This window comes from Python bivittatus, unplaced genomic scaffold (genome assembly GCF_059951505.1).
Source record: "Python bivittatus isolate LINGU-HERP-01145 unplaced genomic scaffold, Pbiv_v1 ctg000270_np1212, whole genome shotgun sequence".
In the NCBI taxonomy this organism is placed as follows: domain Eukaryota; kingdom Metazoa; phylum Chordata; class Lepidosauria; order Squamata; family Pythonidae; genus Python; species Python bivittatus.
Window position 1 is genome coordinate 2613626 of NW_028277050.1, and position 288358 is coordinate 2901983.

The window sequence follows — 288358 nt, forward strand, 5'->3', positions numbered from 1 at the left end:
TGTGGTTGGCCTTAGCAAAGCTCTTCTAAAAGAAAGAGAGAACGCTCTTGTGCTAAACCGTGTGAGAACATGACCGATTAAGGGAGAGAAAGTTATAAAGGTCTGTGTACTTCTGGGGAAATAAAAGCTTTAACTATTATGCACAAGTGTGCAGAAGAGAAGCCACTATATACAGGGAAGAACACAGAGGAAAATGGGCTGCACCCCTTAAGTCAGGGTTCCTCAACCTTGGCACCTTTAAGGCGGGTGGACTTCAACTCCCAGAATTCCCCAGCCAGCAAGGCCGGCTGGGGAATTCTGGGAGTTGAAGTCCACCCGTCTTAAAGGTGCCAAGGTTGAGGAACCCTGACTTAAGCCTCTTTACCCTTATTACAATTATCTTCCAAAATAGCAGTACTGATTACTGGGTGGGGTTGAATACTTAGTTTACCTTACTAGATTCTTTGGGCTTCTCCTATAGCCGCCCAAAGATGGCTTGCATTTCTCCAGGAAAGGTCCCCGTCTATGTGCACCTCTCTAACTCACAGTTGGTCTTGTGACTCTCAAAGAAAACCAGTTGCCCTTGTTTCAGTTCTAGCACGCAAACTTTGTTCTCTCCAGAAGCACTTGCCAGGGGTGTCAAAAAAGTAACGATGATAAAAACCGAAGGAGACACATTGTAAGACAAAGTGTGGAACTCTACTGGAAAATGACTCATCCTGCTCACCTTGGTATCTCTTATTAATGTTATGGTGAGTGTTAATTGTATAACCTTAGTAATGATCTATTCACCTATGGATATTACCTTTTGGGAAAATAGACCTCTCTTTCAAATTTTAAAAAAAGGATTAAAAGGAAAGGAAAAAAATAAAAAACAGGCGGAACGTCAATTAAAAAAAGGTAAAGATGGTGGCAGTGATTGCGCATTCAAAGCCCAACCCCCTTTTTACATTGCACGTAAAAAGAGAAAAAAATGCACATAAAAAGGCCTTGATCGTGCAGCCACGGCCGCCTTCTTCACTTTTTTGATGCTCCCTGCGGACGCCCCTGATTCTATCCAAGGCCTTTCAAGTCTTGCAAGATAAAAAGTCCTTGCCAAGAAGTGCTGGTAATGAGGAACAGTGCCATTTTTTAAAGCAGTAAACTAGGGCTGTGTAAAACTCTAAAGGGGTGCCCTGTTCGGACAAAGGTTCAGTCAATCCCCCCCCGAAATGCTTCAGCCAAAAGAAACACCCACTTTGCTCAAGAGAAGCAGCTTCTGCGCATGGATGGGAACTAGTTTTCCTCAGATGAAGCAGCTAGGAGAGGCAGATCAACCCCGGCTCAAGGCTCCTCGTTGAAGGGCTACAAAAACACAGTATGTTGCTTCTGCAGTGCAAAAAACAAACCAGTGCCCTACTTTATACTGACAACAGGCCTGTGAGGTACCACCAATACCCAAAAGAAACAGGATATAGCTCCATTTACACCTGGAGCTTGATCTCATACCTCAGCTTCATCTAGGGTTACCAGATGTCCAGCAAAAGGAGGACATGCCCTCCTTTTTGCCCTCATGTCCTCCCCCCAGCAGGGATAGCCTTAAAATCAAGCATTGTCTGGCTTTTTGAGTGTCTCGTTTTTTTTAAAAAAATTGTACTGTTTTCACAACAGTAGTCATTCAAACTCTCATGTGCTGTCATCTTGTAAATTGTCTGCTTCTTTATTTCCCTCATCCGCCGACAGACTTGATTGCCTAAATTTATGTTACTTAATTCATTTCCTGATTCTAGCAATCGGCTTCAAATCTATGATCACTGGAGTCTGTAGTTCGCATGAGTCGTCATACATTTCTATGGTGAAACTTGGAAAGCACATATAATAGCCAATTCTATATTATCACTAGGATATGTTCTTGATAATAAAGATTTCTTGCGATTGAAAAACCAGTCTTTCTGATGCTGGAAAAAGTAATTTCATATACATGTAGGCCAAGTACATTTTTTGCAGTTTTTCACTGTAATTTTTGTCATGGATGCCAAGAAAGTTAAACAGTTAGTGTGTCCTCCCCCGACCCCATTTGTCCTCCTATCCAATTGTCCATGTCCTCCTTTGCCTATCTGGTAACCCTAGCTTCATCTCATGACTAAATCTATTTTATCTTGCTCCACATTTGTCCAAAAGGTTTTCTAAAAGATTTCTGTTTTAGAAGTCTGGCCCACGGACCGCTGGCACGCTAAGTCTAATATTACCTCCTTGCATCTGATTATTCAGAGGGGTACATGTTAGCAGAGGTCAACCATGTAGCTTTGCTACTGGCAGAGTCCCGAGGAAGTCACGGCTTGGAGGCATAATTGTAAAGCTCAAAGGGATAAGCTTCTCTCTGCAAGGGGACAGGTAACCTGTTTAACACTTGGAATATATGATTTTCTCCAGCTGTCAATTCTAAATGGTGGAGTACAGACTAAGAAGATCTCTGAGATTTACACCTCCATGCAGTTAAGTGAAATAAATTAAAAAACGTGTGGCAGAGGGCTGGTATCTTTCAGAAAATCCATCCATAGCACAAGGACGTGCTGCCATTTATAGCTGTAACATACAGCCTAGTAATTATTGCATGGATGAGAGAAGAAAAAAAAGGAAGAGGAATTTTAAAAACCCCCAGGGATGACAACTATTACTCATCAAATTAAGCTCTTACAGAGGCAGCCATCTATGCTAACAGTGAGAGAGATGGAAATAAAGATGAATTATGCAAAACAAATAAATTTTGAATTTGCAAATAAACCAGGGAAATGTTTGGCATATAAGTTGCAAAAAGAAAAAGAAAAGAAAGTGATATTAAAGTTACAAGAAGGAAATACCGTAATAACAGATAATGCAAAGATGTAAAAGAAGTGTGTCATCAGTATTATTTTACTTTATATAAAGGTCAAGAAATTTCCTCTGAAAAAGTGGGTGAATACTGTATTTACATAAACAGAATTTACCGAAAATTACAGAGAATCAGAGACAAATTTTGAATGGACCTATAACAATAAGGGAAGTATGTGAAGCTATTAAAAAGATGAAAACAGGAAAGACATCTGGTCCAGATGGACTGCCGGTTTCTTACTATAAATGTTTGAGGATGAGCTTTTACAACCTTTACAACAAACAATGAATATTATTTTACAGAATGGAAATTTTCAGCCAATTTTGGCTGAAATGTTGAAAATAATAATTTTACAAGGCTTTATTCATGAAGACAGTTATGAGATAATATTAGAAGTGTTTTGGATATTCTGGAGTATTTGGAGCATTATAATGAAAACAAGCTGCATTGATATTCTTAGATGCAGAGAAGGCCTTTGACAATTTTGGAATATAGGATTAAATTAAGAGAGCAACTAATAGCAAAAGGATATAGTTGTCAATGGTTTTCCCATTTACAGTTCTCAGAAAGATTCAAAACGGATAAAAAGACTTATAGTATGGAGCATAGTAAGATAGGATTTTGAAGTACAATTGAGCACCAATGATGAACATGTAATTGTTAAAATGTATAAAGTTTTTGTTGAAATTTGAAATAGAGGAAGAACAGGTTAAAGAATATATGATAAAGTGGGCTAAGAAACTTGGTTATAATATACAGATGGATCAATGGGAAGTATGTGGTTAAAAGGGTTGAAACTTACATTATGTTATTAACTTAAAGATGATTTTTTAATAAAATGATTGGTACATGACACCAGAGAATTTATCTACAATATATAAAGGCATTTCAAATGAATGTTGGAAATGTGAACAACATGAAGGGACATTTTATCATGCTTGGTGGACATGTAAAAAAGCTAAAAAAAAAAATTGGATTCAAATGCATACATTGATACAGAGGATTCTAAAGATTAATATTCAATTGAAGCCAGAACTTTTCCTTTTAGGATTGATGGATAAGCAGATAGAAAAAAGTCATGGAAGATTATTTCAATATATGATTACTGTGGCAGGATTACTATTTGCACAAAGATTTGGCACTAGCCACCATGGAGGTGAAATTTCATGGTTGATGAAATTGACAAAACTTGCTGAGATGGATAAACTGACTTCTTTGATTAGAGAAAGGGCAATATCTCCATTTATTGGTGACTGGAAACCCCTTATGGACTTTTTACATAAAAATGAAGAAACCCCCCCCGAACTTGTAATTTAGGGTTTTGATGATTAGACAGGATATAGAGAAAAGAGAGTCATGCTGTAAGTTTAGAGAGAGAGGTTAAAATATAATTGTACTTATAACTGCTGTGAAGAATATTGGAAGCTACTTCTTTATACCTTTATATCTTTCTTTATATCTTTTTCCTCTCTCTCTTTTCTCTTTTTTATTGCACTTTTAACTTTTTCTGTTATTTCTCTTGTTCTTTTTCATTTTCTCTGTTCTAATTTGGTTACTATTAGTTCATATTATTGTTTTTAAAACTTTCAATTATATATCTAACATTATATATATAACATATATATAACATTTGTGAATTCCTACTTAAGGAAAAGAAGTCATTACAATGCTGCTCCTTGCAGAACCTTGAGAGAAAAGAAGTGATATATTTTACAAAATATACAAAACAATTTAGGAAGACTGGCCTTACTTTATGAAGAAAAAAACCACACTTTTGCCGTGCTAAAGTTAAACAGATCTATTGTAACATCAGCTTTTGGAGCTACACTACTGCAGAAATACAGTTTCCCCTCTGTTTCTTGGCACCCATGAAGCTTGTTTAAGCAACCCAAGGAAGCCAGCTCCATCGAGACAGCAAAGGCCCCAACCAGCAGCCCAGCTCATTCACCTGAACGGCTTGAAAAAGTTTCTTCAGTTTCCATAAATCAAGTGGCCGTAGGTGACAAGAGTTTGAAGGAAAACAAATTCCTTGGTGAAAACAGAGGAAGCTTGCTAAAGACATCCCACTGTTTCCCCAAACCTAATTCTTTTAAATTTTCTGGGCTGCACACTGGGTTTAGATGGGTAAAGGTTTCTTAGAACATACTCAGCAATGCCAGCTCTGCTTCCCCTCAGTTGTGGGAGGAAGATCACTGAGATTTCCCAAGCGCAGCTATTTTTATTACGGCTAAGACTGAACAGAGATCTCCCGACCTGCTTCGGTGGCCAGATCAATGTACCAGAAATAACTTGCTGTGCCCCAATTCAGTCCAGGAGAAGTCTGTGATCATTTATAATACGAATAGTTATTAATATTGCTGTCATTCCAGAATTTTCCATGAAGTTATTTCACCCACCCAGAGTCCCAATTTGTTTTGTCCCTAAGTGGGTATATGTATACAGAGATAGCTTTTTCTGTGCTAGTTAGCCCCTTGCCAATAATAAATTAATGGTGGATGTATTTAAAGCCGACAATGTGGGTAACTGGAAGGGAACTCAGTTCTCAAGGGGAGCTGCGTTATGGACTGATTAGGGCTGGGCTGCCTATTTACATAGGATTTGGGGTGGAGAATCTTGGATCGGGAATCTAAGATATAGCTATTCCATATTTATACATTCCATATGAATCTGCATAGATATATTTTATGCAATAATCTAACTCTGTGTCCTGGCACAATTTTTTTTTGATATCCTAGCAGCATCCTAGTATAAAATTAAATTAAATCGATTCATATATACAACACACACTGAGAACTACAACAGTAAAGAGAATGATTGATTGCAGTGAAAGAAATGAATACATTAAAACAATAGCCCAACTAATATCAGTCAATCAATAAATTTTATGGTAATATATCAGCTGAGAGCCAGTTTGGTATAGTAGTTAAGGCATCAGGCTAGAAACTGGGAGCTGAGAGTTCTAGTTCCACCTTGGGCACAAAGCCAGCTGGGTGACCTTGGGCCAGTCACTTTCTTTCAGCCCTAGGAAGGAGGCAATGGCAAACCACTCCCAAAAATGTTGCCAAGAAAATTGCAGGGACTTGTCCAGACAGTTGCCAGGAATCAAGACTGACTCGAAGCCCCCCACCCCAAAAATTCGGATATCATTATCAAAATAGTATTATTTTACATTTGCATTTTAAACCTTCATGTACAATTGACAAGGCTAACATAAAGAATTTAGTTGTTGTATACATTATAGAAGTATTAGCTTCTGTCATACTAAATACAGTAAGAAGATTTCCCTTTCCCTAAACCAATAGAAGAATGAGGTACCTCACATTTAAAATGTGGAATGCTAGGACATTTAAGAACAAAATGCGTAATATTGTTAACAAAAAATTACAGAAGCAAACACTACTCTCTGTAGAGATATTCTTAGGGCTCCCTACCAAAGAGAGGATGTGGAAGCTTAAACAATCATTTAATTAATTTGATTTGGGTCAACATGATACACTAGATGAAAATACAGTTGATTGATTTGTGCTAAGCGTTTGTGGAAACTCAAGCAATGGGATTAATTCAATTAACCTTGGGTTAGCATATCGTGCGAACTACCCAGGATAGGTAATACCAGCATTTTCTGATGGCTTCTCAAATACGAACTGTACATTAATAACTAGTTAACAAAACAGTAAAAGGCATCGCCACCGAACCTCTAAGCAAATATTCAACTGTTCAGGAGGAACAGAACGAGGCGGAAAAGAGGAACTCAGCATCCCTCACCTAAAGGACAGTAGAAAGAGTTCCTGATGAAAGGGGTTGCAAAAGAAACCGAAATAAAACATTTTTAACAGAAAAAGAAGAAAAAGTCATGGCTTGCTTTTTGCCCTTTGCCTAAAAATGTTGCCATTTCAGTCTGAAGCAGTTCAATGTGATTTGTAATTCACTGAAAGCTGATGAGCACCTCTACCCGTCCTTGCCTTCAGCTACTCACTTTAGCCACGGTGCAGAACCCCCTCGCTCTAAATCAAGCATCCTCTCTTTTCTGCCTTCTCCGTAACCATGGTGCAGAATAATACTTTATTTCGTATTATAATCTTCATGCATTCTTTCACAGCATCTGCCTTAGCTCAGTGGTTTAGAACTGGCTGAGGATAAATTCCACTGAAATCATTAAAAGAAATGATTCATGATAAGGACCTATTATTTTCCTGGGAATTAAATGCACATAACTATAACTGGATCCAACCTATTACGTGCAGGTTAGCTGCATCAGCTGTTCTGGGATTATACCTTGGCTTCTATTTACTTAATATACAGTAGGTGGCAGTCTCCTAAGGCTTACTCTGTTATATGTGTAATATCTCTTTCTTTCATAGCTTTGTATTCTCAAAAATATATTTTTTCAAGTTTTCTACCATCGGAGAAGTACTTCAGCATGATTTTTATATCACACAACTTTTGCAAATTATCATAGGATTAAAAAAAAATCTGGCCAATGCAAAAAGATCTGGGGGAAAATTCAGAACATTATTGTCATCATCATCCTCATCGTTGTCATCATCATCTCCATCTTAAGCAAAGGCCAAAAATATTTAAATGTATATATAACTGAAATCTGGCTGTTCTCCCATGCCTTGGAGAAGGGTAGTTGCAGGGTTCCTGTAGGTTGCTTCTTATTGATACGTATGATTTTTCTTCTGGACATCCATGATTTGTTTCAGAATTTGTATTGCTTCTTGCTTTTCAAGTATAAGCTGCCCAGAGTTGTTTTGAGATGGGAAGCCTCTAAATTACATAAATATATCAATGACAGTAAGAAAAATCCATTATATAAATAAATAACAATTTAATTTTAAGTGCAACTGGACATATATCTGAATGAAGTGTCAACAACATAGTTGCAAATAATGTACATTAAATAACAAATAATGTTGAGCTTTGGCTACTCATTTGAGGCTTAGCCAGCACTATTACCATAATTTTCTGATAATAAGGCGCCCCCATGTATAAGACGACCCCCACTTTTCCAACCCCAAATTAAGAAATCAATATTTTAAAGCAGAACACATTTTTATTTAGTAATTAGGCAACATTTACATGATACACTCAGTGGGAGGAGGTCCAAACTGTCTCTCTGCAGCTCTATTTCCATGCTCTTTTGCATAACTGATTACATTCAGTTTGAATTTTGCAGAGTAAGACATTCGCTTATTTATTTTCTTATTTTCCGACATCTTTATGGGCTTAGAATGCTCTGACGTTACCAGTCCCTGTCACATCTGCACACTGCCTACATGCGCTCCACCTCCAATGAGATGTGTTCCAATTGGTTTGTTCAGCATAAGCTGACATCAGTTACATAAGGCTTGTGATTGGAGGAAGCCTGTTTGCAGAGACAAAGTATGGGCAGTTTTGCAACCACGCGATTCTCTCCTTGGCTTACTTCCTTGCATAAGACGCCCTTCAATTTTTAGTGTAACGATTTTAGAAAAAAGTATCGTCTTATAGATGGAAAAAAACAGTAGTGAGAAGGGATGACATTAGATCTGCCCACAAGGCTGAATAAAAAGGGCAGGGCAGGAGCAGGTGTGAAATGGTCTCTGTTTCCCCCACCAGGCAAGAGCCTAGACTGTCTTGTGCAGGAAAATCACTAAACAATATTTCCAGCAACATGGAAAGCAGAGCTTTGAGTCTGGCATGCACGAAAGCTTTTCTTTAAGACAGACTTAAAACATTGGCCAGATAATTAGCATATGAGAATGGTCTTCCAACATAATCCATTCCAGGGAGGGTCATGGGCTCTGGTGTCTCTGGAAATTATTGAAGACAGTAGCTATACTGTACAGCCACCTATAATGGGTGTTTATCAGCAGTTCTAATTAACGGTGTCATCAAAATTAATAATCACAACCCATGTGGTGCAGATATCACCAGGTCACAGCTTCTACTGGAAATGATCAAATCAGGCAAAGCTGCTTGCCAGCTCCAAAGATAATGATTAATTTAACCCTCTACTTCGTTGCATTGATTGCTGGTAACTCTAAGGCTTGACTGTATTGAACACCTATATTTTGAACTAAGCCCCACAGTATTTTGGCTTCTTTTGAAATAAATAAACCCCTAACAAACAATAAAAGTTTGCTGAGTTTTTAAAATCAGCATTTCAATGCAGGGGGGAAAAGGTTTTAAATCTACAGCCTGTTTTTCTGTCTTTCCTGAAACTTAATTAAAAATTATTAGTTAAAAAACACCTATTTTTGCAAACTGTAACACACACACACCCTCCAACCTTCCACAAGCAATGAAAAATGAACATAGGAGGCAAAGCCTATATTGAGCCTTTCTGAAGGAAAATAAAAGCTAATAAAAACAGCAACAACCTTGAAACTATGTGGTTTAACTACCTGTCTCCAATTAAGCAGAAGCATACCCTTAGGTTGGCTGCAGACATGTGCAAAGCACATCCTACAAGAGGAAGTTTGTTACATGTCCAGGCATGCTCAAAGTAACCATTCTAGCCATGTGTAGAGCATACTCAGAAAGGGTAAACATCTGTCACTTAGTAAATGGGCACTAGTTATGTCCAGGCACACCTGGGCAACAGCAGGGGCCTTTTTTCAAGCAACACAGAAGTTGATTTGTTTGATATAAAACCAACCTCTGAGCCTCCAAGGAAAGAGACAGAAGAAGAGAGACTCCAACACTCCTGAACCATGCAGCTTCTTTGAGCAGAATGCATTCGATGGAGTGATACCACCTTATTATGACAGGCAACAGAGCAAACAGTAAGTATACAAATTAAGAAAAATAATACTGCATGTTGGTTCTAAACCCAGCACCTTAATTTTATCTTTGTGTTATTTTGACAAATGGTGAGGTCTCAGGTTCTTAGCAGGACACCGATTCTGAAAACCTGTATCCCAAGAATATTTCATCTTAGCCTGATGGGTTTTATCCAGAGCCACCACACAAAAAAAGCAGAGAATTTCCTGGTGGTTCCTCAGGCCGTGTATACAGTGCACCGGGGTTTATGTCAGCAACTGCACCAAGGGAGGATTTGAACAATTCTGTCAAAGGACCCAAACTCAATGAAGATGCACACTCTGGTGGGGGAAAACATGGAAAGAGTACAGGCATGGAGGAGACCTGTTAGAAATTACTGTGCAATGTAATGCTATCAGTGCTATAGATTTGTAAACCTGTAGTACGGAAGTATGGGAAGATGACCTTGACAGAGATAGGCCAGATCCTTTACCAAAGTGATGAGGAGAAAAACATGGCTTAAGTCCAAAACAAGCAGAAAGTATGAGGAAGAGGCTCAGACAGAGATCTCCCTAATTCACATGGTTATAAGAAGGGGAGGAGGCACAAGCACAATCAGACGTGCAAGATTCTTTTATAGCCACTCTCAATAAAAATAGTCTTAGCAATCCTCTTGGTCTAGTCTACCTGATGGGGCTGACAAAGCCTTAATCAGATCTGCACACGCCATAGATACCATTCCTAATGAGATACGGAATCTTTTGAAAATGTTTCTAGGGACATTGTCTAAAAGATTTTGTGGAACTCCAGGTGGATGCAGATGGATTGAATCACACCCTCTTTTCTGTTTAGGAGGCATATGGGTGGTTTAAATGCTGATTAAGTTCCTAAATCATGTTGAAAGCATGTTACAGGGTAATGCAGATACATTGTAGAGCAGTAATTTACAACTAGTGTTAACAACAAAAAGGTATATTAGGAAGTTAAGTATTGTCCTGTGCTGCTAAACTCTGAAGAAGAAAATATGCTATCTATAGAAGAGAATATGTGTAGCTCAGGGTTGAACTGTGGGGTCCTTGGGGTTCTCTGAGCTTGGTTGTTTTCTTGCAAACATTTCATTATCCAGCTAGGTAACATTTTCAGTCAGGTAATGAAACATTTGCAAGAAAACAACCAAGCGCAGAGAACCCCAAGGGCTCTACAATATGCATTCTGGTTGATTTTGAAGTGGATGGTGAATTTCTTTGCAGATTGTTTGCTTGGTTAGGGTTACTGTATTCCACCAATGTGTATCTCTACTAGCCTTACTTCCTATCATTATCCAGGGCCCTCGCTAATTGAATAATAAAACTGGAACTCTTGTTTTTGGGGAAAACTGTTCCTGATGTGTTGTTGAATAGGGTGATGTAAAACCCCACCATCAGAAAAGGTGCCTTAACCCAACTCTTGAACATATCTGGCCAGCCAACCCATTTGACTAGAATTTATCTTTACTTCCCCCATCTACTTTTTCCCAGCACTGTTTCAGTTCTGTTAGATGTGCTGTTGGTTACTGAGGACCTTTTGGAGCTATTTGAGATAAACATAAATAAATAATCCTTTATAGACTTGTCTGCATATTTTTAAAATCTATATACCACTCTTTTGCTTCTTTTCCCCAGTCTTTGTTCATGAATATTTCATCTGTGTAGGTTTGGTGATAACCCTTTTCAAATCTCTTCTTCATGCCGGATACTTTGACATGATCCTTGCCCTTAAGATTTTTCTCCTTCCTTTTTGTCTTTTCAAAATTTCCCAATATAGTCCTACCCATTCATCAGATGTTTTTATGTGTCAGGGCAACCTGGATGCTATGGTGATAAGTGTTATTGTAGCACTGAAGAACAGTGGTCAAAATGTCCATGTACTGATAGAGATTTTAGCTGTAAACTACAGTATCTCCAGTTTACTTTTCAGGGTATGGATACATTTCTCTATGACAGCTGCCTTAGTTTCATTATGAGTGACAAAGTGATGGATGCCATATTGTTCTAAAAGTTTCTTCAAATGATTATTTAAGAATTCTTTACTTGCATCAGTTTGTAATTTTCAGGGTGCATGTCCTCTTTGGAAGATATTCTGTAAGTGGTGGCTCTCTCTCTCCCTGACTTGTCAGATAAAAGGATGGACCAGGCATATTTAGACAGTATGTCCATCACTGATAAGATGAACTTCTTCCTGTGGTTTTCTTTGGAAAATTTTGAAATCTCTAAGAGGTCAGTTTGTGGTTGCTGACCTAGGCCACTACCATTTTATTTCTAGGGAAATTGAAGGTTATAAGCCATGTATGTTTATGAAAGTTATAAGCCTCTTATCCCGAAGGCCAGGTCTCGATCTGTTTCTTGGACAGCTTTTTATCGTTTATACCCTCTTTAAATGGAGAATTTACACTCCCATAATTCCATACACGACCAGGCATCTCATATTCCAACATACTGAATGACTGTGGGGAAATGATCACATATCGACTTAACAACATAATTTTACTGATAATGTGAATATACGGAGTTCAAAGGAGCATTTCTTTAACACTGGATGCAAACCCCTTATCATCATCATCATCATCATCATCATCATCATCATCATCATCATCATCATCGTTGTCGTCTTTGAATCTGGGGAACAAGATGGTGATTGGTTAACTCCAATTTTTATGTGCTCTCTGCCTCTGGCCATTGATTGCTACTTATATGACATCATCATCTTCAGAAGAAGTGTTGTGACATACCATTTTACATTTTCAGCTGGCCTATAGCCCATGAATCAGAACCACACACAAACAGACCTGCCTTCGCTTGAATTGCAGCATTCTAGATCACAATGAAAATACTGTGGTCTCTCTGATTGGAATCATAGTTACATTCCAGATCATAAAAATCCTCAGAACGTTTGTGACAGCATCAGTCAGCAGGTGATATAAACACAGTCTCCTTCTAACTGCTTGCATTAATTCAGAGGCTACAAAATATAAATCAAATATTTTAGGGTGATGTCCAGCCACTGCTATTTACAGAACAAGAAATAAAAACCGTTTACTTACTTGCCAGAGGTCCTTTAAGGAGATTTAAAGGGTGGGCCATTCAGAATTTCACAGGCTGACTGGTAAGTACGACATGATATTGCCTGTTTTCTCCGGTTCCTCATCACCTTCACCAGAATTGCAACACCACTTATGGCAGACAGACAAGATTGACCTGAAGAAACCATTTTTGTTATTAAAACTCTGACAACAGATTTTATTGCAGTTTGTCAGCAGTGATAATTATTTCCATGGAGGATGTGTCTTGATAAGCTCTGAGAAACATGATCTTGATTTACATCTCTGATGATGTAAAAAGGCTTGTAGAATCTTTACACTGCTATTTGGTATCATGTTCAAAACTATGGGTCTTTATTTTTCAAAAGCACACAGGACTTAAAGTCAGAGTCAAATGTATGTATTTTGTTTTATTATGTACGCTGCCTAGAGTCACTATGTGAGATGAACGGCTATACAAATGTGATTGATAAATACATACATACATACATATGTACGTACGTACATACATACATACATACAGTACATCTTTGATCTGAGAGGCCCTTGTTCCATGATAGCTGCATGGGACATTCTTTGTCTTTCTCTGAGATGTTCCACCCATCTTCAAGGTGGTAGAAAACTAAACAGGCATGAAATCTGCTTCCCTCATCAGTGATTCTTTTCCTGCCTTTAATTGTGTGTGCTCCAACTCACAGCCAAATGGTATTGTTCTATATATGCCACACGTGATAATCAAAGCAAGTGGTTGATTAGTCTGGCTTTGCTAAGCTGCCTCTTTTGCACATCAGCATCCAAGGGAGAAAAACATCTGCCAGTCAAGGCGCTGTACCATAGCAGGAATGGGCAAGATTGGCTGCAGGATTCGGTATGTCATCTCAAAGCTCCTCTTCTCTTCCCTGTTCTTCCATAAGCTGTTCTGCTGTAAACTGAATGAAGTTAAAATTTTAAAAAGGGACCACAAAAGCAAGACTTTTACATAGGCTTTCTCCCTCCTTCCTTTCCTCTTCTTAAGTAAGGAAGACATGCCAGCTTCCTCTGCCCTGTGTCCAGGAAGCAAAGAGGGGTTATTATTCCATTTCCACTATTTCAGCATTGTGCCAAATTAGCAAGGGCCACAAAGTATGAGCAATTATAGTGCTGCTAGTGGAGCAGGCTGGTACTGCTGCACAAATCTGAAAGACCATCTGCTTTCCGAATCTTTGTAGAGGCAACAGCAAAATGGTAGTCAAGATGGCTAATCAGGGAGTGGGAGGACGGAGGGCATTGCATCAGTTGGAAATGGCCAATAAAGGCTCCTTTGAACCCACCCCTACTAGTCACTTTGACATGATGGGAGTGCAACAGATTTATACACCTTGTTGGATACTGTCAGCTCAAGGAGGAAAAATCTACTTCAACACCAGTATAGCTAACCATGATATAAGTCTGTCTTACTTAGGGGCCAGGATTGAGGTAAGGCAACATCCTTGGGATGTGGCAAAGAAAAAGATTCGCCAGGCCAGGGTAGGCATGTATGAACTGTGCTAAGATAATTATGGGGAAGGGGCCACTAAATATATCTTTTTGAGATCTATAATGGAGGAACCTGGTTTCTCCTTTGATACTTCATATGGTTTACATTCACTGGTGTTAGCTCCAATTTGTTCCCTCTCTCTTTCTGAAAAGGTTGGAGTTGGCAGAAGTCTGCATAAGCCATCACTATACTCCAGAAAATATAAGCTGGATCCAAAGTTACTCATACATAAAGTAGAGCTGTTGAAAATAAATCAGTGGGATGATGAAATTCCCACTGATTTCAGATGATATACACTGTCATTACTGAATCTGGTTCCTGTCCTGTTTCCATACTCTTCATGAAATCTTGATACTTTCTTAATAAAATAGATTCTTAATAAAAAGGAAGGTGTTTATTTCTCTGAGTCTATTACATACATAGGATGAGGACAGATCATATTGGGGCATAGAGGCTTAGTTGCAGAGATAGACGAGCCATGGCCTGGATCCTCAGGCAGGGGCCTGCACCCTTTCTTGTTATTCCAAAGTTCCCAAGTTTGGGCCAACATTTTGTGGCATGATTTTCTAAGTTTTAATAACTAGATAACAAATATTAATGTATCTACATCTATTCAGTGGTAAAGAAAATACAGCCTGCACCAACTTAAGACTGTTCATATTTCACACACTCTCTGACACTGAAACACAAACTGGAGACCCCTGGGGTAGATTCAATCTTGGCTGTGCTTACACAGTTTGAAAACTCAGCGTATTTATCACTTTTGTACCCCCAGGTCTCCTTAAAGCAGCTTAGGTGATACGCAAGATTGTCACAATTTAGCCTCTCAACAGCTTTCTGAAGTAGTTAATGAGTGCCCTAAGTTCACCCAGTGGCCTTCATGGCTGAAGAGAGTTTTTAATTCAAGTTTCAACCATCTAAACCTAAAATATGCTGTACTCATCCAACACTCCACTGGCAAAATGAAATGAGTTACTTCCAGGCAACCCAAAATATTTTCTCTGTCACTTATCCTCCTGAAGAATCTAATAGCTAGTTGGGACCACAAATGGTCTCAGATGTTGCTTTTTGGGAACCTTCGGTGGATGAAAAAGCAGGATTGTAAATTCCAAACATTGCCATAGTCCCCTCTAGAGCCAAAGCAGGACCTCTTTTTATGCTATGTATGGTGGTTTGCTGTCTACAAGTGAGTCAGGAACTTGATTTACTGTGTTTGTTTAAACATTTATATTCTGCTTTTGGAAACAGAAGTTTTCGCAAGATAGCTCATGGAGAAAGTGCTCCTCTTGTGCTTGCAGGGCACCTCTGCTCTGCCACCATCCTGCAGAGCTATCTGTCCTCCCTGAACAGCATTTGAGGACTAGTTTCATTCACAATAACTTCTGATAAACTTCAGTATGTGAGAAAGAGAGCTACTAGGCATCTGATAATCCTAGATTTCCCAGGCAGATTCTCTGAAGCATCTACTTGAGCAACGACAAGAAAGAATTTACCAATAAAATCTGTAATCCAGGGAACTGCATAAGCAGCATCATGTGCCCAGCATGGCTTCCAATTCACTTTTGTATTTTAAATAGCAGCTTAAACTTCACATTTTTAAATGGTATCCAAAATAAATAATATTGGAAAGAGGAGAATTATGTTAATTTGTAGCACCACCAAAGTGTTCTGTGGCATCTCACGCACTAAAGACACTTCTATATAAAAAAACTCATTGAATATATTGCTTCTCTTCAGACAGTGAAATAATTTATAGCTCTGTGAGGAGAGTAAACAAGTCGGAATCTTAAATGAATGTCATTTCCAAGTAATGTCCTAGGGCAGTGATGGCAAACGTTTTGGGCTCTGCGTGCCAAAAATTTGGAAAATGCCTAACTTGACTCTGCTGGCGTGTTAACCCCCCACCCCACCCCCCAAACAAAAGAGAAACAATTCTTTACATATTCGTTTATTTAAAAAAAATACAGTCCAATCATGTGTGGTGCTATGTATTATACAAAGAAACGTCAAATAATTACAAAAATGAAATACGAGTAAAACAAACTCAGTTTCTTTGATAACTCAAACAGGGAGAATAGTTGTTGTCGGGTGTTGGTCAATGCTGGCGTGTCACCCAAAATGTCATGGAGTGTCACCTTTGACACGCGTGTCATAGATTTGCCATCACTGTTCTAAGGAGTCCTCAAATTGCCTTTGCTTAGATCAATATAAAATAAGTGTTCATATCTGGTGTAGACTGTGGGTCCCTCACTGCCAACGCAAAGTTTTGAATGTCTCATCAGAATCGAGCTTGTGGTTTTCTTAGTCTCTCCTTCTACCAGATTGCATTTCTAATAGGCCAAGCTATAAAAGGACTGCTAACAAATACATATTCAATCTTTACCTTCAGGTTACAGACTCCTTCTATTATATCCCTTCCCACAATTCTTACAGCTTGAGCAAAACATTAAAAACTTAGCCAGGTGCAGACATTGAGACTCTCAGACACATCTCCTTGCCAAAGGGAGCTAATTCTTCTACAACCGAATTTCACCCCAATACTTACCTTGTATTTTGAAGTTATCTATTGCATGAGAGAGACGTCTGCCACGGGTGGACAGCTACTGCTGCCAAGTGCCAAGGGAGTATTGTTAGTCGACAGCTAAATAAAGACAGCCTACCATTTTATGGAACTGAAAGTGAAACCCAGAGGAACTTGGGAGATACACATCTTTCAAAGAAAATAAGAAGTACAGGCCACCTATGGTTCCTGTGTCTCCTCAGAGCAGCATACAGTATCTCCATCTCTTTTAAAGTAAAACATTTTCATCTTTTTAGCTTGATATCGATTCCCAACTTTGAAAAAAAGAGAAAGTAAAATTGGTCACTTCTGTCAGCTTCAGTAACATTTTTTTTCTGAAAAAATTTAAAGATGAAACTGCTGTGCCCTTCTTTCTTTTAATTAAGAACATGTTAGTTTTTATTAAACAAGCAAACAGGTAAAGAGCAAATACTGTATGGTAATATATTTTGTGGAAGTACCAGGAAACCATTTAGTCCAGTTGAGGGAATCTGTTCTGTTGCTGCATCACAATGGTGTTGATGAAGTCCTACCATGAACTACAACCATGCCTTACTTGGTTGTTTACTTCAAGTATTCAAGAACTGTCTATGGCAGTCGAGAGAGCCAGTCTGGTGTAGTGGTTAAGGCACCAGGCTAGAAATCAGAAGACCATGAGTTCTAATCCCACCTTAGGCACAATGCCAGCTGGGAGATCTTGGGCCAGTCACTCTCTCTCAGCCCTAGAGACATTGGCAAACCACTTCTGAAAATCTTGCCAAGAAAACTGCAGGAACTTGTCCAGGCAGCCACCAGGAATCAACACTGACTCAAAGGCACATACACACACACAAAGTGGCAGTCTAGAGGAGCTTAAAGGAGCTGCTAATACACTCCTGTTTTCGAGAAAGTGTTCTTAGCTAAATGCTTTATCCAATAGAAGAGAATATCTGTAGCTCAGGGCTGAACTGTGGCATCCTTGGTGCTCTCTGAGCTTGGTTGCTTGCTTGCAGACATTTCATTACCCAACTAGGTAACATCATCCATGCGAGTGAGAGTAGGGTTTTCTCCCTGTTTATATACAGTAGCTTGCCCTGCCAGTTTTGGTGGGGGTGTGGCTTTCTCCTTGGTAGTTCCTTTACGCTTTACCCAGTTATATGCTTTATCCAATTGTAAACCCACTTTGAAGCAAGGCGATGGTCATAAAATGCTATCTGGTTTTCAGAAGTGGTTTTGATCTAAAAATAGGTATAAAAATGCTGATATGAAAACTGCTTTTGGCATTGGAGTTACAGATTTCCTCAGAATTCTGCCTTTCAATCATGCTTTTTAAAGGTGAAGATGCTGGAAAAAGGTATTCAGACATTTGTAGTGAACTTCCATTTATATTTTCCCTAAATACAGACAAGGTGAAATAGCTCTGTGCTGCCTGAATCATAGTCACAGACTGGAGAAAAGTCAAGAACCTGCTAAATTAGTATTTTATTCTGCTTACTTTTATGCTGATTGAATGTACAAATGCCTTCTGAGACAACTGGTTCATTATTTGTGAGATTAAGCCTGCCAATGTGTTGCTGCTATAGCCATCTTCATTAAGGATCCAGATGAAGAGGGAACTTCACTGTACTTGGGTAGACTTCATCCCCTGATCTTAGGGTACAGCAGAGAGCAAGAGGGTCTTAAAAGTGACATCATCAACCGTACCCTTTCTTTGATTGGGCTTCTAATTAGCATTTAAATATAAGTTCCAGTTGTTTAATCATCTGCCCAAATTGCCTTCAGACAATGATGATGATGACGATTCTGTAATTAATGCATTACACTCTCCTTCTTTAGGGAGGCCCCTGGAGAGGCTTACAGACAGAGATGTTCCCTGCTGTCAGATTTACAGTCTCAAAAGACGTTGTTCAAGAAAAAGGAAAACAATAATACTCGTGCCAATTAAGGTGTTATGGATCCTGTAATATCAGCTGTGATGCAGATGTAATGCAACTGGAGGTTATCATGGCTAAACAGAATGGAAAATAAGAGCTTTGCTATTTCGCTCTGGAAACATTGAGTTCCATTGCTCCATATGGTATCTGGGCAGATGTGTGGGGTTATTTTTTCTCTTTCTCTCCGTGCACTCCAGGCAGCTGGAAAGCAAATGGCTTGCTGGGCTGTCAGGTGATTTCCCAACATCAGAGGGTGACCAGCAGCTGTCACTTTCCTTGCTTGGAGCTGCAAAAGCTGGCCCAGGGTGTGGAAAGGATGTCAGGGTGTCAGAGCTTTGGAGCAAAGAAAGCTCAGAGAATGAAGTCACTACAACAGGAAGTGTTGTCTGCCTGTCCATCTGTCTGTCAGCAATAAGTTCTGAGTCAATAAATACCAGTCAAAATGTGTGAGCTCTGCTGACCCACAAGTGGCTCGCTGTGTTGGGAGAAAATAAACTGTGATTCGGGAATATAAAAGGCTGTGGTGCCTTCTTGAGGGCTGGCCTTGTATTGGCGTCCCAATCAAATATTCACTAGTTTTAAGTCCTACCGCTTGGTATGAATAGGATGACCTCTTCATAGGGAAATGGAGAGGGGGCGCCATTTCCGTAATGCCTGCAATTTAGAATCATGTCACTCTCATTACACCAATCGAATTACAGTCATGCCACAAAATGTATGGCACTCAGGACGGGCAACTCTCGGGTGGCTGGGAGGGACATGTTTTCTGCTCCTATTTTCAGTGATTGCAGGCTGCAAGGAGAGGAAGGGGATGATGGCATAAAGATATCACACCAGCAAGCAGGGCTGATGTTTTCCATCTTTCCCCCATATTGTGGAGGAGGGAGGTTTGTTTGCTATTTTAGGTGCATTGATCCTATCCAAAAATAAATCTTATTTCTTTTATTTTCTACTGGAAGCTGCTGGAAAATCATGCTGCAATAACAGGCAATTTGCTATCATGTTTTTCTATTTCTTTTCTTCTATATTTTCAAAAGTGAACCTGTGCCTAAAAGAAGTCTGACTGACACCACCAGAATTTAGGATGAAAAAAAAAAAAACCCTGACATTACCAAGGAATAGCCTCTTCTATGTTTTGTACCCCTTCCTCAATTTTCTTCCTTAAGCATTTTAGACCATGTGGTTGCATTTTGTTACTTACAGTTGTAGCAAAATAATGTTCAAATAGAATACTAGCATTTTTGACCACGACCTAAAATCCTAGTTTTTTATTTAGAAATTTGATCTTTAAACAGGGGTACCTGGGTGATCTTGGGCCAGTCACTCTCTCTCAGCCCTAGGAAGAAGGCAATGGCAAACCAGTTCCAAAAAACCTTGCCAAGAAAACTGCAAGGACTTGTCCAGGCAGTCGCCAGGAGTCAACACTGACTCGAAGGTTTTTTAAAAAATCAGAGGAAGGAAAGGTACACTCGAGAAGGATTAGAAGGATGTAGACTCACATTGCAGAAGGAGATTCTGTGGAAAGAGGCTATATATGAAAGGCAGACACAACCTGACCATCAAACTTCATGAATAACAAATATAGAAGCAAGGAGGTCTAAAGCACTGGGAGCTCAAGTATTGCTGCTCTGGTTTGAATTCCCCTATTGCAAGTTTACTTTCTTTTCCTTCTGCTGGGTTTTGTTTTGAATGCAAAATTCCTCCTTCCTCCTCCTCCTCCTCTTGGAGCAAGATGTTTCTCCCACCCTTGCTTGTTTTCTTATGTCCATTTTCATTGCGGGGGGGGTGGGGGTGGGGGTGGAGGTTTCCAAATTAAAGAAGCAACATGAAGGGTAATTCAAATTGCTTTTCTAGTTGTTCTTTGAAACAAAATATTAAGGGTTAACCTCTCATAATGTACTTTTGTCTGTTCAAAATGCTGAATGTTCAATGTTCAATGGTGAGGGATTCTGGAGTTGTAATTCAGGAAGATCTGAAAGATTGCAGGTTCCTCACCACTGCTGGGTAGAGAGCTTTGTTCCATAATGGTTGCAGTTGGGAGATTTTTGGTGTGTTTCCAACTGAGTAGCTTATAGCTTTCTAGTTCTTGAGTTTATATTGTACTAGCCTTCCTGGTTTAGTGCCTACAAATTCTCCTACACCTACAAATTCTCAGAATTTTTCTTCCTATAGGAAAGAGGCTTCTCATGTCCTCTCTCATTCCTATGATGCTTGAGAATCTCTTTTAGATTTTTATTTGTGATGTTTCTGAATTTGCTTTACTGGGGAAAGTAGAATGGGCCATTACTGTTATGGCTTTGTTACATATCACTCTGAACCCTCCCTGGCTTCTCACCCTTCCCAGTCTGAAAAAAAACAAACCAGAACAATGAAGAACCTGCTTCATGAAGTCTTGAGACTTAACTGAAGCCTGTGAAGTTGCAGATCACCAGAGATCTTATTGCGCAATGTTAGACAGGATATTTACGTATACCATTTGACCTCCTCAGAACTAAAATAAAAAATGTTAGAACACCACATTCCAGCCATGAGAAATTCATTTTTTCCTCTCTTTTGAAAGTAATAACTAAAGCAAATTCTTTTTCATCAACCTGAATGAGAATGGGCAGAATATAACTTGGGACAATGTTGCTGCATAACACTATGCCCAGCATATTCCCAACACTATTCTTATTCTTGATGATGGTGAGTTGGAGAAGATGGTGCTATAAAGTAGCAATGGATGAATCTCTCCATTTTGGCTTAGTTAAATTTCTCATTATTTCTAGTGTTAAGTTCATTTTGACTTGTTTCTAACTTAGTTAATATGCATTTTTCCTGCATAGTCCTCTCTCTCTCTCTCTCTCTCTCTCTCCCCCTCCCCTGCCCTCTCCCTTTCTCAGTTTCTCTCTCTGTAGAGATTTTATTTAAATATACCCTCTAAGAAATGTTTTCTTTATGAAATGTTTAGATTTTTCCAGCAATTTTCCCTAATACTGTATAACACGTTTGTGCATTATTCTCAATGAATCAGACATTTTGTACAGTAATTTTCACATGACAACATTTTACACATATGAATTTTTAAGTACAACTATATTTTAGTTTATGTTTGGAAAGTATGATTTCAGCAACTTGGTTTTCAAGCGCAAGCTGAAAATTCTCAGCAGTGCCATCCTTAGGGCCAGGGCTATTGCACTTTTCCTTTGTTGGCATCGTGGCATATTTGGCCGCCAGTAGTGAGCAGAATGGAGCCGTGTGACAAAGAGACCATTTGTCCCATCTTCCTTTTTCTCCCTGATGCATTTGTAAGCATGAGGTAAAGCAGAGTAGCAACTTAAAGACTGAGTTCTGGGCTAAGCTGAAGAAAAGAAAGTATTTTGGCCCAAGAAAGATGGGGGGGGGGCTGAAGGATTTACAAAGCTATCCCAAAACAAGTGGAGGGGTAAATAACAGCAGAGAATACCAAGCTCTTAGTTCTGCAGGCAGGCAGGCAGGCAGGCAGGCAGGCAGGCAGGCAGGCAGGCAGGCAGGCAGGCAGGCAGGCAGGCAGGCAGGGTTTAGTCCAGCAGATTAAAGGTAAGGGGTATAATATTATATTCAAAAGGAGTGGCTGAGAAAGGGCCAAAGCCATCTTCTGTACCTCTTTGCATTTCGCTGTTTGAACTGCAGTGGTTTCCCTGCCTAGTTCAAGAATATTACATTTTAATGCAGGGTTTATTTGTTGTTTGGGGTAGAAATTCCTGCTGTATTCAGCTGGAGAAGTCCAAGTCCAGCAGGAAATGTTCAGCCCTTTCTTAGGCTTCCTAGGCATTGCTGTTGTATCCAAGTAGAAGTATGCTGAAGAGAGAAGATGCCATGGTCATTCAACACAAATAGCACACAGCTTGGTATTTCCAATACCTCCAGTCACTCTCCAGAAGACTTCCTCCCACCTACAGCCTCAATGCACTTTTTCTTGATCATACAGGCAGAGAAATTGTGCTCCTGTTCCACTCATTTCTCCAAAATCTGAGTGATATCAGTATTTCAGTAAGACAAAAGAACTGGTCAGGGTCACTTCCTAGTGCGATGGGTGGTGACCAAATTTGAAATATAAAATAAAATAAAATAAAACAAAATAAAAAGGCAGAAGTAAAAAGAAACTTTGGAAGAAATGACTTAGTAACAGCCTCATGTGGGTGGCTGATAAAAAATGAGTGAACAAATCATGGCTTTCCCAAAGTAAAGTCTAGGGTTGCAGGAACCAGAGTTTAAAGCAGTGTTTATCAAGCTTGGCAACTTTAAGATGTATGGACTTCAACTCCCAGAATTCCCCAGCCAGCATGCTAAACAGACTATGGAGGCTCTTTCATTGCTTGTTTGGCTCTTATGAGGCAGACAGGGATTCATGATTTATCCTTCCTAAAGAAACCAGGGTTGGAAGCTAAAAACAAAACATGGTTCCCAGTTCTGGTGAAACTAACCATGGAAAGCACTTAGGCAGTATTATTAACTGCCCCAGCAGGAATTGCACACAAATTATTTACCACCATGCTACTTCTGAATTCTGGCTTAGTGCAATGTGTGAATGTGGACATAATAACTGAAAACATCTGAGAAAATAAGGACTCACAATATGTAGTTACTACATGTGTTCCTTTGGCAAACTGTACAGAATGACAGTCCTACTGGGTGCTTTTATTGTGAAATTGTCCTGCCTCAAACATGGAATTTTATGAGGGATTGAGATGATGTAACTCCCCTGTGTTTTCGCATTACTTCTTTAGTCATTTTTTATTCCAAAAGATCAGCTAAAAGGAATAAACAAATTGTTGCAGAATATCTTTTGATTGGTAGCTTTAGGAACCACCCAGCTGGAAAGACGTTATTATCTGAGCCTATAATTTTTCTGCTATAGATTTACGATATGCCGGTAGCGGACCTTTGTTCCTTCATGGTCATATTGGTGAAAGAGAAGGTGCTAACAGTGGGTAGACACACCATAGGTGGGCTTGGCATGACTGTGCATATCATGTATACTATGTGTGTATAACAACTATATCAATATATTATGCTCACCCGACATTGGACCTCTTGGCCTCAAGGGTTAGCATCTGGCGACCACTGTATTCAATGAAGCAATTGTCTGGATTCTTTCCAGTTGGTTTGGTGAGTTCCTGGGGTGCATTTTCCACCACAGTTACTAAGTGGAACTGGCTGCACTGGCAGATATTTTTTGTCTGGACCTAATTTAAGGTCTGGATACTGATTTTAAAAGAAGTGAAATGGGTGGCTGTGGGCCTTCCCCATGGCTGTGTTGATGGGCTTTCCCCCTATTCTTGAGTCGGCAGAAAACTCTACTGGCGTGACGTGTGGTGTCCCCTTTCCAGATCCTTCTCCTGCCTCTCTTGCCATTGGCTTCCCCCCAACGTGATGGAGTCTAACAGATTTTATGCACTTGAGGCTGTCCTTGGAAACTGTTGAAATTGGGGAGGGCTCCAATTTGAGTGCATAGGGACAACTTAATCCTGTCTCACTCATAGGTTGGAAACAAGATTAAGTGAATATTATGGGGAGGGACATGGCAGAAAAGAGATGTTGCTAGAGCACGTTTGTGCCATGGTTCATTTTATTTATTAGATTTATATTCCACCTTTATTGTGTACAATTCAAGGTGATGTACATAATGCCTCCACCTCCCTGTCACCCAAGCAGCTTCCATTTTTATTTTTATTATTATTTTTTTTAATTTATATTTCAAATTTGTCACCACCCATCTCAGTACAGAGCAACTCCGGGCAGTTTACAGTAAAAATGGAATAAATATTAATTAAAATAAATAAATATTAATTAATTAATTCAAATACACTACAGCAACAAACTTCCTATATCCATGCCTGAGGGACCACTGGAACTCCCAGTCTCCCAGTCCAGCACTTTAATGGTTCACAGTCAGTGGGAATGGTCCTATAGCAATATTTAGGGAAGCACATTGGCATCAGCATTAATCTCTTTTTGACATCAGGCCAAAGGATCCTCCTCTCCCAGACATTTTTCTAGTTTTGTGGTCAGCTTGATTTTTAAGACTTGTCCTACATTAGGAAAGGGGATTTATTAATTGCATGTATTGTTTTCATTGGATTACCCTTCTGTCTGCTTTTTTAATAGTATAGTAAGTTTAAATTTATTGAGCAAATTTGTAACCCTCTTAGGAAACTTCTCTTGGTAAAGTAGTAGGAACCTAAAAGAATACTTCTCTGCAGCTCTCTTTTGAAAGCAGCTTGAAGTGGACATGCCAGTTGTCTTTCTTTCTGCTGACTCCAGAATGCTAAGAACACAATAAATCAATCAGTGCCATCCTTTCGACTGCCCAAGAAGAACCTCCAAAAAAAGGTCATTCAGTCAATCTAAATCCCATCATTGGGAACAAAAATGACTCATTCTGGGGTGATTGAGACTAAGCTATTAACATCTCAGGCTCAAACAATGAATGGCCTTCACAGAACTTGCTTGGGCTAGAACGGCAATCATGACTGTTAAACAGTGGTTGTAAGCAAGGAGCATGGCTTTGACTAACGTACACTCAGTATGATCAATATATAAAATTCTACTCCAATGTATGGGATATTGGGACTCCTGTAGCAGCAAATTAGGGCTACTGTATCTGGGCTGCAAAACTCTGGACAAGCACCCAACGGCAGTAAAGTAAGGTAGCATATAACTCCCCACTGCCATCCGGTGGTTGTCCAGATGTTTGAGACCCATACCTTATAGCCCTAATGTTATATGGATTTACATTGTTTGCTGAGCTCTTTCTGTAAGAACAGGCAGGAAATCTGGATACCTGCCCAGCACCTGAATTCCCTCATGGCCAAAGTTTATTTGCTTTGCATTTCACAAAGGCAGTCTAGATAGTCCCAGCTCTCAGCCAATTTCAAGATGTGTTGAAAGTAAGTCAAGATGCTGCAGCTAAAAGGGCCTGTAACTGTGCTAATTGTTGACAGTTTCAGTAGCTGAGGGGGGATATAATAATCAGACTGGGGAAAGGAAACTGTATTCTCTTCTTTTCAGAAAATAACAGGCTAGTCCAAAGCAGCAGGACTTTTGGTTGGCAAAAGAGAAGAGAAACTCGCAGTACAATTTGTTTGTGTCAGCATATTGTATTACATTTCAGGGGTTCGAAGTACTTCACACATAATCTGATTTCACACACCATGCTAAGCCATCGTGGGCTTAGTTTGATTGGACGTTATGCAATGCATAGACCCAGCTTATGATTTATGAATTAGCATTATGCAAAAACCCAGCTGATATGGCTTGTTCAACAAAGCACATTTAAAACAAAACATGGCTGCTTTGTAGGACAGACAATATATTGTAGGGCAGACTATACAATCTGAGAAATCTCTTCCAGAACCCTGGAAGGCAAGTGCGTGGTATCACAGATTATAAAAACAGGGTGAGAATGGCTTGGCTAAGGGCAGATCTGCACTTTCAGCTTGGCCCATCACCGATATGGGCCACCCACTGTTTCCTGGGTGCAGAAATGGATGATGCCATCTCCTTCCACTCCCAGCCCATTGAAAATGCACCCGGTGCCCATGTTTCCCAGCTTTGATTCAAAACTGCTGACCTGAGTCATCTTAAGCCATTCAGAGTAGATGGTCTCCAGTGCTCATTCCATTCTATTAGCAGCCCCAGTCTGATCGGCTGCGCTGCCTGCCATGCCCCCAGTCACTGACCTATGCCGATATGTCATCCTGGGCTATTGGGCTGCTATGTTTTCCACTTTAAAAAAAAAAAAAGAATCTAGCAAGTTGATCCAGTGATGGCCCCTGCAACCAATGAACCATCTTCAAGCCTTAGCAGCTCAGGTTTCATTCAACCCTTACATCTCCCAGTGGGCAACCTTTTGGTTCCTGCCCAGGCTGTGCGAAGCCAGCTCCTCTTGGTGTCCCACCCCCTGCGACCGTCCTGCAGAGCTTCTCTTCTTTTTCTTTTCCTTGGACCTACAGAGGAACAGGGGCACCAAAGAACAGCCTGTTCCCCTGTTGCTTTGATTCTTGTAGCATCAGAGTGACAACGCTACAATAAGAGGAAAAAAGCAAAAGAAAGGGGTCTGCTTTAGGAGATAAAGTGGAAGGGGCTGTGAAGGCATCCATGTGTTCAAACATCTGAGAAAGCCAAGGAAAGACACAGGGACTAGTGGGGAAGAACAATCCCTCAGGGAAAAACAGGCACTGGTAGACTGATCCGCTCAAGAACCAGCCAATGAAGCTTGCCTGCATGGAAAGGGATGGGAAGGGCAGGTAGCAGGGGAGCAACCAATCAGGTCCTGTGGTGGCCACAGTCTGGACTGAGCACCAGCCCAGCCCTGTTGCCAACCCGCTGCGATGCAAACTGGAATGTCCAACGTTGGCTTAAGAAACAGCTTAGGTTGCAATGGAGAATTGCTCTAAGACAGCCTGGCTACTAAGAGGGAAGATGAGATTTGAAAACAACAATTCCAAGTTTTTCACTCCTAGGCCCTATGTTGCAACATGTTCTTGTACAGAATATTAGGGCTCTGAGCTGGGTGTAAGTCTTCAGCCCCCAGGTTGGCAATTTGTATGCCTTTCCAAGTCCTAGTTTGGAAAGCAACGTTTAAATATCTAGAAAGAGTGTGCCCCTGTACATACCCGTATAAATAGATATAAGAGCATGGATGGTGCTCACTGAATAGTGAGTCTCCTTTGCAGCCAGGTGATAGTTGTACGAACTCCATAAGGATATAGTTAAATCAAGTATTAAGAGGGTTGCATTTTAAGAGGAGGAAAATATGTCAATCACGGTTTGCCTTTGACAAAAGGAAATTCCTTGAAACTGAGAATGGAGAGGGAGGGAGAGTGTCTCGTCATGTGGGTGGCCAGGAAACTAGAGGCCACCCTAGCACGAGAAGAAGAGAAAGTTGGAGACTTGGGGAGGAGGGGGAGACTCACCAGACTGAATTCTACTCCATTGCTGTGAGGCGTTCACACCAGGCCTTGTGAGAATATTAACAAGGTTACAGGAGCGGGCCCTTTAGCCTCAGGAATTATTGGTGAATATGGAATTGTATTTGCACAAACACAACCAGATGCAGGCTGCTAAATGTGCTGCAGATGTGAATCGAGTTGGGGAGCATAACGTTATGCATGCGCATTACACCTCTAGCCCTTTATTTTTGCTTGATGTTGGTCTCAGTAAAGACAACACAGAAGAAACGGGGAGAGAAGCAGACAGCGAAAGTTCTGCAAAATCTGAACTTACGGGTCTATTACAAGGTCATTCTTTTCTAGAACAAGCAATGTAACCCACGGGACCAGACACATTACTTCAGAATGCATCTGTTATTCATTGTTGTATTGTGAGGTTGGAGTTTCCTTTTACATTCCTTTTCATTCCTCTGGTGTCCTTAAAATCTATTTCTAAAAATACAGTGCTACTTAAAAAGAAGAAAAATCTCCCTCCAGTAAATACAAAATTTGGGCAGTGCAAAATTAGATTCTGTTTACATGACAGCATTCTGAATATGTTTTATGGACTTGTTTTCTTTTCATCTTAAGATACTTTCATAGTAGTTTTTATTCCAGTTGTGAAACAATTTCTTATTTATTCCTTAAAACTGAGTAACATTTCCCCAAACTCTTACCTCAGATATATTTTTATCATAATCTTTCTATGAATGTTCATTTTGAGGAACTTATCCGAACCGTTAAAGTGCAGCTGTATGCACAGTTTTAATATTGTTTAATATTATTTTAAATATTATTGGAGGAAGCATTGGGCTTCACTCTTACATAATGTAGCCCTCCTGTCTTAGTCCATTGTCCCCGATCCACCACTGCAAATGGAGAGTATAGTTTTATTCAGGATTCATTGAGCCAAAATTTCTCAGAAGATCATTTCCTGAGAAACTACCTGATTATTTTCTTCTCTCTTATATTGTCTTATCTCAGAACATCTTCAACAATATTGCTATACATTTTGCTGCTTGAAGATAAGGTTGGTTGGTGGGTTGGTTGGTTGGTTGGTTGGTTGGTTGGTTGGTTGGTTGGCTGGTTGGTTGGTTCGTTCATTCATTCATTCATTCATTCATTCATTCATTCATTCATTCATTCATTCATTCATTCGTGATGCTGCTTCCACCTGACTCTGGGAAGCTCACATGTTTAAAAATAACATAAAAACCACAAAATACAAAGAAATAATCAGAACAAGTACAAAAATAATTACAAGATGGCAATCCAAACAACAAAGCAAAACAGAACATCATAAACAGGGGAGTAATTCTTGGGTAAATAGTCAGGTTTTCAAGGTCTTCTGGAACGTCATCAGAGGCGGAATCGTATGGATCTCAGGGGGACCTCTGGAAGCTTCTGGAAGGCCATTCATTTCCTTGGTTCTTGTTCTTACTGATAGTGTAAAAATAGATGCTCCTACATCACCTTGCCCAGTTGCTGGTAGCCCACTCTGTCCTATGAACTAATCTCTGATCCACTCCCAAAGGCACAGGAGAAGCCCACGAAGATTTTCTTTCCATGGTGGGAAAACGGGACATTTGCTGGACCATCCATCCCTTTATGGTTGCCCACATCTCACTTCTCTACTTTTCTGCTTCTCATCCATGCATGGCCTTTGTTCACACACCCACTGCTTATGCTACAGTACCTACCAGCTTTCCATGCCAGCATATCCATGGGACTACACTAGGACAGGCAGCTTTTGCAGCAACCTCACTCCCAGTGCCTTTTTCTGAGATCTAGCCCAGAGAGAGACAATTGGGCTTGGTGCACATTCAGGACACCCCCTCCCCCCTTGCTATGTGAGACTGTCTTAAGTGCTCAGAGAGACAGCAATTTCTCAGAGTAAGGAATAGAGGCAGGAAGCTGCTCCAGAGATCATCCAACCTGATGTCATGTCATTCTGAGACAGTTTTAGAGTAAGGCACTGGGGGAATCTACTGCTCCAGCCAGTGGCCTGGAAGGGCAGTTGGTGGGGTCCAGCCAATATGCTATTCTTCCCCATTTTGCATTCCATCTAATGATAGAGCTGGCTCTGCAAAGTTGAAGAGGGTTCTCACATATGCTTGCCTGAGCTTCTACAGCTGACTGGAAAGAGGCTTCTGCACATGCTCATAGACTGCCAGAGGAGAGCTTGAAGCCCTGTAAAGTGAATTAACATGGCAGAAGCCCTGCTATACAACTGTTGAATTGTGGAAGTGAAAAGTGAAACATCTCTTCAAAGTTTTGCACAGCCCTAGAAAATAGTTCAACTGATTTCAGTTCTTCTCATTCCTTTGTCACTGATACATGAGCTAGGCTTGCTTTAACTTTATTGATTAGTCTTACAACCATATCAACAAGAATAAGAAACATCAGCAAAGGTGAAACAAATCACTAATACACAAAATCCATGATACAATAAAATATTATAATAATAAAATGGGATAGTACTAAATATAATACTACTATAAAATAATAATGTATCGCTAATATCATAAATCCAGATTCATATAAGACCATCACACCTACATGATACTCCAATCTGTTCTAAATATTGGGCTCTCAACTGAGCTGCCTTGTCTACAAACTTGGCAGTCCTACTCACAATAAAGATATTTGTGCCCAAAAGAAAATAGGATAATCTGTGTTTGGAGTCCCAATGGACTGTTCTTTCCAACAGAGAGGACAAATAATTAAGCCTGAGTGAGTCATAAAGTTTACAGTTGAACAAAACATGGGCAATATCTTCTATGGCTGGGTCCCCACATACACATAGCCTCTCATCATAAGGCACGTGATGGAAATGACCATATTGACCATGGAGTCCAGTAATTCAAACCTAGCTCTAGTGTAGGCCCTTCTTAGGTTTTGAGTTAGACTCATCGACAGGTATTTTTCAGAATTAAAGGTAATTTTATTCTTAGCTAACCATTTTAATGACCCATTTTTAGCCAGTTCCTCCATGTCCGTTTGGGCACTGATATCCAGGACTCGCTGTTTAAAAATATCCTTTGCCTGCAAGGTATTTATGAGTACCTGTTGAGTAGAAAGCCCATATTGTGAGATAACTTTAGTAAGATGTTTTAGCCAGGATATGGAGAGGTCATGAGCTAGGCAGTTCTTTAATCCTGACAAATCGGTGGCCAGTTCATACCAATGTGACATGAATAGAACTTAATTTGGATCTTATGCACTTGCAAAACAAAATTTGAGGAAGAAGATGACAGGATCTGTCCCATATAGCTGTGTTCTCAGTAACCAAAGTAGAGATGATATTAATGATGATGACAGTTCAGTTGGTTCATAAATGTAATTTCATACACACCACTGTAATTCATTCAACTCAATGAGGATTGATACAAAACAACCAGGATATGATACCTTGTGGAAGAAGAGACTTGTTATGGCCAACACAACCCCCTCCTTCCGTTCTTAATTTCCAGAACTTTGTTTTAAGCAACAACTGAAGCTTGAAGCCTCTGTCCTTCCCAAATAAAGGGATCTCCAGCTTTAAAGCAAGTCTGAGAACTAGCACCAGGAGTGCTATGACATTCTGAGGAATTGGTGAATCTGGGTGTGTCTCTACCATCCCCTAAAAGACATTGTGGATAACTAATATAGTAAATAAAAAAAGGAAGAAATGTAAGTGCCCTCAGGTCATTCTTTAGGCAATTGCCTAAACAAGTCCCTGCAGTTTTCTTGGCAAGTTTTTTGGGAGTGATTTGCCACTGCCTTCTTCCTAGGGCAGAGAGAGAGGGGCTGGCTCAAAGTGACCCAGTTGGCTTTGTGCCTAAGGCAGGACTAGAGCTCACCATCTCCCAGTTTCTAGCCCAATGTTTAAACAGCTATGCCAAACAAGCTCCCATCAAATGTAATACCTTATCTCAAAATAAGCAAGATTTTGCTGCAGTTATTTCTTCAGATCTAGAGAAAGCTTTGGCCATGGTAATAGTAGGCTTTTGTTGTTATTGTGTTTTGATTAAACAAGGTATCTTATTTCAGGTATCTTATCTTTCAACCAATCTTAAAAGATTATTAATAGTGTGTGGCCTGCCTTGATTAATTTCTACAGACATAGCTGTAAGCATTAGGGGTATAATATCTGGGCTGCAGAAATCTAGACAACCACTAGATGGCAGCACAACATATGCAGAAAATTATAGCTCTGCTCCCATCTAGTGGTCATTTGGATTTTTTTTTTTAATTTTTAATTTTTTGCAGTCACAGATGGTAACCCTAAAGCGCCTCCCCCATCTTTTGTTTTTAATTTCGATACACTTGCTGGTGGTATTGAAATGATAAATATTAAATTTATTATACATTTTATTGATAAATTAGAAGTTACTACTCTTAGTATTTTTAACCGAATACAAAACTTTAATTAGTTATACTACAAATGGCAATGAATGTTCTGTTTTAATATCAGTATCTAAAAGCAATGCAATGCGCAAGACTTGGAGCTTTTATTTGCTTTCCGGGGTCTTTTTAATCCAACGAAACAGCTCTCAGAAAGCTTTTTTTAAAAAATAGTTAATTCAGAACGATCACCGTTATGGATACAAATCAAATATGATGTAGATACATGACCCAACCTTCCTCTATTCTTTATTTATTTAGGAGTGCTAATAAACTTTATTATGGTCACCGACCAATTCAGAAAGAAAAAGCAAACAAATTCTGAGACGGCAAATAAAAACCATAGTAAAACTTCATAACGCTAAAACTGATGTGGTTGGCATAGGGGGCATTTTATGAAGAGCAAAAGAAAAACCCTATTCAGAGAAATAAAATTACATTGATCTGACAGTAGCAATATAAACAAAATGGGTGGCCTGGAAATTTGACTTGATGGGGAATTATTAGCTGTAACTGGGCAGCTTTATTATAAGGGCACAATAGGGGTCATCTATTTATTTAATGAGTTGATCTAGATAGCTGCCCTCTCAAAATGAGTCAGGATGGCACACTATTAAAAACAGAGAGAACAAAAATTAACTGCCATAAAATATAAAACGTGATCAAAACAAGTGCAAAAGTTTTGCCAAGGCCATCTAACAAACAACAGTCATGTTGGAAAAATCACAAATCCTCCTGACCCAATGCCAGGGGTAAAGCCAAAGGCTTCACGAAAAGCAGGCAACATCAGGGCCATCCAACTCTCAGGAGGAAGGCTATTTGATAGGACATTTGAAGTAAGATAAATGCAGTCAAAATTGATGTAGCTTTAAGTTTAATTTATATTTTAAGAGATTCTTTTCTCTTTGTTCCTTCATGTTTTCGAATCAAGTTGATAAAGTATTCAATAATGTTCTTCATTTTCTCCTTAATTTTTCACTGTGTACATGGCAAATTACCCGTAGAGGAAGGTTGATTTAATTCCCCTCATTTCCATGTGTATGATAGGTACACTTTACATTTTGATATAAAATGGAATAAATGTGGGAAAGAAAGGCTCTAGGATTCAGTTTATCTTTACAGTAAATTTAAAAGTTATTGCTTGACTCTGCTGACATGTTGGCATGTCACCGAAAGTATTTAACATTGATATATATGGAAAATATTAGGTGGTGAATATTGTTCCAATCTTTTTATTCATGAAAATATAATGTTGACTGGGAATCCTAATTCAAAAATAGCTTATAAATCTTTTGGGATGGGGGTGGGGAGACAATGAGAGCTCCCATAATATCATTTGGGTTATTTCTTCAAGATTTTTGAAGTACTAAGAGATCATTTTAATCTACCTTAGTGCTTTTGGCAATTCGTTCAATGTAAAAGTTTCAAATTAAACATTAATTTAAACATATTTGCTTTTTGGTCCTTAAGATTGTTGTGAGCCACCTAGAGTCATTGTATGAGATAGGTGGCTATATAAGTCCTGTAAATAAATAAATAAAATGATAATGTGGCTTCTGAAATTTCATATTACTATTTTCTTTAGGGAGGAAATTAAATTGATTGGTAAAACCAGAAGCAGAGACAGCACTTCATTGCAACCCAGCTCTTACGAATGGAGCAGAAGATTAAGGGTCAATCAGCAGACGTGGCAGAAGTTGTAGAGCATAGGTTGGCCACAGACCTAGCATATGTTGGAGACAATGCCCACGTTACAGGCATCCATTAATTTCCAGTGTAATGTATGACATTTACTTAGTGAAAAATAGTTTCTATGGGGAGAGGTGGAGGAGGACAAGACTGAGGCATTAGTCAGTAGGCATTTCATGAATTGCTGATGGTCTTGTTAAAAAAAACTGCACCCCTATGTGCAGCCATGGAGCAGTTTAGCCAGAACTAGCCACATAGTAGTTGGAAACGACATCTGCTTGTAGCCTGTCAGGCAATGGCCAAATCTTTTAGCCTCAGTTATGAACATAACACCAAAGGGATGCACGTAATATTGATAGCCAGGCAGTTGGGTGCAGAGGACACAGGATAGGAATCTTCCTAGTCCTTGCATTCTACCAGATGTGGTTGGACTTCAGGCTGTTCTAATGAATAAAAGCTGTAACAGCATTTTATTCAATGATCAATATGTGCTTCTTTAGTGTCCCAGCAATATTTCCTGTTATTAGTTCCCATGGATGGAACTATTTAGCAAGCCTTTGGTCTAATGACTGATTGGTTCCCAGCTTCTACGAAAATATAGGGAATCCTTATTCCTTCAACCATTTACCTAGAAGACCTTTTTTGTCCTGAAAGATCTAATTAAAATTTAAGAACAACCTATCCTCATTGTTCCTAGCAATATATCTACAAATGTGTTTTGATTACGTTAGTGCAGCCTATGTATAGGCAGAGCTAATCTTATCACACCATCTGAGGAAAAGCAAGGTCTTCAACATACCACATCCCAAGAAGGTCCAGTCACATAACTAGGTTCATATAACAACGTTGATGATGACAAACAAACATGCATTGTTATCAGTTTTGTCACCGCCACTTTTTCTTAAGTTCTCTATTGTCTCGGACTTGAGGTGTGCATGTGGGGTTGGAAAAATTCCCTTGATTTCCAGGACAGGGAAACACAATCCTTGTTCAGGAACAGATGTTTGCAATAGAGGACTTTCACCCAACAATGTTCTGTTTTCAATCTGCATATGACAGGAAACACAGACTTGAAATGAATAAAAAGAACAGAGAAAGCATAATGGATGATAAAACAACAGCATGTAGAAAAGATGTAGAAAAGATGTCCTTTTCATAAAGGGGAAAATCAAGAAAGATAAGAGCAAAAGCAACAGCCTCATGGGGCTTGATGTCCTTCTCAGCAAAAGCAAAAATCTGCTATGAACAATTTTTTATCTGTAATTTTTTTCCAAAGAATTTAGACACTTAATTTCTTTGAAATCCTGAAGTCTGTAAGATGTGTCTTTGAGGCTCTCTGAGTCATTGCCAGTAAAAAAATTTTTTAAAAAAATGGGACCACGCAAAAATAAGAAAGTGGTTTCTCCATATTTGAAGGCTGAAAAGAACAAAGTTCATTATGGTCAGTGACCTGTGCAAATAAAAAAAAAAATACAGCAAAATATCCATGTAGATATAGGTAAATGAATAAGTCAGTGATGTTAAGGTAGCAAAAAAAAATTATACACATAAAACCTGTTGAGCTATTCTAATTAACTAAACCTAGTGTCTATAAAACTTACCTACTTTCTGTTATTTTACAGTTCTTGGTTGGGTCCATGAAAGAATAAGTGAGATGAAATGAAACAAAGTAAATAACTAGATGGTATACAATATTAAAGTGGGATGAAATGTGGAATTTTGCCTTGCTAAATGTGTTGCTGTTTTTTAATCCATAAAGCACTTATACTTCAGAGCAAAATCTTGCAACTTGTGCCAAAATATTAGTGTCCGTAGGTGAAGATAAAATTCTGTGGACTGCCCTTTAATCCTTTTAATAAGTGGAATTATCCTTTGATGTCTGGCTTGCTCAGAGAAAAGGCAGTTTAGAAGAATGTGAGCTATAGACCCTATCTCCCTTTCCACACTTATTTCTAGGTATGAAATCTTCTTACATCTGCTCTGCAATACTGCGGAGGGAAAAGCATTAATGCGTGCCCTTGAAAAGGCCCATCTGTGTTTGTAAAAAAATAAGATTTTGTAAATAACTGGGTGGGGCACCATTAGTACTTTCCAATATTTGAGGGCTTGCTAGATACGCAGACGTGTGCCAGTTTGCAAAATTAAAAGGAATTTAAACAAGCAAGTAACCACAGAAACCTTGAAACCTTGGATTTTTCCAATCTTTTTCCATTATTCTTTTTAGGGGCAGTTATTATTTCTAGCCAATTTGAGCATTAAGTACAGAAAGAAAGAAAGGAATCAGAAGTTCAAAAACCATTGTTCAGTCTAGACACTGAGACACAGAATGTTCTGGGCATGAGTTTTCACAGGCATTTTTCTAGAGGAGAACAAAGCTGCAATAAAGGCTTTGATTTTAATTTGTGCACACAGCATATCACTGTATATATATATGTCTATATTTTTGGCATGTATGCTTTGTGGTTTACTGTAGTATTATACATACCAAAACCTGGTTAGGTGGAGATGGAGAGGGTCCCCACTTGGAAATGTGCCCCACTGGAGTTTGTATGGGCATCAGCTATGATTCCGAAGTGGTAGTGGTGATCTTGTGATCTGAGAGATTCTGATGGTCTCCAGGGAACTGTTCCACAGGTATCTAGATGTGAGACCCAGTTTGTGAAGCTGGGTTCTAGGGATCAGATGGGACTGCTACTATTGTATCATGCATCCTGCTGCATAGCAGCCTCCCTGTCTGGGCTGTTTGATATGGTATCTGAAATGGTGGTGGAGTTCCCTGGATCTATAGTACTGGGGGACTTCAACCTGCCTTCTCTGGGTATGGACTCAGGCAGCTCAGAAATTCATGGGCACCATGACAGTCATGGACCTGGCCCAGATTACTATGAGTCCAAAGCACAGTTGAGGTTATATGTTAGATTGGGTTTTTACCTCAAGGCAGTGATGATGTGATCTGGAACTGGGGATGTTACCATCAATCTCTTGTCATGGTCAGACACTCTCTGTTGACCCTGGAGTTCTCTGCTGCTGTGCTCTGTTGCAGGGAGGAAGGACCTATTTGATTAGTCTGCCCCAGCCTCCTAATAGTTACTGTTGGGTTTTACAGGGAAGTTGGTGTTGTTTCTGCTGCACAATTTGGCTGAGGTCTTAGTTGCTGCCAGGAAAGTGAGGGTAATGATGGGTTCACACCTGTGCAGATTCTCGGTGCGCATGGATCCCAGACAGCTCTCTGGTTTTCAGAACTCCAGATGATGAAGCAGCATAAGAGATGCTTAGAGTGTCACTATGAACCCAACCAAGCAGAGGTACAGGCCTTTCTTATGGATTATCTCATGGTAATACAAGTGGCAACATGCAATTATTTTTCTGTTCTTATTGTGTCCATGGAGAGCTGCCCAGCAGCCCTGTTTAAGGTGACCCAGTCTCTCTTGGGTAAGCCTCCTCAAGAAGCCATTGTTGGATCCAACAGAATTGGACAATTATCATCCTATCTCCAATCTTCTCTTCCTAGGGAAAGTAGGAAAAAGTAGTCAGCTTCCAGCTCCAGTGGGCCCTGGAGGAAATCTTCTTCATCTGGCTGTAGCATTAAGACAACATCAATTGCACTGGCTGGGAAAGAGATGAAGGCAATTGTGTGAAATTAATAAAAATAATATGTTGCCAAGGTATGTTTGTGCTGGAGTAGGGTGCAACTAGATAAGTTCCTAACAGCTTATAGAAATATACAGAAGAGTTGGGTTGGAGAAGAGCAGTGCCCCTGAGCTTATCTCCCTCCTTGTGCTACATGATGAAATTGTGGGAAAGGAAGGGGAAAAGATCTATTTCCCTTCGTCCAATCTCCAGAGCCATTATATGTCATTAAGAGAGCTTTCTAATGGTGACCAACACACTTCAGGTTTCCAGATCTACTTGATTTTATGGTAGAACCACAAGGTCCACTGTTTAGCGCCAGATGCAAAATAATGGCTACAAAGGATTATTCTTAGATAATTTAGTGGAAAGGTTGCCTCAGAAAACGCTCAACCCAGAAATGAGCTTGTAGTTCCAGTCTAGCCTACGAAGAACCTACATTCACCCTTTCCAGCTTCTTTAAAATTTCAGCAGCTTAATATCAAACAAGTAAGGAAATGTTTTGTCGTTCCTAATAACTAAGGGGACTTGCAAGCACCCAAAGATTTGGAAATCATTCTTGATCTGGTCTTTGCCCACTCCTGCCTCTGTAGCATGACACAGACTGAGAATAAAAAGAATAGCTTCCGTCTTTCAACCTGCTCCTTGCATCCTTGCAACCTGCTTCGGTTGCACCGAACATCACCACCACAAGTCTCCCTTTCAGAGCTAACGTTCTGAATAAGCACAATCTGAGGAAGAGAGATATTCCACAATATTTATGATGCAGGACAATCAATGTGCATTTTACATGTGTATGTGTCCTTATAAACAAATGCAAAAAGAAAAAAAAATTAAGTGGCAAATGGTTATTATGTCTGAGAATATATCCTTTCCCCCTCCCGGAGCTGGGAAACTACTGACAATTTCTCTGGTTCAAAGGCAACCAACAATTCAGGTGATCTCTATTCCAAAAGAATTGCATTTATTTTGGTACTCGGGTTCTTTCTATTCCTTCTCGTTCTGTTTTTCCTCCTCTTTCAAAGCCAAACTAGGAATGGGATAGAAGTTCCATAATGAGATCTGCCAGTGTCTTCTTGGATTTCTTAAAGCATCTGAGGGAGGAGAAAATTTTGGATTAAGGATGTAATAGGAGAGGAAGGAATACTTTTGTACCAGTTCCCCAGTGCAGATGGCCCACTGAGAAGGGAAAAAAAAATTGCACAGGACAATCAGTACAGCAAATTGGGTTAAAAAAGGCTCCAAATCCTTTACTTTACCTTACCTTTATCCTTCCCTCAGCTGCTTTTAGGGGGGGAAAATCACATTCCTTTATACCATAGTTTGAAACTATCATTCCTCCTTTTGGTCTTTTTCATTTCTCTTAAATAGGTTCTCCTGTTTTCTAGGATGCTATAGCTGTCTTTTTTAGTTCAGCCTATACCAGCCAGTGGTTTTTCCAAACAGAGTAATTCAGCTGGTAGAGATCAATGAAAGGGATCTATTGCCAATCAGAATAAATTATTCTATCTAATTTCACTATATATTAATAATACCTATATTTAAGGTTAACAAAAAGAAAGAGCTTCCAGAAATATGCAGTTATTTCACTGTAAAAATAAAACTTTAGTTAATTAACTAACATCTGCTAGACATAATTTACTCTTATGAAATACTTCCCATCATCATGAAGAACAGAGTACATTATTATATATCCATGGTATGAAGTGAAACTGCATATTCTTTATCAGTCTTATGTTCCATCTATAATTCTTTTATATAGCTAACTGCATTAATGTTTTATTACTATAAGAAGTATCTGATCAGGAGTTAAAACACTGTTGTGAGTTTATGCACCTACAAATATCAAGAGATCACATTCATCATCAGAGAAGTTTCAACAAGAATGATAATAGTCTTTAGATAATTAGTCTCATGAAGAGAAGTTGTATGGGGATTTTTCAAGATCCAAGAATTAACTGAAATCAGAAGTCTGTTTCCATGGCGGCAGATACAGTGGTACCTCGGTTCACGAACTTAATTCGTTCCGCGACTGTGGTCGCGACCCGAATTGGTCGCGACCCGAATCAAATTTTCCCATAAGGTTCAATGTAAATACGGTTAATCCATTCTGACCCCTACGAATTTGGTCGCCAACCGATTTTGGTTGCGACCTGAATCAAATTTTCCCATAAGGTTCAATGTAATTACGGTTAATCCGTTCTGAACCATATGTATTTTTTTTTTTAAACCACAAAAATATGACACAAAGTACAGTACAAAGAGAGAGAACGCTAACCTTGCTCGATGCAACTTCTGGCGTGTTGGCGTGAAGGCGGGTGGGGAGGCGGTTATTGCTTGGAGGGAGAGTCCCCCTCCCTACAGGAAGCCATGACCACGTGTCACAGCAGGGAAAATGGCCGCGGATTCTGTTCGTCACCCGATCCGGGGTTCGCGAATGGAAGCAAAATTTAGCGAACGGTGCTGTTCGTGACCCAAATTGGTCGTGAACAGAAGCACTCATGACTGTATATCAAGGATGGGCTAGAAGTGGGCAACATTTCCAGCTTCATTTTGGAGACAAAATTCTCAGTAACATTTATTGAGCATCCTGTAGATCACTTTTTGATTTGTTTTAATTCTGCATATTTTGAGATTATTTGTTGCAGCTACTTTTTAAAGTATCACAATATAACTGCAAACATATGCTATCAGTACATCAAACAGCCACATTTTTCAGGCTACCTACTGGTCACTTCCACACCGCAGATCTATAGAGTCTTCTAGGTTCATCCACCAAACATTGTGCCAATGTAACAGCAATACAGACAGGCTTTATATCATTCAGCAATGGCTGGGTGTTGCTATGAAGATGCTACAAATCACTATTGCAGAAATGGCCTCTGTAAAACTCAAGAGTCTGGTTCATTTACAACAATGCTCATTCATTGTGTTGAAGCAGTGAGTTGGCTTCCAAACTTCCAAGAAACTGCATGTGATCTGAAAACTTTATTCTCTTGTTCTCCTTGTCCAGCCATTTGTGATTAAATCCATATTGTTCTGTCAATGAAGTGGAACTATTCATCCTGACAATTTTGACTCTATTAAAAACATATTCTTGGCAAAGGAATACCCGGTATATGTACACGTTATATGATGATTTTATTATGTAATTATATTACTGTTTTTCCTTTTGTAAACAGAGTCTTTTTTGATTGGGGATGTTTACAAATATTGAAAATCAATCAGTCAATCAAAATTTCAGGCCCAGTGCAAATCATTTTTGTGTGCCTCAACTGAAAAATCCAAATGGCAATTCCCCCATTTCCAATTCAACTACTGCATTCCTTAATGTGAAATCAGCATCCTCTGATTTGTTATCCAGATTAAATAAATAATCTATTAGTTATCCTGAGGACCTCTCTTTGTTGCTTGTCCAAATGACAAACCAACAGCACTTATTGGCATGGGGATATATGTACCAGCTTTGCAGATCAAGTGCTTGGCTTCCCATTGTTCTCAACTCAATAGAAACATGAGAATCTGGGCTTTAATTATGCAGAGAATTTATACTTTCATTCTGGCACTGTTTTTGGGGTAGTAAAAGAAAATATCCCAATAATGACTGAGAGCTATCTGGCACCAAATATTATTTGAGCTTGAAAGGTAACAAAAATCTCTGCCACTTGCAAAGCAGTGTTTGTTAAACAGCCTAAGAAATAATAGTCAGCACCCTTAATAACCACCCTTTGTTATCTTCTGGCCAGCACCTCTATTTATAGGTATTTGTGGGTTGCTGGCTGGCTGTTCCCTCTTAGGACATACCCATCAGGAGGCAGTTAAAAGCAAGGGGACTTCCCCAGAGACTACAGTACAGCTGGGAGATGCTGCCCCTGTCCTCTTGATTGCCAAATACAGTGTGTAAAGTTGCTACCTGCACACACTGCTTGAACCCCAAGCATTTTTCAAGCATTCCATGCTGGAGGAGAAAAGTCCTTGTTACAGGCCAGCTAGTCAGAACCACTGTCTCCCCTTACATACTTACCACTAGTCTTTTATGACCTTGTGGCTCAATGGCTCACAAGATAAAGCTATTGGCAAGGAAAAAAAGAAAACCATTAGCAAATTTAACAACATTTCTCAAAGATGAAGGTGCCTTGTCACATTTGATATGTTAATGAACTTACGTGCTAGCTAACTAGCCTAAATGCTACTTTATATCTAGTCATTTCTACAGCAATCCCCACCTTCAACACCTTTGTGTATACAGTAGATAAGATTCCTTTCACAGGACTGACATCCATACAACTGATGAAGTGGATTTCAGCCACGAAACTTGATGCTATAATAATATATTTGTTATTTTTTTAAATGGCACAAGATTTTTGTTGACTTGTTGCAAGAATCTAACATTGTTATCCCCCTGGGAACTGAAAATATGGGGAGGCTTAAATGCATAAAATACACAGAATTCAATTTCTTGAATTAGCCTGTATATGTGCTACTAAAGCATTCCTAGGCAATCTTCAAAAAGTATCTCCTATTTTGGGGTGTGTAATGTAAGGTATAAACCCATAGAAAAATAATAATAATATGAGTTTTTAATTATTTGATTTGTCAGCATCCACTCCTGGAAGGCTTCTTTTCATGAATAGGAGAAATAAAATAAGGCACCTTTTCTCACCTACAAATAGTTTTTAATCATGGAAATAATTAAAGCAATAGTGGATTGTTAAGTCAAAATTATAATGGAAGTATCATATAAACATCACATTAGAAGTAAGAAATAATCCGTATGACATTGATAGACATCCACTATGGCCACTAATAGAAAGTTTTCCAGGTTTTCAAAAGCTTGCAAGTCTGGTGGTAGCAATGAAAAAAAAAAAAAAAAGCAAAAAGATGTTCATCATGGCCATCCTTGCTTATTTCATTCCACTTTCAGCTCTCTTAAAAACCATTATCTATCTCCAGCTTTGAGGTATTCAGCTGAGATACAGAATGTACAAGGAAAAGTTGAGAAAAAAGGTAAATAATAGTAAAGGAAGAAAGTGAGGGAAGAACAGATTTGGAGAGACTGCAAATAGATGTAAGGAGATGGTTAACATTTGGCCCTTTTGTCTCACGCTGCTTGAATTTCAGGCACCAAGTTTGGAGTGTGTAAACATCTGTTGAGCACAAGGCATATGTTGACCAGATTGTGCTGGTTCAGACTCAAATAGGAATTATATAAAATCACGAAGTGTCTGACACCAAGGTATATAAAGGAGGGACTGATCAGAGGAGACATGAGAGACAGAAAAGCACAGAGGATAAGTGAACAATAAAATTTTGACAGGATCTCCTTGATGCATTCTGGATTTTATAATCATGGGCAAAAGCAGGCCCTCCACACCCCCAATCTCTCTTCAGCAACCAAGCAGAATCTTTCACGTTCTGTACTGTAGTCAGCAATTCTGGAGCCACAACTCACAGGAATAGTACTTGTTCAGTTACTGCATACAGGAGACAGGGTCGTAGCCCTGTAAGAATTGTTCTTGACATTTCAGGGACAATGAATTATTATCTTTACCAGGAACAACCATGTTTATAATATATTGTCCAGGTTTTCCAAATATATGGAACTCTTCCTGAGGATGGATAGTTAGATAAGACAGAACAAGTTTCTGGTGAAAATAGCAATCTGATCTGCAACTTATTTCAGCCTTAAAATGAATGTTTCAAGAGTGGGGGAGAGACAAAGCTAATAATAGCTGGAAGTCTTTGACTGAAAGTCTTTCCCATCTTAGCAACCTTTAGATTTTGGGCAACACTGTCTATAATTCTAGTCAGCATGTCCAAAGGCCATACTGGAAGTGATAGTCCAATATGGCTGCCTTAAGATACATGTGCAGCAAAACGACTTTGGTTGTTCTAGAGCCTTTGAAGAAAAATTGAGTTGAAATCTAAAAATGGGGGAGGGCTCCATCATTTCAGGTTAGCTGTAATCTGAGCTTGGCATCTGGTGCTCCAGTATGGTTTGAAGAGTTTGTTGTATGAAAGCCTCCACATGTGTGCAATCAAAAGAAGCTTTGTTTCAAGATAAGGTTATTTCAAAATGGAAATTCTGACTTTGTAATTCAAACTTACACACACACACACACACACATTCATTCAAGGTTTTTACCATTAAACACTGTTATGATAGAGTCTATTGTTTTAAAATATTTATAAACCTTTCTTTTCAAGAACTTAAGAAAGCTAACATTAACAATAAAATGATAAATTAGCATGCTGAAAAAAAATCCTTGCAATTTAACACTAAACAATGGAAAAATAAGAGACTACAACTGAAAATTATTCCAAAACCAGAGACAGATAAAACCCAACTTTTCTAAGGCAAGCCTTTCTTTAAAAGGAAAAATTATACTACATCGTGTGAATGGCCACTGGAGGTGAAGACAGGGTTTTTGTAGAATGGAAGTTCATGGCCTAAGAACAGTCCCTGAGAAGGCTTTCTCTCTAGGCTCAGCTAAGGACCTATGTGGGAATGTTGTTAGGACACAAAGGAGATTCTCCTAAGATAATGTCAACAGGTGGGTGGGGAAATGTATTCCTTCAAAATATCCCAATCTCAAAACCATTCCGACCTTTAAAACTAACCCCCAAGACTATGAATTATGCCTGGAAACAAACTGAAAATTAGAGCAGCTATTTGAAATAACAGAGTTACTTGCTCTCCATTGAAACAGCCTGCCTGCCCGACTTTGAACCATTTCTGGTGTCTCAGCATTCTTGTTTAATCTTTTCACGCTTCTCATATCAAGAGAAGACAGCCTTTCAAATCCAGCCCTCTATAGAGGCACTGCAGTAGTCCAGATATGATGTAACTCCAGCATGTATCACTGTTGCTTAATCTGCCTTCTCCAAGGAACTGATGTAACCAGGATTCCAATCTCAGCTGGTCAAAGACATTCCTGTTCACAGCTATGATCTGGGTATCTAGGCTTAAAGTCTGCTCCAAAGATACCAAAAAATATAAATCTGTTTTCAAGGAGTTGTTACCCCCTTCCACCATTCTCATATACAGATTACACTTCATTTTGTTAGACCATATATACAGTAATCAAATACTCCTTCTAGATGGTGTTCAAAACCTTCCAAGTTTCCTGGAATGAGATACAAAAACAGAAAATAGCCCAGTTCAGGCAATATCTTCAGGGGCAAATCTCAACACGTGAAGAACAGCGAGCTGCTCTCCCTTCTCTCCCTTATTCTGTGACCAGTAAACAGCTAGTTTTCTGTTCACCGGCACAATGTGATTTCACAGAGAGTATTCACATACACTGAGAGTCTCGCATAAGCTGGAGAGACATTAGCAATTTGACTTGAAGAGGACAGGGCTGCCCGCTGCTCCTGGCATGTTGAGATCTACATGTGGAGGTGTTTTCTAAGCACGGCATTCAAATTTGAATGATATCAACCCCTACCCCGCCCACCAAGGTTCAATGACCTACAACATACAGCAGTTTCGTGTAAATGTTAAATAGCATAGAAGAAAAGACAGAGCCTTGATGGACATAAGAGGTCAATAACCAAAGCGCTGAATAATCATCCTCCAGCATCATTTATTGAAAACAGCCCCCATCGGGACACTCTGCGTTAATATCCTATCTCAGTAAGTTGGTCAGAAGAACGTAGGCCAACAGCATGAAAATCTGCTGAGAGGTCCAGTCAAATTAGATGGCTGCATCTGTGCCCAGTTCCCTGTGTGGGTCATCCACCAAGGGAGTTTCACTCTCCAAATGGGTTCTAAAGTCAGACTGAAATGAACCAGCAGTTGATACAGAGGCAGCCAAGCTAGTGCAACTTAACGCTTCAATTTCTTTTTTCCATAATGAAAGGGAAACGTTCCATGCAACTGCTAATTCTTACTTTTCATAACCAAATTATGCTGAAAAAGAGGAAGAATATTGCATTCATCCATCTTCATGTAAATGAATCAAAGGGCAGTAGTATTTTACTGTAATTTACTATAATTTACTATGGCCCAGAGCCCTCCCAAAATCTGTTCAAGAGAGTGAAAAGCTGAAAGTTAGTCAAGCAAGAAATTGCAAGTTGGCTTTTTCCCTCTTTCATTGCTGAAGTCCTATATCTATATCTATATCTATCTGTTTTTAAGTTTTATGATTGGAAGGTTGAATAAAAGCACCTGAAAACTGAGGCTTATACAGGATGATTCAGACTCGTGCATGCACTGAAAGAAAAGATAGGTGCATTCTTTTTCTATGTGATGGACTATATGAACAAATTATCTAAAATGACCATTATGTAGCAATTTAATTTTCTCATTATCCAACAGTTTTCAGAAATGAACTGTACAGAGCATTAGTCACACCCCAAAAGAGTGCCCCCTCCAAAATCTTGGGCTGATGTGCAGGGCCGCCACAAGCAGGTGTGCATGTTGTGCACTGCACAAAGGCGCATGACACAGCAGGTGCCAAACAATGGGAACAGTAGGGGAAGAAGTCCGTCCAGTTACTACTCTGCATGTCTGCACGTGTGTTGTAGAGGAAAAGGGAGAAGGCGGCACTGGGAGACTGCAGCTGCCACGTGATGAGACATGATGCCGTGGCAGCAAAAAACTTTTTGCACAAAGGCACCTTACAGGTCAGTGTCGGTCCTGCTGATGTGGAAGTTCATGGACACTTACAGGAACCACTGTTCTTTTTATTTGTCAAAATATCCCAGTAAATAAAAGGTGTTAGTCGACAGAAGTTCAAATTTTCAATACTGGTCAAGATCAGTAGGTACAAATATTGTCTTTCTCAGGACTCCACCACAAACAATTTAATACATACTTAGGTTTCACAATATCTGTTCACTAGTCCAGCACAGCATTTCTCAACCTCAGCAACCTTAAAATATGTGGACTTCAACTTCCAGAATTCCCCAGCCAACACGCTGGCAGGGAATTCTGGGAGTTGAAGTCCACACATCTTAAAATAGCTGAGGTTGAGAGACACTGGTCTAGCAAGCTTAATTCTCTGAGTGTTGTATAGACAAACACAATGTTGTACAGCTACAAACACAGCACAGCACAGATATCAACCGGTTCTTTAACTTCAGTATTTGCAGAAGTTAAAAAGAAAGCACCGTAAAGAGAGGGGTGAAGGACAAGGCTGAGAGGAGGCAAGCGGACGCGGACTCCGGTGCGGGGAGGAGACGACGGAGGAAGAGGGAGAACGCGCAAGGACGGCTTTCACTGAAACAGTCTTTCACCCGAAAACTTTGCTACTGGTCAAATTTGTTAATATTGATCATAATTAGGTATTGCGCATTAATCCCATTCAGCACTGTTGCAAGCTCCACTAGAGGAATCATGCCGAACGCATTTTTCACTCCGACTTTCGACCTTCAGGGAGCAGATCCCGAAACGCTTAAAGGGAAAGGCGCTCAACTAAAGCGAGAAGCCGGGAGCCCGGGCTGAATGAGTGGATCGTACCGCGCATGCGCAGCGTCACGTGACTGCCGCCCCTTCTTCCAACATGGCGGCGCCCAGTTCTGTTCTTCGGACTCTTCACCTCGTGCAGGTACAGCGGAAGTCTGGGCGGGAGGACGGGGAGATGCGACTCCTCGAAGAGGGAGAATGATGTTCTGGTTCAGAGTTTCGTCGCCTCGCCTTGTGACGCGGGACAGCGTAGCGCGGAGTCATTTAATTCAGCTCCGGAGCCTGGACGGCAACCACGTGATGGTTGCATCCCCCTTTCACCTGTACACGTTCCTACCCGCAATTCTTCTGCAATACGGCTGCTGGTCTTTTTTCAAGTGACCCGGAAACCAGTGTCGTGTACCTTTAACATGTTGGACTTACCTCGACAGAATTCAAATCCTTGCATTGCCATTATACTTATTGGGTAACTCGGGGCTGCTTTCCGTGTCTCAGACTACGCCAGCTTGTAGTATTGGTGCAGAGGTAAATAGTGGGCTGTGTAGAACCCTGAACTCCTTAGGATAAAAATAGATTGAAAATGTAGCTAATAAATAAAAATAAGTTTGGTGTTTGAAATTTACACTCTTACAGGTTTTAGGCTAGCTTTCTTCATCAGCAAAAGTTGTAAAACTGAATAGCTGGATATTAATAGTTGAGCATAAGTTGTATCAAGCCTGATTGGCTCTACTTGGCCATCAGTATTCAGTAGGTTTTGCACATTGCTGCACAGAACTTGGTTCAACTTTATATGTTATGACTGATAAGAGTCAGAGAATACTAGAGAAGTGTAAAATTAGTATATGTGTACTTTTAACCTGATGAGTAGTGGGAGTGTAAGGATACCGTGAATATCTCTGTAAAATGAACAGGACAGTAGGATGTGCTCAGTGGTCTCAACTTGCCAAGCATTGTAGGGCAAATAATAATAATACCCTGTAATAGTAAACATTGTAAAATAACGATGCACAACTTTTTTGTGGTGAAGAATCAGGGCTGGCCTTTTATGTTGGCAAGAATAGAATGTATCTGTGGCCAAGAGAAACATTAAATTTGATTTCAGATAATTTAAAGAAAATCAAATCCAGCTTACAATTTCCATCCATTGATAATTTTCATCTTCTTTCTTAAAATTTACAGATGGGAGCAAACTTTGGAGGGAGTCTAAAAGCCAATGTTTTGTAGCCCTTATGTAACTCTGAGGTTTTAGATTGTTGTAGAAATGTCTTCCTCCTCCAAGCATAGAGAGTAGGAAGTTAAAGTTTACTTGTGGTCAAAGACCCAAAAATCAAGCATAGTACAATAAAATGCAGTCCAATAGAGTTAGGTTAAAAACAAGGGTGAAATCATGAAATTAAAGTATTATTAGAATGGATTTGAATTAAATTTATGGTCAGAAGATGAAGTATGGAAGGCAAAACTAAGATACCATATTTATTAAAATAATCAGGAGAAAAAGTAAAGAGCATTAAAAAAGGAAATACAAGTAATCTTAGGAAAAGAAAATTATCAAGATTGCAAAACAATTTACTGTCTTGCAGCAATAGGAATTGCAAGAAATTTGTCAATTGTTCTAGAGATATTTGCTGAGCTGTCAAGTAAAAGAAACACGTGATCTCTCATCTGATCACATAACTACAGCTTGGAAGAGGAGTAATTAATTGCACCATGTCATGTAAAAAGGCATCACAAGAGGCTTTGTTTCTATTTCCTCTAGGGAGCGTCAGCAAAGATATTATTGGACTGGAACATTTTAAAATCTTCTAAGGGGGCATAAGACAAAACATTATATTAGGATAGGGTAAACGCTGTTCTGGGAGATGGACAAAAAGTGGTTGTTAACTATTTTGTATAAGAAAACAGTCTCCCAAAGAGACCCATGGCATACCAAGTAGGGTGTTTGACAAGATAGATCCTTCTCCACAAAGGCACAATCTTAGCTTTGTAAGAATGCACACACACGCACGCACGCACACCCTTGAAAGCAGCTTTCGGGAGGACATTGAAATGTGCTGAGGTTGGTGCTCTTTGGAGTTTAGGGGGCAATTTGGCTTAAGTACCTCACTAGCCTAAAAAAAGGGGGCTTGACCACTTAGGAATGCATTTTTGAGTAGGGTGGGTTGATCCAGTTGGACTTCCATATTGCTTGAGTGCAGTAAGTGCCCAGTATTGTAGTTTTTGCAGGGATGTCCTTTTCTCTGTTGATTCATAATTGTCTGTAATGAGCAAAGAACCTGGGTGTCCTGGGACGGTGTGGAAGGGGGGACCTTTAACTAGTGGGCAGTAATACAAATCCATGCCCCAATTTCTACTTTAGTCAGACTAAACACTTCCTTCTTAGTGCCACATTAGTATGCACAGGGCCACTTGGAAGATAGTTCTTAAGAATTTGGATTTAATCCTTTCCAGAAAAGCAAAGGAGCTATAAGGTCCCAACTGAGTCCCAGACAAAAGTTGCATGCATGCCTTAGTCAAATTAAACTTTAACACTGATGGGATGTGCTGTGCCTTTCTAGCAAAGCTGCCATTGATTTAAGGGCATTTTGGATTTTATAGTTTTGGCGTGTGCTATGATTGGAAGAACAGTGAAAAACCATGTCCAAATATTTTTTTTAAAAATGATTTTTTTTAGCCACTAGGCATGCACTCTAGGTCACTTTGCAGAAATTAAGATCTTAATTTTAATGTAATTAATCTTAAGTGCTTCCTCAGAACAATAAGTGTCGCAGTATTACCTTAAAGCACTTATATCATATTAGTTAAATTTGTAACATACCTTTTGGCTAAATTTGGGGGGGGGGTGATGATCCAAATTACTTACTTTGGTCACAAGCAGTTTAATATACAAATTGAAGAGCGGGGAAGCCAAAATACACCTATTCCTCTTCAAGTTGGATTTTTTTTTGTTTTTTGTTTTAGTACAATGGCCTTGCATGCTACAATGAAACTTTATTCCAGAGTTCTTGTGGACCTTAGTGCAAGCAGCATCTACAGTAGTGTTTATGAGTTTACCACACAGCTTTTGTTCAGGAGACCTGAAGTCAATAAATGCAGTGTGTAATGCAGTACCTGGCTTGGTTGAATATATTTTGGCCAGATGTTGCAGAAAAAAGGTGTGATCAAAGATAGAGTGTACAGCTCTAAAATCTGCCTGTTCATCTGCCAAAATATGCTCAGTGTTGACCCAGCTAGTCAGTTTTTAGTTGCCTCAGTTGTTGGCTGGGTATTGCCATGAAGTCATGGAATAAAAAACTAGGTGCTGGGGCAAGGGGATATGAGGATGAGCCCATAGGTAATGACTCCAGTAAGCTATGCGTGTGCTATCTGTGCTTTCTATTTTTACTCTTTGGCTAGAATAATTAGCACCACTCAGAGCATTCGTGGTGTAGCTTTTATTAAACCCCTCATAGTCAGTAATAGTTGTTGTAGTTCAAAGTGGAAACCTCTGTGCTTGGGGTTACTGTGGAAAATAATGTTTTATAGTAGGGTGTAGCTCCATGTAAGTATAGACCCCTTGGTGAGGGGACATGTTATTTAAACTTCAGTTTTTCACTTGCTAAATCACTATTCTGATTTACGCATCACATTTCCAGACCAATTCATCATACGGCAGAAATTAGATTGAGACAATGGGTAAAGGTATTGGATAAACCAGACCTAAATTTCTGGACTTTTGTTTGCTTTCAGTTTCTAGGTTTGTGATCATAGAAATATTTTTATGTGAAGTTGCTTAACTTTAAATTTAATATTGTACTAATTACTGTCCTTAACATGCATACACCTTTACTGCATTTAAGAAAAAATTAGCACGTTAAAAATTTTAATTCTGTTCAAGAAATATAATTTTTGCCTGCCAGAACTACTGATTGATTTGAAGTATGCATTTTCAATAGATGTGTTAGAGCATTTATCCACAGACAAATAATTGTGTGCTATTTGGGGCTAAATACTCCACCATGTAATTGTGAAAGATGTCTAACTACAGTATGTATGTTTGCTGTTCTATTCTATGGGCTCTGTTAGAAAACTCTTGTTTAATGTATTACTCATCTATCAGTGGATTAAAAACCATGAATTGCATCACTTTTCTATGCCTAATTAGTTTATTTATGTATTTGTACTAGTGTTGAATAAATTGTATTTTCATTATTTTCTAAATGTTGTCCGCCAAGAAAATATCTTTGTCTGGATAGATTACATGTATAATTAATAAATAAATAGCTCCATCTTTATTTTCATTCTTTGAATAGTTTCTTTAGGCAATTTTGAAAGAAAGGAAATGAAAGAAGAATGACCAGAGAACTTTTTTTTTTTTTTTTTGGCAGACAGAGATTGAAAGAGCTTTATCTTACTCTCAGCTAAATAAGTGGATATTTCATAGCACTTTAGTTGAAATTGTCATTAATAGCATCATTGCTCTCTTGAAACATGATTTGGAAAATATGTGCATGCATGCGTGTATGTGTCACTTTCAATTGTAATATACTGAACCATCTGAACAATCTATATATGCACAGATCTTTTTCCTTGTTTATGAATATGTGATGGTAAAACACTCTAGCTGAAACAAGTATAGAAAAGTAGGCTGGCTGGCTCAGTAGGTAGGTAGATAAAGTTTTGTGCGTTGAACTGCTTGATCTAATTCTGGGTTCCCTAAACTTTGGGACCACTGAGCCCATTCTGAATGTTAGACTATATAAGGACATTGTCCCATGAGACTACCTTAATGGATATGGTTTTTCACAAAGTACCTATTTACTAGAAGACAGAAGTGGTAAGGTCAATTTCCACCCTCTCCTCTGGCCTCCCAGTTTGCTCTCTTATCATTGCATCCAATGTTGTGGGGGCAGGTGGACACACTTTCAAAGAAAGTCTGCATACCCCTATCCATTTTATTTTTTAAAAGAATCCTCTAGAACTAGACCTTTCCTTTGCAGTATGTTAGTTTCACATTTCATTTTTTTATTAAATATCTACAAATTATACAATCAGGTGGGGCAGGGAGGCAGGATCTAATGTTCTTTTCAGGCACTGTCAATAAAATGTATGTAAAAGGTAGTGAATGTGAGGTTGTTCAGCTTGTGAGTCATCTTTACTAACAGATTTGAACTGTATGTTCTTTATTTTAAGGTAAAAGAACCAAATAAAAAGTTCCCATTATCTTGTTTGTCCTCATGGTTTGCCTTTGCCTTGCTGGCTTAAACTCATGTCCAGCAAATTACTAAAACCGCATGGAATTCTGTGATTCCAATTCCAGTTAACGACAAATAAGAGGATAGTTTCAGCATGATTTTTCTCTGTTTCCTGGGCTGCTGCTGCTGCTGCCTCATTAATCAGTGCTCAAATGGTCTAAGGGAAGCAGTTTGCTTTATCGCCAGCATAGCAGCTTCTTCATCCCTTTCCCCACCCCCTGTATGCCTTCACAGTGGGGAAAACTAGAGAGGGAAACCATCAATCTTCTTTGTCACAGATGTCAGCAGTGATTCGCTCCCTTCTTCCTGTGTTCTCCCTCACTCCCATGCATTCATGCATAAGCACATGCCACCTGTATTTAGAATTAGCTTTCTTCACCTGCTCTGTTCCACAGGCACACATGTTATGGGCGCATAACATTCCAGAACACAAGCCAGTTTCAGTGGCATATAGAATTTTGATTAGCACTCTTCAAAGGGAAGGCCTTAAAGACCTGGTTCTGTGCCCAGGCCTGGGGCCCCAGGTGTGTGAAGGGACCCGTCTCCTGTCTGGGTTAGCGAATGTGCTTGTGATACTTTTTTTGGCTGCTAGGTATTTTGAATTGTTGCTTTTGTTTTTATTTTAATATTCGCCACCCAGAGTTACCTGCTGAGGTAGGCTACACAAATTGATTAGACAGACAGACAGACAGACAGCAAAACTAAGTAATGCTTGCTTGTTCATCTTTTAACCCCTAAGAGACAGAGCATTTACATAATAATTGCAACATAATTTCAGTAAGTGTTGTTTAATTAATTATCTTGTGCCACTATTTAATTAATTAGCTAACTAATTAATTTTCTTTTTTTCTTTTTTTTGGTCGGTGATCACATTTTGTTTATCGGAAGGCAGATATATCTGTTTCTCAAAATGCTCAGGCTGTAGTTTTTTAGTATTTCCACCTACACTCTTCAAGAGAAAAAATAATGAAAGATGAATAGGGGATCAGGTAGGGGATTAAAGGGTTTGAGTGTTTGTTCATGGGTCATAACTTCATTCTGACCAAGAAATATAACAGAGCTTTCCTTATGAAGAAAAGGCACTACGGAAAGCTCTGAACAGGGACAGCTGAAGCCTTATCTGGTATCTAGGGGCTAGGAAGTTCTTACTATAACTACTTGAGATACTCTTGAACAGGGAGATGTAAGTAGAAATGTAAGCATCTACTTAGCCCTGAATTTTATTGAATGCTAGCTGGATAGGGACCACAAAAATACTGAGCGGTTTTAATGGAAATTTTAAAAATATATTTTGGAAGTGGGTAAAAAGAGCTAAACACGGAGCCTCCAAAAAGTGACTGGAATTTAAAATAAAATTGATGGAATAATTTGGAATGAAACTCATGTGGGGAATGTTGGAAGGGCTATTGTGACTTTGGATGGAATTGATATGTCAAAGAATTGAAATAAATGCTATGTTAGTGTCCCCAAAAGCCCACAAAAATTATAAGTGCTGTGAGAATGAAAAATCATAAGGCTGCAAGTATAGATCATGTAACTGGGGAAATGTTAAAATATGAGTGATTATGGAGCAGTAGGGTAACTTGTGTAAGTTATCTGTGAAGGTTGCATTTTTGCCTCATTATTGGAAGAATGCCGTTCCCCTGTGCAAAGGAAAAGCTAGCAAAAGTGAATGCAAATCTACAGGAGATGAGTTTGCTAAGTGTGCTGGGGAAGGTGTGTGACTGAAGTCTGAAAGGGTACAAGAAATGAAAACAAGTAAAAATTTGGGAAGTGCAAGTGCTGTGTTGGATGGGCAAGGGAAGTGCAGATCAGATTTTTGTTCTTCAGCAGGTCACTGAGAACTATATGTAAGAGAAAAAAAGTTTATTGTATGTTTGTTCATCTGGACAAAGAATATAAAGTGTATATAAAACTTGAATTATGGAGTATTTTTTACTGAATATGGAGTTGAAAGTTGGTTGCTGAATATGATAAAAGCAGAACTAAAGCGTACACAAGAATAAATGACATGCTTAGGAAATGGTCAACATTGAGCAGAAAGTAAGGCAAGAATGTGTAATGTCTCCTTGATGGTTTAATTTACTTATGGATTCATGTATATGGAATGCTTGTGGTGATGTTAGAGAAGTGCTGGCTGGGGATGTGAATGTGCATATATTTTGGCATGCAGGAGATGCTGTGTTGTTGGCTGAGTATCCAAATGATTTGCAGTTAATTTTACACCAAGGAACATGGATCTGAAAGGTAATGTATCAAATACTAAGGTAATTGGGTTTGATGGGGAAAATGGAGGGAATGACTGCAAGTTAGATGATTTTGTGTACTTTGGTAGAAAGTAAATTAAAGGTAGAAAAATGTATGGAGAAATTTATACAGATGCTGATAGAAAGTTTGGGGGCAATATGGTGATCTATTGTAAGATTGAATGTTTATCAAAATAATATAACTCTGCCCACAATGCTATATGGAAGTGAGAGTTGGGTATGTCAGGAGAAACATAAATGTAAATACTGTATAATGTTAAGAATGAATGGGTGCTGAATGAATGAGAATTGAATATAAAAATTAATGACCAATATGAAAAAAAGTATGTTGAGATGGTTCAGTCATATGGAGAGAATGCAGGAGGACTGAATTGCAAAACAAATGCATAAAGGAAAAGTGAATAGGTCAAGAGAGGACTGGGAAAGTGATGGTTGAGTGGAGTTGACAGGAACCTGAAAAAGAGGTGAGAAGATTAAAGAAAAAAGGCAATGTACGCAGCAGATACAGACATAGTGGAAGCCAGGCTGGTTGTAAGGACAGAAAGTTCTGAAGAGCTATAGTGAATGCTATTGATATAAAACTATTTTCAACTACAGTGGTACCTCTAGTTACGAACACTCCTCCTTACGAATTTTTCAAGATACGACCAGCTCCAGCCCCAAAAATTTACCTCGACATGCTAACTCCGCCTCTACTTACGAATCGGATTCACGGCCATTTTCCCTGCTGCCATGCGGTCGTGGCTTCCTGTGGGCGAGATCGCGGTAGCAAGGAGACGTTCAGTGAGGCTTGTGGTGTGTTTTGTGGCATTTGGAAGGTTTTTGTGGCGTTTGGATGGTTTTTGAGGTTTAAAAATAAAATGCATATGTTTCAGAACTGTTTAGCCATATTTACATTGAACCTTATGGGGGAAATTTACCTCGGGGTGCGACCAAATTCGGAGGGCAGAACGGATTAACCGTATTTACATTGAACCTTATGGGAAACTTTACCTTGACTTGAGACCAACTCGAGTTGCAACCAGAGTCACAGAACGGATTAAGTTCGTAACTAGAGGTACCACTGTATTTCCTTTTCTTATGCCTTTAATTTATTTTGCTCATTCCTTCTTTATTACACGCATTTCTGTACCACCCAATTCCCAAGGCTATAGGTGGCTTACAAACTTTGTAAAAGAAAATCCCAACATGAATCAACCCAACCCAGATTACAACAAAATAGCAACAACATATTACCCAACTATCATATGAGGATTGAATGAAAAGTAATGCTTCGACCTCCATAAGTTTAGTTTCAATAAGGATATTCTGATGAGTAAAGGAGGAAAATAATCCTTGAAATGAGCTTTTTTGTGACCTGAATTTACTTTTCCACATAATCGCCACCATTCACTACACACTTTTGCCAATGATAGACAAGCTTCTTAAAGCCTTCATCAAAGAACTCCACACTTCATCTCTTTAAACAGCCCTTTTCACTTCTTCACTTGAGTCAGGTAGATGCCCACAAAGGTATTCCTTCAGTTTTGGGAATAGGTGGAAGTTGTATGGTGCCAAGTCTGGACTGTATGGTAGATGAGTAAATGGTGAGATCCAGCTTTGTAATTGCCTCTCGGGATGGCTTGTTAGGTATGAGACCCAGCATTGTCATTTTGCAGCAAAAATTCTTTCCTGTACTTCCAAACACTGCTTAATCACTGTTTCAGTGTTTTTTTAATAATAATTTTTGTTGAAGTTTTTTTTTTAATTTAACTTTTTTATTCTTAAAAAAATCTTACCAAACATTGAACAGCAAGCCAAAGCGGGTTACAAATACAAATGTGCATAATCATGTTGTCATATTTCCAATATATTCAGGTGTATATGTATCATCAATAAAAATAAAACATCACATATACAGTGGTACCTCGGGATACGAACGCCTCTACTAACAAACATTTCGGGTTACGACCAGCTTCGGCAGGAAAATTTTACCTCGGGTTATGAACTTGCCTCTACTTACGAACCGGATCCGCGGCCATTTTCCCTGCTGTCACGCAGTCGCGGCTTCCTGTGGGCGAGGTCGCAGTAGCAAGGAGATGTTTGGTGAGGCTCGTGGTGTGTTTTGCGGTGTTTTGTGAAGGTTTTTGGTGTGCGTGTTAGCATGGCTCCAAAGAAAATGCAGAGCAGGCTTGGCGGGAGTCAGGCTCTGAAGAGGAAATTGCCTCGGGTTGCGACCAAATTCGGGTGGAGGGCGGAACGGATTAACCGGATTTACATTGAACCCTATGGGGAAATTCGCCTCGGGTTGCGACCAAATTCGGAGGGCGGAACGGATTAACCAGATTTACATTGAACCCTATGGGAAACTTTACCTCGACTTGAGACCAACTCGAGTTGCAACCAGAGTCACGGAACGGATTAAGTTCGTATCCCGAGGTACCACTGTAATCTAATTAAACTTCTTAACTTTTTCTATTACTCTTTTTCATATTTACTCTCTAGCCAGGCATAAAAAACCTGCCATATTTTATAGTATTCAGTATCTTCCTTATCTCTAATCTCCAGTGTCAACCTATTCATTTCTGCACAATCTAATATCTTCCTTATTATATCTTCATCATTCGGTATCTTTTCCCTTTTCCAATTCTGCGCTACAATTCAATACAATTCTAGCTGCAATCAAAACATGAATAATCAAATATATATCTTCTTTACTATAATTTTCTGGTATCATTCCTAATAGGAATATCTCTGGCTTCATTTCTATATACTGAAGTATCATTCTTTCTAACCATTCACGTATTTTCCTCCAATATTTTTTAGCTTCTGAACAGGTCCACCACATATGATAATAAGATCCTGATTCTTGATGACACTTCCAACATTTAGTAGATTTATTCTTAAACATCTTTGCTAGTCTTGAAGGAGGAAAATGCCATCTATAGAACATTTTATAAAGATTCTCCTTGTATGCTGTTGACATTGTCAGTGTATAGTTTTTCTCCCATAAATTCTCCCATTTTTCCAGATCTATTGAGTATCCAAAATTCTTTGCCCATGCAATCATAGTTCCTTTAACTTGTTCTTCTGCCATCTTAAATGTTAATAGTCATATAGTTTAATCATTTTCTCATCTTTCCCTGTCAATATCTCATCCAATTCTGTTAGTTTCCCATAAATTCCATATTGTTTAACATCCTTCTCATATTTTGATTGTATTTGCCATTGTACATACCAAGTCGTGTCAATTCCCTGCTCCACCAACTCATGTTTTTTTTTAGCTCCCCCTTATCATTTAGTATATCTTTATATCTAATCACATTCTCCATTTCTATAAGATTTGGATGTGTGAGTGCTTCTATTGCTGAAACCCATACCGGGATTTTCCCATATTGTTGTTTTTTTATTTTCTCCCAAATTATTAGTAAAGCATTCCTTATATAATGCATCTTGAAATAACTATGAGTTTTACCTCCTTCGTACCACAGAAATGTATGCCAACCAGTCTGTAAATCGTACCCTTTTGTTGAAATTTTTAATAGACAGTAAAAACAGATACAAAGTAAACTAAAAGATAAAAGAGAAGAAATAAATTTAAAAAGTGCAAGAGAAAGAAAGAAAAAAGAAAAGAGAATAAAGGAGGAAAAGGAAAAAGAAAGACAATAGTAAAGAAGTGGCTTCCAATCTTCATCACACCAAGCGTAAGCTGACATAATAACGCTTCACCCTCTTTTAAAATTACAAAGAATTCTTCTTCCTGTAACCTAACATATCTATACGCAATCCAGAAATCATCTTTTTAGCCCTGGTTCAGCAAAAAGTCCATTAGAAGCTACCAGAAATGTCAACTAATAATTTATCCCTGACTATTTCAATGTTTTGAGTGTTGCAATGTAGCACTCTGAGTTGACAGTGGTGCCAGGTTAAAGGAAATCCATGTGAATGCCATCTGCATCCCCAAAACTGTAACCATGAATTTTCCTGCTGAAGTCATGGTTTTGATTTTTTATTTTTTTTTTGCAGGTGAAGCTTTGTGGTATCCCATGGATTTATGCTTTATTTCTTGGTCATAATGACAACCTACATTTGGTGGTTGTCACAATGATGTGAAGAAATTTCTCACCTTCATTCTCGTGGCATGACAGCAATTGCTGGCAAATTTCAACTTTTGAAGCTTTTATCACTGCTATCAGCGCATGAGGAACCCATCTTACACAAACCTTCTGATATTGGAGAACAACAATAATGTGACCTACACATTTCTATGAAATGCCAACCTTGACAGTAATTTTCTTTTGAGAGATTTGCCAATTGTCCTTAATTAGTTCATCAAACTTTCTCTCGTAAAACTTGGTTGTTGTCACCAGTCATCTGTTCTTGATTACGTAAACCAGTTATTCCTCGTTCACCGTATTTACAATTTTTGGCCCAGGAATGCACAGTACTCACGTTGACATAGTCATCACCATAAACAGCCTGCATTAGTAGTGAATTTCAACTGGAAGAACTTTGGTGGGCAAAAATTCAGTCACAGTATATTTCTTAAAGCTTGCTGTTGAGTACTTACTGCAGGCTTCCATTTCACAAATGATAGCCACACAATCTTTTCTCATAGTAACTTCCCACCAACTGAAATGAAAGAGCAAATGCCCAAGAACATGTCAGAGCTTATAGTGTGTCAGTACTGCCATCTGTTGGTGACTTATAATATTGGAAGTATTCCTTTTCATTCACTGCAAATAGCATCAGAATACAAAAGTAGCCCAATTTCATCATATATATTCAAACCAAAGTCACTATAAAAGCCCCCAAAATCTAACAATCCAATTAAATCATCTCCCTGTCAAGATTGTTTTAACAGCTTTGTGAAAAGCCAATAGAGTGTCACCAGGTGAGCATCCTGAAGCGAGATATTTTACAACATTAAATATTTTGGGGCCATCACAGAGAATTGTCTGCTCTGACATCCCTTTTATTATTATATCCTTTTCTGCACTTCGTTAACATTGCTGGCTTCAGAAGGGAATAGTATAATACATATAAATACATGTACATATAATACATAATACATATAAAAATGTCTTTTTATGTACAGGAGCTTAAGGCTCTAGTACCCCTAAAAAGGTTGTAGCCTTACCCTGTCTCACAGTAGAATTGGTAAGGAGATGGAAATATTGTTTGTCCTCATACAACAGGATTAACTTGTGGAACATTAATCTCTTGTAAATCCATAGAACCTCTGTCTGTCTCTCCAGTCTGTAACAGAGAGGACAGAGCAAGTCTGTACAGAATCTAAAATGCATTAAGACATTTTCCCATGTAAAAATGGCTCTAGTCTGAGTTTGCATCTCTTGTAGTTTATGTTTCTCTCCAATGGGAGTTCCTCTCTCCCTTTCTCTCTCTAATCCTTTACTAACTCCAGATCTTTTGAGTATGCAGCTCTGATGTCCTGACCTCAACATTTTAGTGAAGCACATTCCAGCTCCATGATTTCATGACACCAGGCTGAACTCCCAGCTAGGCTGCCTTCTGACTCTTGCAGGGTGAATAAACAGTGAATAAGGCTTACAGAAGGCCAGTCAACTAGGTATGGCTTTAATGCCATGGTTTTAAGAATTCTCTTTTATTCCTCTCGGTATACTGCACTGCTTTATGCTGCCTGAATCCTTTATGAATGAAGTATCAAAAATAAAAATAGTGTACAATAATTACATGCTGCTCAAGGAAGAATGTTGCAAACAGTATAAGAACAAACTTCATCATCCTATCAGTTAGTTTACCAAAAGCGTCAGCCACATATATCCTTCCTGTTTTACTATCATATCAGTCCATTTATTTAATTGCAGTTGTTATTCCTTCTGGTTCTCTATTACTGAAAAAGGAATAAGAGACCTCATTCAAGTCCAGTCTCAGCTTTATAAGCTCCCCTGGTGACGATGGACCAACTACCTCAAGATGTTGGTTGTTTGGAAGAAACGAGAAAGGGAACATGTCGTATGCTGTCTTAAACTTCTGTTTTAAAGGCAGAATATAAATCAAACAAATATTACCCAGTTGTGCCCATATCCTTGACAGTATCATCACTGTTCTGTAATAGGCATTAATCCTCTTAGTATTTAAAATATGTCTCTTCTTTCTTAAAATTTGTTGAAATCTAATTCAGTTTATTGTGTTTTTAGATAAGTTTGTTCCTCAGGAGCTAGTACGATAGAGCCACTTTGAAATATATCTTCTAGGACTGTTATTGGAGTCCATTCTGGTTGGAAGACTTGCAGGTATCTGCAAATCTGTTTAATTCAAATAAAACTAACTCCTGACTAAACTTAAATAAAATTATGCAATTAATCATTTGGCGTGTCATTTAATCTGTTTCTAAAAAAAGTTTCGCTATTATTTTTTCTTAAGAGCCTTCCCTTTTAGACATTATCTAGTAACACAGTTTATTAACAAATTAAGTTTAAAACAAAAGTAACTTCCTCCTCCTCTCTTTTCCTGAAATAGTTTTAAATGCAGTCATGGAGACTTGCTTGCTTCTGTTACAGGTTTCCTTCACCCACAATACCCAGTTGGATAGAGACACCTTTGCTGCAGATGTCTTGGAAATAGGGTTTGTGATATAGCCTCTCTTATGGCCGTTTATGCCTGTCAGGGTTGTCTCTGGGTGATGGTGAATGGATAGGTGAATGATGTTCTCGGATTCAGAGCTCTGGGTAGGGCTGAGATGAGGTCGTGATTATAATTTGGAGGAAAACGGGATTCTCATTAGAAGTCCTAATAATACTTGCACCTCTTCCCAGCCTTAAACACTGGCACATGGAAAATATTTGAAATAAAAATATTTCCAGTTGATTTGGGGGTATATGGGAATGTTTGAAGTGTAATAGATCAAATTCTGACAGCCTGGATTGCTGAGAGACTGGTCAGCCTTAGAGGCTGGGAGTGGAATAAAGCAAGCTTTCTAAGATGTCGTAATTTAGCTAAGCCCTACATGTGTAATTGTTTTAATCTTTTCTCCCACAACTTAGTTGTTCCCAGGCGTTTAATCATTTCAGTTTCTCTCTGAACTCTCTCCAGATTATCAATATGTTTCATTGTTGAGGTATCCATAATGGGTCACAGTATATTAGATGTGCTTTTTATTCTGCATGTAATATGATCCATCCTTAATCTTTTTTTATTGTTATTTTTAAAAAAGGATTTATAACAAATGTGCTACAGTGTGGCTATTCTACATGTTTAATGAAACCATTTTCCCTGCCTGCCTCAGAGTTCAGGTTTCTGTTAAAACACAGAGGTGACTTTTTTCTTTCTTTTCTTCTTTCTCTTTCTTTCTTTCTTTCTTTCTTTCTTTCTTTCTTTCTTTCTTTCTTTCTTTCTTTCTTTCTTTCTTTCTTTCTTTCTTTCTCTCTCTCTCTCTCTCTCTCTTTCTTTCTTTCTTTCTTTCTTTCTTTCTTTCTTTCTTTCTTTCTCTCTCTCTCTCTCTCTCTCTCTCTCTCTCTCTCTCTCTTTCTTTCTTTCTTTCTTTCTTTCTTTCTTTCTTACAGAAGAGAGGATGTGAATTGAAGATGTCCTCTTCTGAGGTTATACTAATCCACCTAGACAATGCTGTCTCCTCTGGCTATCTAGTCTGCTGTGGAGAGGGGCCTTCCCTGCCCTGGTACCTGTGAATGAATTTTATTATGAGAAATGAGGCCTTGGACTGAATATTTTTAAAATGAAAAACATGGGCCTTGTATTTAGCAGTGGGGTCTCCAACAACAGTTCACTGTACCACATAACTTTTGAAACTGAGCTGAGTTTCAAAAGTACCTTACAAATATGGCATGGGTTCAAAAAGAAAAGAAAGTAAAAACAAATTCTTCTGGATGAATGGAATCCCTGGAGTTTTTTAAGAGCAAACCTATATCTTAGAAGAATGTGAGGTTTTAAAAAATTCTATTACTTCTGGAAGTGGTGTGCTTGGCACCAGGATGCAGATTTTGGAAGCAAGAGCCCTTTTTAGGGTATAGTGCACTGTATTTCTAGTAGTCACTGGGAGAAATGTATATTTTTCAATGTTAAATAATTTTCTCAACAGAAGTTATATTTAATGTGAATGTGAGATTTGCTTCATCATTTAATATGGAAAGTAAAGTTAAAGGGACCACCCAGGAAGTTGCTTGCCTCTTGAGAGATGAAACTGTCAGGCCTTACTGATGATTGATGATTTCAACCGATTCCTTAAATAGCCTAGTACCGAGTTATAGCTCAGGTTCTTTTTGAAAGCTTACTGAATAATCCAGCTCTGTTCAGACAATCATATTTTAGGTTTTCCATTTTGTATCCACAAGCATGTTCTTCTCTCAAAGGAATTAGGGGGTGGGTAGTGCTTAAAAGACATTCAGGCAACCGGAGAATGAAATGATTAGGAAAAAGAAATTGAATAACCAGAAGTTAAAATGATGATGCTACCACTGTTTATCATTTATTGGAGATGTTGCATCATTCTTTTTTCTCTCAGAATTGTAATTAAAGAACCTCTTATGCTTTTGTTGAGACTGAGGCCCTTTCCATACAGCAGCCTTAAGCTTCTTCTTCTGTTTGTAAACTGGATGGAAATGAAGCCGTCTTAAGAAATCCCTTTCTGGATTTCAGGCCTTCTTCCACTTCGGCCACAGCGATGTCTTGATGTTCAACATGGACCATATTTCCTACATCCCCTGATTGATGAATTCTCCTGCTTCTCCTCTTGGGCCAGTTAAAGAAGAAGATCAAAGTTTTACCATATACTGGCAGAACTCTTGTCAATTTCATCTGCTTTCTTTTTTTTTAGACTGATTGAAGTTTACTGATGGAACAGTGAAAGGATAGATTTAACTTGTAAAAAGAAAAGAAAAACGACAGGTCCATCATTTTACTGTTTCATCAGTGAACCTGTTAAAAAAAAAAATTAAGCCCAGCTTTTCACCATTCCATGGGTGAACTTGTTAAAAAAATGACCGTGGAGGGCAGCAACCGGTGACTGGAAGGGAAGGAGCATTCCTGCCACAATGCATAGTAACCAGCTGGAGTGGACGTCTTTGCCTACAATGCAATGATTGAAATGGAGCACATGAACCAGACAGCACTGCTTGAATCAGGACAAGTCAGAAAACACTACTTTTGATTTGAAGTAGAAAAAAACAAGTGAAGGCTGTCTTCTTGATGAGCTGGGTGCAAGTGGAGGATAATGTTGTGCCTTCCTGCCCTTGAGAAATTGTCAGTTCAGTAATCCATACTTGTCCTGGGACAAGCTGATCCTCTGGATCAGGCCTACTCTGCAGGGCTTATTCTTAGTACAGCAATGCATGTCTTATATTCCACTCTGCATTCAGAATTTTCCAATACAAAATGCATGTGGCTACATATTTTGCAATGATGACTTGGAATTTTGTTCCCATTCCCATCTGTTTTTCACTCCAATCCATGAGTAAAGAAAAATGCAGAGTACTGGTACATAGCAGGGGCTAGGAGTGCTTCTTTCACTTGTTCTTGAAAGGGATGTGTCCATTGTTACTTTATAGAGCAGTGTAATTGTCTTCTATAATATAAACAAAAGACAAGTTATTGCCTCTAGAATCAGGTAACCTCAATGTAAAGGAAAGAAGCTGAATAGGAAAAAAACTCTTTCCTCTTATATCACCTTTCTTTCAGATGGAAGCAGTGACTAGTGGAGGTATTTGGATTAATTACTGTATGAATTTTATTTATTTACTTTGCTGCAAAAGCTTAGCTTTAAGCTGTTTGTGAGAGGAGCACAAACAACACACTGTACTACCTTTTAGTGTGAAGTGGTGTTTAATGGGTAACCCATTTCTTAGTTGTGCTGCTTGTTGGATTCATCTCAGCTTTGTGGGAAGAAGAGCAAACCTGCATAAACTGTGCCTCAGTTATCAGCGATAATTTACTGCACAGATATTTAAACCTATGGTTGTGGTTTTGTTACAGAACAAAAATCTGAAAAGAATTTTCTCGGGAATTCAACCAACTGGGATTCCTCATCTGGGGAATTATTTTGGTGTCATCACAAGTTGGGTGAAGCTACAGGAAGAATGTAATTCTGTATTATACAGCATTGTGGACCTCCACTCCCTCACTATACCAAGAGAGCCAGCTGTTCTACGTGAAAATATCCTAGACATCACCGCTGTTCTCCTGGCCTGCGGCATAAACCCCCAAAAGTGCTTCCTTTTCCAACAGTCCCAGGTTTGTCTCTTTCTCTTGAGGTTTCTGCATGGTTTGTTCTTGATCAAACTGTATATATGTCCTTATGCTGTTGCCTACATATCTACATCAAAAGTCAAAGCTAGTTTTGAATAATCCTTGAGGGTATTTCCTATGAAAAATGGACAGGAAGATTATCAGCCTTCTAACAGAATTGCTTCTGGGCTCACTAACAAAGAATAAATCTTTTTGGTCAGAATCTTTAGAACTAAAAGGCACCTAACTATGCATCAGAGTGTTCTTCTTGCCCCCTTTATAGCCCTGGCCTGCATCAGAGATTTAAATGGGGGAGGGGAGAATACAAGAAAAAACGTATTGTATTGTGAGGCTGAGTTTTTATGGTTTGAGTATTTGCATCTGCAGTGTGGAGGAAGAGTTGCTATAAGGAGGAGAAAGGAGTTCTATTCTGGTGTTGAACTGCAGTGGTCAGAAGAAGGAATAGAAAGAGTATGCTGGTTGTAGCCTTAGCATAGCATCAGGATCCCTAGGATCCGGAGGGAAACAGCACTGGTGCTGGACAATAGCAGCAGGAATAGCAGGAAGGAGACTTCAAAATAATTTTGCATTATTTATGAACTCAGGCGTAATAGTGGTAAAGAGGAGGCTCTGCAGCATTCAGGCAGTGGCAGGAATGAGAACCGCAAACACGGGAGAACAGACAAATTGAGGGTAGGAGACTCAAAACTGATACCCATATTGTGCTAACTCATGATTGCTGTAACCAAGATTTATTGAATAGGCTGCAGGTGGACTCAGTTTACATAACCCATGGAACCATAAGCCATTAGTTACATAATAGGATAAGTCAGAACCAAATAAACTACATGATTTAGTGCAATGTATGAACACAAGCTAAGTGCAGGATGCTGTCTTCCCTCTGTGTCTGGCTTATAACAAATTTTGTTGAAGACTGAGAGCATGCTTCTTAGTTGCAATCTTGCATTGAAGGATTGAGTAACATAATAATAATGTTTTCATTTGCTTACTTTCCACTTCTTTCCTTCCCCCAAAGCATATAATCCTCCTCATGAACATTGATTTAATAGTAGGGTTGTACCCCAAGTATATATGCACAGAATGACGTCCATGAACAGGAATGTTTTGTGCCAGTGAAATAATTTGTAAAGTATCTGCATTGGGCTGAGTTTATTGTCCTGGCTTTAGTTTGCCCTTACCAGTAGGAGGCAGACCCAAGTGACCACAGAACCTCCTGACCATATATCTTGTGATCATTGACTGCCTCCAGAAGGACAAGGTTCCCAGCGCTTTCCTTCCAGTGCCACAATTAAAATGCCCCCAGTTATGCCATTTGGCAGGTCAAGGCAGAGGCTTGCAGGAAAAAGTTTTCCAGACCCTGTGTTTTTATGGGAGACTTTTTGATTTGGGACATATTTATTCAAAAGGAGATCCCATTTCAATGGGTTCAAATGTTTATTTAATAATAATAACAAAATATTCTATTTTTTTCTGAGTTCTGTGTAAAAATCTACTTTAGAAATTAACTTTTTGTTATAGGAGGATTGCAGTACCATTGTGTTTATGTATTTTAATTTAAAATTATTTTAGGCTGCCCTTAAGGATGGAACTTGCCAAAGGCAGCATCTGTAATAAAATAAAAATATAATAAAACAGTAAAAAAGAAATTTTACAATTAGCTAGGAATCAGGGGTTAGCTATTAAGCTTTGGGCATTTTTGTGGCCTGACAGACGAATGAAATGCACGATTAAAATACAAAATGCATAGATTGCCCAAAACTTAGTTTTACTAATTTACCACCAAGTTAAAGAAAAGAGAAGGGAAGGGGAGGGAGAGGAGGGGAGGGGAGGGAAAGGAAGGGAAGAATTCTTGAAATAAATATAGACTACAGGTTTGGAACAGGTTTGGGAGACAAACAACATCATCTTCTAATGGCTGGGAGAGCTCTGACTTGATTATTCTGAATTAAGATCTTCCAAGCAATTATTCCATAGGATCAACAGCTGGCATACTGTGAAATGTGTGCAGATGTTCTAACTGCTCAGAAGTGGTTAAGCCAGCATGCAGCCAAAAGACCAAGATAGGAGTAGAAAGCGAAGCGAAGCAAGTGGTGTTGTCTGAGTGTGGTCAAGCGCTAGTCTGTATATACCTATATACATGAGGATGAGGCTGTATGAAAGAAAGTGAAGGGTAAAGAAATAACCAAAACTCTTGAAATGCAAAAGGAAGGTTTTTTTATTCCCTCCCCCCGCCCCCTGCTTAATTTCTAGGAATTGTTTAGTCCCTAATGTGGCGTTACAACAGCTTCAGCAAAACAAAAACCAGTTGCAACAGTTAAAATAACTAAAAATTTCCCAAGAGATGAAATGGCAAACATGAAAAGGGAACTTAAATACATCAGAAGAGAACCCTTTGCCAGATCCGATTTCAAAGTAACACTGTCTCAGAAGAGAAGAGAGGAAAGAACTGATGGGGGACAAAACACACCCTATTCAATGAAAACATTCTAACCCAACCTGACTCAAAGTAGAGTATATGGATAAGTCAGATTGCATCTTGTTTATTGGACATTAATATTCTTTGCTCATTCAGCGGTCTTTACAATAAATGGAATAGTTCTCTTTCTTAGAACTAATGTGTCAGATTTTTTTTCCTTTTCAGACTTAGAGGGTCTTTGTAATAGTTGTGTGCTACTAGATATAGTACAGAAAAGGAGCAAATATGCTCTTGAATGCAGAATGACAGATTCAGCACACAGTTCCCACGGAGCTACTGTCTGAACTCTTGCTTTTGATTCCAGATTCAGATTGAGACAAATCTGGTTCTCTGTTCCTCCTCTAGCTGAAGAGTGTCACCTTCCAAAAATTCCAAGCTGTCAGGAAAGACTAGAGCTGTAGAATTTGTTTTAATTTGCTGCCATTAGCTAATGCTAACCATCTTCCTGACCATTAATAAGCAATCATCTTAATAAGCTCAGACAATGTAGCAACAATAATAAGAGCTTTGATTTAACTATTTCATAGTTTCTATACCCATAGGTTTTTGGTAGTTTGGATCCGAGAGATCTGGAACTGCTATTTGGCTCTGAATTTCATTGGCTGAGTTAAAAAGGAAAAATCTGGAAATGCTGCCAGTGGGATACATATGTTAAATCATTCAACATTAGTACAACAATCCGTTTATTTGAAAAATATAATTTATTAGAAAACTATCCAAAGTAGATTAGATTAACAGTAACCCACACAAATATCTATAACAAAACAGAACTCATCAAAATATATGAGAATTTAAAGTCAGAATCTAAAGATAAAGTGAAGACACTGATCAGGTAATGTTAACCAGCAAAGGAAATGGGCTTGGGTTATCTGTCCTGGAAGACGATAATCAAGAAACAGTCTCAAAATTAATTTTATGCCAACTGTTGTTGGATGTTGCTGTTGGTAGTAGTTGTTGTTATTTCAGAAAACCAACTAGCCCCATTTTTTAACCAAATAAAATTGAAATATTTGTGAATAGCAGAATGAAATGAATATGAGAAAGAGTATATTAAATAGAAATACACTTTATGAATCAGACCAAATTATTGAATTGATGCTTAGTCAGAGCTCTGGAGATCAGTAGGAGATGCAGCATATTGGATGATCACATCTTTGGGAAATTAACCTGGGTAAACTATAGTGGAATTTATAATACTGAGGTTCTACATATTTTCAGCTATACTGCAGGCTTTGATGCCTAAGGCGGGACTAGAACTCACGTTTTCCTGCTTTCTAGCCTGGTGCTTAACCACCTAATATTAGAAAAGCTGTTAAGAACAAAATTAAATGACTGAATCAAGTATATAATGCCAAAACCCAATCTTAATTTCTAGTCATCTGCTCCTCCTCACTACCTCTCTCTGAACCTGTTCTAGTTTGTCTAAGTCTTTCTTAAAGTAGAATGATTACTTCTGTTGATGCGACTAAAATAGCATATAACTTTTTGCACCCATGTTAATACTGTAGACTGATATTCATTTTGTAATTAACTGATCTAAAACCTTTTTCACAAGTACCATTTCCAAACTATCAGGAAGTCACAGGATTGTAGGTTTATTTATTTATTTATTATCAAACTTGTATGCCCCCCATCTCCCCCAACGGGTGACTCTGGGTGGCTCACAATAATAAAAAAGGAAAAAACACAAGTCCCTCCAACCATGGATAAAATCTATAATAATTAAAAACATATATTAAAAATGCCCTAAAACCTCCTATAATTTTTAGCCCTAAAAACCTGCAAGATGCTGGTGGGGGGACAAACCCATCACCCCACCAGCCATCTCCACAAGTGCGGGCCCCCCTCCGGCCCCCAGGCCTTCTGGCAGAGCCAGGATTTAATCCCTTTCCTGAAGGTTAGACTGGAAAGTCAAAAACATCCTGGAAGAAAGCAGTAGCAAAGCCCTTTCTTATTGCTATCAAAAACCTCTACTTGGATAGGTCCGTAAAGTGACCAAGAGGTGAACTCGATTCAACGGGATTTTTATCTTTTTATTGCCAAAGCAGGTATCCCTAACTTATTCCTACAATATATGTGATCCAAACTAATATAGTTCTATGTTTTACCCCCCGTGTAGCTACATCTTGTCCATAAAATTGCTGTTTCTATTCTGGTGAGAAAGATAGTTCCTCATTCTTTAGTATTTCAGGGATCAATATGAAGTTCCCCAAGGAATTACCAAATTTTTAAGAGGAAACAGAGGATAGTGAATTAAATCAGCAGAGCATTTGGCATGATGATTAGCAAACTAGTCAAGTGTGACCTGAATGGTATGGCAATTAAGTGGATGTACAGCGGGCTTGAAAAGCATATGCAGATTTTCAAGAGCTTATCAGTGGTTCCTGATCAGTTAGAAGAGAAGTATCAAGTGGGGTGCCACAGAGATCCATCCTTGGTCCTGTCCTGTTCATTTTCATTAATGATTTGAATGAAGAGAGAGAGGGAATGCTTGTCAGGTTTGCATATGACCCAAAACTGGGTAGGATAGCTAATACCCTAGATCAGAAATAAAATTTAAAACAAGGTTGATAGAGAATGGGCTGAAAGTAACAGAATAAAAAGTTTTTAATTTAAGAAGCAAAAGGTGTAGGATGGGGGACATTTGGCTTAGCAATGGTACTTGTGAAAATGATCTTAGAATAGTAGTTGATTGCGTACTGAATATGAGCCTGCGGTGTGCTATGGCTCCAAGAAAACGGGGGAGGGGTGATGGCAAGAGCAGTTCTGGCTGCATCCAAGAAATACAATTTCCAAATCATGGGGTATAATTAACCCACTTTAGTGGCTTTGGATAGACTCCACCTTGAGTACCATGTCCAGTTCTGGACAATACTCTTTAAGAAGGCTTCAGAGAAATTTAAAATAGGTTCTCTGAAAGATTACAAGGATGATCAGGAAACTAAATCTTATGAAGAGAGATTGAAGGAACTGGGTATGTTTAGCCTTTGAAAATAATGGGTGAAGGGCGATATAATAGCACTCATTAAAAATCTCAAAGCATATCACAGGTATTGTTTTGACTTGCTCCAGAGTGCAGGTCATGGAATAATGGATTTAAGTTATAAGAAGACAAATTCCAATTGAATATTAGAAAGTTCCTAAAAGTAAGAACAGTTTGACAGTGGAACCAGTTACCCAGAGTGGTGGGCTCCTGTTTATTGGATGTGTTCTGGTGAAGGCTAGACAGCTGTCTAGGATGTTTTATGCTGGATTTCTGCACTGAGTTGGAGTTGATGGCCTAGGATTCTGTAGGTGGTAAAACTTAAACATGACACTTAGAGAACTAAACAGACTAGCTGGACAGCACTGGCTAGATTCAGATGCCATAGATAGGAACATGCTAAGACCTTAGGACACATACTAGCTCCCCTCTCCTACATGTTCATTTTCTCCTATGTGTCTCTTTACTATTTTTGATGTGATGTCTAAACAAGGCAAATTATAATTACCACAGACAAGCAAGTGGAGCCCAGAGTATATTTTTGGGACCTGAAATAAGCCCATAATTCAGCTTCATACAGTACTTGCCTTTATTTGGAAGGGTAGCTTCCAGCTGGTCTTGAGTTTATATGAAAACACAGTGTACTTATTTTCATGTATCATTTGTTTCAGGTGCCTGAACATGCTCAGCTTGGCTGGATCTTAGGGTGTTTGATAGGCATCCCGCGTCTGGAACATTTTCCCCAGTGGAAGGTAAGGTTTCATTGAGAAGACAGAGGTAAGCTGGCTGGGAAATTCTCCATCACCTTGGTAGCCCATTCTTCTGCCTGTGCATATGCGTAGGGAGAAAATGGGAATCCTTGATGCTAGAGGATGCAGTTGAAATTATTGAACATTAGAATCCTCTGGGTGCCAGATTTGTCCCCCTCCCCTTTGTGGGAGGGGTTCCCAAGGGGTAAAACTCCATCTCCATTCTAGTTTTTGGTATAGTGCTAATATGTAGCTTTTTAATTTGACAGGCATATATCTGTGCCTGTACAGTAATCCACAGCTCTAAACCCAGTTTAATTTATTCCTTTTTTAATGGTGCTCAGCCTATCTGCTTCCCTCAAAGTGGGTCATCAAGTATTAAATCTACAGACCTTATGTTACATTAAATTATTAAAATTCATCCAAGATAGACACTCACACAAACATGCATATTATAGGAATTGATTATTGTACTTTTTGTAGGCTGTTCCTTTACTTTAAACAACATTTAAGCAACTTGCTTGAGTGACTTTCTGACTTTGTACAATATTCTTATAAATCTCAAATATGATTTCTTATTCTACAAATAAATAAATACCATCTCATTTTATGGAAAAACTATCTAGCCTAATTGTAACTATTTTATTCGAGATCAAATAATGAAGAGATTAGCCAAGTTTGTGTTATTTTTCTACCACTAGCTTAAGAATACCAGCCAGGCCAGCGGAGGAACAGTTGGTCTCTTCACCTATCCTGTCCTTCAAGCAGCAGATATTCTTCTCTACAAGTAAGAATGACCAGTTTCTTTACTCGCAAATGGAATCCCTGTAATATAATGTGTCATAGAAAAGGTGTCATTGAATTATTGGGAGCATCCAACTCCCCCCAGTAGAATGGTATCATCAGTGGAGCAGATCCCCTGCCTTCCCCATTACAAGGCCATGTCCACTCTAAGAAGTGGGAGGTTCTCTGCAGCAGATCTTACGGAGACTACTGCTGAAAGTCTGGAAGGAAAGGAAAATAAAATTTCATCCTGCTCCAGCTTCTGTAAACTACCAGCAAACCTAATAGCTCTCATTAGCACTCGTTCTTCAGTTTTCTGAAGGAGTTTGAAATAAGCAGATGGGATAGCACAGCTTTCTTCTTCATTTGAAAGGTCAACACATGTTCCTGTTGGAGAAGATCAAATCCTCCACTTGGAGCTGACTCAAGATACAGCCCGCCACTTCAATAAGAAATATGGGGAGTTCTTTCCAGTGCCCAAAGCCCTTTTAAGTGAGTAAGAAGAGTAACAAATATCACAACGAGCTGCAAATCAATGTGTTTTGGGTGGGGAGCAGGATTGGGCAAGTATCAAAAAAAAAAAAAAAAAAAAGCAAGGGCATAGCCCCAGCGTTGAATCTTTTTGGCAGTCTGAAACAAACATTATATATGTCATCATTCCAACTGGGAAAATATTTGTAAGACCCATCAAAGCTGTATAAAAGGCTGCCTCTCAATAGAATCAGATCTAGAGAGTAGCTTGATACGTGCATCTCACGTCCGTCAAGCCAATCTGCACCTCATGAAGTGAGTTGCAGCTCACAAAAGCTTATACCTTAAAATAAAAATCGGTGAGTCTGAAAAGGTGCTACCAGACTCTTTCTGATTTTTGGCTGTCTTATACTAACATGGCTCTCTTCCTAGCGGGTACAGATGATAATGTCCTATTTTCTCTTGATTGTAGCCACAACAAAAAGGGTGAAGTCCCTCAGAGATCCCACATCCAAGATGTCAAAATCAGACCCCCATAAATTAGCCACGGTGGGCATCACTGATAGTCCTGAGGAGATAAAGCTGAAATTTCGCAAGGCTGTCACAGACTTTACCTCTGAAGTGACGTATGATCCCGAACGCCGCCCTGGAGTCTCCAATCTTGTGGCCATTCACTCTGCTGCAACAGGACTCAGCAAAGAGGAAGTGGTACAGCAGAGTACTGGCCTGGATACGGCCCATTACAAGGCAGTGGTGGCTGAAGCAGTCATCGAAAAACTTGCACCAGTTAGGAATGAGTTCAAGAGACTAAAAGAAGACAGATCTTACCTGGAGGAGGTTCTATGGTCGGGAGCAGAAAAAGCCAGAGAACTTGCAACTCCTGTGTATTGGGAAATTAAAAGATTGGTGGGGTTGCACTGAACCCAAGAAAAAGTAGCTGGCATTTTTCATTACTTCAGTATGCACCCAACTGCATGTTGCAGTCCTCTGTTTTGAGGGTCCAAAAGAGGATTGGTTGTCAAATCTTTCCCTCACATGTATTAATTGTATAGAGCCAGGCTTGGAGACTGCAAAGAGCCAAACTACATGCAATACAAGGAAGACCTCTAAGTAGGGTTAGGGTGGAAAGCTGAATCTCCTCCAAGGGCCAGATTTCCCACCAGACAGATGATTATGTGGGGTGGGACTTCTGGAAGAAGAAGCCCTAGTGGCTGTGTTTAATCATTCCCAGTATCATTTGAGTAGAGAAGACAATTGTAGCTGATCTAGCTTTGTCCTGCCCTCAAGACAGATCGGGAGACAGCAAAGCACTGAGAAGTAAGGTTTTTAAAAACTGTCTTGCCAGTCTGAGTGAAGATGCCATGAAGCCAACTCAAGTGAAAACTCCTCTTTCAAGACATTCCAAGCACGTTACGACAACTGTTACTGAGACTTTGTTGCTCCCAGTCTCCAGCACCTTGAAGGAGCAACAGCTTTCCTGATTGGAAAGACAAGAGTATAGCAAAGCCCTGAAGGAGCTTTAGGCTGAGGAAGCATGGTGAAGTGATGGCTCTTAGCTTAGGGGGAGAGGGAAGTTCAATCTGGGTTGTGGTCCCAGGGGTCAGATGGGGAGACTTGACAGTTTGGAGTTTTCCCATGGGAGTTGAAGATTCCTTAATTGCTTCTCTCATCTTTTCCTTCCCCTTTCCAGTATGAAAGCTGCCTTAGACAACCTGGGCTTGAGTGACAAAAATGGTACATGATTCCAGTGTGCTGTTGCTCAGAATATTCTGCCTTCCTAACACAAGCTTTGATTGCTGATCCATGGCTGAAGAGAGTCTCTCAATGGCATTTGCTACTCTTGGATCCTTAAGTACCAAATACTTTTTACTCCTCTGTTACAGAGCCCATGAAGATAGGAAATGGCACTTTATTCTCTAAAATACACTGTGGGAAAAAGTGGGAAAAGTCAGCCACACATCTCTGGATATTTGGAAAGGGAATGCTGAGTTTATAATTTGTGTTCTTCCTCAGAATAGAGAGGTTATTCCTTCTATTCCATAAGATGTGAATGGCATTCATGCGTCTTTCTGTTAGTATGTTTGCAAGTTTGTTTGAAGAGCAGCTTAACCTATGGAAAACAGGACAACATTATTATGTTGTGGAAGCTTGGCAGACAGAACAGACTCTGCTTTATGATCTTAGAGTTTTTCATGTGTAGCCAAACTGGTTCTGAAACAGACTTCTTCAAGCTTTTTTGCCTTACGTCACAGTGTGAGCAAAGGACTGCAGCCAGAGCCAGGGTTCCCAAACAGCTGCATAGCAACTCCAACTTCCTCTTATTTTGTTTCATGTTTACTAACTTCACAGATAGCCCTAAAAACTCCAGGGCCAGTTTTCCATTGTGATCCCCTTCCATTTAGCATTGTTAAATCATATTCTCGAGAAAATCCCAGATGATGTGGGAGTAGCCATAAATGTATCCGACCTATGCTTCCTCATTAGTACTCTATTCTTTGCAGCCCGCCTCCAAAACTAATTCTCCTCCAAGGCGGGCAGGCAGTTCCCAGTATCTGTGTGTAGGCGTTCATGAGTGCATAGAAACATGCACAACCAGCCTTCCCTTGCCCACTCTGTGGAGGGCATGTTTTTACTGTATGATAATACCCCTGGCAGGCAGGCTGCACGGGGTGGGAGGCGTCCTTCTACACAGCTTCAGTATTATCATGGTTGTGCCCTGTAGCTACACAGCCAGAGTCAGCCAAGAGAGCACTGCCCCAGCCTGACAGCACCTCCTTGCAGCCTGCCAAAGAGCTGATTGGTGGGTTCCCAGGAGAGTAGGAGGTAAAGGGCAGGATGCTAGCATCTTCTGAATTGCCATCTGGAAACTGTTTACACGTGGCTGCCTGCTAACCACAGACAGATTCAGCTCTCTATGCAGACTCATCAAATAGTGCGTTTGAAAACAAACTCAAGCTCTTCATTTAACCAGTTTAGCTCTTTAGAGGGATAAAATTCTATCTGTTGCTGGCTAACTTGCGCAAATGTTCACTCTTGTATGCAGATGTCTCTGTCCTCATCAGCCACCACTGGTTTGCTTTTTAATGTCAAATCGGAAAGGCCCTATGAGATACGCTGCTGCAGAAGAGCACTTGAAAAAAGAATTCAGTGCTTTTCCTGCGCTGTATGATCTTTACAGGTTCTCTTTAAACCCACTGCATTAACACATGAATTCTGCCCATAAGCGAATCCGCATTGATACAATGGAAACAACTGTTGTTATCTCATTGTAATGGGAGTGAAAGATGAAAACAATTATAAAACAATGGCAGCCCTTTGTTGCTGAATGAACTGGAAACCATCCTTGGCGAAATTAGTAAAATGGTTAAAAGGCTGGATGGTGAGTGGGAAATAAGTTGTATTCATTTGGATTCTTTGTTTCCATATGCTGCAAAGGCAGTGAGATTGCTGCCAAAATCTCATTACAATAGGGTGTTTTTGTTATATAGATAAATTGTTTGATAATTTTGATACAGCTTAGCGATAGCATGCTCCATGCAATGTGGCAACAGTCAGGTGGATGAGGGAGGTTTTATGAGAGGAACAGTTCTGCTCTCAGAGAATGCAGGATTACAACCAAAAACTGCGACAAGTCCCCAAGAACAGTATAGGTCCTGTTTCTTTAAAAAGATGTTTTTTATCTCAACGTTATTATTTTCATAAATAACTCGGCAGCGAACACAGCTAATAGTCCTTCCTCCTCCTATTTTCCCCGCATCAACCCTGTGAGGTGAGTTGGCTGAGAGAGAGGGACTGGCCCAAAGTCACCCAGCCAGCTTTCATGCCTAAGGCAGGACTAGAACTCACAGTCTCCTGCTTTCTAGCCTGGAGCTTTAACCACTAGACCAAACTGTTTCCCTGCCTCCATTTGAAGCATAAGAACTGGGAAGCCAGCCAATGGCTGGACGATCAATAAGACACAGCATGTTGCTGTAGGACTGTGTTCAGCTAATTTTGGAAGAGCGAATAACGCATACTGTCTTTTGGAAGATGGTAGTATAAAAACAGTATGAAATATGTAGTGAATTGATACATGTGACTGAATAAAAATTGTGCCACAATGTTCTAAAACAATGTGATTCCAGGAAGCCATAGCATAAAACGTTGAAATATTACTGCTTGGTAAAGTTATGGCCTACCAACCCCCATGAACCCCCAGGCCCTGCTTTTGGAATAATAAAGCACCTGGGTTTCTGTGAAGATCTTAGATTTTCTTTCAGATAATCAACGCAAGAGTGAACAGTCTGTTGGGCTCCCATCTCCTCATGCTGGCACAGAGAATTCTCTCTCTTCTTTTAAAAAAAAATACCACTCTGCAAAACTTTGCTTCTATACCTGTATCATTTGTATACATATCCATACATGTGCACACGTGTGCTTGTTCTCCTATTCTCCAGCTGAAACTACTAATGGCAGAGACTGAAGATCCATAACCCCCACCTTGTATTTCACCATGCTCATTGCCCATATACATTGAATTTTTTTCTATGCTGCTCTTCCTTCGGAAGAACCATGCTCTTGCAGCCATAAATACTAAAAATTACTTGTTTAAAGTAATTTAAACATGAGGTTCTCAGGACCCCGAATACTGAAGCCATTGAAACAGGCTGTGTAGAGTCACAATCGAGGTCTTGCCCTGCTGACTGCTGGGCCTGTTGAATCACCAGAAATGGGTTGTCTTGGAATACTGCCTTGCAAGTGGAAGTCCTGCATCCCCCATCCATTAAGTTCACCACCTTCCTGCCAAAGCATCAGGATGTCACCACTGCTGGGTACTAACACTTAAGCATGCATCAAAAAAAATACGTAGCTGTACCCCTACAACAGCTTTCTGTCTTGAGTGTTTGAATTTCTCTGTTGATACAGAGATGAGATATTCCAACCCTCCCCATCCAGCCCTTTTTTCTTATACTAGGAGACTCTTATAATCAGACTTTTCAGTCATCTTGGCCCTGCAGCTTGCTTACAAAGAGGCACTGGCTGGCTGCCACTGACTGTGATGCAGCAAGGGGGAGTTGTTACTTGAGATGGCCACCAGGGGGCAATGTCATCTAAAATGCAGAGTTTTGGTGCACTCCGACAGGGCAAAATGGAGTGGGCAAAAGAATGCTGGGTGGATCTCACAGTGATTTGTAATAGAGCAACGAGGGTTTCTGATTCACTTTTCTTTTTCTAGAAAGCTTTGGATAACCAGAAATGGACATGCATGTGAAATGGAAGAGCTCAGTCTGTCTAGTATGAAACAAATTCCTTGGTTCAGAGTACTGTATACTAAAAGGTACCTCTGATTTCATCCAAAGTACCATTTGATTGGCAGGCTGTGACTCAACAACTGTGAAATAGAATAACTACTGAAAGCTCCAGGATTGTTGCTCTTGCGCAGGTCTTGGCACCATTTCACACGTTACAGATCCTTAAAGATAGGAAGGCCACTGAGTAGACATTCCACACGGAACTTCAGCCAAGCCTGGTCTGCATGATACAGATGATGCATGCAAGTTTAAAAGCACTGCTTGCTGCACAGACGTTTTCCATTTTTAGCTGTACGACGTGAACCTGTAATAGGTGAAGTTGTTTAACGGCTGAAGTTCATCTTCCATCATGCTCCTTGGGTAATCCTGAAGAGTCTTTAGCTTGGACTATTCCAAATGAGAGCAAGGCTGACCTTTGGATTTTAATGCAAAGGATATTTTTAGAAGCAGAGAAATCAGAAACTCTGGCTACTCTCGCATAAACATGATCATTATGCAAGTGTGTACATTTAGGGAGAAAGCAGTTGGCATGTTATTCTTTTTTTTCATGCACATCTAGATATATGGAACTGTTCAACGTTAATCAGATACATTCCATAATACAGAAATGCGACCTATGTAATAACAACTTTCTTACAGCCAACAGAAGAGAGGCTCCTTGTTCAGCCCTCCACCCTACAGTTCCTCACTCCAATCCATAAAAAGATGTTTTACTTGAGATCATTTCCTGGGGCGATGGGTATAAATAGGAGATATAGTTCAATAGCCCTAATTTCAAATGCTTGTTAAATTTGTATCCCATCTTTCCATCAAAGGGTGCTCAAGTTCCCTAGTAAAATGCAAAATAAACTACAAAGTGATAATGAAAACCAAACATTGGTAAAAACACATCAGTAATGTCTATCTAAACAATTATTAGTTAAAATATTTTCAACAACTTTATTCAGCATCTGAAGTTAAAAATAGATCTTCATGATACAAATCACTTTGCCCCAGACATTAGAACCATAGATCTTTCTGGATACGCCTAGGGGAAATCAGTGAAAAGCTTCCCACCCACCCCACGTCTAGATTGCAAAACAATTTTGGCAATCAAAAATGTGTCTCTCCTGAAGATCTTGAAACTTGGGATATGAGAAAAGGCACAGCATCCAAGAGTCTGGTGGTCCCAAATCACACAAGGCTTTGCAAGCCGTAACCAACGCTGTGAGTGATGCCCCCAAACTGGAATTGCTCTATCAATGCAAGGAGTCATCAGAAGGTCAAAGTCTGAAGGACTGGCAGTAAGTCAACAAGGGTTTCTGACTCCCAGAAGTTGTTCAGAAGATGTGCCCCTTTTCTTTTACATCCAATTCTTTTCCCATTTTTTAAATCCTAGCCTTAAAGGAAACTGGCAGTTCTGGAGCTTGTGTGTGGATCCCTTCTACTACTATCCAGCTTTCTTCCTGTTTTTAAAACCATTTGCTATTACACTCAGGCTTCCACCACGTGCCCACAGTGAGGTGACAGCCATCTAGGTAACGTTGGCTAATCCGCAAGTGCTAAGCAGGACTGGACCTGCTTAATACTTGGGCAGAGCTGAATTTGACTCCTGGAAGTCTTTGTCTCAGCAAGGGTTAACATCTGGCCACTTCTGTCTGGGCTCAAAAGCTAAGCAAGGCTGGTTCTGGGTAACAGGACACTAGAAGGCAGTGATAGACCACTTCTGTACTGTTCTAGGAAACTTGTGAGAATGTGTCCATGTAGTCACGAAGAACAACTAGACTCAAGGCCATCTTTATCTTCTTTTTCCCCACTGCACAGCACATCCACATTACTCAGTGGAGAGGGTAACAATTGTCACTGACTTCTTGCTTGGGCTGGTGATTGATGGCAAACTCTTAGTAATGTGCTTTGCAAAGTCCATGCCTGCATAATGTCATAACTTAGTATTTGGCTTAGGGAAACAGTTTCAGTATTTATTTAGTGACTATTTTAAGGGTTAGCAATGCATATTTCATTTCATGGGTGCTAATGACCAAGTGAACCTGTAGTTGGCTGAATCTTACCCAGCAGCTTGTGCACAGCCTCAGCCCCCACAAACTGACATTCATCCAACAAAACAGGATGAGACAAAGCTTTGAAAGCCTTCAAGGATCTACATATATCCACATACTGTGGGGTCCAGATGGCAACAGATACAAGTAATTTAACCTTCAAATTGCCTCACAGATCTGCCAGGGCATTACCAAGGATCCAATTACATCAACACTAGGTCCAGATTATAGAAGGCCCCTAACCATTAGAGGAAGGATGTGACAGCAAGGATGCAACTATAGATTCCATAATGAGCTCTCACTAGCATTTGGTGTTAATTGCTCTAAAATTTCCTCTACTTGTCTTTATGTGTCTCCCAGCCTTCTCACTTGCCCTTAGTTCAGATGAGTATTATGGAGCTGCCCAAACTTTGATAAAAAGGAAGTCTCCAAGTGATTGGGTCAGTTACCTAAGTCATCTCTGCATTCCACTGATTAACCAGGTATTGCCAGGGATGTCAGAAAAACCATCTCCAAATTCTTTAAAGCCCGTAGGATCAGTTTGAAACCATCATTCCCTGGAGTTAGACTGACTAATCTAAGAGGTTCCCACCCTCTTAAACAGGGAAAGCTACTCTAAATCTAAATATAAGGAGATCATGATAAGGGAAAAGTTCTAAAATCATTTTCTTTTAAATCATTGCCTCTTGCCCAGTAGAGAAAATGATATCTAGAACAGTGATGTCAACATATGGCCTTCCAGATGTTGAATTTGAATTTCCATCAGTCCTAGCAAGCATGACCAATGGTGATGGGAGATGAAGTCCAACAACATCTAAAGAGCTGTACAAGTTGTCCATTCCTGGTCTACAGGATAATCTGCCACATGTAAAATGTAAAATCCAATAAAATGTAGGGTCAGCCCCACGGTTTCCATACAGGATATGAAATCCACAGCCAGTCCTGATCCAGGAACCTCAGCATAGATATTGAGGTCCCCCAGTAAAAACACCCTGGGGATTCTGAATATCAAAATCAAGATCATCTTTGTCAAATGAGACAGGAACCGGTAGGACAGTGATGATAATGCATATAGCAGCAGACTCTCCAATCCATCCCACAGTGAGAAACATTCCAGTTTGCTATTTATATGAATAGGAAGTCTAGAGAGATTAAGTCTTATAATTCACAGTGATGCCTTATTCACCCTCCAGCTCTCTGACCCATTTTTCTGATTCACGGAATTTCTTGGACACCTTGCCCCAAATTGCATTGCCAATATTCAGTGGTAAATTCTAAATGTGAATGTTAATTTTGTTGTTTTAATTAAGTTGTAAATGCCCTGTTAGAGGTTAGCACACTGGTTTTGAATGCATAAAAATCTCAACCCACTGAGAAAGGTTCCAAAGGAAAGTTGCCCATCCCTGCTCTAACCTATTCTGGACCAAGTACTCAGGAAAACACAGCTGTGAAGTCCAATTCACCTGCAACTTGCCTCATCTCAGTTACACATACTGGATCCTTATCTACTGTACAATTAGATCATGAATGGGGAACTTTTACTATGAATGAATGAACCACACCAGCTGGCTCAAGGGCAAGCTGGTAAGGCAACCAAACTTTCTCCATCATTCCTTCCACTTCCTGTGGCCACATTAACCAAGTCTGGCACTCCAAGCTTTCTGAGAGCTGATTATATACTGCTTCTGCACATACTAAAAAACCCCTTTGAAACAAGCTAGTAGCTTATGTTTCCACCCATATTCTCTCTAAATAACAAAACCCCACTAAAAAACAAGTCACAAGCTATTCATGGCAGAATTAGTTTTGCCTTCCATATCCAGATTTCATAGTTCTGTCACCTCTCTCTTTTCCTCATTTTCAGTGGGGTGGATTCTACCCAAAGATTCTGTCCCCCAAGTAGAATTCTCTCCTCCACCCCAGGAAATAATGCACCGTTTTAGGACTCTTTGGTGTCCACACTAAAATATTGCTTGTTTCTACCTTCAAAATGGTGGGAACCTACATTGCCAATTTTTGGCAGTGACATTATTAGACTGCAGTTATTCTCCACCCCTAGCCTAAGGGGATCTCAGTTTGCCTTTATTTGCCTGATATTCTGGACCTCAAGATTTCTCCCTTGCTTCTCCCCCTTCTTTTGCCCTGGAGTTACACCTGCTGATTCCATTTTTGTCATTTCCTCACTAGTGATTTATAGCACCTTCTAGTGTCACCCAGCCATCCTTGTGGCAATATAAAACCTGTCCATATCATCATGGTCATATTAGCACTGTGATGCTAAGCCACTATAAATCACTAGTGAAGAAACAGCTTTATGCTCCCACTGACAGACTGATCTTCCACAAATGTGGCCGATCCCCTGATTCCATTGATTCAATGAAGCTAGGCTATTTATTCTCCAGGGCACCAGTTAGACTTAAGAGCTTCAGACCCATGACTTCTCTGGACCACTATAGTACTGAGATCCTTTTAGTGGTAGTGCTTGAAAGTGAAACTAAGCCATCTCTTGCTGCAGAAGCACCTCCCCACCCAGAGCAACAGTGCATATCCAGCTCTTAAGGCTTATGCAAGTTGTGTGAGAATAGCCACGATCACCAATGGCCTTCTGAAAACAAAGCAGCAGATCAGTCTTTGGTTACTCCATATATTACTGGACCAAAGTATGTGCAGCTGGTGGACACACCAAAGTTTTCCATATGCTTAGCAGAGCAATAGCTAAACCAAGGTCTGTGCTGCCTTTCATTGTATCCAGAGTCCACGGGAAGGCCAAAGAGAAGCAAGCGGTCGGTCTGTGGGCCAGTAAGGATGCCTCCTTCCTCCTTTGGAGCCAGCCGAGGGTCCCAGTCTCGCTTGCTTCCTTCCCGCCTTCAGCGAGGTTTCCCTTTGCTTCCATTAGTCACTTCTGAAAGCTGGCAGCATCTGCAGGGCAGTGACATCAGCAAAGGCCTGAGACTTCTCCCAAGCCTTTCTGGAGAAGGGCTGCAATGGGGTGGCTAGACTCTCCCCCCACCATTGCTCAGCCACTGATTTGATTCAAGACTAAAGAGTTTGACATCTGATTGTAAGAAGAGGAGAGAAAGTGAGTGGCGCAACCCAGGGAGAGGTTAGCAGTGGTGTGTAGTCAAGGCCTTCTTCTTGCCATCCAGATGCCCAGGCAGTTTGGCACTGTTTGGGAGTGCCCGTTTCCTGACTCGGACTCAGTCACCTCCCTCACATGGCCATTTGGAGCAAGTGGGCCAACGCTTCTGGGGCTAACAAGAGCCTCAAGAGGGGAAGGCTATGATAGCAGTAAAGCAGTACAGAAGGCCTTTGCTGCCATCTACTAGCTGTCTGGATTCTTGCAGGTCAAATTTATTAGTCATCCCAAAAGCGTCGTAAAGAATCTGAAGCTGCCATCTGCAGGCCTTAACAAAGCGCAGTCTGCCAGCTAGATTGGTGGAAATAGGGCTACTAGATCAGGGCTGCAAACATCTGCATGGTCTCTAGATGGCAGCAAAGAATTAGTTTTCTATACAGGTTTTCTGCCATCTGGTGGTCATCTGGATTTTTGCTGAACAGAGCTGGTATGGGAAGGAGTGGGAAAACCTACTCCCAGATCATTCCCACTGTGTAAAGATTCACAATGGGTGGGAATAACCCACATCGCGAGTACCAGTTAATAGCCATCAGCCTTTCTTTCCAAACTCAGGCCACACTATTGCTAGCCACAGCGACATGTGGTCGACCAGTAGATGGCAGCAAAGGGATACAGAAAACTCGCATGGTCATCCAGGGTTTTGCAATCCAGGCACATTCATGGTGAACTGATCACTTGCTGGAAGTGAGACCCTTGGCTTCTTCATGGATGTCCAGGCACATAAGGTCCTTCCTTATAGGTTGTGCCATCACTGGCTAGTGGACAGAAGCAAATGGGGCAGGACAGGTCCCCCCAGGAGCTGGGCTGAGCAGGACGATCCACCCTAGATTCTTCCCAAGCCTAGCATTTCAGCCCCCATCCCCGCATTACAAGTCGTGACTTTCTCCTTCAAACAGGTTGCTTTCTTGGAGGTCCGCCATTTAATTCATTGTCTGCAAAGGCGCTAGATGGCTTGCAAAGAGGGGAGGGGAGCAAAGTGAGTGGACAGCATTTGGAAATTGCTTTGAAGTCTGGCAATTGTTGCCGCTCCACCCTATTTGGGGCTCCAGATACATTGAGCGAGATAGTTGCTTTGATCTCCGAAAGCAGCCATTCCATTATTTTTACTTTTTAGTCGATGGTTGCTTAACTCAAAGTCTAATGGCAACCATGCAAGTATGAGGTCACTGCAGAGCAGTGTGGAGAAGGGACAGTCTGGAGGGGCGAAGAACCAGCCTCACATTGGCCCTTCTTCAACCCCCCCATCCCCAGGTGGGCAAGTGAGAAGCAAGTGCTCCTCCCGTGCTGACCGGGTCATTTGGAGAGCGGCTGTGCCCCCCCCCCCATTTTCACAAAATCCAGCCGGTTTCTCCCCACAAGCCTTTTCATTCCAATTGGGCCACCATAGAATTGGAGCATGAGCAACTAATTTCTGGCAAGATACTAATTCAGCATGCAAAATTCCACACTCCAGTCCTTAGGCTACCCGTTATCCCTTCGAGAAAAACCCAAAAAACCTTTGTGGATGAACAGTGGGTTGGCTGCCAAGGCCTAAAAAAAATCTGGATTGTTGGCTGGGTGCAAAAAGCCCTCCAACTTTGGAATTAAGTTTTGTTGCTAGCTATATATTCCCTGAGAGATATTATCATGTAGTTTTTTAAACACCCCCCCAAAAAAAAACATTGTGTAAGCACTTTCTAAACAAAAGCAGAAATCCCCAACTCTAGTCTCATACCACTCAGTCTGGGATTAAGATACAATTAACTATTTATATTAATAGCAAATAGACAAGTAATATTTCATCCTGTCTCCCAATTGATAGCAGGTGAAATTGGACAGATGGAGATAACGTTTGGGCTTTCTGGTGGCTGAACTCCTCCAAGTCCTCCAAATCCACAGCATGGTACTGGAAAACAGTTGACTTTCTGGATGCAGCATATTTTTAAGCAGCTGTTAATGAACTGTAGGTTTGAATTAGTTTATTTAAAATACAACACTTTATTTTAAATCCTAATTCTTATTTCCTGCATCATTTATTTAGGGAAGTTTTGCTGAAGAGCTTAATCAACTTTGTTTGAATTCTGAATTCTTAAAAAACTAGTTTTGGAATTCAAATAAATTGCAAGTTTCATTGGCAACAACAAATAACGTACATGAAAACGAAATTTAATAACAAATTGAATTTCTCATGCAGATTTTCAATTGAACAGTATGCCTTCTATTAATCGTATTAAAACAGCCTTTCAAAATGCCACTGCCTTAGGAAAGAGGTGCAGAAATAGATCACATGGCATCTGCTTAAATCTGTATGCGAGCATGCAGGTTTTTAATATTTTTCTTTTCAATTATGAAGAATAGAATGAGATAGTTCTCCACAAGCATAGGATAGGACCAGTCCTATCCCAAACATTAATATGGTCTTAGACCAGAACAGCACAGAAAACAGTAACTTTGAGCACTCTTACTTTCTGATGGGTGCAATATTGCAAGAAACTGTAGGCGAGAATGGGCATTCATAGATTTTTTTTCTCAGGGTTTGGGCTGCCACTGATAAAAATGCCAAAAAATCAATTGCTATACTTGCCTGTGGGGAAATATTTTGCTTAATTGCTTCGGATGAAAGTGTCCTAATACAGTATTTAAAAGTCCCCCATCCTTCATCTTGCTCGGACCACCAGAACTTTTGCTAACACAGCAAAGAAAGGGCAAAGCAGGAAGATTCCAGGGACTCTGGCCAGGCCTCTGTTTCTGTTTTCTAATAGGAATCACCGCCACCATCTTGCTGCTTAAGGCAGGCAACAGTCCTTGTCTCTTACCCCTTCCTCCCATCCGTTCTACTATCGGAATCTCTCTACAGTCGCCCACCGACCCTTCCAGCAATTTGAATCCGGCTAGAGTCCTCCCAGCTGGATCGCTTAAAAAAACAAAAAAAATACAGAGGTGCCTGTCTTATTGGACGAGCGCACACTTTACACCAGGCGTATTTCTATTTCCAAGGACAAAGCCGGCAAACGCCTTCCCGGAGAACGTCGGCTGCCCCCAATGGCAATTTTGGGTGCCTCGGGTGCTCTTCGACTCCAGGTGAAAGAACTTTTCCCGGCAGGTGAGGCAGCTCCCTTCTCTCCTCTCTCCGCGCAGGAGAGCCAGCCCGGAGGCGCAGGATCGATGGGGGCGACCAGCTGCTGGTTATTTTCCCCGAGAATGAGCTGCGTAGTTTTGCAAACGGCGGGAGACTCTTCTCCTCGCTTGTGCTGGCCTGTTCTCGTTTTAGCTCTCCAGCTACCATGACTTCTTGTAACCGCGGCAGCCCTCTTCACAACTCCTAGAGACGAAGAACGGCGTTCCCGGTGCCTTTACTCAGAAGCAAGTCTCACCCACCTTAGTCCCGAATCCGCTTGCGAGAGAGACAGGCCCGCAGAGCTCCGCTGGACTTCCTTCTCACTAACGAAACCCGGGCGAGACCTGCGGGGCTAGGAGCGGGGTTATCTGCTCCGAGGCCCCGCGTCACTTAGGGGCTTTGGGCCCATTAATCGCAAGAGATCGCGGGCTGGAGACTCAATTGGTCCGAACTCGCTCCCGCTTCGGGAGAGCTTTGCTGTGGTCTGCAACCTCCAGGGAGGTCGCCCTATTGGGCCCCAGAAACGGCGCCCGCCTCCAGGGAATAGAGCTACCGAGAGCCTTTACGTCTAGCGCTTCATTGAAGTCGCGCTGGGTAAGGAGACTCCCGGCCCCGCCGCCACCCGAACTGTCGCGAGACAAGGCGACGTCGAAGGGCTGCCTTTTAAGAAAAATGCTTCAGGCGCCCGCAGAAGACGGACGCCCGGCAGGCACGTGGCGCGGTGGTGCTCCGGCTGACCTGTCGATCGACACAGAAATTAAACAGTAAACAGCCCAAAGGTCCAGCCCCGAAAGAAACTCTTAAGGGGTTGGGGCTCGCCGAGGAGCTTTCTCGGTTCCCTCCATTTCAAGGGAGCTGCGCCACAGAAACAGCTTCCCGCGCGGTTGGGCCTCAGGCAGGGGCAAAAAAGGGCTCGAGTGACTCGTGCATTTCTGTCCTGGTCATATTTATCTGGACATAAGCTCGGAGGAACGTCCTACGACTAGCTTCCGTAGTCAAGTAAAGGTTACGCAAGGTACCCGGGGACGGAGCAAAAAGGACGCCGTCAAGGGAAACGGGATCCGCTCGTTGGGAGCACGATGGCCGCTGGAGGCGCGGAGCCGCCGGAACTCCTCAAGGCCCCATTTAAGGCCGCGGGCGATGCAGGCGGCGGGTTGGACGAGGGAGAGGTTTTCTGGGGTCGCGCGAGCCCCGCAGGGCAGAACCAGGGCGCGCCTCTGCATTTCTTCTGGCGGAAGAAGGCGCAGACGGAGCGGCCACCAGAGCGGCTTGCACGAAGAGGGGCAGGAAGCCAGCAACACCAGACGATCTTGGCCCTGCAAGCCAAGGTTTGCCACCTCGCACCTTTGCTGACCTCCCAGTCTGGGAGACGAAGCCGGTTGTCTCCGACAGGCTAGATTTGCAACGGGTTTGTTTCGCATGTGACGGGAGGCGCTCAAACCTGCGGCGGATTTCCACCTGCCGCCTGCAATCGCGCAGCGCAGAAGAGCGGCGGCAGAGTGTTTCGGGCCTTTCTGGAGTAGACCGATGCAGCCTGGCCCGAGCCACTGCACACTGAAACAAAGCGAACGGGTTGCCCGCAATGGGCGGGCAAAAAGGTCAAGATGGTGGCCGCGACAATGAGGTCAAAGCTCCGCCCGTTTTTTTTCACAGAGCTTCGCTCGCACCGTCCCGGCTAATGTCTTGACCGCCCGCTGCGGGCGCCCTTGAAAGCGAGCCAAGAGACATTCGCTGCCCTCGCTCGAGGCTCCCCTGCGCCCCTTCCCAGGGAAAGTCGGGGCCGATCTAGTTTCCTGAGAACGGGCGAACCTGGTTCAAATACCCGAAGCGTCGAGGATTCGGGCTTGGCGTCAGCCTTACAGACCAACTGATGTTGGCTGCCGGAAAGGCGATTAACAAGGGCGAAGAAACAGTTCCGCGCGGGCGAGGGACTGAGGCCACCGCGCGCAGCAGCGGCGATCTCACCCCTCTCCCTTTCCCGCCTCTTTCCTGTTGCTCTGCCCGCTCGGGACGCGTCTGCAGAGGAGTCTGGGCGAGAACCTAGAGCCGGGCCCACCTCCTCAGGCCACTTTACCTGACGGAGAGGGAAAAGAGTACAGTATCTCTCAAGGATCCCTCCGCCCCCGAAAGGCCGCCGTGTAAGATACGCCCCCGCAGGTCACGCAGCGCTGGCGTTCCTCGGCCCCCTCGTTCATGCGGCTGGATAGAAGCTTCTTTTGGGGGCCTGGCCGCCAGGCCTCGCGCTCTCAGCCGCTGTCTCTGGCGCGCTCTGAAAGGCCGCGCCGAGGGCTGCACCCGCGCCCTAAGCAGACGCCCTGCTGGGGCAGCCACAAAGGCAGCTTGGCTCAAGCCGGGCGGGAGGGTGGATTGCTCTGGCGACCGGGAAACCGAGCTGCGCAGGAAAAAACAAAAGGCGTTTTTAGGTGGTTTGGAATTCAGCTTGCGAGATCCTTGCCCCAATTCGGGGTTTTTACTAGTTACGTTGTACTGTAGGGAGAAGGGTGAGAAGGATATAGCAGAAAATTTGTGAAATACTTTTTAAAAAGTCTAATGTTGTAAAGAAATAAAATAAAATCTTCACGAATCTGTGGACTTCTTTAAATAATCTTTCCCCCCACAATCATATTCATACGTGTGCACAAATACTACTGTATAGCATTCAGAAGCTGTGAGGATACTTGCATACCTGAGATTAAACTGGATTTTAAAAAATCAATCTCTTAAAATCCAAGATTATACTCAGGAAGCTATAGAGTACTGATTTTTTTTGGCTTCAGCTTTCCATTCACCTTTCCATCCATTTCACCTAGTAAAACTAGAAGAGAAGTGCCCCTATTCCTTAGCATCTTGTGCTATTGTCTTCTTCGTTTACTCAGAAGCAGGTTTTTCTTAGTATGTAAATCCCCCCACCATCTGATAAGCACATCTAAAATTGCATACGCTTTACATTAATAGATCATGCGTTTTAGATGCCACACATCTTTTATTGGTAGAACATGAATTTATGGCAGAGGAAGATAAATTTCTAAAAATGAACAACTGGAATTTCAATTTTACCTAAAGTGGCTTCATTAATATAGAGGTGGAGATAACAGTTAGCAAATTTAGTCTCCCTATTACGTTATGGAGGTGAAGCCAAAATCCTCCTGTTAAGGGCCTCAGGGTTATTCTGGGATAATCTGTAGGGACAAAGGATGGGGGTAGGCTGGCAGAAGCCAGCCAGCCAGGCTAACCCTTTCCTTGCCTTTCTGACAGGCTGCCCTGAAGAGGTCATCGCTACTAACAGAGATTCTGGTTTTGCAGACATCCTTTGAAATTGGGCCCCAAACTCTGGCTTGAAATGCCTAAACAAAAGCCTCAGGCCCCATTTCTGCACAATTTCGAAACATCTTGGAAAGATGCAGACCACCTTAAAATCTTGGGTTTCAGCAGAAGTATTTTGCAAGGCCAGCAAGGTGTTCCTGGCACCGCCAGAAGCAAGAAATCTATTTTGGTGAGAGCCAACGTGGTTTCGGAAATCGAACCCCGGCCTGCCGCGGGAGGGTGGCAGAGCCCTGAGAAAAAGGGAGGGGGCACCTCATTGTGGGGCGCAGCTTGGGCAATGCGGAAAGACCTCCTTCCTGGCCAGGAGTTGCACTATACACACTCCAGTGCGGTGCTCGTCTCCAAAAGAGGGCGAGATCCTCACAGCAGCAGAAGCCTTGTGCCGGATTCCCCACTTTTCTGCTGCGCTTAGTAGGCTTGCTCCCGAATGTAGGGAGGCCCGAGGGTGGCCTCTGGTCTGCATTGTGCTGGGAAGGTTTTGGTCCTCAAGCTCTGGGCTGGGAAGCGTGGCCCACTTTCCTCCCTTGGCACTAGGAGGCCAACTTTTCTTTTCCCAAAGACAGCAACCTCGAAGAGCGCCAAGCTTTAGCAGATCCGAAGGCGCACCCAAACCTATGTTTTTCCAAGTCCTGCTGCTCAGCAGAACTTTCCTTTGGTATCTCTTGCCCTCTCCCATCCACCTCCACGGTTTCTTCTGCTCCTTGCATGTGAAATGCCCCTGCACAGCCCAAGGAAGTGCAAACGCTGGGACTGCCTGGGCTCTGGCCCAGCCACTCGGGACCTGTTTCCCACCTTTGGTCCCCTTGTTGGGCATCTGAATTAAAGTGTGGCCAACTCTGGTCCTCTTGGCCACCCGGGGAACAGAGGTCTTGACCTGGGGAGGAGGGGGGAGCGCTGCAGATGTAACTGATTTCAGCCTGTCCCCCGTGGTGAAAGGCGTCAGCTAGCAAAGGGTTGGTGAGCACTAGAGTTCAATTGCTGGTGATGCTCAGTGCTTTTCCTTGTTCAGTGATGGAGGGAGGGAAAGGAAGAGTGGCAGAGAACCCGCATGTCTGCTGAATGGGCAACTCAGAAGGCCAGACCAGATTTGAAGGCAGCAATTGCCGGGACTTGAGCAGAGCCACCCTACACCCCACAGAGCCGGGACCTTCATTTATCGCAGGACGGTGCTTATCACTCCTAGTGAAGGTGGGATGATGGGCCAACAAGAACTGAAAGGCCACAGACCTTCAACCCTGCTCTCAAAACTTTGGAGAATTGGGGTAATCTAAGTTTCAACTCTAAAGGTTGCGGGTTTCCTTCCAGAAACACCTTTTGTGTGGATTGCATTTCTACTGAAATTTGCTGGTAGAGATAAAGAGAGCTCAGGAGAAGAAACTGAATGAGGGGGGGAGGGGGAGAGTTCAGCTCACACTAATTGTGCCTCTATCATACTATAGGTGTGATACCTGTAGTACAAGGCACTTGCAAGGGAAGGTGCTGGAGGTGGAACAATGTGCCCTTGTAATATTTCACTGGCACAGCTCCGGAGAGGAATGCAAATTCCAAAGATCTTGTTCTCCGGTGTGAGACAAGAACAAGCTAAGTTTCCTGTTCATCAGAACCTAGCTAAAAAGTCAAACTAAAGTTGACTTTTTTTTTTTCAAACTTGACTAAAGAGTCAAGCATTGGCAGTGGTGGCAGCACTTTTCACCAAGAAACAGGCCGTTTAGATCAGCAACCTGTTAAGTGAAAGCATTTGGGTTTGAGCCATACCATGTAGCTAACTGGCCAAAGTTGACCCAACTTTTGAGTCTAGTTGCCTGGTTTCCAAGGAAAGATGCAGGGCTGTTGGGATAACCTAAGAAGCCAGTATTGCATTGAACACAATTTCCTGAGACAAAGCTGAAGGTCATTTTAGCTCAATAGAAAATTTAACCTTTGATTGACCAAGGCTACATTAAGGAAGGGCATCTGAGTGATGTGATCCCTGAATCCCCTTCTCTAATGGATTAGATATCCATGTCCTGTTATCCATTCCAGTGTAATCACATTTTGGACAATGGTTGGGAGGTTTTGCTCTGAATTTGTGGAAACAGAAATATTGAGTCCCTGGGCAGGCTTCTAGAACAGCCATCTTCAAATGTTTCCTTAGCTTCCAGTTTTGGAGATTTGGGTTGTCCTCAATGGTAAAATGCAGATTTACTAATGCAGGCCTGATGCTGAATCAGTCTGAGATTGATAAAATTAGAACTGGTTGCTGGATTTCTATTTTTTCTTCCAGTAACATGCACAATCAATTTTTCTCCCTTTGTGGTAAATGAGAAAAAAACATATTTATCAAGAGTTAGCTAAAAGAATAATTACAGAGAAAGGCCATTAAATTTTGTATCATGTCCCCAGAGGCAAAAGCTCACATTTTATTGCAGACATCTGGCAGATTTAAAGAGGCTGGCATGGGGTTGGCTTAAAATGGTGTGTTTTAATTTGGGGCAAAAGAGCAAGAGAAGAGATCTTGTCTTGCCAGAGGAAGTCAGAAAGGGCAAAAGCCTCGGAGAAATCTTCTTGCAGGAACCTTTTGGAAAGAAACTGGGGCTGTGCAGAGGGCTCTGCAGGTGGGGGGGCGGGGGGAGATCCTAGCAGACTGACTGGAATTGCTCAGTGTTGCAGTTGGTTTCTGCAGGCAGTGAGCGAAAGATCCCCTTTCTGCCCTGAATGATATATTGAACTGAGGAATGCTTGAGGTAACCAAGAGGGGGTGTTTGTGTGGAAGGATGACCATCACTCCTTCAGAGCAGGTTCCTGGAGGGATCAGGGATCCACATCCTCAAGTAGAGGGAGTGCCCCCACCCCTGCTTTACATTCTGGGCAGCCCTGCCAAGCTCTTTCTTTCCTTCCACAACTTCCAGCCACCTCTCCAGCCCCACCCAGTGCCCCATCTGAGTAGCAGGAGGCTCTTGGAGGGCTTGGGGACTCTGCCAGAGAACCAAATTATTCACCCAGGTGCTTGGGAGGAGAACAGCCTCACGCTAACTAGCTAATAATGCATGTATTGGGGGGTGGAGGTGGGGGGTCGGTGGGCAGTCTCCTTAAAGCTACAATCGGAGGACTGCTTTTTACAGTCCTCATAAATGCCCCCCTTTACCAGCCAGCGCGGGAAAATCGACATACCTACCATTCCCCAGAAAATCGGGTCGAAATTAATCTCCTCTCTCGACCCAGGCTTTTCCGACCGCTTTAAAAGCCATTTAATAACAAGGGAATCACGCGCCACACATCACCGGAGTTCCAGCCCGCCCCGGCGGCCGCCGTGGCCACCTCAAGTCCCCGGGGCAGTGCGGGGCTGAGGGGTGGGGTCCCCGTGCATCCGGTTGGTGTTCAGCGCCAGAGCCGCCTGAAAGCGCTAAGCCGGGACTGATGCAAATCGCTCCGCCTGGCACTTTCCTGTCATCTACAATTCACGGGTCGGCCTATTATGGAAAGCCCTGCTCCTGGACCAGGGCGAAGCCGAGCGGGGCTGCCCCCCAGTCAGGCCGCGGGGAGTTCAGGGGAAGGTTTGGGATCTCAGTCGCTCGGAGCTGCAGCCTCGGCGCCGTGCGGAAGGCGCAGGAGCTGCTGAGGTAGGACGAAGGAATGCCTGAACGTCGGGCATCAGTGACCGAACGGGGTCGAGAAGGTCCCGCCTGTCCACGAAGGGCCACTCCTGTGCGCGCGCCTGCTTGTGACCCCGCGGTGGCGACCGCGGGAGGAGAACTGACTTTTAATTCGGACTGAATTATACAGGTCTATAATACAAGCGCAAGGGCTGGGTTCAGGGTCCTTCCACAGTCTGGGGACAAACTCTAGTAGGACGCCAGGACACCAGCAAAGTGGACGGAGGTCCTTATTTACCTCGCCTGGCTTTCTAGTAATTAAGCAGAGCTTCGGAGTTAGCCACGGCGTGGCTTCAGGGGCGACCGGAGAAAAGTGGCGCCGCCGATCCACTCTGGTCCTGGTAATGGCGGCCTTGCGCACATTTCCTGGAGGATAAATCCCGCTAGATTGCCACAGCTTTCATTGGTTACCTGAGGGGCCACCATTTCCCTCACCCCTCTGAGATACCCTTTTGCCTTGAAGGCAGGAGGAGGGGCCGATAAAGACTGATTAGCCTCGCGGGAGAGGATCTTCAGTATATTTGAAACGCTGTCTGCGAATGAACGAAGCCCAGCGAAGTCCAGGGCATCTTAAACTAAGGGGAGTGTGGGGAGAAGGATGTTCTGGAGCTGTCCTGCAAAATTTGATTGGGGATCAAATTCCTTTTAAGTGTCAAACAAGACTGGGGAGCATAACCGGCTCCCCCTTTGAAAATCTGGCCTCTTACTTTCTTCTAAAGGCAGGCGGCTGGGAGATCGATCCATCTCCCTGGAAGCAGTTACGTTCCACAGAGGACCAGGTACACAGACCTTATGTCTTCCTCCTGAGGTAAGCGGATGCAGCGCAAAGAGAACTAGCGCCAGAGCATCAGTCCTTTCAGCACTCCACCACCGCCGCCACCACCACCACCGCCACACCTCCTGTGGCTCCATCCGTGGAAGCCGCTCCGTTAATTAATGGCTTTCATTCATAAAGGGAAAAAAATCCCCGCGATGAATAACTACATTATTAAAACTGAGCTTCATTGAATTCCATAGGACTTACTTCCGAAGTGTTTAAAAAAAAAATCAAAACGCTCTTGCTGTTTTTGTTGCCTGAAATTAATATTCTATTTAATGAAGACAACGTCAAATTATTTTAAAAGAAAGAAAGTCTTGGTTGGAGAACTGGGGCTTAAAGGGGCTTTTAAAATGATTCGTAAAATCTTTTAAAAACCTTTAACTGCTGGAGTGTCTCTTTCTCTCCCTCTTCTAAAACAAAACCCATACTTTTCCGGCTGACCCAAGGAGAGTCTTCGGGAGCCTCTCGAACGCTTCTCCTGCCTCCCTCTGCAGCGTTTAGGCAATCCCAAGGTGGGGAGAGGGAGAACCCGGCAGAGGTGAGGTTGGCGAGGCTAAAGAGGAAGAAAAGAGAGAGCTTTGAGGGATTGGGGTATTCAGTACGGCGCACCGCTCCAGAGCCAGGTGGCACCCGCCGAGCCGCGTCCGACTGGGCTTTGCCTATCTGAGCGCGCAGCCCGAGGGCCTTCGACGCGTTTGATGTGTGCGGGGAGGTCCTGCTGCGAAAGGGCGACGCATCTTCCCCGGCGCCCTGGAGATTCGCAGAAGACGAGGCGAAGGGGGCTTCTCTTTTCCTGAACTCGGGCTCCTGAGCCGTGTTGCCTCGTGGCGGAGCGCGTCGCCAGCGGTCCTTCTTGCCGCGCGTGGCTGTCGCCCCTGCTCGCGCCGGTTACGAGGTCGTCATTTTGCTGCTGGGTGCGGTGAACCCGCTTCACTTTGCGGCTTGCGGGCCACTCTTGTTAAGGTTCGCCGCAGCTGCTCTTTCTCCTATGCAAAAGCTAACCGCCTGCGTTTGTTGCTGCCTTGTTTTATTTCTGGGAGTCAACGAATACACATGGCAGATGAATAAAACGCCAAAACAAAAATAAACAGAATTAGAAATTATACGCTATGTTCCGGAGGAGCCTCCTATAGTCGTAACGAGCACTGAAAATCATACCTGGAGACGCTTTTGCCTAAAGGGAATCGTCGATCTGGACAAAAGGCAGTGCCCCGCAATTGCAAGACCCAAACCAATTAGAGCCGTGCATTGGCCCAGTCAGTCCTGCACATCTTGACAGATAATAATTTGCTGCCTAGTAATTGGACCTTGATCTTAGGATTTCAGATTTAAACTGCCCTTATTTCTTAGCCAGCAGGGTCTAAGGCAGAGCCGCCGCAAAGACTCCAGTAGGGCCAAATGGCAGCCCCAACCGCGCGTTTCGATCTCCCGCTATAATCAGTAACATCTCCAAGTCGCTAGTTTGTTCCATCGTTAATCTCTATGTTCTCTGGCCATTATAAATCGCTTTTATGGATGTGGCGTTTTTGTAGGTAGATCGATCGATAGAACTACGGGCGTGATGCATTTCCCGCATTTTATATACTAAATGCGATATATAGAATAAGGGAAATCCTACCATGGTATAATCTGAGACATAGTCCTATTAATGCCACGATAGGGACATACATTATTATGCATACAGTGTACGAATTTTTATTAATTGCCGTGATTGCATAGGGCGCATATAAAAATCTTGAAGTACAGTAAAATTTTAAGTGTCCTAAGCACAAATACGCTTCATCTATTTTTCCAGATTCTATTTACCAAACTGCTAAATCGAAGTTGGACTGGATTTTAAGAAAATTGCTCTTTTCACCAAAGAAGTATAGCATGTATACATATAAACGCATAAAACTCAATTTACAGATTTAAGTTGCGGGGCGCTGATTGTGGCAGCTCCACTTACGAGTGCAACTTTAGAAAAGGTACTTTTTTTCTCCAAGTACTTTCTGCTGTTCCCCGTTATATGTGTGACCGGCCTATAAGCTTTGGGGGGTGGGGGAGGATAGCGTAACATTGCTAATCGCTTCTACATACGATCATCGGCGCTGCAGAGTTCGCTCCCAGCAGTCTCGCATATTTGGGAGGGGGTCTATGCGAGCTGTCAGGAGGCATCTGGGCCTCGGTGGAGGCTGGGCGCCCACTCGCCGCCTTTTTAGAGGGGAGGGGGCGCCTGGCTCTCCGCTCCGCAAGAGTTAAGGCCGCGCGCAGCCGGGAAGCCCGGGCGCTTGGCCCGCCCCTTCCTCATTGGCTCCCGCAGCCGCGGTCTCCGGATTCGCCACCTTCCCATTGGGCAGGGACTCTTGACGGGCGCTCGCAGCCGGGACCTGGCGAGGGAGGAAAGAAGGGGAAAGTTCCCCGGGAGTTTGGCTCAATCAGAGGAAGAGAGGGAAGGGAAGGGACGGGGTGGGGGGAGATGAAGCGCAGCCCGAGAGCGTGACTCTGAGCGGCGCCTTCCGGCCGGCCAGCGCGCTCGGGACCCATGTAGCGCCAAGGCGGCCGCGGGACGCTCACGTCGGAACGGCCGCTCCGCTCTGCTTCCGCCTGGGCCCGGCCCGCCAGCCCCGTCCCGTCCTCTGCCAGCTCGGCGGTCGGTGGCGCGGCGGCCGTCTGGCTTCGGCACTCCCGCCGGGCGGCTAAGATGAGCGAAAGGAGGCGCTCGGCTGTGGCCCTCAGCTCGCGAGCGCACGCCTTCTCGGTGGAAGCCCTCATCGGCTCACACAAGAAGAGGAAGCTCCGCGACTGGGACGGCAAAGGCCTGGATTTGTCCATGGAGAGCCTCAGCCCCGACGGGCAGCTGCCAGACGCCGACGACTCTGCCCAGTGCCTGGACCTCAACCCCGGTGAGCGTGGCGCAAGGCGGGACGGGAGGCGGCGGGCTCCGGGCCCCGCAAGGCCCAGGTCGCCCTGAGGGAAACTGGATCCGGGACAGCTTAAACTCCGGCTACCCTGGCGGTTGCCCTTCTACTGACAGCTGGTGTGTGCGCGCGCGCGCGCGCGCGCGCGCGTGCGGGCGCGGGGGGAGGACTAGTTGTTGAAGTGGAGCCTCACCCGTGAAAACGGTCCAGGCAGCAGCGGCCTTTTTCTCACTTCCCTTTCCACCCCGCCGATTCCCTCCCCACTCACCCCTCCCGGCAGATACGGGGCACTTTTGCATTAAGGGAGCGCCAATCGATGGGGGGGGGGGCTTCTGCTAAGACTGCGGAGACCCGTTTGGCCCCTTGCACAGCCCAGTGAACCCGAGGGTTCTCTAAGGAGGCGCCTTTCTCTTTTCCTAGTTCCTTCCGGGCGCGTCCAACGGCAGCCCCGGCCTTTCCGCTGGACAGGAATAGATCGGCTCTTAGCTATGAATAGCCCGGCATCGAGGCAAACCTCACCTGGAATTAAAAGGGGCCCACCTCGGGGAAGGCTGCCGGCCACCTCCACCAGTAGTGTGTGTCTGGGGCGGCGGGAAGGGGGAAGAGCTGGGACAGAGGACTGCCCCACGGAGTATCTCTGGGGGGAGCGCTCCACCAGGCGCGAGTGTAGAGCTTCAGGACGGTTCAGCCGGGGACACGACGGTCCCCAGCAGTTGTCCAAGCCTGCTAGGGCTCGCCGAAGTGCAAGACCTGCGGGGGCGCCGACCGGGGCGGTCAAGCTTCGGTGTCATTTTCGGTGCCACAGTTGGGTTGCCAAAGCGGTGTCAAGCGGGATCGAAAGCCTCAGAACCTCGCAACAGGCAAGGCGCGTGGGGCAGTGGATCGCGAATTGTCGGGAGTGGGTCGCGGGACTTTGCCAAGACCGAACTCTCGCCCTTCTCCCCCAGGCGACATAACGTATTGGTCATCCTCGAGATTCTTGTCCAAACGAAAATGCACAGACCCCTCCCAGAACCAAGTTTCTTAGAATTCAAGAAACTTGAATTGGGCGTGCGGAGGGGACTGGCGTTTTGTTTTCTTCATTGCCGTCTTCAAGTCGCTCTTTCTATAACACGCATTCAAAGGATAGAAGAACCGTCTATTTTGAAAAGTCCGTTGCTAAGCATCTGCTTTGGCTTTTCGATTTTCAGTTGTAAGCAGGCTAACCTGAACTTTTCCACCATCTCTCTTTTTCACGAGGACGGGTTTAAGACAACCGCCCCCCCCCCCCCAAAACGTGAAATGACTTGGAGATTAAAATAGAGCCAAGGGCCTGGCAGGTGATTGACACACTCTTCTCTAGCTTGGTGCCAGGGTCTCTAGCAAGCGAAGGCGCCTTAAAAGTTCGCCTGGAGAGCCGCTGGGTCGGCCTGATCGCCTTTAGGCCTTGGAGGCAGCGGGTGCTGAGCCAGTCTTGCCTCTTCTGTCCCTCCTGCCAATGTGCTGCCCTTGAAGGGATGAGCGACAGACTCCGCCGCTGTCTCGCCGTTCGTCCTTTAAAACAAGCCCCGATGGCCCCGTATCTCGCCCAAACTTCTACCAGCGGAACCCCAGTGGGGTGGAATGGGGTGGGGTGGGTTGCCAAAGCCTAGCAGCCAGGCCCTGGCGAGTTGTGTGTGTGTGTGTGTGTGTGTGTCATTTACTACTCCAGATGCTGAGTGCTTTAAGGCCGCCTGAGGATGGTGACGGCCAAGTTGGTCTTGCTTGGCCTCTGCGAGAATATCGGGGACTAGTCCATGTAATAGCAAGGTTCCAGTCCTCATTGCGGCCCTCCTGCCTGACTCGACTCTGCAGCATCTGGCAGGTGAGCAAGGCCCGCGGGCCCGCCGAGCAGCGGCGAGACGCCTGAGCGAGGCCTTCCACCAACGGGCGGTTGGGGCGAGGCACTTTCTGGGAAAGGCAGGGAATCGGACTAGCTGGAGTTTTCGGAGCTCTCCGTTTCTTCCCCAAAGGAAAGCAGGCTGTCCTTGGCTGGCGCCGCAGCACAATCGGCGACTTCTTCCGCTGCCCGGAGGGGCGAAAGGCCTTTGCTCCGCGCCGGCACCACCGGGTTCCTTGAGTCTCATTGCAGCCTGAGGTGGAAAAGCCCGCCTTCCCTGGCGACGAGAAAAGCGGTCTAGAAATTGTTTTTATTTTAAGAAGTTTGTTTTGCTAATGATTGCTTTAAGAATAGAATGTTACTGAACAAAATAACCTTGGCCTCTAGAAGGGTAGGGAGTTGAACTGTGCCTCCTTTCCTTTCCTTTCCTTTCCTTTCCTTTCCTTTCCTTTCCTTTCCTTTCCTTTCCTTTCCTTTCCTTTCCTTTCCTTTCCTTTCCTTTTTGTTTCAGGGTCTTGAAGCAACGAATTTCTCATGTGTTCGGCCAGTGACTCTTTATTCTCCATTAGACCCCCATTCCCACTGCCCGGCGGCCTCTTTTAGCTGCCTGCTGTCCGGGCTTCCCTACATCCGGCCTCCTCTAGGCCTTTTCATCGCGGTCGACATATCCAAAACTCTCTGCATTTAAGAGGATTTTTAACTCAGTAGTCGGATTCCAGCTGAAAAGTGTCCTTGAAGCAAAACGCGCCGGAGAGGTGAGTCGGCCCTCCACTGCTTCCTCCTCTCCCCCCACCCCGCCTCCGGTGGACCTGGAAGGGTTTTTCGATCTGGGGGGCTGCAGGCTTCCCTCCCCGAAAAGCCCTTGGCTGGTTACTCCGGTTTCTCTTCGGATCGTATAGATCTTTCGCCTTTTGGGATCCGGCTGCCTGGAGAAAGCCAGCTTTCCCCAGGTTCTGCCGCTCGGCGTCTTCCCGGAGAACGTGACCGGCCGGCGGCTGCGTTAAGCAGAATGGAAGTGCCCAAAGTCCGTCCGAAAGCGAGGGCCTTGGAGCTCTGGAGGGCGGCTGCTCCAGCCCAGGATGGCTCACTAGTCGGAAGCGCTCGAGCGCCGAATACAGGCAGCGATTTTTGCTCCAGGCTGGGACATTTCGTTGTACCGAGCTGGCAATTGCCTTATCATCATTTGTTTTGATTACAGAGGTTGTTGTTACTATTATTGATGATGATGATTGTTGTTAGCCGCCTAGAGTTACGTACGTAAGATGGGCGGCCACAGCCACATACATTTTCTAAATAAACCAATAACAGAGGAAGAAATGCCACCGCTGCCCCCCTTGAAACAGCATAGTTGTGAATCCGCACCCCTCCCGACGCGCAACTGCATTTCTTGTTTTACAAGAGCCGTTTCCCCCTCTTTAATAGCACGTACGCGAGATTGCGTTTTTTAATCGGGACATTTCCTTCTGTTCAGACTACGAGCATAGTAGTCTGCGATGCTACGGACCTGAGCAGGAAAAACCTGGAGAGCAGCGCTCTTGCAGAGGTCTCCTCGCAAAAAAACGGCTCCCTGTTCTGGAGGTCGGAGACATCCTGTCTTCCTCATAAAGCCACCTCCTCTCTAGTGCTTTATCGCGTTTCATTACGTCTCCCAGCTATTGCTGTAGCGCTACAAAGCCTGGCTTCATTACTGATCTCTTAGTCGCACAGCTGAGGTTTGAGATGCTCTAAATCGCTTGGGGGCGGGGAGAGCCGTCCCTTGATCTTTTCTAAGGTACTGAGACGCGTCGCAAGGCTCCATAAACTTGGCCCCCAACCCTGACCTTACTCGCATCCCCGGGTTTATTTGAGGAGCACAGTTCGCGGGCTGCACCCTGACACTTCGATGTATCTGGGCCCGGTCTCAGGCAATGAATCTTTGCGAGCCGTTCTTCCAAAAGACACCCGCGAAGTTGACAGCAGGAACGAGGGGTCTGGAGGGGTCCCTCGGCGGGACTCCCTCCGATCGCTTTCCCACTGAAACAAATTCAACCGGGCATAAAGAGCTCTTTGCGTTTAATTCGTCGGAGCGCCGTAGCCGAATGGAAGAAAGATTCGATTGTCGAGCATTACAGAGGCCTCTTTTATTTGCTCCTCACTTTACCTTATCTTGACTTATTTCACACTGGAATTGTATTTATTAATTAAACTGTGTGATGAACATGTTTTGCTGCCTTAACTGCCGTGCTGGATTTCTCTGTAGTGAAGCGGAAGTGTAATTAAGAAAATAATTAAAAGAAAAGAACACACTCAAATGCAGCTGCAATCCAGCAAAAATAGAGAGACATTTTTGCTGCAGTTTCTGAGTGACTGTGGTAAATTTCCTAATCTGTATATATACCAATTTCTCCTAATTTGACAGGAAACAGATTCAGTTTAGATAAGTGATAGAGTCCAATATATTTTTAGTTAGCAGTACTAAGGAGCACATACTGACAAATGGGTTCCATTTTTTTTTATCCCCACATGGAAGAGGTCTTAATTTCTTATTTTCTGATAACAATCTTCCAGGCTTTACCTGGAACCTTAATGTAAAGAAATTATTAATAGGAAGAGGTTGTCAAATTGCTAAGCATACCTGTGAGTCTTGATGGGTAGTGAAAATGTTGATATTTGGGATGTCTCCACATATGGAAAATGGAAAGATAATATTCTAATCTATTTCTTTACCAAAGTTTGACTGATTTGATTCTGTTATCCTAAAAGTTGTTGCTTAATACTGATGACCTCACCTTTTACACAATTAAAAATTACTGTTGCTTGTATCATTGCCTTGTTTCAGGATACCCCCACCCACCCACACCATATTTGGTGCTTCTGTTGAGACACTAAGAGAAAGAAAACAAAATCTTATGGGCAGAAGTCTCTCTCTGTTCTCCCAGTGAACTAATGTTTCAGGTAGACCCACAATAGGGCTCTTTGGAAGATGGGTTGCAAACGTTTCGATTGCTTGGGCTCAACCAAGCTCCGGATCTTTGCACTTTATGATTCTTGGAGGAGGAGAATCTTTCCTCTGTAGGTTCTTGGGAATGGGTGGAGTGGTCAGTCACTTTCCCCTCGGGTGCCAAATGCAATAACTGCTGGTGAGGATGGAATGCTTTTTAGCTGAGCAAGATTGTTCCGTTACTCGGCCAGGAGGGGGGCAATTTTAACCATTAAATAATTGGAACGGTGAGCTGGCTCAGTCGCTTGACCATGCCGTCCTTTTTTTGTGGCCTGCGGTTTAATCTCTATAAACAGCCATTTTTGTTAACCCCTAATGAATACATAATGGCTCTCTGTGACAAATTGTCCTCAAAGATCTGAAAAGCTTCCACAGTCTGAGGGGAAAGTTGTAAAATATCGTGTGCACGCATGTGTGTAATCCTAGACAGTGATCTGAGCAGTCCTCATAATATTACAAGATGTGCCCACATTTCTCTCTCTTGCTTGTCAGCCTGACACCTCCACTTCAGCAGCTGTGGAAGGGATATTTATAAAGCTGATGACCGCTCAGCTTGGCCTCTGACTCTTCCCCATGATTCCGGACTAGAGGCTGCTTGGGGAGGAGCAGGTGGCCCCGGCAGTTGCCTAAGAGCACTCAGAGCCTATTTTTCTGTTTGTTTATTGCTCCCATGGGGAAGAGGAGCAAGGAGGCATTCCAAGTAGAGTCAGCCTGGAAGCCAAGCTGCCTTCAGCCCAGCTTTCCATGGGCCTTCCTGGGAGGCTGCTAGAGCAGGAGCATTGACCTGGGACCATTCTTCAGTGGATCGGCAGATTAACCCAGGCATTCATTAGCTGCAGATCAAGGAGGACAGCATTTAATTGGCCTGTCCCTGTGATTGCTGGTTAGCAATGAGGACTTGATAAGCATCCCACGCTTTCTCTGGCTGATTTTTTCTTGCAGAAATAATGTTTTCAAACCTTTCATTTTCCACAAGAGCCTTTGAACATCACTTTTTAAATTGAGCATTAGTTGGGTAATGCATTTTAATTGCCTAACACACGTTACTTTAATAATATCCTCAAAAACCATACGGTATTGGTTGAAATGCAAAACTGAACGATCAGTTCAAAGTAGAGTCAGTTTGCTTCATTTTTTTCAGAAGCTTATTCAAACAAATTATTATTATTATTATTATTATTATTATTATTATTATTATTATTATACGTATTAGTCATTTTTAAAATTCAGTTGGCCATTTATTTTTATGCAGCACCATCATTTGGATATGTGGTTTTGAAACAACAAAAATAGTGGTGCAGTCATAACGTCCTTTAAAGCTATCAAGTTCCCTAGTATACTCTCACATTTTAGGAAATATGCCAATGTCCTCGCTTCCCTTAGGTTCATATAAACTGCTCTTCACTTTATTCATATATTAAGATGTTTTTTTCCCCTTTCTTATGTTTTCCCCCTTTCTCAAGTTTAATTTATTTTGTATTTCAATTTTCTGCCTGCAGGCGTTGTGGGCATGTAAGAATGTTATGTCTTTGAAAAGGTATCTGAGATGCCATGGCTTTTATTTGTTGCATTTAGCACAATTGTTTATTGGCAGAGTTTTAAAAAGTCCATGCCCACATTCTCCCAGATTTGCTTGAAATAAACTTTGCAGCAGATTTAGAACTTTTGGAGTTGGGGAACAAGCAGGGAAGTGATGCAAGTGGAAGAGTGCTTCTCTGACGTTGGATGTAGCCCCATAGATCCAAAAAGAGCATGGCACAGAAGGGAAAATGATCAGAGTGTGACAGATATGAATATCTTTCCTTCTTTGGAGCGATCACAAAACACAATTAATGCCTGAAGGAGGTGTAAGTATACCAGGCTCTCTTGCTCATGGCAGATCACTTAATGCATTTTTTTCCTCAATTATTACAACAAACATTTTCAACTTGTCCTAACAAAGAAGAGTTAACCATCGCTATAGGACACTGCAGGCTACATCCTATGTTGTATAAGTGAACATCTGCTTGCACTGTCAAAATTCTGTAACTTTTCTCCTCCCTGCAGCCTCCCAGACCCCCTGGATCTTCTTTGGAGATTGTCCCAACTCTCCAGGCCATATTTCATGGGGTATGTCATGGGCTGCGGAGGGAAGTCATGCCGTGCTGGCAGAGGCTCTTCCCTGGATAGAAATCATTGGACAGAAAGCTGACCTGGATCAAATCAGACTAGTTCATCTGCCTGCTGACAGCATTAGCTCTCCAAGGTGTCAGAGACAAGTTTTTTGCAACCTAAATGGGAGATTTCCAGGAACAAACTTGAGACCTTTTGAATCTTTACCCACCAACAAGAGCTGCAGTGGAAAATAGCCGCCTCATGCCAATTCATGTTCGGGAGAAAATATTTTTGAAATGGATGGCAAATAACTCCTGGTGTGTAGATTGCATGGATTGCTGATATACAGAAATTTAAAGTGTTTATTTAATATTGAAAGCCAGTTTGGGCTACGGGCTAAGAAGTTGGCTTAGTAGTAAGGAGGCCCAGGTTCAAATCTACCTTCCTCCCTGGAAAGGTGACGTTGAGCTATTCGCTATCTTTCAGCTCAACAAACCTCAGAGTGTTGCTGTTGTGGAGAAAAATTGGACAAGGAACGCATTGTACGCCTCCTTAAGCTCTTGAAGGAAACATGAGAGTAGGAATCTAAGAAATAAAGAGAATAATTAATTAACTCAAAACATGGTTTGGACTCAAGGAGCTGAAATATTTGTAGAGCCCTTGATGAGGCACGGTATTTAATAAAAGGGGGATAACTCAGCGACCACATATATTAGATTATAGCACAGTTTCACCGCTATCTGAGATGTATTGTACAGTAGGAACTTGAGCTTCTATTCTATCAAAGTGGTATCTTGTTTTAAACACTGTTAAAAAGCTTTCATCTTCTTTAGGAAATTGGTACAAACAACAATTAAAAGTCTAGCTTCATTCAAGGGAATGGCGTGAAATTAGTTTTAAACAAGGAGGGAAACCAATTTTTTACCAAATCTTAATAATTTTTTCCCCCCAGAATTCTCCCTCCCCTGAAAAGGAAAAAGGTCAGCTGAAATGATCAAGGAATAACAAAATGAAAGGGGTAGAAAGGGTAGAAAAAAGTATTATTGGAAAATACATTATTTAATGTGACTCACTTATGTTCCATTGCTATCAGTGGGTCTGTTCTAAGTATAAGTAAGTCAGAATTCAACTTATAATATACGAATAGTGCTTGTAGCATTTAGAAATATACTCAGGACATAATCAGTTTATTTCCCACTAGAATACTCTGAAATATATCTACATTTGGTTCATTCACATTCTAAATATTAGTATTCATAAATTATGTGTGCCCTTTCCTTTGCCCACACCTCAAAAACCAGGCTAAAGGCACAGACTTTTTTTTCCATTTTAATTTTCCCAGGAGCCCATTGGTATCATATATTGGAAGAATCCTCATATAAACTAGTCTAGCCACCAGCTATAAACTCTAGAATTGGTTGTTTTGCAAATTTTAAAAAATGCCTCCATCCAAAAAGTGGTTCAAGATTGCATTTTTATATTACCTGATTTGTTCAGATCTTTAACTGGAACATGAGGGGATGAGGCAGCCTGCAGTGTAAATTAACCATCACAGCTTGCTTTTAATGCATCTTTTTGAATCCATTTTAGTTTTCAGTGCAGGCATAATTAAAAAGGCTTTGACAGCATTCTGCATTAAATATAGATGTTGACTTTTAAGTAACTTCAAGCATATTTTTCTCGCTCTGTCATCCTTTGCTCTTCTGCTAATACTGCATTTAACCACGCCAGTAAAGTTCTACTAATGTCAGCAAGACTTTGGGGAGTTGCCATAGCTTAAGAAAATGGAAGGCTCCATCTGGAGCCAGAAATGGGAGTTTTACTTTGATACATCTGTAATGCAGAAGTGGCCCATTTGCAACTATTTTGTTTTAGTTAATGTTTTCTTTTGAGGCCTTTTCTAAAGAAGTAAGTCATAAGTATACCATGACTTGGTGTAAAAATGGAATTTGATGGTGAATACCTATATTTTATTTTTGAAAAAGCTCAATTAAGAGTTGGGGAAGGATTTCAGCTACATTTCTAGATTGCTTTCCAGAGAAGACTGCTAGATAAGGGAATTCCTGCTAAGCAATTTAAGCATGCAATTTAATTTACCTTTCATTTTATTGTTGATATTTGAAACAAACCCACTTAGTACCTGATTTTAAATGAAATGAATGAAATGAAAAATTGATCCTGAGCAACAGGTGAAAAACAAGGATGCTTAAGTAGGAAAGTACAAAATATGAAGTGTCCACCTTTCATTGCCATCATTTTTGGAATTTATCTCCTTCCATAAGAATAAATCTGTCCATAAGATGAAAACAAACAAACAAACAAACAAACACAGAACAATATGAGATGTGGTGCAGCTTTCTTGTAAAATGGGGCATAAACTTTGTTTTGGCCTTGTAGTTCCTTTGTTTGCCCTGCTGAGGGCCACAGGGGGCATTGCCAGGGATGATGTGACATTACCAAGGAGGCTAGGGGTGAAATCCTTAGATTTATTTTTGTTTGGAAGGACTTTGGAGGAAGTAAAGAGATGAAATTGGTGCCTTAAGTCTCCAGAAGCTTAACATGCCCATTCGTTCCTTAACCTCTCCAAAATGGGGAAAACTAGCCCAAGTTCTTTGGTGTTGAGATTATATTGGGGTCACAGGGTGTAATTGTTTGCCTTAAGTTTTGCAAAGCTTGCTCTTTTTAACTCTTAAAACTATCTAGAATCTTCAGAATGAAGCTTAGCTCTACTCACTCTGGGTAGGTAAGGGGCTGTAAATAAAGTACTGGGGACTATGTAGCCCACAGACCACAAGTTGCCATCTGATCCAGTCTGCAAAAATCTGTCTATTGCAGCTGGGATTAGCATTTTGCTTAGATCAGGAAATGAGACCAGGTTGTGGATGTAAAGCTGGTTGAGAGAATCAGCTTTGAATTGGAGTCACTTCTGCAAGGTGTCTGTGTGTATTTATTTACTCTTCAAGGGCATGCCCAAATACTCTGTGCAGCTCAAGTGGGCCTAATGATGAAGAGAAGCACCCTAGAGACAACGCAAGCCACGTTTTTAAGGTCTATTTGCCACAGCCCGGGGCACCCCCAATATAGTACTCCGACTTGTGTCTAGGATTCCCAAAAGTGAACACAGGGCATGGGGACTATCATACTGGCATACTGCTTAAAGATCAGATTTTTTTTCCCCCTGCAAGGTTGCTACTGCTACTTTTAGTGGCAATTATCTTTCACTATGGACAAAAGTTGTAGAGCAGAAATTAAGAACATTCAGAGTGCCTATAGATTAGGATTTAGGACTATGTTCAGGCCAAAAAGCTGGTGTTACAAAGATTGGATGACAGTGAATATTAACCTGAAGTCAGATCACTCTCTCTCTCAGAACTCCAGAAGTACGCCGGACACAAATTCTTGGGAACCTGCAAGGTATCTGTCCACCCTTACTTCCCCTAGCTTGAGGAAAGGATTTTTCAGGGCCAGCACAACATCTTTCTGTCTGCACTGTTATTTGGCAGGGTTGCCAATAGTCTCCTATCTCAGTGTACTTGTGCTTGTGACTTTGGGAAAATTGATTCAATTCAACATGTCCTTTTATATTGTAACTTTTATAAATATCTTTGAAAGGACATAAGAACCCCTTTTTTACTAAGTGCATCTTTCTTTGTACTTTCCTATTGTTTGTTTTAAACAAATAAAAAGGAAGGGCTGGCTGGGGAGGAAAGAAACCTGCAGATCAGAACTGGGAGCAATTTGCTATGTCATCTGTTGCTGCACATCCCTTTCTTATGGTCAGTGCTAATCATGTCTAGCATGTGATGCAAACGATCCTGCATGGACTTCTTCATTTGGAGGGATTTGTGGTGTCCCTTTTTTTTTTTTTTTAAATAGTGTTGTAACTTTTACAATATAGATTTCTTAAGGCCTTCATTTCAAGGACAATCTGCAGTGGAGATAAAAAGGCAAGATCTGACTATAACTGTGCAATTGGTGCCACATTTTTTTTTAATGTGCACCACACATGTGATGCTCATAAAAAGGAGAGGGGTTTGGATCTCATGCTCGTGGCTGCCATCTTGATTTTTTTTGACACTCCCTCCCTTTGCTGACACCCTGCTGTTCTTCCTCTTGTCCTACATGGAAATCTTGCTTAGTAATGAAAATGTTGAGAACAAGCCTTTCTCTACCTCTAAATATTCTATGGGTAGAGGTTGTTTCTAAGAAAAAGCGCATCACCATTTTATTGTACTTCTTGGGGAGAACATCTGTGTAATTTAAACAACTTTGTAATACTGGAGCTACTGTCACAAAAAGGTATTGTAAAGGTCTTTGTGTGATTTATGATATATACTGTAAGAATGCATTGTTTGAATGATACTTCTTCAGGAATAATTGTACGGAAGACAAAGAAATAAACTTATGGCATATTGTTGTGAATTTGTCCCACCAATTCATGATAACATTGTGAGACAACACTGCATTGAGGGTGAAAGAACTGAGGGCAAAGAAAAATATTTGGGGGCTTTCTGACCTTATCTTGAAAAAGATATACACTGGTTCAAGTAAGATGAGCTCAACTGCAGATAATGGCAACTTTCTAGCACTTTGCAAGAAGATTCACACAGTCCAGTAGGAATTGGTTCCTCCAAAGATATTTGAAGGTATAGCAACTTAATCATAGATGTAGCCAAAGGAAAGAAGATGCATGCCCAACTACTGGGAAGGGCTTTCATTCATGTGGCATTAAGAAATCATTATGTCAGCCTATGTATGTAAGACAAAGGGATTACCTTCCAAGCACAAACAAGAAGGATGCTAAATTCACCCGCCTGACCTTTGAGAATTAGGTCCTACAAGCCAAAGTGCTGTCTATGCCGAGGTAATCTTACTTGCAAGGTTACTTGTTCCTGTAAAATGCAAATGGCATCCTAAAAACCTGCCCAGTTGCCAGTCAACCAAATATTAATTATGGTGAAATAACCTTAGCAGCATAGAGTAGAACTCAAATATGATTTCTTGAAACTACTCGTTGCATGTCTAAAACAGAGCAGCCAGACAAATATTTTATAGAACCGATATTATGTTTTGTTTTGTTTTTCTAGCACTGGTAAGTTAAAAGGCACTTTGTATCTGGTGAAAAAATTGGGGGGGGGGTTGGAGTGAAAGGACCTATAGACTCAGTCTGCATCTAATTATTGCAAAAAAGAAAAATTGGAAGTTGTAATATGCCTGGGCCATTGTGATCTAAATAAGGCAGTATGTAGGCATCACCATTCGATCTATAAGAAAAGAAGTCTTGAGACATGAAGCAGGCATGAAACTCTTAACAGTTTAAGATGAAAGGAAGGGGTGCTGGCAAGTGAAACTGCATTATCTGTCATCACGTTTCTGTGCGTGGAATGTATCCTCTGGAAGGTGGTGCGTTCCCCATCTATGATTTGGGCTTACATATTGAAGGAAAATGATGAGAAGGCATTTGGTTCCATGAAAGAGATGCAGATGCTAGCCAATAATGTGATCTTTGCAGCAGAGGTTCCAAAACAAGGCAACTAGACCCTCCATCAAGGGACGAAGACAGCCTGTTCTTAACATGTTAAATTTATAACAAAGGCTAAATTCAAAGTGGCCTTAGGTAAATACATGGGTCACATAGCGATAGCTCAGCAGGTTCATCCTGATAAGGAGAGAATCAGGGTCATACAGGATATTCAAGAGCAGCTCAAGTTTTTAGGATTTATATAATATTTGGCAGAATATATTCTGCAAGAAGCCAAACTGGCAGCCCCTTGGAGAAATCCTTGGAAGAAAAATATGTTTTTTCACTGATGGGTAGCCACAGCATTAGAAAGTTTTGGATGTAAAAAAACAGTAGTTATATCAAGTAACTATACTGTATTATTTTATTTATTTGTTAGATTTATATCCCACCTTTCTTTCGGGAATTCAAAGTAGTGAACATAGCACTCCATCCTCCATTTGGCTTCACAACAACCCTTTGAGGTAGCTTGGGCTGAGAGAGGGAGAGTAACTGGCCCAGAGTTACTCAGTGAGCTTCTGTGGCTGAAGGTGGACTTGGACCTGGGTCTGTTCGGGGCCAGAGCCCTAACCACTACACCACACTGATTCACTGGCAAATTTTGATGAAATCAAGTCAGTCACTGGTCAGGCTGATAAATCAAAGCATGATGTGGAATATGTTTACCTGGGGAGGGGGGAGGAGATCAATGTCTTGTGCTTTCAAATTGCTTAATTTGTCAGAGCAGAATTAGACACAACTAGAGAAATATAATACCCACCATACAGTTAAAAGAATAAAACCATAGGGTAATCACATAGCCACATTATTATATCATAGACTGTTACATGCCTTATGCACTCAAAACTAATTTTGGGTTCTATTCTGTGAGGTTTAGCTCCAACTCCTGCTCACGTCTTGGATTCTATATTTCTCACATCCTTTTATTAATTGAGTGTGCTGCATTTAAAGGATTTGGATAAATAATAGAGACACAAGAGTAACTTCCTGGAGGGTGTACCTCTCTGCAACCGCTTTAAATTTAGTTGTAAGAGTGTAGACAAAGATCTTGATGGCAGAATTCATAATCAACCACTATAGCAAGATAAGAAATTCTTGGGTGATGCATAGTGACCAGAGAGCCCTAAAATATCACACCTGATACCACTACCTTCTAATAGTGAACTTAATCTGGTGAATGTTGAGAAGATAGGAGCCAAAAAGTGGCTTTGAAGGAGAGGGAGGTATCAGGAGACTTTAGGGTTATCTTCATTAAACTGGTATTGTTCAGATATGTGGAACCAACCTTGTAGAATTCCCAGTGAAATGTGAATAAGGGAAATTAAAGCCCAGAAGGCATCAAGCCTGAGGAGGATGCTCTAGGAAATCTGCAGAAGTACAAAAAAACTTTTCAGAAAATCTTAGGGAGCATTTCTTTGATACTCTATTGGATACTAAGGTATACTCAGTAGCCATGGAATGTTGAATTTAACTTTTTTTTTTTTAATTTGAATGGAATGGAATGGAATGGGATTGGGTTGGGTTGGGTTGAATGAATTGTCTTGCATTTACAATGGCCTTCTCCTACCTTAGATACATTGGACTATGACAGTTACAGTTTTTAGCCAGCACATTTAGGTAGAAGGTTACTCGTGGATTGGAAGGTGGCAGGCTAGGCTGTACTCCAAAAGTAAGCATGGCAGGTTAGGCCAAAAATCAAAGAAATCTGGGCCAAAAATTAAATCTGATTTTATTTAATATCATCATCATATAAAGTGGTATTAAACAGATATAGCTAATATGATCAAAGACAAGTGAAGTAATCATTTCCCCCTTTTGGCATTTTATTTTGACAATTCAACTTTCACAGCAGCTGGAGGAGCTGTACCTAAGGATTGCATGGGCTACAGTTCAGGTTACGCACCCCTAATCTAGATTGAGGACCTAATAATTTACTTGATATTTTTATTATTTTTCCTGTTTTGTTTTCTCGCTCCCTTTCGATATTTATAATTTGATGTATTTAAATTAAGAACAATTATACCATTATTTTGTGATACTCAGTCCAAGATGTGAGAGAAAGTCATCCCCATCCTGCCCTAGCCCTACCCCATGGGTGACAGGTGGTAAACTTCAGTTCTTCCTCCATATACGCTTGGCTTCCCATAAGACGATGGATATTTCTTGAGTTTTATATAGAAAATCAAGAATCCAGCTATGCCTGTGTCCCTGCCCTTTATGAACGGATGTCTGACTATTCTTGCTGGAATTATTGTTATCACAAGGGTACGTTAGAGAAGCTGCTTGGCACAGCTGTGGGCTGAAGAAAAGTTAAAATAGCCATCTTCATTTTCTTGGTTCTTGTTTCATGAGTCTTTGATTAGGCCATTTCTGATCTATTCAATTACCTCGGTTCCTGAGTCCTCTATTTGTTTAATTTGTAACAGAGTGTTATCTAGTAGTCCGCCTGTTTAAATATCTTTTCTTCTTGTCCGGTTGCTGCGGGCCCTCTGTGTTGCTTTCCCCACAAGAGAGTGCCATAGAGAACTCTATGACCAGGCAGTCTGACTGCTTAGCGTAACTTCCCTGGTAAAATGTAACAACTAAAAGAAAGATATAAAGTTACAAGGTGAGAAATCAGATCTTTTCTTGCCTTTAGATTCTCCTTGTCTTAATCTTGGAAGGACAATCTTTCCCTGTCCATAATGTTTCTAAAATGATGATTACTTTTGTTAAGAAGTTAAGAAATGTCTTATATCAGTGGATTGCATCATTTTAGTGAGTTGTAAAGTTTTCATATTTGATTTGGACATTAGTTATTAGGTTAATAACTTCTCCTCCCCTTGTGCATACACTGAAAAGGCTAAGAAAAAGGAAATGGAGCAGCTTTACATTCAGAGGGTATAAATTCATTTGGTCTGAAATGATCCAAATAAGTACATATATATGCACAATCATATTAATTAACATAAAATGTGTGTTCATATGTATATCTTATACAGGAAAACATGACTGAAGTGTTAGAGAATGCACCAAGCTAGGTTCTGGCTGTTCTCTACTAGCTAAGACAAATTTCTCTTTTAAAAAATGGCTATTATTGTTGGCAGTGGCCAAAGGACAAAAGAGTAATGGATATTAGATATTTTTTACTCAGTGATGCTTTGCAACTTTCTCTGAATTGGGTGAATGAGATAATAAATGTATTTGAATTGCTAAGGCCATTTCCCCCTTGGTGATAAATTTTCACAGAAATGACCAAGTGATGCTGTTATGACCGTTAAAAGGCTTCCATTACTTCAGGAGCGAGTTCAGCCAGAAAGGGCCAAGTTATGCCCCCCACCGACCCACCCACAAAGCATACGGAGCCTGGGAATATCTTAATAAAGGGTGTCTGCAGCTAGAACATAATTTATACAGGAAGTCAAGAGTACAACCTGCTTTTAAAAAAAAAAATCCCTAATTGGTTCATTTAAAAATGTGCATCCCTAGCACTTGAGAACTCTGAAATTTTTGACTGATTCTTTCAGGCAAAACAGTCTGAGGGGTGAAGTAGGAGATTTGCAAGAGAAAAGCTAAAGGAATTAACAGCTTCTTTACCTTTCGTTGGTCCATCGCCAGCTGCTTCTTTCCTTTGAATTTGAACTTGGAAAGAAGACAAGAACCATGGAGTAGAGTTTGATAGATGGTGTTCAAAGCGTTGGGTAGAGGGAACTTCAAGAGTATTTATCTGCTGGGTGCTGAGGATCAGGATGAATGTAGCCTTTATTGAGTTGCTGTACATAAGAACTGTACTTGTGATTTCAACCATTTGCATTGTTAGATGCTTCATAGAAAACAGCCCCTTTATTTCTATCTGTCTTTATTTATTTACAATATTTGTAGACTGCCCCAATCATGAGACTTTATAAAGAAAACTGGATGATAGGGATAAGGTTTTTAGCACTGCTTTTCCTGAGATCCTATATGTGCACAAAAGTTAAAAAAAATGCAGAAACATTTAATCATGTGAACTTCTTCAGAGATACAATCCAGTTTTAAAACCTAGACCACTGACATGGAGGCAGTAGCGATAACTGGGAGAAGCTGTACAGTACAGTCAAGTTGAGAAAAATCTTGCCTTCTAGACTTATCCATTATGAAAGGGCAGTACACACCTTGTTGATGTGCATGTACTGTCTGACCACCTTTTAAGAAGTCTGAGAAGACTTTGCATGGTTAAGGTTTCACCTGCTGCTTTTGTAGGTGAGATCTTTCCTACCTAGGAAAAAGCTGCTTCTAGCAATGGTCTGGCATTTTTGCTTCACCCGTGTTGCTGATCGGGCTGGAACACAGCTAGTCCTCTTGTTAGGCATAAGACAGCCTTGTCTCAGGCAGCAGATGTAAGGCGCTATTAAGGAGAAATCAATGATCCTTTTATTATATTTTTATATCAACAGGGAGCATCATTTACTCAGGTATCAGTGTTTGTTTTGCTTGGGGGCTGCAGCAGGAACTTGGAACTCTTAGAATATGTAGCTAAAGGGGCAGGTATTTTGTTCCATCTACAAAGATTTGTCCTGCACTCCTTTTATGTTCCAGGCATGGTCTTAGATGAGCCCTGTTTTCCCATATTAAACTATCTGGCTTCTAGCTGAAATAGTTCTTTATCTAGTCAAAATTATACTGTGCATATTATTACAGAATTAATATGCATTGAGGTAACGTACCCAAAGGATTGAGGAAAACGCTGAAGTTATTTTGTAAATTCTGCCATGAAAAGAACATAATCATGTAATACACCAAACTGGGTGCATTTGGAGTACATTTTGTTTATGTTTCCTTTAATGGATATTAGATCATTGTCTTATTGCATAAGACCATGCTTCCAGAGTTGGACAAGAAATCTTATTTTGGTGGGGCAAGGCATTCATTCATTCAGATTGGCTCAAATGGAAAGGCTAAAAAATTCTGGGACTAGATATGCATTGTTATTCAAAAAATTCTCAAAGTGAACATTAAAAAAAACCCAAACCCAGAATTGTTCCTACTGGGTTTGATGGAGAAAGGACTGGAGAAACAATATGGATCTTTGCTTCTATATATGATCACTGCTGCAAGACTGTTATATGTGCAAAGATGGAAAGACTCACAAATACCTACAGTGGAAGAGTGGACTATTAAACTAATGGATTCGGCTCAAATGGCGAAACTAACAGCCTTAATAAGAGATAATACTGTTTCTAAATTTGTCTCCTCGTGGCAACCCTTCCTAGATTACGTGCTTGGGTTGGGAAAAAAATGAACCTTTGATTGTGGGATTTAATGATTAGATGGTTTGTGTTGATAGAAATAATGTGAATTAGGATTAAATAGTGGTAAGCGATTAACTTTTTAAAATTTGTACTTATATCTGTATTGGAGATAGTCGGAAGTCACTTTTTGTTTCATCTTTCTATTTGATCTCACTCTTTTAGTTTTTGTCTTTTTCTTTTAGTTCTATCTTCTCTCTTTTCTGATTTGTATTTTAATTGTACTTTTTATATACCTTAATAAAAGTTTTGACCAGCAAGATTGGCTCAAATGGCTGTAAGCTGTTTATAAGTGTGTATGTATGTGTGTGTACATTCACATGTATGCACACATATGTTTACTATTGGCCTGAATGGAATCACAATTTCCTCTTTCAAACTCACATGGAAGTTGACATTTATGGATTTTTTTCCTCTTTTCCTCCCCCTGCTGTGCTGTCTCCTAGCTTGGTACTTTGAAGTGTCTTTTAAGTTTATCCACTGTGTATTGCATATTATGAATTATCCTTGTTATTGCTCCTTTTTTTTTTAAAGTAACAAGCTGAAATCAGTGTTTTGAATTTGTAGTAGAAAATATTATTAGATGATATTTCCCTGCATATTTCAGACAACTGCTCTTGCACCTGCTCTTCCAGACTGGCTAAAAAGCCCCTGAATTTTACAATCCCAGCACTAGGATGGATCAGTCTATGAAATTTGATTAAAGATTGTATTTTCAAGGAAAAATCGTTCTGTGGCATAAGGAATTTTATATTTTCTGCCCAACGACTACTGCATTCACCACGTTAGCTTTTTCAGGGATTACAATTTGCAAGCTTTGTGGGCAACTTTTTAGCAGTGCTAATGACATCTCCGGTCCATTAAAAATTAGGATACTGTATATGAAGAGTTCCCAAGTTGGCAATATATGGATATATTCTATCACAGATATTAGGTTATTAATGAAGATTGTACTCACGTCAATATTGCTTTGTCACAGGTCAGCACATTATTTGACATACTGTGTGTGTATGTATGTACGTATGTATATATATATGAGCACATTATTGTTTGTTTCCCTCTCTAATACATATTCATAACATATCAAAATTATCTCATTATATGAGATAATATTGCATGCCTCTGAAGAGGTGATCTTTGATCCACTAAACTCATGTACTAATAAAGGTGTATCTTCCTTAATCTTTTAAAAGGCCTCAGAATGGTTTTTGCAGCTGCGAAGTACTACAGCTTTCCTGCTGGGCGTAGGAATATCTCTGAGGCTAGTGAAAGAAATCTCCATTGTGGCATTTTTTAAATTCCTTCTTAGTTTTAAACTTTTCAGAGCTTTAAACCCACATTTCCCCCAAACAAAAAACGCTTAACCTGCTTTTAAAGGAGAGATCTTAATACTCTACGCTAGACATTAAATCAACATTTTGTAGCAAAGCAATCCTCCATAGTAATCACTGATTTCTGCAACCCTTATGTAGGAATGCTCCAGGAATTCGGTCTTTGCAAGTTCTGCAATATGAACTGATCTCAGTCACACTGCTGAGTCTAAAGTGAGATATTTTGTACTGATGGATGGAACAATAGTCACAGATAAATGTGGAAACTGGATAGAATCAATAAATGGACACCGACTCAGACTTAAAGATAAAAAAATGCCATTGTGCTTTTGCACTCACTAGCCATTTACAATCATGCCACTAGTCCCTCCCGAATTTTGTGCTTCTTTCCCGGGTAGGACAAGACAAAGTTAATTCTTCTGCCTGCAGTTCTACTAATTCCTGCCATTCAATTATCAATCTCTGTTCTGAGATTGACAGCCTCTTAACTGAAACACCTAATGTTTGCATTTTCTTGTTTTTCTGCATTTCTTGTGGGGCAGACATTCCAAAAATATATGTAACAGGGAGCTATGTCAGAGATCCATACTAGTGATGGGTTTTATTGAGTACACACTCAATAAAGAACCTAGTTTTGTTATTGCAGGATATGTGAATGTCTTTATTATTCCAGCATATTCCTCTAAAAGGATGTTCCACTGAGCCCATTGTGCCAGGCTTCAGATTGATTAGGATTATAACCTCATAGTAATCCTGAAAATATTTATTTAGAAATTTCAAGATATCCAAGGGGCTTACTCCCTACTGAGCCTAGAACTGCATTCTAAATATTTATTTTCCCTATTATCTCTTCAAACAGTAAGGATTGCAGGCTAAAAAAGTATCTTTTTCAGGGTGTATATTAATGGCATAATTACGTTGGGGATCTTTTAAATGTGTCTCTCTTTGAATAAAGATATGGGTCTTGTTCTACAAATACTTGTACTTGAATGAATTGGATTAGGCACATAAGAAGAACCCTGCTGGATCAGACCAATGCTTTACCTCCTCCAGCATCTGTTTCCCATTGTGGCCAACCAAATGCATCCAGGAAGCTCTCAAGCAGGACACGAGGGCGATAGCTGTCTTCCGCTAATGTTCCCCAGTGGCAGGTATTCAGAGCCGTGCTGCCTCTGTTTCTGGGAACAGCACCGAGCCATTGTGACCAGTAACCACTGAGTGACCCTGATTAGGTCAATCAGATCTTTTGGATTCTGAGGGATGTTCAACATTCCCAGTGGTTTGCATGAGCTTCTTAATGATCATTCTTCAACTCTTAATTTTGAAAGATAGCCTCTAAATGAGAAGTGGACAGAAGATAAATTGGGATCACCTGGCTGAGCTCTTGGTGATTTGCAGTAGATCAGCAAATGCTTCCAGCTCCAGCTTCCAATTTAACAAAAGGGGAAGCAAGCAAACAAAAAATCTCCTTTCCTTAAATCAAGAAAATTTGCCTGGTATATGTCCATGTGTGTGTGTACAGATAAAGAGGCAGGGAGTTGTCACATTAAAACACTTGCTATTTATAGATCTGGCAAGATTAACATTTGCCCAGACCTGGGTTAAATTATACACTTGAGGCTACATTGTAATGCTATTGCACAACTTTCATAAATTTCAATGCCTTGGACAGTATTCTTTCAAGAGTCACTTGGAACAATATCTAAATCTAAAATGTGGGTCTGGATGACTTGGTTGGATCAAAGCATAAAACGGGTATCAAAGGCTTGGATTGCCACACAGAACTGCTTTTGAACCACAATTATTGGAGGTCCATATTATTTTCTTCCCTTTTTGAGACTGGTGTTGGGCTTCCATTGTCTCTCTGGCTGGAAGACACCCTGCCTAGCAGAAGACAGATCTCTGTTGCAGAAAGGGAAGGCCTGCTGCTTGTGCTAAGTGCCATGTCCTCCAAGAACTCTGCTTTCCCGAGTTTGCCTAATATGAATGGGAATACTTTGGGGAAAGGGGTAGAGGCTTGGGGCCTCAAGTTTTTAAAATTGTTAGTAGCTGGAAAAATGCATGTTAAGAGTAGTACAAACTTGTTTACAATCTTCAGGACTAAAAAGGTCTTCAAAGAGGAAATCACGTCTGATCACCAGAGTCTGATGCTGTAATTTAATAGGGAAATTCTGCGTCTCCTAGTGGGATGGTGTTACTTCCCTGTGTATTGATTTTTCCACCCCCTGCAAGTCCATTGCAAAAATGCACTAGGATATTGAAAGCAGAAACGTCTGGTGTATGGTTTGGATGAAAGAGAAAAGGGGTGGGGTGGGGGAAATGTGGGGAGCTTGCCCACGTCAATTTTTGCTGGAAAAGTCACGTCAAGCCTATAAACACTGCAAGATGCGAACCAGCCAAATGCAAAATCAGAAGAATACCCTGCTGTGTTTTCCCTGGTCTATCCATCTGGGGTTGCAGGAGGAGGAGGAGGAGGAGAGAGGGGGCAGAACAAGCAAGAGCAGCAGAATCCACCTAAGGAGGATGTGGAGACCCTCCAAGCAGTCAAACGCCTCTGCGTAAAAACAAACAGTCTCATGGCTGTGAAAAATAACATTACATTAAAAGCAAAACTTCCCTTCTTCTCACATTGTCTTTCAATGATTTAGGAGACTTCACTAATTCCATAGATGTTTTTGCTTGTCATCTTGCAGGTTCAGATTTTCCACTCCTAAACATATGAAGCTGCCTTAATTAACTGCCTACTCAGAAATACAAGTGAATGTTCAAGGGCAAATTCCCCTGAGAGCCAGGTGCCAAGAACAAAACAAAAGAGAAAGTTGTTGCCTTTCTCCTGTCCAACTTGAGTGGTTCCCAGATGTGGGTCATTGTTGGAAACCGGATGCTTGATCTGGTCCCCACATTCAGTTGATCAGGTAATCAAGCAGCGGGTGGGGACCAGATTGTCTGGTTTCCTTTCTTTAATGGCAGCAGGAAAGTAGTGATCAGTTTCCTGCCTGGCAGAATGATTGTGCTGATAATTGGCAGTGGGAAAAGAGGGTGGAGCTTTCCCTGACAGTGGGGAAAGAAGTGGTTGCTTCTTTTGGATAGAGGATTGCAAGTAAGGTCAAGGCCACAAATTGCCCACCCATGGTCTAATTAAACTGGCAGTGATTTCCCCCAACTGGGTTGTACCCTTTTGGGTACAACCAAAGATGTTGAATCTAAATTCTGGGACATTCTGCATGTAAATATTCTCCATTTTCCCTGTGAAGTCTATTACTTTTCTCTGGATATTCATGGGATTATTCTAGATATTTATTTCCATGACTGGAAACTGTACAGATAAACAATCATTTTCACCTTCTAGATAGCTGATACCAAGTGATGAATGGGGAGAAATGGACCTAGTTTGTTTTCCTGGACCTCTCCTTGGTTTTTGATACCATCTCACATGATATCCTTTTGGACTGCTTATCTGTATGTGACTGGGTTTAGAAGCAGGGTGGTTCTAGCCTTTCCTTGTGGGACAGCCTCACTAGTGTGATGCAATGTATTCTGTATCGTGTTCATTGATCTGTGAAGTGTCTCTTAGTGCCATTTTGGTTCCCATGCTGTTCTTCAACATCTACAAAAAACCCTGGGGGAATTATTCAGAGGCTCTTGTTGAATGGTATTTCTACTTCTTGTTTTCATTTACTAATCCCAGCAAGGCTGAACCAATATTTGGAGATAATCTTTAGGATAGATTTTTGGTAAACAACAGAAATTTAATTTAGACAAGACATAGTTCCTCTAGTTCAAAAACATGTAAATGAAGATCTTGACCTCATGAAGGATCTTGAAGGAGCTTAGAACTTCTTTTGGATTTGGAAGAAGAGGTACCTGGATATGCAAACCAGTCCACTGGTGCAAAAGAAGAGCTCATAAACTTACTAAATCAAAACTGTTTACATTGGGAGCTACGTAAGTGTTTGAGAATGTGTGTGCGCATACACATGTAAGTATAATATGTGCTGTGTGGGAATTAAATATAGAAAGCCTTTTCTGCAGTGAGGGACATCTGTAGACATTGGAGAAGGTTTGTTATCAAAGCTCTCTTTGTTGCATTAGGAGAAACTTAAGCGATCACTGCTACCCATAGCTGGTTGCAATAGTGGGTGAAATGGGCATGGTGGAAACCAGTTAAAGGAAACTTTGGATCCTCAGGATCCCAAACCCTTCCATTCACCCCACATGCTCCCAGAATGATCCAAACAAAACAAAACAAAATCTACCCATAATCTAGGCAGACAAATTCTCCTGAATGTTTTTCCTACCAGTTATGGTTCCATTGGATGGAAGAGAATATGCCTTAGAAATTCTTCCAACGGAGAAGAGAATTTTGAAGAAATTCTCAGAGGCAGCCCAGAACATTCCAGTGCTTATTAGTTACAAAGTGGCCAAGTTGTGTGTAAGAATGATATCTCTTCTATTGAACAAACATCTTCAGTGGGCTGGACTTTCCTTCGCTTCCCATTTTTCGATGAAGTCCCAAGGAAAGACATCATCATGGAACTCCTCCTGTGGGGCTTTTTCCATACTGGTTTTACTACCACTGCTAAGGGAGTGTCCTGCTGTTGAAAAAAATCATTGGAAAATTCCTCTTTTACCTTGGACATTCAGAGAAATTATCCACCCAATTACTCGGCCTACAGATTTGGTACAGAATTTCACCATTCCAATTATACCGAGCGGCACATCCGCCTTTGTTAGCTTCCCTTTTATAGCAGCCAATGGGAAGGAAATCATAAAACAGAAGAAAAGAAAAATAAGAAGCTACTTCATCACTGCCATCTTCTGTACTGGCCATATGTACCTCCAAGGCCTTAGGAACTGCCAATTATTCCCACAATTTTTTTCTTAATATCATCTCAGGGCGTGGGTGGGAGATGAAGGTAGTATGCAAATTACTTTCTATGAAGATTGAAACAGACCGGTAGGGCTAGATTTTGCAATGTTTGAGGCAGTTCCAACCATTGTAAGGGGAAAGGAAAAGATCTTGTTATGGCTATGATTTTCCAGTCATCTCAAGACTTCAGGGGCTTTATTGGGATAAGGTGAAGCCTCCGTTTGGACAGTAGGCCCACATAATCTATTAAACAACATGTTTGGGAGAGTTTGCATGTTGTCTTGACATTGATAGGTATTCTCTGGAGTGGTTCCTTTACTTGTCAAGCAATAATTGTTTTTTTTAACGGAAGCCACATCGAATATTTAGTCATGGCCTGCTGGAGGACCAAACAGGAGAAAGACAAGGGGACAGGGTGGAAGGAAGATTGCTGGCCAACTGACAGTGGAGTTCTGAAACCTTTTCTAATACTTTTATCATTGGGCAGAGGAACATTTCAGATAGAGGTGGGTTTGGCAATTAGCTGCTTTCTATAAAGGGCCATCCATCTTTACTTACTTACCTATACACCACCTGAGACTAAATAGTTTGGCTGGATAGCCAAGTCAATTCCTTGAATAATCTTCACACATACACAGACACATATACATACATTCCATCACTGAAAATAACCCAAAAATATTACAGCTGATTTAAGTCCACGTTTGGCACCTGCCTTTCGTTGCCATTCTGTGTGCACACCACATGCAGTCATAGCAGCTATACAGATCATACAGTGTAGCCAAATGGAAAATTCTGTATGGAATGGCTCATTTAACTGAGAATCCAAAATGATTTCTAATAATGCACACTGCAATTTTATCTATAATACATGTTACTGAATTTTTTTTTATGAATAGTATCTAATGGAACTATTTCAGTTGAAAAAAGTTATTTTGTGTGTGTTATGTTAACCCCCTCCTTTTTTTTTTTTTTTAACCACACTTGGTTTGAAGAATATTCTCCCATGGGATTTGATTGATATAGTTTTGGCAGCTGTAAATTGCTCACAGCATGTTGCAAAATCTCTCCTATGAGATATTTTCAGTTCCATTCAAATCTTATAGTTTAAAAAATGAAGCTGCATAGGCCAGGGAACTGAGCAGATGTGTCTTTCAGCTGGCTTGTGCCTGCATTTTTTGTAGCAGAAGTTACAAAGAATGACTGACAAACATGTAGAAAACTGAGCCCTGAAGATTGTACTAGGAATGAACTTGGGGAGGGAGGTATTTGGAATCAAGAGTATTAACAAGTAAAAATAAGAGCAGATTAAATGTTAGAAAAAATTATGACAGCAGTCGATGCTCCCCTAGTGACATGTTTTTAAAGATAAAGCATTGCGTGAAGTGTCAAAATAATACTAGTGCTTATTGCATTTTTTTACAGACACTACGTCTATTTCAGTACAATTGTTTTGCAGAGGACTGTGCCATGGCATTGTTAAAACATTTTTTTGTGAAGCGTGAGAGAAACAGTGAGATTTTAAACATTTCAGAGGAATGTCAGACATTTCCCACAGTATGAGATAGAGTAATGGTATTCGTACGTTGCTCAGCCATGAACACAGATTGTGCATTTGTTTACTTACGTTTACTCTCAGGGAGTTTACAGAATATGAGATCGATATTTGATCTGTAAAGTAAGTTTTCATAGTAAGCAGAGAACAGAGGGAGGAGCATCAATTTTTTACTACAGGAAGACCAGTTTTCCCCACAAATAACTACTTGTGAGTTGGGATACATCTTACAGTCTATAATGAGCTGATAAGAATAGAAGGAGCTGCTGAAAATAAAGGCATCAACAAGACATACAAATGGATACAAATATTGGTTACTATAAAGCAGTGTTTTCCAAACTTGGCAACTTTAAGATGTGTGGACCTCAACTCCCAGAATTCCCCAGCTAGCATGCTTTTTGTAATGCCCTAAACAAACCTTTTTCCCCCTCTCATCTCCTGTCCCCTTCCCTCATCTCCGTCTAGTTTTGTTTCTCCACTTCCCTTCCCTTCCCTTCCCTTCCCTTCCCTTCCCTTCCCTTCCCTTCCCTTCCCTTCCCTTCCCTTCCCTTCCCTTCCCTTCCCTTCCCTTCCCTTCCCTTCCCTTCCCCATACAGCTGTCATTTCTTCTTAACTCATCTCTGTAGTATTTTTTCTTTCTTTCTCTGGACGAAGGAGATTGTGGTTATTTGTCTATGTGTGAGAGAATGGCTAGTTATGCAGATGGGGATTAATTTTGTAAACAGGAGCTTATTTAAAAGGTGCTTAATCTTAATTAATAGTTATCTATTCAATTATTATGGTTGGTCACACAGTCAGCCAGATGTTTAGACTGGATTTGACATTTTTATCCACCTATCAAGTCCTTCCCAAGGACCTGGGATAGGCAGGTGTTGTGGTTTGATGGTGTTCAAGGTATCGTCGCAGGTTATAAGCTGTTCCAAGTAAAGCTGCCTTTTGCAGTTGACTGATGGTGACTTTGTCAATGCTGATGGTCTTCAAGTGGTGCTTCCTATGTTTTGGGATTGCACTGAAGGTGCCTATAACTGTTGGTACTATCTTTGCTTTCTTTTGCCATAGTCGTTCTACTTTTATTTTCACATCTTTATATTTTGTGATTTTCTCCAGTTCTTTCTCTTCTGTTCTGCTGTCTCCAGGTATTCCAATGTCTGCTATCCAGACTTTCTTATCAACAATTGTTAGGTCTGGGGTGTTACGTGGCAGGTGCTTGTCTGTTTGAATTTGAAAGTCCCAGAGCACTTTAGCTTCTTCATTTTCTATTGCTTTGTCTGTTTTGTGGTCCCACCAGTTTTTGCTTGCAGGCAAATGCACCATCGTTGCTACTTCGTCATGCCGTTGTTTGTAGTCAGTCTGTGCGATCTTCTTGCAGCAACTAACTAGGTGGTCTACTGTTTCTTCAGCCGCTTTGCAGAGGGAACATTTGCTGTCTGTTGTTGTCTTCTTGATTCTGGCTTTATATGCATTTGTTCTTAAGGCTTGGTCTTGTGCAGCCAGAATTAGTCCCTCTGTCTCTTTCTTCCACTTTCCTGCTGTTAGCCATTGCCAGGTCTTGTTGTTATCTGCTTTGCCTACTAGTTTGTGTGTGTGTGTGTGTGTGTGTGTACTGGCCATTGCCTTGCCATGTCTCTTTTCTTCATTTTGTCTTTCTTATAGGCCAGTTTGGTTTCTTTGGTATTCAGTAAGCCTTCGTGGTGTACTAGCTTCAGTGCATCTTCTTCACTGTCCTTCAGATGTTCTTCTAATGCCCTTTTTTCTTCTTCAATTGTCTGGTGTACTTGCAACATTCCACACCCACCTATGCTCCTTGGTATGTAGAGTCTGTCAGTGTCACTGCATGGATGAAGGGCATGATTCATTGTTATTATTTTTCTGCTCTTCCTATCCAGGGCTTCTAGTTCTGCTTGAGTTTACTCCACTATTCCAGCTATGCATCTAATAACTAGAATTGCCCAGGTGTTAGCTGTCTTGATGGTATTTCCACCGCTGAGTTTGGACTTTAAGATCTTCTTCACTCTTCTGATATATTCACTACTAACCTTTTTCTTGACTTCAGTGTGCTCGATGTTGTCAGCCTAAAGGATGCCCAGGTATTTGTAGTGATCTTCATCCAGACCCTTGATGTTATTTCCATTGGCCATCTTGATTCCTTCAGTTTTCACTATTTTTCCATTATTGATGGTAAGGATGGCACATTTGTCCAGTCCAAACTCCATTGCAATATCTTGGCTGTGTGTTTGGACATTGTTGAGCAGTGATTCCATTTCAGATGGCTTTTTCCATACAGCTTCACATCGTCCTTGTAAAGGAGGTGGGATAACCTGGCAGATGTTTTTGATGTTTGATAGCCATGGCCCAACTTGTTCAGTATTGTTGACAGAGGAATCAATGTAATGACAAACAGTAGTGGTGATAGTGAGTCTCCTTGAAATATTTCTCTCTTGATGTTAACCTCTCCCAGTCTAACCTCTCCTAGCAACTGTGTCTTCCATTGTGCCATTGATCTATGCACAAAGCTTCTGATGTTCCTACTGACTCCTGTTATTTCTAGGCACTTGATTATCTAGTCATGTGGCAGGGAGTCAAATGCATTCTTGTAATCAATCCAAGCTACATTCAAGTTGGTCTTCCTTCTCTTACAGTTTTCCAAAATCATCTTGTCAGTTAGGAGCTGATCTTTTGTCCCTCTGCTATTTGGGCAGTTTCCTTTCTGCTCAGATGGAAAGAGCTTGTTTTCAATTAGGTGCTGTTGGATTGCATCAGCTACCACACCAGTTAGCAATTTGGAAGTTGTTGGCAAGCAGGTAATTGGCCTGTAGTTGCCTGGTGCTGCCCCTTTTACTGGATCTTTCATTATCATGTAGGTTTTGCCAGATGTTAACCAATCTTCAATTTCACCTCCTTGCAGTATCTTGTTAAACTGCTTGGCAATGAGTGGGTGCAGAGCAGTCAGATGTTTCAACCAAAAATCATGCAGTTCATCTTCACCTGGTGCTGACCAATTCTTGGTCTTCCTTGCCCTTTTCTCCACCATTTCTGCTATTACAAGAAGTTCTTTCATTTCAGCTTCTTTTTTATTCTTATTTACCTCCTTTGTCAGAGTTGCATTCTTGTTGTATTTCTTTGGGTTGTCCCATATCTGTGCCCAAACTACACTGTTTCTTCTTTGTCAGGTGTTGACTGGTTCATTGCAGTCTCTCCATTGATGGATTGATAGAAACGTTTTTGATTCGACTGAAATTGGAGATTCTGCCTGCAGTGTGCAATTTGAGCTTTGTATCTGCTGATCTTCTTGGCTATGGCTGTTATTTGCTGCTTTATTATTTCCAGTGCTTCCTTGATCGTCCTTGTTTCTAGGTGATATTTCTTGGTCAGGTATTCTTTGGTCTTTTTGTTTTTCAGCTTTTCTTTCATCTGTTCTAGCTTGCTTGCATCTGGTCTTAGCATGCTGATCTTATTTTCCAGCCTGATCTTTCATTTTGGTGGTGCACTGTTTGGCTTTTTTTCTTGTTTGTTAATTTTGCATCCAAGGTATTCAGTTATAACTGCAGCTGTGGTGTACATTAGTTGGTTTGTTTCTTGTCGTGAGCTGGTGCTTATATTTGATATTATAGTATTAGTATCATTTAATACTTGTGCTAGCTGTTTCTTTGTAACAAGCTTTAATACAGGCAACCTAATTCTGTTGTTTTTGTGCTGTTCTAGATGTTCAGTTATTCTTTGTTTCAATTCCTCTTTTTTTTTAGTTGGAGGGCTTTGTTCTTTCTGAGGAGAAGGCTTTACTATCTAAATCAACGTTGATCTGCTAGGCTCTGTGATTTCTGATTCTGGATGTTGTTCTTTCCAGAACTAGTTAATTCTTTTCAGATATCCTCTTCTCATTGGGCTTGATTTGTAATAGCATATCATTATTTCTTTGTTTTCAGTCTTTGTATATTTGCAACGGGTAAACAACTTTTCTTCCAATAGTTCTGCAGCTGCTGGCCCTGGTTGCTCAGCCAACAGTCCTGAGTCCTGTAGCCCACTTGTCACCAGATGTCCAGGAACTAGAACACCTAGCATGGTCCTTGTTGACCCAGGCAGTGACCAATTTGGTATGGGTTTCTGTAAATTACATCTCATCATATTGTTTATGGGAGAGACACGCTTTGTCTGGCTCCTCTGATGAGACTGTCCAGTATGGTTGAACCTCTGACATAGCTCTCATCCTCCCCGGAGCACGCAAGCCCCACAACCATGTCAAGGTAGTGCCTCACTGGGGGGAGCAAGGCTTCTGCATTTAAGTACACATACATGCAATTGTGTTGCTTGGAAACATTTCTTCAGTGTGTTGGGAAATGGGGAATCTCCCAAAAAAGTTTCATCTGAAGATGACAACCTTAGGTTCATGAGATGGGAACATTGGCCTTTTTAGAGGATTTTATCTGTTTTTATACTTTTTTCCTCCTGTGTATTCTTCTGGGGAGGAGGGTGCATGTTAAATTCAAGGTGTATGTATATATATGGTAGAAAAACATGTTCATTGTTTAAAAGTGCTCTCAAAACCTAACTTCAAAGTTTAGTATTCAGATGAAGTCTTTGATGTCATTCGATATAAAAATGTATTACAGATCTAAATAGTAGTTTTCTTTGATATTCAGAAACATAGTTGTTGCTAATCTGTTAAGAAAATAGCCCACCCCCATCAAAATCCCAAGAGTAAAATCAGAAAATAGATTGTGGGGGTGGTGAAGCTCCCCACACTTTGAGACCAGATCCATAACACATATTCCTAAATTAACTGGAACACACAGCATAGATTTTTGTTTCTGCCTCTCAGTCAATCTTCAAGGTCAAGGTGATTGACCTTGCCCCCCCCCCCGTCATCTTGAATGTTTTTAGTTTTTATGTACAGGGTTTGTTGTTTAGATTTGATTTTTAATGGATTATTTATTTTAACTATTTATGGGGGATTTTTAATTGTTGATGGGATTTCTGATTTTCACTGTGAGCCGCCCAGAGTCACCCGTTGGGGGGAGATGGGCGGCATACAAATTTAATAATAAATAAATAAATAAATAAAATGAAGGGCTGGCACCTTAACATGAGCTTGGAAACAAGTGGCTAACAAGCGGAGCTTCTGCAATATGCTTCTTGTACCTGGATTTTCAAACTTTGTTTCTGCACTTAAATTCATGTTTATTGTCTACTACAGAAGTAATAAATAATAAAATGAATGTGATTTAACTCTTGAAAAAAGGCTCTTTCTCTCTGTTTCTAGAGGTTTGGAATTGGACTGGAGCTCCACCCACCATAATGGGTAGTGATACAAAAACTATTCTTCAAGGGTCATATCTGTAGCACTTAGCTTCATCCAGACAAACACAGCGTGAGGGGGTTGTTTGTTTCTCAGAAAGAGCCTTACTTCTAAAAGGCACACCCTATGTAGAATTGTGTTGTAAGGAGATGCAGCTATACAGGAGGAGTGCCCAATTCAAAATCCCATTCCCCCAGCTTGTTAGGTGGTAGGCAGATCCACACTTTTTGCTTGCCCCACCCACCATTTCTGGAGGGCAAAAACAGGATGTCCTCAACCCACTCCCAGCTTGCAGGGAATGCTTGTGTTTTCCTGGACTGCCTCAGAATGGGTGTTTTCCACTTATGGATGGGAAAAAGGGTGATGGCTGGTTTATCTGCTGCATTCACTGTGTTGTAGGTAAATCCCTCTGAAGGGGATGAGTTCACATAATCTTTTAACTATGAATGTGGTGTGAATACAGCCTCTTATTCATATTGGTAGTTACTCATCATCAAAACAGGCTTTTGATTTTTTAAATTTATGTATCAATTTGGAAAAAAAATAATGTACTGTAGTTTATAAAGTTAAAGCATCACACTGCACACATATGCATCCACCAGCAGCAGCTTTAAATGAAAAGTCCCTTTCTTGTGCTTTCCCAGAGTGGGCTTCTTAAACTCTGCTGCAGTTGCTGCCGTAATAGTGCTCCGGTGGTGTATCATGTTTGCCTCACATGAAATGGGTTGAAACCAGCCCCCTGCATTTTTTAAACTTTCTATCCACTTTTTTGGTTTGCTACTGGTAATCAGTTTACCAGTAGACCATTAAAATGCTGGAACAATCCTCCCTCCCTCCCTCCCTCCCTTTCTTCCACCCAACCTCTCTCAGCCCCAGGTAAATGCAGTGATGTTCTTTAAAGCTCTTGTCTATTTGGGCTATTTGGGAGCTGGGGCAAGACTGACAAGTGTGAAAATATTCACTTGTGAACTAGTAAAGAACAACAACAGCAATCAAGTGGAGAGCTCAGGGCAGGAAAAATAGTAATGAATGAAAATGCTTTCTAGCTAGTTTCAAACCAGGGACCCTTCACATGTAAGGCAAATATAATAATTGCTGTGGTATAGGGTGAAGTGCTAATGCTGGCTATTTTTGGAAGGAGTTTTTGAATGTGCTGTTCATTGTCCTGCTGGAAGCACATGACCTGCAAGTCCCTCCCCTGGCAAGGAAAGCAATTGGTGCTTGCTCTCCTGGCAAGGGTGGGAGGGGTAAAGAAACAGGAGAATTCACCAATTAGGAGCTATGTTCACCACAATTCAGACAGAACACCTGGCTATCACCATGTCCAAAGTAGAGGAAGGGATTGACATCTGGAAAGGAATTGCTTAAGCTGGCTTCATTTCCAGCTGGTTTATTTATGGGAGACAAACAGCTGAAGGGTGCCATGTGGAAGAGCCTTAGACTCCATCTACAGTAATGCCGCCTTATCTTTCTGAACTACAACTAGGTAACAGATGTGAAACATTTTGAGCACACTGAATAAAGTCCAAGCATTATTGTTTGGAAATAAGGCTTGCTGAAATCCTTCCATTAGATATTTTTAAGAGGAGGGTGGTGGACAGTTTACATTTCCTGTACATGTGACTCTGACACAACTCATATGAGAGCCATGAATAGCAATTCATTATCTTCTCCATGCCAGTTATATTGTTGCCAGCAACGCTTGCTAAGTTGATTGCTTCAATATTCTACCTTTTTCAACATTTGTTACTAAAACTCAAGCTACAATGTTGGACATTCTGTATTAGCGTATTTGATAATTAGATTCTCAGAGAATTATCTTGCGTTACATCAATTCATGTCACTAGATGAAGTAGGAGGACTTGAATACTGCCCAAACATTTTCTCTTATATCTCTGCAATTGAAGGGACTGAAGGCTTAGTGTTTTCCCAAAATTAAAATAAAATACATATATGGAAAGGGCCCCAGAATATCCTTGAGTGGAATAGAGGGTGTTTTATTAATTGATTGATGGCAATAAATAAACAAACAAACAACATCTAATCTGTAAGAATTAACCCTCATGGAAAAGATAATTCCAACAGAACCATACAGCAGTGTGGAGAACAAGATAATATAATGGAGTAATAGGGGCTCCAACACAGAAATGCACTGCTGGTTTTCTGGAGAATCATAATAGAGGATTCAGTTGGGCCCCTTGTGGGAGGATTTCCATGACTGAAAGTGTGGTGACAGGGACCCCTGTGACCTGCATCCCAACCAGCTGAACCTCCAATGGCAAGACCTACAAGGCAAGCTTTCCCTTGGGTCCTCACAACCAACGAGCGCAGAGCTCTTTATAAAAAGGTTTGAGACTGAGAAATGTCTTTAATTCAGTTCTAGCTTTCTGGCTTTCTCTCATTTTGGTCCAGATGTTTATATCTGAAGACCCTGTAAAAGTCAAGGTGTTCTTTGAAATAACAATTACTTTGTCAGTAATTTTTTCCATATGTTTGCCTTCTTCAACTCTGCAGGGATTCTACATCCATAACCCAACATGGTTATTTTCTCAGGGAAAATAATTGCTCAAAAATTATAATATAGGAACAAATAACATATATCTGCCTAAAATCAAAACGAAAAGACAGCTTTTATTATTATTGAGGACAAAGAAATTAGGAATCTGGGGGAAAAAACTTACTCTAAAAATATCTGCATAAGCAGCACATGTGGTAAAACATACAATTAAATGCAATGTTATTTCTCCAGTGTTGAATGATCCCCCCCCCCCCCATTTCTCTCAGCCTACAGTTGCAGGCTGCATTTCCCTGTATTCTGATTAATTTGTTACTATTTATATTTTAAACTGTGGGCAGTTTTATTCAGCAGCTTTAAAACTTAATTAAAGTGCCAGATGTCATGTTGGAAACAGAAAACCAGAAGCCAGATTGTAACTCACAACACAACAACAACAACACTCATGTAACGAAAAGAATGCCGTTCCTCTAATTCCCCAGTTCCCTTCAACTGGCTTCATTTTATCTCTTCCTTCTTTGAGGAACTTTAGACATTGCAGGTTTGTTTGACTCTGCTCTCTGCTTCTGCTTCTTGTAGATTCAGAGCAGAGCACAGGATCCGAGACCGAAGTGCTGGCAGAGAGGACATCCTGCTCGTTTGGTTCCCCGTCAGACCTCACATCAAGCAGCTCGCTCTCCCAGCCACTGCCTGCCTCATCCATGGAGGAGATCCAAGTGGAATTGCAGTGCGCTGATCTCTGGAAGCGATTCCATGATATTGGCACAGAAATGATCATCACCAAAGCAGGCAGGTAAGGCATCCTATCTGCTTTTGATGGAGAGCTGCCTTAATGAAACCAAAATCTGCAGCTCTTGCCTTGTCTTGCATTACCATGATCTCAGTTCCTAAGAACTAGAACACTCCACTTTATTACTATGTGGTGCCCTATCTTTCCATGCTCGTGGTGTAGAGACAGTACTGCCCAGCAGTTTCAAGGCAGATAAAGAGAGGAAGGTTGACTTCTCTGTGTGCAGCAAACGTTCTATATTTCATTTCTTAATTCTAGCTGCGATAATATGAAAATAACTATCAGTTTCAGTCCATGCCCACTATGATTGTGAGATAGCTAGATAGCTAGATAATAGATGGACACACACATACACAATGCACGCGCACACACAATTGTGGTCATTATTTCCAAAAATAGTAGTAATATTTTATCAGTCTCAGGGCTTTTAAAATCACTTGGAAAGAATTTCTAATGAATATTTGTGAGAATGCCAATAACCAGTTGAACATCTGGAACCTTCCAAATCTGTAGTTCTTGCTAAAGATGGAAGAAGAAAGAAGAAATAAATGACAATTAATTAGGCAGTGGATCTCCTGAATGCAAGAGTGGTAATGGATAATAATAATAACAACAACAACAACAACAGCAACAACAACATGCCACCCAACTCCGGGCATCCATACTCACTCTCAATGATTAAGAGTTATTGAATACTGTAAGTTTTCATGTTTGGATGAGCAATATACAAGTGCATCAAACTTCCATAATAGAGTTATTTGACTCCAGAGTTATTTGACTCCAGAACTGACTATTGAAAAAGTGGGACTATGGCTTTTGCAGATAAGCCAACAGTTCATAGTGCTGATTCATTGTCTACTGCAATCCCTTTTCTATTCCCAAGCAGTCTTTCAAGTATTTACAAATAAATTGCATTTTTAATTGAAAAGGGAAATTGCAAAACAAATAGAAAAAGGAATCAATATGTATTTAGCTGTTTAAAAAATGAAATCTATTGATAAAATAGGAAGCTCTGCTGTTGCCAACTCCTTGACACAGCTGGCTGTTTTAAATCCAAGGCCTAACATTAGTAATGGTAAACTGTTCACTAAAGGTGTCGACATACCGTGCATCCACTGTAAAAAAGGCCAACAGCTTGTTAGGGATAATATGAAACAGTATTGAGAATCAAGATGTCAATATCATAATGCCCTTGTATACATCAATGGTGTGACTTCATCTGGAATATTGGGTGCAATTCTGGTCACTGCAGCTCAGAAAGGATATAGTAGAGGTAGAGAAGGTTCATAGGAGGGCAACAAGGTGATCAGGGGTCTGGAGCAGCTTCCCTATGAAGAAAGATTGCAACATTTGGGGCTTTGTGGTCCAGAAAGGAGGTGAATGAGAGGGGACATGATTGAAGTGTACAAAATTATGCATAGTGTGAGTAAAGTGGACAAGGAGAAGCTATTTTCCCCCTCCCAAAATACTACAACCATCCAATGAAATTGAATCCTGGAAGAACCGGGACAGACAAAAGGATTTTTTTTTACACAATACTTAATTCAACATTGGAATTTGTTACCACACAGTGTAGTGCTGGCTACCAGCTTGACTGCCTTCAAAAAAGGGCTAGACAAATTCATGGAAGTCATGGGGGTCAGTGGCTGTTAGCCTTGATAGCAGTGTGGCTACCTCTGAAGGCCATCTGCTGGGAAACTAGTAGGCTTCCTTGTGCAGTTGTTGGCCACTGTGAGAAGAGACTGCTGGATGAGATGGGCCAGGGATCTGATCAAGCAGGGCACTGCTTGAGTTTTTATGTTCTTACCTAACTTGCATCATTCTATCATAACTCTTGGCATGAATTTCCATGCCTTCCCTGCCGAGAACACAACTTTTTGACACAATAAATCAGTGTTTCTCAACCTTGGCAGCTTGAAGATGTGTGGACTTCAACTCCCAGAATTCCCCAGCCAGCATGGCTGGCTGGGGAATTCTGGGAGTTGAAGTCCACACATCTTCAAGCTGCCAAGGTTGAGAAACACTGCAATAAATGATATAGCTGTATTATCAATTATAAAGTTGGCTCAGCTTTAAATGGATACTAATTTATTTTGTGCATGACAGTAAATGATACTTTATACTTGGTTGAGAGGGGCAAAGATTTGGAATTCCTAGGGCCAGCTGTAGATTCCATTTAAGATATAGTCCTATATTTTCTTCTATATGGAGAAAAAGAAAGTGCCACAGAGCAGAGTGAGGGGAAGACCTGCAATGCACGGCTGGCTAGCCTCTGTTCACACTTATTCAGGCACCATACAATGTGTCTCAGTCTGAGGACAGAAAGAGTTTCATTGCAGCCTGTCCAGGTTCCATGAAACAAGACCTTTTCACCTCTTTTGTCACTTTGTGTGAATAAGTTACCAAGGGCCCGATTGTGATAGTATTGATGAGTAGAAGCCTTCTACAATTTTATTTATTTATTTATTAGATGTTTATCCCGCCTTTATTTATTTATTTATTTTATAAATAACTCAAGGGGGTAAACATACTTAATATTCCTTCCTCCTTCTATTTTTCCCTCAACAACAACCCTGTGAGGTGGGTTGGGCTGAGAGAGTGTGACTGGCTCAAAGTCACTCAGCTGGCTTTCATGCCTAAGGCAGGACTAGAACTCGCAAAATTCTACATCCCACTCCTGATACGTCTTTTTAAGAATTGGAATATCCTGTGATAAACAAGATTATAATAAACTAATCACTTAGGTCAGAGAAAAATCTTTGGTTCCTTCAAGAATAGTCTCTGATCTTCTCAAAGTTGTGTGTTCCAGCCAGTTCCCATTATAATTGCAATTAATGTTTATTTTTGAAGCAATCAGCACCTTGGACAGAGAAAGAATCAGGAAGAATGCCGTTCTGCTTGAGCAACAACAGTGCCCAGGGATAGAAATCCTCCACAATATTTTATTTCTCTTCCCCTTTTGGTTAACTCCATGAATTTGACTAGTGAGACCAACTGTAGATTGTCTCTGTGGCTTGTGAGATGATCTTTGTGGTAGTGAGTAGGAATCTCAAGTTCCAAATAAATTAGATGCGCTTGGAAAAGTTTTGACAGTCAATACTTCAGAAAATTATTAAATCCAGTCTTCTCTTTTGAAGATGTCTTTAAATGGGGTACAAGCAACTGTCAGTAATCTTGTTTTTGTCATATGCTTAAAAACTGCACAAAATATCCCCGAATGACATATGCTACTGAAAACAAATAAGGGAAGGGGCTAGCCACATTTTCCACATTTAAGGGATCAACCCCTTTAATTTTATAAATAATGTTTAACTGTTCAGTTAAAAGCATTAAAAGACCTTTAAAATGGCACTCAGCATCAACTGAAATCAGCAAACATATGACAAAACCCTCTATTTAAACTGCACTACAAAGAAATATTGAACTAGGAATTTGAAAAAACAAAAAACAAAAACATCACACAATATCCTGAAATGGCAAACCACCGCTCTGATGTGGTTGCCTGGAACCAGTCAATGCTGCATCACCTGGAATCACGCTCAGCTCGACAGCTTCTTTACCTTTGCCTCTTTACACTGAAATTTAACAAACGTATCTCAACAAAATTTGTTCCCCTCAAGTAAAATTGGTCAAAACATGATTAAAAACAACAACATGTCATTAATTTATTGATGCAACTTATCTATCAGTCATGCACTCTAGGCATATGCCTCCAGGAAGCCTTCCTCAGCAATGTGTCTGCCCTCCCTCAACCCCCCGCCCCGGATGTAGGGTAGACAGAGAGGCTCTTCAAAAACAGCTACAAGATCCATGAGCTGAATTACATAGCTTGAGATCCTGTATAGCAAGTTTTTCAGAACTGAATTATGAAGCAAAATGGGTTAATTGCAGATAACCCTATAGTGAATTGCAACCAATATTATTGTCCTTGTTCTAATGTTCTTTTTATTTGTGTGTGTGTGTGTATGTTTGTATAGAGAGAGAGAGTTATGATCCCACCTCTTTGACAGATTTTTTTAAAAAAATCGTTCATAACTTTTGAACCTAAATTGTGTTTATTTCAACAGCCTTCGTGAACCTTCAACATGTCATAATACGGCCAGGGATATAGGATGGCCTTGCACTTCTATTTAACCTAACTGCCAGGATTGTTGTGGGTATCGGTCAGGGAGGATGATACACTATTCTTTGCTCCTTGAAAAAATGGTAGGGTTAAAAATATAATCAAATACCTTAGAGTTAGGCAGCTGTTTTAGTATCTTGGTTAGAATGGATCATTGCAACTGATAGGAAAGCCGGTATGCAATTTAATGTGCATCACACAAATGAAATTTACTTCTCATTTACTGAATTTTATATTTGCTGTTGGTGCAAGGGCATTCCCATATGGGACTGCTAGCTGTTGCACTAGATTACTATTGCACAACTGGGACTGGATGAGGCCAAATAATTTTACATGTTTGTTCTGGGGATTCCGATGTGGGGCATGCAGCTACTTGGGGATGTGACGTCTTAAGTTCTCTGTGTATTCCATGGGTATGGCACTTGCATTTTTTACTAAACTTACACAGCTGTGCAGTACATAGTACTGTAGTTGTATATAGTTACCATGCGACATATTGGCTGACTGAAGATCATCTTGCCATAGCTTAAAAACCTTAACCAATTGACTTCTACAGCAAATCTCCCATGACTTCACTTAGGTCAGGATGTTCCACTACTTTCCCAGCCTTTAGGCTGATGGCAGCTGGCTCCATGTGTCCCTCCCCTCTGTACCGAGAGGAGATCCTCTTGAGATTCTGGACAGTGGTGATCCCAGGCTTCAGGGCCAGCTGGCTCCTTGCACCTGGCGCTTTCAGCATCCACAGCGCTCCTTGGCATTTGATCAGTGATAAAGCAGAGCACGTTTGATAGATTCACAGGACTTGTTGCTCTGTCAACATAATTAGAATCATAACCAATGTTGCTTTGTGGGCAAATTTGGGAGGTCTTTCAGCAGCGAGAGAGGAGCAGAGTGAAAGCTGTATTAAATCCCATTATATTCACATTTAGCCTCTCTTCCACAATTTCATGCAAACTGAATTGATATAGTCCTGCAAGTGTTCATCGCAATACACTTTTCTGAAGAATGGAAATGGGCAGGGAGGGAGGTTTAGCTTGTTTTAGATGGGGTTACTCTTCCTTTGAAGAACCAACTTGGCAGTTTAGACTTGTTTATAAATACATTTTTCACAGTGGTTGTACAGGAATCCCATGCTAGGACAATCTTTAGTTTAGATTCATTCAATGAATTTTACATGGGAATGTCCTTGAAGATAGTTCTGGAACTGCAATCAATTCAAAATACTGTCATTATGTTGAGTTGCTCATGTTGTGTGATGGTTACTAGTTATGTTCCATTTCCCAGGTTATTTCAAAATGCTTTAAGGCTCTACATGGCTTGACTCCTGTCACTTGAGGACTGTTCTTCAAATATACCTTCTGTTTTATTTCATATCTGAGGTTGTCATATTTGGCACTAAGAAAAATACAAACAGAAATTAAGTTAGACTTTTGCTTGCACAGCAAAAAGAGTTGAGGGCAGGTTTGTTGCATCACCACGCTGGCAAAGCCTACTTTATATAACAGAAAAGCCAAGGACAAAAAATAAATTTGACTCGATTTCTGGGCACTGTGCATGATTAGGTCTGTCCTCAGATCACTGCTGCTACTATTCCTCTTAAGATCCTAATGGAATATTAGCTCTTAGTTTGCAGCTTTTAAATACGATCGCCAGCTCACTGTCTTCTAGGGAGCAGCTTTGGTGACAACTTACTGATCGCAACATACAGTTTTAGAATAAGAAAAGCACGTATCAGCTTACCCTACATTTCTTCAGGATGGTTTGATATTTTGGAGCCTGGGGTGGAAAATCCAACTTGCTTTTCTCCAATTTATTTGCATGGAGCACAACTACTATTTTGGCACAGTTTCTACTCATCCTGTATGTTTATAAAAAACAATTTCCTGAAGGATCTCGTCCCATGAATCAAATATAATGATTCCTGCTTTGTGACTTGCATTTCACTGGAGGAGTCTTGGTTGTGTCTGAATTCTCATCTGAATCTGAAGCTTGAGATTTCTTTTAGGCTGCTCTTCAGCTTGCTTTCTGCAGTTAGGAAGACCTGAGTTGTAAAGTGCAACTTCCTCTACTCATGTGACTGGGCAAGTTTAAAAAGCCATTGGGATGGAAATTATTCCTGGTAGTCTGAATTCAGACCCGGGTATGGGACAGAAACCTCTTGGGTCACTCTCATGGATGACTCCTAATGGGACTTGGATTTGGGCAGCATGAGGCCTTTCCTGGAATGGGAAGTGCCAAATACTGTCACTCATGCCCTTTTAACCTCCCAGTTGGATTACTGTAATTTGCTTCACATGGGATTGTCCTTGAAGACCACCTGGAACATTCAGTTGGTGCAGAATGCATCTTCTGATTTCATAACAAGCTAGACCCATTATTGCTGATATAACATCAACATTTCAGGAGCTGCACTTGCTACCAGGCACAATTCAAGGTGCTGGTTATTACCTCTAAAGCTCTGTATGGCTTGGGTATTTTCAGCACTGACAGCTCTGGATAGGACCTGCCCACCCAATACATGCAAACAGAGATTGTCAGTTGAAGATCCACTCCTATCAAGAGATTTAGTGGGAGGCAGTGTGGAAGTGGGAATTCTCTGAAGGACCTTTCTTCCTTTGGGAGAGCTTGTCCATGGAGGCAAGAGTAGCCCCTTACCTCATGATCTGGAAGTTTATTAAAGGTTAGATGTTCTAAAAGCCTTTGGGTAATGGAATGCAGTGCAATGCAATGGAATGCCTGCCTGCCTGCCTGAGTAAGATGTGGTACCATTTATTATATTTATTGCTTTATATTATATTTTTGTATAAGTGTTATAAATATTGTAAATTGCTTAGAGTCTACTGTGACTGAAGCAGTGTAGAAGTTCCATAAATAAATGTTCCCAAGTCAATCAGGAATGATTTCTTTACCCTGAAAGGTTGCATTCAGGCTTTCAGTTCTGAAATCAGTCTCAAGCATATAAACCCTTTTTCTCAAAATGAAATTTTAGAAGTCCCTTCCTGCCAATCTTCCTGGAAACAGGCAGGTTTTCTAATGTTTTTCTGAGTGATCCTTAAAAATAAAGAAAGAGGCAATTACCAGCCAAAACCTGATACTCACAAAACCCCAGCTAGAAAGGAGTGAAATGGAAGAAGCAACAGCTAGGTGGAGCAAGAGATCATAAATTTCTTACATGCCATTCTAAAGTGGTCAGAAAAGAACCTTTCTACACTATATATTTCTAAACCACTTTCAGTTTATCTAAGCCCAGTAAAACAATGATTGTGATCAGCTATATTAGAATATGAACAGACTATTATTACAAGCAGGTTCAAAGTCACAAAGTTGCACACTTCCAAACTTCTGTTCCTTCTGTGCCCACCGTTCCAAACTTCTCCTTTAGACAAGGTTGTAAAAAAGGAAAAGAAGGCCTGATGAAGTGCTTTAGAGAGCTTGAAAACTTAAACTCTATTTGTGAGGCAATAAAGGTGATGTTCTAATATACAATAAGCTTATTTTCCCTGTGGCCAACCTTATAGCGCATTTGTTTAAAAATAACCCTGTGCCAAATTCTCCTTGGTACTCCTCTGGGAAAGAAGAAATTTTAGGATAGCCATTTTTCCCCTCTGGAAACTCTCCCCCCAGTATGAACAAATCATCAATTAGATTTGTTTAGGTTAGATGTTCTCAACAGGTGGCTCGGGAGCTACTGGAGGTCTTCTGGGTAGCGGTTTGTCGTTCACTGGAGATGTTTATATGGGAAGATTAACCTGTTAAATCTTTCCTAAATAACATAGTGAAGCTTTGGTCCTTTATACAGAGCTGGATACAGCTTTTAATGGTAAATATTGTTCCTTGCAAGGGGATAATTTTAGCCTGATTCCAGAGCACAAAAGGAAGAAGGATGATGACATCACCAGCTTTTAAGAAGACCTGTTGGGCCACTGGTTTATTAAGACTTTCTTTTAATAGCTCAAAATTATTTGTCCCCAGTTTGTCATACATAAAGATCCTTGTTGATGTTGGTTCGTTCAGAACAGGGTTTTCATCCTGTGAAGTCTATAACTGTTGTAACCCCTCATTACTTTTTTATCTAGCGGACCCCAAGGTGCTCTGAGACTTCTAATTCAATGGAGGATAAGTGTTCCATTCCAGATAACTGAATCTCAGTATCAGAAGTTGTGAGAGTGAGGGGAGATCATGTTTGGGGCTTCTAAAAATAAAAATACTTAATTTTAATCCTGTTCAATGTGCTGATAAACTTGCACAACTCTGTTGAGTATGAAAAATAATCTATTCTTGTTGACATAATGAAGGTTGGAGGGGGAAAATGCAAAAGACATCGGATTACACAACACTGATAGATCCTATGTAGTGTCAAGTTGAGCACTGAAATAAAGGTAAACTCAGCATGACACTGTTTACTTACTATTTCACATATCACATATCACAGTGGTATTTTTGTTTCAAGTCAAATGAAACTATTAAGGGCACTTGTACATAATCTTTCTTTACCCACAGGGTTGTTAGTAATGAATCAAATCAACTGACTAAATGATGACCTCATAGTTTCTAGGATGAAGGCATTTAAATAAAATAATTTAAAAAGGCACTGGAAGCAACTGACTAAGGTTGCAAATGGGCTAAGATAGAGGGGAGGTATGTAGGGGAGCAGGCAGACCCTGGGAGTAAAACTAAAATTGAATGGAGCTTGTCAAACCACAGTGCTTGAAAATACATTCAGTTTCTTTCTCACATCCTGCAGGAGAAATAGTCACAAAACCAAAAAGGGTGGTGGAAATTAACACCGTTTATATGTTTATTAGTTTTGTTAGTGAATGTTTATTAGGTTGTGAGTACAGTCACATCATTTTTGTACAATTTGTCTTATCCTTCATATAGCTATCACTGTGGTATTGCTTGGGGAAGGGGAATTGCTTATGTCATGTAAAATGGCACTGACCAAACTGAGAGAATATAAGAATATCACAGACTTGCTGAGCAAGCATAATGCTTCAGGCTATAGTTGGCCTTTGGAAGATACAGACAAGTATGACATAAAGGCAACATCTTCTTTATGTTCATTCCCCTGTTATTCAGTAGCAAAATGCAGAAGAGCAGTTCCATCTAGCTGTCAAGATTAATAGCCACTGATTATTCTCTTTGTGAAAAATGCAGACTAAGATGATAAAAGACAAAAAGTCTGTAGCTAATTTCTCACTTCAGCTCTAAATTCATGAGGTAACATTAACCGTGCCACAGTTTACTCATCAGTTCTCCCCCTTCCATTTTCCCCCATGAAGATATTAATTGATAACTTACTTTGCTGTAAGAATTCCTGAGTTTAGACCAGTAAAACCTTGTCTTAATGGAACATTTGGGGACAAGGGATTTGCTGTTAAATGGAAATGTCTGTTAAATCTGAATTGACATAGTTTGTTATTTGTATCATTATGCAATGGATGTGTTTAATGATGTAAACACATCCATTGCATAATAATACAAATATAAAACTATGTTATTCTACTTTACAGAAATGATGTAAAGTCTCATCATTGCAAATGATTATTTAATGCAAATGATGTAAACATGTAATTACAAAAATGATACAAATGATGTACATCAGAGCAATTGTCAGCACTGCTTCAGAAACATTTTCTGTTGTTTAGAGGTGAACTCTGAAGTAAATTTTTCTGTGTTGCGTCTGAAATCCACTGGACGGAGGTCTGGAAGACTGAGGTTTGAACAAGGAGAATTGTTATGCTGAGTGGAAAGTATTGCATCTCTCTTTTTTCCCCCTTCCGTTCACTGTAAGACAGTGTTGTCCAAACTTGGCCACTTTAAGATGAGTGGACTTCAACTCCCAGAATTCCCCAGCCCAGAATTCTGGGAGTTGAAGCCCACTCATCTTAAAGTGGCCAAGTTTGGACAACACTGCTGTAAGAAAACAACACATGAAGCTGACAAGGGATTTAAGATCATTGTAGAAACCCAGTAATTAAGACAATAGTGGCATTCTGTTTGATGGATACTGATCTCAGAGACCAATGTTTTTTAGCTAGAAAACACATCAAGGGAAAACTGCATCAAGGGAAGAGCAGAATAAAGAAAAAAATCCAGTGTGTCAATTAATATGTAATACATTAAATATACTGTATGAATAAATAAAATGAATTGTTCTGCGGCAATGGCTAGCCAGGTTCTTCTAAGATGTTCAGAAAAAACACATGAAAATCTTAGCAGAGAGGACAATACAGTATATTTGTATGTATACAATACCTCTGTTCCTATCCCAGTGCCTTGATCTTGGTACCTCTACAACTGTAGTACAAAAGAATGGAGTAGATGCAGCAATGAACTAAATATATGATGGCTTCATACATTCCATGACTTCTTAATTCTGTGACATTTCTATCTCAGCAAAGAGAGCTCTTATTGAATCATATTTTTTTCCTCATTCCTTCCTCTATTTTGTAGGAGAATGTTTCCTGCAATGAGAGTGAAGATTACAGGATTGGACCCTCACCAGCAGTATTACATAGCCATGGACATTGTACCTGTGGATAACAAGAGATACAGGTAAAGGTCAGCTTAGCTGAGAAATGCTTAGAAATTAGAATAAGCATGAGACTTTCCAAAATTCGTAGTTGGACAGTATCTTATTTCAAATCTTTTTTCATAGATATGAAATGCCTGAGAAATCCCATCTCAGGAGAAAGAAAACACCATAGTGTTGGACCAAAATGGACATTGATGCTGAATATAAACATAGCTTCCTAGGCGTGAGGGTATGCCTTGTAATATTTGCCAAAATATTTTGTTATTTACCACAAAAATAAGTATTAATATTTTCTCTAACAAGTCTTAGAAAACAAAACAATACAAGCATTTGGAGAAAAGGAGTGAGATGGGAGAAAAAAGCAGATTGAAAAAAAAATTATATTGAATAGCCTTCTTCCAAACAGGAGTAGGAATCCAAGTACGGCAATGGTAAGCCCATATGCTGTATAGAACTCGGAGAAAGCATGGGGGAACAGCTCAGAGAGACATGCCAAATCATGGCATACTTCTTACCCATGACTAGGAAGGGCCCTGAGGATGAAACTGAGCAAACTCAGGGAGGCAGTGAAGGACAGGAAGGCCTGGCGCAATATGGTTCATGGGGTCACGAAGAGTCGGACATGACTTAACGACTAAACAACAACAAGGAAGGGCCCAGATTTTTATCAATCTACAAACCGAATTGGTTTGGGCTCTCAGGCTGTATCCTACCTGCCCATCTTCCTTGTTTGGTGCAAAAAGCACCACAGAAGGTATCATCTGAAGAATGAAATGAAAATAGAAGCTCAGATTAAAAGCTGGTTGAGAAGAAGAGATGAAGCAAAATATAAGTCTACCACATTTCCTAGCGACGACAAAATGAATGTTATGTCAGTAGCACTGGGAAGTAATTTTCACTGGACTGGCTTCTAAAAATAAGTAAACGTTTGGTGTCCATGTATCTGGCCACCATTGGCAAAAGTTTTTTTTTGTTTGTTTTTTGTGATTAGGGATTCATGTACTCCCCCCAAATCTCCTAGAATAAACAAGGGTTGGTTCCTTCCTAGTTGTGGCTCTGGAACCCTTAATGGATCTTTAGGAACATCTAAATAGTCCCGACTCAGATTGTTAGAGTCTGTTCCTTTGTCCCAGTCCATCTGTGTTTCATTCAGCTTCCTCACATGTCTCCCTTGCCAGACTCATAGCTTATGTTTACAGCTTTGCTAACTTGGTAGTTTGGGCATGAAGCGATATGGATGTTGTGCTTGTGGTTCTTACTGAATTCAGTGAGCATAAGAAATACAGCAGCAAAGGTTATTATACCAAGGTCTAGAGGATGTTTAGAAAAGAAATCATGGCTCTCCACAATCTAAACTGAGAAACCCAAGGCACCTGGATTGCAGAGGACAGTAGAAGAATTGTCTGACATAATGAAATATTCCCTAGTGTGTCTAAAGACTTTCATCTGGTATTAGTAGGGCTAACCAATTAGTCTTCCCCCTTGTGCAAAGTTTTCTAGGGGACAGTAATTGGAAAAGAGGATTAATAGAGATGCAGAAGTGAGGAAGTATTCCCAGGTATCATCTGGATTCCATTACAGACAGACAGAGGATATCATTTCCTTCCTGTGCAAATAATCTGAGATCCTGAATGCTGTTTGATGGGTGACAGAGAAAAGGAGAAAAGAAAAAGAAAGGGGGATTTGCTCTTTAAGTAATGCAGCTTCCTCCCTCCCATCTTTTCTTCTCCCAGGTATGTGTATCACAGCTCCAAGTGGATGGTAGCCGGAAATGCTGACTCCCCTGTGCCTCCGAGGGTCTATATTCACCCTGACTCACTGGCATCTGGAGACACCTGGATGCGGCAAGTTGTCAGTTTTGATAAGCTCAAGCTGACCAACAATGAGCTAGACGATCAAGGCCATGTAAGTCAAAAGAACGTGTGTTCGGTTTTCAGTAGATGTTCTCTTGGCTTTGCCCTTTCTAGCTCTCCATATTGCCTACTTCGCCTTTCTACATTCTCCAAACAGCATCTGTCCACAACAGTAGTGCAGCTTTCTTACCTCTCCTGAGCTTTGCCAATTCCCCTTTGCTGGTCTCTGTTATACAATAATGTATGTATGTATGTATGTATGTATGTATGTAGAGAGTCAATGCAGTGTAGTGGTTAAGGCACCAGGCTAGAAACCAGGAGACTGGGAGTTCTGGCCCTGCCTTAGACACAAAGCCAGCTGGTTGACTATGGGGCCAGTCACTCTTTCTCAGCCCTAGGAAGAAGGAAGCAGGGGCAAACCACTTCCGAAAAACCTTGCCAAGAAAACCGCAGGGACTTGTCCAGGCAGTCGCCAGGAGTCAACACTGACTCAAAGGCACACACACAGACACAAAAAGTATTTATTTATTTATCAAATTTATATAGCCAGCCATCTCACAAATGTGACTCTAGTGGCATACGATAAAAACAAAACAATGAAAAACAACCTTAAAAACCATTAAAATTAAGAACATAAACAAAACCATGGGAGAGTACCTTCAAGGTCTTACATGCAATATAGCCATTTCATAGCTTCCTATTTCCATGGGATCTCCAAGCCTGCTGACAAAACCAAGTTTTAAGGGATTTCCAGAAAATCAGGAAGGATTAGTGGGGATGATGTTCCACAGGGCAGATGCCACAAAAGAGAAGGCTCTCCTCCTGGGTACCATTGGATGGAACTCCTTAGCAGGCAGGACCCGTAACGTGCCTCTCATGCCAGACCTGATGGGACAAGTAGATGTAACTGGAGATGATGGTCCCTCAAATAAATCTCCTCTATAGAGATTCTCCTCATCAAAACAGTGTCTGTATCGTGAAGGTGCTGATATTGTCAGCCTGAATTAGGTAGCAGCCTGATGCTAAGAGTCAGGTCATCCCATCCCTTCCTGCAATAAACTCTTTAAAAAGTGGGGCTCCAGCTTTTGCTCTCCCTCTTAAGGAAGATGCTTCATAGGTGATACCCTATGAGTATCAGGATGGATCAATAATCTATCATTTGAGGCGTCATTCTTAGTTATCCAACTTGAAATCCCAGTAACCACTCTTATTGTGAAAATAATGCATTCAAATGATTCTCTTTTTTCTTGCTTGTTTTTTTTTTAAAGATAATCTTGCATTCAATGCATAAGTATCAACCGCGCATCCATGTTATTTGCAAAGACTTCAGCACTGACCTGTCTCCCACAAAGCCAGTCCCCACAGGTGATGGGGTGAAAACCTTCCATTTCCCAGAGACAGTCTTCACCACAGTCACCGCTTACCAAAATCAGCAGGTAATGAAAGAGGACCTCTGCAAGCCTTCTCCTGTCTCAGCATTAGTTTTGGTCCTTACTGCAAAAAGGTGTGCCTCTTGTCACCCCTTTTATTTAAGCTGTTTAACAATGAGCTAGAAAATGCATAGTATTCACAAACAGGCATCTTTCTCAAAAATATGCTCATCCTTTTGCCAAAAAAAAAAAAAAAAAAGATCTGTATTAACTCTGATCCAAGTTCTGACCTGGCTCCCTCTCTTTTGTATCCAGTTGACAGATCACATTCCTACAGGGAACAGAGATATTTGTGGGACAGACAAGACCATCCTAGCCAGGGTTGGACAAAGGGATTTCCTCACTTATCCTAGTGTTACAAGCTGGGTGGTTGAGTAGCTTCATGGGAGCACGCTACTTCATTCTGAGTTTACCACTTCATGAGTTTAAGACAGAATGTAAAGGTTTATTTAGGATTAGATTATAAAGAAACAAAAGGGAATGGGGACTAAACTAACTGTAGATTCTTCACATTTGTAGAATCTACAGTTGGCAAGCGCCATCTTTAAAAAATTTCAAAACCTATATTAAAGTAATTCTAGGTCGCAAAATAGTGTGCAAACTTCTAAAAACTCATAATCAGGCAAAATGAAAAAGAGAGAAAGGTAAGAAGAAGATAAGTGACTAATCTTCAAGCCATGTCTGTGTTACATCTACTCAGCTGGAATGTGAAAACAGATTGCAGACATGCAAATTGGCATATTCCTATCAGCTCTAAAAGTTCTTGGGAAGGGGAACTCAGAGCCTTCTTGTGGACTACCCAAATGAAGAAGGGCACATAATTGATTTCCCAATTTATGGGTTGGGAAACATACAGTGCAGTGGTGCACTTTAACCTATTTCTCTTTTTTTGTGTAAAACCTAAGTAGAATTGGCATTTTTGATGATGCACAATGTAAAGAAAGTTAATAGAAGCCAAATCAGGCAGTATTACCTGTAGTTCAACAGGATATAGTTTCAGAGGACAAAACTGTGACTTTAGATGGTGTAAATCTCCTATCTGTAATTCAGATCTCACTGTTGAATAGCTGAAACGTGTACAGATTATGATATTTTAAGACCTCCAGATTACTAGCACGGGGATATTTTTTCCACACATGAAACAAAGCATTAGTAAGGAAGAGGTTGCTGACTTTCTGGAAGGTTAAGTTTACAGAATAAGTTTCCCTGCTGAAATATTACATATTGTAATTTAACCTAAGTGGTTGTTCTGGTAGGGCATGATGTAAGACACTTCAGCAGGGAGAGCTCTTTTAACCCTAGAATCCGGCTGTGCTGGGTGTGTTTAGGGTGTCTCTTGCTTAATTAAATTGCTTTAATTAATGAGATGATATTAAACAATATCAATTAAATCTGAGCATTTGACTCTTGATGGCATCTTCCATGAACCTACAAATGAAATTGGCAACTGGATCTATATACCTATTGATTCATGGATGAACAAATATGTAAACAAATTTATCTTAACTGGAGGAAGAAAAATAGTAAGTATAGTTCCATTACAATACATCTGTAGACTGGTCATCTTAGTTATAATTTAGTAGAGCAAGGGGGAATAGCAGCTTGAAAGAAAAAGGCAGATGGGAAAAATACACTGTAATCAGCAGTAGACTGCATTCCTCAGAGGAACAAAATTTGTTACAAATCATGAACAGGAGAACTGCAACATGGATGACAAGATTACCTGTAAATATGGAAAATATTCAGAAGAACTCCAGCAGAAACCATCTAAATGTCGATATCTATCTATCTATCTATCTATCTAGCTATCTATCTATCTATCTATCTAATCATCATCTATCATAAATACTGAATCGATTTTGCAGAATATAAAGAAGAATATTTTTACAACGTTATGACTTTAATGGATATTGAAGCCTCTGTGTTGGATAAGAGATTGTAGAATTGAGAACTACAAAGGATTCCTATGATCTGATCTGATTGCCCTGACACACTGAATGAATCTCTTGTATTGAGGACATAGCTTTGAAAACCCATTGGTTATGTTCTGAAGCATTAGTTGTCAGCAGAGACAATGTGTTTTTAATCTACTTTCACAACCTTAGAAAACATGTTTAACTTTGTTTTGTGAAGCCAAGAAAGCAGTTTGAATACACTCTTGCATGTTTGGATAACAATAAAAATGTCTCAGAATGGAATGAATATATTTTAATACCATTCAGAATGGAATGATATAATTCATATCATTTTAGTAACATTCTGGGTTGATAATCTCCTCCCGCCACCCCACCCCACCCCACCCCACCCGAGTTCCTCGCATTAAAGGAATATAAGAGAGGTTATGGGGCCATCTGGGTTAGCCCTGCTGTCTGTCACACCCAGATGTAATGACCTTTGCCTCCTGCACTTTTGATTCACTTGGAAAACATCTGTGTATATGTATTAACAAATCATCTGCACTAGAGAGCTTATACCTTTCTTCACGATGTGACTGAGCTCCAGTTGTTGCATTGGCTTGGATGACATGTAATTGGCATGGATGACTTGTAAATTTTTCAGCTGTCAACAAATGCAAAATCACAAATGCTCATTTGGGAGGTGGAATTTATTTTAACATTCCATCTGGAACTACATTTGTTATTCAAATAGCAGTGTCATTACTGTATACATAACACTGTTCAAAGCCCCTGCTCCAGGAGCTGGTGCTAGATTTCATCAATAAGGCAATAATAAAAGGAGAATGTTAGGAGCAAGTGACTTCCATAAAATCAGATTAACTGTCTCATAGCCAATGCAACAAGGAAGAAAAAGGATGATAAAAATTTATAATGTTGAATAAGATATTCACAATGGAATCTAAATCAGTTTGCATTCTGTTCCCCAGATTACCAGATTGAAAATTGACCGAAATCCATTTGCAAAAGGGTTCAGGGATTCTGGAAGAAACAGGTAAGAAAGCTCCTTCAGTCTTCCCTTCTCAGCTTGCCAACTTTCTTGTGGGTCCGATGATGGAATAGATCGCCATGCACAATGTGTAGGGAGTAAAAAGGCTTGGCAACCAACATTTATGACAGCATGTTTATTTTGTACTTCATACCTGTTTCAATAAAAATTTCTCAAGGAATCTTAGAAGTAGTAACCCAGAATCCTAAATGGACAGACACAGCCCAGCAACCTTAGCCTTATACTGTATGGTTAACGAGGTGATTGTGGTTACTTTAATTAGTACTATTCACCCGTGTGCTCTCACCTCCTCCAAACTTAACTAGACTTGTCATCTGTTGCACCAGTTTCTCACTGATCCTTGTGTGTAAGCAATATCATGGACTCATTCATTAATTTTCTGGAAACTTTGGGAGAGAGAATGCAAATAGGCAGTTGTGCATGAGTTACAGATTTTTTCAGTTATAAGGATAGCAGTGCTATTAAAATACCCAGGTGCCTTTGGAAAAATCAGATGAAAATCAGACAAAAGTATGCAGCTTCAGAGTTCTGCTTCTATGCAATATTTGGTCAAGCAAGATGTACTTAACATTTGCTGATCTGTAATACATTGTATTTAATGTCGATAGTAACTTTAGCATAATACCTAAAATGGTATACCACTTTTTGCAATGCCGTTTTCTCAGTGTTCAGTGTAGTTATCATCTGCGACTTGGACTATTAATCTTTGGTGCAATCCATCAGTAGTGAATATTAATGTAAGTTCTTGCTCTCTAGCCAAATGTAAAGCCAGGTAGATTTGTGTGGGTTGGCTGCACTCCTAACCAATTCCCAGTCACACTTCTAAAACAAATACAGCAAATACCATGATGTTTTTTTTAAAAAAGAAATCAGCATGAATGTTTTCATATTTTGAAATATATTGCCTTGCAGAATAGACTTGTTCATTTAACTCATCTGTACCTACATTGGGAATCAATGAACTGAATTTAAACCTTGTTCATGATCAAGGTATCTCCCCTGCCAGGTAAGTATGGCCCTCCTAAAACAAAAGAAAAGATTGGTAATGAAAGAGACCTGGCAGAAATTAATTCAATTAGTCAAAAAGAGGGATTCTTCCCTCTTCTGGCAAACTACCAGAGGACTAGGAAAATTGCTAGCCCCCCCCCCACACACACCTTCAATCAAGTACCAATATAAGCCTGGGAAGAGTATTTTAGAGGGTTGTAGATGGACCCTGCTAGGAACATAAATGAGAGTAAAGTCAACCTGGGCCAAGTTCAGAATTGGCCCCCTGTCTCTGTGCAAGAGGGAACCCGATTGATTGAATCCCTTAAGGTGAAGAAGGCTCCAGGTGTTGATTATGTTTTTCCTGAAATAATTAAAAAGAATCTCAGCTGGTGGGTGCCTTTGCTACCATCCCTATTTACATTCATAGATCAGACTGGTCATATTCCAAAAGATTGGGGGCTGGCAATAATAGTCCCAATTTATAAAAAGGGCAATAAGAATGATCCATGCAATTACAGGCCTATCAGCCTTTTGAGTGTTGTTAGCAAATTATATGCTAAACATCTAAATCACAACCTCCAAGACTGGATAGAGACAGAGGGCATAATCCAAGATGAGCAGGCAAGTTTCAGAGAAGGGAGGTCAACAGCGGACTGCATTCTGCTGCTCCACCATCTCATACAAAAATACACTCATAAAAATAAGTCCTCCCTCTTTGTGGCCTTTCTAGATTTTAAATGTGCCTTTGACTCAATTTCCAGGAATGCCCTTTGGGAAAAATTAAAAAATGCATTATTGACAGGTGCCTCCTCTTTCTGATACAGAAATTATACTCCAACACCATCTTAAGAGTGAGGTGCAATCCTCAAGGGTCCTGCTCTGGCACAGTAAATGTTCAGAAAGGAGTGAGACAGGGATGAATTCTTGCACCTTCTCTTTTCAACTTGTATGTCAATTCAGTGGTGGACCTTCTTCATAATCTGGATTTCCATGCACCTAAACTAGCAGGGCACAAAATCCCTATACTCATCTATGCTGATGATGCCACCATAATTTCACAAACTATAGGCTGAAAACAGCAATAGCAGCAATATTTTGGTGCCGCAGACAAAATCACCTGGTTACCATCTGCACTGCTGCAAGGCAGAAACTTAAAATCCCATTAACTTGAACGTACCTGCCCATGTGGTGATAAAGAGATCGAAACCATTACACACATATTACTGCATTGTAAATGCTACAGGGATATCATCTCTGCTTATATCCTGCCCCTAATATGTAAATTTCCAGGAAGATCAGACAATTTCTATGTGAATCATCTTCTAGAAGATTTAAAACTGTTTATCACTTGGGTAGTAGCCAAACTATTTTATTTATCACTTTAGATTTAACACATACTAGCTATCTTGTTTTTAGATGATATAAATTTTACTTCATAGTCTGTAATATTTTAGATTTACACTCACACAAGTAATTAATGTAAGTGTAAATCTAAAATATTACATTTTATGTGTTATTTTATCTTTGTTATGCTAATATTTTATCTTATCTATTTGATTTTACTTGTTGTTGTTTTTTAATTTTTGCTGGTCATTGACCAAATGAACTATTATTATTTCCCCCCCCATCATTAGAATATGGTCTCGTCCACTATTAAAAATAAGGCTGTAGAATATTTAATGAACCACTTATGTGGGTAAATTTACATTTCTTATCTTATGAAAGCAACCGGTTGGTGGGAAATTTGAAATTTAGGGGAAGTGTTGATAGAAAAGGCCACATTCATTACCTGAAAATCAAACAAACTTTCAGCATCCTTGTTTTGCTATGTGATAACATCATTAATTGAACACCAAAGTGTGTAAGCTGACTCCAATATGGAGTCTGGATTAATTTTCCAGGTAGCTGAAATATTAATTCAGGTATTCTTTAATTAAGGTCTGTCTCCTCTCTAATGAAAATTGGCTACTTGCCACTATTCTGAACTGAGGGTGTAAAAACAAGAAATTGGGAAGGGCTAATTTAATTATTTGTGCAAATTACTAGTGATTTGGAGGTTACTGGCTGAACTCAGGCCTGGCCGGATGAGACCTCCAGAAGGTCTTAATATTTGGCCATTTTCATTTTGGCCATTTGGACATTTTCCTAGAAATTTTAGGAATCATGGTAACTTATGGTTCATAAGGTCAGGAAACTGAAACTGAAGCTTTGCTGATATGAAACTGAGCGAACATATTTAAGGTTTTACATTATCAAAGAGAGCCAGATGGAGCCTTCAGACAAGGAGCATTAAATGGCTTGGCTCTGTGAAAGAAAACTACCAAGATGGCACTGGAGGACTGGCTTATCCAAAGCCTGTAACTCTCAGGGGGTTTCCAAAGAAATCAGATGCCGCACGCTGCAATGTCCAGGCACTCAGAGGCTGACAGTTAGGCAGCTCCAGGGAGAGCATCTTCAGCCTGCTACAGATGGTAAGCAGGAAATTCTCAGGAGCCAAACTACAATTCCCAGAATTCTTTCAAGGGCAAAGGGAGCCATGATTGCCAAGCAGCAGATCGAAGCATATAGTATAGCTTTGTCAGGATATGTCAGTGCACTTGTTCCCTTTTCTTTCAGTTGCCACCTTTTATGGCTGGCCATTTGCAGAATCGCTGAAAGTCTAGGTTATTATTCTCTATTCCCCTCCTAATTGCAAATTTCCCACCAACACGGAAGTATTCACATATGCTCAGACTCACGCTTGGAAGCGGCCATAAGAAAGATCACCATTTAATTATTATTTTCTTTCATTAAAAGTAAGATTCTGTGACCATGAACCAACAATCAGGAGAGGCATTAAAGCAGCTGCTCCTAACTTAAAACGGCCCATAAAAATGCTTTTGACAATGTAGAGGGAACCCAGGATTGTGGGGATGAAAAACAATAGTGATCTCTTACTAAGCTCTTACTAAGTTTTCTTCCTTTTAAATCTCTCTCTCTCTCTGTTTCGCTGCGTCTCTCTCCCCGCTCCTTCTGAGAATGAAATATGAGTAGCACATACCAAGTAGCATTTTCCATTTCTTCTTTCATCAAGCTTTTCTATTTAGAAAATTTGTTTTTCTGCTTTGTGCTGAGAGGGAATTGAGGCCTATTTGCTCTCAGTATGTGGTTTTATTTTTTTATTTTTTAATTAGCTAGCGTAGCATTTGTAAGTTATGTAATTGCCATTAATTATAATATTATTCATTACGGCTTTAATTTGTTTAGTCTACTTAGCCCTGTTCAAATTGAACTCTTTCCCCAAGGATTAAGCTGGTTCTTTCCCCAAGGACTGGAATAGGCCGAGGCCGGGCCTCAGTGACTGGGATTGCTTATGTATTGGGGAGAGTTCTTCTAGGGCACTGGGAGGTGTTTTTTGACATTGGTTTTTATTGCTTTTTAAAATGTTTTTACTGTTTTCATTGTGAGTTACGGCATATAAGATGAGTGGCCAAATAAGTTTCTTAAATAAATACAGCTTGTTAAGATAAAGTATTTAAATACATAAATCAATTTCAAAAGAAACAAGAAGTGGGTGATTCTGCACCAGACCCATGAAGAGACCTGATGTAATATAGTGCTGGATTTGGTGGTTGGGCTTCACATTTCTTCTCTGGCGATTCAGTCCAGTCCAGTTGCAATATTACGTCCTGTGCTTTCTACCCAGTTCAGTGTTTAAAAAATAACGTGTTGCTAAGTAGCCTACAGATGAATAACCGGCTAACGTTCAAGAATGCTAGACGCAGAATTTTATTCATTTAGTTATTTCTGAATTTCTACCCTGTTTAGCTCAATGTTCCAGGAGGTCTACAACATTAAAAAAAAAAAAATGAAGAAATAAAGCATATACAGCAGAATGATAAAATTGATGCAATTAAACCAAAATCAAAATCAAAACCAAAATCTTTTCTCACATACCAATAGCCAAGCTTCCGGCAACAGAAGTTGCTTCTAAGGGGCCTCTCCTGCTGAGTTAGGTAATTGGGCAGGTTCAGGTAATCAGACCGTAAGCCATTTAGGGCTTTAAAATTCAAAACCAGAACCTTCCTTTGTACCCCGTGGGCAACCAATAACCGATTCCAGCAGTTAAGAGCGAGCTGAGATCTTTCAGTGCAGGCACCATATCATTCCTGACCTTGGCTGCCATATTTTGCTCCAGTGCAATTTCTGGACACTTTTCAAGAGAAGCCCCAGATAAAATGCACTGCTGTATTTGAGCTGTAACCAGCTGGCTCAGGAAGGGCTGCAGTTGTTACACTAGCTGGCGTTGTGCAAATATTCTCCTTGCCATCTGCAAATCAAATGACATCTATGGGTCAAGGAGCCCAGATTTTGAATATGCTTTCTTGGGGAATGCAACTCCATCCGGATCAGGCTTCAATTCAGTCCTAGAGTTCAGTTTTCTTCTTACTAGCAGCACCTCTGTCTTGCTTGGATTTAATTTCAGCTTAATTTCCTACACAATCTCCTGTGGCCCTTGAAGGTTTGGCATTCTTTCTCATTTGTTTGTACAACCTCTGTTCATATGTGAGCAATGGCTTTTTGCTGTTTTTACTGTTCGTTTACTGAGATTATTGAATTAAACATATGCAGAGAAATGAATCCAAAGTCCCTAATAAGTAAGGCAAATAATAATGAAAAATATGCAGTTGGTTAAAGTGGCCTTCAAATGCAATGTAAAGGTAGCTTTTCCAGTTTCTTTCCCATTAGAGTTGATGCTAAAAATTCTTCCTGACCTTAGTTCCCCATCCTGTTAAGCTCATCCAGAAGAATGCTTTGGTGATATAAAATCTGTCTGTATTAATGCCAATCATTTCAGTAACTAACTGCTGGATGATGCTATAGTGGAGATAACATCATTTATCCACATCAGCTCTTTCTCATTCATCTCCACTTTATCTATTTCCCCCGGTCTATCTCTCATTCATCTTAATAATGTTGAACATATATTGCTATACTTTGTAAAGGAAGTGTAAAATCTCTTTGCTTTTCTGCTATAAACATCTGGAAAAGTATTTATTAAAAATGAAATACAAGAGCATACTTCACACCGAATTTGCATTTGCTAACATGTTGCAAGGTCAAACTGAAACTTTACAAACTACTGACAAATAGTTTTTGCACAAGTAGAAAAACATCCCTGGCCCAGATCTGGTTATTAAGCTTTCTGCAAAGATTTGGCTTTGCTTCATTTTGGAGCATCCAAAACTATTTCAAAGCATAGCAAACAGTCCATAGTAATAGATTTTTAAGTATAAGTCAAACACTGGTTATTATTATTAAATCTCAAGTACTGAACCAGAACTGATAGGGTTTGCATGAGTGTGGGCATTGCTCTCCATGATTACAGTATTAGCATTCTTTACAAAATAACACTTCTCAGCTTTTCGTTTTGTTTCTAAAAATCGTTGTGTGAGACCGAGGTAGGCAAGGATCTGTGCCCAAATTTACATGGAATATAAAAAGGCAAAAATAAGTGTGGGGGCTGGCATAAAAAAAAATTGGGTTTCACTGTGGCCTTATTTTCTAAAACTTGCTCACAAAGAGTTAGTTTTAGCTCCATGTACAATAGTATAGATAGTCCCCAATTTAAGGACGCGTTCCATTCCCAATTACAACATATCAGCCCTTCCCAGATTAAAAAGGAGCTCAGATGAAGGAAAGTTCATGCACAGATAGACTGAAAGGAGCTCTAAGATTTGGGATTTGGACATTCCCAAGGTCTGTCCTTAAGTCAAATCATATGTAAGCCAGAACAGTATTATTGTATTATTGTATTGCATAAATAGTATTGTGTAATGAACTCGAACCATTGTGTATTTAACTTGAATTTTGCTACAATAGGCTCCATTCTTAACTATGGGTTGTCCTTAAACTGGGTGTTCTTAACCTGGGGACCTGTACTAATGAAACAAATTCTTCATCTTGGAGAAAGACCAACCTTCACTGGCAATTCTTCTGTGGCAATTTTTCCCCCAAATCTTAGAGCTCCTTTCAGTCTATCTGTGCGTGAACTTTCCTTCATCTGAGCTCCTTTTTAATCTGGGAAGGGCTGATATGTTGTAACTGCAATTTCCCATACGTGCAGTCACATGAATGAAAGGCTCACGTGCCCATGTATTCAGTCTGTACATGAGCTTTTTTGGGGGGGGATAGTTGATTTTGGAAATAACATTTTTGGCTCCAATCCGTTCTACCTGTACCTTGGGGACTGTACAGTGGGACAGTCCCACTGAATGCATTTGGGGCACGGCATTTATTGCTGATCAGGCATGTTTGGAGGTGTCGATCTGGCGCTTAGAAGAAGGTTTCAGAGAACAATGCCTGTAGGCAAGAGATAGGGGAGGGGACCATATGGAAGGCATTACTGAAACAAACAAATATATCCAATCTCATTCACCATTTTTGTACAATGGGATCCTTTTTTATTCCCTATTATTAAAACGTAGTGGTTTCCCCCTTCTCCAAGAAAATCAAATGATAGACCCCAAATTCTAGAGATATAATAGAGCTTGTGTATATTTTTCTCTTTTTTTCTTCCAGGCCATCATTAATAAAAGCATGAAAAAATAGAGTTTGTCATAGAATAGGCATCAGAACTGATGTGTGGGTTGCATCTGAATCAACAGATTCATAGTGTACGTGAGCCAAGTTATACAAACGAGGTTTGTCCTTGGGTTAGTAACTCAAGTATTCAATAATTTCCCTGGAGATTTTGAACATCTCTTGTTGATTTACTAGTGACATGAGGTAATTGGGTTTTGTGAACATCTGAATCCTTTGGGTTAAATTTAAATTTTGCTGCACTTTTCAGTCAAAAAGTGAAACATTGTCTGCAAAGTTAAACAATATACACCAGCAGGCCCTGATGAAATGAATGGATACTTGGCTGCTGTGGTTCCCCAATCTGGAAAAAAAAAAGGAAAAAGTTTTGCTGGCAAAACTCTACATTATCATATGAATATGCTTATACTGATATCACATAGATCATATGTGGAGAGGAATGGATGAAAGTCTGTTGTATTTGCAGTACGTCTTGCTTTCCAAATGAACTTTGAATGCAATGTTCATTATAGTGTGAATTTTGGATATAAATGGCTTCTGTTATCCTTAGCAATCTAAACATTTTTTGTATTAACTTCTTCTCATTGAGTTCTGGGTGGTCATTTTACTGAGAGAATATCTGTGGTGAAGTATTCTGTACCACTGTGAAACTTGGGAAACCCTATTTTTACTTGCGGATGTTTAGCAACTAATAAACACTCTGGCAATTTCTCCTCTCCCAAATTAGCTGTTAAAATCCCAAGTTTTGCCAAGTATATCCTTGCTTCCAAGGTGACTTTGGAATGTTAGCTCCACTCCTTTTTAGCTGCAAAAACCTGTCTTTTCACCAGCAAAGAGGCTTTAGGGACCTTGAACTCCAGAAATGGAAGGTGAGCACATTCTCAAAGTTAATGAACCAAAAGAAAGAAGACAGAGGAGAGGAAGGAAAGCAAACACCAGATGATTGAGTAATAGCAGAAGGTGAACTGCTCTCTACTTTCCTTAATACTTCTTTCTCCCAACTGTTACTGAGCATGTTAGTTAAAGATCCATCCTGAGCCCTGGGCCCATTCCCAGTTCATCACGGCCCTTGATTTTGCTCTGTGGTATGTCACCATCTCCCTCTCCTTTTGTAAGCTGCATTTGAATTCTTTGTCCTGCCTCAGGTGGACATCTAGTTCAGACCAAATCTTCTGGGGCCATTTCACTTCTGGAAATTGGGAGACAGACATTCATTCTCTCTCTCTCTCTCTCTCTCTCTCTCTCTCTCTCTCAGACATGGCGTCATTAGAAATATCGGATGGTAAAATTAATGGTTGTCAAGCTGGTAGAGAAAGTCATGATTTTTTATTTTTTTTACTTGTTTAAAGGGGAGATACACCTTCACTGATGTTTTTAACCTTCTTTCCCTCTCATCTTCTTTTTTCATTTTGTAGAACTGGCCTGGAGGCCATTATGGAAACATATGCATTTTGGAGGCCCCCGGTGCGCACGCTCACCTTTGAAGATTTCACCACCATGCAAAAACAGCAAGGTGAGCCCCTTTTATAACAGGCAGCAGACGGGTGGCCATGGAATAGCTGCAGTGTCATAAGAGACATATGGCATCCAGCTGAATTCATGAAACTCCGAGGTCTCTTGACAGTCGGGCAAAGATATAAAACAGAAAAGTCCAGCTACTAGTTTCAGAAATAGGGAAAAATTTGTAACATAGAGCTTTTATAGCCATTCAAAAGGGTTATTCTTATCTGGGCTACCTCCCCTGTGGTAGAGGGGAGGCCTGTTGTTTAGTAGCAATGCACGTGCTTTCTATTCAGATGGTTCCAAGCTGAATCCCCCGTTAGGCACAAGTTTTTGTGTCTGGCCTAGCGAGGAGAGCCTCCCTCTGCCTAAGATTTAAGAGTTGGTTGGAGTCAGTAACGCTAACTGCATGAACCTGTATGACCTGGATTATGAAGAGATCCGCGGCTTCTTAAAAATCTGTTCAGTGAATCAACTGATGGAGCTGCGTAGTGCTTTTTTCAGCTGGTCAATGGATGCTCTTCCAAGTGGTTGGGCTGTTGCTGCCCCCATCCCGTGCCATCTATGGTTCTTTGATGATGTTGCTTGTTTGCGTGTTTACAGTTTCTGCCTTGCCTCCCTGCTGGGCCTGGCTACTTCTTGTCACTGCCAAGGAACATGGAGCACTGTTAGATGATCCCTGACTTTAGCAAAGGCCACTTCTGAAATAAACCTTTGCTGATATATTTCCTGGGAAAACTGGCAATATTTCCAGTCTGTTTGTCACAATATCCCCTGAGGATTTACATTCTTGCATAGTATGATATTCAGGGATGGCATTTTAAATGGTCACCAGAAAATCCTAACACTGATTAAGGATTGTCTGTCTCCTCCTGGAGTGATAAGATGGCAGGGAGAAACGAAGCCTTTTGCTAAATTTCCCTTGCTTTTAAGAATGTTCGTTCTAGTAATTAGTTAAGATTGTTATGATTTATTCCTGAGTATCCAGGAATTGTACTCTGTTGCAGGGATTGTACTCTGCTGAATTTTCTGCAAAAGAAGCTTCAGTTTCTTCACAGAGCTTGCTTATTAATTTAAAACTATATATACTGACTTTCTGGCTCCAAAATGGATCATCTAGGTCAGTATACATTTGCAATTAAATAATTAAAAATACAAAACTGGACAAAGCAAGAGAGTAGCAGTTAGACACACTGCTGCAGAAAGTCCTACATGATTAAAAGAAATCACTAGGAAATTAAAATGATGTTAAGATAATTGAAATCTGTAGCACAGATAAACTATTTAGGCTCTGAGAGGGTGTGTGAACCTTGGAAGCAGTCTAGTACACTCAGGAATATGATCCCACCTGGCAGAATACTGTGTTCTGCTTTTCTCCCCAAAATCTGCAAGAAGGCATTAATAATATTAGAATGGTCCTTCCACAGCTCCAGGATTAAATGGAGTATTTTTTCTTCCATCTCTCCTCTCTACTAATTTTAGGTTCTTTACACAAAAGCAGACCATGGCAGAAGTGGGGAGGTCACAGGTTCATTACACATGAGGTTGATCTGGGACAGTTCTGCATACTTGGCTGGTTATCTGAAAGGACCTTGCTGTTTCAGCCTAGTTTTTAAATATTTTGGGTGGGGAAGAGGGGAAGACCTACCATATTGTCCCAGAGTACATATGGTTGTGCGGTGGGTTCAAAGGCCAAAAGGTATTTTGGACCAATTGTGCCTTTTTCTAGGATAGTGTGTTGTGGAGCCATGCAGGAAAAGGCACGGTTGACCTAAGAAATGCAGTCAGGTGCTGCATTTGTACCTCTGTGGTCCAAAGCATCTTTTGGCTTTTGAATACAAAGTGCTAAGAGCACTACAAAATGGGTCTTTTTCTGTGGTGCCAGTAGGAGTATAGAATACCATCTACTGTGGCATTGACTTACTGGCACGCAATGCTTAGCCAAACACTTCTGTTCCATCAGGAATATTAGTGGTCATATATATGTTGGTCACTTTAGTAGACCTGTCATTTATCTTTTCCTTTGTTGTTCATTTTATTAATGTTATTGAATTTATTCTGTGCATACTTTTAATAATCCTTAACATATTTATTTTATATTGTTACCAACAGAAATAAATTCTCAAAAACATAAGGGACATTGTTGCACGTGTGCAGAATTTGAAAGATATATCCATTTTTATTTAACAGCGATGTAAGCGCAGAGGTGGAAATTCACGGGTGGTATAAATGGCTAAAGCACGTCTAAAGTAGGAATCAGAAAAACATCTGTATTATGCACTTGCGCCCTATAGACATACATTTCTGACTGCAACTGAGATCTTCAATTTACAGTGTTTATCTTTTACAGTGCTCTTCTTTTAGGTTTAATTAATTAGAAAAGTTTACATAGTCTCACCTTTGTCCACCCACCCCATGACAAAGCATTTGTGGCATGACGTGACACAGTGCAGAACCAAAGACATCATAGTACAACAGAATTGGCACTTCGCTGCACTTTGTACTGTCATCTTCTGGTTAGCAAGGTGCCTTATAAAGTGCCAGAAACTATAGCAGTCTCTCTCATGTTCCCCACTGCCCTCTCAAACTTGGTATTGCATCTTCCCACTATTATGGATCAGATGGAACTTAACAACTGGGAGAAAGATCAGGGTTTAGTTAAAATTTGGAAGAGTCAAAGCTGGATTTTCTAGATTCGTCCATCTGTTGTTTGAACACTATTTTTTCAATCCATAGTTTATTCAAATGTATGAAACGGTAAGTCCCTCATTGCTCAATTATGACACATGTGTGAGCTGTGCAATTGGAAACCCTCTTTCAATTATATGGAGCTATTTCAGGAATTTAACACCCAGCCCAATGGCTCTTTTGCCTCTGTTCCTAGTGATACCCTTCTGCTGTTACATGCCTTGTAAGACTAGAATCTCCCTTATATCCTGATTGATTTTTTAAAAAATTGCCCGCCTAGACAAAATGTAATAAATAAATAGTGTTCTCTGCTTAGCAGGAAAAAAACAACAACTGTTGATGAGAAGAAAAAATTGTCAATCAAAGCTATAAAATCCCAAATCCCCTCCCTGATTTGGCATATTAGAACACGTTATTCCTATAACAGTACTACCCAAGTCCATAATAGCATTCCCTCCAATACTTCGGTATGTTATTTTCAAGTTTTATATTATGATCCGTATGCTAGTGTGCCTTTATCAGAATCATGTTTGATCCTAAAGGACTATTACCTCTGCTGTTGACAGACAGATATCAGTGTTGTTGGTACTGAACTGTACGGAGGAGTTATGTAGTTGCACCCTTTCTCCTGAAGATATAGGCCAATTAACACTTATGGAGGCCAAAGCAATAGTAAAGCAATGAATCAGGGACATTGATCATCACAATGATCTCACCACTGTTCCTGGATTTTATCGCCAAATGTAAGATGTCTACTGCAGGGTATTTACACAATCTAACCCTGAGTAAATATAGATGGGCTTTTTCTAGAATTTGTTTTAATGCTCTTCCTTCTGCACTATTGGTGGGTAGATTACATGAAACTCCTTATTCTCAGAGACTTGTGGCATTAGAAAGGTAGAAATTGTGGCATTAGAGAGGTAGAAATTCTTGCCCACATCTACTTATGGTGTCCTTTATGTAGTGAGACGTGCTTTGCTCTTTCCAATTATTTCCAAAATTGAGGGTCATACAGACAAATGTTATGTACGCTATTTTTTAAGGGATGTTAACTCTTCACTCACATTCCAAGTTGCTGAATACCTTCATTGAGCCATACAACTGCACAAAATTTTGACTTAGATGTGTTGTTCTCTTGTTTTATGATAATTTTTTGGTAATGAGTTTGCTGAAGGAATTTCTTTTCTTTTCTTATTTGTAATACTGGTTGAAGACCATAATAAAGATGTTGTTGACAGTGTTTTCTATAGTGTAAATTGTTTTCTAGAGGTGCCTTAAAACTAATAGCAAATTTGAAGGGAAGAAATTTAGATTCAGTTAATAGCACAGATGAAAAAAGGGTAACTTTCTTTCTTAACCTTCCAAGAGCTATTTTAAAGCAAGAATTAACCAGAGAATACATCTTCTGCACCTTGGGTAGCTTGTTTCCTCCTTGTAGTAGGATTGTACATGAAATTCCAGTGCATTATGGCAGTGTTGTCCAAACTTGGCCACTTTAAGATGAGTGGACTTCAACTCCCAGAATTCCCCAGCCAGCATGGCTGGCTGGGGAATTCTGGGAGTTGAAGTCCACTCATCTTAAAGTGGCCAAGTTTGGACAACACTGCTTTATGGTGTAAAAATCAGAGCATGGAATAGTTTTCTTTGAGAATATCCTTGGGCCTGAAACTTGTGGCATTTACACACTTGATTAGATGTGCCTTGTATTAATATCTGCACTGATAACCTTCTGTCCTCCTCTTGGTTATCAAATAACACGCTCATAGCAGCTACAGCAACTGCTGATATAGTCAAGTAATATAAGGAAAGGAAAATATTTAATGTATTTTTAGCTGCTTTAAATGCAATTTGGCAGCTGAAAAACCAGGAAGGAAGCCAACACCATGTGACTAGTTAGCTCCCTGCAGGCTACTAGCAACTGTTCTTTTGGCTGCTCAAGCAAGGTGGCATTCCCAAAATGTGGTTTCCAGTTCAGAACTTGCTTGCCAAAACCTGGGATATAGCTCACTTTACACTTCCAGAATGGATAGCCTTTACTTTGCATGCAATTATCCTGAAGGCGGAGAAAATGCAAAAGAGGAAATGTAAAGACTCTCTGGTTGTTTTGCAATTTTCTACGGAGGTCTTATACAAAGTCAGTACATCCCAAAGCAGGGAATTGGTAGCCCTTAAATGAGTGACTTATTGCTGCCCAAACTGCCCATCGCAGAGCCAGATGCTTGCCTGAGACTGAGCTCCAAAACAATATTTGCACTCCACACTGAGGGAAAAGGGAAAGCCCTTTGTGACAATGCCCATCGTTGCAAGTGGATGATCTCTTATTCCCCGAAGAAATGTAATACAGTGCTTTCTACATTGTGATCAGGTTCTGGGCTGAGTTCTGAATTAAGTAGGATTTTACATAGACCCTGGACAGATGGAAATACTAACCAATCCTTTCAAATGACTTAGAAATAAGTACTGCTTCCAACTAATGCAGTATTCCTTAAAACATATGTTTTGTTAAACTCAAGTGGGGCTCAACAACTGGAACTGTCGTAATGATTTCCTTTCTTCTTCCCTATCTTACAATCATAGTTTCAAGAGGCCTTTTAGGTTATCCAGGCCCATCTTCTGCTCAATGCAAGAATCTAAATCAAAGCATCCCCGAGAGATGGCTGTGTAGCCCCCCCATATCAGCCGGCTCTTATTCTTGGGAAGTATTTTTTAAATATTCAATTGGAATCCATCTTCCTGTCGCTTGGCAGTATTAATACCATGGCTTGTGCTACACTGTGATAGACTTGGCCATCTTTTATGTGACATTCTTTCAAGGATTTCAAGAATGCTATCAAAATCTTCCTACCCTCTGTCTTCTTTTCTCCACCCTAAACATCCTCAGGTTCTAGTCTCTTGATCCGCCTCCTTGCTCTCCTCTGAACCTAGTCTAACTTCTTTGAACCTTTCTTAAAGTCTAGTGCTCAAAGCTGGACACAGTATTGCACTTATGCATGGATCCTAGCAATGCAAAATAAAGTGAAACGTCTGCCTGATATTTGGAAACTATTCAACTGTTCTTGTAACCTAAGATTGCGTGAATCTTTTTTGCAACTACATCACACTGTTGATTCACATTCAGTTTATGATAAACAACTATTGCAGTGTGAATTCCGTTCCAAGGTCTGTCCTTAAGTTGAATTTGTATTAAGCCAGAACAGTATGATTGTATAATACTGTATAAGTAGTATTGTGTAATTAACTCAAACCATTGTGCATTTAACTTGAATCATTGTGTATTTAACTCAAATTTTGCTACAATCGGCTCTGTTCTTAACTATGGGTCATCCGTAAACCGAGTGTTCTTACTCCGGGGACTACCTGTATCTTTTTTATGTACTGTTGTCAAACCCAGGGTCCCCTGGCCTATATCTGTACATCTGATTTCTACTTCCTATGCAAATAACTTGCCTTTGTTAAATTTCACTGTTATGTTCAACCCTTTTCTCTATCACATCTAGATTGTTTTTATTTTTATTTCTATCTTCTAGAGTATTAGCTATCCCACAGATCTGGTTAGCATTTGGTCTACCTCCTCATGCAAATCATTAATAAAAATGTTGAAGGGAATAGGACTCAGAACTGAACACCGTGACATCCTCTTCTCACAGTGCCTCTGATGCTTCTGTCTAGTCTGATGAGGAAGTGTTGAGCAATTTTTTTGAGCCAGCTTTGAATTTACTTAGTTGTTATACCCCACAGCCCATGCTTAACTAGCTTGCTAATTGGAATAACTTTTCAGTACAATTCTTGTAACTATTAGGTAAACAACTCTCTACAGTATATATAACTTTGTTTTTGCAGGTGACCAAACTTTTATTGGGAATCTAGTGACAGATTTGTTAGCTTCTTATTTTCTGCACCTTCAGTTTTGTCAAGGGGCCTTGCTCTGTTGAATGAAGCCAGACAGATAATCCGAATAGTAAATTACACAGATCTTTTTCATGGAGGTTCATATCACAAGGTGAACTCTTATACAAGTTCCTGGTTTAAAATTACACAAAATCCATGAGCACATATACGCAAACATGCTTCTATAAAAGTCCTCAGGTTGGCATATAATAAAGTAACACAAGAAATATATAGTAATGTCTAAACCAATACAAGAGAATATAGTACGACCAACCCTTATAAAAGAATAGCAGGACATTTAAAAGCTGTTAACACATTAAAAATGGCAGCAATAAAACTTTATTCATCTTTTACATCATGTTACAAGCCCTTTGAAATGAAAATATCTTCAATTCCTTGTGAAAGAGATACAGAGAGGAAGTCTGACACAAATTGCAATTAGCAGAGTCTTCCAAAGTCAGGCGACTACCGTAGAAAAGGGTCTCATTTTCGCTTTTCAAATAGCTAGGAGTGTGTCATGAGCAACATCTTTGACAAATGCAGAGGGTAACTTGCAGTTCATGTCAGTCAATATTTGTTTGCTTATGGTCTCGGAGATGTTTTAGATTATAATCAAATGAATATATACTGTATAACTGCCCGCGGGATCCTTAAAACTTCACTGAAAGATATTTAAGGCCTAACTGGATAGGATATAAATATTCCATGACCAACATCTTGGTCATGATCTTGTTTGTTTATTTGATTGGCACCACCACTGATTCTGAAATATGGCCTCAGGGAGGTAGTAATTCTTTTTCCCATGCCATTTTTTTCAGTTGAAGTTGCCACTTGAAAGTTGCTTTCCTGATGATGTAAGATATGCTAAGTCTTATATGGGTATGATTTAAATAAGGGACATGTATCTACTATGGAACTCCAGAGCACTATACAGGACCTGAACATTTTTTAAGAGTATATCATTAGTTCTTGCAAGTCCTTGGCTACGGTGGTTTTGCCTTATATTTGCACTTATGCAGTAATGGCCTACAACTCTCCAGATATTTCCCAGTGGCTGCATATTGGAAGGAAAGGTAGATGATGATTCTGTAAGAAAAAGATTCATTTATTTTTTAAAATATATTTTTATTTTTGGAAAGAAATAGGGGCTGTCAAGGGATCGTAATGACATGAATGGGTCTCAAGCAACATAATCCCATTAATGTGGAACTTTGCAAAAATATTTCTTATCTAAATGTAATCAGAATCTTGTTCCTAAATAATTCATATTATACGACTACTAGAATTATAATTATTGCTCTTTTCACCGAAGGTTCCATGAATAATAAGGTTTATTTATGTTATTTATTTGTCTAATTTATATAGCCGCCCATCTCACAAAACAAGCCACTCTTGTTTCCTGAGGAAATAGCACAGTGTGCCTCAAGGCATTAATATCATTGATTTTTATATTCCCATTGATTTTTATGGATTACTCCTTGACAGCACTGATTGGCCCTCAGTCATGATTTCCTTCTTCCCTTTCCAGTTGAAAGCTGTTATCTCTCTAGTTTAGAATTCAAGCAAAAGAAAGTCACTGAAGGTTTGCAGGAAAAAAATATTTTACAAGAAGACAAACCAAGTGGGTTTAAACGAATAAATGTTTTTCAAGCACCTTCTATCAGAATTGGGGCCAGAAACCATACTGATGTTCCAGAACTTCAGCATTAGAGAACCAACACTTCAAGAATGATATCACCCCCAAGACTGGTTTGATATTGGGACAAAACAGATGTAAGATTAATTTCATGCAGATGGCAATGAGATATTATGGGGTTCATTTGGGTTAGAGAGAGCCAGAAAAAGAAAAAAAGATTAAACAATTTAAACTGACTTTTAGTTGAATCTGATCCATGTTCTCATTATTAAAAATATTTGGCTTTGGGGTTTTTTTTTTTTTCCAATTCAATGAAGAACATTTATTAACAAAAATAAACAAGAATTCCAGTAATTCTGTACTTTATCATTTTCCCACAGCAGATTTTCCAGATTTCTGTATGCAATTCTCTTGCTCACACAACACAAATAGGAAATGTTAAGTTTGGTTTTACAAGCAAAGGATTTGTCAATATGTATAACTACCTGACAGATGTTCTGTTTGTGGCTTTCTTACAATGTTTAAGCTGAAGCATAAAAAGTAGATAAGTGAATTCTTAGTCTGCTAATTCTCAGCTTTTGCCATTCCCACCAAGTAGCTCTATGACAATATGGATATGAAGTGGAAAAACTGATCCAGGTGTTTTAAAGTGGGTTGTGGGGAGTTTTACATGAAATATATAAAAGAAGCCTCAACAGTAAGCAGTTCTTATTAAGAAAACTGTGAAAAGAAAGACTTGAAGTGGTCAAGAACACATTCATTCTATATTAGGAGTAGGTGGACAACTGAACAGGTTTGGAAATAGATAATAAATGACTATACAGCAGCTTTAATTTCTGTGTATTCCATCTGAAACATGTAACCCTATGTTTAGAAACATGGTTTTAGGTAGAATTAACTTTAACATTTATTAAAGGAAGACTTGCAGTTAAGCTTTAGCTCAAAAAGTTGTGAAAGAAATAAAAATCAAAAAGAAGAAACAGCTTTACAATATTGCAAATAATAAATTACACAGAAAAAGAAATTAAACATTGATTCAAGAGTAAGAAAGACGGATTTGTTCAATACTGAAAGTGAAGTAATTCGTGAGGAATTTTCAAGCGCACAGACAAAAAGATAAAGCAACAAATACTGATAAAGCTAATAAAGAATGGACTGGAAATTTGAAAGTTACGTCGAAAAAAATCTTCAAAAGGCTGATGGACTGACATGAGCTGTTAGTCATATCACGTGATGAGACTGTCTTTAAATAATTTACACTATGTGACCAAGGGAAAAAAATCTTGCTAATGGAAAGAGTATTAAAGCTGAAGCAATTGGACAAGGTATTTTGAAATACAGTAATGAAAATGAAACACTAGAACTATATTGGTAAATCACGTTCTGCACGTTCCAGATTTAGAAGGACTTTCATTGGTGAGATATTTAACGGAAAAGGACCATGGCTAAGTTTAAAGGTGATGGATGACGATGGATTCAGAATGGATCAAAGGTCCAAAAGATATACAGATGAAGATACAGAAATCCTATAATAAGCAAAGTAGAGATCTGTGCTAATAAGCAGCATGGTTAACACATTCATATCGACACTGCTACTTAGACTCCAGAAGATATATTGGAATACAGAGACATCAAAGGGTTATAAGATAACCATATGCTCTGAAATGATGTGAAGTGAAAGTTGTATCAAAGTCAAAGTGGCATATACAGTACATCATTGTCGAAAACAAATGAGGTTAAGAAACCTTTTTCACTTACGCAAACTGAGAGACTTGACAGAATTTGAAAATCTTATAAGACACAACTTTGAACTTTTACTGGGTTTAGTTTATAAACCATTAGTGAAATATGACTCGAGTTAGAACAGGTCAAATACTGTTGAATTAAATAGATGCAGAATTTGAACACAGTAATAGAGATATAACAATGGGAATTTCAGTGGAAGAACATTAAATTCACTCTGAATATTACGCTTAGAGAAAATTAGCACAAGATGTTTTATCACTGGTACGTTACTTCAGTTCTGATGACCAAGATGAATAGTTCATTTTCTAAAAAGTGTTGGAAATGCAACAAGTGCGTTGAATCATGTTTTCACATTTGGTGATTGCTGTAAAGCTTAGGAATTTGGGGAAATTATTCACGAAACAAATTTTGAAAGTTAAATTTCCTTTCCAACCTGAGATACTTTTTGTTAATATTACTAAACCATACATACTTTTAAAGTGTACTGAACTAGCTCTGAATATGTTAACTGCAGCAAGGATATTATGTGCTTCTTATTGGAAAAAGTTGTTCAATTCCTTCCTTGGAAGAATAGCTAATCAAGTTATGTGACTATGCTTCAATGTCCAAAATATCGAATTGTAAATCGATAATTTTCATAAAATGAAAATTAAATCTGATTTATAACTCAATTCTAACTGGAAACCATTCTTGGATTATAATTTAGTACATGGATTTGTGCCACATTCCAAATGTGGCTTTTTTTAAAATTTAGAGTCTATATTTCAACTTGATAAGAAATTAGATTTCTAGGGTTGATCTAATTCATTATAGCCTATAATTTTAATTAGTGATCTATATTGTGTTAACCAGGTATCCTTAATTTAAAACTTATTGCGGCTTATTTTTTCCTGTAAAAAATGATATCACACATTTTAGATCTTATGTTTATTTACTTGTATTTTACTAACTGTATTTTACAATTTTACTCTTTCTATATGTCTTTTATCTTTGATGGTTTATATTCCTTTAAAATGGAAGGAAGGAAGGAAGGAAGGAAGGAAGGAAGGAAGGAAGGAAGGAAGGAAGGAAGGAAGGAAGGAAGGAAGGAAGGAAGGAGCATTTTGTCTTGATGAAACTTTTGATTCAAGCATTCTTTCAAAAAGCTTTGGTTATTTTTTATGCTTTATTGAGTTTATTGTAATTTCTTTATTTGATTGTTGTGAGCTGCCCAGTCATTGAGAGTCAGGTGACATATAAATTTAATATTATTATTAAGTAGCAGCCTGTTTCCAAATGCCTCAATGAAATGAAGTGCCTGGCACTGTTGAATAGTGCTGCCTTACACACCCCTATTAAATATGTTAAATAGGTATTGTTGTATGCCACTTTCCTCAGTTGTCTTCAGTGATTTCATTAAATGTATTTGACACATCATGTGTAGTTTTATGATGGGACTCCGATGATCAGGGCTAGAGGTCTCTTTAAATAATTGAATCAACTTTCAGCACAGAGGCATTGCCCAGGTTGCACAAGAGGATGACATAGGTGAAATCAATCAACATTGTCTGATATTCTTATTTTCTGAAAATGTTAGAGACCAGCTGCTGACTTCTGCTTCCTTTTATCACATTATGTTATAGCATCAGATAGCTTGATGTTGTAGTCTATGTAAGCAAAAATTGATGCCAAAGAAAGTTTCCCTCTCAAAATGAACATACCCAAAATACAGCGGGAGATTTGTAAGGATACGCAGGACAGAGAAAGCAGAATATTGTGTGGAAATAAAGACACAGGTTTCTTGTACCCTTGAACAACAAAAAACATAGATAAAAGTTCACATCTGTACTTCTAAACTGAGTTCTTAAATATACTTTTATTGAGTATTCATGCCTGGGATTCTCAAAACCAGAAAAAGGGGGTGGCATTATTTCCTATGAACTAAGTTATAAATTGTTATTTTTTAAAATAATTATAACAAGTGGGGCTTAAAACAAAATGGTTCACTGAGATTTAAGCTTCTGGAAGATTCTGCTGTTTAGGAATCCAGCTGATTTGAAGAGAAGCTCAAATCTCTCAAAGGAAAACAGGATTTCATGGGAGGAGAAGAACCTGGGCAAGAACCTCCTGCTATTGGTACCATTAGTGCAAATGGGAGGACATTCTTGGCCACTTCTTTGGGGGGATGTGTGAAGAAGCAAATAACAACATTTTGGGAGGATCATTCTAAGAACATGGCAGGGGGATATGGTATGATTTGGCGTATGCTCAGACTCCCTACTCTACTGATACCTCCCTTTTGGACAGAGGTCCAAACTTTTTGAGCTGGTAAGCACACTTCACATTTTGAAAGCATGTTCTGGGGACTCTCACCAAAAGGAGGCTATAGAAGAGTTACCTATCCAATAAATGTTTGCCGGGGAGGGCTACATCTGGTCAGAAAGTGCCGATTTACTGAAATGCAGTTTACTACCCTCCATCTTCCTCTTCTGTGGAATGTTCCCAGCTTACTTCTGTCCTTTTTCTGGACACGTAAAAATAAGTTCAAACAAAGCCCTGGGCTGTGGTTGGACATTATTTTAGAAAGTTTATGGAGCTCATTTGGGGTCCAGAGGCATTCTTGGAAATAAAAATTATGTCGGAGGCTTTTTCTTGGCTTTGCAGTATGCTGTCTTCCCTTCTCTCTGTGTGTCTCCCTCCCTCCCTCCCTCCCTCCCTTCCCAGACATATACATGTTTTTGGCTACCTGAGCACTTTTAGAATGAATTTGATATTAGGACAAAAGACGATTATGTCTTTTGTATTTTTGTTTGGGATAAAATAAGAGAGAAAATGATAGAAATTCAAGTAAGTGTTGTTCACCTTATATTTTAAATATGTTGCTTTCTTTTCTGTTGTCTTCCTAGGGGGCAGCACAGGCACTTCCCCAACCACTTCCAGCACAGGGACCCCCTCTCCCTCAGCATCTTCCCACCTTCTTTCTCCATCCTGTTCACCCCCAGCCTTTCATTTAACCCCCAACTCTTTCAATGTTGGCTGCCGAGAGAGCCAGATTTGCAACCTGAATCTCTCTGAATATCCACCGTGTGCAAGAAGCAACATGGCTGCCCTGCAGAGCTATCCAGGCTTGAGTGAGAGTGGATACAACCGGCTCCAGAGTGGCTCTTCTGCTGCTGCTGCTGCTCAGCCATCGGAAAGCTTCATACCTCAGCGGACTCCAACTCTGATCTCAGGAATGCCTGCTCCTTCTTCCCTGCCGACGAATGGCAAAATGGAAGCTTATGGTGGCCAGCTGGGATCATTCCCAACCTCTCAGTTCCAGTATGTCATGCAAGCTGGCAACCCCACCTCCGCTTCTTCTTCTTCCCATATGTTTAGCAGTGGCCATATGCAACAGAGTTCTTACAATGCCTTTTCCCTTCACAACCCGTATAATTTGTATGGATACAATTTCTCAGCTTCGCCAAGGCTGGCAGGAAGCCCTGAAAAACTGGCCACCACACAAAGCACTTTACTTTGCTCTCCTCCTTCCAGCGGGGCCTTTGGAGAGAGGCAATATCTTTCAACGGGGATGGATCATAGCATGCACGTGATCAGCCCCCCCAGCGGCAGCCAGCCCGCAGCCAGCACTTGTGATAATCGGCAGTATGGCTCTGTCACAGGGTCATCTTCACAAATGTCCGTGCATATGGTTTAAATGGTGTGTGGAGCCATCACTTGGCCGACTGTGAGCAAGAATCGCTTTTATCTACGGGTGGTTTCCTCCTGGTTGCTTTCCAAATTTAAACAGGACTTGTATTTGAATGCTCAGTGGAACCTAAGCCATCTATAGCTACATTTCAAAGAACTGAATAACTGCAGACCGGAATCAAAAGCCATGTGTAACTGAATAGCTTCCATTTTCAATGGATTCGTTTTAAAGATAGAGAAAACTGTTTACAAAAAATAGGGGCCGTGCTTTACCGTATATGCAATAATTCTCTGAGCTTGGCGTGAACTGTTCCCAACAGAAGCCCAGTGTTTCTGCTTTTTTTTTTTTTTGGAAGCTTCCCAGATGTGTGCACCAGTCCCTGAAGATGCTGTCTTGTATAACTGCACTGTCAGAAACAGACAACTGCCAAAATGCCTTCTTGTTATCTACATTTATTAATTCAAGTCCATAGCTGTCTCTCAGTCAGCTTGGTGAACATTTTATCTGAACTGGAATGTCTCTTCCTGAGAGAATTTTGCCTTCTCTATTTTGGGGATATGTGGTTCTTCCCAGAGAACAATATTTTTTTCTTTATAAAATTATGCCTGATGGAAAGGAGGGGAAATGCCCATTAACACTAAAAGATTTTCCTGATGTATGCAGGCAAGGAATTGCTTTTATAGCAGGCTTATCTGAAAAAGGCATGACTGTTGCCGGCAACATCTCATTTTGAAAAGGTATAAGGGGAAGCTGAGCTCAACTGTACAAGCAGGGCTTATATAAAGTGCAAACAATTGGCAAGCCGGTGCAAAACATTTATCTTCCCCAGGAGGTAGTTATAAAGGAAGAATTTCTCTTAGTCAGGGGTTGTGTTGAGTGGGTGTTACCGGAAGAGACAGAAGCCCCATTGCCAGGGGCTACAACAGAGGGCTAGCCATTAACAGCCAGCTGAACTGGCCAAGAAATAAGTGCCCTTCTCAAATATTGCTCTTTTAATATTATTTTTCCTTCATCTGTTTGGAAAGCAAGCAAGCAAATGACGCTCAATAAAAAGAGTAAAGTCGTCCTTTAAGTTAAAGTGTGAAAATGGAATTGCCAAATAACGTGAATACAGGAACTGCAGTAGAGAGGTGGTTTTGATGTGCTGTAGATAAATGTATTTAATATGTTTCTGGCGTTTGTGGGAGGGAGGGGAATACAATATTATGAATATTAAAGAGGGTGATAAAAGTGTATGTTAAATATATATTATGAAAGAAAGTGTATAAAGATTTGCCTTATGCAGAGAACTCTGCTTCTAGGTGCCAAGCACAGATCTTATACAAAATAAACTTTTGCCCCTTTTGTGTTTTGTCTGCCAGGAAATAAAATAGTTTTCAATTGCTAAGTTTACTTATGAAGAACAAAGACATACTATAAAACTAAAATGGCAATAACTGTTCACGGTGAGATGAGCCCAGCTTTCTCCATGCCTGCAAATTAATCAATGGTTTAGAGCTGGTTTCTAAATAAATTTTAGAGCAAAGTATTTACCCTATTCATCTGTACATTCATTGTACATCCTTTGTTTTTTTTTAAATAGCCTTAGTATAATTACAGAACCATCCTGAGAATTGGCCTCCAGATAGATCCTATCTTCCATATGTGCTTCCTCACATTAAAAGATGTGACACGTTCAGATATTTTAAAACGTTGGCATTTAATGGAAGTCATTCTTAAGTGAAAAACAGCAGAATTGACATGGTATATTTTTACCCATCAAAATTCAGACCAAACCACATAAAAAGTGATATAGACAGAGAACCCCATCCACACAGCCAGCAAGGGAAGCCCTCTCTGTGCTAGTCATCTCTATGGTGGATGAATAAATATTGTGAAAGAATGTCCAGATGTCGTTTTTGGTCTGATCTATCTTAGCAGTTAGTAGTTTGATAACTTGTTTCAAGGAAGGCCACTATGTAGTGGAAGTTTGCCCGATTTCCATGCATAAGTTTCCAAGTTCAATCCAGTTAAAAAAATACGAGGTAACGGAACTGGAAAGAAGCGGAGGATCTTGGCAAATTACATGACTGGAATTACTGGATGATTGGATGACTGGATTATTGGCCTGATCTAGTATTAAGGCAGTCTAAAGTAATCACGAGGCTGTTTTTTCCCCCCAAGTCCTTTAAGGGAGGTGGGTCCTTGATAATTTTTGAACGGGGCAGCAGCAAAAGCGAGGAACAACAGAAATTTACGAAGAGGAAAAGCTTCGTAACCCTGCGATGACTTCTTTCCCATTTCAGTAACCCTGCAAGCAAGCCCCACTTAGGTTCCTCCTTGTCACGGCTTCTCATCCAGATTTGGTCCCTGCATTTACCTAGGGCTGTTTCACAGCAGCCACTGAAATGTAAGCTACAGGAACATTATGCTATTTTACAGGGTGGTCATAAGTTACACTTATTCATTCCCACACCTTCCCAACATGCAGTATGGGAAAACACTCAACTGTGTTCATATTTGACAGCAGTACAATGGTTAAACTACTTTAAACATTCTAAAAACAGCTAAGCTAACATCCTGAATTAGTTCACTGACTGCTCTGTGTAGGACATTCAAAAAAGGGGCCTGACATATTTTGGAGTTCTTGTTCTAACTCTGATCCCCAGATCAGACATCTCTTTTCTTCTGGCTCAGGACTGTTCAAGGAATAGAAGAACCCCATGGCTAAGGTACCACAGCCATGGGGGCAATCGTTGTTGGCTTCTGAAACAAAAGGGCGTTTCAGTTAGTGTGGTTTTACTGCTGGACCTGTTGACCACAGTAGCTTTTTTGATCTCAGCTCTCAGTGTCTGAAAAATGCAGCCTTGATGTAAGCATAATTCAAGGGTAAACCCCTTAGCGGCAACGATTTTTAGTTTGCTGGATATTTAGCTTCCTAATTGCACTGGATAGTTCAAAATAGGATGTTCCAATTCCTGCAAAGTGAGCTCGGGGAGCAATTTGGTGTGTGTAGGGAAATGGCAAAGGGGCCCTCTTTACTTGCTCCATGACATGGCAAGATGAATAAAGACTCCATTGAGCCTCCTGGATATGTCACTGTATATCTTCAGTTGAAGTTGAGTATAACACCCAGAAATTCTTGCCACTCATGCAGCTGTAATATCTGTATTTTCCCCTCATCATTTGCTGCCACAATGGCACCACTGGGAGATCTTTAATTCAGTTTTCAGCTACCATTTTTCATTTTTGCCAACATTTTAACAGCTCAAATAGAACAAGGTTATTTATGATGTCTAAATACTTGCTCTAATGCTTCTCCCAGGCCCAGAAAGGAAACAGGAGCCATGAACATTTCAGTGAACCAAAGCTGTATATAACATTCCCATCGTAGAATCCACCCAGCCATTCAGTCTTCCGTTGGCTTCTCAACTCCATTATAGTGGAGCATGGTCAGAACCTGAACAAAAATAGACAACACCATTAACTCCTGAACATCTCTGTACTGGCAATAGAATGAGACATCTTTGCTCCCATTTGAATATTCCCCATTCCTTTTCTTAGCTCCTTTGACCCTGCTGAATATTAGCTTCAGCTGCTTCACATTCATTTCCTTATCCTGCCAAAATGACCTCCAACATCTCATCGGATGGCAAGATTAGAAAAAGGCAACCCATTTCCAGCACAAAACCAGTTATCTCGTTATGAAACTTTATTAACAGCCTGATGCATTTTCAAAATACAGAAACAATTTTTCATGCTCAGAATTTTGCCACACCTTTAACCTAAGTGGACTTAGACCACGTGTAAGCAATTTAGTACTGTGTGGACCACTTTAGTGGTAATAGACATGAAGAGTTTGATTCCATTATCCCTCTGAAATTTTTGCAACTTTTTTTGCTGCATGATATATTTAGAAGCAATTGCTCACAAAAAGTTAATATTTGAGGGCAGGTTGGAAAACATTGGTGTGTATATGCTGTTCCACAGGAAACGGTTTGTACTTGTATTTCTGGATTCCCTCAAAATGGGTGAATATATATAGGAATTTCATCTAATTCTTTTATTTTCTTTTTAATATGTTGCCCTATTTGTCTTTTGTGACGGGCTAACTGTAGTTTCATTCAATTCTGTGAATGAAACGCAGCAAGAAAAGGTGTAACTGTTAACTCCTAGTGAAAACCATCTAGAGCAGTGTTTCTCAACCTTGGCAACTTGAAGCTGGCTGGGGAATTCTGGGAGTTGAAGTCCACACATCTTCAAGCTGCCAAAGTTGAGAAACACTGATCTAGAGTTACAAAGCTTTGGTTTTTGGAATGACTGTTCAGATGTGCTCACTGCATTGCCTTCAGCTGAACCCTGTTTTTCAAACAGCCAAGTCAGAGTCTGAGTCAGAACTAAACCTTGTCGCTGCTGTATATCCCTAGTTTCTACACAGATCCGAGTCCCAGGCAAAGTTGAACTTCCAGTCTTCCAAATCCTGCAGTTGCATAGAGTCCCTTCCGGCCTTACAGAGCACAACTAAGCAGGAGAGAGAGATACCCAGTTGACCTGCCTAGCCAGGGGAAAGCAACTTGCCCCCGCCCCACTCCATAAAGCTGTTTACTACTTTGCTATACAGTGTTGATGCAACACTAGAACTCCTCACACTGTTGGCATCATGGCAACATTTCTGAGTCACCTGCTGCTCAAGTGTTTCCCGTTTGGGCTGCCAACTGTCTCACAGTGGGAAATAATCCTTTAATTTGTGCTGCTCTGGAAATATAGCAATTATGGAGTCACTATCGAAAGCAATGTTGAGAAATGCTTATCTGTTCAAGTATGTCTTTTGAAATCATAACAAAGACCCTATTTTATTTTCATCTTTTTCAAGAGCAAAAAGAGCAAGAAAGACATCTTACATATTAAACAAAACACATATAGACACAGAGAGAGTCACATCTGTCTCGCATCTGGCTCACATACAATGAAATTACTATTAAAGTGGGTGTATTTAGTAATATGAAAAAATTGTACGACTTCTGGGGACGAAGTGGTGAACTGAAGACTGCGGTGGAATGAAGAGCCAGTGAGTAGACCAGCTCTTCGTAATTCTTCTCTGGGCAAGGAAAGGATTTGAGATCACCCCCAAGTGCTTTCGACAATTGCTCTTTGCAAGGAGACTGTAAAACAGCAGTTTCTGGCAGGTTTAGAGCTCTGGAAGACGAGGGAATAGCCATCTTGCTCAGCACCTTTAAGGACACTGGGTTTGCAGACTTCCTTTTCTAATCACTTTCAGACATTGCTTCACTGCTTTTCAGCTATTAGGAACCTTTGGATCGACACGTTGACAGCGCTGGGTGAGTTTCCTTCAATCCTTAGCGAAAGAAGTTTTAAATAGAAGTTTAAGGACTTAATAGAAAATTAAGGACTTAATTTTTTTTTCTAGAATAAACAGCAAAATAGCAAAATTTTAGAAAATTACAAATGGACTAAGAGTCCAGATAAATTTTAAATAAGATTTTAGAATTAATTATAAGAAACCTTCCTGTGGAAAAATACTTTTGGTTTGAATTCTTAAAAAAAAAAGATAGAATGAGACTTTGAAGGTTGGACACTAGAGGGAACTAGAAGGAACTAAAGATTACAATTAAAGGAGAAGAACACTTAAATTTGACTTACTAATACAGAATGGAGCAAAATATTTTAACATTCAACACATTGAAGGATATTTTTGAACAATGGACACAGAAGTTAATTTTAAGAGTGTCTGTCTCTATAGATAGACTGTGTCTAAAAGATGTTATGGAAGAGGAACAAGTGTTATCAGACAAGACTGAGACTGATCTGAAAGTGGATTTAAAAATGACAGGGTACAAGAATGACATGGAAAAAGATGCTACACTGGACATACAGATGAAACCAGTTGATGTCTTAATAATTAAAAGGGATATACAAATAACAAACCAAGAGAATGACCTGGATAAACTTCTATACTGGATTTACAAAAGAGACTTGTTAAAGCTTTGAAGAATTTTGTGAGAAGGGCCAAAGAAAAAATGAAAAGAAATCAAGTTCTAGGACATTATTTAAAGGGACTAAAAATCAAGATTGTTAAAAGTAAAAGGAGGGAATATAAAGTTGGTTTATTGATCAAGGTTAAAATAGATATGTTGTTATCTTTGGTATCCCTTAATGGACTTTTGCTGATCAGGACTGAAATGAGATTTTTAAGGATTTGTTTATAGATAAGAGATGGGATATGGGAAGAAGAGATCATTTGTATTTTAAGAGAAGGTGATAAGTTACTTAAATTGTTTATACTTGTGATGAAGAGGGGAAGTCATTTCTTTATATATTTCTTTTCTTTTCCTTTACTATATTCTTATTTTTTATTTATTTTATTTATTTTCTATTTTCTTTTTCTTTTCTACACCTTCTAGTTTTATTTTTTAGTTTGTATTAGTTTTTTATCATTATAGTTGTAATTTTATACTATTAAAGAAAGAAAAAAGGAAAGAAATGTACATAATGCATGCACTCCAAACTTATCAATAGTCCTCCAAATAAGATCCCGGGTAGTAACATGGTGAGATCTGCAGGTCACTGTACACTTGTGAGAAAAATAATGGATTTTTTCCCCCATTTCTGTTGTTCTCTATTTATTTCCAAACTGTTGGTATTTAGCTTCAAAGAATTTACACATCTACAAAATCAATGAGTCTTTCAGAAAAAACAGTAAAATAATTTATTTCCCAAACTGAGCAACTATAGGGCATGACCCATCCATCATAGAAACTGCATGAGGAACACATCTCCAACAATGAGCTGAATTCACCAATTTCTTTTTTAAGCATGTTTCCAACAAATGCAAATCTTTATTGAATTAAACATAATTTTAAATTGATAGAAAAGTAGATGCCAAATGGTCTTTCCTTGAAATATTTGTCGGGATAATCACTCCAGTTCTTTATTCCATGCCATTCTATGCTCCCCAACATCTATCTTAGTGTATTCTACTAACTGTTTATATATTAGTATTGTGATTATTGTTTTATAAAGATCATATTAAATCCATTATTACTTGGGGGGTTCTGGAGCACTGAGGACTCCTGGCAAATATCTAGATGTCAAAAGATACTTTACTCGAAGATACTGCTACTCTGTACTTTTTGTGGTAAATTATCTGTATATTTGAACTCTTCCAATAAAAAAGTCTGACCATAAAGATCAGACTGGAGTTGGCATGCTATTGTATGCCATACCTACCTTGTAATTATAGAGTCACTATCGAAAGAGGTGAAAGAAAGAGAATCTTTGGTCATATAAATAACATTTCATCTGATTCGACACCTACCTTGTTGGTACCACAACAGAAGGGGAAATTACATATATGCCAAGGTAACTGGAACCTAATCTCATCCAACAATCAAGGCAAATATGCTAATTTCAACAGGGAAATGTCAAGATGGCTCATGAAGACAAGTAGGAAAAATGTGTCATTCGTTAATCCAAGAAAGAAGATCATCTTTACAGCGTAAACTTCACTTTAGAAAATTAAAGTCTTCTTTCCTAACTGAAGCTTCCTGTATGAAAATGGGGGGGAAAGTCTTCCAAATTACCCTCTGAAAAATAAATGTTAGGAATATACAGTAGAGTACCCTGTAGAATAGACATCATCAGTGCTTATTTTTAAAGCATTAACTTTACTCCAAGTATTCAATTCAAGTGAGACCCAACAGTTCAAAACAATTTATTTCTCGGAGAGACATCACTAAGTATTCTCAGTCCAAGGGAAATGATTGCCTCCCTACCTGAATGAAACTGCCTAGAGAAAGTTGATTTTGGCATCTTAATACTCTCTAAAGACCAGTTCAGTTTTAGAGCAATTTATACTTTGTACTCTTAGTTCATTTTGCTAATTTGGGGAGGGAAGATTCTGGCCCATCAGTAAAGACCAACGTGTCATCTGCAAAACAGAACTGTTGTATTCTGCTTCACTTAATGAATCCCATTGCAAATGCCACTACCTGCCTATTCCAACATGCTAAAGGTTCGAAATAGAAATTAAACAATAAAAGAGACAGGACAAACTTGATTTACACTTCTATGTATATGCTGTACTATACAGTAGGATTCTTAGTGTTATTTAAAGCCTCAGGGTTCACTAAAAAACCTGAAATTATCAGCTCCTTGCAACAAATAAATCCTGTTTGGTGAGGATGTATCAGGCTTGCGATCTTTTCCACAGTCAGTAAGAATGCTAAATAACTTCTACCATCTATAGTTTTTTATAAAATTATGTCTATAATATGCATGATTTTTTTTTTCAGATGCAGGAATTGGATTTATTTGTTTGCTTTACAGCTTTTATAGCTTGCCCAACTCAGAAGACACTGGACAGGTTTCTACAAGTTAAAATTATAATTATAGGCTTGGAAAACAATTCTTTTTATTGACTATCCAAACATAACAGATTCAACCTAGAGAGAGAAAAAAGGACTAATTGGTTTTCCATTAAATCCTTACCTTTTTGTAAAGTTTTGAATAAAATTCTTGAAATTTTACATTTAGGTCTTCACGTGTAACATACATGTTATAATCGTCTTGAATTGCTGGAGGAAAAAACCCACACAGAGATTACAGCTTTAATTGAGATGCCAATTTTTTTTTCCTGGTTATTCTCCAGGTACCCCCAACTTCTGCTGTGGTATGTTCATACAAGTTTGCCCTAGCAGAAAATAATTTATTCAGCTTACAGTTACTACTTTGCAATTCCTTACAAAGCAGGGGAATGACTAGCAAATTTTAGGCAATGTAAGTTTAATCTTGCTTAAGTTTTTTTTCTTATAATGTCCCCTTTTTTGCTGATGTGCAATGTGCAAAATCATTTGTTCTTTTATATATGCCTTCAGTGCTTCCCACTCAACAACACAAGATGAAGATGAGCCTTTAATCATTTTTAAAACTCTGCAGCCATTTGCTTTTTAAAAATGTTGTGATTTATATAGAAGTATCGAAATGCCATTTTTTAAAAATGTACAGGAATTTCTCAATTGCAAAGAAATCGTAACTGGACCACGATCAGATATTCTGCTTGTGGCATACAAGTTTAATAAATGATTGTTGTTATTGTTATTTCTGCAACACTGATGAAGAAACTAAAGAATAATCCAAACAAACACAATTTCACATACAGAAGGAAGATATTTTCTCTCTCAGTTCGATCTAAGAGACATCACATATTGATTAAGCTAATCTCACATATAGACTTCAATGTTAACTGAACAGACATTTTATTACATGCATTATTATAAACACTTATTACACACATATTTGTATATTGACACTACTGGACATTATTGTGCATTCGTAAGTATTAAGACATATGTGTCGACATAATTTGTTCTATCGACATTTTCTCCGTGTGCATAGAAAGGAAAAAACATGCATTGTTTGAACTTGTGAGGGGTTCAAGAAGAACCAAATCATAAACAAAGGATTTATAAAAATGTATACAATAGGACTATGGAACATTCTGAGATTATACTGGCTGCAATGTAGATTGCGTATGTCAAATGTTGCCCCTGATAATGCTTTATTTAATTTGGCCCTAGGAACATCTGACTCATTTGGAACATGACCATGTCTATGTCACAAGCTCCTTTTTCAATCCATTGAAAGTTTGGCACAGAATTCTGTTGCATCTGGGAAAAACATCGCAGGAGAAAGACAATACCACAACAATCCCTGAGCACATCCTGAAATGTTTCATTTGTTTCTCCGAGGAGAAATTCTCTTACTGTTACAGAATATTTTCTTCATATTAAATCAGAATTTGCTTTCCTGTAATGTAAACTCATTATTTGGGAACTTGGTCTCTGCCATACCAGAAAGCAGGCCTTGAGCTTTTTCTGTTCGACATCCTTCCAGATATTTGAAGAAAGCTATTGTATCCCTTTTCAATTCTCTCTTCTCAAAGTTAAACCTTCCAGAATACTTTCATTGTTTTTACTCTCCTGGTCATCTCCTCTGTTCTTCGTGAGGCTCTTCTACTTTATTTAAGTCCTTCTCAGTGTGGTGCTGAGAACTGGATAGAGTGTCAAGGTGGGTTTGATCAGCGGAAAATGTGACTATTACTTACCACAATCTGGAAACAATACTTCTGCTGGTACAGCCTAAAACTTCACTGAACATTTCTGCAGCATTATTTATTATTGAATATATACCCTGCCTTTCTGTCTGTACGAGTACTTAAAGCACGTATTCATACAAATTTAAAAAATACAAAACACAACAATAAAATAAAATTAAAAAAAAACCAAAATTAAATCACTTCATTTTGCTGACTCATATAATTTGATTTCTGTTTTCTAGGTCCCTATCAGGCGTCTGGGGGTGGGGGGGGTGAATAAAAAAGTCAACATGGTGGGCGCGCCTGCACAACTGAAGCCCTGGCCCTGTTTATATGTGTAAGATGTGAGTGACTTGTATTAAAAAGGGGTGGTTCAATTACAAGGTTGCACCCACCATCTTGATTTTTTCACCCCCCTCCCTGGTTACCTCTAAATTACTTAGATTGTTTTGAATGTTATTTCTCACTTCTCAGGTATTAACTAAACCACCCGATTTTGCGTCATAAGCATTCCTTCCACCATTTCATGAAAATCATTAATAAAAATGTTGAATAACCTTGTGGCATTCTATTCGGTACTTCAATCCAGTATGTTGAAGAACTACTGCTCTGCATTTTTTGAATAGGACTTAAGAGCATCCAGCCCAGAGTTGGCTAATTAAAATGTGCTTTGGCACTTTGGGAAATGCTTTGCTGATACCAAGCTATATTATGTCTGCAGCATCCCACAGCCTGTTAAAAGATCAGCGCTAGGGTATCCCTGCCTTATTGCCATCTCCTTAACATCTCCTTAATTCAGTCTTTTCCTGAGCCCACACAGATGCCCTTTATGTCCAGGAAAAGGGGAGAGCCCTTTACAGAAGTGTGTTGATGAAAAGAAGAAAAAGAAATAGTAATGCAAGAGGAAAAAAGAGAATGGAAAGAAAAAAGATAGAACAGCCCTGCCTCCTGGCCCCAAATATGGACTTTGTAATTCTAATAGTCTAAGGCAGTGTTTCTCAACCCGAACAACTTGAAGATGTGTGGACTTCAACTCCCAGAATTCACGCTAAAGTCTAAGGATTTGGGGGCAGTATATAATGCACTACAGTATTGTACAATAGGATACTAAGATTATGGCATGCTACTAGGAAAATAATCCTTTAATTATACATATCTCCTTTGTATAGGATGAGTCAATAAAAAATGTTCATGGCTTCCAGCCCTCCACACCATTCTTATGGTAAATGTAACAAGGAATCTTACATAAAATCCAGAGGTTCATCTGGACCTGATTATCCGTTAACTGGAAAAACACAGATACATGATACAGATACTCCTTGCTCACACAATCAAAGCATTGTCTCTAACATTATTGGGTAGGAGGACCTACCTAGTCTCCTCATTCTCAATTCGGTTAAACTTCTTTAAGCCTCCCTTCAAATGGGAGCTCATCCTCTCCCTAAAGTATTGCCCATTACCCCTTTCTTGCTTAGCTACCTGTCTAGGCCCCAATAGCAAAGGGTCAAGCAACATTAAAGTCCTATAGCTTGAATTATTTTAAAAAGCCTCCACTCCCACCCCTCATCAAGCAGCAGCAGCCAATCAGTGAGCAGTGAGATATGTGCCTCCAGGAGCTCAGCCAATCCCTTCATTTCCTTTCTGACTTAGGTTGGGTGCAGCCCCGTGCAGAGCAGCCCAGAATTCTCCCTGTTTTAGATTTCAGATCACATAGTCTTGGGAGAATCAGTTAGCGTGGGATAGCAAAGTGTCCATTCTGATGAATCCAAAAGACAACTGTTTTTGGAGGAATTTATCGCTTTTCTTTGTTTTTTTTTTTTCTCTCTTCTCTTCTCTTCTCTTCTCTTCTCTTCTCTTCTCTTCTCTTCTCTTCTCTTCTCTTCTCTTTTCTCTTCTTTGTGATAAGTTCAAAATATTGCACAAGCAGCAATGGATAATCATAGAGGGTTTGTGTGTGTGTGTGTGTGTGTGTGTGTGTGAAACAAAATGTCAGAAAGAGAAGCAAATACCTCTGTTTTCAATAAGACTCACATACTGGCTTTTCTGTCACTTCTTGCTCTCCAAAGTGTCAAGTGATGGTCATGTGGAGAAAGTTTTGCTAGGAGCAGAGACATTGTCTGGTTAAGGGACTCGGCTATCTTGAGGACTGGAAATGGTTGTCAACATGTCTTCAGCCACATAAAGTAGACATATCTGCCTCTCACCAAAACAGAATATTTGGTTTTATGAATAAGATAAATACACCTCAGTAAATATTTAGTCACGCTAATAATGCTGTTTGTCATCCTCAGTTCTTCCAAGGAATTAGTGCTAGAGCCATTTCAGCTCCATATGGTGGGGCAACTGGCATTTAAAGTAAAATTGCCCTACTGAAATGTGATATCAAAGCTGAGAGAAATGTAAAGTAGGGATTTTCTTGCTGAAATTTTATTTTCAAGTGCGTCAAGTCTTTAAATCAAAATTATAACAGCCTTTTAAAAAATCATTTTATTTACTTCTACATCTCATGTCCATTCAACATCACTGTAATCCAAGTCTATGCCCAACCACTGATACCGAAGAAGCTGAAGTTGACCGCTTCTACAAAGACCTACAACACCTTCTAGAACTAGCACCAAAAAAAGATGTCCTTTTCATCACAGGGAATTGGAATGCTAAAGTAGGAAATCAAGAAATAATTGGAATAACAGGCATGTTTGGCCTTCGAGTACAAAATGAAGTAGGGCAAAGGCTAATAGTTTTGTCAAGAGAACAAGCTGGTCATGGCAACCATGCTGGCTGGGGAATTCTGGGAGTTGAAGTCCACCCATCTTAAAGTTGCTGAGGTTGAGGAACCCTGCTGTACACCATCTTGGTGACATTATTGTCCATTAAGCTGGGCAGTGCTGATTTGTAGCTTTGTTTCCTAAGTATTACCCTGTGCCTGTTGACGCTTCTGAAAGCAGACACTCTATAAGCTATAGATGGATCTAAATGCAGCAGTGATTTACCATTTGAATGTTTTCGCTTCCTACCAAAGATTTCCCTTGGACGACTGCTAAGAACATGGGAAGGGGAGCTGAAGCCCAGCATCTGGTTCTGACACTGACAGATTCACATGCTGGTTCAAGTGAAAAAGCCCAAATGTTGCAAAGATAAACCATATGGAAATCTCCAACATTCGGAGCCATTAATGGGGATTTTTAGGCAACTGTGATTGATGGAGCAGCTCTTACAAGTCTAACATCAATGAAAATGAAACCTGATCTTTTGAACTTAGATTTTCTTTGTTTTTGCTTCTCCCTGCCCCAACCTCTGTTTTTAAAAAGTCCCATAAAAACCATTTTTGTTCAGACAAAAGCTGTCTGGAATGTATGGACTTGTCACAGAGATTGTAGTCAAAATCTTTCATTCTCTGTTTCCTTCCCAGGCAGACAAGTATGCTGCTCTTAGTTTCCAATTCCCATTTGAATGCTAATACCTGTACTTTCTTGTGGTATAGGTATATATTACCTATAGCCTCTGAACTGAAAACATTCAAAATGTGTGGACCTAGATACAGATGAACTTTCTCATGGGAAAACCATTGAGCAAAACTCCCTCCTTGGTTCCACACCAGTTGTACCTCATGGAGGAAGCCCATCCTTAGGGTATACCATGCCAGAAGAGGTTGCAACCTTCATCAGGGATAGTAGCATCACTTGGTTGCCACCTCAGAGCTTGGAAGAAGGTAAAAAATTGACATAGTGTTAACCTGGATCACATAACTAGCCATTATGATTACAGCCTCCTTACTGCACAGGATCCACCAAAAGGTATGATTCAAGAGTAGGACGGAAGATCAGATGTAAAAGCAGGATCTGCAGTGGTGGTGGTGGAAGTAATGATGAATTGTGGCATGGAGACCCAAAGCAGCAGCAGCAGGAGTAATAACCAAGGGTAAGAGAATTTTAATCTTCAGTGATTAGTTGGGTGAAAAGGGTACAGAGAGATGATCACTCAGTGATAGAGATAAAATTTCTAGGTTCATATGGCTATCTCAAGCAAAGGAATCCGAGAAAACAGCCACAGAAAAGCCACTGTTACTCAGCAAAGATAACATTGGATTGAAGAGCATAATCCTTGTGGTTGTGTGTGGCCCACAGAACCCCTTTCAGAGACCTTCCTAAATTGCTGTCATTTCCCAAATTGTTAATCCCAGTTTGCATTGTTCAAAATGCCAATTGTGATTTGCAACTGCGCAGATGTGTGTAAGCATTACTAATTTAATGGGAGTCCCTGTCCCTTATTACAACAGCTGGCACTAGACCCCCCTCTCTAAGAAGTCCTCTGTCAGCATCTTCAAGGGTTATGTTGTCCTTCTTCCATCTACCTTTCAGCCATGAAATAATTGAAAATGTTCTGTTTTTTCATTTTATTGTATCTAGAAGGAATAGCAATTTTGTTAATTTGATAGGTTTCTGGTCAGTTATTTTTCAGGTTTTTCTGAGATGGATAAGCTGCCTTATTTTCTTTTTCTTCTTTCTGACTATTTAGCAAGAACAAAAGAAAGTTTAAAAAGATACCCTGTTTTCAGGTGACCATATATTGTTTCAGGGAGTCAACAAAGTTAGGATGGCAGCTGCAAATCCATAGGTATATTCTTTCATTTATTTAATCAACTGTAAATGTTTCTGAACAACCAAAGAAGCTTTTGTCCTACTTTAAGAGAGCAAAAACAAACGAAAAGTGTTTCTGCAAATTTTAATTGAATTCTGTTCTGTAAAATTAGAAATTATGAATAAAATATTAATGTAATGTTTATCAAAATATGTGCAATTGCATTTATGCTTTATAATATTTCATTCCAATATTTTTAAACCAAATATAATTGAAATGGATGGCTTACACATTACATTCAGCAGCTGATAACTTACAATTACAATATTTGGTGTTTATGAGTTGAGACCAACTCAGCAGCTTACAAGATTTTGATGGCTTCTTAGATTATAGATTTAGCAGCTGATCTAATAAAAATAATACATATTGGTATGTACCTCATTAATATTACCACTGGATAATTTTAAATTATGTAAATGATTTTTGACACAAATGGATGGAATATTTTCTTGTGAACAAACGTAATTAGGTTTAGTATTGGGCTCTAGATTAAGATCTGAAACCAGAACTGCCAGCATTAGTAAATGTCTCATTGTAGTCCAACTAAAATTGGAATCATTAAATTAATGTGGTTTAAAAAAACCCACATTTTACTTAGTGTATGTCAAGCACATATCAGCTATTATTTCAGAAGGATATAAATTAGTTCTCCCCCACTGGTTAGAGTGCAGAAAATTATTTTTGAAAAAGGAGATCAGGAGGGGAAAAGCAATAGCCTTTGTTTAAAATAGCCTCCAACCTTGGCACTTTTAGAAATAAGAATTGCTCTGCTCCAGAGCAATCCTCAGCATATTTATCTGGGTGTAAGTCTCAGTGAAAATGCAGTGATTTACTTGTCACCCAATTTACCCCAGCACTGTACTGCAAATGCTATTATTGGATAGCTTACATGTAACAGGCCTTTAAGAACCTTGCACAGTTTGGTAATACAGTTAGATAAAAATTACTGTTACATACCAGTAGCCAATGCCTAAATATTTGGATATTACAGGTTGAATGAGACCCATTAAGTTCAGCTTTCTGTTTCAAGGCAGAGGCATGAAAGCTATAGCCTTTCTGAGCCACTTGTCTCCAGATCCAGTCTTCAGGTGTATATTGCCTCTGAACCTATCATGAAGGTTCAAATTTTCATCAATGGATTGTTAACACATTCCTTAGTCAAACATAAGCATGCTTTGATCAGGTGATAGATTTGCCTTCCAATATTTTGGAGGCCTCATCTAAGAACTGGTGGTCACTAGTGAAATATTCTCCACCAGTGGCAATCAAACCATTTTGAAGATCCCCCATGTTGCCAGCCCAACATTCTTGAATTTATTTTAATCCAGGAAAGTTTTCAGCTGGATATATGTTAGCCTATGTATCAAATGTTATGCATGTATAGGAGCAAAGAAAGAAAAGAGTTTATGCAAACAGCAAATGGAAATCATGGTGAGAGGGTGAAATTGGACAAAGAACTTTGACCAATTTGAGGTGGATCCAGGCAGTGTCCTCTCTGGGAACTGCCTTCTGGTGCCCCCCCCCCCCCAAGTGTTGCTGCTACTCATCCATTTCTTCCAGATGGACACAGGAGAAGAATTGGTGCCACCATGCACCCTCTCTGACCAGCTGCTTTCCCCAGCTGAGAAGCATGCATTCAATTAGAGGACTTTAATTAAAATTCTTTCTGTGGCGTTTCCTGTTTCCAGTCTCTGCTGTAAATTCAAGATGACATTCCTGGTTTTAACAGGTGGATGAGATTATTCCAAAAACCACCAGATGAGGGGAAATGGAAGCAGAGCCGGAGATGCAGCTACAGAAGACAGGCTGATGGGCAAATGGGATGGGGTGGGGAGGGGTTAGGATTCCTACTCTCAAAACACCAGAGCTCTGAATTTTTCATAGTTCTTCTTTCAGAACACCCAGAACTTTGAGAAAACTGAGAATTTCAATCTGTATTATGCCAAGAAAACTACACGGAGGTGTCCAAGAAGTCCACCAGGAGTCAAGCTTAACAGGAAGGAAACGTTACCTTTACTCAAGACTAGTTTGGGCAAAAAGCTTGGATGGCATTCAAGGGGCCAAAGTTTTAAAAAGACCTGTCTGTGGAATATGTTAGTTTAAAACATACGGATGGAAGTGGAACTCAAATGTTGGGAGTGCACTTCAAGTTCCTGTGAGAAGTGCATTCTGTTGTAGTGCAGTCTGACTGTAAATCTTGTGATGGAGTGCAAATTCAGTGAGCCTTTCTTTTTCTTTTCTTTTCTTTTCTTCTTGGTCTCTCTGACAGACAAACAGTAGCCAGGAGGTTCTCCTCTAGAGAAACTAGCAGGGCCAGTGAAGCTGGAACCTTGTGGGTTGCTCATTTCACATCAGTAATACTTGCCATTTGTTCTCAAGTCCAACATACTCTGTGTATGCTATTTAGTGGAAATCAATCATATTCTGCATATTAACTTTCTCATCAGCCAATTCCATATTATATCCTCAGCTGAAAAAACACTTGCTTTTATAGGATTCATGAAGATCACAAAACGAAGGTTGCCTGAGACTTCCTGTTTCAACCCTTCTCTCTTTAAAAGTAATCATATTTAAAATTAATACATTATTTCAAGTCTTTCCTTGAGAAACTAGAAAATCTTGTACTTTGTGTGCAGAGATTTGGCAGGCAATGGTAGCCAAAATGGGTTGGAAAAATAGTGGTTGCTGCCACAGTGAGACTGATAAAGCTACTACTACATTACTTTGGGTTTATTTAAATAGCGAACTAATATTTGAAAACAATCAAGATCACTAACCCATCAAAAAAAACCCTTTCTTTTTAAAAGCCACATGGAAAAGTGCTTTTAAAGCACTTTAAACTATGGAATCATTCTTCCACTGGAATGATTCCATAACTTCTTTCTCAAATGCTAACATGAATAGATGTGAATCCTCTGCAATTTACTTATTTCAGCTGGGGGTGGGTGAGGTAGGGTGGGGGATCTGAATTTTTATAGCTGAAAGACTGAATATTATTTTTTGAAACTGGAGGAAAAATACCCTTTTTGGCCATCCTGCCTTCCTTCAGAATTGCCTTTATGACATTGTCAGATCTGATTGGGTAAATGTGCTATGTGATATCATTGGACTGTCTGGTTGAGATCATGTAACCAGCAAGTAGTTTCTTTTTTCAAATGACATTGAAGCAGCTGCTGATCACACAGCAAACAGGCTATGAAATGGCACTATATATAGAAAGAGGGAGGTATTTTTGAGAGCTGGGATACTGAAAATCTATTACTGCAAATATTCAGCACAGTGTTAATCTCACAAGCATTCTAATTTAAAAGTTCTGAAATATTTAAAGAGGTGTTTTACTTTTTTCCTAGCCAGAATTAAAATTCATTCTTTTGCAACTCCTGCTTAGTTCAATGGGGCATGTACAAAATAGTGAGTTTTTTAAGGCTGCTTCAAAGCATCAGGTTCATTTTACCACAATATCCTTTAAAAAAAAAATTGCAGAAGACAGATGGCCCAGTGATCTTCTACCTCGGTCAATCCACTCATCATTATGTGTCAACTGATCCCATTTGCATTGACTCCCCCCCACAGGTTGGTTGGCTGATGGCCATTTTGCTATTCTTCCCAGTTGCCACAAAGACATCTGGGAGACTTTTAAATATTTAAGAATTAACATACCAAAGAATGTAAATATCTAAGTTATTCAATAATAATTACAGCCCTGCTTGGAAAAAAATAAGAAAGGATATGAAAAGATGACATAAGACTTACCTAAGGAATTGAGGCTGTATAGTAGCAATATGATGACACTGTTTCATTGGGATTAAAGTCTGCAGTACCTGACACCTAAACTGATTTATCGATTTCATACCCATGCTAGATATTCCTGATAAAATTTTGTTTTAAGTCAATATTCAATAGACTAAAAAGAAATATTCTATATTTGCTGCAAAATAAAGGAGGATGGAGCAGACCCTACTTAAAATATACTATCAAACAGCTCAATTGGCTGCTGGAAAATATTTAGTATGGGGGAAAGATTCTAAACTTTTCCTTCTCCCCAACAGATCTTATACCTAAGGGTATAATTTCAAACCCCTTCATGGATCACTGCCTTGTCGTGGCGAAGGGGCTTGCGTAACTCAGTGAAGCCATGAGCTATACCATGCAGGGCCACCCAAGACGGACAGGTCATGACAGAGAGTTCTGACAAAATGTGGTCCACTGGAGAAGGAAATGGCAACCCACTCCAGTATCCTTGCCAAGAAAACCCCATGGACAATGTTAAAAGGCTAAAAGATATGATGCCGGAAGATGAGCCCCTCAGGTCGGAAGGTGTCCAATATGCTACTGGGGAAGAGCGGAGGGCAATTCCAAGTAGCTCCAGAAAGAGTGAAGCGGCTGGGCCAAAGCCGAAAGGACGTTCAGCTGTGGATGTATCTGGAAGCGAAAAGAAGGTCCGATGCTGTAAAGAACAATATTGTCTAGGTACCTGGAATGTAAGATCTATGAACCAAGGCAAGCTGGATGTGGTCAAACATGAGATGACAAGATTGAACGTCGACATCTTGGGAATCAGCGAACTGAAATGGACGGGAATGGGTGAATTTAATTCGGGTGACCATTATATCTACTACTGTGGGCAAGAAACCCTTAGAAGAAATGGAGTTGCACTCATAGTGAATAAGAGAGTGGGAAAGGCAGTAATGGGGTACAACCTCAAAAACGACAGAATGATCTCAGTGCGTATCCAAGGCAAACCATTCAATATCACAGTCATCCAAGTCTATGCCCCAACCACTGATGCTGAAGAAGCTGAAGTTGACCGCTTCTATGAAGACCTACAACACCTTCTAGAACTAGCACCAAAAAGATGTCCTTTTCATCATAGGGGATTGGAATGCTAAAGTAGGAAGTCAAGGAGTAATCGGAATAACAGGCAAATTTGGCCTTGGAGTACAAAATGAAGCAGGGCAAAGGCTAATAGAGTTCTGTCAAGAGAACAAGCTAGTCATAGCAAACACTCTTTTCCAACAACACAAGAGACGACTCTACACATGGACATCACCAGATGGTCAATACCGAAACCAGATTGATTATATACTTTGCAGCCAAAGATGGAGAAGCTCTATACAGACAGCAAAAACAAGACCAGGAGCTGACTGTGGCTCAGATCATGAGCTTCTTACTGCAAAATTTAGGCTTAAATTGAAGAATGTAGGGAAAACCACTAGACCACTCAGGTATGACTTAGATCATATTCCTTGTGAGTACACAGTGAAGGTGATGAATAGATTTAGAGGATTAGATTTGGTAGACAGAGTGCCTGAAGAACTATGGACGGAGGTCCGTAACATTGTACAGGAGGCAGCAACTAAAACCATCCCAAAGGAAAAGAAATGCAAGAAAGCAAAATGGCTGTCTGATGAGGCTTTACAATAGCTGTGGAAAGAAGGAATGCGAAAAGCAAGGGTGAAAGGGAAAGATATAAGCAGCTGAATGCAGATTTCCAGAGAATAGCCAGGAGAGATAAGAAGGCCTTCTTAAATGAACAATGCAAAGAAATTGAGGAAAACAATAGAATGGGGAAGACTAGAGATCTCTTCAAGAAAATTGGAGATATGAAAGGAACGTTTAGTGCAAAGATGGGCATGATAAAGGACAAAAAAGGCAGGGACCTAACAGAAGCAGAAGAGATTAAGAAGAGGTGGCAAGAATACACAGAAGAACTATACAAGAAAGATCTTAATGTCCCTGATGTCCACGCTGGTGTGATCACTGACCTTGAGCCAGACATCCTAGAGAGTGAAGTCAAGTGGGCCTTAGGAAGCATTGCTAACAACAGAGCTAGTGGAGATGACAGGATTCCAGCTGAGTTATTTAAAATACTAAAAGATGATGGTGTTAAAGTGCTGCACTCAATATGCCAGCAAGTTTGGAAAACGCAACAGTGGCCACGGGATTGGAAAAGGTCAGTTTACGTTCCAATTCCAAAGAAGGGCAACGCCAAAGAATGCTCAAACTATCGCACAATTGCACTCATTTCACATGCTAGCAAGGTTATGCTCAAAAGCAATAGGCTTCAGCAATACATGAACCGAGAACTACCGGATGTACAAGCTGGGTTTCGAAGAGGCAGAGGAACTAGAGATCAAATCGCCAACATTCGCTGGATCATGGAGAAAGCACGAGAGTTCCAGAAAAATATCTACTTCTGCTTCATTGACTATGCAAAAGCCTTTGATTGTGTGGATCACAACAAACTGTGGCAAATTCTTAAAGAGATGGGAATACCAGACCACCTTACCTGTCTCCTGAGAAATCTGTATGCGGGCCAAGAAGCAACAGTTAGAACCGGTCACGGAACAACCGATTGGTTCAAAATAGGGAAAGGTGTACGACAAGGCTGTATACTGTCACCCTGCTTATTTAACCTGTATGCAGAGTACATCATGAGAAATGCCAGGCTGGAAGAATCACAAGCCGGAATTAAGATTGCAGGGAGAATCATCAACAACCTCAGATATGCGGACGATACCACCCTAATGGCAGAAAGTGAAGAAGAACTAAAGAGCCTCTTGATGAGGGTGAAAGAGGAGAGTGCAAAAGCTGGCTTGAAACTCAACATTAAAAAAACTAAGATCATGGCATCTGGACCCATCAATTCCTGGCAAATAGAAGGGGTAGAAATGGAAGCAGTAACAGACTTCATTTATTTGGGCTCCAAGATCACCGCAGACGGAGACTGCAGCCATGAAATTAAAAGACGCTTGCTCCTTGGGAGGAAAGCTATGGCAAGCCTAGATAGCATATTAAAAAGCAGAGACGTCACCTTGCCGACAAAGATCCGCATAGTCAAAGCTATGGTTTTTCCAGTAGTAATGTATGGCTGTGAGAGCTGGACCATAAAAAGGCCGAGCGCCGAAGAATTGATGCCTTTGAACTGTGGTGCTGGAGAAGACTCTTAAGAGTTCCCTGGACTGCTAGGAGGTCAAACCAGTCAATCTTAAAGGAAATCAACCCTGATTGCTCATTGGAAGGATCGATAATGAAGCTCAAGCTCAGATACTTTGGCCACCTAATGCGAAGAGAGATCTCTTTGGAGAAGACCCTGATGCTGGGAAAGATTGAAGGCAAAAGGAGAAGAGGACGGCAGAGGATGAGATGGTTAGATAGCATCACTGAAGCAATGAGCATGAAACTGAGCAAACTCAGGGAGGCAGTGAAGGACAGGAAGGCCTGGCGCAATATGGTTCATGGGGTCACGAAGAGTCGGACACGACTTAACGACTAAACAACAACAACATAATTTCAAAAATATATCAGACTTCATTTAAAATAGGTAAAGTTGAATCTATCACAAGACTGAAAGAAACTTGGGCTTACATTTAGAGAAACGATTTGATGTTAATTCTTGGCAGCTTCTATGGCAGCATGAGATTCCTATAAAAATCCATGCAGGAAATATATCTTAAACTTTTAGATCAGTGGCATCAAACTCTGGTAAAAATCTCATATATATCTTCTAAATATTCAGTGAGTTGCTGGGAAGGTTGTAAGTTGAAGGAACATTCTCTGGTAGGAATGTGACAGTATTTTAGATTTTTGGAAGAAGGTGTTTAATGAAATGTCATATATAACTAAAAAGAAGATTGAATTCTCTTCAAAGTTAGGGGTTGCTACACATTTTTGATGATCAGAACAAAAACTGCAGAGTAAATTTTATTAAGTTTCTCCTTCTAGCACCCAAATAAGTTATTGGTAAACAATGGAAACATCTAAATAGTATCTCAATGAATAGATGGCATGGTAAAATATATAACTTTTTTTTAAGAAAAAAGAAAAAAAAAGGTTCACAAGAGCTGAACCAGATCAGGTGGGGAAACCAATCTAATTGCTTCTGTGTTAATTGACAGCTAATTAGAATGACATGCTAACACTCTCTCTGTGACCCTATTAAGCACATTATAAGAGCGAGACCTAAACAGTCATTTTCTCAGATTTCAGGCAGGATGGTTTCCCATCCCAAAAATCCAACCTTGAGATGCCAGAGAGGATTTTTTTTTAAGGACAAATTGATCAGTTTTGACATTCTGGAATTTTGGTTTGTTTTTCTTTGAAGGTGCATGGTCAGATTTATGAAACAACTCTATGAGTGATTGGAAGAACCAGTGGATTTAGGAGAGTGGAGAAAGATGTGGAAGAGAGGTGTGATGAATATCACTCCAGAAGTTAAAGCCAAATTCCTTGAAAACCATATAAGAATGAAGCACTAAGGCAGATTGAGATCTTTGGATATTTCAGCTTCTGATTCAGATCTTTCTGTCTAAATGGATAACTACATGGACTTGTATCACACCAAAGTTTGGATTTCTGTTAACATAAGGGTTTAAAATATTAGAATGTGTTTTTCATAAAACTTATCTACTAAATTTGACAGAATTTTTTATACTTACTAGTTCTGTTAAAAATTGACTACTGTATTGACTCAGTTCCAATAATAATTGTTACTTTATATGTGGAATTGACTTCACATATTTTTGAAAATTTTTGTTCAGTTTTCCACCATATATAAAACTCTCTTTCTGGTTCTCCCCCCCCCTTTTTTTCTTCATGATTGTACTATAAAATATCTTTTTAAAAAAAAGATAATTACTATTTGGGAGTGGAAGAGAAAAGAAAAGAAGATAAAATGGGCTGATTGTTAAAGAGTGACAGTAATGTCTGGATGTCTTGTGAAATTACAGACATATACAACTAAGGAGATTGAATCACCTGTCTGGAAGCAGAGACTATACCCAGGATAAAGGGCTCTCTGTCTTTCTTCTTTCTGGGGATTGTTAATTCTGCTTCCTTGTACTTCCAGGTGAGGCATCAGTGAAACAACAATGCTAGACTCATATTAATAGATATAGAATCTATCAGGTAAATACTACTGAAGGCCTATCTACTACATTCATTTGTTTAACGCATATATATCCTACCTTTCAAGACAGGGTTGCAGATCCTTTGTTTTCTTCTTGAGACCCCAACTGGTTTTTGTTTTCTCATTTAGAAGCCATAAGAAAGCGTCCCCTTTGCTCAAGGACACCGTTGTTTCCTCTCTATTCTCCAGATGTTCTCAGCTAGAACAGACATTGCCCTCCATCATTGAACAAGAGGCCAGCTGGTAACAAATCAGTTGCTTGAATAAAGAAGAGTGGGTGGATCAACTAAGAAAATGTTCTTTCAGCTGGCATCTCAGTGTGGAAGATGATGGGAATGGAGAAATGCCAAAACCTATTGAAGGACAACTCCTGATCCATCCATGCCCACCTAAATTTTATCTGAAATATGTAATTTTGTACACAATTTGATTAATATAAACATTGCACTTCAGCTAACAATCCAGAGAAGTACACACTCTTGAAAGGCAACTGTATTTCAGTTTGCACATTAGCTCAAAGATGTGCAGCAAATGTGTACTGAACAAATTTCATTCTAGGCTTAAGCATTATTCTTGAAGTCCCAGTGTCTGGAGATGTTGATAAATTAGTAGCAGGGATATTGCATACCTGGTTCAGCATAGTTCTTACAAACTGGTTAAATTCTTCCTCTTCCTCTGAGGAAGAGACAAGCTCAGGTTGAGTGGGCAGCTTATGATCTCCAGCAGCACCCATGCTGCTTGGCTCCCCACTCTCCCTGCCTGCTGCCCTACCTACTTCCTCTACACTCATGGACACTCTCAGCACACTCACTCTTGCAGCTCAGGAATGAGGCTCGTCTTGTTCTCTGATAGACAAGATCCAGGAGAAGCCAGCATGCAGCCAAGATGAAGGAGGGCAAAACTGTTTGTAACCTAACCTTCTTTCAAAATATGTTGGTTTTTAAACCTAATACCTTTCAGGCTGAAGGTATACTTATATTGAAGGTAAGTTACAAGGCTGGGTTGAAGTCTGAAGAAGAAAAGACTTAAACCCTATTTGGTTTTTTAACCTTATATTTTGTGTAAATTAAATATTTTGTTTAGTGAAGGTTTTTGTTTTTGTTTTTGAGAAGAGGAGTTTGCAGTAAGCAATGCTGACTTTGTGTCAGCTCTTTGAGGTGGTCCAGGTCAGGAAACAGACACCCCAAGAACTACTAGAGCTCTACTTTTGTGATATGGGCTAAAATAAGAGAATCTTGAAAGCCTAACAGTATTTCCCTCCCTCTTATACCAAAAAGAGTCTAGGCAGGGCAATATTTAGTTTCTTTCTTACACTTTAGACATCATAAAGGAAGATTCTGGACTGGACTTCTCCCAGACAAACTACTTTGTTGTTCATGAGAATCCATCCCAGCATAAATTCTGAAATTCTAAGACACCAGCTTACCATCTCACTGAAATTTGATAGGAATTTGTGAACCACTTTAACAGAGTAACATCTGTGTGGTGGGGAGTGCGTAGGTCCCCAGTCGGCTTCTGGGACCAGTTCAAGGTGCTGGTTACCACCTAGGATAATCTCTATGGGTTGGGTTCTTGTTATCTTCAGGACCCTTTACTGCAGGTGGAATCTGCTTGCCCGGTACTTGTTAGTCAAGGATGTTGCAGATTCCCATGCTAGGAGGTTAGGAGGATGTAGGTCTGAAGGATTACCTTCTTTGTTCAAGGCCCTTTACTCTGGAACAGTTTGTCTCCTGAGGTCAGGATGGCCACCAACCTGAGAACATTTAGGAGTGCAGTTAAAACTGTGCCCTTCAGTAGGACCTTCAGGGAGGAAGATTCCATTTAGATAGATGGCACCATGAGTGACAGTGATGCATTTTTAAATGTTTGTTATTTTTAGGACTACATGCAATGCTTGCCTACATAAATAACTGGAACACTCTTTGCATAACAAAAAATTAATTAATAATAAAAAGCAGTTCCTGCATATCCTGGTTTCCTGTTTGAAGCACTAGGAAGATTTTTCGCACTCACTTCCATATCACCCATGCTCCTTACATTTTCAAAAGATAGGAAGTGATACTATCAAAGCCAGTTAATTTCTTTTAAAAAGGCAGCAGTTTGCAAAATAAAATCTTAAAACTTAGATCTTAGATCTTTCTGATGGGCTAGTAAACTGTAAGATGCAGCAGAAACCAGTTGATTCATAAATCTAAATATGAATGGAATTAACTGGATGATAAACCAAAGCTTAGCTTGCCTTCTCAAATTAAGGGCTCATCTTGTGTGTCCTTATTTTTCCAGAAGAAAAAGAGAATGCAGTGATTTAGGAAGAGTAAAGACCCTGGAACAGATGCACCAGCAAAAGATGTGACAAAATGTCAAGAGGAATGTGCTTGTGGGCTGGGAATTTGGCCATGAGCATAACAGATGAGTCCCCCGGATGGCATGTTCCAGAGACGCCAGGCATTCTTTGGTGACAGCTGTGATTTTTATGGGCTAGCTTTGATGACAGTTTGGGAGGGGTCAGCTCAGCTTTTTTCTGACAGGAATTAGGTTTGTCATCAGATGCTAAAATCCTTCTGATTTATGCATCAACTTGTTCTGCTTTATCATATACACTTCAAGGTCTTCTTCCCTTGGTTCCTCAAGGAAGAAAAGGTGTGAGGCTTAAGATGCTGACATTAGACCACCAGGGAAAGCAGGGATAGGCCATGGAGAGCATGAATGACAAGTGTGAACCCTAAATTATCTATCAAGCACACTTCACCTGGAGGTGGAGAAAAGCCATTCTAGCAGCCGGGTTTTGACAGTCAATTTCTTCATCTTTGCTCACTCCTAAACTATTCCTAGCCTTTCATTTCTGTGCAGGCCAGAATATGCGTAAAACTTTCAAAGTGCAAGAAATCCACAAAACCAAAAATCTATTACATCTGCCATGTAATATATGCAATTTTTCAAAGCCAGCTTTCATGAAAACCAAGTTGAATTATAAAAATATTTATATGCTCCAAAAGGTTAGGAAAGTAAATATAGCATTCCAGATTTTCTCTAAACTTGCAGTTATAACCACAGTGAGAGCAATAATGATGTTGATTTATTTTGTGGAAGCTGTTTTTGACCTTCTTCTCTCCTCCTCCTCCTCCTCTTCCTTCCCTGGACAAACACTGGAAAGAAAGAGGGACTGGTCTACAGGCAACCCAGAGCTGGATTAAGGCCAACTGATGCCCTAAACACAGCCCAACAATGGTGCCCCTCGGCCCCTCCATTGCTTAACTGACAAGATGTTAAGACTAAGTAAGTGCTGAAAACTAAAGTTGAGCATGGCAGTGAAAGAGTTAAGGACATGATAGCTATGGGGGAAAAACTTTGTGGTGCCCCCCTTCTCTAGGTGTCCTAAGCACCTGTTTATTTTGTTTAAGGGTTAATCCAGGGCTGACACAACCATAGAAAAAGAAAGACCAACTGAAATCAAATAACGAAACAAAAGAAGGGAGCAGAGGTGATGCTCTTATCGGTGGCTCGCTACCCTTTGGACACACCCTCAGCTTTATTTGTCATGCGTATGAATCGTGCCAGAAGCAATGCTGAGCATCTTTCAAAGAACAATTCCAGGTGACATCACCAGCACTAAGCATGCTTCGGTGGACTGGACTGGAAGTCTGCATTTAATAGCTGAACAGAACCCTAAGAAATGTTCCTTTGGAAAACCAAGACTAAAGGTTATGCAAACATTCTAGCCACTGTGATGGGTCAGTGGAAGAGCTTAAAATGTTACGTACTTGTGATGATTTGATTCTGTACACTAGTCAGCACGTATGAGTTGAGCAGGGTGCCTACTTTGCATCAACAGGAGCCCATAACTGATAAACAGATAAAGCAAGCCGCTTTTAAAATATTTGTGAGATCCCACTCTTGGGGGAGGCAGTTGAATGAGGTGGCCTTTGAGGTCCCTTCCAGATCGATGGTTCTGTAATGAGCCTGGCATCTATTTTATTTCCAATGCCCATTGCCACACAGGGCTACAATTTCACAATAGGACTCATGGCTGGGATGATACTGCCCCATGGGGGAGTCTCAGCAAGTGGTCCCACTGCTCCATTCACCACCAGTTTATGGAGCAGGCAGCGAGACCATGCTTCCTGCCTCACTTGTAATATAAAATTGGCCATTAGCCTTCTCCCAAACCCTGTACTGGTCTGTGAAGGGAAAATCATAGAAAATCTTTAAGGCTGTGCAATCAACCCCCTTCAAGGCAAAAGTTTGGACTGCCATGTTACCTTACTAATTTGCCTATTAAATCAGTTTCTATATTTAGTCCTAGAAAATGGGTGTGAAGAAAACTATAATTACAGACTTAGATACAGAAACAAACTGAAGGGGCTAAACCGCTCAAAATTCAAGGCAATGCTAAACCTTACCATCCCAACATTTAAAGAGCTGGAGGTTGCCCATCCATCATCTTGGGCGTTTTTATTTACCAATACCACATTTTTCTTTTCACGTCTCAATTTGGTAAGATCTATATAGATCTGTAAAGGTGCAATTAATGATCACACTGTCTGGCAGAGAAAATTGATTAGGTCAAAGAGAATAAATGATTGCTTGACAGATCAGACTGGATGAAGTCAAATTTTGTACTTGCATAGCTTAAATGTGAAAACAAATGTTAGAAATAATTTAATACCGGGAACCTAAAATGTTCAGAGAGAGCCTAACCACTCTGTTCTGCATGTCAAATTAACCACCCAATAATGAACTCTCTCTCTGTAATATGTTCACTGTTTGGCAAGTTGCCACACCACAAGGCTACCCATACAACCTTCTAAAAAAAATGAAAACTTGTTATTCTAGGGCAGCTCTGTGAATACAGATTCTGTCAGAATCAGAAAGAAATATGTGGAGCATGCAGGCTGAGAAAACAACACGGCAGCGGGTGTCAGTTTTGATTTAAATGGTCCGCAGCTCCATACACTCTGGCACTAAAACATGCCAACCCAAGGCAAAAGGCTTCAAATCATAAACTAAGACAAATCAGTAAAAGAGCATTACATAGGCCTTTTGACTTTGATGGAAACGTCATATTTATTTATTCATTTCTATCTTGCTTTTTCAGCCAAAGGAGAAGGAATCTCATAAGTCACACTGCAGACGATGTTTCTAGGTATCAGAAATGGTGGCAGAATCTGATAAAGATAGTAGGAAGCAACCCGCAGTGAGACTTATGACCTTCCACAGTTTCTGTATCCTGAACCTTCTCCAGCCTAGAACTTTCTGGGTATCCAGGGCTGTGCTGCCTGCAGATGATGGCAATGTTAGCTCAGTGCATCTGGAGGGCATCATGACAGCGTCCTTGACAGATAAGCATCCGATCCTTGCTTAAAGTCTTCCAGTAAACTCCACCATTTCTAATACAGCCTGCTGTGTTTTCATGTTTGTCTTACCAGCCAAGAGAAACTACTGTATATCTCAGGGGATTTTGTGTCTCTTATATCTCCAGGGCATAGTGATAGTAAAAGAATGGAGGAATCACTTTGTGTGAACAAACAGATCAGAGTTTGGTTTTCAGAACTGGGTTAATTAAGAGCAGTAAAAGAATGGATACTTTCAGTGATCGAATGCTGTATAACAAGAGTTCTTTTGGGGCCTCGTGAAACATGACTGTCAATCGCTGCTTTTGGAGTCATGATGGTGCCTCAGTCCTACTCTTTTTCAAAGTAACTTGAAGGCAACATAAAACTCCCTGAACTCCCTGCCATTAGTATTGTGCCCATCTGTCAAAGTCCAGTTCTCGCCCTTGGCAGATATTTTCTTAATATTTCAGTTACTAATTGTTGTTGTTAAGTCGTTAAGTCATGTCTGACTCTGGGCAGGCTCAAATTGGTCTGCTTCAGCAGTTCAAAACACAAATAACCAGATTACCACAATGAACATAAGGCCCACACTGGAGAATGGTTGTATTACAGAGATCTAAAGCCAGCCTTCTCTTAATCCAGTGCTCTTACAAGTGTGTTGCACTACAACTCCCAAATGTCTGAGTCACTGGATAAAATTATCGTGACAGAAAATTTTGGGAGTAGTTACCCAACCCAAATAGAGGGCAATGCCTTTGGAATAGCTGACCTAAAGACTGCAGTGAATGCTTGAACGAATGCACAGATGCAGTTTTGCTTGCAGGATATCAAACCTGCCAAGTTCTCTATTAGCATCACTGAATTATGGCATGATATGCCTGCTCTGCTTGAACCTCCTAAAGCAGAGGCAGCGATGCCATCATGGCAATTTTCTGGCAACCCCAGCCCTGCAGTATGACAGCCATGTCATCTGTAGCTGAGATCTTCAGCCACAAATAGGGCAAAATATTTTTCTTGTCCTGGTGCCTGCAATGTCATAAATGCTACCTATACTTCTCTGGGATCCTATCAAATTCCTCTTCCAGCTTTTGCTTTCTCTGTGTCTATCTCTCTTAGTGTCAGACTTATTTCAAGCTCAGCAGCAGCAGCAGTGCCTTCAGTCATTTAAAAAGAAAGCAAATTGCTGATCTGTGGATGTGACAAGTCTACTAAACTGTAGGGCCAGATATTTTTCACTATGGTTGAAAATATTCCTTATACACAAGAAGGGCTTCCTGGGCCAACATTTGTGTAGAGTTTCCACTGTGTCCTATGTTGAATGGAGAGAATTGATGAAGAGCAGATGGGAGGACAGCCAACTTTTGAGCAGTTGCTAAAAGATGACACTTTATGAGCTATGTTGATAACCACTTTGGGAGGGGCTGCAAAAATACAATGAGTATTGCTTTTTTTTTTTTTAGGTTTTCATACCTGAATTAAATTTACAGGAATAGTACAAACAAATGAGGCATATAACACACATGGTGTTTCTTCTACATGCTTTTAAATTTGGGGATCTCTCTGTGTGGTACATTTTAGGGGAATTGCAAATGATTTGATTTTTGAAAGAATTTCAAGTGAAGTTGACCTTTCTCTGGAATCAGACTTGTCAACTATCAGATTAATAGAGCCTGGCGGGTTTTTTTAATGCAATAGCTGCATTTCCATTCAGATTTAGACACACACACATATACACACAAAGCGTATCTTCCTAGTTTTTTGTGGGTATTTTAATTTTTATGAAACTAACATATAGCAGAGTGAATAGGTGGCCCTATTTATGTATCATATTTATACGGCCACCCATCTCACGAAACATGACTCTGGGCAGCGTACAATCAAACCATAAAAACAATTTTTAAAAACATTCAACAAATACAAAACTTAAAAGCATTATTAAAAGCTAGGAAAGAGCATCAGATATTACGAACAATAGAGCCACCTCTTCAGATGCACCGTTCCCTTGCAACCCCCAGGCCTGTTGACACAACCAGGTTTTGAGGGACTTCCAGAAGGTCAGCAGAGCAGTCTCACCTCTGGGGGGGATGACGTTCCACAGGGTGGGTGGCACGGCAGAAAAGGCCCATCTCCTTGGTCCCGCCAGATGTAATTCTTTAGTAGACGGGTCCCACAACATACCTCTTCTGCTGGACCTGAAGGGATGGGTAGATGTAACTGGGGAGGAATGGTCCCTCAGATATCCTGGCCCCATGCCATGAAGGGCTTTAAAGGTCAAAACCAACCCCTTGAACTGGACCCAGAAACAAACTGGCAGCCAATGCAGCTCGCGGAGCAGAGGCGTAACGTATGCCACTCTAGGGGCACACATAATTGCCCGCACTGCCGCATTTTGCACCAGTTGAAATTTCCGGATACTCTTCAAGGGCAGCCCCATGCAGAATGCATTACGGTAGTCCACCCAGGAGGTGACCAGGGCAAAACACAAAACTGTGTAAAAGCCCTCCTAGCTACAACTGCCACCTGCCCTAGCTGTGAAATCGGGAGAATTTCAGGATCCTCTTCTTGTGTAAGGGCATTCTTCAAACTGGGTGGAAGTGATTCGGTATGTTCAGGGATACTTCAATGTGTCAGGGATAGTTAGTGCATATGGTGCAAAGACTGGCAGAGGTAAAAGGACTTATATTGCTAAACAAGCCCCCAAAGCTGTTTCAGGTTCAGCAGATGCCAGTAATTATTTTAAACCTTGTAAGCGATAGGAGAGAAAATAAATAAAAACAGTGAATGCCAGAAGAATCCTGCAACAGCCTTACTCAAAACACTAACTGGAAATCCCTGATAAGTTCATAAATGTAAGTAGGAACTAGAATGGTCAAAGTTCCAAATTTTACAAATTTATACCACTACCACCCTACCCCTCCAGCATTTTTCTATTTGAAGAGCTTGGAGAAAAATGTATAAAGCTTTGGGAGGGTTCAGGTTTGGATGGAGTCCTCTTTGGAGGAACCTCATTTCAGTTGGAACAATCCCCAAAACTTTCCAAATTGACCTGATCAGCATAAGTCACATTACCTTAATTTTCTATGCGAGCAGGTGGCCATATCTTGCTGACCTTGTCTTGGGTTGGGAAATAAACAAGGTTTCTACTTAGGAGCACAGGGCTGTGGGCTAAACCGGGAGTCAGAAACATCCCAGAAGAAAGCAACGCAGGAGTGTCCACAGGGCATTCTACACTTTCTACTTGCAACCCCCATCGTTGTCCTCCTTCTGCAGGAGAGCCACTGGTAATACAATGGAGTAGCTGACAAGTGTCAGTGAACTCCAAACTTCTTCTGAACTCTGCAGATATTCACAGCAACTTGATCCATATAAATAGCAGATAATGCATCAGAAGCAACCCTGGATGTGCCCCAAAGTTCTGCCTTCAGCTTGACCTGGGCCTCCCTGCAGTTCAGCTTCTGCCCACTCCCCTCACATCCTCCTCCTGCTCCCAGGCTTCTGCCTCCTGGCTCCCACTCATATCATGCTAAGCTTCTTTTTCTGAGCAAGCCGTCTGCCACATACAAAACAGGCAGAGCGTTCATCTCACCACTGTGGCCACAATCCTGACTTTTGTGACCATCTCCTGAGACACCCCTGAAGCAACAGCAAACCATGTCTGTAGTTTTGCGAATGAAACTACATGGGCATGTTCACGAAATTACCAGAAATCGACTTGACTCAAAGCAGATTATACCTTTATACCAGACATTCACATTGCATAGTGTTTTCCTCAGTGGCCTGCCTTCTTCACATCTCTAGAATTTCTCGTGACAACACATACACACAAACACCAGGAAAACAGGATCTGAGCTGAACTTTTTATGCAAACAAATGTGCGGCCTGAGAATGGGGATGAGAAGAAGAAGGGGAACAAAATGTGATAAGCGTTTATATCTCCCAGCTGGAAAGTTCAGCTGTTGAAAGGAATCTGAAAGAAGGCTGACAGAGCAATAAAATCCAAAAATACTTTTTTTCCCCCCTTTGTGCTTTGCATCATAACAGCAGTCCCCCTGTCATTCCCGGTGTGGTTGATTTAGGGATCTGTCTCAGTAAAGAAAAGGAATAATTTTATTATACTACATAATGCTGCGCTGTAGGCTTATATGATCCAATATTCAGAGGAACCAGTGTTGTATTTCACTAGTCTTCTACAAAGAATTTTGCTAAATTTAGCTCATGCTTGCTTGCTCTTCATTTTTATTGTTTTGTTTCAGCTTCCTGTTTGAAAAGTATTGAGGAAATACACCATAGCAAATGGGAAGTTAATAATCTCACAGTTACATACTCCATATGTAGTCATAGCTACGTACACAAAGAAAAGCAAACTGATGAGGAACAGGGGAACATAGTCTAGAAACCGGTAGGATGGAATGAAGAGGTGAGGGATGCTCCCTAAGAAAGCTGAAATCAAATCATCACTTGCTTGGAATAAGAATGCATTGGAGCCATAGATTTAGAGAATATTATTCCTTTCCACTCCACCTTCCTTTAACTCTGTCTGCCTCTAGCACACACTGCTAATTTATTATATAATTCTTTCAGAAAAATTATTTATCCATAGAATGAAATTTGTATTTCTTTATAAGCATGGTTCCACCCAAGTGTCTTGTGCTGTTCTGCATGGACTCCAGTCTCTTTAATCTATCTTCTCATGCTTAGTATTGCCCTACTCATGTTAATGGCTGTGACCACTCACTTCACAGCCACTCAAACCCTTAAAATCCTCTGGCCATTAATCAAGCATGGGTACGACCTGATCCAAAGAGATCCTGGAGTTCCATGCAGGGATTACCTAACTAGGGGTCCTCCATGATAACAATGTGATTGCCAGACTCCAGCACCTATCTGCAGAAGGTAAGCTACAACTTCCTTTTATCTTCGCAAGAAATGATAAAATAAATGATAAAAATAATTATGTTACCATCTTGTCAGAATCCAGTAGCAGCTGTTATGGGTGGAGAGGCTCTGCATTTGGATCTGCACTGCATGTGAGTCAAAGCCCTTCCCATTTATCTTCACTGTAAATCAGTGAAGCTTACCTTGGAGATTAAGAAAACTGTGGAAGGATATGAGTTTAATGCTGTCTTATAAGTGAAATTTCAGATCCGTATCTCATGAGATCAGAATAAGCATGCCTTGCTAATAACAGAAACATTTGTGCAACTTGGAACTCCAGCTGCTTAGAAATGGGGAAGAGGAATTGCTCAATTGGAGGCAAGGATGGTGAGATGGGGCTTTCTCCCCAGCTTGGGTCCCCCATGTGGTGACCACAGGGGCCAATGTATTCTCAGGAACTACTTGGCCCTGGCCAAGCACTGGAGCTCGCCTGATTACCCCCCTCTCCTATTTGATGTATTCTTTTAATGAATGTTAAGGTGTGGGAACTTAGTGTGTCTTAGATGAAATACCACTCTGAAGTGGACTCTTTTTTTTTTTTACTTTTTCTTATCCTGCCTTTATTTTTTATAAATAACTCAAGGTGGCGAACATACTTAATACTCCTTCCTCCTCCTCTTTTCCCCATAACAACGATCCTGTGAGGTGAGTTGGGCTGAGAGGGAGTGACTGGCCCAAAGGCAGGACTAGAACTCACCGTCTCCTGCTTTCTAGCCTGGTGCCTTCACCACTAGACCAAACTGGCTCTCTTTCTTTCCAAGACTGGCAGTAAAAAGGCGACAGCCTCGAGTGCTTCCTTGGCAAGGGTGCCCATCTTCTAAGAAGAGAAAAGGAGGGAAGTGAGCACGGAAGCAGCATGGAAGACTACAAAGGCGAATGAGGGTGCAACCTCCTCACTTTGCATCTCATAATTAAGGTTTTCCAACGTGCAGCCAATTTGTGAGAACGGCCATAGCAGGTCCTCAAAATTCAAAAGGCCCCCACCAACCCCAAAAGGTTGGAGACCCCTTCCGCCGTGTATTGATGTGTTAGGAGAAGATACATTCCCCGACAGCTGAGGCCTGCTCAAGTTTCCACGGTTCATTCTTGCTTCTGACGACAAGCATCTAGGGGCTGTATTTTCTGAATGCTTTAGATTTTTTTCTAGTTTTTTTTAATGTATTATTAGATTCAATAACATAAAAATCAATGAGGACCACATAATAAAAGAAAATGTAAAAAACCACAGTGCAAAATAACAACATGGATGCACATAAACGCTGAAAGAAAGAAAAAAGAATTACTACCTGCGGTAGTAATTAAAGAGATGGTTGGCTTCTGAAAGCATAAAGCTGACTGATGATCAAGAAAGATAACCCTATGAAGATAAGTAAGGAGAGAGAAAGTGGCTATAAAAGCTAAATATGTTCAGGGATAAAAGAAAAAAATTAAAATCTGAAAGCTCCGTCAGGTAAAACTAAAATTAGTAGATACTTTAAAATAGATATTAAGCTTGTTGTAGTTGTGACCACATGAGCTCTACTGAGTGCCTAACGTGAGGAGGCTACTGTAAATTATTAATCTCTATTATTTGTCTAAAATTGTTGCTGACAACTACGTAGGGCAATGTAAGTCTCCAGGTGAATAGGAGGTTACAGTGCTTCCCAATTTCATTCGCATTCTTGTTCCACAATCTTCCTGGCTCATTCCTGGAATTTCATAGGATCTGGAGGCTTCTGCCATGGTCATCTTCCTTTCGTAATATCCTCTATTTATCTTCTTCTGTTTTTCTCATTCCCCCTCCCCAAAATTAAAATCAATATTCTTTGATTGATTGGTAGTACAAGGAAACATCCCAAAGTTTTGGGAAGGAAATACTGCTTAGTTACTATTTTAGTTTTTAAAAAGGATGAGTTAAAAATGACATGCTGACCTGAAATGCTGCCAGCTAGATATTTAATCCCAGTGCAGATTGTTTAGCTGACCATAACAGAAATGGTTTAGGTCACAAATACTTTTGTCAGTGCAAATCTATATTTCCCTACTACAGAAGACCATCCACCCTTAAATACAAAACATTTTGTTTCTAAAGTGGCCGATTAATTTGTTTTTATCCATCCACCCTGCCAAATTACTGTAGTATTCATATCAAAGGGGGGAATACATTTTTTTTAAATTTCTTTTGCTGATAGTTTGAATTTCCATGATTGCAGCAAGATGACCTGAGTTACTGCTTTGTGTGTGTGTTTCTTTGTCCTCCACAATCTCTCTGGCCCTCTGTGCTTTCTGAATTGAAAAATCCCACAGGTAGAGTACTATAGTACTGGGATGTGTTATCCTGGGCTTTAGCTGAAGCACAAGAAGCCAAGGAGGTTGCAAATCCACAAGAGAGAGAGATAGCAATACAGGGAAGATTAGGCACTCACATGCTCCACCCCAGAAATATCTTAGTAGAGAATTTGTCCCACACTTACCTTAGTTCTCTCATCACTGATACATGAAAACCCCAAAGAAGAAAAAAAAAATTCAAAAAACATCATGTGTGACACCATCTTGAGTTGTACAAATAACAAATCTAATAAATAAGTAAAAATAAATAAAATGTAGCTTCCATCCTATTGGATGAAAACTGCTCTAGAAACTCCTACTCAGTGGTATAATTTCCTCCTTCCCTCCCTTTTAAGCTTCCTGTACTTTCATTTCCTATTTCCTGCATTCTTGTCCCCTCTGTTTCCTGCATCCTCTCTTGTAAAGGCCAATATTAATAAAGTCAAATCTCCATGACTTTTTGCACAGTCATTTAAATTGTAGACATTCTACAGCTAACATAATTTCTTGCAGAATTAGAACAATTGTGAACCTTTCACGACAGCTTAATATTTCAGCTAATAAGACAGAGAGGCAAATCAACTATAATGTTTAAAGTTCAAAATGTATAATACTCATAAAAAGAGTAAAGTGACACAGGGAATTTAATAATTAAGCATGCAAACTGTTTGAACTAGTTTAAGATCTGACGATAGGAAGCAGAGCTAGCTTTCTTCAGAATTTTCTGGGAATTTCAGTTAAATATTTGTCACCCAAATTTAATACTTTCCACTCCGTTGTCAAGTTGTTCTCGTGCAATCCTCATGTCGACGTGGCTTAGAAATACCTTTGTCGTCCGTCATTGCTGAAAATCACTAGAGCAGGAGCCATCTGCCTTTGTTTTCCTAGCAACCAGAATCAAGTTGCTAATGTGAAGGTCACCCTCTACGAACCCATCAGTCATCGAAACTGCCATGTTCGTCTCACAATGGTGTCAAGATTTTATCCTGCAGAAAAGATTTAATTCTCTTCTGCATCCTTGTAGCTCTGCATATTTATGTTTCGTGACTGAGAATTCTGAAACTAAATTAACAGCAGAGGAGAAACCCCTCATCCATGCAAATGGACTCAAAAAGAGGGATGGAGTGCACATAAAAAAACCTGGAGATGATTTTGAAGTATCATTTCTCTGCTGTATTGTTTCTGAAATTAAGCTCTTTTCTGGTTTGAGTTGGGTTTTTTTGTTTTTGTTTTTTTTGATTCTTGGACACTCTGAACAAAATGGAAAGATTGAGAGGAATTGAACTGGGTGAGTTCAGGTAGCTGAAATCTGATGATAAAAAAGAAGGGGTGTATTTGGGGGGAGGGAAATAAAATACCTTGTTCTGAAAAGATCTCTGAAATGCTGATATTGCTTCTCTCATCACTGACTCAGTGAAAACCCCCAAAACCCACTTTCACTTTGCCCAAAGAGCCAAGCTTTTTTCTGGAATAAGAAAGAGTTTAGAAGTATGGCTAGGTTTCCAATAAAAGTATAATGCGTGAGCGTTAGCCCTTGTAACATTTGGTCTTGATGAAGAACTCAAAATCAACTACTTCAGAGCCGAAATGGTTTTATTTACTAAACATTGTACAATGTGCCATCCTAAATAAAAAATCAATGCCATGCATCTAGAACAGACCAAAGTATTTAAATACTTGGGCATTTACTTCTATTTCTACCTAGGGTTACCAGATGTCTGACAAAAGGAGGACATGTCCTCCTCTTTGTCCTCATGTCCTCCATCCAGTAGGCATAGCCTTAAAATCAAATATTGTCTGGCTTTTTGAGTGTCTTGTGTGTGTGTCGGGGAGGGGGAGATCATTTCACAAAAGTAGTCATTCAAACTTTTGTGTACTGTGACCTTGTAAATTGTCTGCGGACTTGGCCGCCTAGATTTATGTTATTCATTTCCTAATTTCAGCAATCAGCTTTGATCCAGCCCCTTCAAATCTAGGATCACTGGAGTCTGTAGGTTGCATGACTCATCATATGTTTCTATGGTGAAATTTGTACAGCAAGCGTGTACAGTCGTCAATTCGATATTGTTGCTAGTGTACGTTCTTGAAAATAAAGATTTGTTGGAAAAATACAGTATTGCGATTGAAAAACCAGTCTTTCTGATGCTGGGAAAAGTGATTTCATATACACGTAGGCCTAAGTACATTTTTCTGCAGTTTTTTCACTGTAATTTTTGTCACGGATGCCAAAAAAGTTAAACAGTATGTCCTTCTCCCACACCCCATTTGTCCTTGTTTCCAATTGTCTGGGTCCTCCTTTGCCTGTTCAGATAACTGGTAACCCTAGAAATTTCCACCACATGGAGATATCAATCTCATGATCTCTCAGTTCTTGCCCAGAAGGCCTCAAATGCTATATACATTCACCAGTGTGGAATACAGTAGTAGTTAAGGGGCTGGATTAGGTGCAGGGAAGCCCAGCTTCTAGTCCATCAACCATGGGTTTCTTTGGGCCAGTCATTCTCTCTCATCCAGCCTACCTCGCAGGGTTGTTGTGATGGTGAAAACTAGGAGAGAGGACTGCATAACCAACCCTGGGATCCCAAATAAAATGGTGGAATGTCAGATTAGTGTGTGTACACTGTTATATAAGCAACAAATAACATCTCACAAATATACTGTGCTCTATAATGTTTAGTTTGTCAGTAGGTGGCAGTGTTTAAGGTTATTCTGTGTTTTTAAAGTTTTTTTTTTCCTGTGCTCTTTGGGAAAATCTCTGTGATATGATGTTACATCTTTTTTCTTCTCTGTGTTGTATGAAGAATAAAGTATGAGCCATGCTTGCAGTATCACCCTGATTGGAAAGTGTCCTGACTGAAGCAACATGCCCATATTATCAACACACTGACATGGAATATAAAGCTAATAATTAAATGTGTTTTGCGAGATGTAACAGCCATGATTTTGTTCCAACTCCTGCCAAGCTATTTAGAGCAAAGTTGTTGATGATTCTTTGTCTCTCTAGAGATCTGAGTGACCAGGGAGTGATTCAATCAAAATTGTTAAGAACTTTGCTTTATTTTTCATTACATGCCTAGCACACTTTTTCATTTGGAGCTTGGTTTCACTTCTGTTGAAGCTCACGTGACAGCCTGCCATTTAATATTGGATAAAAGCAGTCTTTTGGGATGGAGCCCTGGTCCAGTCCCTCTTTGCTGATAGAGTTTTCTTTTTTTATTCAATTTGTAGACTGCCTAATTCCCAATGACTCTTATGGAAAAAAGATATAGCCTACTGTGGCCTTTCAACCTCAACTCTAATTATGTTCGGCCCTGAAAAAGCCTTGATAAAAGAGCCCTTGGTTTGGACTTACAGAGGGACAGACTTACTGCAGCAGAAATCTCTCCTACAGGCCTTTCTCTACACCTAAATCTAAAATATTCTATATGTTTCTCATAAGAAAGAAAGACTTTAGTGAGCATCTTTCCTCATGCTGGAGGAAAGATGTAGTAGCGCCCCACTCTTACTCCATTACACAACAGCTGGCAGGAAAACCACCCACCAATGACTCTCCTTGACACGTGACTTGAGTCACTGTAAGTGGGTGCCTCTGATGGGGGTTTAGCCAGCTTTTGAACTGCCCAAAGGACAAGGCACAGGCATGGAGGAGGGCAGAGGATAAAGTGGGAGAGAACTTCCCTGGCGTGTTGGCCTTGTTCTCTCTGGCTTCTCTCTGCATTTCCTCTGCATCTGTGACCTGTCAGCAAATGAGAATTACTCATGTCACAGGCAAATTGGGACTTGCTTGCCTGAGGGAGCCCACTTTGGAGGAGCGATAGCTGCCATACTGCTAAAAGATATGTACAAGAAGTTAGTGTTCTTCCTCCCCCCAGCTTCCCTTCTGTGGGTAATTGGTTGGGTAAGACCACTGTCAATGAAGAAATGGCACAGGCAGAAAACAGCACATTTCATCCATTGCTGGCAGCATTTGCGTCCGTAAGAAAAGCGACCATCCAATTATAACTTACCCATGTAACATGTAGCTAGACACTTATTTAATGTAATGTAAACTCTGATACCAATTTTTGAGGAGACTGGAAATCTGAGAGCTCACTATAGTTCGTGCCACAGTTAGTTTATGCAGGAGAATGAATTTGCTGCCACGAAAAATCCACTCCCCAGCCCGTTTTTCCTTGTGGAAGTGGAGGCTTCCACTTGTTCATAGGATTGTCCACGCTTTTTTCAGCCCAAGCGGGTTTTAAAGCCACAAAGAAAGATTTATGTGTGGATGTTTATGAAAAAACATGCAAAATACTTTGCACTTTAACTATTTGGTATTGTAGGTCTAACCTAGCCCCATAGACAAACAGACAGACACACACACATACACACATACACACACACATACACACTACAAACAATTACTAATAATGTGACACCAGCACCTGACCTCAAAGAGTTTATAATCTAGGTGTCAGCTGCTTACTCTAACTTAAATTTATTTGCACAGTTGTTTGGGCCAGTTTGAAACTAGATGTTCTTGTTTATGTGGTTTGAACACTAGCCATTCTTTGATTTTAAGTCTTATGGAAGCGGTACATAAATCACATAAATAAATACATACATCTTTCGTTGTGGCTGGGAAGAAAGAACCGTACAATTAAAAAGTTGTCAGCCACAATGAAGGAATTGTCCTAAATAAGTCAGTATGAACACCAAGCTACAGCTTCTCACAGTAAACCCTCAGCAAAATTGGAGGAACCTGAAAGCATGAAGCTCTCACCTGTTTTGGTTTCCACCTCTTTCGTGATTCCTGTTGAGGGGCAGCAGTGTTGCTTGCCTGGATCACTGGAGATTGCCCCCTCCGAGTTTTCTGTGTGTGAGATCTAGGCAGCAGGGGCCTTAGGGTCAAGATACAGAGGCAGCTGGCAGCAGTGGAAACAAGTGGCGGCCTATGCTCCTAGTAAGCCCAAGAGCTTACTGTAGTCAGTTCCTCCCCAAATAACTGGAATGTCCCTCATCTATTTTCCTTTATCATGAAAGAGAGGAACAGCCGTAGTGAATGTTAAGATGGAGGGTAATTTAATTGCTATTGTATTTTTTCCCCTTTTATTCCCCCATATCCTGACATGTATTTTTGTGCAAAATGTTATTAGGGTGGTATTGTCAGAGTGGAGAGGAAGAAATTGGATTGCTCTAAGTGGATGTGTGATGAACAGAAGTGAAAAAACTATCAATAACTAGATATTCATGTTTCATGTTTTCACATCAGTTATCTTATAGCACCATCTTGACTTTAAGAACAGAATATTTTATTCTGTCAACCTCCTGCTTGAGTCACATAATTCTGAAGGAAAAGGACAAGGAAGTATCTGTGTATGAATGAAATTATTTATGAAATAAAAATTATAAAATGAACATTGGAAACTATGTACATATCTAACTGGCGAACTTAATTGCCTGGGTGGGATAATTTGGGGTTTGGATCTTGGTTGCAGAAGTCTAGTCCTAGTTGCACCAGAATGGGACACTAACGCAATTGGTCTTCCACCGCACCCAAAAGCACCCAGCCAATCTATCTGAAGTCTGGGAGTAAACCCCTATACAATCGTTCTTTAAAACATCTACTGATACACCACACTAGTTGAATTCTAGAAGCATGCCAGAGGGAATAGTTAAGGCGTTTTCAGCATTGATGTGTGATCAGGTTGAATTCCCTTACAAGCTGAAGGCCAAAAAGATAAAAGGCCTGTTGCTAGATGATTTACAACTAATTTAATTATTGGTTTTACATTAAACAGATGCAACGTTTATCTCGGTATACCACAGTCTTCTAATTTTGGATCATATTAGTATTTTTAAAAGACAGCTCTAATACTGTTAGCAGATGGATGCACGCTATTGCAGTAGAGGGAACTGGAAACTCTCAATATACCTAGCTATAAATATTTTTTGACATTTATTATCCTCACTTGAGTTCAGGTGCTAAAATACTTGGACTGAAAATGTGGTTGGAGTTGAAAAAAATAGATGTAGTTCCTAATAATTTCTCAGGCGATGATGGAGATCAAAAACAGCAGGGAGATGGAGTCTCTCCATTTGTGAGACCTATATTGAATTGACAAAATTTAGGTTATCTTCCTGGTGTCAAGCCACAAAGCTATTCAGATCTGCTTGGATAAAATAAAAGATTACCTTGAAAAGCCTTGCATTTGTAGTCCTGTAACCCAGTAAAGCCAGTTATATAGATTTTTAAATCCACTGTCATGTGCCTATGAGCTTTGCTTATCCTGAGGGAAGTAGAGGGATTGAGTTAACCAGAAGATCATAGCCCTTATAAAATCTGTCCAATAAATAAACTCAAGGTGTATGTATTACAGTGAATTACAAATCTTATCTTTTAAGTTAATACATATTAGTCTGGTTGATGTGGTTGGCTTGAGATTGAAAAATGTCACATCAGGGATCATCACCATAGATCACCTGTGGTGTAAACTACACTGAGAATGGATTGCAGATATTATTGGTTTTGGAAGTTAACCTACATAATACAGGTCTGGATTCTAAACGAGGCAAAAGCCCCAGGAGAGATATAAAGGGGAAACAAGATGCCACTCAATAGCTATTTGAGAATATACAGTATTCAAGAAAAATAGCAGTGATATGCAAATCTTCTAGATGCTTAAAACTGTAATCCCAGAACTCTTGGTGCTTCTGTCAAATAGCCATCACATCCTGCAGATTCTCACCAAAAGAGGGTGTGTTTTCTCTCACCCCCTCATGCGGTAAGCTCCATTCTCCTGAGTGGTCATGGATGACTCTACTTGGAATATTATCTTCTAGGCCAGACCCTGACCTTTTCTTGAACACAATCCATCTTGTTTAGCAGTTCCTAGAAGCTGTGCCTGTCTAATGGTTTCCTCTGCTGTGCCAAAATACTGTATTTCATTTCTGTCTACTATCTGCATATCACCGGTGAAAGGATTTTCAGGAGAATTAGCCAAGAATATACCTGGAAAATTATTTTTCACAACTCAGCAAGTGCAAATAAGATTTCATATGGTCAGTGAGACTGTGAGTAACATTACATATTAACATCTTTAAAGTAAAAGATGATCAAATCTGAGATGTTATGAAATAAAAAAATTGTTTAGTAATTGAGATACGCATTCCAAAATTTTTGCTGCTCAGGTAAGGCAAAGCTTATGACTGATTGCATTATTTTCACAGGTACTGTAGACTTCCTCTGAGTTACCTAGTTGGATAATGCAGATAGTAGATACTGAAATATTTTGTGAAGATATTATTCTAAAATATAAAACCTCTGTTGATTAACTGTGGGAAAATACATTTTGTGTCTGAGATGGCCTTGGAAAAAACTCATCTTAATAATACATACAATCCCATGTGTCACATTCAATGATGCACTTACATTTAGTACATGCTATGAACAACCTTATGCAGTTGTTTGAATGAACCCTTCCAGCTTAGTAGAAAGGGCTTAAATGAGGGAACACCAAATACAAAATACACTAGTAAATGAAAATCAAATACCCATAAGGGATAGTCTTCTTTCTGATGTGCTAACTTTGTAGCTAAGTACAGAGAGAAGGTGTGTGTGTTGTGTGTGTGTGTGTGAACCTCTGGCCACATGAATTTGCATGACATTTGGGAACTCTAGGACACGTCCAAATATAATGCACAAATATATGTTCTATTTAAATTGGCCTGATTTACTTCCATAAAAATATTTTTTTTGAGGTGAAAAGGTGAAACAGGAATATTTATTTTATTTAATTTATTTATTCAATTGATATAGCCACCCATCTCAGACCAGTGACTCTGGGTGGCTAACAACAATAAAAACAGTCAACATTTAAAACAGTACAAAAAATTAAATATAAATATAAATATAGCCAAGAGATCTTTAAAAAACGTTGGTATCAGCACAACCATGAAACAGGGCCCTTTGCACACTCAGGCCCCCCAGGCCTGGCCATAAAGCCAGGTCTTCAAGGCCTTCCAAAAAGCCAAAAGGGTCAGGGCCATCCTAATCTCAGGAGGGAGGATGTTCCAGAGGGCAGGCACCACAGCAGAAGGCATGGCTCCTGGTCCCTGCCAGTTGACATTCCTTGGCCGATGAGACCCAGAGCATGCCCATCCTGCTGGACCGGATTGGATGGGTAGAAACAACTGGGAAAAGGCAGTCGCTAAGGTAACCCAGTCCCAAGCCACAAAGGGCTTTAAAAGTGACAACCAGCACCTTGAATTGCACCCGGAAACACACAGCAACCAGTGCAGCTCCCAAAGCAGTGGTGTTACATGTGCCGAGGAGCTGACACTATTTCCAACCCAGCCAGTTCCATTCTATACCAGCTGAAGCTTCTGAATGCTCTTCAAGGGCAACCCCATCTACAGCATGTTGCAATAGTTCAACTGGAGGTCACAAGGGCATGAATGACAGTGAGTAGAGCCTCCCGGTCCAGGAATGGGCACAACTGCCGCACAACCCGAAGGTGTGCTAAGGCCCTCTTAGCCACAGCTGCGATCTGCTCTTCCAGCAGGAGTCATGAGTCCAACAGGACTTCCAGATTGCGGACCGGATCTATCTGGGGCAGTGCCACCCCTTCCAGGACCAAAGATGAAAAACCTTGGTACTGGGAGGCTCAAACACCCAAAGACATTCAGTCTTGCTTGGGTTGAGCCGGAAAACATCATGCTCCATCCAGACCCCTACAGCCTCCAGGCACTGAGATAGGACATCCACAGCATCACTCAGACAGCCTGAGGTACAGATATAAAGCATACTGATGATACCTCATCCTGAATTGTCAGATCACCTCAACCAGCGGCCTCATGTAGATATTAAAAAAGGGGTGAGAGAGCCAAGCCCTGTGACACCCCACACAGTAGGGGCCGTGGACTGGACTTCTCCCCTCCTACCAACACGTACTGGAACTGAGAAAGGAGGAGAACCAGCACAACAGTGGTGTCCACCCCCAACTCCCAAAGCCGGTCTAGAAGGATGCTATGATTGATGGTATCGAAGGCCACCAAGAGGTCAAGAAGAGCAAGAATGGAAGCACTGCCCCCATCCCACTTCCGCCTGAGGTCATCCAAGAGCATGATCAGTGCTGTCTCAGTCCCATATCCTGGCCTGAATCCTGACCTGAATCCCATATCCTGGCCTGCCCATTCCCCACAGACAGTCTTCCTTCCTTCCTTCCTTCCTTCCTTCCTTCCTTCCTTCCTTCCTTCCTTCCTTCCTTCCTTCCTTCCTTCCTTCCTTCCTTCCTTCCTTCCTTCCTTCCCACAAAACATTTTCTCTGAACAGTAATTTTTACTGTTTCAAACTGGTTTTCTCATTCATCCCTTTTAAATGTGTATATTGTGAATATTGTATTTTTAACATTTTCTGGGCAGGTATGTAAGTATTTGAATGTGTATGTCTTTTAAGTTATAATATGTGAGGTTTCCAGGTACTTCCAACAGGAAAAAATATATTCTTACTGATGGTATTGAAGACCACCAAGGACTGAAGCTGACACTGCATTTTTACAAGGAATACAATGATTTGGAAGAGGACAGAATAAGAAATAGGGTTAGAATAAGAGTTAACTAATACTTAAGAAGGGTTTAAGTTGGTGATTTTACAAAAAGGAACTGAGATCAAGAGTTCATTCCCCAAATGAGCTCCTAAGCAGGATGCTTTTCAGCCTTTACCAGGATAATTCGTTTCAAACGTATACTGTAAACCTCCCATCTCAAACGGGGAAACCTCCAGGTCTTTTATTTTTATTTCTTGTTATGCTTCTTTGGAAAGGAGAGGCAGACAGGCCAGAGCAGGCAAAGGACCAGATGCCGCAGCTTCGAGTCACGGAGAAGAGAAGACGAGAGCTTTTGTCATGGCAGCCCCGCTCCTGCCGTTGCTCTGCATCTCTGCTGAGCGACTGGTGGCCCTCTTGGGCTTCCTGCACGACCACCAACATCCAGGCTGACTGGCAGAGAGGGGAGCTGGCTTTCAATGACGGCGGAGAGGCCGCCCCACCCAAACTCTGTTGCTGCTCTTGTACCCCAGGCAAAAAGAAGGGAGAGTCTCCGCTGAGCAGACAGGACTTGGACCCGCTCAAAGGTGGGCAGGAGATCCCAGGCTGTGCTGGCCTGAAGGGGAAAGGAAGATCAAATTGCCCAAGAGGCCCAGGAGAGAAGCAAGTCAGCATCTCTGGCCCCTCTCTGTGTTTTGGGCCACGTGTGATTGTGCTTTTGCGTTGCTCACAAACAGACAGCTTCCCACATCAAAGGCAGCGGCCAAAGGCCACCAAGCATTGGCCACTCCTGGCCTTGTGAGAGGCACCATCCTTGTGTGGGTTCAAAAAGTGGCTGTTGGGGATGTTTCTCCAGTTGCCAAGGGAACGTCCCGAGCCTGCCTGTACAGCTGCCACCGAGGGGTAGGTTCAAAAAACGGCCATTGTGAATGTTTCCCCGGTTGCTAAGGGACCACGATTGTCTGCCCACCTATAAAGGCAGTGTGCCCAGGCTGCTCACTGTCTTTCTGGACTTGCCAGGACTTGCCAGGACTTGCCTGCTGGCTGGCAGATGCTACTTTGGGCGTCTCCTGCTGGTGGGCTGTCTTTGCGCTGTCTGGCATTTTCTGTGGGGCGATCCAGCCTCTGCCAGGATACCAACAATGTTCAGAGTAAGTGTGGCCCTCTCGGCCACCAAGGAACCGGTGAGGGGGGAGGAGAAAGTCGGTGACCCCGATTCCCTCTCCCTGACTCCCGTCTCTTTTTCTCCTCCCCTCTCCGGACAGAACATCTTGAAAAGGTGCCCATGTTCCTGCCTTGTGGGCACCACGGTGGAAGACCTTCCAGTGACACCTGCCAGGTACGAGGCATGGCGGAACACCCCCCCCCCCCCCGCTTGCTGTACAGAAGGGGCTTGCAAGGGAAAAAAGGCCGCCAAGCGAACTGGCTGACAGGCTCTTATAGCATCTGTGTGGCCACACTTGAAAGAGGGTCCGTGGCTAATCTTGATCTTTGGGCCCTTCAATCTCTCCCCAGTGATGAGGAACCGGAGCTGACGAGCCAGGGGCTCTTCATGTTACAGGAGATCTCCTTTGCACCGGTAAGGCATGACCAGCTGTTCGCCCTTGCGATGGCAGAAGCCCCATCTCTGTGGGTTTGAAGATACGCAGCAGGCAGAGGGCGCGGTGGTGGAGGCTGGAGTGACATTTACGGACACACTCTGGAAAGGACAGGCTATCTGTCGGAAGTGCGCTCCTGCTCTCTCTCTTTCTCCTTCATCCTCCCTCTGCTGCTTTCCATCGCCCAGTGCTGCCAGATGCCCAGTGGTGTCAGCTAGCCGAGATAGACGGGGGTCTCTGCAAGTCTGGCATTTAGCTCCTGGGTGGATTTGGGAAAGGGGTCAGCAAAGAAAGAGCAACGTGTCCTCGCAGCTCCTTTTCCCACTGAAAGCTCCACGTGGGTTAACCGAGGATGGTTGCATCTGCAATTGGTGCAATCCTCTTTGCAATCCGGTTACCAGATGCCACTGACCTTGTTTGGTTTGTACTTTTAGGATTCCTCAGAAGTAACGTTGGTGTCAGACAAGGCCAGATATCTGAGGGGCCCGATCCGTCAAGGTAGGAGGCACCTCGGAGAGTGAAGATGTTGTGGCAGCTGCCCAAGAGGAAGGGTTCAAAGGCTTTGGGGCCTGTACAGGCAGATGAATCTGGAATGAAGCGTGACTCACCGAGTGGCTTTTTTCCCTCCTGCGTGTCCAAAGATCTCTCTTTAAAATTACCATATCCAAATGTGCTGTGAAAGAGGTTTTGCTCGAACCCAGCGTCCTTAAAGGCTCTGCTCCATTGCGTGGCCTCTCCTTCCCCAGAGAGGCCTCTCTGGCCCAGACCCGTTGCCAGGCAACCGGTCTGCCCTGTAGCCCCATCTCTGCTCCCTCGGAGATGCCCCAGTTTGCCACAGTCCTCACATGGAGGCCAGAGGGGAGGTGGCTTTGAAAGACACTGGCAAGGCTGCCCCACCCCTCTTGTGCGTCCCCCCCCCCAACTCCTTTGCCACTTTTGGACCCATGGCCCCCAGGCTGGCAGAAAGAAGGGAAATTCTCCTCTGAGGGGACAGGATTTGGGCCTGCTAATTGGTGGGCAGGAGATACCAGGTGGAGGTGGTCCGAAGGGGAAAGGAGGGTCAAAGTGCCCAAGAGGCTGAGGAGAGAACCAAGTAGGGACCTCTGGCCCCTCTCTGTGCTTTATGCTCTTGTGTTGCTTTCTGCTCTTGCGTTGCTCAGAATCAGACAGTTTCCCACATGAAAGGCAGAGGCCAAAGGCTACCAAGGGTTGGCCACTGCTGGCCCTGGGAGAGCCACCATCCTCGTTTAGGTTCCGAAGGAGGTCGTTTGGGCCCTTTGCCCGGTTGCTGAGGGAAAGAGGTCGCAAGTCCGCCTACAGAGCGCCTCCCTCTGTCAGCCCCAGGCTGGGAGATCTTCCTGTGCCGCCTGCCAGACACCAAGGCCTCTCCCAAACCCTGGGCATGGCAGGGCGCCATTGACGGCCGCAAGGGTCTGCAGGAGACCCGCTTCCTGTCCACAAGGGGCTTGCAGGGGAAAAAAGGCTGACAGGAAGACTGGCTGCTCTTGGAAAGGGGAGGCTGAGCTAGCTGGATGTTCTTCCACATCTCACCTTCTTCCTCCGATCAGGGCCGAGGCGGCACAGGGACGACCTGAGGAGCAGGGCAGTTCTTACAATGCGGACGTCTCTTCTACCTCATGGGTAAGGAAGGTCTGGCAATGTGGCCAGTGGGAGTTCACGCTTCAGGTCCAGGGTGGAAGGGAGGAATTCTCCCCTGGGAGGCCCGGCCAGGCTGGCAAACTCTAGAACAGGAGCCCCTGGGATTCCTGGAGAGGCCTTTACGGCTTGGAGGGCAAGAAAGAACAGTTCATAGCAATCCTCCAGCTTCACTTGTGTAATTCTCCCTGGCACATTTAAGAGGCAGCTACTCTGAACCTCCTCCTGACACTTCCGCCTCTCCTGGATTGAGGAGCCTCTTCCTCAATGGTCCTGCTTCTTCCTCCTCCATTTTCCCTGGCTCCTTTAGATATCCCATCCCCCTGGCCCGCCCTCTGGAAAGGGCATCCGAGGGCAGGGACTGGCAGTGGACTCGTCTCCTTCTCCCCTGGCCTCCATGCCTGGCTTCTCCCCTGTCCCCAGTGCAAGATTCCAGATAGGCGGCTTGTTAACTAGCTGCCAGATGTCAGGTCACGGCTGGTGGAGGGACATCCAGTGACGAAAGGGTGATTGAGGAAGGGCTGAGTGCCTCACCATCCCTCTTTTCCTGTCTCCCTCCGAGGGAAAAGGAGAGAGGGATCCGTCTTCCAAATGGTGGAAGAGTCGTTGCGAAAAGAATGCCAAGCACCTGACTTTGAGCATAGCTTGTTTCGAGAACAGCCGCTCCTTATTCTGGAAGCAATATCCTCTTAACATTACAGCTTCTGAAGAGGCTCTTCCTAGGGGGCTGAAGCTTGTGCCCTAGGCTTTAGCCATCCTACTGGGGTGCAGAGAGCTTTGCATTTATGTCTTAATACGAATGAATGTCATTTGCAGGACTCGATGCAAGCCTGGCGCACTTCCAGGACCCACAGCCTGGAAGATGTGGAGACGGTTCCCGATTGGGCAAGGTACTGCTCTCAGCTGAGGGATTCTCACGCCCCCAAGAAGACGGCTGTAGTACTGTCTTGAATAAAAAAGGCTACAAGTAATGTCTGCAGAGGGGAGGGATAGATTTCTATGGGATGCACGCATGAAGGTCGAGGCCCGGGACCCGAGTCTCATTTCGGAGAGGTGCCCTATTTTTGGCTGTAGAATCATTGAGGAACTGCTTCCCTTCCCCTAGAGCTCACCGCGGAAAGACATTGGGGCTTTTCCACTCATTTCTTTAAAACAGCGTTTGGTGGAAGCCTTGCGAGGTGGTGGCTATTGTGGATAGAAACGCTTCTCTTGTCTCTTCTCACAGTAGAGTGAAGGACCTCCAGGGAAGCTGGTGTGCTGTGGGTGTGAGACAAAATGTCACCTGACCAGTTGATGGCAAAGAGACCTGTCCAGGGAACAGAGGGGCCCTTGGCTGGATCCTGCACAGTTCTATCTGAGCTTTGCTTCTCTCTCCTCCTCCAGAACATTAGTTAGAGATCACTCCCTTTCCACAAACTGACCCTTTATCTAGGTCTAATCATCCTGTATCTCTCTGCTCAACAGCAGGTCCCCAGAAAAAAGGTCTCCTAAAACCTGGGACCGGACCTGGGAGTGGACCGAGACAGCCTCCTTACAGATATGTTGGGTAAGGTGTGACACCCAGGGTTAAACTGAAGGCTTCCCCAGAGACGGACCTATTCCTGGAACCTCCAGTTCAGCCCTCACCTGGAGGAATTGGCCTCTCACCATCCCCTTCCACTTCCTCTTTCTTTCTCCCTTGCACATGCAGGAAGAGCTGAATAAAATCGTCCACCTGGCCTCTACCCCCTCCCTTGGAGAGAGCCAGGTCCTGCCCTCCCTAGATGCCGTGGCCGAGAAGAACCTGCAACTGGCCACGTACCGCCTCTTAGAGCTCCCGTGGAGGTAGGCAGGGGTGTCGGTTCTTCCTCCCTTGAGTTCCAGGCCGGCCCTTCCAACATCAGGCCGACCCTTCCGTATTTCTCCCTGTAGACCTGGGGTGGACAGAAGGGTCCAACGTGGTCTCCTCCTGATTTTCTTTCCAGCACCTGCAGCGAGCTTCTATGGGCCGTGGTCACCTCGCCGTACTGCAGCAGAGATGTGGTCCTGTCCCTGCTCCTGGCCAAGGTGAAGGAGATCCCTTGGCCACATCAAGGAGGAGAGGAACAGTCCAGCCATCCTCTTCCTGCAGCTACGGTAGGGGGTACCGCTCGGAAGGATGTGGTCCTCTTGTACCTCTTGTGCAGACTTCAACCTCTCCCTCATGGTGTCAGCTGTGTCTGTGGGCTCCCCGCAAGCCAATGTGAAGGCACTTCTTGAATCCAGTTGAGAAGGAGCTTGGGAAGGAAAGTTTGGGTGGTGAGGTTGGCAGAGAGAGCGATTCTACCGAGAGGCAGGGTTGGCTCCATTAGCCAACTTGCCTTAGGAGCTCTGTTGGTGAGGCAGACTCTCCTTCTCTCCTCAGGCCAGAGCAATAAGCCTCATAGGGAGGATCATCCGGTCCGGGGAGTGTCCTGTGGTGCTGGAGGCTTGGTTCCCCGACGCTCTGCTCTGCCTGGTGGATGTCATCATCAAAAGCGCCAGGCAGCAGAATGCAACGGTCCATGAAGGGGACCTTTGGCCTCTAGAGTAAGCAATGGCACTGGGAAGGAGAAACCTCCTTCTTCTTCTTGGGCTTCTGAGTTCCTCCTCCTTTTCCCTTCGCACGCCCAAGCAGCATTTCTGGTACGGCAGTGACTCTGTGGCCCCGCAAGTCCCCCCCTCAGATAGGCCATGGTATTGCATAGCCCCCCAGTCCAGGAATAAAAGCTCTCATGCACACAGTGCTCCTAGCTTAGGTGCCTGGCTTTTCTCATGAGGTCTGTCCCGAAGCTTTAAGGAAACGGAAGAAAATTCCAAATGCTGCTGGGGTGGGGTGGAGGGAGTGGTGGATGGCTGCAAGGAAGAAGAAAGGTTCCCCTAGAGCTACCTCCCCTATCTGCTGTTTTTGTGGCCTTCCAGGGAAAGGAGGGAGAGAACCTGGGGAGGGAAGCTTCCCCGTGGGCATAGCACAAAGCATTTCTTTTGCCCTTAGACTGTGGGATCGTGCCTTGGTGACTCTGGCCTTCTCTCCTCTCCAGGGAGACGGTTGACATCATCCAGGTGCTGCTGGCCAAGGTGGCACACCTGTTCCTGGATGAGACCAGCAGGGATATGTTGTGCCACCCCAGCCGCTGCCTCCATGGCGTGGCCATCTTGGTGACGTAAGTCAGAGGGCAAAGGGACGCTTTTCTCCCCAAAGAGAACCTTCCTTCTGCTCTTTGAGCCCAGCCTGGCCTGTCCATCTGATGGTTTTTTCTCAGAAGAGCCTTGGTGTGTTGCAGGACCCTCATCGAGACCTCCTCGTCTGCCACGTGCAGCCTCCAGAGACATCTGGCTTCTGTCTTGGAGAAGGAAGAGGCAAAGGAGCATTCAGCTGCAGCGGTGGCCTTCTTTGTTGAGGTAGGAAAATCCCCACCTTATTCCGTAGGATTCTGAGCCAGGGAGGCAATGGGAGTTGGCTGACAGGGGTGATGCGGAGGAGAAAGCCAGAGTCGACCCTGGCCACTTTTAGGTCCCACTTAGAAGGATGAAGCCCCAAAAGCGATCTCTCTTGCTTTCCCTGCAGCTAAAGGAGAGCCTAGAGGCATGTTCCTGCTTCTCCAAAGAGCAAGGGGGAAACATTTTTCCTGGCGTACTTTTGGGCACCTTCTCCCCAGTGAAGCTGACTCCTTCTCTTTCCTCGTCCAGCCACTGACGGGCCTTCTACTTCTCTGCTCTGTTTCAGCTGCTGACTAACAACAAGAGCCAAGTCCCCGTGGAGAAGACCTGGAAGCTGCTAATGGCCTGGCTGGAACACCCCAGCCTGACTGTTCGCCAGCTGAGCAGGAAGGGTCTTCTCTATCTCTGCGAGAACTACAAGGTGGTAAGTGGCCCTTGCGCACCGGGCATAGGCAAATGCGGCGCTTCTCTAGCCCAGGAGGAGATCTAACCCTTCTAGTCTAGGCAAGATTCAGTCCGAGACTTTTCTCCCGCCGTGTCATGCAGTTCTCAGGGAAATGAGTTGGTGAGATAGATGGAAAGACAGATCATAAGGAAAATAGCCCACAGTTCTGACATTTCTGGGACAGGGTGGGGACCGCCACGAGCAACTGTTGTGCTTCTCCTCCTTACACCACTCTCAATTGAGGAGGAGACACGTCCCCTGAGGTCCTGGTGCTGAAAGTGTCATCTTTCCCCCAGTCTTCTTCAGTTCATTGGATGCTGCCCGAGCAGGTGGGGAGGTGGCATATCTTCCTTTATGCAGTCTTGGGATGATGATGGCTTGCTGCTGTCACATTCCATCTTCAGTTTGGTCTTGCTCGGTTAAGAGGAGATTGCTAGCTAAGATAGCCAGTGGTGATCAGAAAAGGGCAGGTTGGTCATCTCTCTTTCAGTGGAGGAAAGTTTTTGAGATCTCTCACTTTCTCTGCAGATTATGAGCCCCGAGGAGCTGTGCCAGGCAGTCCTCAGTGGGCTCGGCAGTTCCAGCCCTGCCATCACCTTGGAGTTCCTGGGCTTGGCGGAGCAGCTCGGCCTCCAGACAGTGGAGGGTGTCTGGACACCCCTGAATGCCTCCTTGGCTGCCCAGTACCGCTCGCTCTTCCACCACGTGAGTCCTCAGCTTCTCCTTCCTTGGGAGGGGAGGAGAAAGTCAATGGAAACCTTAACTGCCAGGCTACAGGAGACCCTTTTCCTTTTCCTTTCCCTTTGTAGGAGGCGGCAATTATCCGATGGGCAGCCCTGAAACAGATCTGGCCTCTTCAGCAGCACTGGAAAGATCTCGAGGGGACAACCACCATCCACACCCTCGTGGCAGTGCTGATGCACGTGGAAGATGTTGAGGAGAAGGTGGCGGAGGTGAGGGCCCGGCTCGCTTGGGCAAAGAGGGTTACAGCTTGGCTACCTGACTGACTCAAGGAAAACAGGAGAAGAACAGAATCAGCTTTTTTCTCTTCTCTTCTTTTGAAGGCAGCAAAGGGGACCCTGCGGCACCTGGCCGAAGCTCTCCGGTGGCACCTCGGGGGCACCCTCCTGGCGAGGGGGACGTACAGCCTGCAGGAGCTGCTCCATCAGATCGCCAAGCGCCTGGTAGGAGCCCTTCTCTGGCTTCCATTCCCCTCTAGGGGTGAGAGGCAGGGGTGGCGTATGGAGCACTTGGTGATCTTCCACCTCTGTCTTTCTGCCTCTTCTCCTAGATCCGGTTCCCCATGTCAGAGGGGCAGCTGGAGCTGGAAGTGTTCACCTGCCTTTCGTACTTGAAGAGCAAGCAGGCTTCAGTGAGGAGAACGGCTGCTATGTTCATTGGTAACGGAGCTTCTTGTTTCCCCCGGGATCAAAGGGGGAGGGAATGCTGGGGTTACGGCTTCGTTCAGTTGGGAAGTCGGCTTTGAAAGGGTCAGTGGTGTGTTTTTCTCCCTCCTTTCCTCTACAGGTCACCTGCTTCATCAGCATGGCAGCCTCCTCACTGGAGGGACAGTTCCCAACTACCTTGCTCATAAGCAATGCCTGCACAAAGGGAAAAGAGGAACAGCTTTGGGTTAGCAGTGTAGGGAAGGAAGGAAGGAAGGAAGGAAGGAAGGAAGGAAGGAAGGAAGGAAGGAAGGAAGGAAGGAAGGAAGGAAGGAAGGAAGGGGGAGGGAGGGAAGGAAGGAAGGAAGGAAGGAAGGAAGGAAGGAAGGAAGGAAGGAAGGAAGGAAGGAAGGAAGGAAGGAAGGAAGGAAGGAAGGAGTTATGCAGGATGCGTTTTGAAGCTCTGGTCTAATGTTTATCTTTGCAGATATGGACAGGTTGCTTGGGGACCAGGACCCTGCAGTCAGGCGAGTCGCCTGTGTTACGAAAGGTTTGGTGGACAAAGCCTTCTCCCTCCACACTCCAGAGGGGCTGGTGGCTGCCCTCCGGCGCTTGGTGGCAGGCTGTAAGCGGCCACGGTACCCCCCTGAGTATGAAGGCCTTTCCGCCTGATGGACCGGTGAGGGAAGCTGGGCAACAAGTGCCTCAGGTGTAGGGTGGAGGCTAATGGAGGGGAACAGGGGAAGAGGGCCAGGAGTTTCCTCTGATGGGAGGGCACTCGCCATGGCCTGAGTCACTTTGTTCAGGTGCGGGCCAAAAGCAGAGGACCGTCCCAGGAAGGGAGGAATGTCCACTTGTGGGCTTCCTACCAGTTAAGGTTGAAGCCAGGCTTGTGAGCAGAGAAACCGATTGCGTGATCTCTCTTTTTCAGGAATTCCAGCTCTTCCTCCCGCGGCAGAGAACATCTTGCAGCACTGCAGAGAAAGACCGCTAGGGTGCCATACCATCCCCTTGCTATGGACAAAAGTCAGTCACTGGTTGACGGGGCTGGGAAGGAATTTTACCCATAATGTGCCATTACGCTCGGCCCGTGGGGTTTTTGCCTTCCCTGTAGCAACGTTCACCTGAAGTTGACTGTTGATGTGTTAAAGTTGTTCAATAAACAGTGAAATGCTACTTTTGACCATGTTGCTTAGGTTATTTCATGGGTTGACTCCATTCTGTTTCTTCATCGGTCTGCCTCTGATCAAAGGGTAAACATGTTGGAAAAATCAGCAAGAATATTGGGGTTGAACTACTAGTAAGAGTGGAGTGTTACAGGCGCTCCCTCCAGGTTCGGCTTATGGTCACTCTGTAACCCATCGCAGCCTGTTGAGGCGTGCGGATCTTGTAAGCCGCCCCTTGCTTTCTACCTGGGTTTTCCAGATAAGGGCAGCCAGAGTAGATAAGACGCACAGCCCTGGTCAACAGCCAGGAAATAATTAGGGACACGTACAAATCACTTCATTTGCTCTTTCTCACACATGCGCAGACACTCACCAACACTTACCCACATCCTTCTCAACCAGGCTGCGAGGCAGTAGCTAGAGGGAAGGAAGCCGCCAAGTCTGAATCCAAAGATGACTTAAAAAGTGGGCGGGATTCAGGACCCCTTTTATCCCCCAAAGTCCTTGCTGTGTGGATTCACAAGACTGGCAGCTACTTTTGCCTTGTAAATTTACAAGTGTGGTAGCTGTTGGTGGGATGGGGGGGGGGGAGCGGTTCCATGCCCTCAGGCCCAACTTCCTTTGTCTGGTTCCGGTGACATTTTTCCCTTTGTTTCCTTAACGACCTGTTTCCTTATCTCCCTCCCCAAAAGGATCTTTTAGACAAGATTCCTGGCTTTTTGTCCTCTCTGCTCAGGTCCCTGTTTCATCTTTAGCTATGGCAGCTTCAGCCAAGTCTCTCAGGAGAAGGAAGAGAGGTCAGGGCTGCTCTCTCTGGCAGTCCCTTGGGAGGCAGGTCTGGGGCTGGCACTTGGTCCTTGGCAGTTGGTTGCTGTGATAATTTACCTCACTCTTTGGCGGTTCGTGTGCCACCTGTGCTTATACAAGGTGACCTCCAGGATCCAGCCCAAAAGTACCAATGCCTGGAGGGCAACTTTTCTGCTTTCAACATCTTCATGTTTGTAAGGTTATAACCCAACGTTTAGCTAAGTATGGACAACTGAGAAAAAAGACCAAATTTCAAACATGGATTTCAATTCCTATGTTTAAAACTATACCCAGTAAAGTTTGTGCCTCATTAATGGATTAAAGTCAAATAGAAGACACTTAGCTTTTTTAGAAGAATAAGAATTAAATGTACAAAACCCTAAACAAGATTAGTTGTGAATCTTTAACAATCATTTAAGTGTAAGGATTTTAAAAAAGATTCCTTCTGGTAGGATGGAGACACCCTGACCTTCGGTGCAGAGCCTGTTCAGTCCGCCCCCCCGCACCCCCCGCCCCTATAGAAAAGAGTACTGTGCTCTGACTGATCTGCGGTGTCTTCCACTTGCTCTCTTTCCCTGCTCCCCTCCTCAGTCCTTCCTCTTCCTCTTTGGTGCAGTGTCTCCTGGGACATGTACTACGCTACAAGTGTGGCTGGGCAAATGCCGGTATGCTTATTGGGGAGAATGGAAGGGGGCTTTATAATCTCCAAAAACGTGGCGCTCCTAAGAGGAGGACTGGGTCCCTACCCTCTGTCTCAATCCTCTAGAAAAAATTACTCCAGAGGATTGCTCTAGGTTGCTTGGGAAAGCAAGTAGCAGCCAGGAATGCATGCCATGAAAACACCCTACAGAACCTGCTGCTTTGAAGTCCTTTAAAGGCTACGTGTGCAAAGAAGTTGAGGTGTGTTGTGCGTACATTCCCAAGGTATGGGGGACTGCTTCCTTACATGGACGAAGGTCTTCAAATTCAGCAAGGGAGCTATGGTTGTACGCTTCATTTTTTTGATTTAGAGTACCTAGCTTTCTGAGTACCATTTGATTTCTGAAGAGAAGTCATCCTTCCAAGGAGAAAGAGGACTTTTAGGTATGGGTTATTTAATATGATTATATTCCAAGGCTCAGAGCCATCTTAGAAAGAAACAGCCATACTAGCTATGTTTATGGACGCTCCAAGAAATGAGAGCAGCCATTCAAAATTTTATGATCAATATGGAATAACTCACATTGCTGAAAAAAGGAGGGGTTGGGCTGTGGGGCTGGGTCACAATGCAAGTACAAAAGATATTGACTCAAATTACAACAGCACAACACTGCTTTGGTCATCCTACTCCCCCTTCCCCCTCTCCCTTTGCAGGTGCCACTGCTCCCCTGCCCCACCTAATCTCCTGGTATCAAGATACTGCCGGAGGTATACTACCTGCTGATGAGCTTCTGGATCTAATTCAAAGTGCTGGCGTTGAGCCACTAAGCCCTTTATGCCATAGAGCCTGGTTACTTGAGGGACTGTCTTTCTCCCATTCTGTCTGCCCACCCTGTAAGATCTGGCAGAGTTGAAATGCTTTGGATCCCATCCTTGAAACAATGTAATCTAACAGGTCCCAGGAAGCATGGCTTCTCTATTGTGGCATCTGCCCTCTGGACTGGTATCGCGCCCCCCCCGCCCAGAAATTTGTGTCGCCCAACTTGTCATTCTTTAAGTGAGTCTTGAGGGAATGTCTCTTCCCCCAGGCCCTGGGATGAGGTGTTGTACCGTTGAATCTTGTCTTTTTGGTTCAGGTTATTTTTATTCTGGGTTGGCCATCTTATTGGGTTTTCTTTATTAGTTGTTTTTATTTTAAGCTGCCTAGAATGGTCAATGGGTGGCCCTATACATTGGATTAAAAAACAAACAAGCACTTATACAAAAACGATTTTCTACCTCTCCAGTAACAATAAAATGGTGTCCTATCATATCTAGGATTAGTCTGAGGACTGCAAGTGAATCAGAGTGTTTGGTCAACTATAGGTCTTTTTGCCCTGGTTGTTTTTGCCTCATTTTTATCTAAAGAGATGTGTATCTCCTTCATCATCTTAAGGGCTGTTGTAAGAATTATTCTTGGCATCTGATTGATAAAATCACTTGGATCCATTCTAAGTCAGACTGTGGTTGAGGCAAGGTCTTGCTCTGTTGCCAGGAAAGAGTTTGAGCCTGTGAGTCTTTAAGAAGCAGAAAAGAGTGTCAGGGCTGTCAATGTAGTCATTAATGTGTTAGATTCATGTTCCTCCTGGCTGAATAAGTCCATAAGTCTTATGGATTCCCAGAGGTGTTCCTATTCTGTCCCCACTCCTGTCCTTTGACGTCCATAGGACCGTGATTCTGTTGTGTTCTTCCAGCAGACCCTGGGCTAGTGCAACTTGTGAACCTCCATCCATCCATCCATCCATCCATCCATCCATCCATCCATCCATCCATCCATCCATCCATCCAATTTATATAGCCTCCCATCTCAGACTAGTGACTTTGGGCAGCTAACAATAATAAAAACAATCAAACCCTTAAAACAAAACAGAAAATTAAATATAAATATAGCCAAGAGATCTTTAAAAAGCGTCAGTATCAGCACAACCATGAAACTGGGCCCTTCGCACACTTTGGGCCCCAGGCCCGGGCTTAAAGCCAGGTCTTCAAGGCCTACCAAAAAGCCAAAAGGGTCAGGGCCATCCTAATCTCAGGAGGGAGGATGTTCCAGAGGGCAGGAACCACAGCAGAAGGCATGGCTCCTGGTCCCTGCCAGTTGACATTCCTTGGCCGATGAGACCCAGAGCATGCCCATCCTGCTGGACCGGATTGGATGGGTAGAAACAACTGGGAAAAGACAGTAGCTAAGGTAACCCAGTCCCAAGCCACGAAGGGCTTTAAAAGTGACAACCAGCACCTTGAATTGCACCCGGAAACACACCGGCAACCAGTGCAGCTCCTGAAGCAGTGGTGTTACACGTGCTGAGTAGCAGACACTATTTACAACCCGAGCAGCTGCATTCTGTACCAGCTTGCATATATTCACAAATTCTCCATAGTTTCAGATTTTTAATATGACATTTTACATTCAGTTCTAAATTGGGTTTAAATATTACTTTTCTACCATATTATCATATTCCATTAAATGCAAACTATTAAATAATTATTTAATCTTATTAATGAATATAATTTGAATATCAAATATTGTCTATTATTGTAGTGATTATTATTATATTGATAGATGGCCTGGAATGGTATTTTACTATTTGATAGCTAAAGTATTCAAGAGTTAGTAACACGAGAGATTTTGTACTTACTTATTTTCAGTATTTACTGAATACCTTACCTTTCTAGATAAATAATCAAAGCAACTGATAAAAACAACTAATCAATAAATATTCTAATAACAGTGCATTCAATAGCATTAAAATAATATTTTAAAACATGCAAAAGAAAATTGAGAGATTGCAGCAGTTTGCATTTAAACACAGGATCTACAAAAAAGCCAAGAGGCTTGAAAGATACAAAGCAATGGGGCCAGAAGACTGTCTGTTTGGGTGCTATTTCCATTTCTGCTTACCATTTGTAAATAGGCCCCTACTATACTTGAGGGGTGGGGAGGGAGACATTCAAAAAGTGTATTATGTTCAGGCAAGAAAACCTTGAGATTCTTTAAAGGACAAAATTAGCACCTTAAATTGAGCCCAAGACAAATTTGTAATGAATGCTTAATTCAGGGTTTCTCAACCTTGGCAACTTTAAAATGTGTGGACTTCAACTCAGAAATCCCCAGTGGGCATGCTGGCTGAGGAATTCTGGGAGTTGAACTCCACACATCTTAATATTGCCAATGTTGAGAAACCCTGGCATAATTTATACAGTCAGTATGAACCAATAAAGACCCTGAAAGCTACATGGGAATTTACACCTCTCACTGTATTAACAAGGCCTACCAGAATCCCCCCAAAATAGTATCCCTCATCTGTGTGCAGTTTTAGCCAATTGCAATTTATAATAGATTTTGGTTGAGACTATGATACAGTACCTTGACCATACTCCATAAAGTCCCCTGCCTCGTTGATATGAAATTCACTGATGGAAAATGTATATTACCATGTTTTATTCTGATAAATGTTGCTATATTTTGGTATTGTAGCTTTAAGAAGAAAAGCCTCTTCTCATTTTACCTTATTTTATTCATGGCCATGTTAGGTTTTAGAAAAGGACAAGCCCGTCTCCACATTTTCTTCCTTCTTTTTTTTTTTTCCTTTTTATTATGTTGTTATAAATCTTAGTACATTGTGTTGTTTCCATACATTGATGTTTGTGTACAGTAATATGTTTAAAAATTATTAACATTCGATTATTTAAATAGCTTAGAATATTAAAAATAGAAAAGAAAAAAATATTCTATCAATGTTAATTATAATTTAGGATGGCAGTATTACAAGCATAAAATTATTTAGCTTTTTCATCCAAAGTTGAGTTTAACATTGAAAAAGAACCACTAGAACTCACATCAAAATAATTGTTATATACTATTTGTAGACATTTAGGAACCCTTAGAAGCCAGACTGTAAGTGATTATACAGTGGTACCTCGGTTCACAAACTTAATTCGTTCCGCGACTCTGGTCGCCACCCGAATTGGTTGCCACCCGAATCAAATTTTCCCATAAGGTTCAATGTAAATACGGTTAATCCGTTCTGACCCCTCCAAATTTGGTCGCCAACCGATATTTGGTCGCGTCCTGAAGCAAATTTCCCCATAAGGTTCAATGTAATTACGGTTAATCCGTTCTGAACCATATGTATTTTTTTTTTTTAAACCACAAAAATATGACACAAAGTACAGTACAAAGAGAGAGAACGCTAACCTTGCTCAACGCGACTTCTGGTGTGGAGGACAGGAAGGCGGGTGGGGAGGCGGATATTGCTTGGAGGGAGAGTCCCGCTCCCTACAGGAAGTCGCGACCACGTGTCACGGGAGGGAAAATGGCCACGGATCCTGTTCATCACCCAATCTGGCGTTCGCGAACGGAGGCAAAATTTTGTGAACGGAGCTGTTCGTGACCCGAATTGTTCGTGAACAGAAGCGTTCATGAACTGAGGTACCACTGTATTTGCTATGCTGTGTGATGTGTTGTATGTATGGGAACCATTCTTGCTTAAATTTAGTTAAACTTCTATTGTGTGTGTGTGTGTGTGTACACACACACACACACACACACACATACATACACATACTGTTAGTTTTGCCATCACTATGTATTGTCCAAGTTTAAATTCCCAATCAGATATTGTTGGAGTTGTCTTTCTTCCAGTGTTTAGCAAAATTTGTCCTCACTGCTGTAAGCATATATCTCATTAAATTATAATGTTTCTTATTATTTTTTTCTGAAAATTAATTTCCATGAAAATTTCCATGACATGCAGCTTGTTTTACGGTACAGTTTAAAGTCTGGAAGGGCAAGACCACCTCTCTCTATGGAATCTTGTAGGATTGTTTGACTCTGGGTCTTTTCCAGTTCATCCCCATGAATTTCCTGACAGTTTCTTGCCATTCTTGTAAGATTCTCTTTGCAATTTGAATTGGTGCCATTTGAAATAAATACCGTATTTATCGGCGTATAACACAGACAGGCGTATAACACGTACCTGAATTTCAAGAAGGAAGTTTGAGTAAAAAATCTTAAATTTAAAATAAATGACTTGGAAGCAAAATAAAGGGAGCTCTGAACTTTTTGTTTATTAATATTTATACCACTTATAAGGTGAATATGTAATATGAAAGAAAAAGGACCTCTTTGAAAGAAGAGAGCTCAGGCAGCAGCACAAGCTACGGGGAGCAGCGGGAGAGTGAGTGAAAACCACCACTCACCTCCTGCTCTGCGGCCTGGTTCCTAACAGACCACAGACCAGGACCGGTCCGCAGCCCGCGGGTTGGGGACCCCTGTGCTAAACACTTTTGTCTTGATTCCATTAGGGATACTGATAGTTTTAAGAAACTGAAACAAGTAGTGCTTCACATCACCCATGCGGTCCGGCACTCGGTGTGTCAGAGCAAAGCACCAGCGCTTTGCTCTGATTCATTACTACACGTCAGAATGCTGCAAAGAGAGGAGGGAAGCTTGCGGTACTTTAGTGACATCACTCACATGCGCCGGCATGTAGTAATGAGTCAGAGCAAAGTGCCAGCGCTTTGCTCTGACACGCTGAGTGCCAGACCACGCGGGTGATGTTACTAAAGACTGCAGATGGAGGAGGCATGGTTTAGGTGCCATCAATCGGAGGTGGGAAGCACGTGGTTGCAGCCCCAGTTACAGCCCTGGCTCAAAAGAAGACTCCACTCTCCCAGCCCTGCTGCCTGAGTATCTGTTTTTGATTATTTTTACATTATTAGATTTTTAACATGACATTTTACATTCAGTTCTAAATTGGGTTTAAATATTACTTTTCTACCATATTATCAGATCCTATTAAATGCAAACAGTTGAATAATTATTTAATCTTATTTGTTGTTGTTGTTCAGTCGTTAAGTCGTGTCCGACTCTTCGTGACCCCATGAATCATATTGCGCCAGGCCTTCCTGTCCTTCACTGCCTCCCTGAGTTTGCTCAGTTTCATGCTCATTGCTTCAGTGATGCTATCTAACCATCTCATCCTCTGCCGTCCTCTTCTCCTTTTGCCTTCAATCTTTCCCAGCATCAGGGTCTTCTCCAAAGACTCCTCTCTTCGCATTAGGTGGCCAAAGTATCTGAGCTTGAGCTTCATTATCAATCCTTCCAATGAGCTTAATCTTATTAATGAATATAATTCATTGTTGTTGTTATTATTATCTTTATTATTATATATATATGTTAAGGCTTTCAGGTGGAGCTCAGTTAAGATAGACCTTTCCATGACTGTAAGTATACACTGCTTGAAAGTCTTCCTGTTTACATTTCTCAAGACTTTTATTAAGTGTCTATGATTCTATAACAATTAATGGACACAAGTTTGACATCAGGGCTCAAAACAAGGACAAAGTTGTATCAGAGCATTTCAATCTTCCACAAAAAGAAGCTTTAACGGCACAGTTAAGGGAAACATTGCCTGACTTACATATTCAAAAGGTTTCACACTATCTCTGAAGGTCTCAACAAACCCAACTGATTTTTAACACATTGCAATTGTTAATTAATAAGCTACTTGAAATCTGTCTCATTACAATCTGCATCCACATGATCACTGTGTCTTCCCCTCCTTCCTCCTCAATCCCAGCTTACATCTTACCTCAGTTTAGTCGCTCCATTGTATCTGATGAAGTCAGATTTAGCTCACAAAAGCTTATAATAAAATGTGTTAGTCTGAAAAGGTGCTATCTTTTGATTTATTACTCTATAAGTACTGTAAATCTTTACATCTAGCACTATTCTTAATTGCTATTAATAGCTCAACCCCTTCACTACTGACATTCATCAGGATGTTCCCTTTGCCACTCTCTCTATAATTTCTTTTGTATTGTCCTACTGATTTGAAACCTTACCTATGTACAAGTAATATATTAAAAGTTTGTATCAAAATGTTATAAAGGAGAAGGATGTAGCAAAAGAAAGAGAGAGATGCCTATGCTATGCTTTTCCCAATTCCAGAATTTCAAATAAAGTATCATTGGCTTTATTCTTGTCTGTAAGGACTGTCAATTTTCTTAATGTTACATGTTAAGGTACTTAAGGAAGGAAGCACTAATTTCCAAGCATTCAATGCATTTCTAAAATGTTTCCATCAGAAAGATTCAGGTTAACTCCAAAATATGTCTCCCAAGTTCATTTTACATAAGCAAGCAAGAAGAACTAAAAGCCACTGAGAAAGATCCAGGAGAATCAACAAGCATTTCCTCTATATCCATCCTTCATCTTAGATCATCCCCAAAGCCACCAGGCAATTTCAGTTCTAGAACTTGAAAAATTAAGTAAACTGAAACAAAACTGGAAGGATATAAATCATTATTTCACTCATTCCCCACCTCCACGCCCCAAAAATCTGGAGCTTTCAGTATTGTATTTTCACATAAGATGAAGTTGATGGTAGCCTATTCAGAAATAAGTCCCACTGACTATTTCCAATGGCAGATTTGTAGCTTTATTGAGCCCCTAACGAAGAAGAATAAAAGTCATGCAAAATAAGTCCCATGCTACAAGAATGTTATCTAAATCCTCAAGTGGGTGCAGTGGGGAGAATTCCAATAAAAATAAGAAGAGAATTCTTACTGAAAATTGTGACTGATTGTGACATAACTATCATGTATAACAAATATATCTGAAAAATTTTATCCACAAAAGGGTAGAGTGGGCATACAAGGGCCTAGAATATCATCTGGTTAGCCAGTTGTAAATGGCTTATTACGTTCTACACAAGCAAACGGGACAATGAAATCCATTTCTTTCACCATTACTACCCTTAGAATAGACCTCAATATGTACTTCTTGTTTGGGTGGGTTTGGCTGAATTTCCTGCCAGTTGTGCTCTGGCCATCATCTTGCTCCTTTCATCACTCCCAACTCTCCCTAAACTAAGAGATAATGATTTGGTTCTGCAAAACAAGACAGCACACCAAGGATTGACTGTGTTGACAGCCAGAACCACCTCTGAGGTCAGCAACAAAGGTGCTGACAGGAAAGTTACCCATATAACTAGGAAAACATCCAGGAGACATCTAGAAACCATTATGCATCTTCCTCATATAAGTAAAGGTCCTTATGCTGTTACAGCTAAGTGGGTTTATGACCAATAAATAAAAATAACAACAATCTGGGCCCCACATCTACGGATGAACATTTTCTTGCCCAGAACAAGATATTAAACTGAATGCATACATCATTTTGGTATATTCAGAAACATTCATAATCACTAGCATTGCAACCTAGATGTGTTTGTGGCTTGCACTATTGCACTTAGTGCTGGAGTGTTCAAAAACAGATATTAGTAATTCTCAAAATATTTCCACACATTCATGCATCTGATGAAATGGACTCTAGCTCATGTAAGGTTATGTCACTGTACAGAAGTTAGTTTTAGTATGTTACAAGATTCTTGGTTTATTTTGCAACCAACTAATTCTCTAGAAGCTGTTATTACTTGTTGGCTAACTTAGCCCAGTGAAATCTCCATGCAGGAGTAGAACCTCCTTGTCTAACAGATTTCTGACATCACGGTGGCTGAAAAGGGAATGCTGGACTCAAGAAATCCTAAGACAAACAAGAAGATGTGAGCAAAAATCCAGCCTTCTCTTCTGACAGTAGTTAGTTAATGAACTCAAATGCATATATTTTTCCTGAGTCTCCATGGCTCCATTCAGGAGCAGCTGATAGAAACAGGGAAGGTAATCATGCTGGATCCAAAACAGCCTTCTCCACTTAGATCTAATTACTGCACATTTTTAAAGGAAGCCAAGGCATGGAATAAATGCAAGAACATGTACAAGTGAAAAAAAAACTTTTGCTCATGTTCTTTAGAACTATATGCTCCTCCAATAATAGTTAATATATAGCCCCCATGACTAATAGGCATTGATTATCTTATTTAATCTGCCTTCCCTTTAGTGGCTATTACTACTACTTCTATTTCTGGTAGTGGATTCCTGTTCAAAGTTTGTGCTGTGCAAAGAATGTTTCCTGTTATCTGTTCTAAGTCTTCCACCATTCAGCTTCTTTAACTTTCTTCTATGTGAGTTCTTTTCACAGCCCCACATACTGAATTGGTGTTCTCACTGAATAATGCATTACATCTCCCAAACCCCTTTAAATGTTATTGATTGGTGACTGACAAGTACATTCTATTGGCTTCAAAAACTACTTTCTGAAATGGCTGACCACTTACATTTTTTGAGCGAAGTATATTTGAATGCAAACTCTGTCATAATCCAGCTGTGCACAATCAAATCTAGGAGGGTTGTCTTCCAGCAGAATTCTATAAATAAGTGATATAAAACACAGTTATGTCTTATCCCCAAATGCTATTATTTTGAAAAAAAATGTGCCAACTTCACCTAAAAGTGTAAATAAATAACATTCTGGTATAGATGAGTCCTGCTAAGCTTGAAATGGGAAGATTTGAGGGTTTGGGCCTTTTTAATGAATACAAGGCACAATGGGGGTATCTAACTTGACCTATTTGATATTCAAAATCCTTCACAGGCATCTGCCTCCAATAATGTAATTCAGGAGCTCAGTGTGCTGGCATCACTAAGGTTTTTTTTTTTTTTTTTTTTCAAAATATGTTGGTGAAGAGGCAAATGAGGGAGGTAGTATTCAATTCAGAGACCAACAGGCTTAACTTCAGATCAGAATGATACTTCTGTGGGCCTGGCCTTAAAACAACCTGCTTTCCAGCCAGATAATAGAACTGGATTCTCAAACTGGGAGTCAGGAGAAAAGAAAGAGAATCAAAGGTCATACCAGTAAGGGCACTGCTTCCACCCCTACAGCTGATGCTGAAAGGCTTATTGATTCTGTTGGTGAGAGAGCAAGAGAACAAGCCTTAAAATGTTGCTGCCAGACCAATTTACCACCTTGGTTAGGCATTTTATTTTGCACATTACTTTGAGTACTTAGTCTGGACTTCTTAGGCTCTAAAGACTCAGGTTTTGTTTTCAAACCCTGTCCCTAAATGCTCAAAATGTTAAATGCTTCAGCTGGTTCCCTACACTTTGGAAAGTTCATGGTTTGCTTTCAGTTACACGCTAGTCAGCTCCCCACTTCTCTGTCTGCAAGAGTCTTTGCCCCAGTCATTATGATGCTGAAATCTCACCGATTTCCTTTTTGTTCTATGGGATGATGCCCCCTTCAGAATTTCAGTTAGTTTGGTTACCCAATTTTCCATTTTCTCCCCCACCTGTTTTACAACATGTATTATTTCATAAACAGTTTTGGTTTTAATACAACAGTTTTTTAAATTATGCTAAAATCATACCAGTATTTACTTAGTCCACCTTTCTTGTTCACTTATTCCCTTGCAACTAATTCATTAATTAGCTTTATTTTTTACTCTCTGATATTATAAATAATACACATAGGTCTTCTTTTTGTCTTTGTCTTTGTAAGCAATGCCCCCATCCTATTTTGGCCTTAGCAAGAGGTGGGCAATTGTGGATGTTGGGTTTCTGGTACTCTGATTATTTTCTTGTAGGCATTTTTTTACCCAGCTAGGTAACATCACATTGTGAGGGAGAGTGGGTCTGCAGGCTGTTTATATATAGTGGCTTGCTCTATTAGACTTGTTGGAAGGTGTAACTATCTCCTTGATTATTCCTGGATTAGGGTATTTTTTCTTCCCTGAGGTGTTATTGTTTTATTCAGCTGGGAAAACGTTAACATTTTAGACCAAGCCAAATCCAAACATGTAAAGGAATTCCTGGAAGTTTGGCACTCAGACAAATCAGCCATCAATAGACACATAGACAAAATCCTGACTTACATACCATTCAAAAGATATAATCAAAAAGCTAGGAAGGAAACAAACAGCCTGGCACATATTCCCTCCAGCAGCCAATACCCAGACAAGCAGGAAACAGCACCAGAGAAACTATCAGGGGAGAACCCTGATCAGGCAGCCATTACGGAGGAAACCACAGGCAGGGCAAGCTATTATATATAAAGAGCCAGCAAACCCCACTCTCCCTCTTACTGATGATGTTACCTACTCTGGTAACTACAAGAAAACAACCAAGCTCAGGGAGCAACAAGAACCCAACTGTTCAATCCTGAGCTACATATATTCTCAACTATGGGATTGTGGATGTATTAGTAGATTAGACATTAGTGCTCTAACCAAGTGGCTGCTATGCTGAAAAAAATGGTAGCTTGAATATCCTTGCGCTGATTTCTATGACATTTGGCATATTTCAGATACTCATAATGATTTTGTATTACTATGAAGTTCATCACATTCGGATAAAGTTACGGCCATGTTAATTTTTCAGGCTACACTTGCATAGCCTTGAAGAATAATATACCCCAGTTCTCTGAATTAACTAAAGAGGAAGTGCAAGAGCAGCATCATGCCATCCTGCTGTGTGCCAAAACAATTTGTTTGCTAAACCACAGGTAACTGTACAATTCAGGAAGATATCCCCAAGCTTCTCTGTCCAGGAAGACCTCACATACAAAAAAGGCCCAGGCCTGTTCCACATCATCCTGGAGGGCAGGACACAGAATAATAGATCTAAGCTCCCCAAGGGCACATTGCATCTGAATGCTGGCAAGACTTTCCAAAGAGGAAGAATAAACTATTAGCCAGACACATCAGAGGTGCAAGAATGTGCCAAAGAAAAAAGGCTACGAGAAACATCTGCAGAGGGGAGGGATAGATTTCTGTGGGATGCATGCTCAGCCCCCTGGACAGGAAGCCTTTCTTTTCTCTCCTGAATCAATAGGATGGGGGCCCATTTGGGGCCAAAGGGGGACCAGATAATGAAGGCACCTGGGCATGGACCGCATGCTTAAAGCACAGGAAATTAAGCAAGCTTCTGATTTGCCGGAAGCATAATTTAAAATGACACAGCAGAAAAGGAAAAGGGAGTGGTGGGAAAAGGAAAACAAGAACCCTCCTGCCCAGCCGGTCATAAGGGCTAGTGCTTGGCTCAGTAGCCAAGGTCAGGTCAGGTCAGGTCAGGTCAGGTCAATCCCCTTGGCAAGCCAGCTGACAGGCTTTTTAAAGCATCTGTGTGGGCACGCTTGAAAGAGGGCCCACGGCTAGTTTTGATCTTTGGGCCCTTCAATCTCTCTCCAGTGACGAGGAACCAGAGCAGAAGAGGTAGGGGGCCTACGTGATAGAGAAGATCTCCATTGCATCGGTAAGGCATGATCAGCTGCTCACCCTTGCAATGGCAGAAGCCCCGTCTCTGTGGGTTTGAAGATACGCAGCAGGCAGATGGCACGGTGGTGGAGGCTGGGGTGATATTTACGGACACACTCTGGAAAGGACAGGCTATCTGTTGGAAGTGCGCTCCTGCTCTCTCTCTTTCTCCTTCATCCTCCCTCCGCTGCTTTCCATCGCCCAGCGCTGCCAGATGCCCAGTGGTTTCAGCTAGCCGAGATAGACGGGGGCCTCTGCAAGTCTGGCATTTAGCTCCCGGGTGGATTTGGGAAAGGGGTCAGCAAAGGAAGAGCAACGTGTCCTCGCAGCTCCTTTTCCCACTGAAAGCTCCACGTGGGTAAAATGAGGAGAGTTGCATCTGCCAGTTGGTGCAATTTTCTTTCCAACTTGGTTTCCTGATGCCCCTGACTTTGTGTTGCCTCCTTTAGTCAATATTGTCAGCCCTCATTCAACAATCTGAAACTGAGAACCTCAAATGCTCTCTTATTTTCCTAAGCGGGGACTAAGCTTCTTTAGCCCCGTATTCAGATGAGGAAAGTTTGGGTTGTAATTTTAGGATTCATCAGAAAAAACCCAGCCCTCGGACAAGACCAGCAGCCTGGGAGATGTGCAGTGGGAAATGAGCCCTGACCTGTCGAGGAAGGTGGCACCTTGAAGGGTGAAGATGTTGTAGCAGCTTCCCCAAGAGGAAGGGTTCAAAGGCTTTGGGTCCTACGCAGGTTGATGATTTGTTTTTGAGAGGCTGGGATACAAGATCCTTCCTTCCATTCTGCCTTCTTTTGGGACATTTCTCCGAGGACCCGGAAGGACAAGGAGAGGCTGCAGAGGAGGATTTGGAGGCCAACATCTCTTACAGCCCATGGATAAGAATGCCAAACTGTTTTCTGCTGGGGAGGGACAGGGCCCTCAGTTCAATTCTCCTACTCCAAACGTACCCTGCAGGAGAGCTGGGGGGTGCTGAGGTGAGAGAAAGCCTGACCCTTGGGGCAACTTACACAGGCTAGAAATATGTACCAAAGCTCTCGGACGATCAGCTTATTTGAAGCAGCAGGGAAGGGCCCTTTGCAGTTGAATGGTGGCCTAAATGGATGTGACCCCCTGCCCATGCTTTTCCTTTTCCTGCTTCATCCTCTCTGGTGCTGCACTGCTTCCCAGCAGGGCTTTAACAGGCAAAGCGTGGAAAGCCTACTGTTCGGGAGGACTGGTGGGGTGGTTGTGGGGGATTCCTCTAACTCAGGGGATGCATCAGGCAACAGAAGCAATGTTCTGGTCAGGCACCCTGCCTTTGATAGGCCTTCTTTTTATTTTAGAGTCCCCAAGTTCCATGGAAATAGCAATTCTGAGTCTCTTTTCCCTTTGTGGCCACAGAGGAGTCATTGTCATTCACAGGATTCCCCCAAAGATGGTGAAAACACCACAGAGGATGTCAGCAGCCTGAAGGAGGAGGCCTGGGACCCCAGTCCCATTTCGGAGAGGTGCCCTATTTTTGGCTGTACAACCATTGAGGAACTGCTGCTTCCCCAGAATACATGGCTGAAAGGCATTAGGCCTTTTCTGCTCATTTATTTAAAACAGCATTTGATAGAAGCCTTGCAAGATGGTGGCTATTGTGGATAGAAATGCTTCTCTTGTCTCTTCTCACAGTAGAGTGAAGGACCTCTGGGGAAGCTGGTGTGCTATGGGTGTGAGACAAAATGTCACCTGACCAACCGATGGCAAAGAGACCTGTCCAGGGAACAGAGGGGCCCTTGGTTGCATCCTGGACAGTTCTATCTTAGCTCTACTTTTCTGTCTTCCTCCAGAAGCTTAGGTTCAGATGACTCCTTTACCACAAACTGACCCCAGTCTAGGTCTATTCATCCCATATGTCTCCTCTCAACAGCAGATCCCCAGAAGAAGGCTACACTTCAACGCGGATCCAGACCCAGACTCAGTAAGCCTCCTTGCAGGAATGTAGGGTAAGGCTTGACACTCAGGGTTAAACTGAAGGCTTCCCCAGAGAAGGACCTATTTCTGCAACCTTGAATTGAACCCGCACCTGGAAGATCAGTCTTTCACCATCCCCTTCCATTTCCTCTTTCTTTCTCTCTTGCATATGCAGGAAGTGCTGGATAAGATCTGCTGCCTGGCCTCTACCCCCTCCCTTGGACTGAACCAGGTTGCGCCCCCCTACATCTCATGGCCCAGAAGAACATAGAGCTGGTCACGTGCTACCTCTTAGAGCTCCCATGGAGGGAGGCAGGGGTGCAGGTTTGTCCTCCCTTGAGTTCCAGGCCGACCCTTCCAACATCACGTTGACCCTTCATATTTCTCCCTGTGGACCTGTGATGGGCAGAAAGGTCCAACTTGGTCTCCTCCTGATTTTCTTTCCAGCACCTGTGGTGAGATGCTCTGGGCCATTGTCATCTCATCATACTGCAGCGGGGATGTGGTCCTGCTCCTGGCCAAGGTGAAGGAGGGCCCTAGGCTGCCTCAAGGAGGAGAGGAATAGTCCAGCCATCCTCTTCCTGCAGTTACGGTAGGGGTACAGCTCAGAAGGAGGTGGTCTGCTTGTATGTGCTGATTTCAACTTCTCCCTCTTGGGGATGCCATCCTGTCACCTGTGTCTGTGGGCTCTCCACAAGCAAATGAGAAGGCAGTTCTTGAATCCTATTGAGAAGGAGTTTGGGAAGAAAGGCCATTTGGGTGGTGAGGGTTGGCAGAAAGTGAGATTCTACCAAGAGGTAGGGTGGGCTCCGTTAGCCAACTTTCCTTAGGGGCTCTGTTGGTGAGGCAGACTCTCCTTTTCTCCTCAGATCAGAGCGATAAGGCTCATCGAGAGGATCATCTGGTCCACAGAGTGTCCTGTGGTGCTGGAGGCTTGGTTCCCAAAAGTTCTGCTCTGCCTGGTGGATACCATCGTCAAAGGCACCTGGAAGCAGAATAGATCAATGCAGGGAGGGGCCCATGTGCCTCTAGAGTAAGCAGTGGCAATGGGAAGAAGAAACCTGCTTCTCCTTCTTGGGATTCTGAGTTCCTCCTCCTTTTCCCTTCACATGTCCAAGCAGCATTTCTGGTATGGCAGGGCCTTTGTGGCCCCGCAAGACCTCTCCTCAGATAGGCCAGGGTACTGCATGGACCCCAGGAAGAAAAGATCTCAAGCACACAATGCTCCTAGCTTGGGCGCCTTGCTTTTCTTGTGAGGTCTGTCCTTAATCTTTAAGGAAAAGAAAGAAGGAATCTGTGACCTTCTTGATGTTTCCAAATGCTGTTGGGGTGAGGTGTAGGGACACACACAGATGCAGCAAATCCCATTTGGTGGTGAATGGCTGCAAGGAAGAAAAAGGTCCATCTAGAGCTCTCTCCCCATTTGCTCTTCTTTTGGCATTCCAGGGAAAGGAGGGAGAGAACCTTCAGGTGGAAGCTTCCCTGTGGGTGTAGCACAAAAGGATTTCTTTTGCCCCTTAGACAATGGGATTGTGCCTTGGTGGCTCTGGCCTTCTTTCCTATGCAGGGAGACAGTTGACATCATTCAGATGCTGCTGGACAGAGTGGCACACCTGCCCCTGGAGGAGACCTGCAGGGAGATGTTGTGTCACCGCAGCTGCTGCCTCCAGGGCATGGCCATGTTGGTGTCGTAAGCCAGAGGGCAAAGGGCCGCTTTTCTCCCCAAAGAGAACCTTCCTTCTGCTCTTCAAGCCCAGCCTGGCCTGGCCTGTCCATCTGATGGTTTTTTCTCAAAAGAGCCGTGGTGTGTTGCAGGACCCTCATCGAGACCTCCTCCTCTGCCACGTGCAGCCTCCAGAGACATCTGAGTTCTCTCTTGGAGAAGGAAGAGCCAAAGGAGCATTCAGCTGCAGTGGTGGCCTTCTTTGTTGAGGTAGGAAAATCCCCACCTTATTCTGTAGGATTCTGAGCCAAGGAGGCAATGGCAGTTGGCAGACAAGGATGATGCAGAGGAGAACAGAGGAGTCGACCCAGGCCACCTTTAGGTCCCATTGAGAAGGATTAAGCTCCAAAAGCGATCTCTCTTGCTTTCCCTGCAGCTAAAGGAGAGCCTAGAGGCATGTTCCTGCTTCCCCTAAGAGCAAGGGGGAAGCATCTTCCCTGGGTGCCTTTTCGGTACCTTCTCCCCAGTGAACCTCATTCCTTCTCTTTGCTCCTCCAGCCACTGATGGGCCTTCTACTGCTGTGCTCTCTTTCAGCTGCTGACTAACTACAAGAGCCAAGCCCCCGTGGAGAAGACCTGGAAGCTCCTAATAGCTTGGCTGGAACACTCCAGCCAGACCATTCACCAGCTGAGCAGGAAGGGCCTTCTCCACCTGTGTGAGAACTACAAAGTGGTAAGTGGCTAGCTAAGATACCTAACCGTAATCAGAAAAGGTTAGGTTTGTCTTCTCTGTCTTTCATTGGAGGAAGGTTTTCAGATCTCCCATTTTCTCTGCAGATTATGAGCCCCGAGGAGCTCTGCCAGGCAATCTTCAATGGGCTCTGCAGTTCCAGCCCTGCCATCACCTTGGAGTTCTTGGGCTTGGTGGAGCAGCTCGGCCTCCAGGAGGACCTTTGGACAGCCCTGAATGCCTCCTTGGCTGCCCAGTATTGCTTGCTCTTCCACCACGTAAGTCCTCAGCTTCTCCTTCCTTGGAAGTGGAGGAAAGAATGGAAAGCTTAACTGCAAGGCAACAGAGGGACCTGTTCTTTGCAGGGAAAAGAAAAAAAGCCTTTTCCTTGGTCTTTTATAGGAAGTGGCAACCATCCAAAGGGCAGCCTTCAAACCCATCTGGCCTCTTCTGTGGCACCGGAAAAATCTTGAGGGGACAGCAGCCATCCACACCCTTGTTGAGGTACTGATGCACATGGAAGATGTTGAGGAAGAGGTGGCAGAGGTGAGGGACTAGAAAAATAGGGTTGCAACTTGGCTACCTGACTCATTCAAGGAAAGTAGTACAACAATGGTGCCTGATTTTTTTCTCTGTTTTTTGAAGGCGGCAAAAGATACTCTGCAGCACCTGGCACAGGGCCTCCAGTGGCACCTTGGGGGTATCTTCCTGGCAAGGGGGACTTACAGCCTGCAGGAGCAATTAAGCAGTATGCATTTTGAAGCTCTGATCTAATGTTTGTGTTTGCAGATCTGGACAAGCTTCTTGGTGACGAGGACCCTGCAGTCAGGTGAGTCACCTACCAAATGAAAGGTCTGGTGCAAAAATGCCTCCCTCTACTCTCCAGATGGGCTGGTGGCTGCGCTCTGATGTTTGGTAGCAGGCTATAGGTGGCAACAATTTTCCCCTGAGTACAAAGGCCTTTCCACCTGATGGACTGGTGAGAGAAGCTGGACAACAGCTGCCCCAGGTGTAGGATGGAGGCTAATGGAGAGAAAGCAGGGGTAGAGGGCCAGGATTTTCCATTGATGGGAAGGGACTTCCTGTGGCCTGAGTTGGCTTTGTTATCGACAGCATTGAGGTGGGGGCCAAAACCAGAGGATCTTCTCATGAAGGGAAGAATGTCCACTGATGAACTTCCTCCCAGTTAAGTTTGAGGCAAGGCTTGCAAGCAGAGATACTGATTACCTGATATCTCTGTGTCTTTTCAGGAATTCCAGCTCTTCCTCCCGCACCAGAGGACATCTTGCGGCACCGCTGAGACCGACATCTAGGGTGCCATAGCATCCCCTTGCCAGGGTTAAAAGTCAGTCGCCGGTTGATGGGGTTGGGAAGGAATTTTACCCATAATCCGCCATTAAACTTGGCCCATGGGGTTTTTGCCTTTCCTGTAGCAATGTTCACCCTAAGTTAGCTGTTCACATGTTAATGTTAAATAAATAGTGAAATATATTATTTCATGATTTCACTCCATTCTGCTTTTGCCTCTGAACAAAGAATAAAAATGCTGTAAAAATCAGCAAGAACATTGGTGTTGAAATACTGCTAAGAGTGGAGAAGGAAGAGAAATCAGTACTACTTTCTGTGTCAGTCCATTGGGAAGCAGGTCTGGAGCCGAGGAGCAAATCCACCCACATCGGGACAGTAAATCATGTTCCTCCCTTCCCAGTGGACAGGATGGATCACACAGGTTCATATCAGAAGACCCTGGGATCATTTCCTCTAGCCCTGCACACATGGAGCCCTTTCTTCCTCTCTCAATTTCAAGTGCCTTTCCTTCATATCGGTTGTTGGGATGGTTTTGAAAGGAGAGGGAGACAGGCCAGAGCAGGCAAAGGACTTGAGACCAGATGCAGCAGGCTTTGAGTCATGGAGCTTTTGTCACCCCCCTGGAAGAAGCTGCACTCTTTTGAATTTTCCTCTCTTATACAGCAGCAGTGCTGCTTTCCCCAGCATCCAGAGAAGGAAAAATGGGTCCTACCTAATTAACATCTCCCACCAAAAGAACAGCAGCTCTCTGGGATTAAGCCTCCTTAATGCCAGAAAGCTGCTCACAAAGAAAAGCTGGAGCAACAGACTTTTGAGCATGGAGGGAGGGAGTTAAGATTTAATGCCTCTTAACAATCTTAGCTCTGTTGTAACACAGAAACCAGTTCTTGGTTTTACAGTACATCACTGCAAAGAATCTCAGAAGAAGGGTCATTTTCATGTCTTATAGAAGTTATTCTGATCAAGCCAACTTCCAAACTTCCAGGAACAGAGATGTTCTAAGTAGCAATTTTCCTCCCTTTGGGGCATCATATATATTTTTGGGGACATATATATTTTCCCTTTTTCTCCTGGTTTGGGTTTGTGCGAGAGTACTGTCTTTGAATCGATAAGTCCACAGTTTTTCTTATCTTTTCCCAAAATTGAGTCCCTCTCCCTCCACCTTTCTGGAGGTCTTCAATTCTTATTTCCTTGTGGGCTCCACAAATTAACTTCTTTTCCTATCAACCCCTACTACTCTGCATCAGATCTATTTATTTCCAAACTCTTCTGCCTTGTTCTGGGTTACATTCCCTGTCATAGGATCTACTCAACTATCTGGCATTAACATTGTGGAGTGGTTCAAGTTTCCAAACTCTCTTCTTGCATAGCTATTTTGGACATGCTCACCAAGTTGACTCACCTCTACACTTTTAATTATTATAGATGTTTTTAAGTATGATATAGGAAAACAAATTAGAAGTTCTTAAGTGAATAGACAGGGAAGAATTTCAATTAAGGAATCAATGCATTAATAATCTGCTGTTGGTTATTTTTTGGAAATGACTGCCTCACTGAGTACATATCTTGCATGTAGAAATTCCTGTGCGCAAATCTGGGCATCTCCATTTAAAAAAAAGGTTCTCTGGTGCAATGCTAGGCAAGTTCTTCCAGAGCTCTAAAACTTGGCTCATTTATTCCTTTTAATGCATACAATAGTGGGGAAGAAATTCTAAAAAACAAGAAATGGGAATGCTATTCTATAATTTGACAAGCACACAAGAATGAAATCAGTTCTGGAATTGGCAGTAATCCGCTAGTTGTAGCCAAACTGAGTTACCGCAGGCTGCAACTATTATAATTATTACTTCTTATACCAACTTGTTCTCTCAGAATGTTTCATCCGGGTCTGATTCCCCAGTGTAGCATCCATAGACAATAATATCCTGTCAGAAACTGTCTTTGGTCTGCATTTCAACTTCACCTGCCTCTTGATTTATAATTAAAAAAAAAAAAAAAGTGGCACGCAAAGCACTTTCCACCAGTACAGTATCATCATATCTTAGAAAGTTTTCAGGCCTATGTAAGGCTCACATGCATTTCAGAACACAAATTTGCAGCCTAACGGCAGCCCTTTGAGGTAGACCAGTCAGGGTTATTTCTGTGGCTTTTCACTCCTGGTGCTTTATCTGGCAGTAGGCAAAGGTAGGCCAGGAGGTGATAGGGAATCTCTTCAGGAGTCAGAAAGAAGGAAGCATCTTTACCAGGTTGTCTGGTGAGTCCCACTAGGGCAGCCATTTTGTGAATGAGAAACATCCTGCTGTGCCAGCCATGTTGCGAGCGTGCCTGTCACATGCTCTCAGAGCAATGGATTTCCTGTTTTATGTTAGCATGTTGTAATCTGTCTCCTACTGCAGACTGAGAGAATTGTTCTGAATAAGAGCTTAAGCAGATTTGCAGAAAGAAATAGATGTACTATCCAAGGAAGTACAATAAATTCCTCTAAGCACTACATAAGTTAAGATAAGTTTCTGAACAAAGCCTGATCCAGCACTCTCTTTCCTTAGCCTCCAAACTGGATCGGGGTTACAGAAGGCTTTGTGACTTGTGTTTCTGATTCTCCTTCCCTCCACTGACACCTCCCTAATGGTGTCTCATTTAAAGTGGAATGTATAGAGTTCAGCCATATTCCATGAGATCAACTTTTTATTTAATTTATATTATATTGGGATCATAATCCTGTGAGTTTGATTTATAAAAGAAAATCTAATTCTTTTAGATAGAAACTGAACAAAATGTTGCTACAGAAAGAAGCAATAGCGAAGGGTGTAAATAGAAATTAAAAGAATTTTTTGAAAATAATGTAGATAAAGGCACTGATTTAAGAATGGTTTGAGATGCAAGTAAAGCTTTTATTAGAGGTTATCTGATATAACAGTGAACTTAAAAAGAAGAGTCAAGAGAAAACATAAACTATTTTGGGTGAGTTAAGAAGAAAATAAGAATTAAAGAAATTTCCAGAGAAGATAAGTATTTCTCAACAAATTAAGCTGATTTAAGATTGAGTTTGCAAATAAACCAGGGAAGTGGCTAGCATATAAAATACAAAAAGAAAAAGAAAAGAAAATGATATTGAAATTACAAGAGGGAAATACTGTATTAATGGATAATGCAGCCATACAAAAAGCATTCCATCGATATTATTCCAATTTATATAAAGGAAGAGACATCTTGGCAGAGAGAATAGATAAATATCTAAAGAAACAAAATTTACTGAGGATTACAGAGGGACAGAGACAGATTATGAATAAGGGAAGTTTCTGAAGCAATCCAAGAGATTAAATTAGGAAAGATGCCTGGAGCAGATGGATTACCAGGCTCTTATTACAAATGTTTTGAGGACGAACTTTTATAACCTTTACAAAACACAATGAATTCTATCCTACAGGTAGGAAAACTGCCAGAGAGTTGGAAAGAGGCCAATATAGTACTAATACCTAAAAGGAATAAGATTTGACTTCAACAAGAAATTATAGACTAATATCATTATTGAATAATGACTACAGGTTGTTCGCAACTGTTTTAGCTGATAAACTGAAAATAATTTTGCAAAAATTTATTCATGAGGATCAGTGTAGGTTTTTACCTAAAAGACAGTTAAGGGACAATGTTAGAAATGTCTTGGACATTTGGGAATATTTGGAGCAACGTAATGAAAAACAAGCCACATTGATTTTCTTAGATGCAGAGAAGGCCTTTGACAGTTTGGATTGGGCTTTCTTGTTCAAGGTTTTGGAAGATATAACTTTTGGAGAGAAGTAAGATTGATTTATACTTCACAGAAAGCACAAATAATTGTTAATGGAGATCTAACAAAAACCTGTGAGATACAAAAAGGAACAAGACAGGGTTGTCCACTGTGCCCTCTCTTGTTTAATATGGTTCTTGAAATATTGAATAGATATATAAGACAAATGAGAGAAGTGTGGGAGTAAAGACTAAAAAAGGAACATATAAGTTAAGAGTTTTTGCAGATGACTTGGTATTGGTTCTGGAAGATCCTTTCAAAGGGAACTGAAATATTAATGAGCAAATTAAAAGAGTTTGGCACATTAGCAGGTTTTAAGATTAATAAACAGAAGATGTTGTTAACAAAAAGTATGAAAATAGAAGATCAAACAGAATTGATGAATAAAACGGTTTTTAAGACTGAGAGGAAGGTACAATATCTGGGTATGACTATGACAAAATGAATTGTATGTTATTTCAAAATAATTATATTAAGACATGGAACGAAGTTAGAAAAGATATGTTAAGATGGGAGAAATTACAACTGTCATTGCTGGGGAGAATTTCTGTGATAAAAATGAATGTTTGCCTAGAATGATGTTTTTGTTTCAGCCAATACCTATTTTGACAACTGATGCATCATTTAAACAGTGGCAGAAGGATATATCTAAATCTGTGTGGCAGGGAAAAAGCCCTGGTTAAATATAAGGTATTACAAGATGCAAACGAAAGAGGAGGATTGAGTTTACCTGACCTGAAATTGTATTTTGCAGCTTGCTGTTTGGATGAAAGAGTGGGTGTTGCTGAGAAATAGAAGGCTTTTGGAATTAGAAGGACATGACCTGAGTTTTGGGTGGCATGGATATTTGTGGTACAATAAAGTCAAGGTTAATGTGGATTTTAAAAATCATTATGTTAGATGTGCCATACTGAGAATATGGAATAGATACAAACCCAAGTTGTGCCCAAGAAACACCTTTGTGGCCCTCAGCACAAGAAGCATTTTATATATGAGAAATAATAGGCAAACACAAATGGCTAACTTATCATGAGATACTAGAATTTAGTCAAGGGGAATGTAAAATAAAATCAAGAGAAGAACTGGTGTCAGAGGAACGTAGTTGTCAACGCTTCTCTTATTTACAATTATTAAAAAGAAAGTAGACAAAAGAATTTATGGTTTTGAACACTGTAAGACTGAGTTTGAAATAGAATTGTATAACAAATGATGAACATGTAATTACTAAAATGTATAAACTTTCATTGAAATTTGAAACAGAAGATGAACAAGTGAAAGAATGTATGATAAAGTGGACTAAAAATTGTGATAATATTCAAAAGGAACAATGGGAAATATGTGGCTGAAAGAATAGAAATTTACATTATGTTATGATCTTAAAGAGAAGTTTTATAACATGATATACCACTGATATATGTTACCGGAGAAATTGTCTCGAATGTATAAAGGCACTTCAAATTTATGTTGGAAATGTGAACAACAAAAAGAGACATTTTATCATGCTCAGTGGACGTGTAAAAAAGCTAGAAAATTCTGGATCCAAATACTTACACTGATTCAGAGGATTTTAAAGATGAATGTACAGTTGAGACCAGAGGTCTTTCTTTTGGGACTGATGGACAAACAGTTGAAAAAAAGTCATGGGACTTTGTTTTTATACATGATAACTGCAGCAAGTTTGTTGTATGCACAAAGATGGAAAGATATGGCACTACCCACAATGGAGGAATGGTTGGTGAAGATGATGGAACTTGTTGAAATGGCTAAATTGATTTTGTTTTATCAGAGAAAAGTCAATATCAGTGTTTACTGCTGACTGGAAATCCCTTATAGACTTTTTGTGTGAAACAAACAAAAAAAATGAACTTATGATTTATGGTTTTGATGATTAAACAGAATATATTATAGAAAGAAGAGAGCTGTGTTATACCCATAGAATAAGGTGTAAATTGATAATTGCATTTATAACTGCTGTAAAGAAGCTACTTCTTCGTATCTTTTTTTTCTTTTCTATTTTTCTTCTACTTTTTTCTTTTCTTGCACTTTTAGCGTTCTCTTTGATTTCTTTATATTAATTTATACTAGTTTTTATCTTTTTTTTAAGAAAATCTTTAATAAAATGAGAGAGAGAGAGAGAGAGGGAGGGAGAGAGAAGGACTACTTCTACTAGAACCCAGAGGGTGGGAGGGATAGAAAGGTCTTTCTATCCCTCCTGCCATCTATGGTAATCTATGGCCTCCAAAGAGCCCTTTTCCTGCATCCTGCAAACTAGCTTTTTAGCTGAGCAATTTTAAGCTGCCTTCTGCCAACCTCCTTGAAAACACTGGGCTGACCCTTCCTTCCTCCTTCTCTCCGTCCCTCCCTTCCTTCCTTCTTCTGTTTTACTCTCTTTTGGCTCACTATTATTGCAGAAATACAGTATTTCTTTAAAAAATAGCAGCAATGTTTTCGTTTTCTGCTTCTCTTTGCAGGATTCTTGTCAGATAGACTTGGTGGGCCTCCCAGATACATAGTTTCTAGCTTGTGGAAAATGTAATTAAGGCATTGTCTCACCTGATTCTGTGTGGATCTGACCTCACCACAAATATTAAATTAGCTAACCTGCAAAGGCTGCAGCAGAAAGGCAGGCAGCCCGGAACAGGGAACTAGAAGCACCTTATGCAGGCCTGTAGAAGCAGAGGTGGAAAGCTGCCTGTCAGAGGTTGCTCCCTCATTCATAGTGGTATACAAGGTTTGGAAAGAGGTTTGGTGCTCCTTCAGGTCCCTCCAGGTCACAGCTTTAATGTGGAAATGGCCTGCATTTTTCTGCCTCAAGAAACCCACATGCATCTTTCATGCTCGCAAATTGATAAAAAGGGTTGGGAGGAGTTTCAGCTCTGGTACAGTCACCTGAAGATTGGTGTAGGCAATCCTTGGGGCCGGGGACACATGTTCAGGATTGAAAGAACGTGCTGGGTACACTCCGAAAATGAAGGCCATGGGAAACTTGCCAATTCACACGGTGTAGCGTAGGAATCCCTCAAGCTTGCTTACCAATAGATGAATGGCCCCTCATAGTTCCCAGGATTGCTTTTATAGTCTCTGTGGGATCTTTGAAGAGCACACAGATGCTATGGGAAATTGATAGGCCACTACTGGTTGGTATTTGGATTGCTAGCAGGCCAGCTTCCTATGATTTGATTACAGGTATCTTTCTGAAAAGGAGGCAGGTGGGGCCTTGAATTGGGTTCGAAACAGCCTTGGATCCATCTGAGAGTTGCTCCTTCTATGGGCATATGGATCAAATGATTCCCTCACCCAGACTATTGCTGAAGGGCATTTCCCCATCTCACAGGTCTCACTTCCCATGTTTTGTCACCTCCTGTGCAGCCCCCACCAGCCACTGCTCTTCATCACTGACAAGCAACTGGTGGCCTTCTTGGGCTTCCTACATGACTACCAGCACCTCCAGGTTGGCTGGCACAGATGGGAGGTAGCTTAAATGACATTGGAGAGGCTGCCCCACCCCTTTTGTATGCCCCCCAAACTCTGTTGGATCCCAGGCCCCCATGCCAGCAAAAAAAGGGAGACTCTCCTCTCAATGGACAGGACTCACACCTGCTAAGCGGTGGGCAGTAGATACCAGGCAGTAGATACCACAGCTCATCTTTCCATATCCACGGAAAAAAAGTTTCTTCTAAAATTTTAAGATTACAACCCGGGAGCGTTATTATTACTATTATTTGACCAAGGAAGGTCAAATTGCCCAAGAGGCCCAGGAGAGAAGCAAGTCGGCATCTCTGGCCCCTCTCTGTTCTTTGTGCCACACGTGATTGTGTTGTTAGGCACACGCCTTTGTTTATTTGTTTACCCAAGTTCCAAGAGCCAGATAGAACTTGAGACGAGGCTTTTTAGCTAACAGAAGTTTTATTGGTCAAGAAACATTCTGGATGGCTCATTCAACACAGTGGCAAAGTGTTGAGGAGAACCACATCTGGCAAAGCAAACAACAGAGATTTTATAGACGTTTACAAATGTAATCAGATCGTACATCCCCTCATGTCCACACAAGGGATTTTTGGGATGGTCTAAGGAGGAGTAAAGGTGGGTCCTAAAGAAAAAGTTAGCTCAACTCTCTTCTCCTATACCAAAGAAATGCCAACTCCTTCTCTCTCTCTAGAATGCAGGGCCTCTTTCTTTGCAACTTTTACTAAGCTTGTACCAGGCTAATTGCTTATTCAAAGACAATCAGGCATTCAACAAAGAGATAAGGTGGGGGGGAAGAAACGCTGTGCTCTTTGCAAAGCAAGTTAACCCTTTATAAATAAGATAGAGTGCACTGTTACATGTATGTTTATACATTAAGTGAAATATATATATAGAATATAAAATCATATATTAAAATAATGCCCTTCAGTGTATTTGTGTTGCTCACGAACAGACAGCTTCCCACAAAAAAGGCAGAGGCCAAAAGCCGCCAAGAGAAACCGGGCCTGCCTGGCCACTCCTGGCCCCGAGAAAGTCGCCATCCTTGTGTGGGTTCAAAAAGTGGCAGTTGGGGATGTTTCTCCAGTTGCCAAGGAACAGGGTTCAAGCCTGCCTATAGAGCCACCATCCTTGTGTAGGTTCAAAAAAATGACTATTGGGAATGTTTCCCCGGTTGCCAAGGGAGCATGGTTCCGAGCACCCCTACAAAGCCGGGCCCAGGCTGCTCACTCACTTTCTGGACTCGCCTGCTGGCTGGCGGACGCCTCTCTCTGCTCCACCCACCTGTTCCCCTGCAGCGCCATCCAGCCTCTGCTATGGCGCTATGAAGGCTGTTCAGAGTAAGTGTGGCCCTCTCAGCCACCAAAAAAACAAGGGGAGGGGAGGAGGAGAAGGTCACAGGCCCCGATTATTCTCTCCCTAGCTCAGGTCTATTTCTTTGCTCCCATCTCCTCACAGGATGTCTTGAAAAGGTGCCCATGTTCCTGTTTTGTGAGCACCAAGGTGGAACACCTTCCTGTGCCGCCTGCCAGGTACCAAGGCCTCTCCCAAATCCTGGGCATGGCGGGGTGCCATTGACAGGCTGCAAGGCTCTGCAGGTGCCCCTGTCCCCCCCAGACCACTTCCTGTCCACAAGGGGCTTGCAGGGGAAAAAAGACGCCAGGCGGACTGGCTGGTGTTGGAAAGGGGAGGCTGAGCTAGCTGGATGTTCTTCCACATCTCACCTTCTTCCTCCGATCAGGGCCGAAGAGGCACAGGGACAACTTGAGGAGCAGGACAGCTCTTACGATATGGACGTCTCTTCTACCTCATGGGTAAGGAAGGTCTGGCAATGTGGCCAGTGGGAGTTCATGCTTCAGGTCCAGGGTGGAAGGGAGGAATTCTCCCCTGGGAGGCCCGGCCAGGCTGGCAAACTCTAGAACAGGAGCCCCTGGGATTCCTGGAGAGGCCTTTAAGGCTTGGAGGGCAAGAAACAATAGTTCATAGCAATCCTCCAGCTTCACCAGAATTGTGTAATTCTCCCTGGCACATTTAAGGGGCAGCTACTCTGAGCCTCCTCCTGACACTTCCGCCTCTCCTGGATTGAGGAGCCTCTTCCTCAATGGTCCTGCTTCTTCCTCCTCCATTTTCCCTGGCTCCTTTAGATATCCCATCCCCCTGGCCCACCATCTGGGAAGGGCATCTGAGGTCAAGGACTGGCAGCGGACCCATCTCCTCCGTGCCTGGTTTCTCTCCTGCCCCCAGTGGAAGATTCCAGATGGGTGGTTTATTAACTAGCCACCAGTCGTCAGGTCACAGCTGGTTGGAGGGACAAAATGGTGACCGAGGAAGAGGCTGAGTATAGAATCACCCTGTTTTCCTGACCCCCTCCGAGGCGAAATGAGAGACGGATGTGTCTTCCAAATGGTGGAAGAGTCTTATCAAGAAGGTTGCCAAGTGCCCAACCTTGAGCATAGCCTGTTTTGAGAACAGCCACTCCTTATTCTGGAAGCAATATCCTCTTAACCTTAAGGCTTCTGAAGGTGCTCTTCCTAGGGGGCTGAACCTTGTGCCGTAGGCTTTGGCATCCTATTGGGATGCAGAGAGCTTTGGATTTATGTCTTAATATGAATAAATGTCATTTGCAGGATTCAATGGAACTCCAGGGCACCTCCAGGACCCACAGCCTGGAAGATGTGGAGACCATTCCCGATTGGGCAAGGTACCTGCTCTCAGCTGAGGGATTCTGAAGACCCCAAGAAGACAGCTGCCTTGAAGAAAAAAGGCTACGAGTAACGTCTGCAGAGGGGAGGGATAGATTTCTATGGGATGCATGCCCAGCCCCCTGGACAGGAAGACTTTCTCTTCTCTCCTGAATCAATGGGAAGGGGGGGGCATTTGGGACCAAAGGGGGAACAGATGATGAAGGCATGTAGGCATTGACCACATGCTTAAAGCACAGGAAATTAAGCAAGCTTCTGATTTGCCTGAAACCTAATTTAAAATTTCACAGCAGAAAAGGAAAAGGGAGTGGTGGGAAAAGGAAAACAAGGACTCTCCCATCTCAGCCTCCTGCCCAACTGGTCGCAAGGGCTACTGCTTGGCTCAGTAGCCAAGGTCAGGTCAGGTCAATCCCCTTGGCAGGCCGTGTGGCCACTCTTGAAAGAGGGCCCACGGCTAGTTTTGATCTTTGGGCCCTTCAATCTCTCTCCAGTGATGAGGAACCAGAGCAGAAGAGGCAAGGGACCTACATGATAGAGGAGATCTCCACTGCATCGGTAAGGCATAACCAGCTGCTCACCCTTGCAAAGGCAGAAGCCCCATCTCTGTGGGTTTGAAGATATGCCAGCAGGCAGATGGCACGGTGGTGGAGGCTGGGGTGATATTTATGGACAGACTCTGGAAAGGACAGGCTATCTGTCGGAAGTGCGCTCCTGCTCTCTTTTTTTTCTTCATCCTCCCTCTGCTGCTTTCCATCGCCCAGTGGATGGAAACTGAGGAGACTTGCATCTGCCAGTTGGTGCAATCTTCTTTCCAACCTGGTTTCCCAATGCCCCTGACCTTGTGTTGCCTCCTCTAGTCAATATGGTCAGCCCTCATTCAACAATCTGAAACTGAGAACCTCAAATGCTCTCTTATTTTCCCAAATAGGGACTAACCCTCTTTATCCCTGTATTCAGATGAAGAAAGTTTGGGCTGTAATTTTACGATTCATCAGAAGAAACCCAGCCCTTGGACAAGACCAGCAGCCTGGGGGACATGCAGTCAAAATGAGTCCTACTGCAGACTGAGAGAATTGTTCTGAACAAGAGCTTAAGCAGATTTGCAGAAAGCAATAGATGAGCTTTCCATGAGATCAACTTGTTATTTAATTTATATTCTTTATTAAAACTGTTCTTCAGCCAAAAAAGTTCGAAGTAGACATTCTGCTTTACAGTAACAACTCTTTAACTTGATTGATACTGAAAAAATGATCCACAGGTTGAGGACTTCCAGGGAACCTATAACTAGTGGATGGCCTATCCTGAAACTTTTCGGATCGATGTTTGTTTCAGCCATATGGATTGATTTTCTAGCCACACAGATAGGTATCTGGAACAAAATATCAGCAGATGGTCTACTTGCTTCCATGAGTTTTTGGTTTGGGCTCCTTAGCTTAGCTTCCTATCTCTGAGCATTAAATGCTGTTTGAGGATACTTTTTTCCTTTGTCAGAAATTCCACTAAGTTGAGTAGAACTTACCCTCCAGGAAGTAATACTGAGAAGGGCTCCCTTATCTTTGTTTTACAGCTATGAGTTCATAGTTCCTTGATCAGGTTTAAGTGGCTTCTATTCTCCACAGATATTGTCCAGCTCTGCATGCTGCATTTCAATGGCTGATAGTTTAAACTCATCTGCTGCACCCAGATGAAAACATTTAGGTAATCTGAGTGCTTTTGAGAAGTCTGCCTTAAAAACAATCACCTCATCTTGATAACTGAACATGTGGTGCACAGCAAATCTGCCAGAAATGGAGCCCATTAAGCTTTGAAAGGTACTGAGGGAATATAAAAAGCTAAAAGCATCATGATGAATTCAAAAGAACTTTTTATGAGGATGTACTGTCCATTTGGATGTATCTCCTCTTCACAGAAGCTGCTTGGAAAACTTTAGGTCAGTCTAAGGAAAAGCATTACAATCAGTTTCGGTTTCTCATAAGAGAGTCTGCATTAATATTTTCCCAGTAATTTAGTTACACAATGTTTGTATTTCTGACAGATTTGGCTCTTTATAACCAGAATGGATGCTTATTCAGAAGTCCCAGGTTAGTGTCCAAAAGACAAGTGTCAGTGAAGAAATGCAGAAGCTTGTTCTGCATATCTCTTATCTGTGCCAAGTAGCCCTAGGCTTCCTTCACCCCACCCCAAACCAGGAAAAAATTCCAGTTTCCAGAAATCCACTGGGCTGGCCAAGCTTGTGTGGGAAACAGCTGCTCTTTTTGTCTGTGCCTACAGCTACCATATTTGGGCTGTAGAACTCCAGATGACAGTTAGATGGCAGCAAAGAGATACAGAAACCATTAATTTTTAGTAGACTTTTGCTGCACTTTTACACCATCATCTGCAAGGAAAATTTGTGTTGTATGGCACTTTTATTTCCCAAGTTTCAATAAAAAGCCAATAAGAAGACTTGAGATGAGACTTCTGATGAATAGCAGATGTATTTTGATCAAGACACAGCTGGGTGACCCCAATCAACACATTAACAAGAGATGTTGATGGAATCACACCTCACAAAACAAACATCAGAGGCTTTGTAGACATTTAAATCTGTAATCAGATAGTACATCCCCTCATACCCATACAAGGGATTTTTGGGACGGTCTGAGCAAGTGAAAGGTGGTTCTTAGGAAGGTAAACTTAAATGTAACTTTTTCTTCTGGTTACCAAGGGAATGGCATACCAGATTCTTCTTATCTTTTTCTGGAATGTAGGGCCTCACAACTGTTGCAAAAAGCTTGGTACAACAAACCCTGCCAGCACCAGCCTTGTATTGAGCTTGTACTCGGCTAATTGCTTATTCAAAGACAATCGGGCATTCAGCAAAAAGATAAGGGGGGGGGGGGAAGAAACCAGTGCTCTTTATAAAACAAAAGCAAGTTAACCCTTTAGAAATAAAATAGAGTGCACTGTTACAGGTATGGTTATACATTATGTGAAGCATATAGTGTGATAGTTCCATGTGGCACTTTGTATAGTATTCTTTCCTTCTTAAAATCCATAATGCTTGCCTAAATAGCCCCCGTCCCCCCCCCTTTTTTTTTTACTAGAGTGGTTTGGCTCCATTGCGCCTTTGGCATTTTTAAAGTTAAACAAAACAAAACAAATAAAAAAAAAGTTAAGAGAATATCCAGATCTATCAAGCAATGTGTAAGTAATTCATGGCACCATGCCATATAGCTCAGCCAGGCCCCTCTTCCTTCTCCCATTGTATGGATGTGTGCATATGTGTTCTCTCTGTGTGTCAGTTGAATCTTCCATTCTCCTTGCATGTCTGTTGTCCTCCCTACTTAACTCCTGCCTCCTATCAGTCTCAGCTCTCCATGAAAAGCAATGCAGAGTGGCATGTCCCCAGTTGATGCCCTCCCTGTCCTTCAAAACCTGTGGTTGGACAAGTTTCTAATTTTGTGTGGGTAGGAGCGTGATAGGATTTAAAAGTACATATGCCCAAGAAGACTCTCCCACAGGAAGGAAAATGATTGGCCATTGTTTTCCTGGAACAGAAAGGTGGGAGGGCACAGCAGGAAGGGTATTGTCCAATGGGAGGTTGTGGCAGCCTGCAGTTTGTACGGTACTGAAGATTTTACGTACTGAGACTGTTGTCAAAGAGTCTCAACAGCATTTTCTTAAACTGGCTTAGATTCAAGCTAGCATGTGCGCAGGGGAAGAGCACCTTGAAATGCAGATATGTCCTAAGTTGGGTCATCACAATGATAAGCTATCCAGAACTTTTGATCCCTTCTCCTTCCCACACCCTGCTTTTTGTGAATTCTTATTGACTGCAAAAAAGGATTAGAAATAAGGGGAATCTGCTCCTTTTTTTTCAGTCAGTAAAGTTATTTCATATATTGTGGGCCTATTTGGCTTGGGATTGTTGATTTTAACTGTCACTTTGTGGTGATTCTTTCTATTACAGGAATGCATTTAAAGTCAGATAACATAGTAAAGTTCTGTTAGACAGCAAAAATGGGTCTTGAAATCCAATGCATCTGAAAGGTATCATGCCAGAATGCCTGTGATACCGACCCTATTCCCAATTACATAAACATTAATTCAGTAGTTTTTTTTTTAATAGCCAAAAATCTCACATCTCATGAGATTTCAGAGATCATGCAACTTGGATATTGTGCAAGATTTCAATCATTTGAAATCTTACACAATATTTTTATTTTACTTCATTTTTATTTAGGAGTGAGTGAGAGATTTATTTTTATTTTACTTCATTTTTATTTAGGAGTGAGAGATTGATGGCACTTAAGTTTTTCAGTCAGTTGCACCTCTGATGCAATGCAAATGGAAAATATAGATATGGTTTAAAAATTCTCCTGCAACATATTGTCTATGACTTTTCTAATCAGCGCTGCATCAGCCACACTTCAGATGGGAGACAGACATAGAAAATATTGGATTGTGACTATTTGACAATGACTTCAAGGAATGTATACTCTTATACTTTTGTTAGGTCTTCCCAATAGGTTACTGAGTCTTCCCTGCCTCTGATTAAGGAAAACTCAGGAGAAGGTTTAAAGTAAAAAGAAAAACAGCTCTTTATTTGGCCAGACAAAGCAATCGGGTGGACCACTCCTCAGAGACAACAGGTCTCGAGAATGCCACAGCCAAAAAGGCGGCAACAGGCAGTATTTATACTAGTAGCAGACCATAGCAACAACCGTTATGCAAATTGGATGTCAATCATTTTTGCCCGCGAATCCCAGACATCCTATTATAGTGTATGTGTCTGTCATGCCTTAAGCTAATGGCGTCTCCAGCACAAGCGTGGTTCACAAAAGCAAAATGGTGATGATTAGGCTAAAATGATCGTCCCTTTTACTTCGCTATTCTGCAATTGTTAAAAATGGAATTAAAATGGATGTTCCCCAAAAGACTGGTAATGAACACTTTACAGATCTTTCTAGAACTGTTTACTGAAAGACACAGGAATCTTCAAAGCTTTAGTAGTGTTCCGCCTATTCATGTTTCATCCCTGCCCTCCCCAAGATGCCAAAAATCCAATCTGAAGAAACACGGGAGGATAGGTCAAACAGTGAACAAAAGTTAGTAATTGTGAAGATGAAAGTTTGTGTGGAAATGCCATAATCTGAACCCCCTGTAAAATTGTGTGGACAAAGTATCACACTGAAAGGAGCCTTCCAGATTCTCTCATTCATGACATTTACAAAGGACCCAGAAGATGTTGTTTTTCATTTGGAACCCTCCCATTTTTAATACTATGACAGAAAATTATTTAGGGAGGGAAAGATGGAATAGTTGCATGATTTCTTTCGACCGCTATGACTGCTGGGAACATTTTGCCTGAAAGTATGCAGAAATGCAGTTTGCATTCAAGTTTCGTAATGTAAGGTTTTGTCTATGAGTTTCAAGGCAACCAAATTTTCATTTAACACTAAGGGCAAGTTTATCATAATCACACTAAAAAAATTAAGTAAGGCAGCTCACAGAACACTGAAGTACTGCAGTAAACTTGGGCTTACCAAGGATCAAGTATCAAGTATCTTGAAATACTTACACTTGCAGGTATTTTTTACAAAATCTTAAGTATGCACAGAAAAATATACTGTGCAGAGAAGTCCTTATTTAGACTGCATGACATCTTGGCCAATATGCCATTTGTGGGTTTTGGAAAGAATTCAACAAGCAGTAGTAAATAATTAAAGGTTAGATCCAAAATAATAGCAGATTGTTTCTGTTCACCCAAGGGGCCAACTTTTAAGTTATTTTTAGGTCTCACAGGGGGGATAATGCCACCCACTAGCTCTGCCCACAGCAGTGCTTCCTGCTCTCACTCTGAATCGGCTTTGTAGAACGCAGCATAGTTAATCACACAGTGATGATGCAACTCATGTAAAATAAATATAGAAAACTTTGCTCTTGCAGAGCCTTTAACTCCAAATAAGTGCAAGGGAGAAGCCATATTGTAAATTCAATATTTACCCTTCCCCCAACAATTTACAAAGGACTCCATGCTAATAGTTCTCACTATTCTACAATCAAACTTGAAACTAAGTCATTAAGTTGGAAATGGCACACATTAAAAAGGAAAATGCATCAATTCTCTGTTGTTGGGGGGGTGTGTGTGTGCAGGGGTGCTGTCCTCACTATAAAAATGTGCTTTATTTTTCTTGGGACATGTACTTGTTTTTTTCCCCCCTTATTAACATTATTTTGTTAATGGTTGTAGTGCTGTATAATTTTGACACAATAAATAGAAAATAACATAAAATCATCACAATATTCATATACACACACACACACACACACACATATATATATATATTAGCATCAGCAATATCCTCTCAGACCCCAGGCTGCTATTTTATTTCCCACAAAGATTACTCCTTTAATCAGTTTGGAAGGCTTTTCAGAGATAATGTACTGGCAGCACATGGCATATATTGTAAAGTAACGCGCCCTTTCAGGCTTGAATTTCAAGGCATTACTCAAGATAGCCAGGTTTTTTTGCCCACGCTTGGTTCAGGGCTGAAAATGGAGGGAAGGCAGACAACTTGATGCTTTAGTCCAAAGTGCTGAGGCTCAGATTCCCCTGCTCCTCACCTCCAACTAATCCATCATTCTTGTCATGATGGCAAGAAAGCGATACAGTAATCTGTCTCTCTGGAAAAAGAAAAAGATGGTCCTGCTGCAGCCTTTTATATTTTCTTGAATTATAACACTTTCTTTTCCATCTGACTTTTCATGAGGAGAGTTAAATGATTTTTTTTTTTTTTTATAAGCACGAAAGCATGCAGGTTCTTCATTCATTATCTGTCCCGGGCCCAGCAAGCTGAATCCATCTGCAAGCTGTTTTTTCCCTCCCCCAAGACCCTTTTAGGAAAGGTTTTTTTCTAATTTGGAACAGATTCACTTCCAGCAGATTCTCTTTCAGTTGCTTTTGCCATCATCTTGCAACAAGCTGCAGCAAATGGATCCATACGTGCCATTTCAGAAACATGAGGAGTCAAGAAAGGAACACCGACACCTAGGCACGTAACCACAACATTCGAGCAACAATAGGGTAGACAAATGGTGTAAAATTTAACAGAAGATTGGGGTTGCTTCATTTTTTTGCTTTTTGACCATTTCCAAACTTCATTTTTTTTTCTTTCCAATTCTATAGCAAGTTGGGAAAGAATTATGGGAAAGGTCTTAGGTCCCTGTCTGTCAGCAGGATTGCTCTGAAAACAGACCAGAAAAATACCAAATCTGATGCGGTGGGGGTGGGGGGGCAGCAAAAGAAAAACATGAGTTCAAAAGTGAGCTGGATCTGGGCAGGGGCTGTGGAGAAAAGCATTCCCTAATCCAGTGTTTCTCAATCTTGGCCACTTGAAGATGTGTGATTAGGGCAGAGTTTCTCAGCCTTGGCCACTTGAAGATGTGCGGATTTCAACTCCCAGAATTCCCCAACCAGCCATGCTGGCTAGGGAATTCTGGGAGTTGAAGTCCACACATCTTCAAGTGGCCGAGGCTGAGAAACACCGCCCTCATCATTTCCCACAGTGCAGCCCTACAGGAGAGGCAGCTGCAGGGTAGGAGTCAGAAGGCAATTGACTGATCCATTCTAAGCCCACCTCCCTCCTGATCACATGACCCAGAGCAGGCTGTACGCAGCTCATCCTGTGCTTCCCAGATACAACATGCGGAAAAAGTAGAAGTACACCATACACATCGCACCTGCTGGTAAAGGGGTTGAAAAGAATTCTGAAAGACACGATTTGCATAATTTCCCTCCCTTATTTTAATCATGCATGTGTGAGCCTGGCCTACTAATTTGCAAAGGAGAAGGCCACGCTAAAACTATTTTCCAGGACGTGGAAAGCGCTTTCAGACCAATTTGGAAAAATACAGATACGTCCTAATCAAAATGGCACTTTTCCAGTGGACCAAAGCTGAATTTGAACTTTCCCTAAATTTCTTCTGTAATTCACAGGGACACAAAGATGGGGATTGTATGTCTGCAAAAGTAACTCTGTTTGACTGATTGATTGATTGATTGATTGACGTTTCTCCCAAGGGGCTCCATCTAAGGGAAACTCCAAGATAAGGAGTGCAGCAAGTGAAAGATAGGGTGTAGTTTGGAAAGTGACAGCCCTAGATGATTATGGCATGGCTTTCCAATCACAGGATGTTTGGGGTTGTGGAAATTTCAGGAGGTTCTAGAGTTAAGTGCTTTCTACAAGAATTCATTCCCAGGAGCAAAAGCATTAACAAAGTACTGTATTGTTGCGTTTGTGAAATCTGGAAGGGTATAGTACTGGATGTTTGCATGGAAAAAAAAGCCAAATCCTTCTGCCTTGGCCATTATTTTGGCCACGTCTATCATCAACACTTGTCTCACTGGATTTTCTATGACTTTTAGGCCAGCTGAGAAAAAAAAACTTTAAAAGCCCCAAACTATTTTGCATCCATCATTAACTCCCTAGCCTCTGCCTTTATTCTTCTCTGGGTTTTCCCCCTCAGATTTCTCACATAAGAGCATGTCTATAAAGAATGCCATTTCAAACAAATTGTTCATCCCCAAATATAAGGAAACAAAGGACCTCCCCCCAGTTTGAAGACCACCCTCTTACACAGGAACCACTTGCTGTTTTCTTGCAAAGGTCACCTCTATACTGTAGATAATTTTCATAACAGTCCCCCCCCGAAAAAAATCTGTTTTAGAAACTCCACCCTCCTCATGTAAATAGCGCTCATGCACAAAACATCAGGCCCCTTTTAATCTGAAAACGGCAGGCCAGTAAGATTCACCCCAAAGGGTCAACTTTACCTGCAAATTTCTTCCAATTTGGCCAAGAATTAAAATATGTATATATTTAAAAATAAATCACAGGACTAAGACTCTGCATTTACTCCTCTAAGATTTGACAGACTTTATCACCTAATAATTTGATATTATTCCTGAAACTTTCATCTGACTATGTCAAATACAAAAGCAATGTAGCCGTTTGCTAATTTCTAATAATAGTCAATGGGAGAATCAGATTTCGGAACTGTGATTTGGATTTACACTCTGAGCCAAATAAGAGTGCCTCTGGCCCAGTCTAGGCAAAATGGACTGTTTCTGAATCTCTATCCCAGGTTCCAGACTAAATCTTGCCATTATACTTATCTGCTATTTTCTAGATTAGAGGTGAGTAAACTTTTTTCAGGCAGCAAACACACTTCGTATTGATTGATTGATTCAAATTATTCCGTGGGTGGTTGCAGTGAATGGATGATGTAATAACATTACTAGGACTGAAGCTGGTTTTCATGCCTTTCATGTATTCTTGGAGGTGGGGGGAGTGTTACAATATGAGAAACTTTCATTAATCCTTGCAAAAATGGAATGTACATACCTTCTACCTTCTTTTAATAAACAGAGCCAGCAACCACAACACTAAAAGTAGATGGGTTTGCTGTGAAGTTTTAGCAACTTGGGGAATTACAGAATCTGCAAAACTAGGAATGGGGACAATATGTGGGGCATGAGTTTTGTGCCCTGTCCAATGTGAAGGCCATTTGTTCAATTTGAGAGGGTACATTTAGTTATATGAACCCCAGCTGGAATTTGAAGTGGTATCACTCTAGACATGACTTATCACCTTCATGAAAACAGCTTGGTTTCTTCTGGAACATAATGGCTCCATCTACTCCAGTACTTGTGCAGTTGTTTATAAGAAAGGTAGTGTTTGACTTCAGATGAAGAATTAAGGCTCATCTGGATGTTATCAAGTCAGGGGAGAGAATCAACACACAACTGCTTCTTATCAGCTGAGAATCAAATATATAGAGACCCATAAATTCAGGAGATGAGATCAGGAGACAAAACAAAAACAAAATCAAGGGTTCAAATGGAAGTCAAAGAAGCAGGAGTCCAGATAATAAGAGGTAGCAATGCTGAGTTGAAGGTCAAAGCATAGTCAGAAGAGCTGTCCAAAATCCCAGAACCCAAAATGTCAAGATAATACAATTTGAATCTGCGTTATTACTTTTGTTTCAAAAATTCTCAACTAGAAGTTTTTATAAGGAGCTCTTTTCTAGCCATGTTTCTGCTCCAGCTTTTTCCTAAATAACATTCCAGTGGTTTCAAGTTGTTTGTTTACATTTGAGTCTCTACTTTTCAACAGTGAGGGCTCCCACACTCTTATAGGCTCAGGGGAGGGCCTGGTCCTTCTTTTGATCAGATGTAAACTGCACCGAACAATACTTTCCTTCTCCTCATCGGCCATTTTCAGAATGTATGGCAATGCCTACTGAGACTTCTTCCTTTGAACAATGTCCATGAGACTGATCCATGACAATTCCTTCAGACGGATGTAATGTTTTCTTTAGAGTAGAAAAGAAACAACCCACATATTCCTGTGGCTTTCGATACTGTATGTGTTACAGAATGTTCCAATATTGATGTTCTTTCCTCTCCTCGCACTTTTAAGCAGGATGATATAGGAAGTCATAGAGAACGATTTTATATAATAGTTCTATTAAACATGCCTGAGAATCAAATAAAATGGAATACTAATACATCTGAAATGCAATCTTGAATTCAAACCTGAGTATGAAATTCTACCTCAAATCTGAAATCTAAATGCCCCCTGATTGCATTGTCAGAGTCACATATAAAATCTTGTAGAATCTTATAACTTATTGCATATTAAGAGATATCAGTAGCTCTGAAATGCTCAGTCCAATTGGTGTTTGTGCATTGCCACTGCTGTTTCCACAGACTTTCATCCTGTACATGGTGAATTTCTATTATCTATAGTCCTACTTTGTCACAGAGTTACCGCTGAGTGGATTCATCTGTGGATTCATCAATCATCATGTGTGTTCTGCTGTTTGGAATTGCAGTCTGCAAAGTTGTTGTTGGGTTTTGTTGTTGTTATTGTCTTTAATTCATCAGATAGACTGGCTATTCTGGTTCTACCAAATTATATAAAGTTTGGGGGCTTAGAAGAAAAATTATTTCAGCCACTTTGCTGTTGATTCTTCAAGCAACTGCCTGCTAAGAGCAAAAGTAGGTAACATGGTGCCATCAACCAGGCTTCCTGGCTCTTCTCTTCTCTTCTCTTCTCTTCTCTTCTCTTCTCTTCTCTTCTCTTCTCTTCTCTTCTCTTCTCTTCTCTTCTCTTCTCTTCTCTTCTCTTCTCTTCTCTTCTCATCAGAAAAAAGATCTGGCATGCTGGAAAGCAAAGCACTAACCTCTTAGATCGCCTTTATATATAACTATGGGTACATATAGGATTCTTAGAAAATACTAATTGCAACTTACTAATTGGCTGGAAAGCAGGAGGAGAGGGGGGAAAAAAACCTGGAATGATAGAAAGATGGTAGGAGCGCTTGAGGGGATGGTGGGAAGGATTTACTTCCTGGTAAATCAATGGGTGTTTTGTGAATAGACTAATTTTCCCATTGGACTGTTTAGTAAGTGCCCCCATTGCATGCTTTCCAAAAATTAAACATGCCCACTGGCCAAAAATATCAGGCACTGTTTAGGGCTTAGGTTTTGAAACATGAGTGGCAAACTAATCACAATGGATGTTCATTAGCTTCTGATCACAGGCGGCATACCTGAAACTCCAGCTGCTGGGGAGCCACAGTGGAAGAGGACTATTGACCCTCTTTCCAGACTTTTGAGCTTCCTTGATCTAGCAAGGCTCTTCTTGTGCTCTTACGTTTAAAAACCTTCTGTTATTGGTCACACATCATAAGAAGGCTAATTTATCAAAGTTTTTGGTTATTTTAACAAGCTTTTTCTGAAATAGTTACCACCGTTTATCTCTGGATGCTTATATTTTCTCTAGTATGTGCACATGTGAGTGAGGGCAGTGCTCTTACAGTTCCAAAAGTTTATAAAAATAACGGTAGGTTTTTGTTTTTTTTACTTTTGCCAAGAATAGGCAACTTGGTGCTCCCCATCTGGGATCATTTTTAGTTTTGCTGCCCGTTGACTCAACCTGACTCCTGGTCACTACCCTGCAGACTTTTTGGCAACCCTGTTGGAAGTGGTTTGCCATTACATTCTTCCTAGGGCTGAGAGAGAGTGATTGGCCCACAGTCACCCAGATGGCATTGTGCCTAAGACGGGACTAGAACTCACAGCCAACAGTGAAAATTAAAACATACGAAAATGTTGAGGGTCAGCTTATCTGCAGGTGGTGCATTTTTCATATTATTCTGATTAAAAATTCAAGGGTTGGCTTATCCACATATGGGCTTATCCACAAATATATACAGTAATCTTTTCAGATCTGGCATATCTCTTGCCAAGGAGGAGGCAGTTTATTACTGATTTACAAGCCTTAGTTCTGTAGTTATTGCTCAAAGACGTAGAACCTCCCTAAAGACTAAATTTAATCCTCAAATACCATTCTTTTATGTATCTATAGAATCTAAGAGGAAAAAAATAAAAAAGTGATTATGTGCATAAAAATTAAAAAAACAGACAAAAAATAAAAAAAAATTAAAAGGAATCTTGAAGAAAAAAGAAAAAATATATATATATATAAGGAAAGGGAAAAAAAGTCACAGAAACTAATGACTTCCCAAAGGGGATGGCATGGTGATTTCATCTCTTTTCTTACACTGAAAATTTCAGAACAGTTTCAAACATTAACTGAAAAAAAGAAAACAATACTGTGTGTTGAAAAATAAGAGAGTTGGCAGTACGCTCAGACTATCTATAGGAATAAGAAAAACAAACACAAATTTTCATTTTGTGTGAGATGGGCGGCTATAGAAATACAATAAGTAAATAAATAATTAAATAAAAACTGAAGTGCAGAAAAAAAATATCACCATGTAGACTTTTAATCTGAGGCTTTTTTTTTTTTTTTTTTTCAAACTCTGATTTCACCCATGGCAGATTCCATAGAATGAAACACCATCAAGCGTATCCATCTGCAGATTTTAAGGATGAGATGAAGGCCTCTGCATTCAGGGGATTATCGAATTTGTGGATCTGATTAATGCAGAATATAGCTGGAAAATGCATAAAATATTGGAGTTGTATTGATCTGGCAAGACGTCGCGATTTTGTAAACTTCTTTCTTTGTTCTGTAACCTCTTTAGTGAAATCAAGATAAATTGATATCTTGCTTTGACTAGAGCCCCACTTCAAAGGAGACTTTATTGATTCCTGGTGAAATATGCGTAAAATCTCATCTCTTGTGGTAACATGGAGGAATTGCACAATAATAATATTGGAACTAGTTCCAATCTTCCTTCTCATTATAGGAATTTTAATCACATGATCAATCTCGACTGGAAAGTCTGTTCCCAAAGCTTTTTGAAAAAATCTTCCATAAATTCAGACAGGTTTGATTGGTTTGGAGGGTTTTCAATACTAATCACATGTAGGTTTTTCCTATGCAGTTGTGACTCCAGATAAATAATTTGTTTATCCAAAATATTATGACTGGCTTGAGTTATAGTCTCATGAGTATTTAAACGATCCATTTAAATACTCATCCATAGTGAGCCATTTTTTCTTGCATCGCTTTTAAATCACATTTAAGCTTTGCCAGATCTTGTTGGATCAGCTTCAAAAGCTGTACCTGAGCCAGGATCTCTTGAGTAAAGTAGCAGAAGAATCCTCCTTTGCCATCTTGCCTGGCTTGGCAGATAGTGGCGTGGTTGAAACTGAGGCAGCTGTTGAACGCTTAGGTCTAGTTGCCATTCCAATAGCTTGTTAAAAACAAAATAATATGTAATGAAAAGTTTTATTTACCGAATGATGAAAGTCCTTATCCACCCAGTTTGATAATACAGAAGTTTGAAAGCCTTTTAATCAGGAGAGAGAGAGAGACGTGCACTCACTGCAACATCCCAAACAGGGAGTCCTAGAGCCAGGTGAAAGTTGATTCCTTCCTTGAGTTGGGTAGAGTGAGGAATGCTACCGAGATGGAAAATGTGGTCATACTTAACTTTATGATTCAGCAATTAATGGGAAACCTATCTGAAACCCAAGGTTACCCTCCAAGATAAATCTAAAATATCTCTAACAGATCCAGCCAAAAATCACTCGCTCCCTTCATTTCCTTCCCATCCCATCTCCCAACTCCGTTGAAATTTTTCTAGATTCAGATGATTAATTGTAATGTAATACTTCATTGCTGAAAATATTTATGTTGGCTAAATCACTCTGCTGTCATCCAAACTGGTGACTAGTCATTTGCATTAGAAGATGAGCCTGGCAATTTGCCGTCTCGCAATTATGCTTGAGATCTCTTTTTAACAGGCAGTCTCATGATGAAGTACTATGATAGCCTCATGATTCATGTGAACTACTATATTCTGCATCCTACCTTTGCAATTTGTATGATGCACTGTAAGCAAAGCTCTTGCTTATGTAAAATCTGACACAGTAGTTCTGTCTTCTTCTGCAAGCTCCAGGTTACATGATTGCAATGTCCTGTCAAGTCCACGATGTCCAACTCTCAGTTCTGAAGCATTTTCACACAACCAGGCTTGGGTCAGATAAATACTTCTTTATTAAGAGGTACATGTAGCTTGTAAACAGAACATTGCTAAACTAACGCCTTGGGTAAACCTCCCTCTATTTATCCCCCCTCCCCTTATTGCCTGGTGTGTGACTCCTCTTCACTTGTTGTTGACCTCTCTCCTTCCTCCCCGAGCTTCTTCCTGGTTCTTTGGGCCCCAGCTGCCTGGCCGGCAATCAAGCCCGTCTAAATTGCCCATATATGGTTAAGCTGCTTCCCAACTCCCCTTACAACTATTAACAGCCACCCCCCCTCCTTAGTTAGGAGTGGCAGAAACAAATCAATCCAACTCCCAACGAATGCAATACAATGGAAAACAACAACAGTTGGGTGATGCAGGTTCTGACATGCCCTGAGGCCAAGGTAGCCTTTGAAGAATCTTTGTAAATATTGAATCATTGAGAATATGGTAATGAGACTATGGGATGCACTGGTCTGAACCAATTTCATCAGTTTTAAAGAAATACATTAAGCTGGTCTTGAATTGTTGGACTATGAAGTTCTAAGTGGCTTGGGACCAGGATGCTTAAAGGAGTGCCATTTTGATCCACCTAATTATTAAAATCTGCCCTTTTTTAACTGTACTAATTATTGAAAGTTAGTGATGACTAGTTGCTGTGGAGACAAACTTTTCAACAGTGGTGCTCTAATTATAGAATGCTCTTCCCAAAGAGAGCATCATCATCATCATCATCATCATCATCATCATCATCATCTAAACACTGTTAGAGTTGGTTTTATTCAATAGTTATTTTAATTGTTTGAATCAGTTGTCTTCTGTTTCAATCGCTGACTGTATTTGGGTTGAATTGTATGCATTCATTTTTTATATTGTTTCATTTTTCATATTGCATATTTTTATATTTCATATTTTATATTGTTTCATAGCTTTAATTAGACTTCTAAAATTGGTATCTCTGCCTTGAAGATGCACAGTCTGATTCTGTGGACAAGTCAGTGGCAAGGATTGCAGTTTTAATTGGGGGGGGGAGGTGGTGAAATCAGAATATGTGGAATGAATGAATGAATGAATGAATGTGTAATTGCTGAACTGAAAGATTGATTGCTTTTCTATTTTACCTTCACCTGCTTTGCTTTCATATTTTCATATGCCAGGAAGCTGAGGATGAAAAGCAGAGCTATGAGCTTGGCTACATATTTAATCTAAGGATGTAAACATTGCAGAAGAATATTTGCTATTAACTAATAGTTTCTCTGCAGATGAAGATCTTTACTGTCTGGCTACACTCAGCCACCACCACACGGGGCAGTACTATGTAGTGCAGAAATTGAAGATGATAAATGGTGCGAACTTTTGATGAGAAAGTTGCCTTCAATCTATGTCACTTTGCAAGCAACCTTTCTTCCCCCCCCCCTTTTTTTTAACAAGCTGGACTTCAGAGTTAAGTAAGCAAATTGTGATGAGCCTCTTAGGCTACTCTATGTGAGTTTGTGGACCTTTTATTTGAATAGTTTTATTTACTGTATATTGGTCGTGATGTATCTTGTATACCGCCAAGAGTCTGTAGGGATTTGGTGGCCTATGAGTGTAAAAGATAATTATGTTGATACTGGAAATTTGGACACCAGTCAAACTGATTCAGATCCCAAAGCTATTATCAATCCTGTTACTAGTGAATGCATGCCATGTACAACCCTTTGGGTAAATAGGGTTCACTCTTACAATTTGAGATTCTGGTATTATACGTAATACTGGACAACCTTAAATTCAGGCTGAGTAGTAAGCATATGTAAAAATAATCTACTGCACAAGACTGGACCTAGCTTCAAAAAGAAATTCAAATTAAATAAAACGATCTCCCAAGCCAAATAGCTTTCATCAGATTGTTCTAAAAACAAGCATGTTCCAAGTGTAAATAGTCTTGAGGCCACTAAAGGAAAAGAAAGCAATTTTAGAAGTACAGGATCAGCAGAAAAAAAAATTAGTGATGCTGAATTATGTTATTTATGTCATTTAAATGAACAGGCAATTCCAATTCCCCCCAAAATATTTTCAGGATATCAGAGCATGACCTTGACAAAAGAAAGGCATCTCAGTGGGGGACTTGTGGGACGAGCAGAAAAACTCAGTTGCTGTAAATCACGGGACCAGGTGGAAATTCAGAAGGATTTAGGAAGAGTGAAAGTACATGAGATGGGGCAGGGAGGCAGGGAATAACAGAGACCTTGACTGTGCTACATTTTGGGCCCAGGCAATGACCTGTTCTGACAAAGGCAGAAATTCAGGTTCTCTTAATAGAAGTTTATTGAAACTAGTATGACTGGTTTTCCAAATGCCATAATATTAAGATTTATTTTAAAGCATTCAAATGATTACTTCAATCATTTCTACTAGGGAAAAAGAAAAGAAAAGAAAATCAAGAGCACAAATATATTAAATTGGGTCCAGATCAGTCCAGATTATGCAAACCAGTTGTTAAAAAAAATTAGCTTGATCAAATTTAACAAACCGAGCAGGAGAGGCGTTTTGGAAAAGATAGGTCCAAGGGTGCAGCAACTCCAGGAAGGGTAAGCAAAGTTTTTGGTTCCTCTTTAAATGCAACCCCTTGATGAGTGCTTGACCCTTCCCTTCCCTTCCCTTCCCTTCCCTTCCCTTCCCTTCCCTTCCCTTCCCTTCCCTTCCCTTCCCTTCCCTTCCCTTCCCTTCCCTTCCCTTCCCTTCCCTTCCCTTCCCTTCCCTTCCCACTCACAGATGGTTCCAGCTGGCATTTAAATGGAACCTGGAAGGGTAAGTTGTTAGCTGTCCCCTTGCCCTGATTTTGTGTTCCTTAGAGCAAGAGCTGGTCCTCTACTGAGCTTCTAGGAGTTCATCCACACAGTTGCTTTTGCTATGCTTTTCTCCTGTCCCAGAGCCTGGAAGAGGGGCTTCTGTTGCCGTAAATGATGCCACCCTCACAGCACGCCTTAACTGCACCTCTGGAATGCCGCCGTGCGGTGTTCTGTCTGCATAGCTGTACCAAACAACTCTGTGAGAGCAGTGGTTGGTGGTTTCTCCTGGCTGAAACGGTCACCAACCGCAGGAAAAGCTGCTGCCAGCTGCCATACAGAATGTGTTATGGTGGTGCTTGTACAGTCCAAGTATTCCATCCAATCATTCCCCCCCCCTTTTTTTTAATCCCAAAGAAGTGTTGCCTATTGAACTAACAATTTGTCCAAGGGAGGAGGAAGTGTGCACCCTCTGCCCTTGAGAATGGAGGAAGAGCCACCTTTTGCCTGCATCCTACTTATGCTTTCCTAGGAGAAAATCCCATGGGGCCTTTCTCCTAAGGAGACCTGTGCAGGTTGGAATTATTGTTGGAATTGCTTGTTGCCTGATTCAAATAGTGTTCTCAAACTGGGTGAGCCAAAACAGGAATCCACATTTCAGGAATCCATGAAATCCTATATTCTAACCATCAATATTTTGGAGTCACATGAACATGGAACAGTTTTTGGTGACAAAAATGAATTGTATAGAAAAAAACCCCACAATTTTTCAAATTTAAAAAATCAGGCATTGTGTGCCTATCGAAAGCAAGTAAAACACTTCTATTTCTCCTGAAGAGGGAGGGGGGATATCTAATGAAACAAAATGTTTTCAAGGTGTTTGCAAATAGATGACTTTATGATATGGTTTAGAACTTTCCCAGGTAACAAGGCTAGACTGACTGGTCTATAATTTCCTAGCCCTTCCTTTTTCTCCTTTCTGGAGATAGATTTACCCTCTTCCAATCATCTAGTACTTCACCCATTATCCAGGATTTCTCAATGATAATGGGTAGAGGTTTGGTTAGAAAGACTGCTAGTTCCTTCACTATCCAGTGGTGCATTCATCTGAACTTTGAGGATCTCAACTCATTTTAGTCAGTTGGTATTCTCTGACTATGTGTCTATCAAGACTGAGCTGAAACCCTGCCCTTAACAATCAACTGTTCAGTATTACTTGGCGGAACACCCAAAAAACAAAGCCAAAATTGGAACTGAGTAGTTCTTTTTTGTTTGTTTCTTTCTTTCTTTCTTTCAGCATTTTACTGTCTTTACTGAGCAGCTGGTATATTGCCCCCCCCCCCGCCCTTTTACTTTGTGCATATTTGAAGCCCTTATTGCTGCCCAACTCATTCTAAGTCTTATCAGTATGTATGGAACTGATAACGTTGGTAACCTGTCTCTCTGTCCGTCTGTCCGTACGACTCCTTTTCCATTTTCAGATCAATACGCAATGGTACTTTTAGATTTTTCTTCTTGAGGTACTCTCACCAGTCTTGAGTTCCTCCTGCCACGAAATCCTACTTTCTACTACTTTGAAAGGATATAATACAAACTAATATTTAGTATATGTATTTGTATTCAAATGTATGTGTGTGTGTGTGTGTGTGTGTGTGTGTGTATATATATATATATATATATATATATATATATATTAAAGTCCTTAAACTTGCATGAAATTTCTTTCATTGAAGATAAAAGGAAACTCACCCAGTGTAATGAAACTTGCCCTTCTGAAGGTTCTTAACATCCAAAAAGCCATTAACAAGCAATTTCCTAAAGTGGTTAAGAAAGGAAGTGTGCGAACTCAGTGTCCTTTTGAAGGAGCCGAACTGTGGCTTAGGCGAGATGACTTTCCTCTGGCTCCCAGAGTACTAAAACCTGCCAGAGGTCACTGTCTTATGGTCTCCTCACAGGGAGCCACTGTACGGAGTGCTGGTGGGCAATCTTGGTCCTCTTCTTGCTCTGGAGAGGAATTCCAAGGAGTCAATCCATTCACCAGCTTCTCTTTCCACCGTGGTCATCTTTGGTCCAACATTGCTTCCCCGGAAGTCAGCTCTAACTTCTCTTAATATCAAGAACTCTAGCATTATGTGTTCATTTTCCCCCATATTCCCACTGCTGCTGCTGCTTCAACTAAATTCATCCTGCTTGCTAGTATCAAGTCAAAGATCTTTTTGCACCTTCCTCCCTCCCTTGAATGAGAAAGTTGCCAATAAGATAGCTCAAGAATTTTCTGGAAGGATGGTGCTTGGCAAAGTTCATCTCACATTACTTATTACTGCTTCCTCAGCTACAGGTTCTTGGTTGAGTGGACAGTAGCAGACATCAACATCAGTACTGCTTTTATGTGTTCTTTCATTTGTTTTAACCCAGACGCTCTCCCCAGAACTACGTTCACTTGGGATCCTGAGCAAGAGTTGATGTTTTTAACTGTGCAATGCCCCTCTCTTTCTAACACTTCTGTTCCTTTTGAATAAATTATATCTTCAATTGTATGTTCCAAGCATAGTAGTCATCTCTCCAAGACTCCATTAAAAATATTTGTCTTTCTGTACTAAGGATTCAAAATTATCTAATTTTTCCTCATAGTCTGAGCATTCTTGTATAGACAGTGAACATGATATTTATGAGCTGGTCACATGTCATATTTGCAGAGTCTTGTCCATCCTCACTTCTATTTCTTAAGGCACCACTGTAGAAAAGCTTCCATTTCTTCTTGCTGTCTTATATGTCTCTCTTATTACTTGAGTACTTACTACCATCTTAGCAGAGAAATTGGTTAAGGGCTCTCAGACCTTCTCATCCTTCACTACATAAAGACTGACACTGACATTTAATAAATACTCCTAGCTTAGTGACCACAATTTGGACTGGTAACTCCGTCACTTAGCCCTGCGGTTGCTAAGCAGAAAATCACATGACTGCGACGGGCTTATAACCTTACTTCCCCTTTGGTTGTTGAGTTGTTGCAGTTGTTAAGCAAAACATCATGTGACCACAACATGCAAGTTTACTTCTGCCTTCTCTATTAAGTCTGCTTGTCACAAGCCAGTTGCAAAGTGCACAAATTGTGATCATGTGACTGCAGGATGCTGAAATGGTCATAAATGCATGGATTGTTTGCAAAGTTATTCTTTTACACCATCGTAACTTCAAATGGTCACTAAATGAGACAGTCAGTATGCAAGGACTACCTTAGTAGAAATTACTGTTTTTCTGTTATTTCATTTCTTTAATCGACTGGTCTAGAAAAGCCTAATTTTTTCTGACATTGCACTAGAGCAAAATCTTATCTGAGAGTAGTTCAGGGATCAGCAGTCCTTTCAGCTGCTAGGTACTATTGTGCAATCTTAGGTAATGCCCAAATATATAAAAATGCTGAAATTTTATAAGAAATCATACAAGATTAATTTAATTTTGGCATTCATTGATACCATCTTGGGATGTGACAGGTGCTGGTTGCAGGCCTCTGAAAGAGATAATAAATTGCAATAAAAGGAAATAATAACAATTCTGCAATAAAAAAGTAGTAATTGGCAATATTTCTGCAACTGCATTTCTACGCTAACCCTTAACAAAATAAAACAAAGCAAAACTCAAGCAAAACCTTGGAATTGTTTGAAAAAATACGTAGTGTCGCAACTGAAGTCAAGACCCGTCTGTTTGTAAAATATTGATAACTTTAGATGGACATCAAAAAGAAAACACAAATGTTTACAAGTTCTTATTGAATGAAGTGAGTAGGATTTAAAGTCTGCTTAACACAAGCTTTCAGAAAAGCATGTGTTTCATTGACAATTTGCAAGAGTAAAGCATTTTTTGTCCTATCTACTTTTTGTACCCAGAGGTTTTTGTCCTGTCTATTATTTTGAGATACTTTCAGGAAACTCCAGTATAGATGAGGGATCTTTGCTGTAAGTAAGATAAAAGTTAAAGATTTCCTCAGGTTGAGACTGATTGTTGGGAACCCGAAGGACATACCCAGTTTTCTTGGCATCAACATGGAAGTAGTTTGTTATTGCTTTCAGATGTGCTTTGTTTTGTTTTAATTTCCTAGGATTTTTTTTTAAAATCTGTGGATCTCTCATCTAAGTACTAACTTAGTACTTAGTTCTGCTAAGTTGAACTGAGATCAGCTAAGGACAGCTAGATGTTCTCACCCATTCTCAGTTGTTCTAAGTAACCAGGGGTGATTTTCAGAGGTCCATGCAATATGATTGCTCTCTGGTTTATGTCAAGAGTTTTGACATCCAACCATTAATAATTCCTTCCACCAGTGGAAAGTAGCGTTTAAGGTATTGGACTAGGACTGGTGAAGTTCAAGTCCATGAAGAGACCTGAAAATTTACTGGATGATCTTGGACTAATCTCTCAATCTCAGTCCACCCTATCTCACAGAGCTGTTGTGGAGATAAAAGAGGGATTCCCAATGTAAGTTGCCTTGTGTTTATAAATAAATAAAATGAAACATAGATTTTGGTTAGCAGCATTGGTTTCTAATAGCAGATTTCATCTGTCCAGTCACTGCAGGTGAATAGATCTCTTTAGCAATGAGGTACCTTGAATGCTGAATAAGCTATGGTAATCTTTAGATAATTACAATTTCATGACTTGATATTATATAAGCAGGTTTGCAACCATTTTTAACCGCATATGACAATCAGCAGTGCTATTCTTCATGCTTTGTTTGCTGAAAAAAAAATGATTCAGAAAATGGATCTATCTCTAGACTTCTTTGCAACTTAATAGGACTCTGATCACCTATGTAAAATAAGTCATGTTTTATTGCTCTTTTCCATATCCTTGACCTTTATGTCTTAACTGCACAGCACAGAAAGTGTGGGAGAAGCAAATTTCAAGGGCAAAAGGTAGGTAATAATGTTAAATAGTCACAATGGGATGAGAGCAATGGCTTAAGCAGACTGGTGTTTCCCAGTGCACCTGAATGCACATTTAGCCATCATCCTCTTACAGACTCTGCTTTGGGTCCCTCTGCACTATATTTCATGGTCAAACTAAGGTGCTGACATGGACAATTTAGTGTCTGAGCTCTTTTTAACACAGGATATGGTGTTGTAATTACATGCTCCAGCATAGGGTCTGCATTCCAAGAAAGAAAAAATACCGCGCAAAGACAAATTTAATAGAGTTCAGGGCCTTTTTCCTTAGGCTAACAAAGGTACTGAAGGAAGCAGTATGTACCAAATAGTCATTATGAGGAGACAATCAGAAATCAGTGCTTTCTATAAATATCATCCATTTTGGAACATAGATTTGTTTAGCCTTTGCTTGTCTCTGTTGTTGCCCATGTATTCAATAAATCACATCATAGCCTTTTCTGTGTATAATGTATATGCAAATAGAACTTAAAAATTTTAACCCGTACATAAATTGCCTGAACAATTAATTTAATGCAGCAACAGAACATTGGTACTATATTAATAACCATCCACCTCCATTAGAGAAATTGGGTGCATCATAGAATCAAATATGTCATCTCTCTGGTGAAGGAATGGGAAATAGAGGTTGCTGTGAAAATTGAAATGAAGTTATCTGCTGATTTTTCAAATTCTGTCTTAATGCAGTTACCAAGATCACAGGTGTATATTAGCTCATCACAAAACAAACTTTTCATGAAAATGTATGTGACCCCAAGGAAGACAGTTAATGCAGAATTGTATGTTTACATACATGCACTTTGAAAAGTTGTGTGTGAATTCCACCATCTGTCATCAGGAACCATGAATATATCTCGTGTACATGCAATAATCTGGGATGGAGCTGTATTCCAGAATTACAAATCAGTCAAACAGTAGATGATCAGAAAAAAACACACATTCTTGAGGGATCAATGCAAAAATAATTATCCTATCCATTAGGGTTAGGGTGAGTTTAATGGCTACTTCCAAAAGTCATTCGTTTCTAAGATTAAGTTGCTGAACTTGAATTGGCTGAACATACAAAGTGGTAGGTGGATTTAGATCAAAAGACCCATCTAATTCCACCTTTTATTTCCACAAGTAAACATTCAGAGACAATGAGATCCAGCAAACAGGATACCCTCAAGAGGACTGATCACTCATGTTCTTCAGCAACAACTGTAAGGCCTACTGATTGGTATTTATAATGTATGGATTAATGTTATGTTATTAAAATTGTAGTTTTTATAGTTTATATTTATTGAGAGAGTTAGTATAGTGTAGTGGTTAAGGTGCTGGACTAGGAGCATGGAAACCCAGGTTTCTGTCCTCCCTTGGCCATAGAAGCTGGCTGGGGAATCTTGGGCCAGGCCTTCCCTCTCGGCCCTCAGGAGCCTCAGGTTCTGCAACAAGCTGGTTGAACAAGAACACTCCTCTTGCACTGACAGAACTGCAGCCAGCACAGCCCAGAACAAGAGGACCCTACACATGCTAGGAAGAACAGCAACTTACGTGCTGACTGGATTTTATCCTGGAAGGTGTCTTGAAATGTTTCATCAAGGACAGTAAAAAATGAGAAGATGAGTCAGTGAAGGAATCTGGGAGCTCCTTTCACCCTAGATGTGAACAAAATTTAAGGCAAACTGAGAGCCTTTATTTAGTTAAATGGGATTAGCTGAACTGGGATAGAAGCTTGGAAATGGAGAAAGAAGTTGCTTTTAGGGAGTGTTTTACCAAAATGATGAATGTGCATACCCTTTGAAAAGGCTGATTGGGTGATTTTAGCTAAACAGGGTGACAACGCGTTACTGTCACCCATCTCTTTCTCGCTCTCTGTTTCTCTCTCTCACACACACTCTCTCTCACTTTTGCAGGGCTCTCAAATCCCTCCCATTCCCTTATTCAAGGCACATTCTGACTCATGAGAAAAGTTTTTATTTGCATGAAAGCCTTACTCAAGGCCTAGGAAGCATTTCAAGATACCTTGGTAGGAATGACACCAACTGTTGAGTGGAATACTTGGCTAGATCGAGAATAAATCCAGAGAGTAGGCAAATATATTAAACAGCAGTGAATAGAAAGGCTGACATAGAAGGGCTAGTGGTACATTGCCAGGGAAGCAGGCAAGGCTGGGAATCAGAGGAGTAGCAGGCAGGCTGAGAAACACTTATCTTGAAGGTAACAGTAGGGTAGGAAGGAATCCGAGTTTAATGGAGTTGAATTCTTTGCTGTTGAGCTATCTATGCGTGTGTGTATTACACTTTCCCTAGTGTCATAAATTTTTGTAAGAATATCATTTGTACTAAACTGAAGAACATAAAAAGTAGGTTCTAGCTGAACATATCAAAACAGCCTCTATCAACCAGCAAGACGTTAATATTCTCATACTACTGGAAATCTACTGGAAAAGTACTTATGAAAAAGACTGCATTCTTTCCTGATTATCATTGACAGCATTTCATTTATTTTCCTAAAGCAAAGATACTCAGAGGCAATATGAATCTGTAGTTTTGGCATATCTTATACTGGTGCTTTATAAGACTAAATAAGCAGAAGGTTTAAAGTTTGCTGTGTTAAAATTTACAATTTTGACATTTTCAACGAATATACAACGATTTTGATTCAATCCAAAGGCAGCGTAAAAGACCTGAGTGTCCCAACATGCTCAGAATCAAGCAAAACAGAATTTTTAACTGGATTAGAGCTAAACTGGACTTTCTGTGACTTCCACTTGAAATGACTAGAAATCATTTAAGTACACAAGAACAGTGCAAAAGAGTATTAAATTCTTTCTTTAATTTTCTATCTTTTAAATTATCCTTATTGCCCGTATCTCATGCGTCTTTCTTATGAGAACAGTTTCTAAAGTTCCCAGTTTAAAGATGGGGAACTGAGAATGAGAGCAGGGGTTGAATACTTTAGGGCTCTCCAATGTGCTACAAGGTGTAGTGGTTAAGGCTCCAGGCTAGAAACTGGGACACCATGAGTTCTAGTCCTGCCATAGACATGAAGCCAGCTGAGTGACCTTGGGCCAGCCCCTCTCTCTCAGCCTTGGGAAATAAAAGGCCATGGCAAGCCACTGCTGAAATCTTGCCAAGAAAACTGCAGGGACTTGTCCAGGCAGTCGCCAGGGGACAACACGGACTGGAAGGCACCAAAATAAATAAATAAAAATAAAAAATCTGTTCCCTTGGAACATACTAGCTGGGATTTTTTTTGATCCAATGAGGTCTGCATTCTCTAATGCTGCTGCTTCAGACCAGCATTAAAGTGTCCAGTACCCTAAATCAGGCCTAGCAGCCAAGACAGCAACTGAAGGAGAGGAGTAATGCTATGAAATCTATTCTTCCTTGCTAGTTGAGCTGCTGTGTTTTGCGCCAAGTGCTGTTTTTGAGTTGTTTTCAAGGACAAGTAGAATAAGCACAAGGCGATGAAGGCATGAGTCACAGCTGTAGATACTGTACTTGATGCATACACCCAATTGTGCATTAGAATTCAGCCCATATGCAATTACACCAGTGAAAATCTTTGAATATTAGCATAATGTAAATGGAATGAGAGAGGAAATTATCCCCAGATCTGCTTAGATTGTACAAATAAAATGACAGCATTATTTTTATGTTTTAAATTGTAAAGCATGTAAAACAGATGGTTTATGTTGATTTCAGATGATTTATGCTTTAGGAGCTGCCGTGCTGAGTCATCATGGAACGAGAGCCTGTTTCGCAGAGATAAAAATGTTTCTGTCCTATAGACCTTTCTTCTTCCAGCTCTCAATACTCATTTTACCCCTCTGTGAAGTGGGCACAAATCATTATTAGTATCATACTGCCACCTGGTGGACTGTGTGTAAATATAATACTGTAGAAACAAAGTTAAAAGTAGAAAGTGTCGTCATTATCATGGGGAGCTGAGAAGAATACAAAGCATCACTTGGTTTTAGTACTATGCTATTGATGTCGTTCATGAAGCTGACTGAGAACCAATGAAATCTTAACAATATCTGTCTTTTGCTTACCATCATACAGTGATTTTGCATTGGCAACAGTGTTCCAGTTCTTTTTGTGTATGCCCAGAAATCCCAGCAGATTCACAAATATTTCTCTCCTTTAACTCTCACTGGCTTGTTTGATTTTTACCTGCTCCCTCCTAGCTCCTTTCCCCAATGCCAATGGGGAAAGGCATCTGAGAGGACCCCTTTCCTGCCCTACCAAGATGCTAGCATCCTGTTGTTCCAAACCAAGCAGAAAATTACATTATCTTTTTTCAGTGCCCTGTAACAATATTCACCAATGCCAGAGCTGTCTTAAAGAGTCACAGAGCCATCAAGAGGCCTGTCCCCTAAGGTTGGTGTGACAACTATTATTTTGGCAGCAATTCATGGGACCAGGAGAAGCAGCCCAATGTCAAGGAGATATACGCTTCTGAGGATTCCCAGGCATTGACTCCCCCCACCCCCCATCCCTGGAGCAAGATCCATTCCTTAAAACTCCACAAAGCAGCCACAAAGATAGCATCCAAGATGCATTCACCGCAGAAGACGAGGAAGAAGCAGGCTTGCACACTCCCACCAAAAGGAGCTGACAGTTCAGGCCTACTGGGTAGGCATTCTAGAGCCCTCCTTGGCCACACATCATGGTCTGTCACAAGTCACCTTGAATGATAACAACTAGCTAATGCTGAAATTCACAGATTCTGAGGAGGAAGATAAGGAATATGGAAACTACAAGGAAACTACAACTTCACCACTCTGGTGAAGAGGCAAGAAACTAGCCATCAGTTGGAGCACACATTTGCATAATAGTAGCTTCACAGATTTCTCTGGACAGGCAACATCCTGGCAGAAGTTCAGGAAGGCTTAAGTGAATGAAAGAGTGATGGAGATGAGGAGCAGGGCATCCTGCTGCAGGAGATATTGGAAGGGAGGGCTGGCTGGCTCCCAACAAGAGCCATGAGGCACGAGTTAATGTAGGCAGATGACGTGATGCATCCTGTCCATAATCTAGTGCTGAAGAGGATGGTGAAGATGGAAGAGGGAAGTATCTTTCCTACCCCTTCCTAATGGCTCCCTTTAATAATCTACTGGAGGCTCTTGTCTTGGGAACAGAGGATAATGTGGCCAAGGGGACAGCGATTGAGGCTAGTCTGTGAAGGGAGGACTCACAGTGGATACCAGAGGATAGTGATGAAATTGCAGTGTGGATGGTAACAAGCTAGGCCAACTCAGGAATGCAGAGCAATCACCATATCTAAAGTTCATAAGGAAGGTGGATTAGCTGCTATTAACCAAGCACTGGAACTCCAGACACTAACCTAAGTGGATACAACCTACTGGATGGCAATGATGCCCAAAGACAGAGAGAGGAATGCCTGCCAGTGGTCTGAACCAAACACCACTCTTCCAGTGCCATTTGCCAAACAGGCAGTGTCATCACTGAGGCTGTGAAGTGGTCAAGCACATGCCTGGCCAAATTTTGTAGGAATGCTGACAACAGTAATTTTGCCCTTGGGAGCTATACGAAGGATTATACTGATGACATACAGTAGTCTGGTAAGCAGAGGCCTTGCAACCCATCGCTGAGGGAAAGAGATGGGCCATACTGCTCTGGCAGCCTTATCCTCCAGTGCCATATCTCCAGCTGACACTGGGTTCCTAAGGGCAACCACATGTCCCACAGGCTGGGGGGTCTGGGAAGGAGGAGAGAGGGAAGCTGTAGTAAATCTTTCCTTACAGTTATCAGCCTTATGATGGTTAGGCACTGTAACCTTCTCAGTTTGGCTCTCCTTGTGCCCCAATTAAGCCATTCCTTGGCTTTACTAAGTCCCAGCAACACCACAGACTCCAAGATTGATCCATAACAAGGCAATTTTTCCTCCCCTATTTTGCCCTAACTGGACCAATTGTTATCCTGAAACATCAAGGGTGCCAAAGCTTCTGAGGAAAACAGTAACATGAGAGAATGTAAAAATAGTAGCTTATGCCCTCATCTCAATTGCATATTATCCTGTTGCCAACTGTAAAGTTTCAGTAGGGGTACATTTTAATAGCGCTAAAGTGTTTCTTAAAAATTAAACAATGTCCTTTCTAATGGTTTTAAATTCTGATATGCATAATTTAGAACCATGAAGTGGTTGGACCTTAATTTTCACCTGCTATATTTTTAAAACCAAGAACACATAATGGGTCCCCACTGTATGAAAAAGTGTGGATGGACAGATGGCAGATTCAGAAACGTATCCCAAATGTCCCCTCCAGGAACTTGTGGTGGCAAAAATATCTGACTTTTTAAACCTATTCTATTAAATGCCCTTAACAGCACTGCCTTTGTTTTATGATAATTAATTTGTAGCTCTTCTTCATAACAGTATGTCTTTAAACTGTTCCTCAAACCCACTGGAATGGTAGAAAAATGCTATCGTTATCATAATGGTATCTAAAAGTGCAGTAGGTGCTCAGCCAATTTAGGTGGACAGAAGTCAGGAGAGGTGACACTATCACTAAATGTATATAGAGACTGAATTATAGGAGGACAGGAATATTTTAATGCTTTTTGGAATTGGAAAATACCCAATAAACTGCCCCAAGAGAGCATTTGCATGTTCAAACACACTGTACCCATAAACACTGATATCCTGGTGTGAGTTGGAGAAGGAAGGGACTGCTTATCACTCATCACATTTTGAGATCTCCGTACAACAGTACTGCTTGAGTGGGATAAAGTTTCAGATCAATTTGTAGGTCTATTTTCTAAGTATGAACTGGAATACATATTTCCCCACCCATCTTATGTCCCAATGTCTGGTAATTAGGCATATCACAACATCTTATTCTAGAGACTGAACACTCCAGAAAACTTTGGAATGTTCTATTTTTCTCCTGGACCACCCCAATCCATCCATTCTAGGGATGTTCCAAAAGCGTTCTGGAAATAAAATGTCCATGTTCAGAACACCACAAACTGCTTTCTGTTTTAGATTATTTACCTCTGGGAGGGATGGATGGATGGATGGATGGATGGATGGATGGATGGATGGATGGATGGATGGATGGATGGATCAGATGAATGGATGGTGGTCTGGGAGAAAAATGGGACATTCTGAAGTTTTTAGAAGGTTTCATCTATAAAAAGCCACCCAGAGTCATTGAGAGTCAGGTGACCTATAAGTTTAATTTGTTTTAAATTGTTCTTGTTGCTATTGAAAGCATTATTTTGAACACGTCTACTGGAAATAAGGTCATCTGCATCATACAGGGCAGCAACCACAACTATTTAATTAGTGTACTTATCACTAATTTTGAACTATCCAGATACTCTTATTGATGTAGCGAAGTGTTCAGTATGAATAATGACAAATTACAATGTCAGGAGTAACAGTCTAATTCCTTTATGAATTTTAACATACCACGTAATCTATCATATAAAAACAATTCTATTCAGAAAGTGTGATTTTGATTGATTATGTGTCATCAAATCAATGTTGACTCTTAGCAACCACATAGATAGACCTTCTCCAGGATGATCCATCCTCAACCTGGCCATTCAGATCTTCCAACGAGGCACCCATGGGTGTTCTAATTGAGTCTATCCACCTTGCTGCTTGTCATCCTTTGCTTCTTTTTCCTTCCACCTTTCCCAGTGTTATAGACTTCTCCAGTGAGCTAGACCTTTGCATCGTGTGTCCAAAGTATGATAATTTGAGCCTGGTCATTTGCGCCTTGAGTGAGAACTCTGGGTTGATTTGTTCAATGATCTGTTTGTTTTCTTGGCTATCCACAGTATTCTCAGGAATCTTCTCCAACTCCAAAGTTTAAAATAGTTAATACTCTTTATAGCATGCTTCTTCAACACCCAACTTTCACGACCATAAAGCATCACAGGGAAAACCACTCCCTGTACAATTCTGATCTTTGTAGGTACAGGCACATCACTGCATCTGAATATCTTTTCCAAGGCCTTCATTGCAAGTGCTAGTCTGTGCCGTATCTCTTGACTGTGGGTTCCTTTACTGTTGATAGTTGATTCTAAAAGGTAGAAACTATCCTCCACTACATCACAGTACACCATCCTTGGCTGCAGTTCAGAAGAAATGTGTCTTGTGAAGAACTGTTTGAAATGAACAATCACCTTCAGTAGTGACACCCTTCCTGAGGTGAATAATCTTCAAATTAACTCTGTTTTCCCCCAGCTGTGATACATCCCCTCAGCTCACAGTGATGTTCCCCCTCCTTTTTCCTTTCCTTTTTTCTTTTCTTGCCAATAGGGCCCATCTTCTGTACACAATCCTCGTACATATGCGCTTCATTGCTCTTAAGCTCAGGGAGAGACTGACCTTGATTTATGAGGGGTGGATCTCATCCGGTGATCCCTGCTGGTATGGGTTCCCTACTTCCTGTTCTGAATCCATAGCAGAAGGCAACTGGCAGCCCAGGGTTTGACTGCATATTTTTTTAAACACAGTTCTGAATAATTGTTATTTTTTTTATGAGGCATCTCACTTTTTTCAAAGTGAGATGCCTCCACAAATGTCCTTCATTGGAAATAATTTCACAAGGACACATTTCCAAGAAACGTTATTTCAGGGACATATACACAAGTCCATTAGCATCAGTTGTGGTTAAGGATATGTAATTGACTGTGGTGAGGAGAAGCAAACTGATGACCAGCTATTTCTTCCCACGCCCACAAGATGATTCATTTTATTTTATTTTTATTTTCCAGATGGCCAAACTGCACTCCCAAAGGGAAGACTGGGGATGATAGCGAGGTATGTGAGAGAGGTGTGGAAGGAAGAAGTGGTGCAATCAAACCAGGTGGGAAGAAGAAGGCTTGGCATGGAAATCTCCATGGAGAGCCATATGAGGGGTTAGAGAGGCCCCGAGGATGGCTGAATGATGGTGAAAAAGTGGAGACTCACTTTCCCTTCCTCTCTCTGTCTGTGTGGAAAGAAAAAAAAGAGAGAGAGAGAGTTTGGGAGGAACCGGAGCATCTGTGGGGGTGGCCAAAGAGTCAAGATGAGGGTTGTGACTGCATGACCAAGGCTTTGCCCCCTTTTTATGTGTACTACATGCCCCTGGCTGGAGGCAGCAGAATCCAAGGAGAAAATGCTTCAGACTTTGTACAAGCACAGCACCTGCATGAGCCTAGACAAAAAGTTGGCTGCTTGAATAAATAGCAGAGAGGCACCATGTTTGCCTGAAATCAAAACCTTCTTCAAAATCCTGTTTGTAACATGCACAGCTCTAGAAAATAGTGACTGGGCTGAGCGTGTGCCAGACGCAGAGGCAGAGTCTGAAGGAATAATCCTGCTCCTTTTCTACTTTACATTCAAGGTTTCTTTGCTTTTCAGCCTCATACTTCTTCCATACTAGGAAATGGATTTTATGAGTGGGCACAAGCACCAAACAGGTTTGTGTTTTTTTGAAATGCCAATTATGCTTTTCCCAAATTCCAAATGTACTCACCGTTCCCCCAAAGATTGGGCATTTCAAAACTATAGCCTGTTCATAGCCTATCGTTTTTAGATTAATTCCTAAGAAGGTATACACAAACCCCAAACTGTTTCCCTCAAATTGCAAATGAATTGAATAATAAATTGAATAACTGACATTGCAAGTTGCAAATAATATCAGTTTATTCTGAATCTAATTCCAAACACAGCTGAGATCAAGTGGTGCTCCGAGTGATATTATTTAGCATGTGAATGTTAGAAGAGATCATTTGCATGAACTTCACTCACACCTTTCTTTGTTACTTCCCTTTTATCTGATATGCCCTTGGTGGCAGCAATAGCTGTAGACTGTTGGTATGAGGAGTATGTGCAAGTTGGCTGTTACTTTCTCACTTCCCTACTACTTTTCTCCCAACTCCTTTGTAAACTCCAAACAGAACGGCCTCAGAACTAGCATGAATAAGCTAAACATGGCCTGGATCCTATGAGCCCAGAGTATTATTTTCCTCTCATTCTTTCCACTAATAAATAGTACCAACTAGCAACTCCAAACATCATTTACCATTTTGAGTAAACCATCAAACACTGCAGAAATGAACAACAACACCTAGTCCTGAAATTACAGTGAAGTTGTGAGGATTGTTGAGGATACTGCAGTTCACTTTCAACCCCAGTAGCAGGCAGTCCTGCCCTCGGTGTCCCACTTGGTGTAGCAGGACTTGGCTTTGGGTGCAACAGTGAGGGTTGTAGGGAGCCTGGATTTTGAGAAGGTACAACTTTCAGCACACTCACAGAAACATCTTCTGGTCTTTCCATAAATGGGACATCTTTAGGTTCCCTCAAGTTACTGATCTGAGCTATAGATCTGTCCTTTGGGGTCAGTGGAATGGTTTGAAAGGAGAAATTTCAAATAATTCAGTGGTTGTGTTATAATCACAGTGCCTTTGATGCTGATAATTTTAAAGGGACCAGTGCAGTGTGGGGTCAACTGATTCTGAGGCTGCACCTTCTATACTAGTATATCGCCTTCCATTTTGAGGAATAGCACTGTGAAGTGCCATTCCAGGTCTACACACTACATAGCATTTCATTTTGCTTTAAGCATTTGTATAAGGTTGCCTCAGTTGTGCATCAGCTTGAGCAGCGTGGTCAGGGCACCACCACAACCACCCCTTCAGCGTAAGGAAGTTTTATTTGCAAGAGCAACAGTGGCTGGGGCAGCATGCCCAGATGGTTAAGGTATAAGTCTGTAATTGCCCAGAAACGTGTCCTACTGATGTTGGAGGTTGGATCCTGAATCCTTGGCTGTCTGCAGAGCTTTCTTGAGTGTGAACCTGAATTGCTCAGCTTGAGGCCAGATAGTGATTCTCCAGTGCCTAAAATCCAGGTACCTGGCAGACTGGGCACACCGGGCACTTTGGAAAGGAGGGCCATTATTTGCTTTGGCAAATACAAGTATTCCACCATATGATAAAATCTTGTCACACTTAGAATGATAGGATTTGCAAAGGTGGTTGTAGCAAGCCAACTGCACTTCTAGAAGATGAGAATAGTCATCCATCCCCATAAGGAAGTGTTATCGATTGAGGAAGTCACCAAAATCTGTGCTGACATCTGACCAAGGGCGCTGTGGCAGAGGGGTGCTGTGTACTGGAAGTGCAACTCGACACAAATGACAGTGTTTGACAGGAAGCTCTGTGAGATGGTTCAGGGCCTGGGAACCAGCCCCTCTCTTCACAATGCCCTGTTGGTTTTCTAATTATTTTGTTTTATGCTTTAAAGAAAGAAAAAGAAGAAGAACATGAACAACCCCCTAAAACGAAAAGATCGTTGATGCATTGTATTCTAAATGCTTAAATTTGCCTTGCTGCATAATATGTAATATACATAGAAGCCATTCTTGCTTAAAATTGGTCAAACTTCTGTTATGAATACATGCTGTTAAGTTTGTTATTACAGCATATTCTACAAAGTTAAGTTCCCAGTATGATACTGTCTGTAACGTATCTCTTTTCCAGTGCTGTGCTAAGTTTATCCTCACGGCTGTGAACGTGTATCTTAGTAAATTGTGATATTTTTGGTTAAGATGCCTTGGAATTACGTCTAGTAAAAAAATGTTTCCCTGTGGAAGGAATGTGGCTGCCAAATAACAGATTCAGTGAAATACCTGAGTTTGTATTTAGGCAACAATCAAGAAATATATCAAAACAAT

At 41.1% G+C, this 288358-nt stretch overlaps 3 protein-coding genes and 2 long non-coding RNA genes across 10 annotated transcripts; 4 read left to right on the top strand and 1 right to left on the bottom strand.

Annotated features, from left to right (window-relative positions):
• Positions 1–46724: 46724 nt before the first annotated feature.
• Positions 46725–75209, top strand: WARS2 (tryptophanyl tRNA synthetase 2, mitochondrial). 2 transcript variants are annotated; one of them, XM_007430912.3, is made up of 6 exons: positions 46725–46852; positions 64157–64414; positions 70560–70640; positions 71339–71424; positions 71794–71912; positions 72364–75209. In XM_007430912.3, the coding sequence occupies exons 1-6, from the start codon at positions 46808–46810 to the stop codon at positions 72810–72812; spliced, it is 1038 nt and encodes a 345-aa protein (XP_007430974.1). In that variant the 5' UTR covers positions 46725–46807; the 3' UTR covers positions 72813–75209. The 2 variants fall into 2 exon arrangements, with proteins under 2 accessions (XP_007430974.1, XP_025024137.1); XM_025168369.2 differs by lacking the exon at positions 46725–46852 and adding an exon at positions 62840–63314.
• Positions 75210–95623: 20414 nt separating this feature from the next.
• TBX15 (T-box transcription factor 15) lies at positions 95624–171304 on the top strand. The gene is made up of 8 exons (XM_088138605.1): positions 95624–96112; positions 129991–130204; positions 140781–140882; positions 142596–142767; positions 143984–144151; positions 147030–147094; positions 156097–156194; positions 169025–171304. Exons 1-8 carry the CDS (start codon positions 95911–95913, stop codon positions 169813–169815), a joined length of 1812 nt encoding a protein of 603 aa, XP_087994731.1. The 5' UTR covers positions 95624–95910; the 3' UTR covers positions 169816–171304.
• Positions 171305–171472: 168 nt separating this feature from the next.
• Positions 171473–207596, bottom strand: LOC148216229 (uncharacterized). 5 transcript variants are annotated; one of them, XR_015795790.1, is made up of 5 exons: positions 206789–207596; positions 206170–206185; positions 205003–205073; positions 204414–204533; positions 171473–173248 (listed from the first exon to the last, which is right to left on the bottom strand). It is a non-coding gene; the product is annotated as an uncharacterized LOC148216229 (long non-coding RNA). The 5 variants fall into 5 exon arrangements; XR_015795789.1 differs by lacking the exon at positions 171473–173248 and adding an exon at positions 200464–200973 and having other exon boundaries at positions 206789–207578; XR_015795791.1 differs by lacking the exons at positions 171473–173248; positions 206170–206185 and adding an exon at positions 200464–200973 and having other exon boundaries at positions 206789–207563.
• An 8066-nt stretch (positions 207597–215662) lies between these two features.
• Positions 215663–217651, top strand: LOC148216230 (uncharacterized). Its single transcript, XR_015795794.1, has 4 exons — positions 215663–216134; positions 216813–216886; positions 217063–217126; positions 217580–217651. It is a non-coding gene; the product is annotated as an uncharacterized LOC148216230 (long non-coding RNA).
• Positions 217652–219623: 1972 nt separating this feature from the next.
• Positions 219624–225232, top strand: LOC148216231 (maestro heat-like repeat-containing protein family member 7). Its single transcript, XM_088138619.1, has 14 exons — positions 219624–219691; positions 220266–220347; positions 220492–220625; positions 220766–220916; positions 221185–221348; positions 221840–221962; positions 222083–222200; positions 222526–222663; positions 223213–223389; positions 223494–223637; positions 223749–223868; positions 223976–224084; positions 224557–224748; positions 225001–225232. The coding sequence occupies exons 1-13, from the start codon at positions 219624–219626 to the stop codon at positions 224739–224741; spliced, it is 1713 nt and encodes a 570-aa protein (XP_087994745.1). The 3' UTR covers positions 224742–224748; positions 225001–225232.
• The last annotated feature ends 63126 nt before the right edge of the window (positions 225233–288358 follow it).

Excerpts from the sequence above, each read along its gene's own strand:
- WARS2 (XM_025168369.2), top strand. The coding sequence starts at position 63,264 with ATGATTGAAATGGAGCACATGAACCAGACAGCACTGCTTGAATCAGGA. Across the intron at positions 71,425-71,793 it reads GCAGATATTCTTCTCTACAA|GTCAACACATGTTCCTGTTG; the intron begins GTAAGAATGACC and ends TTCATTTGAAAG. Across the intron at positions 71,913-72,363 it reads AGTGCCCAAAGCCCTTTTAA|CCACAACAAAAAGGGTGAAG; the intron begins GTGAGTAAGAAG and ends TCTTGATTGTAG.
- TBX15 (XM_088138605.1), top strand. The coding sequence starts at position 95,911 with ATGAGCGAAAGGAGGCGCTCGGCTGTGGCCCTCAGCTCGCGAGCGCAC. Across the intron at positions 144,152-147,029 it reads CCGCTTACCAAAATCAGCAG|ATTACCAGATTGAAAATTGA; the intron begins GTAATGAAAGAG and ends TCTGTTCCCCAG. Across the intron at positions 156,195-169,024 it reads CACCATGCAAAAACAGCAAG|GGGGCAGCACAGGCACTTCC; the intron begins GTGAGCCCCTTT and ends TTGTCTTCCTAG.
- LOC148216231 (XM_088138619.1), top strand. The coding sequence starts at position 219,624 with ATGCAAGCCTGGCGCACTTCCAGGACCCACAGCCTGGAAGATGTGGAG. Across the intron at positions 221,963-222,082 it reads GGCGTGGCCATCTTGGTGAC|GACCCTCATCGAGACCTCCT; the intron begins GTAAGTCAGAGG and ends GGTGTGTTGCAG. Across the intron at positions 222,664-223,212 it reads TCTGCGAGAACTACAAGGTG|ATTATGAGCCCCGAGGAGCT; the intron begins GTAAGTGGCCCT and ends CTTTCTCTGCAG.